The sequence below is a fragment of the Anomaloglossus baeobatrachus genome, chromosome 3 (assembly GCF_048569485.1).
Source record: "Anomaloglossus baeobatrachus isolate aAnoBae1 chromosome 3, aAnoBae1.hap1, whole genome shotgun sequence".
Lineage (NCBI taxonomy): Eukaryota > Metazoa > Chordata > Amphibia > Anura > Aromobatidae > Anomaloglossus > Anomaloglossus baeobatrachus.
Genome location: NC_134355.1, coordinates 245,648,537 through 245,936,894, shown reverse-complemented (window position 1 = coordinate 245,936,894; position 288,358 = coordinate 245,648,537).

The following is a 288,358-nucleotide window of genomic DNA, read 5'->3' as shown; positions in this document are numbered from 1 at the left end:
CTTTGCACTTTGTGTCTTCACATTTTTGTTTCTGTATCAATCCTCTATGATACATTACACTATCCAACATATCACTTTATTTGCCTTATTTCAGGCAGATTTTTCTATGGTCGCGCTTTCCTTGTGCAGGTCTGTGCGCATCACGTGATGCATCGATGTGGGACCTTTGGTTCTCGGCAACAGGGGCATTTGCAGTTCCTGCTGCTCCACCGTGCGCTCCCTGAAGAAGTTATATATGAAACATACGTTGGAGTGACAGAACCAGCTTTCACCCATGTAAGTGACGTCTCACTGCAGCCTTTTGCTACTTTGTGCTCTTCAGCACATTAAGTTGTTTTGTGCATTTTGGTTATACTGGGAAACTTCTATAAAAATGTATTAATTGCTGCTATCATACTCTTATAATAAAAAAATCTTTTGCCAGCAATTAATCTTCCCAGCATTGTTTGGATATTATCTGGTTTGGCATGCAGCACTTTTTTGTATTATAGTTCCTTGTCAGCACACTGCACTTTAATTGAACCATTCATGATGCATCTATAAGGGATAAGCAGGTTATCCTGTAAAACACCCCCCCCGTACCATATCTACCTAAATGAAGACGAGAACCACGACTTTATTGCAGGAATGGCCACAGTTTTATTTTACCGTATATATGTATACCAAACTTGTGGCCCAACATGCCACTCAATTGTTAAACTTAACCTTATACATATATACCCGTATAACCAGAAACACCGATAGATCCGTCCGAGAGGCAAACCATCATTCCTAACCCCCCGGCCGTAACCTCCAAACCGGCCCAGAGGACCACCTCGGCCGTGACCACCCGGCCCGAGGTGAGGGGTAACAACGTTCCATCGTTAATTACCCCTACCCAGAACCTGCGGGACCTCCGCCCACAAGTTCCCATCCACTCCGAAGCCACTCCCCTTGAGCGACTTCGTACCAACAAGCCGACTGTCGGTACTCCCAACCTCTCAGACGGACCTATCACCCCGCTGTGACAACAATAAATTAGCAACTCAACCTTGTATTCTCCTTCATTCCTCTTTTTTTTTTTTTTTTTTGAACATATACATATAATTATATATCAGGGCGGGCGGGTGGGACACAAAGATCAATCGACGAAAGGGGAGGTAAACAGCACACCCCCCTCTCTTATACCTCTCCCAACACCCCACCCCTTCCTTGCTCCCCCCCAATCCCCTTACAGCTCCCTACTACCAATCCTGTACTCCCACACATCCCCCATCCCATGCAAACCTATTAACCCTTTCCTAACCTTGCACCCTCCCGATCGTCATGGGGTCCCTTCACCCCTATGGGGCTCACTGCCCTTCTTGACGCATCTATAAGGGATAAGCAGGTTATCCTGTAAAACACACCCCCCGTACCATATCTACCTAAATGAAGACGAGAACCACGACTTTATTGCAGGAATGGCCACAGTTTTATTTTACCGTATATATGTATACCAAACTTGTGGCCCAACATGCCACTCAATTGTTAAACTTAACCTTATACATATATACCCGTATAACCAGAAACACCGATAGATCCGTCCGAGAGGCAAACCATCATTCCTAACCCCCCGGCCGTAACCTCCAAACCGGCCCAGAGGACCACCTCGGCCGTGACCACCCGGCCCGAGGTGAGGGGTAACAACGTTCCATCGTTAATTACCCCTACCCAGAACCTGCGGGACCTCCGCCCACAAGTTCCCATCCACTCCGAAGCCACTCCCCTTGAGCGACTTCGTACCAACAAGCCGACTGTCGGTACTCCCAACCTCTCAGACGGACCTATCACCCCGCTGTGACAACAATAAATTAGCAACTCAACCTTGTATTCTCCTTCATTCCTCTTTTTTTTTTTTTTTTTGAACATATACATATAATTATATATCAGGGCGGGCGGGTGGGACACAAAGATCAATCGACGAAAGGGGAGGTAAACAGCACACCCCCCTCTCTTATACCTCTCCCAACACCCCACCCCTTCCTTGCTCCCCCCCAATCCCCTTACAGCTCCCTACTACCAATCCTGTACTCCCACACATCCCCCATCCCATGCAAACCTATTAACCCTTTCCTAACCTTGCACCCTCCCGATCGTCATGGGGTCCCTTCACCCCTATGGGGCTCACTGCCCTTCTTGACGCATCTATAAGGGATAAGCAGGTTATCCTGTAAAACACACCCCCCGTACCATATCTACCTAAATGAAGACGAGAACCACGACTTTATTGCAGGAATGGCCACAGTTTTATTTTACCGTATATATGTATACCAAACTTGTGGCCCAACATGCCACTCAATTGTTAAACTTAACCTTATACATATATACCCGTATAACCAGAAACACCGATAGATCCGTCCGAGAGGCAAACCATCATTCCTAACCCCCCGGCCGTAACCTCCAAACCGGCCCAGAGGACCACCTCGGCCGTGACCACCCGGCCCGAGGTGAGGGGTAACAACGTTCCATCGTTAATTACCCCTACCCAGAACCTGCGGGACCTCCGCCCACAAGTTCCCATCCACTCCGAAGCCACTCCCCTTGAGCGACTTCGTACCAACAAGCCGACTGTCGGTACTCCCAACCTCTCAGACGGACCTATCACCCCGCCACAGGCCGGCCAAGTGACACCCTTACTTGGCCCGGGCCCCCCACACCCCCAGTGCTTGCTCTAGGCCATCCCTCAAACCCAACATCCATAAATCCAGACCCACATCAGTCAGGTGAACCCCATCTCTCCTTAGATACTGCTCCGTGGACTCCTCCAATTCTCTATGCCGCACCACCAACCCACCATTTCTCGCCACAAACCTGCCAATAGCCCGGTTCAGCTTGCTCCGAGCCCTATTAATACGGTCCACCGACCTCCCAAAACGCCACTGCGTCCGAGCTATAATGTCCGACCAAACGATAACTATGCCCGGGAACGCCCTCCACAAATGTAACAGGTCCAGCTTTATATCCCTTTTCAATTCCCTCGCCGACCTTACTCCCAAATCGTTCCCTCCCACATGCAAAATTAACACATCAGGGACACGATCCATACGGCTATAATAAGCCACCTCAGGGCGCACCCTACCCCAGGTCATGCCCCGAATTCCGAGCCACTTTACTCGAGCTTCCGACACCGACACTCCGAGCTGCCGACCGTCACGCCGCACATCCGCCCGTAACGCTCCCCAATACACATAGGAGTGCCCGAGGATCCACACAAGGCATGGACCTATAAAATACAAAGACCACGAATAAAAACAGCAACAGCACAAGAAATTGCCCACAAACCGGCATCTAACACCAACCTTGAATCCCCCACCCCTGACCATCACCTGACCAAGTGAGGCCTAATGTACAAACGGAACCTGGAAGACTCCCACCTCCCAATCCGCCGGATACAATCCTCACTCAAACCCCACCTGGCGGCCTCCGTTGCCGCCCCAATCCGGAAGGAGTGAGACCCGTACTCACGTGGCTCCTCCCCCACCCTTGCTAGAGCCATCTTCAGCACCGCATTGAATTGATACCGCGACAAAGCCAATCCGTCCGTATGTCTAAGAAAACACCAGGGTAACCGCCGCGCACCTTTAAAAACTCTGACACATGTAACACTGGGCACAACTGGTGCCCCGGTAAAGCGTACAACACTACTAAGCGCCCCCGGCCCCTCTGATCCGTCTTAGAAAAACGAAGCCGACATTCCACTCTATCCTCCCCTAGCATCACATCACCCAACAGCAAACCACCCATCGCTTGCTTAGTCGGGCTGACCAATTCGCCAATACGAAAGGCCCCAAAAAACGCCAGTACAAAAGCTACCGAGAACAACACCCGCTCATAAGGAGACGAACACAACTCCCCTAAACACCCCACCAAACGCACCAACAATGGCAATGACACCGGCCGCCTACAGTCACGCGACTGATCCCCTTTTCAAAAACCCTTCATCGCCTGTCGCACCAGAAAATCCTTAGTCGCGTCCCGAACCCCTTGCATCTGGAACAAAAAGGCCAACGCCGCCAACTTGCAACCAATCACCGAAACAGACCTGCCTTCCGAAAAATCCCCACTTATTAACATCAGTACCCCCAACACTCGACCCTGGTAACCCGACTCCATGAACTCCCTACTTTCCAACTCTGCCCATTCCTGCCACACCGCCTGATATCGGCACCAAGTAGCCTCAGACACCGATCTCCGAATTCCCTCAAAAGCTACACCGATGCCAGGTCCCACAGCCAGTTCGGGCAAGGTTCCCCTTCCGCGTCCGCTTCCGGCACCAGCTTCCTGAACCTGCAAAACTGAAACCGTGATAGCGCATCAGCCAACTCGTTGCGAATCCCAGGCACATGCCGAGCCACCACGCAAATGTTTAACTCCAAACAACGCAACACTAGATGCCTTAAATACCCCACAACCGGCGGGGATTTTGCCGACAGTGCGTTGATGGAATGCACCACCGCCATGTTGTCACAATGCATGCAAACCCTTCTTCCAGCAAAAACAGGGCCCCACAACTCCACTGCCACAATAATGGGAAACAATTCCAACAGCGCCAAATTCCTCACCAAACCCGCTTCCACCCACCGCCGCGGCCACTTTCCCACACACCAGCGCGTGAAAATTGAAAAATTGCTCCAAAACCTGTCGCCCCAGCCGCATCCGTGTACAATTCCAGCTGGCTATTGGACACCGCCTCGCTCATCCAAAGGGTCCGACCGTTGTACCGGTCCAAGAACTCCTCCCACACCAACAAATCCCCTTTCATCATTTTTGTCACTCTGACAAAGTGATTTGGAGCTTTTACCCCTGCGGTTGCGCTCGCCAGTCTCCTATTAAATATCCGCCCCATCGGCATAATGCGACAAGCGAAATTCAATTTTCCGAGCACTGACTGCAACTCGCGCAACCGCACCTTCTTGGCCTGAGACAAAAACCGCACCGACGCCTTCAAATCCAACAGCTTTCCCTCCGGCAACCGGCATTCCATTGCCAGTGTATCAATTTCGATACCTAAGAAACATAATACCGTCACCGGCCCTTCTGTTTTGTCTTTTGCCAACGGAATACCCAGGCTCCGCGCGATCCGCTCTAACGTAAACAACAACAAGGAGCAAACCGAAGAGCCCGCCGGACCCACGCAAAAGAAGTCATCCAAATAGTGAATCACCGAATGGACTCCTGCCACCTCCTTGACTACCCATTCCACAAAAGTACTGAATGCCTCAAAATAAGCACACGAAATGGAACAGCCCATCGGCAGGCAGCGATCCACATAGTATTCACCATCCCACATACACCCTAAGAGATGAAAGCTCTCTGGATGCACCGGGAGTAAACGAAAAGCTGCTTCCACATCCGCCTTTGCCATCAGGGCCCCCCGCCCCGCTACCCTTACCAGCTCCAAGGCCCTATCGAACGATACATAACATACCGCCGACAATTCCGGTGATATCCCATCATTCACCGACAATCCCGCCGGATAAGATAAATGATGAATGAGCCGAAATTTGTTCGGCTCCTTCTTAGGTACCACCCCAAGGGGGGAAATCCGTAAATTAGAGAATGGCGGGTCCTGGAATGGGCCTGCCATCCTCCCTAACTCCACCTCCTTCTGCAGCTTTTCCTTCACCACCGCCGGATGTTCTTTTGCGGACCGCAAGTTTCCCGGGCGAAACACCGGCGCCTCAGATTCAAACGGAATCCGAAAGCCCTCTGTAAAACCACGTTCCAACAACTCCGCCGCCCGCACATCCGGGTATCTACTTAAATAGGGAAGCATCGCCTCTACCCTCACTGGTGTCCTCCCTTTTTCCAGACCCCTCCCCCGCCTTTCCTTTGCCTTTCTTGAAGCACCTGGCCAGAGGGTGGGACCCTCCACATCCGGAACACTCGTGTCTGAACCGACAAGAGGCCCCGAACTTACACTGTCCCTCGTTATACTGCCAACAAGCTCCCTTTTTCTGTCCAGCCGAGGACCCGCCACTCGCACCCGGGCTCCCGGCACCCCCTCGAAAGGGCTGAGCCGGCGCCGTCATTAACCGCATCCACAAAGAAATATCTTTGTGGCCCCACTGGACTCCCGGCCGCAGAGCCTTCCGCTGCCGGAACTGCTCATCATATCTCAACCACCCCAAACCGCCGTATACTCTATACGCTTCCCCTATCGCGTCCATATATCCAAATAGGGCGGAACAATGCTCCGGCTCCTTTTCCCCGATCACACTGGCTAAGATAGCAAAGGCCTGCAACCAATTGGTAAACGTCCTCGGGATCAACCTATACCGCCGTTTTTCCTCATCCTCCTTCTCCTTTTTTGTATCACTAGGTTTCACCTTATCCAAATTAAACTTTTCCAAGGGAAGCAGGGAAAAAATTTCCACATACTCCCCCTTCCAAATCTTTTCCCTCACCTCCTTTTTTAAATGAACCCCTAACTGCCCTTCAAAGCACACATAAATTTCACTCCGTGCCCTATCATCCAAACGCACTACCTCATCCTCCTTTTCTTTTTCCTTTTCCGCCTCCTTACTCGCACCCACGGAAGCCGCCCCACCAGCCTCCTGTCCCATACCTGCCGCCGAGGTCGTGTCCCCCGCCGCAACATCGCGCACCGGCGCTTCTGTCCGCACCACCTCCGTGGGGCCCACCCACGCCCCCACCGGAGCCCCAGGCCCAGTCCGACTACCCCGTTCCGCAGACAACCCCTGCAACACCCCCAAAAGCTGCCCCCAAAACTCTGGACCCGGTAAACCAGACTGCCCGACCGCACTCGCCCCCAGCGCAATGCGTCCCGCGACGGAACCCCCGCCCTCGCCCGCGCTACTCACAGCATGTAACATTTCTGTTGTCTGCTCACCAGGCTGCCGTTGAGTCGACGCCGGAACAGCCGTGCCACGATCTTCCAGCTGCCGCTCCGTCCGACCTGCCGCTGCTCCTTCTTCCTCGCTGGAGTCTGATGCGCTGCCGAAATCCTCAGGGGGGACCAGCGAGGGGACAGCCCGCACCTGGCGGCCGTCGACCCCCACGGTCACCGCACCCCGCTCGTCCGGGCGACTCCTGCTTGACCTCTTCCTTTTCTCCCGCCGTGGCGCCCTGCCGCCGTCTCTTCCCGCTGTAATCGTGATATCCTGCTGCGCCGCCCCTTCTCCTGTCGTCCTCAGTGGGCTCCCTCCCTGCCGACTGCCGGAAGGCCGTGCCGAGCTTGCTCCTCGCCGGGACCCACCCCCAGCACGCTCCTCGCCGGGGGGGACCGTGACTACCGATCTCCTCTGTGCCTGCGGGCCACCGTACCCCTCCTCCGATCTCCTGACCTCGCCGCTCACATCCGCTCCCGTCCCCCGTCCTGTTGCTCTCCCCTGCGGCCTGCAGGGAGTCTCCTCCGGCAATCCGGCACGCCGAGCGCCACCCCCAGCCGGCACATCACTGGGGGCTGCCGTCATCCATGCTCCGGTCTGGTGCTGCGCAGGCCGCGGACCGGAAGTGGGCCTCGCAGAGGCTCCACCCACCCCCGACCCACGGGATCTCCGTCGCGGATTCCTCCCGGTGGCCGGCTGCTCCCCTAGGTTAGTTGGAGGGCTCCGCCGCTGCTCCGGAGGGTCCCCGCAGGGGCTCCTTGATCTGATTCTCCCCCTCCAGCTGAGGGAGTAGCGCTCCGGCGGTCGCGCCCGCCGAGCACGTAGCCACGGCCCGGGCGCTGGAACAGCAGGCGGCGCCGCTCCAGCCCCACAGACCGCTGCCAGCTGCTGCCTCAGGGCATCCACTCCCACGACCTCGGATGCCCCCTGCACCATCTCCAGGAGTTCAGCCAGGGCAGCCATGGCAGGAAGCAGCAGCAGCACTACGTCCTGGGACACAAAGATCAATCGACGAAAGGGGAGGTAAACAGCACACCCCCCTCTCTTATACCTCTCCCAACACCCCACCCCTTCCTTGCTCCCCCCCAATCCCCTTACAGCTCCCTACTACCAATCCTGTACTCCCACACATCCCCCATCCCATGCAAACCTATTAACCCTTTCCTAACCTTGCACCCTCCCGATCGTCATGGGGTCCCTTCACCCCTATGGGGCTCACTGCCCTTCTTAATTATTAATTATTATTTATTTTTTCTTGAATTTTTGTCTATTTTATTACTAGCACTTCACTATAATAAAATAAAGTATTGTTATTTACAATATTTTACACTTTTTCTTACAATTATTTGATATATTCTTACAGTGCAAACCAGTATATTTTCCACCTTTTATATGTTATTTCATGTTTTCCCACATGCAGTGACCGTCAATTTTATCATCTAAATTATGTTATGCTGCCCTTTATAAAATACTATTTTGGTATATGAGATATTTTTTATATAATTATTGGGCACTATATACAATATAATATATATATATATATATATATATATATATATATATATATATATATATATTTTCTAGTATTTGAACGTTATATTGGGTGTTTTCTGGTCCTATACACCTGTTGACCACTTTTTCAATTTTTTTAAACCTTGTATAATTAATTTTTATTGTATGTACTAAAGATAATCATTTTTTGCCATATACTTTGTTTTGTTGTTCTTATTATTATGAGTTCATGACTCATCATATAATTATTGAAGGGTGTTCTGTGTTGACATTATATATAAGGGCCAGAATATAATAATTTAAACTGTAGTGATTGTTTATGGCACATGTTCCATCCCTTATGGTGTTTGACCTACGCCCCCTGCCTTCAGGTCCTTTTTAAAGATTTTTATTATTGTCTATGTCTACAATGTCCTTGTGTTTTTGTATTTTTAACTACCATCAATAAAAACAAACGTTTTAATTAAATTATAGTTGTTATTGGGATAATTTGGTATTCACAAATCTCCAAGCCCAGTATGGATCATCTTCTCTCTTTGTTCTTAGACTGGCGAAGAGTTGGGGACTTCCTCAGGGATTCTTAGTTGTTCAGAACATCTCTTAAGGTGGTCTCTGGAAAGCACAGCTGTCGTCTTTCCTCCATCTTTGCTGATGAGGCATGTCTTCTCACGGCTAGGTGTTGACGGTAACACGGTGTAGGGTTCTGCTTCCCAGTGGTTGTCGAGTTTGTGATTTCTTCTCTTTTTCTTAAGGACCACTTCTCCAGGTGTCGAAGAAGCAGCAGGTGCATTTTGATTGTAGGCTTTTTCTTACCTCTCCCGCTGCTGGGTCAAGCTTCATTCCACATACTCTTGTACTCTCTTATACTGGGCCTGGGGGGTGGAATCCCAATCGGCACCTTGTAGAGGGTCTTCAGGGGTCTAAATTCCCATTTCCAGATGAACTGGCAATCTTCCAGGTTTGGCCCTCATCAGATGGCCAGTGTGCAGTTTGTGGACCTCACAGGGATATTGTTATACATGTCCACCAGGTCAGGCAGTTTCTCTGTCCACTGGCATCTTTCTTCTAGTGGTAAAGTTTTCAGGAGGTCGAGAACAATGTGATTCATCTTCTTGCACATGCCTATGGTTTGAGGATGGTAGGGTGTGGTACGGATCTTCTTGCAGCCATTAAGGTTACAAAACTCCTTGAACACCTCAGCTTCAAAGGCTAGGCCTTGGTCAGTGAGCACTTGGTCTGGATAGCCATATGGTCTACAGAAATGGGCTTGGAAAGCTCTGGCTGCAGTCTGGCCTGTCAAGTCCTTGACTGGTACTACGACTAGGAGCCTGGAGTAATGGTCAACCATAGTGAGAGCATAGTTGTAGCCTTGTCTGCTGGGCGCCAACTTTACATGGTCCAGGGCCACTAATTCCAAGGGTTGTTTGGTTTGGATTGGCTGGAGCGGTGCTCTCTGACTGTGATGGTCTTTTCTTCTGAGACTGCAGGGGCCGCATTCTCTACACCACTTCTCCAGGGCAGCTCTCATGCCCACCCAGTAGAATCTTTCTTTAAGTAGTGCCTCCAGTTTCTTTCAAGCAAAGTGGCCTGCGCCATTGTGATAGGCTTCCAGCACCATCCGAGCATCCTTTTGTGGCACAACCACCTGCCACACCTTCTCATGCGTCTTTGGGTCAATGATGCTCCTGTAGAGTTTGTCTTGGTGGATAAATAATCAACCCCTCTCTCTCCATAGGTGCTGTACCTCAGGCGGGGCTTCCGAATCAAGGCTGGCGCCAGGTTGAGTGATCAGCTTCTTCACCAAGCCAACCGCTGGATCATTCTCCTGAGTCTACTTCCAGTTGTAGTAAGGTAGCGGATTCAGGATCACTTCTTGGTGGCTGGTGTGTGACTGCTGACACTGGTTGGCTCCATGGCGATGGAACGCTGGCAGCTCAATTTCTTCAAGGTCATCTACATCTTCACCCTCGTCTGCTAAGTGAGGCATCCTTGACAGAGCATCAACGTTGCCATTCTTGCGGCCGGCTCGATACTTGACAGTAAAATCATAATTTGCTAGTCGGGCTACCCAACGTTACTCCATGGCACCCAATTTAGCAGTGTCCAAGTGGGTCAGGAGATTGTTGTCCGTGAAGACGGTGAATTTGGTGGCTGCCAGTTAGTGCTTGAATCGCTCTGTGATAGCCCAGACCATAGCCAGGAACTCTAACTTAAATGAGCTATAATTTTCTGGGTTTCTTTCAGTAGGCTGGAGCTTCCTGCTGGCTTAAGCAATCACACTTTCCTTGCCTTTCTGTATCTGGGAAAGCACTGCTCCCAGCCTCACATTACTGGCATCTGTATACAGCACAAATGGTAGACTGTAATCAGGGTAGGCTAGAATCTCTTCACCCGTCAGGGCCTCTTTCATTTGTCTGAAGGAGTGTTTTTCTGCTTCTCCCCAGTGAAATGGTGGGCCGTAGGTTGTTCCCTTCTTTGCTTGACTTACCAGGAACTCTTGCAAATGCGCTGCCATCTTCGTATAGCCCTTGATGATCCTCCTGTAGTAGCCTACCAAGCCAAGCAACTGACGTACCTCCCGGACGGTGGTGGGTGTGGGCCATTTCTGGATGACTGTGACCTCCTCTGGGTCCTGTACTACTCCTATCGCACTGACCACATGACCTAGGTACTGGACCTTTGGCTTTAGTAAATGGCACTTGGATGGCTTCAGCTTCATCCCATATCGGAATAGTGCTTCAAAGACTTCAGCCAGGTGTTTCAGGTGATACTCATAGGTCTTGGAGTACACAATGACGTCATCCAGGTAGAGCAAGACAATCTCAAAGTTGAGGTGCCCCAGGCAGCACTCCATCAACCTCTGGAAGGTCCCGGGGGCGTTGCAGAGTCCAAATGGCATGCTGTTGAACTCACAGAAGCCCATGAGGGTGGTAAAGGCTGTCTTTTCTCGATCTTCTTCTGCTACAGATACTTGCCAGTAGCCACTAGTCAGATCTAGAGTAGACAAGTAGTTAGAAGCTTTTAAGGCAGTAAGGGATTCTTCTATCCGTGGCAAAGGGTAGGCATCCTTGTGTGTTATCTGATTTATCCGTCTGTAGTCTACACACATCCTCATTGTGCCATCCTTTTTTTTCACCAGGACCAGGGGAGCCGCCCAAGGGCTGCAACTGTCCCTAATGACTCCTGCCACTTTCATGTCCTTCAGCATGTCCTTAGTGTGCTGGTGGTATAGGTCTATGTCTTTCCTTAATGGGAGGATGACTGCCTGTGGGTATGTGATGTTGCACCCCTCTGATTCTACCAAAGTCTAGTGGGTTCTTATTAAAGACCTGCACGTATTCCTGCATAACCCGGTGAACCCCTTGTTTCTGGTAAGTGGGGGTAGAGTTATTTCTCACATGGAGTTTTTGGCACCAGTCTTCTAACTGTTTTTGGGAGGTCTCGTCCTCTTTTGGGTCAGCTTGCATCAGGGGACCTATAGGTTGTATAGCGTCGTTTGGGCAAGTAAACAGCTTGGCAATGGTAGAGTATCTAGGTAGTCTAGCTTCCTCCTCCCCGCAGTTCAGCACTCGTACAGGTACCCTTCCCTTGTGTACGTCAACTAACCCTCTGGCTATCAGGATTGCGGGCCAGTGTTCTAAATGAGTGGGCTCTACCACAGCCTGGTAATCCCGTCCTCTGAGACCTACCGTGGCCCTGCACCACAACATCATCTTGCTCCGTGGGGGTATCACAATGGGGTTAGCATCTATCACTCGTACATTACCAATTTCACCGCCAATCTGGTTTACCTGTTGCTTCCTCAGGATGACTCGGATCTCTTTTTGCAAGGCTCTCTGTTGTCCGCCCTCAACACCTTCAGCAATCTGGTGAAGCAACAACAACACTTCCCTAGGCAATTTTCTATGACATTTTTGCCTAAAATCATTTGTGGGTTCCTTTCCCTTGCATCATTATCTGCAAGAATCAGTCCTTGTCCCTTGATTTCCTGCCTTCCCACCTTTATGGTTACCTCTTTGACCCCAATCTGGTCTATAGGTTGTCCATTAGCTGTGTAGATGGTAAGGTCAGGGTCCGGTTGTCGGAGATTGTCATCCCACTAAAACCTGTGATAAAGGACATACGGGATTGTCGTTACCTGGGAACCGGTGTCCAATAATGCTAAGGTTGTGATCCCATCCAGGGTGATGGACAGGACCGGTCGTCCACCCACATACTGATCACGGCAGTCAGCTGGGCCTGGTTTTCTTAATCCTGGGGGCTGGCCCTTGGCCTCAGGTTTGGCCTATTTAAAGTACAGACCCTCGCATAATGGCCTGCTTCTTGGCAACGGCGGCAGATGGGTTGTCCGGACGAGTCATAGCAATCGCTGATCCTCCCTCGGGATGAGGGACCTCTTCTCCCTCGCATCCAGGGGACGTCCTCTGGGCTTTCAGCTAGCAGAATCCTATGAGGGGTTTTGGATTTTGGTAGAAGTTGCATCGCTTTCAAGATCCGGGCGACGTCCTTGCTGAGCTGTTGCACCTGGGAGGACAGGGTATCTGTGACTCCGGCCGAGGTGATGAGTCCTTTTGCAGCTACCAGGACCTGCGAGGAGGATTCTGCTCCTATAGTCGGGGTGCTGGTAGTCCATGCTGGTTGGATGGGTCCATGTTAATGGGGGGTTGCAGTGCTTTCATGGCCCTGTCTTTCAGAATGGCAAAGTCCACATCACTGTGTTCCAGGGACCACAGCCTCATCTGTTTTCTATCCGCAGAGGAGTGCAGGTCCTGGAAGAACTGTTCTGCCATCATCCTGTTTCCCTTCTGATCACTGACAGGGTCCACGAGCTTGAGAGCCCGCAGTGCGGCTTACAGCCTGAGGACATAATCTCTTATGCTATCTTGGGGCTTCTGGCGGCAGTTATAGAAGCCCATTCTCAGCTCTGCCTCTGTGCAGTTTTCAAAGGCAGCTTTCAATTTGGCAAAAATTATTTCTACAGAGCCCCGGTCATCATTGGTCCACGCCTCAGCCTCTGCGTACATGTCCAGCAGGGTACTGATCTTCTTTTTGAATCTGGTCAGGGTGTCTGCTTTGCCAGCGTATTGGGGCAGCCAGGTTGCCCCTGGGACGTACGGTAAGGAGATCGGCATAATCGGGGAGATTTCGGCTGGCGCAGCTGCGAGCACTGCACCGGAACTAGGTGCTGCTGTGCTCACCGCGTTGGGGCCAGGCATCGCTTGGGCTGCATCGCTCTGGCTGGGAGCATTAGTACTCACGGCGTCCATCTTCCCTCTGAGTTCCTTTTCAGGTCACCTCCTCCTCTCCCGGGGTCAGGCGCTCAGGGGATTCTGGGACAGCCACTCCTCTCCTTGGGCGGTTACCTTTCTTTTGCGCGGGCTGCAGCTTCTAAAATTGCGCGCTTTTAAAAGCAACAAAATGGCGGCGGTTCAAATTTTCTGATCGGACCGCTGAGGCGCACTGTCACCTGTCTAAACAGGTCTAGTCCTTGATCCTGTTCGTGACGCCAGATGTGTCGCCCACCTGTAGCGGTCACCTCAGGGATGTCACTCCACCTTCTGGGATGCCACAGGGGCTCCACTTAATTACCACTGGCAACAGGTATGTCAGGTTTATTTACATGGGAGTGGTGATGCCACTTACGGTTTGCGGTCAGGGTTATGGGTGACGCCACTGCAGGTTTAACGAGTGTCTGGGGCTGATGGAGTCTGCAGTCTGGTGGTGTGGCCTCCCGTGAGTGAGGCTGGCCCCAGGGGCTTGGGTGTGTAGAACAACAGGTCGCAGAATAACTCAGTTACAGTCCAAAGGGTATTTCAACTTGTTTACTCACTTTTGGATGATTTGTTGTGAGGAGCCCAGGCGATGCTGAGATTCAACCAGGTGGAACCAGGAACTCCTTCAGGCCGTTCTGAGGGTAACTATTAACTCACCTTCCTTGCACTTCTTGTTTCGGATAACCCCTGACTTGAAGTACCGTGGGATCTATCCAGGGAAGTCGCTACTGCCTTTTCTCCCCTTTTTGGACCGTTTGCCGGCAGCGTGGACCAGGTGAGATGGCTTCTCGCTCCGTCTCCTTATGGATCCCCCTGTTGCTGCTGAGGCTCGGACTCTAGATGATTGGCAAGGGACCTCCAGTCCCTTCACCGACAGGTTCAGCAGATCACTAAATGGACTTTTTCTCTAGGGACCTGTTCCATGTGCACGCCTAGTTACCAGCAGTCCCCGTAATCGACTGCCTCTCTTCAGGTGTCTTTCTGACTGACTTCCTGGTCACTGCTCTCCCCCGCTAACAGCTACCACACGTGCAGGGTCTGTGTAGGGTGTCCATGTCAGTGCATCTCTCAGCAACTGCTGCACTCCACCCCCAGACTGGCTCACTCCTTCTACTTTCCTTACAGCCTCTGCAACTTAGCTTCCAGCCCCTCACCTCCACCCCTTGATAAGAATTGAAGGCTAGCCTCTTCCAGAGGCTACCCAAGGGTCCCATCTAATGGTGCGGGAGACCTGGTTACTATGTGTCTGTGCGCACACACCCCTTTCTGGCCTTTAGAATTACCTGGAAGCACTGTCCCAGCATGGGTGCAGTACTCTGTGGTGCCTAACCAGGTCAGGGGCACCACATTAGGGTTCCCAATAGACCCTGTGTTGTGCAGAGCCCTTATCTGACTGCTTTGCAAAGACACTATGGGTACAGTGGGCCAATTGATGCTACTGTCCTGCTGCCTGCAGAAAAAGTTTTAGAAATGTGGAGAGTACACTCCAAGATGGATGTCCAAGGTTTTTTTTTGTCTGTAGTGGCAGCAATCTCAGAGCAACAGGCCTACTCATGTCACTCATCCATCCACCCACCTCTTGATTTGAAAGCTGTAAATGCTGGGCCAGACCCTGTGTGGTGCATGGCCCATGCCTGACTGCAGGACTAAGACACTATAGGTACTGTGGGAATATTGAAGCCACTGTCCTGCTGTCTGTCCTATAATTTTATGAAATATGGAGACTCCAAGATTGATCTCCAAATTGTAACTTGTCTGTAATGGCAGGGTTCTCAGAGGAAAAGACCAATATTTCTCATCCAATAATATGTTAATAGTCTAGGAAGTTAGTGGCTATGCCCCAATATCGTGGTTCCACTGTAAAATGGTTTGAGCTGTTTTGGTAGGTTTTGAGCTCCCCTAAAGGTGTAGTCTATGCCTTTCCTTTTGTCTCCAACTAAATTCAATGGGGTTTGGCTAAGTTCATTGAACCATTCAAAAAACACAGGTTAGCTTAACGAATCAAAACTGAACCAGTCCTTGGCCGGTTCACTCATTTCTAACTGTTGCCACTATGAGATTATGCTGCCTGTATGCAGCAGTTTTTCACAGCTACGCAAAGCTGCATTATGCAACACAGTATCGGGTTTCACAGATATTCAGAAAGCAGGGCATGCTGTACACACTCTAATTTGTTTGTTTGACTTGAAGCGGGCCACCCATGCGGCTCAGTGTATATCCCGTGATTCCAAAGACAAACTATTGTTAAAAGCAAGCAGTTCTGTGTGAATATGACACCTTTAAATAATGGACTAAAGGGTACTTTACATGTTGCGACATCGCTAGCATCAGCTAGCGATGCCGAGCGCGATAGGACCCGCCCTCGTCGCACATGCGATATGTGGTGATTGCTGCCGTAGAGAACATAATCGCTACGGCAGCTTCACACGCACATACCTGCTCGGCGACGTCGCTGTGACTGCTGAACCATCCCTCCTTCAAGGGGGAGGTGCGTTCGGCGTCACAGCGCCGTCACCGCGCCGTCACTAATCGGCCGGCCAATAGAAGCAGAGGGGTGGAGATGAGCAGGACATAACATCCCGCCCACCTTCTCCCTTCCGCATTGCCGTTGGGACACAGGTAAGGAGATGTTGGTCGCTCCTGCGGGTTTACACACAGCGATGTGTGCTGCCGCAGGAGCGACAAATAACATCGTACCTGCGGTCGACCCGACATTATGAAAATGAACGACGCTACACCGATCATCGCTTTTCGACGCATTTGCGATCGTTTATCGGTGCTTCTAGGATTTATACGTTGCGAGTTCGTTACCGGCGCCGGATGTGCGTCACTAACGACGTGACCCCGACAATATTTTGGAAGCGATGTCGCAACGTGTAAAGCCCCCCTAACACTTTGTTTCCATTTTTGGGTTTGGTGGTACTGTTGCCGTGAAGAAGAGGTGACTTGGCTATGCTTCAGGGATGGAAGTCATCATGGCATTTGACGTAGTAGTGATTATCTAGCTGGGTGGCCACCCAGTAATCAGCACTGGTAACAGTCAGGGGAACCTGGGAGTCTCTTGGCAGTCACTGTAGCAAAGATTTGCTCACTTTAGGCACGCTGCCCAGAGGCAACAACAAGCTGTCATTAGTAGGAGATGTAGTACAGTTTAAAACTTACAGATTTCCCCCTCTAGAAAACCTATTTTAAAAATGCCCCTAAAAAGCCACTTTACCAGGTTGACCCTCACAGCCAAGATTGCCCCAGTTCCAACACTCTTGCACAGTACTGGAATATAGATGTTTTTCAGAGTTGGGCAACACTGTGCCTGCTGCAGCGCAGTTATAGATTTGTGACAGATAAAGCCTGCAATATCTGGTGCGAAGTGACTATTTACTTTTTTAAACCAATTTCACAGACCTGGCTGCAGACAGGCGACAAGTAGAAGTCACATAACCTAGAGAGAAGTGGCGAAGGGTATTTTTTACAATACATTAAGGCCACAGACCCTGGTAATAAGTGGTGAGAGGTAGTTTTTCAAAAAAAGGTTAAGAGCATAGATCCTTGTGAGAAGTGACAAGAGGTAGTTTTTTCCAAAATATTAAGGCCACATACCCTGATGATAAGAGACACGAGTTAGTTTTTATCAAAAATTAAGGCAATAGGCTCTGGTGAGAAGTGGCGAGACGGAGTTTTTACCAAAAATTAAGGGCATATACCATGGAGAGAAGTGGCGAGAGTTTGTTTTTTATCAAAAATTAAAGAAACAGCCCCTGTTGAGAAGCAGTAATAGGTATTGTTTTTACACACAAATTTAAAGTCAAAGACGCGGCTACACACTGGCGACTTGTAGAATTTTGGAGGAGGAAAAGTGGGAGGCAGAAAACCATTTCTTTATTGGATTTCAATGTGATATTATATCTAAGGGTGAATGTATTTTTGGAGTCTCCAAAACACTGGGCATGGCAAAGAGAGTATACCCATGTCTGTTTGTGGGTGGTCTAGTTGTCTTCTCAGCCAAAGGCATGGATTAGTCTAGTGTAATCCACAACTTATTCATTTTAATGAAAGTCAGCTTGAACATGTTAGCTGATGACAAGAGGATACTCCTGCCTGTGATGACCCTCCCTGCCATGCTGGACACATGTTCACACAGTACACTTGCGATAGGAGAGGCCAGCACTAGAGATCAGCAAACCTTTCACAGTTCAGTTTGCCATTCTTTACCGAGCTTCCCAGTGTTTGCCGAGTTGTTCGATGAACATACCGAGCCCATTGAATTCAACGGGAGGCCAAATGTATATATTGTCAAATGATGTAGGAGGGCTGTAAAAGAAAGAGGATAAAGCAGGACATACTTATCGAGTCTTCGGCGCAGCTGTAACTGCTCCCATGGCTGGAACTGCTCCTGTGGCTATACGTCTGGGTCTGCTGATTATCCCTCATCCAGATTAATTGCGTTCCCCGCCCACCGACGTCACTGAGTGGATGGAGTCAGACCCCGCCGCCAGACAATGTCTATGATTGGTTGAAATTACAAACCCTGTCTGTGGGTCTATCGTGGTATAAAATAAATAAATAAATAAAATTATCGTAGGGTCCCTCAATCTATTGAGTCCATCATAGATAAAGCCCATGACTAAAGACTGCAGCCCCCCAGCCCCCTAGCCGTGCCTTAAATAAGAGGAACCACATGCAGCTTTTTTTCATCCCCCAATTTTGACACCCAGCCAATATAGCTGGGAGCTGGTATTCTCAGGCTGGGGAGAGACATGCTTATTGACCTCCCAGCAGTCTGCAGCCGCCCAGGATTGCTGCATCCATTAGATGTGACAGTCCTGGCACTTTACCAGATTCTTTCAGTCAGCTGTGAGCTGCAATTCACCTATTATTACCCTGATTGCCACCACACCAGGGCAATCGGGAAGAGCTGAGTAAAGTGCCGAGTCTGTCACACCTAATGGATGCGATAATCCTGGGTGGCTGCAGGCTGCTATTTTTATGCTGGGGGGCTAAAAACCCTGAGTCTGCCCAGCCTGAGAATACCAGCCTCCTGCTGTCGGGCTTTGTCATCGGTGGGCATCAAAATTGGAGGGGACTGCATGGCGGCTTTTTAAATGATTTATTTAAATAATATTAAAAAAAGACACATGTGGTTCCTCTTATTTTGATACACAGTCAAGATAAGCGCAAGGCTGGGTGCTGCAGCCTGTAGCCGTGAGCTTTATCTGTGCTGGTATCAATAAGTGGGGGGACCCTAAAACAATTTTATTTATTTCTTTATTTTATACCATGATAGACCCGCAGACAGGGTCTGTGATTGCAGCCAATCACAGATGCTGTCTGTGACTGGGTCTGACTGCAGCCAGACACTCCGGTGGGATGGGACAGCAGTGAATATAGATGAAACAGTGGCTCTGGAAGTACAGCCGTGGGAGTAGTAACAGCTGTGGGGATGACTTGGTAAGTATGTCATGCTTTAACCCTTTTGTTTCCTTTTTTATAAGTGTCCTTACACAATCTTGCTACAAGGAGAAACGTTCCCCCTTAATCTCTCTGTCAGAAGTCTCTAACCAAATCAGATCTTTTGCTTTGCACTGATGAAGGGCAGACACCGGAACCAGATGTCTGCAAATAGTGTGTGGTTGGTTTTCTATTCTAAGTCATATGACAAAGCTCATTAAAAGATTGATAATGACTTTTAGGATTGCTACATCCAATAGGTGGCACTAGAGCTCACATCAACTTCCAATCTAAGGAGGCTAATTGTACATTTTAATTCCCTTTAATTTTAGCATAAGTTTACTTTGAGTTATTCCTGTTTAATTATTGTTAGTAATTAGTGTTGAGCGAGTATGCTTATCACTACTCGGTACTCGCACGAGTATCACTGTACTCGGGCTACTTGGCGGGGACCGAGTAATCTCGCGATACTCGCGCTGTACTCGTGGTCTTCATCCCTGCATGTTGGCGCTCTTTTGAGAGCCAGCCCTCATGCAGGGATTGGCTGGCAGACCACTGCAATGCCACAGCCCTGTTAGTTGTGGAATTGCAGTGATTGGCCGGCCTGCACAGCGTGACCGAGCCTTTATACCGGCGGGCGCGCTGTGCTCTGCACACAGCCATGCAGACAGTCAGTGCAGGGAGAGTGTTGCTGCTTCAGGGAAAGGTTTGCGGCCCTTTATAGTTATTTCCGTAGCAGGGCTGCAAACAGTGTGACCAGAAGTCCTTCTCAGGACTATTGCAGTTGTATACAGGCAGGCAGGGTATAGCCAGGTCGGAGTAAAGGAGAAGAGTCCTTCTCAGGACTATTGTTGCTGTATACAGGCAGGGCAGGCAGGGTATAGCCAGGTCGGAATACAGGCTAGTGACCAGAGGAGTCCTTCTCAGGACTATTGTAGCTGTATACAGGCAGGCAGGCAGGGTATATAGCCATTCCTAGTGGTGACCGTATACCAGCCTTCATCATATCTGGGGCTGGTGTACACAGTCTAAAACAGTCCTGATAGTGTCAGACTTCTCAGTATTTGTCGCTCCTAAAAAGCTGTTAGGTTCTTAGTGCGTCCGTGCGTGCATTTAAAAACCGCACGTGTGTGCCTGTCGGTGGCAGCGTACAGGTGCACTTGTGTGCGTTTTGCACAAACTAGTATATAACGCACAAGTCTAGTGAATAATACATGTCAGTCAGCAGTGTCTGATAGTGTCAAACTTCTCAGTAATTGTCGCTCCTAAAAACCTGTAAGGTTCTTCTTGCGTCCGTGCTTGCATTTAAAAACCGCACGTGTGTGGCTGTCGGTGGCAGTGTACAGGTGCACTTGTGTGCGTTTTTCAAAAACTAGTATATAACGCACAAGTCTAGTGAATAATACACGTCAGCAGTGTCTGATAGTGTCAAACTATTCAGTAATTGTCGCTCCTAAAAAGCTGTTAGGTTCTTAGTGCGTCCGTGCTTGCATTTAAAAACCGCACGTGTGTGCCTGTCGGTGGCAGCGTACAGGTGCACCTTTTGCACAAACTAGTATATAACGCACACGTCTAGTGCATAATACACGTCAGTCAGCAGTGTCTGATAGTGTCAAACTTCTCAGTAATTGTCGCTCCTAAAAAACAGTTAAGTTCTTATTGCGTCCGTGCTTGCATTTAAAAACCGCACGTGTGTGGCTGTCGGTGGCAGCGTCAGGCTCCACATTGTCCCTGGATAGAGACGTGCAAGGTGGCCTGTAAACCTGAAGTGCCCATTGTAAGGAAGTGGGTCTATTGTAGTATAGCCCTTTGGCAGGGCAGCCAAAAATTGGGAGGGCCTCAAAACATTGTTCCCATTGCAAAGGAGCGGGTCTCCTGTCATTGTAAAGGCCTCGTCACACACAGAGATAAATCTTTGGCAGATCTGTGGTTGCAGTGAAATCATGGACATATTGTTCCATTTGTACACAGCCACAAACCTGGCACTGATTGTCCACAATTTCACTGCAACCACAGATCTGCCGCAGATTTATCTCTGTGTGTGACAGGGCCTTAATGCCCATTCTGAAAGAATGGGCGAAAAAATTTACCACTGGGGGTATACCTGAAACAACGGCCTAACTATTGTAACGGTCATCATGGTGGCGCATGAGGAGAAGGAGGAGCAGTCCAGCGATTAGCCGAAGTCCAGAAGTGTGTACCCATGGGTGAGTGGATGTACATGGCAAATTCCCGTTACAAACTTTAAATTCCGCTGTCATTTGCTGGTGAAGTCTGGCCCAATCCAACTCTTGTTCATCTTGATCAGAGTCAGCCTGTCAGTATTTTCAGTTGACAGGCGGGTGCGTTTATCTGTAATGATTCCACCTGCGGCACTAAAAACACGCTCTGACAAAACGCTAGCGGCAGAGCAGGCCAGGACTTCCAAGGCGTAGAGAGCCAATTCATGCCACGTGTCCAGCTTGGATACCCAATAATTGTAAGGCACAGAGGAATGTCGGAGTACAGTTGTTCGATCTGCAAGGTACTCCTTGAGCATCTGGGCAAACTTAGAATTTCTTGTGGCACTACCCCGCACCTCAGGGGCTGTGGTATGTGAGGGGCTGAGAAAACTGTCCCACATCTTAAAGACTGTTCGCCTACCTCTGGCGGATTGGACTTGTGCCCCTCTTGGCTGTACGCCTTGGTTGTCCACTGATTCCTGACCTATGCCGCTAGCGTTTTGTGAGGGGAATGCTTTGCCTACTTCCGTGACTATGGCCTTCTGGAACTGTTGCATTTTGCCTGACCTCTCCGCCTCGGGAATAAGAGACATAAAGTTCTCCTTTTAGCGTGGGTCTAACAGTGTTACCAACCAGTAATGATTGTCGGCCAAGATGTTCTTAACGCGAGGGTCACGAGACAGGCAGCTTACCATAAAGTCAGCCATGTGCGCCAGACTCTTAACAGCCATCACTTCAGTATCCTGACCAACACGATGACTGAACATGCTGTCCTCCTCCTCCTCCTCCTCCTCATCATCTACCCAATGGTGGTGCCAATATTCAAAAAGGGGACAAAAACTGAGCCGGGAAATTATAGGCCGGTAAGTTTAACCTCTACGGTTGGTAAAATCCTTGAGGGTTTCTTGAGAGATGCTATACTGGAGTATCTCAAGAAAAATAACCTTATGACAGAGTATCAACATGGGTTTATGAGGGATCGATCCTGTCAAACTAATTTGATCAGCTTCTATGAAGAGGTAAGTTCAAGTCTGGACCAGGGAAATGCAGTGGATGTTGTGTATATGGACTTTTCAAAAGCTTTTGATACGGTGCCACACAAAAGGTTGGTACATAAAATGAGAATAATGGGGATAGGGGAAAATATGTGTAACTGGGTTAAAAATTGGCTCAGTGATAGAAAACAAAGGGTGGTTATTAATGGTACGTACTCGGACTGGGTCTCAGTTCATAGTGGGGTACCACAGGGGTCAGTATTGGGCCCGCTTCTTTTCAACATATTTATAAATGACCTTGTTGGGGGCATGCGGAGTAGAATTTCAATATTTGCAGATGATACTAAACTCTGCAGGGTAATCAATACAGAGGAGGATAATTTTATATTACAGGGAGATTTATGTAAATTGGAGGATTGGGCTGAGAAGTGGCAATTGAAGTTTAATGTAGATAAATGTAAGGTCATGCACTTGGGTAGAGGAAATAACATTTATGATTATGTACTTAATTGTAGAACACTGGGTAAAACAGACACAGAAAAAGACTTGGGTGTATGGGTGGATGGTAAACTTCACTTTAGTGGACAGTGTCAGGCAGCTGCTGCCAGGGCTAATAAAATAATGGGATGTATTAAAAGAGGTATAAGTGTTCATGAAAAAAATATAGTTCTACCTCTGTACAAGTCACTAGTGCGACTGCACTTAGAATACTGTGTACAATTCTGGTCACCGATATATAAGAAGGACATAGCTGAACTGGAGAGGGTGCAGAGAAGAGCGACCAAGATTATTAGAGGAATGGGTGGGCTGCAATACAAAGACAGGTTATTAAACTTGGGGTTATTTAGTTTGGAAAAACGAAGGCTTAGGGGGGATCTAATCACAATGTATAAATATATGAGGGGACAGTACAGAGACCTTTCCAAAGATCTTTTTACACCTAGGCCTGTGACTGGAACACGGGGGCATCCGTTACGTCTTGAGGAAAGAAGGTTTAATCATAATCACAGACGAGGATTCTTTACTGTACGAGCAGTGAGACTATGGAACTCTCTGCCGCATGATGTTGTAATGAGTGATTCACTACTAACATTTAAGCAGAGCCTGGACGCCTTTCTTGAAAAATTTAATATTACCAGTTATGTATATTAGATTTTATTACAGGGTATTGATCCAGGGAACTAGTCTGATTGCCGGATGTGGAGTCAGGAAGGAAATTTTTTCCCCATTGGAACTTGTTTGCCACATTGGGGTTTTTTTTGCCTTCCTCTGGATCAACATGTTAGGCTACGGGTTGAACTAGATGGACTTAGAGTCTCCCTTCAACCTTAAAAACTATGATACTATGATACCCTGTCCTCTGGCCAGCCACGCTGAACCGAGGATATGACTGCATGTCATATCCTCAATTTGGCTGGAGAGTTGCTCCATGTCTTCATCCTCCTCCTCGTCATAGTCCTCCACTGCACGTTGTGATGAGACGAGGCTGGGTTGTGTGTTATCACCCACACCCACTAGTTTCTTGCTCCAACTCATCGCGCTCCGCCTGCAATGCATCATGTTTGTTTTTGAGCAGAGACCATTTTAGAAGGCAGAGAAGCGGTATGGTGATGCTAATAATGTCGTCATCGCCGCTCACCATCTTGGTGGAGTCCTCAAAGTTTTGGCGGATGGTACATAGGTCGGACATCCATCTCCACTCCTCAGGTGTTATGTGTGGAGTTTGACCCATTTCCCGACGGCTTAGGTGATGCAGGTACTCAACAACTGCCCTCTTCTGCTCACATATCCTGACCAACATGTGCAGAGTTGAATTGCAACGCGTGGGGACATCACACACCAGTCTGTGAGCCGGAAGATGCAAATGGCGCTGAAAGCCGGCATGGCCGGCTGAAGCAGTAGGTGACTTTCGAAAATGTGCAGACAGGTGGTGAACTTTTACAAGCAGATCAGACAGCTCTGGGTATGACTTTAGAAACCGCTGAACCACGAGGTTGAGCACATGGGCCACGCATGGAACATGTGTCAGCTGGACTCGCCTCAAAGCCGCCACCAGGTTCCGACCATTGTCACACACAACCTTTCCTGGCTTTAGGTTCAGAGGTGTGAGCCAGTGATCTGCCTGCTGTTTCAGAGCTGTCCACACCTCTTCTGCATTGTGGGGTTTGTCACCGATGCAGATTAGCTTCAGCACAGCCTGTTGCCGCTTCGCCGAGGCAGTGCTGCAGTGCTTCCAGCTTGGGACTGGTGTGGAGGGTAAAGTGGATGAGGATGGGCAGGAGGAGGAGGAGGCTGAGGAGCATGACATTCCAGAGCTGTAGAGTGTAGGTGAAACCCTGACTGAGGTAGGGCCTGCAAACCTTGGTGTGGGAAGGACGTGTTCCATCCCTCGCTCAGACTGGGTCCCAGCTTCTACAATATTAACCCAGTGTGCCGTCAACGAGATGTAGCGGCCTTGCCCACAAGCACTTGTCCACGTGTCTGTGGTTAGGTGGACTTTGGCTGAAACAGCATTGTTCAAGGCACGTGTGATGTTTTGTGACACGTGGTTATGCAATGCGGGGACGGCACACCGGGAGAAATAGTGGCGGCTGGGGACCGAGTAACGTGGGACAGCTGCCGCCATCAGGTCGCAGAATGCTTCTGTCTCCACCAGCCTAAAAGGCAACATTTCCAGTGCAAGCAGTCGCGAAATGTTAGCATTTAGAAGTGTGGCATGTGGGGCGTTGGCAGTGTAATTGCGCCTGCGTTCAAAAGATTGCTGAATGGATAACTGAACGCTGCGCTGGGACAAGGACGTGCTTGATGATGGTGTTATTTCTGCGTGGGCAACTGCAGGTGCAGGGCCGGAGGAGGCTTGTTCGCGGGCAGCATGGACAGGGGATTGGCTCGCATGCACAACAAGCGAAGACGCAGCAGTGACATCAGCAAGCACTGCTCCTCGACTCTGTTGTACATCCCACAAAGTCGGGTGCTTGGCTGACATGTGCCTGATCATGCTGGTGGTGGTCAGGCTGCTAGTTTTGGTACCCCTGCTAATGCTGGCACGGCAGGTGTTGCAAATGGCCTTTTTAGAATCATCTGGAGCCAACTTAAAAAACTGCCAGACTCGGGAAGACCTAACATTTGTACAGGCACCTTGTGTCGTGTTGTTGTTCCGGGGAACGGTTGCCTGACTTCTGCCTGGGGCCACCACCCTGCTTCTTACTGCCTGTTGGGATGCTACGCCTCCCTCCCCCTGTGCACTGCTGTCCTCGCTCTGCATATCCTCCTGCCAGGTTGGGTCAGTTACTGGATCATCCACCACGTCGTCTTCCTCTTCCGCACCCTGCTCCTCCTCCTGACTTCCTGACAATTGTGTCTCATCATCGTCCACCCCTTGTTGAGACACATTGCCAACTTCGTAAGAATGTGGCTGCTCAAAAATTTGGGCATCTGTACATACAATCTCGTCATGACCCACTTCAACAGGAGCTGGCGAGAAGCCAGAATGTGTGAATGGAAACGTGAACAGCTCTTCCGAGTGTCCGTGGACGTGTACTCGGCCTGGTGGTAGGAAGGAGGATCAGGTTCTGAAATGTGCGGTGCAGTATCACGGCTACTGACACTTGATCGTGTGGAAGACAGAGTGTTTGTGGTGGTGCCAATCTGACTGGAAGCATTATCCGCTATCCAACAAACAACCTGTTGACACTGGTCTTGGTTCAAGAGCGGTGTACTGCTGCGGTCCCCAAGAATTTGGGACAGGATGTGCGAGCGAGTAGATGTGGCCTTTTGTTGTGGCAAAATTAGAGCTTGCACACGACCTAGGTCTCTGCCTGCACCACCATCACGTCCACTTCCTTGTTCGTTGCCAACGCCCTTGCGCATTTTGCAATGCTGTGCTGATGTGTATTCATTAGACTTGTGCGTTACATCCAAGTTTGTGCAAAACGCACACAAGTGCACCTGAACGCTGCCACCAACAGGCACACACGTGCGGTTTTTAAATGCAAGCACGGATGCACTAAGAACCTAACAGGTCTCTATCCAGGGACAATGTGGAGCCTCCCAATTTTTGGCTGCCCTGCCAAAGGGCTATACTACAATAGACCCACTTCCTTACAATGGGCACTTCTGGTTTACAGGCCATCATGCACGTCTCTAACCAGGGACAATGTGGAGCCTCCCAATTTTTGGCTGCCCTGCCAAAGGGCTATACTACAATAGACCCACTTCCTTACAATGGGCACTTCTGGTTTACAGGCCATCATGCACATCTCTATCCAGGGACAATGTGGAGCCTCCCAAATATTGACTGCCCTGCCAAAGGGCTATACTACAATAGACCCACTTCCTTACAATGGGCACTTCTGGTTTACAGGCCATCATGCACGTCTCTATCCAGGGACAATGTGGAGCCTCCCAATTTTTGGCTGCCCTGCCAAAGGGCTATACTACAATAGACCCACTTCCTTACAATGGGCACTTCTGGTTTACAGGCCATCATGCACGTCTCTATCCAGGGACAATGTGGAGCCTCCCAATTTTTGGCTGCCCTACCTAAGGGCTATACTACAATAGACCCACTTCCTTACAATGGGCACTTCCGGTTTACAGGCCCTCATGCACGTCTGTATGCAGGGGCATTGGTGAACCTCACAATTTTGGACTGCCCTGGCAAAGGAAAATACTACAAAGACTCACTTCCTCAAAATGGGCACATTAGACTCAAGAGGCCTTCATGTACGTGTCGCGGGCGGAGAAGGGGACGCTGCGCTCTCCCATTGCTCGGGTCCGGCTGCCGCTGCTGCTGCGGCCTGCTGCTGCTCGGTGGCTCGAGCGATGGGCCGGATCCTGGGGACTCGAGCGGCGCTCCTCGCCCGTGAGTGAAAGGGGTTTGCTTTTTGGGATAGTTTATTGTCCGTGACGCCACCCACGGTTGTGGTGATTGTATGGACACCACCTCTGCTCTGTATGGGGATCCCAGGAGCGGTGACAGGGAGCAGCAAAGTTGTTGGTTCTCCCCTCCGTTGGTAGGGGGTGGTCGTCCCGGGGCCCAGTGATGAGTTGGGGGATGAGGGATGGCGGGGCCGGTGCAGGGCTTGGTGGGGTGCAGGGACGCGGGGGCAGCGCTGTGCCTCACGGCACTGTGGTACTCACTCAGCCTGAGACGGGGACACAGTTCTCAGTAAAACACACGGCTGGGAAGACGGTTCCCACGGACGGCTGCTGTTGCTTTTCCCCAGTAGTTGACGGTGACGGTCCCTTTTCCTGCACCTAAGTCTATGTTGGTAGTGATGGGTTCCCACCGGTAACCCGCTCCCCGGCTTGGATATGTGCCGGAGGAGCCCCTCTTTGCCCGCAGGTGCTGGCTCTGAGAAACTGGTGCCTTGGCGGTGGCGGTGTCTCTCTCTAACGGTTGGACTGTTGCCTTCAATCGGGACTTGGTTGTTGGGAGACCCAGAGGTCCCCTTCACTGACGGATTTGGCAAATTCACGGCGACTCCTAGCCTTGCCGGGATCCGAAAGGCCCCTGCCAATGGTGCTGGCTTCTTTTCGTATACCGCTCCGGTACCGCCAGGGCACCACCCGTCCACGGTCCTTTCGGCAACCTCCAAGCAGCCTCGCCTGCAGACGGTCACCGCTATCTGCTAACCTTGCTGTCTCCGTCCGGGGCACACACCCGGACCAACTTCAGGTTTTCTCAACTGTCACTTTCTCTTCCACCTTTACTCCTCTCTCTTGCTCCTCTACCACTTCACTCTTAACTCTTCCTCTCCCTAAACTGAACTCTTCACTCCTTCACTTCCTTAGCTTTACTGCCTGGTTATCCCGCCTCCAGGGCTGTGAACTCCTCGGTGGGCGGAGCCAACCGCCTGGCCCGCCCCCTGGTGTGGACATCAGCCCCTGGAGGAAGGCAACAAGGATTTTTGTGTAGCTTTGGTGTACCTATCCGGGGTGTAGGGTGTGGTGGTGTCATGACCTGTGACCCCTGGCTTGCTCAGGGCATCACATTCCCCCTTAGCAAAATGCAGACCGTCCGCGGGCTGCCCATCCAACACCGGTTTTATTTTTCTGAAAAGATAAAAAAACACAAGACAAGTATAATAACTTCATCCCACAGCGGGAGGCACTTTTCTTAAACGTTACGGTAACATTTTACCGGTTGCTGCTGCCGCTCTCTCCCACCCAAGTAACCTGGCCCTGATGCTGCCCCTAAGAAACAGGTAGCACCCCTTGACCCCAGTCCGGAACCAAGTTACCCGAGCGGGATCTGTCCTTCCCCTCCAGAGGGTAGCCACCGGTTCCTGTGGTGGCTGGGCCCCAGCCTGCTCCGCTGCGGGCCCTCCCTCCAACCTGCCTCTCCGGAGGCGGTAACGGTTGCTGCAACAAAACATTTTTATTTACATGCCACTAACGTTTGTGGTTGCCCTGCAAGTTCTCGGGCCTGTTCATAGGAGTTCATATGCATAAACTGTGGATGGTCCCCACGGGGACAACGGTGCCGGCAACGGCCGGTTCAATCACGGTGCTGATATTCAGGTTACTCCATCAGTTGATCACTTTCATTTTTCTCTTTCAAACGTAAAACTTTCAACTTTTAAACAAACACAGTTTCTCTCCCCCCCGCCCTTTTAAAGAACGGTTTCCCTGTACCTAAGTGGGGGCCTACCTAGGTTGGGACGGGTGGACCTCCGGGGTCCGGTGTACGTGGGGCTAGGCAGTGGGGCAGAGGGAACAATCAGTTCCTCCTCCATGCTATCGTGGGGGGCAGGCAGAGGCATAGGGGAGCTGGGTACAGGTTCATCCCTGGGCACTGGCACTGATTCACGGTTGACCGCCTCCATCACTTCTTCATCCACGGGTTGTGGGAACAGTATCACTGGAAGAATCACCGCACCGTTCTGTGTAGGGCAGTCTGCTGGGAAGTCTCCCATCGCAGTGTGGATCACCTCTTTTGCCTTCTCTGCTGGTGGAGGAACCGGTACTTCAGCCGCCGCTCTTAAGGCTGGTGGGCACCTTTACAGATGGTCCCGGGAAACCGAGGCCAAAATGCCCCCTTGGTCACGACTGATTTGGTAGGCCAAATCCCATCTTCCCATCCTGTGGGCTGTATGTCGTATGGGGTTTGTTCCCATTGATCATCTAGCTTGTGGGTTCTCCTCTTCCGCTTCAGTACAACATCTCCAGGCTGAAAAGGAACAGCAGACGCCTTTTGATTGAAGCGCTGCTCCTGCAGTTCCCGACTCCGACTCAAGTTTTTCTCAACATATTCTTGAATCTGCCGGTATTGTACCCTCCGCCGAGTTTCCCATTCAGCTGTCAAAGGGAGTGCTTCTGGGGCCTCCAATCCCATTTCCAGGTCCACCGGCAGTCGGCCGGGGCGAGCCCTCATCAGATATGCTGGGGTGCACTTCGTTGAGCTGGACGGGATGTTGTTGTACATATCGACCAAGTCGGGTAGCTTCTCTGGCCACAAGTTCCGCTCTTCCAGCGGTAACGTCTTGAGGAGTCCCAGGACCAAGTGGTTCATCTTCTCACACATGCCGTTGGTCTGGGCATGGTAAGGGGTGGTGCGGATCTTCTTGCAGCCGTACAACTGGCAGAACTCATGGAACACCTCTGCTTCAAAAGCCGGGCCTTGGTCAGTAAGCACTTTCTCTGGGTACCCATGTGGTCGGCAGAAATAAGCCTGGAATGCTCTAGTGGCAGTACGACCAGTTAGGTCCTTGACTGGGACAACCACCATGAACCTCGAATAGTGGTCTACTATGGTCAACGCGTAGGCGTACCCACTTCGGCTGGGGGTGAGCTTGACATGGTCCAGGGCGACCAGCTCCAGCGGCTGATGTGTAATGATCGGGTGTAGGGGCGCCTTCTGGCTGGCCTCGTCCTTCCTCCTCAGCGTGCAAGGACCGCATTCTCGGCACCAGGCCTCTACAGACTCCCGCATCCCACTCCAATAGAACCGCTCTCTTAACAGCATCTCCAGCTTCTTCCATCCGAAGTGTCCGGCACCATCATGGTATGCCTGCAAAACAGTGGGCACATCAGCTTGGGGAATAACCAACTGGCGGATCTTCTCATGAATCTTCAGGTTGATCAGCTCACGGTACAACTTCCCTTGATGTAGATACAGCCAGTTGCGTTCCTTCCACAAGCGTTGGGCTTCAGCTGGGGCGGCAGGGTCCATCCCAACAGCGCCTCGTTCCACCAGGGTCTTGACTAGGCGGACAGCGGGCGCCTGGTTTTGAGCTTCCTGCCACTCCTGACTGGGCAGTGGATCCAGGTTCACCCGTTGTTGGTGGACATGTACCTTCTCAGTTGGTGGCTGGTGAAATGCAGGCAACTCGATCTCTTCGAGGTCGTCATCCTCGCACCCTTCTTCTGACAAGTGGGGCATCCGAGAGAGTGCATCAGCATTAATGTTGACACGACCAGCCCTGTATTTGATTGTGAAGTCGTAGTTGGCTAGCCTGGCCACCCACCGCTGCTCCAACGTGCCCAACTTGGCCGTGTCCAGGTGAGTCAATGGATTGTTATCCGTGAAAGCGGTGAATTTTGCTGCGGCCAAGTAGTGGCGGAACCGCTAGGTGATAGCCCATACCAGTGCCAGGAGCTCGAGCTTGAAGGAGCTGTAGTTCTCAGGGTTCCTTTCAGTTGGCCGGAGCTTTCGGCTAGCATAAGCAATCACTTTTTCCTTCCCGTCCTGGACCTGGGACAGGACTGCCCCCAATCCCACATTGCTGGCGTCTGTGTAGAGGATGAATGGGCAGCTGTAGTCAGGGTACGCTAAGACCTCTTCTCCGGTCAAGGCCGCTTTCAGCTGGCGGAAGGATTCCTCATGCCTTTCTTCCCCCACCAGTGGGGCTCTGATGGGTCTACCACCTTTGGTCTGCCCCACGAGGAGATCTTGCATGGGGGCAGCCATCTTCGTGTACCCCTTGATAAAGCATCGGTAGTACCCCACCAGACCCAGAAACTGCCTTACTTCCCTCACTGTGGTTGGTCTTGGCCAGCCTTGGATGGCAGTGATCTTCTCAGGGTCAGGGGCGACACCTTCTGCACTCACTACATGCCCCAGGTACTGCACCCTGGGTTTCAGCAGGTGACACTTAGAGGGCTTCAACTTCATCCCGTATTTGGCAAGGGACGCGAACACCTCGGCCAGGTGCTCCAGATGGGCTTCATACGTCTGGGAGTACACAATCACATCATCCAAGTATAACAGGAAGGTCTCAAAGTTTAGATGTCCCAGACAGCACTCCATCAGCCGTTGGAAGGTTCCAGGGGCGTTGCACAGCCCGAACGGCATACTATTGAATTCACAGAGCCCCATTGGGGTGGTGAAGGCCGTCTTCTCCCGGTCCTCCGGTGCCACTGCCACTTGCCAGTATCCACTGGTGAGGTCAAGGGTAGAGAAGTAATTTGCAGTTCTCAGTGCGGCCAAAGACTCTTCAATACGGGGCAGTGGATAAGCATCTTTATGCGTTATCTGGTTAATCTTCCGGTAGTCCACACACATCCGCATGGTGCCATCCTTCTTTTTGACCAGTACCAATGGGGCGGCCCAGGGACTACAGCTGTCCCGAATATCCCCTGCCTCTTTCATGTTCCTCAACATATCTTTGGCGCATTGGTAATGCGCAGGGGGAATAGGCCTGTACCTCTCTTTGATAGGGGGGTGCTCACCGGTGGGGATGTGGTGTTGGACCCCTTTGATCTGCCCAAAGTCTAATGGATGTTTGCTGAAAACTTGCTCATACTCCCGCACCACCCTGTATACCCCTTCTTTGTGATGTGTAGGGGTATCGTTAGTGCCCACGTGTAGCTGTTGGTGCCACTCATATAACTTCCCTTTGGGCGGGTGAGTGCTGGTAGTAGGTGGGGAGACTGGGAGAGCTGCCTCGTGGATAGTGTGGGGATCCAGGGTGAGCAGCTTGGCAAGGGTGGCATACCGGGGAAGCCTGACTTCTTCCTCCCCACAGTTCAGCACCCTCACTGGCACTCTCCCCTTCTTTACATCTACCACCCCTCGGGCGGCCATTACGGTGGGCCAATGTTCGGAGGGCATGGGCTCTATCATGGCAGGGTAGTCACGCCCCTGAGGCCCTACTGCCGCTCTGCAGCAAATCATCATCTCACTCCTAGGGGGTACAATCAACGGAGCAGCATCCATCACTCTCACTCCACCAATCTCTCCTGTCGAGTTTACATGCTGGCGGTACATCAAGGCTCGGATCTCACGCTGCACAGCTCTCTGTCGGCTCCCCGCCGCCATGGCGGCCAGCTGTTGCAGTAGGGCCAACACATAACCCATACAGTGCTCCATCACATTGGTTCCTAGCACTATCTTTGGGTTATGGTCACTGGGTTCATTCATGATCACAATCATACCCTAGTGTTGCAGTTCAGCTCGCCCCACTGTCATAGCCACTTGTTTATACCCCACTTGGGTCAATGGGAGTCCATCAGCAGCAATCAGTGTTATACTAGTATCTGGGGGTGCCAGCTCGTCTGTCCCCCAATACCGCTGGTATAATGTGTATGGTATGGTGGTTACCTGTGATCCAGTGTCCAAGAGAGCCATCACCGGTATGCCGTCCACAGCCACGGGGATGATGGGCCGGGCCCCGATATACCGGTCCCGCCAGTCTGGGGGGCCACGGGGTTCTACTCCTGAGGATTGGCCCGTGGCCCCAGGGGTTGCTCGTTTAACGGGCACTGTCGGAAGTAATGGCCAGGCTTGCTGCACTTGTAGCAGGTTGGAGGTCTGTTCCGTGAGTTGTTAGCACTTCTCCGCTGCATCCAGGGAACATCCTCAGGGCTGTCGGCGAGCTGTATCCTGGTTGGGGGCTGGGATCTGGTCAAAGGTTGGAGTGCAGCGAGAATCTTGGTGAGGTCTCCATCCATGCGGCGGACCTGGGCAGCAAGTTCTTCCATTGTGCTGCTTGGAGCTGTAGGTACTGGAGAGGCTGGTGGGGCAGGGGCCACCACGACGGGGGCCGTCTCAATTGGCCACGGGGCTGGCTCCGAGATTTCTGAAGCTGGGGGTTGCAGTGCTTTAATGGCCCGTTCCTTTAACACAGCAAAGTCCACATCAGGGTGTTCCAGGGCCCACAGCCGGAGCTGTTTGCGATCCTCAGAGGACCTCATCCCCCTGTACAAATTGCTCTACTAACATCTTGTTGCTATCCGCCTCATTGATAGTGTCTAACCGCTTTAGGGTGCGAAGGGCGGTTTGCAGACGTAAAGCGTAGTCCCGAATGCTATCCACAGACCGTTGCCGGCACTGGTAAAACTGCATCCTCAGCTCAGCTTCGGTACGGGTCTCAAAGGCAGTCTGTAGCTTCTCAAAGATGGTGGCTACAGAGAACCGGTCCCCCTCGGCCCAGGTCTCCGCTTCCTGCTCAACCGCGCCGGTTAGCTGGCCCAGCACTACCGCTGCACGTTGCTTATCGGTCAGGGGGTACAATTCCAGAAGCGGGTTAAGCTTTTTCCGGAAGACCTGTAAAGCATCAGGTTTCCCGTCATACTGCGGTAGCCAGGTAGCTCCGGGCACATAGGGCAAGGAGAACGGCATCACCTGAGCGAGAGCGGGGGCCGCGGCACCTCCTGCCAGCACGGCCGGGACCTGGGCAGGCCCATTCCCATCCACGGGTGCCACTGCGGCTGCGACCACCGCTCCTCCAGCTGCTCCGTCGGGCGCAGACATCTTGTTTCCATCCCCCTTAGCCTCTTTCCGGCCCCTCCTCTATCGGGGCGGGGTTTTGGCCTTCGCGCCTCCGCTACTCGAGAAGACGCTCGAGCGGGAACTCTTTGCACCAAAGATGGCGACTTCAGAAATTTTCCGGCCGGACACCTCCGGCGGTAACAAGGCGCACCTCTACCCAACGGCAGAGCGGTAAGATCCTGTTTGTGACGCCAAGTTGTCGCGGGCGGAGGAGGGGATGCTGCGCTCTCCCACTGCTCGGGTCCGGCTGCCGCTGCTGCTGCGGCCTGCTGCTGCTCGGTGGCTCGAGTGATGGGCCGGATCCCGGGGACTCGAGCGGCACTCCTCGCCCGTGAGTGAAAGGGGTTTGGTTTTTGGGATAGTTTTTTGTCCGTGACGCCACCCACGGTTGTGGTGATTGTATGGACACCACCGCTGCTCTGTATGGGGATCCCAGGAGCGGTGACAGGGAGCAGCAAAGTTGTTGGTTCTCCCCTCCGTGGGTAGGGGGTGGTCGTCCCGGGGCCCAGTGATGAGTTGGGGGATGAGGGATGGTGGGGCCGGTGCAGGGCTTGGTGGGGTGCAGGGACGCGGGGGCAGCGCTGTGCCTCACGGCACTGTGTTACTCACTCAGCCTGAGATGGAGACACAGTTCTCGGTAAAACACACGGCTGGGAAGACGGTTCCCACGGATGGCTGCTGTTGCTTTTCCCCAGTAGTTGACGGTGACGGTCCCTTTTCCTGCACCTAAGTCTATGTTGGTAGCGATGGGTTCCCACTGGTAACCTGCTCCCCGGCTTGGATATGTGCCAGAGGAGCCCCTCTTTGCCCGCAGGCGCTGGCCCTGAGAAACTGGTGCCTTGGCGGTGGCGGTGTCTCTCTCTAACGGTTGGACTGTTGCCTTCAATCGGGACTTGGTTGTTGGGAGACCCAGAGGTTCCCTTCACTGACGGATTTGGCAAATTCATGGCGACTCCTAGCCTTGCCGGGATCCGAAAGTCCCCTGCCAATGGTGCTGGCTTCTCTTCGAATACCGCTCCGGTACCGCCGGGCTACCACCCGTCCACGGTCCTTTCGGCAACCTCCAAGCAGCCTCTCCTGCAGACGGTCACCACCGTCTGCTAACCTTGCTGTCTCAGTCCGGGGCACACACCCGGACCAACTTCAGGCTTTCTCAACTGTCCCTTTCTCTTCCACCTTTACTCCTCTCTCTTACTCCTCTACCACTTCACTCTTAACTCTTCCTCTCCCTAAACTGAACTCTTGACTCCTTCACTTCCCTAGCTTAACTGCCTGGTTTTCCCGCCTCCAGGGCTGTGAACTCCTTGGTGGGTGGAGCCAACCACCTGGCCCGCCCCCTGGTGTGGACATCAGCCCCTGGAGGAAGGCAACAAGGATTTTTTTGTAGTTTGGTGTACCTATCCGGGGTGTAGGGTGTGGTGGTGTCATAACCTGTGACCCCTGGCTTGCCCAGGGACATCGGAGTGCCACACAATGTTTTCACGTAAAATCTTTCATGTTATCTCCAAAAGTAACACACACCAGCTCTATCTCACTATTGGGTATGTGCCCTTAACATTTCCGCCATGAAAATTAATTTTGGTGTCATTTTTGAAGGTTTTCTGGTGAGTCCGTAAAAATGGCGTAAAACGCGGACAAAATTTGTTCACAGCTGTGACTTTTGAGTGATTAATGCTTCAAGGGGTCTTCCCCATGCTGTTGCCATGTCATTTGAGCACTCTTCTGAGACTTTTGTGACATTTTTAGGGTTTCTACATGCTGCCAGGGGGTCATTTCATAAAAATACTTGGGTCTCCCATAGGATAACATTGGGCTCGGTGCTAGGGTACACGAGTATCTTGGGATGCTCGGCCCGAGCCTCGAGCACCCGAGCTTTTTAGTACTCGCTCATCACTATTAGTAATCTAAAACCAAAGCTTGATTCACACAAATATGAAGTATAATGCTTTTCTTTATACTTGTCCTCATTTAGAACAAATAATAAATACATCTACCTAAATTTGATTTCTTTTTTCATTAAATACAAAAAATGTTTGAACCTCGTACAAAATTAATTGTGATTTCTCTAAATTTATACTCCAGAAGATATAAAACATAATGATATGCTTTCCAAATGAATTATGTAAAAAGGTTTGTTTTAATCTGTTCAGTGAACAGACCTTTTAGGACAATAAGGAATATTTTCTCTTTCATTAGACTGAGTTGCATTGTGATGCATGTCAATACGAATAATGCATATTTTTCACATTATATGCCAATTTTTAAATTAATCAACTGGATACATGTTTCTTATTACTTATCATTACTGAGAATAATTTAAGTTTATTTATAATTTTTACAATAAACCCAAACAAACATTAAAATATATAAAAGTATTTCTAAAAAATCTATTTAGGGAGGGCATCTAAACGCTGCATAGCAAATCCAACAGACTGGATTTAGAAGAACTGTCAAGCTTCCAAAAATACAAAAAGTACAGTAAGGCTCTCTCCCAAACCATCTGAAACTTTCAGGAGTAAGTGTGAAGCCCTGGACTAGCCAGGTAGTCACAGATAACAGCAGCCAACCACATTAAAACCTAGTCACCTCCCTCAGGGTTTAATGGTCACACCAGGGGGTGGATCCAGGTGGTTGGCCACGCCCACCGAGGAGTGCAGAGGGCCTGAGGCAGGAGAAACAGTGTTCAATTGATAGTTGACAGTGGAGAGTGAAGTGAAGTGGAGTTGAGAGGAGTAGAGCTCAGCAGGCCTGTGGTGACAGGTCTGCAGCGGAAACTGACAGGTGCCAGAGTCGTAGCCCTGGTACCTTGAATAAGAGGCAGGCGGTAGCCTGGCCTGCAAGAGTCAGGAAGATGGCTAGGTGGAACAGTAAGGGACCGGGACAGGGTAGTGGCCCGCCGGTACCGACCTGGGAACCGACTGGAAACCGGACCACCAGGGGGGTACTCAGACCCATAACGAGGCCTAGAAGCCACTGGACCACGTCGAATTTACTGATTGAGGTCGGGACCTTAGGTCCTTTTCCATCCCAAGTCCCGAAAGAAGGCAACAGCCCACCAAGGGGGATAGAAAGCCACCACACATGCAGAGAGATCCCACGGGCCAGTGCCTGTGGGCAAACGGACTCCACCGACACATACACAGCCAGGGAGCGGACTCTCGCTGCTGAGGTACAGGCAGTCTACACAAACATAACAAGGTGCAGGAAAAAGGCCAAGACCACCAACCCGGGTGGGGACAAGGCGCAGCCGGCTGTGGGTACCGACCACCATCAACTTTCTTCATCAGAGACTTGTGTGTGTCAGTAATCGTGAGTACAACAGTGCCATCTGGCCGCGCACCGCCCTGCACCGCCCAATTGTCACTCTCCCCAAACGGGTCCCGGGGCCACCATCCCTGCCCACGGAGGGGTTAACATCTTGCTGCATGACCATCTCCCCCGGGCGCCCCGTAACTGCAGCGGTGGTGTTTACACCTTCACCACATCCCGTGGGTGGCGTCACGAACTCAAACACGGCTCCGGCCATGCACCTACCTAACCACTCCCCATCGAGATCGCCAGCAACCCCCTTGCAGAGCGACGTGACCCCTCGAGCCACCCACCAAACGAGCCCGGATCCAAGCGGCTCGGCTGCAGCCGAGCGCGAGGCAGTACACATCGACTCTTCTGGCGTCACGAACAGGATTGAATCCATTCACTTACCTAGTGAAATGCGCCTTGAAGTTGAAGTCAGCGGTGATCCGTTGCGAAATTTGGAGAATCCATCATCTTGCCGCCATCGTTTGGCGCGAAGATTCCCGCCAGAGTCTTCTTCCCCGCAGAAAGGGCGCGAAAGCGGGAGCCCCACCCCCAGAGAACGCGGCCTTGCAGAAAAAGTGAGCGGTCGCAGAGTGAAGTTGTCCGGCTGGAAAAGGGAAGGCTGCGAAAAGACCAAGGGGGCGCGGGTGAATTGGCAGCTGCTGATGACCGCGGGAGAAGAAAAGGATGTCGGCATTCAGGGAGGCGAGCGTAGCGGTGCCCGTCACAGGAGTGGCGGGACCCAGAAGCGGCAGAGGCGGAGTGACTTTTGATCCGGAGGACCGCCACCCGAACGAGCTCCCCGCGGGAACCGCTGCTTGGTTGGAGGGGGAGCCGGGCCAATTCTGTGTCTGGGTAAGGGCACAGACCCTGCAGCAGGTACTTGATTGGAAGGTGGAGGTCCGGAGGATGGTGGCCGTGGTGTGGGCCTGTGAACAGAGGGTGTCAGCTGCAGTGCCGCACCACGACAAAGCCACACAGACCCCCATGTCGTCCCTCATTAGCTGGGAGCTGGAGCCTGCCAGTACCGTGACAAGTGAGCCCGGAGTAGCGCAACTCATGGAAGAAGAGGAACCGTTTACACTGCCCCGCCGCCATTCCCGATGGAGGTCCATAGTCCAGGGATCTATTGCACCTGGAAGGGGATCCTGATAACCCGTCCGACGATGGCGCAGTGCGGTCCCCTGCAATGGTGAGAACTACTGCAAGTTAACCCCCAAAGTTTTAAAATTTTTAAAGTTACAAGTTTTAAAGGACATGCTCCAACAAAAAGACTCCTACCTTTGTTGAACGTCCCCATGTTCCCGGGAGACGCCATCCAGCACACGGGTGGAAGGAGGAGGACCTTGCCCGACTTGTTGAACGCCACTGCGGTCAGAGCCGCAGAGGGCGCCATCAGGGGTCGGAGCCCCCGGTGGAGGATGGCAAGTGAGTTAAGTTGGAGCAAGGACAGTTCCCGTTACAGAGCCCGGTTACCGTACCCGCACTGCAGGCAGTGGAAGACGGGGTCTTTATGGACAGTGTCACCCGTGAGTGAAGGTGGCATTGGGGACCCGTGCTGCCCTGTGGTGGACTGTGGGAAAGTGGCTGGAGAGGGCTGCATTGGTAGCGAAGTAACCCTGTTTGTAAATAAGTCCAGGACCACCCTTTCTGGTCCCACAGCCTCCGGAGAGGAAGGCTGGAGGAAGGGCCTGCGGGAATGTGATGGCCGAGGCCCTGTCACCAATGCAACCAGTGACAATCCTCTGGGTCAGGGTTCCCCTGGACGTGGGGCCTCTGAGAGACTGCCGGGTATGGAACTTTGTACCCGGCCCGAGTGGGCAATACGTGGACCCGTTCCTGTTTCCTGGACTGGAGAAAAGGGGTGCTGCCTGTTTCTTAGGGGCAGCATCAAAGGGCAGGTTTGCTTGGGTGGGTGACTGAAGAAACCCGGTCCCGTCCCGTTTTCAGTTGTAATAAAAATGTTAGCAACGGTTCAAGCAAAATGCCTCCCACAAGGCAAGAAACCTCACATATACTTGAAAAATGTAAATAATGTTATTATGATTGTATGTGTTTTCTCTTTTTTATCTTTTTCAGGTAAAATAAATGGTGGTGGTCGGGCAGCCCGCGGACGGTCTGTGATTAACCAAGGGGGAGTGTGACGCCCTGGACTAGCCAGGTAGTCGAAGATAGGCCCCGCCTAACACCTGTCCCCCTAAAAAGGTAACAGCAGCCAACCACATTAAAACCTAGTCACCTCCCTCAGGGCTTAATGGTCACACCAGGGGGCGGAACCAGGCGGTTGGTTACGCCCACTGAGAAGTCCAGAGGGCCCGAGGCAGGAGAAACAGTGTTCAGTTGATAGTTGACAGTGGAGAGTGAAGTGAAGTGGAGTCGAGAGCAGCAGGCCTGTGGTGAAATGGCCTGCAGGAGCCGGGAATACGGCCAGGTAGAACCATAAGGGACCGGGACAGGGTCGTGGCCCGCCGGTACCAAACTGGGGAACCGACTGGAAACCGTAGCACCAGGGGGGTATTCAGACCCAGAACGAAGCCCAGAAGCCACTGGACCATGTCGAATTTACTGATTGAGGTCTGAACCTTAGGTCCTTTCCCATCCCAAGTCCCGAAAGAAAGCAACAGCCCACTGAGGGGGATAGAAAGCCACCGCACAGGGAGAGAGATCCCACGGGCCAGCGCCTGTGGACAAACGGACTCCACTGACACATACACAGCCGGGGAGCAGACTCCCGCTGCTGAGGCACAGGCAGTCTACACAAACATAACAAGGTGCAGGAAAAAGGCCAAGACCACCAACCCAGGTGGGGACAAGACGCAGCCGGCTGCGGGCACCGACCAACATCAACTTTGTTCATCAGAGACTTGTTTGTGTCAGTAATCGTGAGTACAACAGTGCCATCCGGCCGCGCACTGCCCTGCACCGCCCAATTGCCACTCTCCCCAAACGGGTCCTGGGGCCACCATCCCTGCACACGGAGGGGTTAACGTCTTGCTGCACGACCATCTCTCCCGGGCGCCCCGTAACTGCAGCGGTGGTGTCTACACCTTCACCACGTCCCATGGGTTGCGTCACGAACTCAAACACGGCTCCGGCTGTATACCTACCTAACCACCCCCCATCAAGATCGCCAGCAACCCCCTTGCAGAGCGACGTGACCCCCGGGTCCAGAGGCGCTCGAGCCACCCACCAAACAAGCCCGGATCCGAGCGGCTCGGCTGCAGCAGGTACTTAAGCTTTGAGCAAGTTAACATGGAGCTGAAATTTTCTCACTCACAAGACCAATGTATCAATAGATACATAACCACAATGATCTCCTGTTTTGCCAGAGACATAAAAGGAACCTCTCAATTTCTTAGAATTGTTTCGCAAGATCCAATTAATGTTCTAAGAAGAAATTAAACTGACATTTTTTCGGATATTTCAAAACATGTTCACAAACTCAGACAGTGAATTTCAAATATAGAAATCAAGACTGATGAAATTATTGATGTGCTGGAAAATCATTGACATGAAATTGAAGATTATAATTTTAAATTGGAGGCTTTATATCTTAGAGACAGATGCTTTATTGGAAGTCCAACCTTTCTTTCTGGAGTCTGCTCAAGCGTTTTCTTAACCTTAAACAGTAAGTTGCAGCCATCTTCAAAGCTTTGCTTCCGCATCAGGAAAAAAAAATGGTTAGGCTTGATCACATTATTTGAGAATTATTTAGCCTTACAATCCTGATATTCCAAGAAATGTAATTATATGTCTCCATATTCCCAAAATAAGAGATCAGCTTTAAACTATTTGGAACCTTAAAAAATTGCCTTGGCTGCAACTGGTCTACTTAGTTCAACTTTTATAACAGCTTACATGAATCCCACCAAAGGAGTAAGGCGGGCTTTGCAAGTTGCGACATCGCAAGCCGATTCTGCGATGTCGCACGCGATAGTCCCCGTCCCCGTCGCAGGTACAATATCTTGTTAAAGCTGGCGTAGCGAAAATTATCGCTACGCCGGCTTCACATGCACTCACCTGCCCTGCGACCGTCGCTCTGGCCGGCGACCCGCCTCCTTATTAAGGGGGCGGGTCGTGCGGCGTCACTGCGACGTCACACGGCAGGTGGCCAATAGGAGCGGAGGGGCGGAGATGAGCAGGATGTAAACATCCCGCCCACCTCCTTCCTTCCGCATAACCTACGGAAGCCGCGGTGACGCCAGTAGTAGATGTTCCTCGCTCCTACGACTTCACACACAGCGATGTGTGCTGCCGCAGGAGCGAGAAACAACATCGGACCGTCGCGTCAGCGTAATTATGGATTACGCCGACGCTGCACCGATGATACGATTACGACGCTTTTGCGCTCATTAATCGTATCATCTAGGCTTTACACACTGCGATGTCGCATGCGATGCCGGATGTGCGTCCCTTTCAATTTGACCCCACCGACATCGCACCTGCGATGTCGTAGTGTGCAAAGCCCGCCTTAGTCAAAACTGAGATTTGAAACTCTTGACAGAGCCTCACTGACTCCCAATCATTCAGAGTACTCCAACTCTGGGATGGTCTTTAGCCATTATGACTTGCTTTTCAAGGATAAAACTGTCAGATCTTATGTTTCTATTTAGTTTCAGTGAGCTGATGAAGAAAAGTCTTTTTAATCAGACATTTTTATACTTCGACTTTTTCTTCTTCAGTTTTTTCCTGTATCTTTTTTTTGTAAATGCTTTCTTTCTTTTTACTAAATAACTAAACTAAAACTCTAAAAATAATTTGGGTACTCTTTCCTATTACTTTCTGTTTTCCTCTCAAAACTGTATTTGAAATGGGTGTCATACAATGTAGGTATCGCATCTAGATTTTATAGGCTGGCTCACCTGGCAACACCACCTGAGTATTCAGGTAGTTGTATGTCGCAACTGTTAGGGCACGTGCGCACTTTCCTTTTTTTTTCCTGCGTTCAACAGCATTTTAAGCTGCAGCGTCACATTGTCAAAATGCATACATTCTGCTTCCCCAGCAAAGTCTATGAGAATAATACAAAATAATGGAAAATTTGTCAAATTCTCTGCGCTTAAAAAAGCAGCATGTCAATTCTTTTGACCGTTTTGGCAGCGTTCTAAACCCATTGAAATCAATGAGTTGTTGAAAAACGCTACCAAAATGCTAAGCAGTGCGTTTGCACTGCATTTTTGTTGCTATCCACATGTTTATTTGACATAACAAATGCAGATCTTTCAGTCACTCTCTCTCTGTCGATGTCGGTCTCTCCCTCCCCCCCTCTCTCATATTCACCGATCCCCGATCACCGGCGCGGCGCTGCACAGCGTTTACACTGTGGCGGCTTCTCCTCTTTTGAAAATGCCGGCCGCTCATTATTCCATCTCGTATTCCCTGCTTCCCCCACCCACCAGTGCCTATGATTGGTTGCAGTCAGACATTCCCCCACGCTGAGTGACAGCTATCTCACTGCAACCAATCACAGCTGCCGGTAGGCGTGTCTATATCAAGCAGTAAAATAAATAATTAAACAAAACAACGTGAGGTCCCCCCAATTTTGATACCAGCCAGGGTAAAGCCACACGGTTGAAGGCTGGTATTCGCAGGATGGGGAGCTCCATGTTATGGGGAGCCCCCCAGCCTAACAATATCAGCCAGCAGCCGCCCGAATTGCCGCATCCATTAGATGTGATAGTCCCAGGACTCTACCCGGCTCATCCCGATCTGCCCTGGTGCGCTGGAAATCGGGGTAATAAGGAGTTAATGGCAGCAGCCCATAGCTGCCACTAAGTTCTAGTTAATCATGGCAGGCGTCTCCCCGAGATACCTTCCATGATTAACCTGTAAGTTAAAGAAAATAAACACACACATCCCAAAAAATCCTTTATTTGGAATAAAAGACAAAAAAACACCCTCTTTTACCACTTTATTAATCCCCAAATACCCCTCTAGGTCCAACGTAATCCACATGAGGTCCCACAACGCTTTCAGCTCTGCTAAATGAAGCTGACAGAAAGCGGCCACAGACCACTACCGCTCTTTGTCAGCTCCACGCAGCAACTGAAGTGAGCTGCGCGATCAGCGATGACATAACTCAGGTTTCCCGCGGCCACCGCTCTCAGGTGGAGGACTCCAGCTGTGGCCACAGGTAACCTGAGTGACGGCACTGCTGATCGCGCTGCTCACTTCAGTCACTCAGGGGATTTGCGGTCAAAGGTGAGTCCTTCACGGGTGACCGCTAATCAGGACGCGACACACAGACAGAGCCATGGGATGACAATGAAGTCGGGTGAAGTTAATCTGAGTTCATTCTCATCGCCTGGCTCTGTCTGTGTCTGTTGTCAGCGGGCACGTAGCAGAGCTGAATTGCCAGGGGACCGCACTGACAAAAATGCATCCAAAACACATGTAAAATGCATCCAAAATGCATGCGCTTTGGATGCATTCTTTTTGTCAAAACGCAGTGTCAAGTCTGCCAGTGGGTGCGCTTTTTTCTGCACTGGTCAGGACGCAGTGTGCGCATGAGCCATTAATACTACTTTTGATTCCATATCCTCAAACGTATGTCTTCTGACAAACCCAGTTATGCTGTGCTTCTGGGTTCAGCATTATCACAAAAATACCTCACTATGTACTAAATTTTGCTGTGCTTTTGTTCATGGCTACATCACTAGCTTATGGGTCTTTTGATTAACCCAGCTAAGCTACATACCTGGGCTCCTGTACTTCATCATACAGTTTGGCTGCTTGTTACCCACATCTGTTGTATCATTTGGAATATCTCCTAACTTTTGAAGAAAAGAAAGAGGGACAAACTGTGAGACGCAAATTTTGACCACACCCTAGCTACACTCCTAGCCACACCCATTTGTCATAACGGTCATACAGCAGATGCCCTGGACTGTTCATTCATTGTCATAGGAGCTAGAAATTTCTTACATTTATATAAACATCACTATATGACATATTGCATATTTGTGCCTATATAGCTGTGTTCACACGTTGCATAAATCCTGTGTCTTTTTGTTTCTGCCACTGCCTGCATCTAACTACACAATAACAATCGTCTCTGGTTATTCCATTTTTGCTGCATTTTTTATGCCTTTTCTCTAATTATTTAATGTGTTTTTCGTTCAGATGTGAATCTGTGTTTAAGTGTTTTTATAGTACAGAATTTTTTTTCCTGCATTTTTTTAAGCTCCACATAGAAACCTGTAGAGAAAAAAAAGCACCATAACCGCAGAGTTCAGCGACATCTTTTAATGAAATCACATCCACTTTGCTTGGACAATTAAACACAGCAGAATATATGTGCAAAAAAACAGCAGAAAAAAAATGCAGCATTTACACTACATGTGAACATGGACTAATTGTCCAGGCAAAGTGTATGTGACATCATGAAATCTCTTATGCCACTGGTGCGTGTAAAAACACTGCTAAACTATGCGGATTTGGTGTTTTTTTTCCTTTATAAGCTTCAGGATTCACTTCTGCAACAAACGTGTTAAATAAAGGGAACAATGCATAAAAAATACTGGAAACACGCAATTATCAGAGAAGATTGCTATTGCGCTCGTGTACGGACACCTGCAGAATAAACGCATCATTTACGCTACAAGTGAACACGGCCTCAACAATACATTTTTATTAAATTTTTTATGGGTTGTAATAAAGAAAAATTAAATTGCGCATTTTTTTATGCCATTTACCGATCCCCATAAATAATCTGATCGCTGTATTGTTTGGATCGTTACAACTACAGGGACACTAAATATGAACATGTTATTTGCTGATTTGTGATGTTTATTATTTTATAAAACAGCGCAATCAAAATTACATTATTTTAAATTTGTTTTGTTATTTTTAGTAATTTTATTTGAAGAAAAAAAAATCTTTTTCCTCTCTAGAATACAGAACACAGAGATGCTGCTCTGTACAATGGATCTCTTATGTCCTGTGTAATCTGCTGTATAAGAGGCAGCATTTTAGGTTCATCTATATAAAATCCTCCCTCTGCTATCATCATTCCTAGTAACTTAACAGCTAGGAGGGTTGCTAAACACATGTTTGGAAGCTGCTAGCTTGAATCCAGGGGGGTGAAAATAAAGACAAATATTTTATATATGTATATATTTGTATTTTTTTCTCATTTCTTTATTGTAGTTTTATGGGAACAAATGAATCTGACTCTTTCCTTCACCTACATAGAGATGCAGTACCTATCTATTTATTTATCTATCTATCTCTATTATCTATCTCTATCTATCATGTATCTATCCATCTATCTATCATGCATATATCTATCTATCTATCATGTATATCTATTTATCCATCTATATCTAGCTAGCTCTATTTATTGTATCTCTATCGCTAACTATTATCTATCATGAATCTATCTATTTAGCTATCTATCATGTATCTATCTATCTCTCTATCTATGTAGCTGAATAATCTGCTTCTTGGTTTTCTCCCTGCAATACAGGTTAAGATTACCAACTCTTCCTTTGTCTTTCAATTGAGGTAGTGGCTCAGTGGTAGAGCAGCTGCCTATGGACAATGAGTTCATGAGTTCAAGTCTGGTAAACCAGAGCAGATGAGAATTTAATTTATGAACTGCACTGTGTTAATTTATTCACTGCCCTGAGGGGGATGACCTGGGCCAACAGCTGTGGAAAGCAGGACTGTGGGAGGCAGCCCTCAAATCGGGACAGTCCCGCTAAATCCGAGACGGTTGGGAGGGATGCATTTGGCAATGCTATATCACAGTCTTCTGACAAATCCAATTATGCTTTTCTATACTACTTCATGTGACAACTGGCATATCCAGCTCTCATGTTCTTTGTTGCTACAAGTGCCATTCAGAATATCCAGCTCTGTTGTTCCATGCTGATCCAAGGTACATCTCTCCTATCCAGGTCTGCTGTTCCTAATTACGATGAGCATACTGCTTGAATAGAAACAATATAAGCTGATATGGGGTGTTGACTTTATAATATTTTTTCATTTATATAGGTGCCCAACCTTCATTATTTTTGGTGGCCCAATCAGACCACTGTCAAAAACCCAACAGTTAAGCCACAAGTATCTGGATACCTTGTAAATATTTTCTGAGAAAAATATACTCTTGATTGTGACCCAACTTAAATTCAGTAGCATCTCAAATTACAAAGAATTTAACCAATGCTTAAAATTCACCAAAATGTTATTCTTATCACAGCTAACCTGCGCGCACGAGGTTTCCACTTATACAAAGTGACTTAGGAAAACAAATTACAATTAGAACTGGATTCTAACAAACAAAACTGAAAAATATTATGATAGACAAAACCTTCATATTATACAGCTGATATAAAAAGTCTACACACCCCTTTAAAATGCCAGAACATGTAAAAAAAATTATACCAAGTAGAATAATTTCAAAACTTTTCCCTTCTTTAACCCCTTAACAACCAATAAGGGACAGAGTGTTAGTTCCCGCATCAAGTTGTGCTATGTGTTACGGGAGGACCGGCAGATTAGGACCAGGGGGGTATATATCCCAATCGCCGGTCGGGGCCCACCGTGCTCCAGATGGCAATGGAGCTGCTGGCACCCTGTGGGTTAGGCGGAGACTATAGAGCTGGATGGCTCTGAGATAACCCAGGGAACCGGTCACGTGTGTAGGGACATGTCAGACTGAAAGACAACCCAGTTAGCGTTTCGGTGGAACGGGCACTACTCCAACCACGTGTGTAGGGAACACGTCAGGCCAGATGGTAACTAGTTAGCGTTGACCGAGAAGACCGCTGTGGCAGCGCCCTGTCGGCCATGTGTGTAAGACACATCAGGCCGAGCGGTATTCCGATTAGCGTTTCTGGCCACCACTCGACTGGCCACGTGTGTAAAGGACACGTCAGACCAGGTAGTCACACCAGTAGCATTTGACTGGGAAGCCGAGGAGGATAATAGGGTTCACACACCCAATCCAGGAACACTCTGTTAACTTCACAGGGGTTATGGGGTGCGCTGTCCATGCGCGTAGAGGGCACAACCGGACAGGTGGCGCATCAGGTACACTGTCCGTGTGCGTAGAGGGCACTCTCGGACAGGTGACGTAACAGGTATTCTGTCCGTGTGCGTAGGAGGCACAACTCAACAGGTGACGCAGCAGCCGCAGCCCAGTTAACGCCACTGGACTGCTCTAGCACAACAGGAATGGTAGCAAGGAAGCACGGCGCCTGACCCTCATGTGCTGAGCCACGAATCTTGGCGTGACAGGCACCGTTCGCCTAGCCCTACCTACCGCTTCCAACAAGGCTTATGCCACCATGAACTCTAAATGAAGACTGCGCACCTCCATGTTGTCTCCATCCCCTTTTATAACCTGGGTCCGCCCCAAACCCAGGGTGGAACCACCAAGGTCCAATAGCAGAGTGCCTTGTCATCAGTGACGTCACATGCGACCTATCCGGAACCGCCACGTCATTGATGACCTCATGGCAGCCACGCCCCAAACACTTCACCAGTCATCGTCTGACGACCAATGGTGAGGTGCCAGATCATAAGGGCGGGCCTCTGTGAGCCAGTCCGGAGTTGCCACGTCATCAGGACACCTGACACCCTCTGCCCTATCAGGACCTGCCACCTCACGGACATGCTCAGTGAGGTCCTTACCGGACCTAGCCTCTGATGCACTAAGTGCCTGAGCATGCTCAGTAGCCTAAGCAACAGGCTCAGAAAGCAGACTATCAGTTTGAGCATGCTCAGTAAGCACATCCCAGAACTTAGACACAGCACGAAGTCCAAGTACCTGTGCAAAGAGGCTGTTAGGGTTAATTGTGGGAGCATGCTCAGTAGCCTGAACTGAGGACTTACACTCAGAAATAACACAATCAGGCTGAGCATGCTCACTAGGCAAAACACCGGGCTTAGACTCTGGCTGGGGTAAATCAGCGCCCGCATGCGCACTAGCCGCCTCTCCACACTAAGGCTATGTGTCCACGGTAGAATGTTGCAGCAGATTTTTCTGTATGCAAATCCGCACCTTTTCAAAGGCGGATTTGCCGCGGATTTACCGCGGAATTGCTACGGATTTTGGTGCGGATTTTTTTTTTCCCAATTCTGAAGCCAAAATCCGGATCAAAATCCGCAACAATAATTGACATGTTGCAGATTTTTCCGGATCAAAATCCGCACCAAATCTGCCGCGGAAAAATCCGCAGCATGGGCACAGCATTTCCAAAAAGCCATAGAAATGGCTGGGAAGTGCCGCTGCTGCAGATTTTCGGGAAATCCGCAGCTTTTCCGCGAGAAATCCGCGGCAAAATCCGCGCATTTTCCACAGCGTGGGCACATAGCCTTAGACCTGGTGGAAGGAGCAGCCAACTGGACGACCCGAGGCACGACCAAGAACGGCAGCCAGCGCCTGGCGCAACAGAAACCGCAGCAGGCTGCTTGCAGCTATGGCGGCGCCGGTTCGTAACAGTACCCCCCCTCTAGCGCCCCCCTCACTCGGATGGTCTATAGTCGCCACAGATACCACTGAGCGACGGGCGGAAGATGGAGACATGCAGTGGGAGCTCCAAGACTCGCTCCACCGCGTAATCACTCCAGACGACTAGTCGATATGTGGGGAATGCCGCTTCAACCAAGGAATCCCCAGCAGAATATCATCTGCACCCTTAGGGAGAACCAGAAATGAAATGGTCTCCCTGTGCCCAGATGACATGGCAAGGGTAATGGGCACTGTCCGCTGGTGAATTACCTTGGGCAACAAGGACCCATCCACCACACCGACTCTCACTGGTCTTGGCATTTGCACCAGCGGGATGGCATGCCGCCGGGCAAGAGAGGAGGAGATGAAACTATCCCCAGCACCTGTGTCCACACTTGCTCTTGTGGATCATGTTGACCCCTTAAAGGAAATGGACCCGGGAAACGTCACCCTAATGGATGACGCAGAGTCCAGTCTACCTCCAGCTATGGTCACCAATCGCGGTCGCTTACCCTGACGCTTTGGGCAATGGTTGGCATAATGACCATACTACCCACAAGCAAAACAGGAAATGCCCTTGCGACTCGATGACCTAGCAACACCAACCCTAGCGATGTCCATAGGGACAGAGATGTCCTCTAAGGGAGGTGCAGTAGGAGAGACCACTACAGTGGCTGAACGACCCTCTGACCTGTGCTCCAGCTGACGTTCGGAGGTCTGCAGGTCAATGCGTGTAGCCAGAGTCATGAGGCCCTCAAGGGTAGTTGGTACCTCACGCGACGCTAATGCGTCCTTCACGTGCGAGGCTAATCCCTTCCAGAACAGTGGAATGAGAGTCCTCTCTGACCACCTCAGTTCTGCAGCAAGTGTCCTGAAACTCACAGCATATTGACTTGAGGAGGTACGCCCCTGCTCCAAAGTCAGTAGCTGTAGGGCCGAGTCATGAGTGACCTGAGGCCCCAGGAACACTTGCCGCACGGACTCCAAAAACTCCTTAGAGTCCTTTACGATGGGGTCATTCCTCTCCCACAATGGTGTAGTCCACTCCAGTTCTCTATCAGAGAGCAAGGAGATGATAAACCCCACCTTCGACCTCTCTGTAGGAAACCGTGCAGCCAACAGCTCTAGATGGACTGAGCACTGGTTCACGAATCCCTTATATGCCTTGCTATTCCCCATAAACTTGTTGGGCAGCGAGAGGTGAGGGAGGGTTGGAGTAGGCTTGGTGACCGGCACCATTGCAGCCGCTTGAGCCACCACATCATCCATATCAGCAGCAAGAGCAGACTTCTCCAAAGACCTCACTCTGGCATCAAGCTGCAGTATGAACTGACGTAGCTGCTTCATCTCTGCCATGCCAGCCAGACCCTGACACAGTCTTCTGTTACGGGGGGACCGGCAGATTAGGACCAGGGGGGTATATATCCCAATCGCCAGTCGGGGCCCACCGTGCTCCAGATGGCAATGGAGCTGCTGGCACCCTGTGGGTTAGGCGGAGACTATAGAGCTGGACGGCTCTGAGATAACCCAGGGAACCAGTCACGTGTGTAGGGACACGTCAGACCGGACGACAACCCAGTTAGCGTTTCGGTGGAGTGGACGCTACTCCAACCACGTGTGTAGGGAACACGTCAGGCCAGATGGTAACCAGTTAGCGTTGACCGAGAAGACCGCTGTGACAGCACCCTGTCGGCCACGTGTGTAAGCACGGCGCCTGACCCTCATGTGCTGAGCCACGAATCTTGGCGTGACAGGCACCGTTCGCCTAGCCCTACCTACCGCTTCCAACAAGGCTTATGCCACCATGAATTCTAAATGAAGACTGCGCACCTCCATGTTGTCTCCAGCCCCTTTTATAACCTGGGTCCGCCCCAAACCCAGGGTGGAACCACCAAGGTCCAATAGCAGAGTGGCTTGTCATCAGTGACGTCACATGCGACCTATCCGGAACCGCCACATCATTGATGACCTCATGGCAGCCACGCCCCAAACACTTCACCAGTCATTGTCTGACGACCAATAGTGAGGTGCCAGATCATAGGAGCGGGCCTCTGTGAGCCAGTCCGGAGTTGCCACGTCATCAGGACACCTGACACCCTCTGCCCTATCAGGACCTGCCACCTCATGGAAATGCTCAGTGAGGTCCTTACTGGACCTAGCCTCTGATGCACTAAGTGCCTGAGCATGCTCAGTAGCCTGAGCAACAGGCTCAGAAAGCAGACTATCCGTTTGAGCATGCTCAGTAGGCATATCCCAGAACTTAGACACAGCATGAAGTCCAAGTACTTGTGCAAAGAGGCTGTTAGGGTTAATTGTGGGAGCATGCTCAGTAGCCTGAACTGAGGACTTAAGGCTACTTTACACACTGCGATATCGGCCCCGATATCGCTAGTGTGGGTACCCGCCCCCATCTGTTGCGCGACACGGGCATATCGCTGCCCGTGCCGCACAACATCGCCCACAGCCGTCACACATACTTACCTGTCCGGCGACGTCGCTGTGACGGGCGAACTGCCTCCTTTCTAAGGGGGCGGTCCATGCGGCGTCACAGCGACGTCACTGAAACGTCACTGAACCGCCGCCCAATCGCAGCGGAGGGGCGGAGATGAGCGGGACGTAACATCCCGCCCACCTCCTTCCTTCCGCATAGCGGCCGGGAGGCAGGTAGGGAGAGTTTCCTCGCTCCTGCGGCGTCACACGCAGCGATGTGTGCTGCCGCAGGAACGACGAACAACCTCGTTACTGCTGAAGTAACGATAATTGGGAATGGACCCCCGTGTCGCCGATTAGCGATTTTGCACTGTTTTGCAACGATGCAAAATCGCTAATCGATGTCACACGCAACGGCATCGCTAATGCGGCCGGATGTGCGTCACGAATTCCGTGACCCCAACGACTCCGCATTAGCGATGTTGTAGCGTGTAAAGCCCGCTTTAGTCTCAGAAATAACACAATCAGGCTGAGCATGCTCACTAGGCAAAACATCGGGCTTAGACTCTGGCTGGGGTAAATCAGCGCACGCATGCGCACTAGCCTCCTCTCCACACTTAGACATGGTGGAAGGAGCAGCCAACTGGACGACCCGAGGCACGGCCAAGAACGGCAGCCAGCGCCTGGGCGCAACAGGAACCGCAGCAGGCTGCTTGTGGCTATGGCGGCGCCGGTTCGTAACACTATATCTGTCATGGCTTTAATCTGTCTCTGTGTGTAAACACACAGTAACAGTTGCGTGTTGACAGGTGTCATTAACAGATGACTGACACTAGAAATGGTCCATGTCAGTGCACTCAGATCACTGAAAATGGTCAGTCAATTTGACTGTATGATCACAGAATGTGGACCCCCGGCACCATTGTAGGTCGGTGGTTGTGGCAAAGACTTGTATTGAGAATAACACAATAAATTGTCTTTCTTATCACATACTTCTTCCTCCACATATAACATTTTTTCACAATTGCGCAGGCTACCAAGCTTGGGCTCTCCCATATAGTCCGGCATTTTCCAAAGTTGCCTTTTGTTCTTTCAATGCCTTATTCCATTGTTCATATTGTAATCAACCACATTCTGGCATACTGCAAATTAGCATCAACTTTTCATTTTGTCACAAGATTGCTTTCATGTGTCTGAGGGTTAAGCTACCATCAGACTTAAAAATGGACTTAAAGGCTTCCATTTGTTGGAGAATTTTCGACCGGTTGTGAATTCTGAGACAGAAGCTAACCCCATGTCCACTCAGGGGGACATCCGTGTCCACTCAGGGGGACACCCAACCAGGACTCAGAAGACGGCTAGTCCGAAGTCTGTAGCAAGGGCGTATGTCTTGTCCGAGCCTTATGACATTTAAATCTTCCACTACTACCAATCAAGCGTACCTGGTCTACACAATACAATTCACACAATCCAGCATCAGAAAACACAACTAGCTAGACAAAACCCTCAAGAACAATTTCGGCAGACAGACACTTACAATCTTTTTGAGCTCTTTAAGGTTGCCCAGGAGGAAGGGAATCCGGTTGTAGAAATAGACTCATGGGACCGACTAAAATATCCCAGACTAATGAGAGCCGCCCCAGGACACAGATAAGAGAATGATTATAAATCAAAACTCTTACCGTAGTTCATTGGAATTGATCAGGTTCCGAGTTGGGCAGCCCGCAGTCACCACAGGGAGTTCGGTGTCGGACTTCTAAGTCTCCGTTCCTTCCTGGAGCAATCCAATTCACGGCACCATCTGTCAAGGAAAAATTCCATAGTTTCGGGAAATCTCCTTTTTAACAATGAATGTCTGCTGTAATCTCAATTTCAAGGTTGCTGAGAGCCGACTGAGATATTCAGACCACAAAATATATATAGTATGAATTCCTTCTCAGTGAAGGTACACAGGTGACGTGCTTTATTTTTCAAGCCTTTTATAGAACAGTAATGTGTTAATCTCTTAATCAAATTCCTATGTATGCTATTGGCTATACTAAAGCATATGCAGGAAGCCTGTGACGTTTATCCATTTTTTGGAATTTCCCCTCTCCGTCCCTTCCATTGCTCATGGCGCAATTGTCACATAGCTCCAGGGTGCCTTATCTTCAATCCATCATAGATCGAGGGGCCCTTGTCTCATGACATCAGCTGCTGACCTTGGTATATAAATACTTGATTTCCTGATACGCAGCAGTAATCAGAAAACAGGCTCTCTCTCTTCTTACTGATATAAAAAGAAAGTTTAGTTATAGAAAAGCATATAGAAAAAAATAAATAAATATATATATATTCTGACAGTAAAAAGCATATAGAAAAATATTTTGTATTCTCACATCCTTATTCTAAACAATCGTTCTTCTATCTATCAAATCCCTAACTAAGCTCATCTACACTACATGTCCCTATTCTAAACTATCGCTCTCATATCTATCTCAACTACCTAGCATTAAACCCCTAACTAAGCTAACTGTCTAGCATCCCCAGCAGCAGCATCAGCGGCAGCCCCTTCCCTAACATTTGACATTCACAAAATGGCGCAGACACATGTCCACTATTTATATGCACTCGGACATGTGACTTAAACAGCCAATCACAGAGGCCCTTGTGTGAGAACCTTGTGGCTGTTTGCTGCTCCGTGATTGACTGCAGCAACATCTACAAATAAAGTTATGGTAATAAAATGGTGCTGAGCGCTAAAAGGGTTCTCCCAGAATGGAGTACCCGCCTCCTCCACTGATTTTACACATCCCACATCAGCCAGCACCACAACCCTATACAAAACCTGAAAATGCTATTACAAAACCATTTTTAGAAATTTGACGAGCAGTTAAGGGCAGAAAACAAATAAAAACGAACATTACCGACTTTTGGGGAAAGTGCTTGAGGTTACCAAGGTCGAACGAACATGCTAAGTCTCATACCGAATTTGAAAGTTGCAAACCTTTACTGAACAGGCTCACTCATTACTACTCAAGGACTCTGCAAATGCAACACTGCATTTAAATTTATGTTCCAAAAATTAAATTGTGCTCCGAGCACTATTGAATATTCACTGCACCTCAGACCTGGACGCAGGAGCATCTCTGGGGAAAGCAGCGCCAGTGACAAGTGAGTATCCAGCAAGCAGTGTGTGTGCTGTGACGTCCAGGTGGTCATTCAAGTTCCCAATGAACTCTGATGAACCCGTGAAGTCCCAGTCATGACACCCACTGTAGCACGGGTGTTCCGGGGGTATCATCAGGAGGTCATCAGAGTTCATTGGGAACTCCGATGACCTCCTGGACATCACTGCACACACACTGTTTGCTGGATACTTACCTCCTGTCACCAACACTGCTATCCCTGCCGCAGTCACCAGCAATGCTGTCATCGGCGATGCTGACCACGGCGCTGTCACCGGCAATGCTGACCCCGATGCTGTCCCCGGCGATGTTGTCCCCAGCGATGTTCCTGCTTCTAGGTCCTAGGTGCAGTGAATATTCAATGAGCATAATTAGCGGGGGTCAGAAGCAGGAGACAGCAGATCTGAAGAAAGTAGCGCTGGATGCAGGTGAATATAGTGTATATTTTTAATTCAAAGACCCGTGTATTTTCCAGTACATGTCACACTGATGTCACAAGTATGCAAACACAGATGTCACATGAGTGACACACGTATGACATACATATGACACACGTACGACCATACCCATGCATGTGGCTTGTACCTGATGAAACGCAGACGTCTGAAAGCGACCTAAGGGACACTGTTCAGATTTTAATAATTTGGCCTGGTCATTAAGGTCAAAATTGTCTCTGACACTAAGGTGTTAAAAAAGGCAGCCAGAGTAAATAGAAATAGTAATAATAAAATCTGATTGACTTTCAAAAAAGTCAAGTTTTTTTTGTTCATATAAATTTGACAGTTTCATTGTGCACCTTGAAGCACTTTTCTTTATGATACTTTAAATAATTGAATATAGTCTCTATCAAAGAGTTCAGCTGACATCACATGACAATACATGTGCTAAATGAACTTAGTTATGCTCCAATAAAAACGTTATATATTTCTGTATATGTAGTGAATCTGTCTATAGGAATCACTCATATCTTGTGAAAGTAATTGTTAGTGATTTCCTGAATCATAAGAAATATTTACAGTAATGTTGCTGGCAAAATCAGAGAAACGAAGTTGATGTTGGTTAGGCTTGAGTTTATTATCAAGTATGCAAAATAAAAATCTATCAATATTTAGTTAATTGTGCATTAAAAATTTCATTTTAATCCATCGCTGCATAAAAGAAAAGAGTGAGATTAAACAGGAACTGCTTCATTGTGTACAATGCGTTGTTAGCCAAAAAATGTAATTAGCTCTCACCTGCTCAATTTCATTTTATTATGTATTTATAAATATAAATCTAGTTTTAATCTGTAAGATCTTTTTTGAAAAATGAATGAAGCATCCATGTGTCACTAAAAGTAATTAAAACTGTAATCTCTTCTCTGTTTTGTCACTTTATATACAGTATGTTTACTAGACTTAAAAAGACGTGTGTCCACAAAAGAAATTCAGTAAGTAAAGTACATTCTGCATGTGGAAGCTGCAAAAGTAGTACAAGAAACGTGAAGATCAAGGCTCAACTGAGTAATAGAAGGATGCTATCGTCTTATTATATCCATTACCAAACTGCCTTCAAACTGGGAGGAAATTCTCACTGGTAACGATCACCTCAATTGAAGGTGAGGCACGGCTGGGGATTCTGCATAACATTTTTTGCTTCACCAGTCTTTAGATTAGCTACATAAGAAACTATGTGAAGAATTTCTGCATCTAATGCAAGTCTGTGGGTAATATAGGAACCAAAAAATTAGCGTACCTGCTAGACAAATTCACATGATGCGGTTTGAAACGTGCACCACGCGTCAGTTTATGCTGAATAAAAAAAGAATCACAATGGGAATAAGAGTTCTATGGATCCCATCACCTTTGCAAGAATTGTAAAAATATGCAAAATTTGCAAAAATCTCAGGCTACTTATCCACAATGAATGTTGGGTGCATTTTTAATGTTGAAGATACCTAAAATAGTTTACTTCCTTTTTTCATTGTATCTTTGAGAGCGTTTGTTTACATGTGTTTTACTATGTTTGTGATGCTTCAGTTTTTGTCTATTTTAATGAGTCATATTTTAATATCGGCTGCTTTGTTTTTGATACTTCTTGATATGGCTTTATTGATGAGCGAGCGTGCTTGCCACTACTCGGTACTTGATCTGAATGAGTATCCTTGTGTGGGGGCACCATGCTTGAGTCCCCAGCCTATATGTTTTGCAGCTCTTTTTCACCTAGTAAACATAAAGGGATTGTCTGCCAATGACGGTAATGCCATAGCCATGATGGCTACTGGCAATAGTATGATTTGCCTAATGCATTGCATCATTGGGCTTATATATGTTTTGTACACTGTACCTGGAAATAGTGTTGGGGGAGCTTCTGCTGGAGAAAGCATACTGTATTGGAGTGATTATAGCCTTACAGTACTTGCTTTTGCAACATAAAAATATATGCTCTAATAATACTGATCTTAGCTGCAATTAGTATAGGGAAAGCTGCTGGAGAAGGGATAGTGTATTGCCTCAAAGAAGGCACATGAAGTCAGAGACTCTAGCATTGCTGCTGTGACGTAAAAAAATATATTCTATTTTCTAATATTATTGCTCTTATTATCCAGTTGTGTACTCAAAGAGTACTGAATACTACCAAAAAGGATCAATATACTGTATGTTCAGTGAGGGTAGTACAATTAAAACTTAGCTATTAATTTTGATAAAAGTCCAAAAATTATTTAAAAGAATCACACAGACATACATTTAACATATCATACAATGTGTTCAGTGTGACACAAACCAATTAAACGGCATTGCCCTATTATCAAAATGCCAATTGATAACCAAAGCTGTACCACATTTTGTAAAAAATTACGACAATGTGACAGAGAAAATTGCCTGTAGTTTGCAGATTAAATAAGGAACAATCTCACCATATTTGTCAGGGTATATGGAGATGTCCCAAGACTGGAGCACTCCCTGTATCCAGAGGGATGACGGGGGCTATTGCTGAAGCCACATAAAACCCTCTTACATCCAGGACATTTTGAAGAGGCTCCCAGGTGCTCGCAACACATTTTATTTGTTACTCATCTGGGAAGAAGGAAGAATCTCCCCAGGCAGATACCTGAGATGCTTCATCACCCCTTCCTTTAAAAAGGATCAGCTAGAGGAAATGACTGCAGGAAAGGCAGGGAGGGCAAGGGGCCTGACGGCGGTGTGCAGTGTCTTTATGACAGTCGCTTTATGACAGACAGCGTTAGGGCCCAATGCCGAATCACTTCATCATGACAAGCCCATCCTCATCACGTCAACCAACAGTGGACTGAAAGAGGATGAGGCAGTGAATTGCACTATCATTTCATCTGATAAACTGTGCCAGAGTCTCATAGGGACTCAATGTTGCTTAATTTCCACCCACTCATCAAACTGCATTTTCCATCCATGGAAGCCAGTTTAGACTTTGTATCCACCTCACTTCTCTTTTTCTTCATTTTCCCCCTACTAGGGATAGTATAAGGGATATTTCCTTAGTGTCCTTTTTAATACAATGATAGGCTTAACTGCTATACACTGCAACTCTATCACCTTGTAACAATGACCAGCTTTTGTTGTTGACCTGGTTTCTAGGACACAGGTGATGCCATAAACAAGGAACCAATGGCTGTGTATATATATCTTTATGCCCTACCTCCTAAGCCTGTGCTAAAAATTGAGGTGACGTCTGTATTCCAGCACACCTCATTCCGTATTCCATGATGAGTGACGCGGTTAGATGAGCGGGCTAGAATTAACCAACAATTAATCTCTATGAGACTCCTCCACCACCTCTTAGATGAGATTATAATGTGGTTCATGCCTCATTCTCATTCCACTGTTGACTGATGCGATGAGAGTGGGCGTGTCATGATGCAGTGATATGGCATTGGGCACTAACACTGTCTGTCATAAAGACACTGCACAGTGCAATTCCATCCCTCAACTTCCTTGTCTTTCTTGCAGTCACTTCTGCCAGTTGATATTTTTAAAGGAACAGGTGGCACACGCTGCTTTGTTGCAGGCATTATAATCAGCCTGCCTGGCGAGATTTTTCCTGCTCCTCTGATGAGTAACAAACCAAACGTGTCATGAGCGCCTGGGAGCCTCATTGAAATGGTCTGGATGTGAAGAGGGTATGGTGGGACTTAAGCAATAGCCCCCCATAACCCTCTGGATAAAGGGACTGCTCAAGCCTTGGGACATCTCCTTTACCCTGACAAATATAATGAGATTATTCCTTATTTAATCAGCCAACTACAAGCAATGTTCTTTGCACATGATTGTACTTGTTTATAGAACATGGTACAGCTTTGTTTATCCATTGGTATTTCGATAATAGGGAATGCCATTCAATTCATTTGTCTCACACTAAGCAAATTGTACTTCATGGTAAATGTATGTCTGTGTGTTTATTTTAAAGATTTTTGGGCTTTTTATCTGAATAAATTAAAAGCTATATTTTAATTGCACTACCCCCACTGAACATATATTAATACTGCTCTTAGGTGTAATTAGCGTAGGGAGAGTTGGTGGAGAAGGGATAGTGTATTACATGCATGTATACAGGGATTCTAGCCTTACAGACATTGATGCTGCTACGTTATCCCAAAAGTCCTTTTCAGACCTAATTCAAAACCATTCTTTTTTCTAATAATATGGTTCTTAGCTGCAATTGGTATATGAAAAGCTGGTGTAGAAGGGATAGTGTATTAGAGTCATCCAAGCAATGATTATTGCTGTACACTCCTTGCTGCTGTTACATTAATCCAAAAGTCCTTTTTATGGCTAACTCAGATCTATTCTATTCTCTATTACCACTCTTAGCTGCTATGAATGTAGAGATAGCTACTGGAGAAGGAGTAGTGTATTACAGGCATGCAGGCAGAAATTCTAGCATTACAGACTTTGCTGCTGCTATGTAAAAAAAAATGATTGTATTCTATAATGATACCTCTCTTATCGGCATTTAATGTAGGGCAAGCTGCTGGAGAAGGGATAGTGTACTTGTATTAGAGGCATGTAGGCTGGGATGTACAGTAGGCCTTTCAGACCTTGGTGCTGGTAGGTTATCCCAAAAGTCCTTTTCAGGGCTAATCCAAGGCTACTCTGTTTTCCACTAACACTGCTGTTGTCTGCTGTTATTGTAGGGACAGCTGGTAGAGAAGGGATAGTGTAATAGGGGCATTTAGGCAGTGATTATTGCCTTACATTCCTTGTTTCTGTTGTGATAGCATAAATATATACTTGTATATATGAAGTAGTAGAGCCTATTTAAAGGGAAAACAATCATTTTTAAATACAAAAAGTAGACATACGGTGTAGTACAAGGTAGAGTGAGAGGGCTGACAAAAGAGGAAAAAAAGAAGATAACAATAAACAAAGCAAATAGGTAAAAGATGTACATGCAGTACATGTATATTAAAGACAAAGTGATGAGGCATCTTCCGTACAAGAAAAGATAACAGCGTCGTCAGGTAATATTGTAGGTATACGTCCAAAACTTCAATGTAATAAGCAAGGTGGGCATACCAAAGATGGAGTCGATATTAAGATGCACCTCAAATTGGTAAACTACTGAAAAAAATAAAACTAGAAAAACAAATGCCATGAGGATGAAAAAGATGGAGAACAGAGAAATCGCTTAACTACAAGAATAGAGAGAAGCTCAATTTTTCATTGAGGCCATTATGGGCCATGGTACCCAATGCAACTATCTATCTACACTCAAGCTGCGCTTAGATGTGTTTGTAATCGCCGACTCTTGTGTCGAGATGTAATTCTGTCAATACACCTGATTTTAAGGTAATTAAGGTTGGAGCAATGGCAAAGTTTGAAATAGTGCGGGATGATTTTGAGAGATGAGGTACCATCAATACCCTGTGCTGCCAAAATGTCAATTACATGTTCCCTAGTGTGGACCCAAAGTTCCCTAGTTGCTAGGCCCATGTAGATAAGCTTACATGTGCAGGTATCATGGTAAATAACATAATTAGTACTACATGAGATGTAGCTCGTAATCCTGAATTCCTTTCTAACATTGGCCAACAAAAATGATGTAGCTTTTAGATGTTAGCTCTTCCGACATACCGCATAAGATCTATATGGATACCAGCCCCATTTGGATCTCCCAGTATTGAAGGGTAACGTTAGTTTAGACACATAGTGACTGCATATGAGCACATATTTTAGATTTTTCCCCCTGCTAGCAGTCATTGATGGACAGTTTGGTAGTATCTTACCAGTATTAGGTTCTGTTTTTATGTGTTTACATATTATTCATCATATGTTGTCCTACTGGTTATTATAGGTTGATATAAACCTCACTACCAGAATGTAACTCCTTTCTTTTGGCAGTTGGATAGCAGTTGATTGTGTGGGGTATTTTTAGCACGATGACACAACTTCTTGATATTTCTACTACTATAAAATCTATCACGGAGGTCACCAACCTGTTGTTCAAAAAACACATCAGTACAGAAGATGTATTTTAACCTCGGAATTGTCCCGTAGGGATTGCCCTAATTGTAGAGAATGGGTGTGCTGATGATGCATGCAGTAGAAAATTTACCAGCATTTCCCTCCAGAAAATGTTGGTCTGAATAAAGCCATCAGGTTGCACCACCACTAATGTACAAAAAGTCAATTATATTTAGAAGTAGGTTTGACATTGTAATGGTAAAAAGGACATAAAATCTTGGAGTTTAGTAACAGAACCATTCCAAATGATAAACACATAATGAATGTAGCAAAGCGATGGGGTGGTGGCCCGCTCGATATCCCCAAAAACCTCCATCTCCCAGAAAACAAGAAAGAGGTTTACATATGATGGCACACATTCCATGCCCATCACAGTGCCCCGCTTCTGCAGAATTTTTTTTTTTATAGCAATATCATCACACACAGCCTTTCAACCACTTGAGGAAGCCAAAGTGAAATGCACATCTGGGCCTTTAACACATGCTGACACTTTGCACTTTAATTGAGGAAGTGCTACATATGAGCAAACTTGTTCGATAAAGGTTCAACAATCTTAAATTCGGTAAGAACCTTGGACAGTTCGGCTTGGGCTCGGAAAGCTGAACACTTTTCCCAAGAGTCAGCAATGTTCGGTTTTGTTCAATAAGTGTTTGCGGCTTTTCTAAAACTTTATTACTACTTTGGCTACTATAGTGGTGCTGTATGATGAGCGGGGGGATGTGTTTGATGGGGGAGGGGCTAGAGAGAGGTCAGAGAAGCTACAGATTTTTTTTCTTATCTTTATATGTGGATGTTCCTGCAACCAATCAGGGTGCATAAAACATCCCCAACGTTCAGGAACAGGGCTTGTGTCATTGGCTCCCTAAGTCACATCTCTGCAGTTTATATGCGGACATGGGATCTGCGCCATTTTGTGTTTGCTAAAACTTAGAGAAGGTACTGCCGCCACTGCTGTTAACCAGTTAGCTTAGCTAGGGGTTTAATCATAGGTAGTTGGGACACACTGGAAAGTGATAGTACAGAATAGGGGAGTGCAGTGTAGGGAATGTTGTGTGGCACAAATTGGCATCTCTTCATCTAGTGATGGCTAATTGTGTGCTCCAGCTCAAACTTGCTATTTCTGCATTTAAATAGTGCCACATCTGAGTCCCAGCTCAAAATTGCTAGTTCTGGATCGAAATAGAGCCTCATCTGTGTTCCAGCTCCAAATTACAAGTTATACATCTAAATTGGGTTTTAATTGGCTGTCAGCCATAAATCATCAACATAAACAGAAATAAACACTTGAAATAGATCACTCTGTAATGACTCTATATATAATATATGCAAGAAAAAAGAAAAAAAAATCAGCTCATCCCTTTGTATGTTGGAATCTGAACCTTCTGTAGCCGGACTTTAAGGTGTGGTTCCTCAGTATTAGTGAACAGGAAAAAAAGACTTCTGTCCAGCGCAATGACCAGGAATCAGATAATAAAATTTCCAGGATTTATTTGATGCTTAGCGAATTTATAAAATCAGACACTTACAATACATTTAAAAGTCAAGCTGACACTCCAGCGAAGAAAAAAATTGGTATGACAATAGCGACGCGTTTCGACTACATGAGTGTAGTCTTTGTCAAGTGATGTCCTCCACACTGTGGGAGCCTTTTGAAGTTAGAAGGGAAATCCTTTGCAATCCACAGGTGCCTTAATTCACTTGTCCACTTGAGTTTAACCCTTGCGGCATTAAAAGCGATGGAACAGATCATATGGATATAAATGTGCATTAAGACAAGAAAAAAACGCATATACAAATTATAGGATCCAGTTCTAATCAGGTAAGTATACAATCATATGAAAAAGTTTGGGCACCCCTATTAATGTTAACCTTTGTTCTTCATAAAAAAATGGGTTTTTGCAACAGCTATTTCAATTTCATATATCTAATAACTGATGGACTCAGTAATATTTCTGGATTGAAATGAGGTTTATTGTACTAAAAGAAAATGTGCAATCCGCATTTAAACAAAAATTGTTTTGTAAACAGGAATGGTCAAATATACCTTCATCCAGGATCCAGGAACTCATTAAAAGCTACAGGAACCGACTAGAGGCTGTTATTTTTGCAAAAGGAGGATCTACAAAATATTAATGTCACTTTTATGTTGAGGTGCCCATACTTTTGCACCGGTCAAATTTTGTTTAAATGCGGATTGCACATTTTCTGTTAGTACAATAAACCTCATTTCAATCCAGAAAAATTACTGAGTCCATCAGTTATTAGATATATGAAACTGAAATAGCTGTTGCAAAAACCCAAATTGTTATAAAGAAAAAAGGTTAACATTAATAGGGGTGCCCAAACTTTTTTCATATGACTGTAAAAGGGAGGACTAAAGGAAATCCAATTAAATATGATATTGTTGCAGAAACTGCTTTACCTTATGTGGCGCCCCTGACCTGGTCAGGCACCACTGAATACTGCACCCATGCTGGGGCAGTGCTTCCAGGTAAATTCCAAGGCCAGAATGAGGTGTGTACACATAGACACATAGCAACCAGGTCTCTCACACCTTGAGAGTGGACCCTTGTGTAGCCCTGAAGAGGTTAACTTTCAATTCTCAGCAAGAGGTGTAGTGGAGAGGCTGGAAGCTAGATGCAGTGGCAGTAGGAAAAGGAGGAGGAGCAAGCCAGTCTGGAGCAGTGTATAGAAGTTGCTGAAGGAAGCAGACATACAGCCACACTAGCCAGACCCTGCTTGTGTGGTAGCTGTTGGCGGGGGAGTACAGTGACCAGAAAGTCAGCCTGAAAGACACCTGAGCAGAGGCAGTCGAGTATGGGGATTGCTGGTAACTACGCATGCACAGGGAACAGGTTCCTAGAGCCGGTGAGGGGACTAGAGGTTCCTCACCAAAGACACAGAGCTCGAGCCTCAGCAGCAACAGGGGGACACATAAGGAGATAGGGCCAGAAGCCATTTCACCAGGTCCACGCTGCCAGCAAACGGGCCAGAAAGGGAAGGAGATGCAGGAGCATCTTTCCCTGGATAAATCCCACGATACTGCAAGTCAGGGGTTATGCAAAACAAAAGAAGTACAAGGAAGGGGAGTTAATAGCTACCCTCAGAATGGCCTGCAGAAATTCCTGGTTCCACCTGGTATAATCTCAGCATCGCCTGGGTATCTCACCAACCAACTAAACGTGAGTAAACAAGTTAAAAGACTTTCTGGACTGCAGCTGATTTATTTTGCAACCTGTTGTTCCACATACATATACCCGAGCCCCTGGGGCCAGCCTCACTCTCGGAAGGCCATAACACCAGACTGCAGACACCATCAGCCCCAGACGCTCGTTAAACTGCAGTGGCGGTCACCCCTCATCCTGACCGCAAAACCGAGAGTGGCGTCACGACTCCTATGAAAGTCAACCTGACATACCTGTTGCCAGAAGGGTCCCTACAGAGAAGTCCCCACAGTGTCCCGGAGCGCTGTGGTGGGCGACTCATCTGGCGTCACGAACAGGATAAGGACTAGACCTGTTAAGACAGGTGACCGTGTGCCTTGGAGGTCCATTTGAAAAGTTTGAAACGCCGCCATATTGCCACCGCGGAAAGCGCGCCAAAGAAACAACAGCAGCCCACGCAAAAAGAAGTAACCGCCCACGAAGAGGTGTGGCTGCCCCAGAATCCCTGAAGCGCTCTGACCCCGGAAGAGGAGGGAATAACCTGGAGAAGAAGCAAGGAAGCGCCCTGATTCAAGGAATGAAGCGGGACTCTGAGGATGACGGACGCCGCGAGTGCTAACGCCCCCAGCCAGGTCGGCGCAGCCCAAGCGATGCAAGGCCCCGGCGCGGTGAACGCAGCAGCGCCTAGTGCCGGTACGGTGGTCGCAGCTGCGCCGGCCGAAGTCTCCCCGATTATGCCGATTTCCTTGCCGTACGTTCCAGAGCAGACCTGGCTGCCCCAATATGCTGGCAAAGCAGACACCCTGACTGGATTCAAGAAGAAGATCAGAACCCTGCTGGACATGTACGCAATGACCGGTAAGCAGAGGGCCGCAGTGGTGCTGGGGCAATTGATTGGCTATGACTCCTCTGGACAATCCATCTGCCGCCGTTGCCAGGAGGCAGGCCACTATGCAAGGGCCTGTCATTTAAATGGGTCAAACCTGAAGCCAAGGGCCAGTCCCCAGGATTAAGAAAATCAGGCCCAGCTGACTACCGTGATCAGTATGTGGGTGGACGACCGGTCCTGTCCATCATCCTGGACGGGATGCCTACCCCGGCATTATTGGACACCGGTTCCCAGGTAACCACAATCCCGTATGTCCTTTATTGCAAGTTTTGGTCGGACGACGATCTCCGACAACCGGACCCTAACCTCACCATCTATGCAGCCAATGGACAACCTATAGACCAGATTGGGGTCAAAGAGGTAACCATAAAGGTGGTAAGGCAGGAAACAAAGGGACAAGGACTGATTGTTGTGGATAATTATGTTAAAGAAAGGAACCCACAAATGATTTTAGGCACTAATGTCATAGAGAATTGCCTATGAGAAGTGTTGTTGCTTCACCAGATTGCTAAAGGTGTTGAGGGTGGACAACGGAGAGCCTTGCAGAAAGAGATCCAAGTCATTCTGAGGAAGCAACAGGTAAACCAGACTGGCGGTGAAATTGGTAATGTACGTGTAATGGATGCTAACCCCATTGTGATACCCCCACGGTGCGAAATGATTATGTGGTGTAGAGCAGCGGTAGGTCTCAGAGGATGGGATTACCAGGCTGTAGTAGAGCCCACTCATTCAGAATACTGGCCCACGATTCTGACAGCCAGAGGGGTAGTTGACGTTCACAAGGGACAAGTACCTGTAAGAGTGCTGAACTGTGGGGAAGAGGAAGACAGACTACCAAGATACGCTACCATTGCCAAACTGTTTACTTGCCCAAACAACGCTATACAACCTGTAGGTCCCCTAACGCAAGCTGACTCCATAGAGGACGAGACCTCCCAAAAGCAGTTAGAGGACTGGTGCCAAAAACTCCATGTTAGAACTGACTCTACCCCCACCTACCAGAAACAAGGGGTTCACCGGGTTGTGCAGGAATATGAGCAGGTTTTTAGCAAGAACCCACTAGACTTTGGTAGAATCAAAGGGGTGCAACATCACATACCCACAGGCAGTCATCCTCACATTAAGGAGAGACATAGGCCTATACCCCCAGCCCATAACAAGAGTGCTAAAGACATGCTGAAGGACATGAGAGATATATAATAATATATATATATATATATATATATATATATATACAGTGACACACATTCCTCTTACACGCCCTAACTACATACACACACCCCCATATCCATCCCCTTCTTATTCTCCACCTTGCATATACCTCTCTCCTTCCCCCCTTTTTTCTCTCATACATACATTCAGCATCCCTCCCCATTTAATCCTTTTCCACAACCAGCTCCCTATTAGTGACTAAGTATCCTCATTATTATGTCATCGCTCTATCTTTTCTATATACTTCACACCTACCTCTCTTTATTGCTATACATTGCCCCTACTCAGCATCAATACCTCCTCACCACAGTAACATACATTCCGTCAATCCCTCCCCTATACACTCTAGGTGTCCATTCCCCGTTTTTCACGTACCACGCATGCGCATAACACGCGCTGCCACTTATATCATACATCTCCTATTATACCATACATCTCCTACTCACCGCCCCAACGACTCAAGGCACAAGCGCGCACGTGTGTCACTAGTTACATTACACCACACACCCAGGGCTTACCCTCTTTTTCATTCTGCCCCCGCGATGACATCACGCGCATGCGCACATAGTGCGCACGTATCACTTCCTCACTGACATATTCCCGCCTCTCCGCTGACGTCACACGCATGTGCAGATGCTTGCCCACATCACCACTGATGTCACGCGCGCATGCACATTAGCATCTATGACTCATACCAGGAAGTATCCTCCAGCGTTTAAAAAGGCACTCCTCCATAGACCACACTGCCACACGCCTCCTGCCTGCACCTCTGGGACCCTGTCTCTATTCCTTGTGCTCTTAAGGTAACTGACATCACGCTATAAGCTCCTGACTTGCGTCCAGCTCCCTGGTTTCCTTGTATATAGTCACTTAATATTGTTTTATCCTGTTTTCTCGACAGGCACTCTCTCTACCTCTCCACTAACCTCTTATGTCTCCTTGACTCTGGGTATGTTACAAGCCATATACTATTCTCTATTTGCCTGTATACTTTTATGTCATCCATTATCTATTTTAAACCTGAGCTGCAATACCCAGATAGTAGCAGTTGCATTGTCTACTCCGATGCCTCCTCCTGGTTCTGCCCTCTAATATAAGATCACTATACTCATGTTTGTCTCCTATGTATTACACTCCATGATCTGCCGAGTTTCACCATGCCATATTTAGCCATCTCTTATGGATCAGAATTTGTAGGTACATTGTGTCCCGTATGTCCTACCAGCAAATTTTTTCGGTTGACAAGTACACCAGCGCATGCTGGTAGTTACTATACGGCTTGCTTTATATTATACCTGTGGTGCTTATTTATTTATCTTTCTTCCCATTTAGCATGTTGCTCTTGAAAAGCAAAACGCCCTACTTATGGTTTGCTCCTTGGACGTTTAATCCGTCTATATCCACAGTCCCCTCATAACGTATGTGTATATACTCTCTGTAAATATGTAAATTTTGTTATTATTCGTCACTTTCTGTTGTGTAAATAATCTTTATCATTTCTTATAGGCAAGACCTTGACAAAGGCCTAACAAAGGCCGAAACGTTGGCTTGGCTTTGCATTGTTGGTAGTGGCATTTTCTCTTTGCTTGTAATCCTTTAATAAACACTTTTTGCATTACCCTCTTGCATTGATTGTGTGCTTGGGATTTGTCATAGCACCGAAGGACATGAAAGAGGCAGGAGTCATCAGGGACAGTTCCAGCCCTTGGGCAACTCCCCTGGTCCTTGTGAAAAAGAAGGATGGCACAATGAGGATGTGTGTAGACTACAGACGGATAAATCAGATAACACACAAGGATGCCTACCCTTTGCCACAGATAGAGGAATCCCTCGCTGCCTTAAAAGCTTCTAACTACTTTTCTACCCTAGTTCTCACTAGTGGCTACTGGCAAGTATTTGTAGCAGAGGAAGATCGGGAGAAGACGGCCTTCACCACCCCCATGGACCTTTGTGAGTGCAACAGCATACCATTTGGACTTTGTAACGCCCCCGGGACCTTCCAGAGGTTGATGGAGTGCTGCCTGGGGCACCTCAACTTTGAAACCGTCCTGCTCTACCTGGATGATGTCATCGTGTACTCCTAGACCTATGAGGACCACCTGAAACACCTGGCTGAAGCCTTTGAAGCATATCGATATGGGATGAAGTTGAAACCATCTAAGTGCCATTTACTAAAGCCGAAGGTCCAATACCTAGGTCATGTGGTCAGTGCAGAAGAAGTAGCACCGGACCCAGAGAAGGTCACAGTCATCCAGAAATGGCCCACACGCACCACTGTCCAGGAGGTACATCAGTTCCTTGGCTTGGTAGGCTACTACAGAAGGTTCACCAAGGGCTATACGAAGATGGCGGCGTCTTTATAAGACCTCTTAGTAGGCCAAGCAAAGAAGGGAAAGACCTCCGGCCCACCATTTCACTGGGCAGAAGCAGAAGAACACTCCTTCAGACAAATGAAAGGGGCCCTGACGTGTGAAGAGATTCTAGCCTAACCTGATTACCGTCTACCATTTGTACTGTATACAGATGTCAGTATTGTGGGACTGGGAGCAGTGCTTCACAGGTACAGAAAGGCAAGGAACGTGTGATCGCTTACGCCAGCAGGAAGCTCAGGCCTACTGAAAGAAACCCAGAAAACTACAGTATAGTTCATTTAAGCTGGAGTTCCTGGCCATGGTCTGTGCTATCACAGAGCGATTCAAGCACTACCTGGCAGCCACTAAATTCACCGTCTTCACGGATAACAACCCCCTGACTCACTTGGATACTGCTAAATTGGGTGACATGGAACAACGTTGGGTAGCCCGACTAGCAAATTATGATTTTACTGTCAAGTATCGAGCTGGTCGCAAGAATGGAAACGGAGATGCTCTGTCAAGGATGCCTCACCTAGCAGATGAGGGTGAAGATGTAGATGACCTTGAAGAGATTGAGCTGCCAGTGTTCCATCGCCATGGAGCCAACCAGTGCCAGCAGTCACGCACCAGCCACCAAGAAGTGACCCTGAATCCGCTACCTCACTACAACTGGAAGGAGACTCAGGAGAATGATCCAGCGGTTGGCTTGGTGAAGAAGCTGATCACTCAACCTGGCACCAGCCTTGGTTCAGAAGCCCCGCCTGAAGCACAGCACTTGTGGAGAGAGAGGGGTCGATTATTCATCTACCAAGACAAACTCTACAGGAGCATCATTGACCTGAAGACGCATGAGAAGGTATGGCAGGTGATTGTACCACAGAAGGATACACGGATGGTGCTGTAAGCCTATCACAATGGCACAGGCCACTTTGGTTGGACGAAACTGGAGGCACTACTTAAAGAAAGATTCTACTGGGTGGGCATGAGATCTGCCCTGGAGAAGTGGTGTCGAGACTGCAGCCCCTGCAATCTCAGAAGAAAAGACCATCACAGCCAGAGAGCACTGCTCCAGCCGATGCAAACCAAATGACCCCTGTCAACTAAGTCAGGAGCATGGACAGCCTCCTCAGGCTCCCAAGAGCGATGTTCCGGGCCATAGCCCTCCCAATCTATCAAGAAGAACCTGTGGCCTCAAACCATCTTAGAACCAACTGTGGCTCGTACCTCATAGCTTTAGTGAGAGGAATCAGAGGCAGGAGAGTGCACTTCATGAGCGTGAGGTAAAATATCTGGCTTTAACAGTGAAACATGGAATTTGTCATGGATCCTAAGATGGACGGGTATCTTCAATTGGTAGACTACAGAATTTACCTGTCGAAGAACCTCATAAGGACCCAGGAAGCGAGGAGCAAATTTGACAGAGCTCACTCTAAGTTTCATGTTTTTTGCAGAGAGCCACACAAAGTCCCCAGGAGAAAAGACAGGGGTCGGGCGACGAAACCGATCGGACACCGTCTTCATACGGTCCTTAGCTGCTTGGATCGACTCTTGAGTCCCATTCCAGACCTCTCTGGCATTAGTTGCCCAGTCAGCCACAAGAGGAGGAGGTGCAGCAGCGGGAAACGGTACCGGTACCCTAGGGTGTTGCCCATTGTTGAGTACGAACAGTGTCTGCCCAGTGGCCTCAGCCAGAGAATTGTTAAGGGCAAACTCGGACGGTTGCGAGCACATGAGTAGCAGTAACCGACATATCTTTTGACGTGGCTGGCTAAGTATGGCCACCAATACCACCTCTCGAGTAACTCTCGTGTCCGTCTAATACCAAAATGCCCACCCACCTTTGAGGTGTGGGCCCACGACAATATATCATTTTGTCGATTAGGCGGAACAAAGGTCTTGCCCGGTGGGATTTGGTCTAACGTTACAGGAGAGAGTGTGTGAAAAACCCTGAATGGAAGAATGAGACGAGGGTCCTCATTCTCTTCCTGAGATGATTACATAGAGCGAGAGAGTGCGTCGGCCTTTTTATTCTTACTCCCGGTAAGATAATTAATGGAGAAGTTAAACCGAGAGAAAAACAAGGACCAGCGAGTTTGCCGAGGATTCAAACATTGTGCAGTTTGCAAATATGTCAGGTTCTTATGGTCCGTAAAGACCTGAAAGGGCTGCCTGGCTCCCTCGAGCAAGTGACAATGCTAATTTTAGGGCAAGTAGTTCCCTGTCACCAATAGTGTAGTTCCTCTCAGCAGGAGAGAACGTCTTTGCAAAGAAAAAACACGGTCTTTTTCTACCTGAGCTGTTCTTTTGATATAGAACTGCTCCAGCTGCTACAGAGGACGCGTCCACCTCCATGAGAAAGGGCTTATTCTCGTCAGGTCTTTGAAGGACAGGAGCAGATGAAAAGTGTTCTTTAACTGCCTTGAAAGCCTGGGATATCTCAGTAGACCAAACCTTAGGATTGGCACCCTTTTTAGTCAAAGCCACTAATGGAGCTACCAAGGTAGAAAAGTGTGGTATACATTGCCGGTAATAATTTATGAATCCCAGGAAGCGTTATACTGCTTTCAAGGAATGAGGTTCAGCCCATTCCATAACTGCAGAAAGCTTCGCAGGATCCATTGCCAATCCCTCATGAGAAATGATATAGCCTAAGAAGGGTAGAGAGGCTTCCTCAAATATACATTTCTCGAGTTTGGCAAACAGAGAGTGCTCCCTTAGACGTGACAGAACTCTGATCACATCCAACCGATGTGTCTCCAGGTCGGGAGAAAAAATTAGTATATCATCCAGGTATACCACCACCGATGATAACAGTAAATCCCTAAACACGTCATTTATGAAGTCCTGGAACACTGCGGGTGCATTACACAGACCGAAAGGCATGACGAGGTATTCATAGTGACCGTCTCTGGTGTTAAAAGCGGTCTTCCATTCGTCACCCTCTCGAATTCGCACTCAGTTATAAGCACCTCGCAGATCCAACTTTGTAAATACCTTAGCTCCCCGTAGTCTGTCAAACAGTTCAGAAATTAGGGGCAAGGGGTATCTATTCTTTACAGTAATGGCGTTAAGACCCCTGTAGTCTATGCAGGGACGCAGATCACCCTCTTTTTTCCGCACAAAGAAAAAACCAGCCCCTGCAGGTGAGACAGACTTGCGGATGAAGCCCCTCTCCAGACTATCCTTTATAAAGGGCCGACATAGCCTCGGATTCTGAGATAGACAAGGGATAGACCCTGCCCTTTGGTGGAACAGAACCCGGCAAGAGGTCTATAGCACAGTCATAAGGCCTATGAGGTGGAAGAGTCTCAGCACCCTGCTTGGAAAACACATCAGCAAAATCCACATAGGGTGTAGGTAAGGGAGAGAGATCAGTTGATGCAACCACAATGACCTTAGGTGGTAATGGAAGACATCGGGACTGACATTTCGAACCCCAACTAATAATGCTGTCGGACTCCCAGTCAATTAGAGGAGCATGAGTCCGAAGACATGGGAGACCCAGAAGTACGTCGTCTATACCCTCAGGCAAAACAAGAAAAAAAATCTCCTCTATGTGACCATGAGACAGGGAAAGGCGCAAGGGAACTGTCCTCAATGTAATGGAGTCAGACAACATAGTCCCATTAACAACCAGGACAGGAATAGGCGCCACTAACATGATAGAGGGAATATTGTGTGTCTTTACAAATCCTGAGGACACAAAAGTCCCGTCAGCTCCGGAATCCACAAAAGCCATAATAGGCCATGTATTCTCAGAGAATGAGAGCTGACTTGGGACACTACACCTAGAGGGTGCAGAAGGCGTCTCTAGTAACCCCCCTCTAATGGTTACTAGGCCTGGGAGTTTCCCTGACGGCTAGGACACTTGTTGGCATAGTGCCCAGCCTGACGACATATGTAACAGATAGGAGAGCCCGCCTTACGAGGTCGGGAAGTAGTATAACCCAACTCCATAGGAGTAGGAGATGTCTCAGATGCTGAGGAAGATGGAGAAGGAACCACAGCATCTGAACCAACTTGACGCTTGGGACGTGACAAGGTAACCTAGTCTACGTTCCTTATGGCGTACATCGATCCTAGTTGTTACCGTAATTAAGTCCTCCAGAGAAGGAGGAACTTCCCGAATAGCAAGAGCATCTTTGACATAGCCTGCAGGACCCCTCCAGAAGATAGGTATTAACACCTTCTCAGGCCAGTCTAACTCTGCTACCAAGGTACGAAAAGCAATGGCATAAGTGCTGGTAGATAACGAACCTTGAGACAGATCTAGCAGTCTCAAAGCCGCATCATGGGTAACCTGCGGTTCCATGAACACCGCTTTAAGAGCATCAAGGAAGTCTTGATGTCTCTGAGTAACCAAATCAGAGCGCTCCCATAAGGGAGTAGCCCACTCTAAGGCTTTATCCTGAAGCAGGGATATAATAAAGCCTACTTTGGACCTCTCCGTAGAAAAGTGAGATGAATTAACCTCAAGGTGAATCTGACACTGGCTTATGAACCCACGACAAGACCTGGCATCGCCAGAGTATCTGTTGGGTAGAGAAAGTCGTGGGTCATGTATCGAAGACACCAAAGTTTGAGGTTTATCCTCTACAGTCTTGAGCCTGTATATAGTCCAGAACCTGTATATACTGATGTAATTGTTGATACTCTGCCATCTCTGCCAGACCCCTGACTCAATCCTAATGTTACGGGGGCTGTCGGATAATAAGGGAATGGAAGGCTATCCGACAGTCAGAGTCCACAGTGTAGAGCTATGCTGCAGAGTATGGCAGAGGATAGGGGAAACCTGTACCACCAAAGTGATACTGACACTGTTGCGTCACAGTGTCACCAAGACCAATACCGGCGTATACTGTTTAAGTCACAGCGACTACCTTATTAGAATAACATAGGAGTGGAAATGCAAAATAGTGAGGAATACAACATAAAAGTGCATAGAAGTCTCACAGTCTGTGAGCGTGAAAGCACCTGTCTCAGTTAACAGTCACAGAGACTAGGTGTAGTGTGTGCAATATGGCACCTACCTATGTCCGCTCCACTTGTGGTGCAAGGATACGGACAGCAGCAAGGCTGCTAGCTTGAAACTCCTGCCTATGACCGCTCCCCTAGTGTGCGAGGATACGGACTGCTGCAGGAGGCAGCGTAGTGGAGCATTACCCTAGAAGGCAACGACCACCTAACCTACCTATGTCCGCTCCACTAAGGTGCGAGGACACGGACAACAGTACGGCTGAAAGGGACAGGAGCGCTACCCTACCGATAGCGCTCACCTCAGAGTAGAACCACAAGGCCCAGTCAGACCATGTGCAGCAAGCACCTGCCTATGTCCACTCCACTAAGGTGCGAGGATACGGACCACATCATAAGCTGCAAGGTACAAGAGCATTACCCTACCGATAACGCTCACCTAGATAGAATAGGTGCCGCAAGGGACATGCACAGAGCGTCTACTCCTATGCAGGAACCAAGAGGACTGAGCGCCGAGCAGCGTGCATCAGGGTCTATATAGACTCTGTGCCTCATCCAAGATGGAGGACACCAGAGCCAATCCGCTGCCAGAATGACAGCAATGACGTCACACTGGCTTATCACCGAGTAAGGCATCACAAGCACATGACCAGCGACCGAAGGTGTCAGAGACATGTGATCTCGTGTCACAAGCACATGACCAGTGGCCAATCAGCTTAGAAGGTGTCAGAGACATGTGACCTCATGTCAGTGATGATGTCACTCGCACATGTGCAATGGCTCCAAGATAGGACTTAGTCTCCAGCGATCGCACATGTGCAGTAGCAAGAAATCCGAACATAGTCTCCAGTGCTACATCAAAGGGAAAGGAGACACGCAGATACCCAGAACGGGAACCGTAACACTCTTGCATTGTAAAAAGTTACCTCATTGGTACCAACCTCAGAGCACGCCTGTTTATGGGGCCTGACTCTGCACCACCAGGGGGCACGCCTGTTTATGGGGCCTGCTCTCCAACACTCGGAAGCCGGTATGCCTGTTTATGGGGCCTACCTTACATCACCCTCCTCAGGAGAGGAAGATTGGAGGAAAGGTCTGGGATAGAGCTGGCCCAGACCTGGTTAACAAAGGGACCGGTGACCTGCCTCCTGGAGGTTTTTGGGTGGGTGGTGGGTGGTGAAGAATGGTACCTGGTATGTTGTCAATGTAAATAACCCTCCCCTTTGTGGGAAAAGTTTGTATTTAACCTTGTTTCTTGTCTTTGCAGCCCGAGGACGTGCTGTTAATAACTCAGGGGGAATGTGGTGCCCCTGACCTGGTGAGGCACCACTGAGTACTGCACCCATGCTGGGGCAGTGCTTTCAGGTAAATTCCTAGGCCAGAATGAGGTGTGTAAACACAGACACATAGCAACCAAGTCTCCCACACCTTGAGAGGGGACCCATGGGTAGCCCTGAAGAGGTTAACTTTCAATTCTCAGCAAGGGGTGTAGTGGAGAGGCTGGATGCAGTGGCAGTAGGAAAAGGAGAAGGAGCAAGCCAGTCTGGAGCAGTGTTCAGAAGTTGCTGAAGGAAACAGACATACAGCCACGCTAGCCAGACCCTGCTTGTGTGGTAGCTGTTGGCGGGGGAGTACAGTGACCAGAAAGTCAGCCTGAAAGACACCTGAGGAGAAACAGTTGAGTACGGGGATTGCTGGTAACTACGCATGCACAGGGAACAGGTCCCTAGAGCCAGATATCGATTTACTGATCTGCTAAAGCTGATGGTGAGGGGACTAAAGGTTCCTCACCAAAGACACGGAGCTCAAGCCTCAGCAGCAATAGGGGGACCCATAAGGAGATAGGGCCAGAAGCCATCTCACCAGGTCCACACTGCCGGCAAACAGGCCAGAAAGGGAAGGAGAGGCAGAAGCAACTTTCCCTGGATAAATCCCACGATACTGCAAGTCAGGGGTTATCCGAAACAAAAGAAGTGCAAGGAAGGGGAGTTAATAGCTACCCTCAGAACGGCCTGCAGGAATTCCTGGTTCCACCTGGCATAATCTCAGCATCGCCCGGGTATCTCACCAACCAACTAAAAGTGAGTAAACAAGTTAAAAGACTTTCTGGACTGCGACTGAGTCATTGAGGCAACCTGTGGTTCCACACACATATACCCGAGCCCCTGGGGCCAGCCTCACTCTCGGGAGGCCATAAAACCTTACTGCAGACACCATCAGCCCCAGACGCTCGTTAAACTGCAGTGGCAGCCACCCCTCATCCTGACCGCAAAACCGACAGTGGCGTCACGACTCCTATGAAAGTCAACCAGACATACCTGTTGCCAGAAGGGTCCCTACAGAGAAGTCCCCGCAGTGTCCCACAGGCGACCGCTGCAGCGCTGTGGTGGGCGACTCACTTACATCCATAGAAATCCAAGTTATAATGATGAAAGAGACAGAGAAAATGCAGTATTATTACATATCATTATATTACCATTAAGAACCACCAGCAATACAGAGTTGAAGGAAACCTCCATCTTATATTGAGGAAAAAAAAAATTCCCACCAATACTTAATCTATAGGAAAATCCATCATTGTATTATTCATAGGAACTTCAATCATTAACTAACCTGAGGGAACCTCCATCTTTTTATAATGGGAACCTCTAGCATTGCATTGGTTATGGAAACCTAGATGATTATTTCATAAAAGGAACCTCTATGAACTACCATACGAAAGAAACTAGATCAGAATTACCCCATCCTGGCATATGGCCGCATCCTGCTATATACCCCATCGGGGCATATGGCCGCATCCTGCTACGTACCCCATCCTGGCATATGGCTGCATCCTGCTATATACCCCATTCTGCTCATATACCCCCATCTTGCTATATACCAAATCCTGGCATATGGCCACATTCTGCTATATACCCGCATCCTGGTGTATGGCCTCATCCTGCTATATACCCCCATCCTGTTGTATGGCCCCATCCTGTGACAAACAAAAAAATAAATGTTCATACTCACCTTTCCTCGCTCCCCACAGCATCACTCATCCTCCCATCTGTGCCAGCAGCAGTGCCGCTGACCTGTGTGGAGCCGGCTACGATCCCTGCAGCATTCCTCGTCCTTCTGTTTGTGCCGGCCGCGGCTGTGTGTGGACACGTGCACACAGTGATGACATCATCACTGTGCGCACGCTAGTCTCCACACACAGCCGTGGCCGGCAGAAAGGAGAACGAGCGATGCTGCAGGGTTCGTGGTCGGTGAGTATACTGATTCACTGCACCCCGCGCTGATGATGATGCACTGGGAGCAGTGAATACAGCCGCACATGATCACTCCAAGCTGTAGTTGCCAGGGGTGATCATGTGGGCCGTCTGTTTAGTATGCGCGTATCCCCCGCCCAACATCCCGCCCACCTGTTAGCGCCGGCTTCAGCGCTGAAAGATGATGGGCAGGAGGATAGGCGTGCATATGAAATGAGCGAGCCCACGTAGTCACGGCATGCGCTGCTGCAGCTTGCTCGTGCCCCAGTCCACCACAGCACCCTCATTCCCCTCAGCCATGCCCTACATTCAGACTATAATTAGACTCTTTCTCCCAACATTTGGGGGGAAAAAGTGCGTCTTATAGTCCGAAAAATACGGTAATACGGTATAAGGCTATGTTCACACACTGCGTTTTTTACCTGCGTTTTTGGTCCGTTTTTGCTGCAGAAATTTCTTGAGAAATTCTTGTAACCTTTCTGCAGACATTCCCCAGCAAAACCTATGGCAAAAAAAATTAGCTGTGCGCACACTGCATTTTTTTCTTAAGAAAATTCTTTCAGTAGATTTTCTTAAGAAAAAGAATGAGCATGTCACTACTTTTCTGCAGCTAACTGCGTTATTTGCCATAGATAATTGGCACAATAACGCAAGGAGCAACCAGCGGTAAAAATGCACCAAAAACGCACTGAAAACGCACCAAAAACGCACCGAAAACGCGGCAAAAACGCAGGTGCGTTTTTGGTGCGTTTTTTAACGCAGGTGCACTAATCCTTCACTCTTAAGAAATTTCTTAAGAAATTTCTTAAGAAAAATCATTTTTCTAGTGTGAACATAGCCTAAGAATCGACCGAGATAGGATCTATGAAAACTTAAACCATTAAGTTATTCATAGACAATTCCATCATTGCTTTTATCTATGAGAATGTCACTCATTGTGATGACTAAAAAGAAAACAAACAAAAACACATTGTCTATTTTTGGTTCTATATTCATTTTAAATTATATCTGAATGACCCCACTGTCTACTATTAACTAGGAATTCGTTCAATTGTTTTGTAATATGAGATCTCTACAAATATTTAGTCCATCGGGTTGTCTCGTACCCAAATAGAATATCCAATAGGATTCCCTATTTAATATTTTCTGCCTGAAATCGCCTCCTCTAACTGGTCTGGTTACCATTAAAATACCACAAAATGCAAATCCTGAAATATCCCCCCATGGATCTTAGAGAAGTGCTTAGAGTCCATGGAAATGTCAATCTTCTTCTGGCCTGACGCATCGGATAGGTGACATCTGATTCATTTCTTTAAAGGGCCCACTGTGCATCCTACATACTGCAGCTGACAAATATTTCAGGTTACTAAGTAAATAATTCCAGATGTATTGCAGTTCATGAAGCTCTCCATATCAAAACTGTTTCCATTAGCGATCAATTTAAAGGTTTTACACTTGGAGGCATATGAACAGCAAACACAAATATTGTGACCACAGCCAAAAAATCCCTTTGTATGTAACCATGTGGAAATGTTTTTACACTGGGGTTGTAAGAAGCTTGGAGATATCATGTTGCCTATTGTTCGGGCTTTCTTGGATATGCATCTAACCTCATTCTCAGACATGATTTTATTAGTAAGGGGATCACTATCCAAAAATGCGTATGTATTTTTTGACAATTTTCATAATATCTTGATAGTCCTCACTGTAATGGGTGACAAAACTGATGTAATTAGAATTAATTTTTGCTTTGTCTTTATCTTGTAGAAGCAATTCTCTATCTATTTTGCTAACTTGTTTCAGTGAACTTTCAATCAGACCCTTTGGATACCCCCTATCTAATAATTTGTTGGATTTGACTTGTAATTTTCTATCCAATAACAGAGGATCCGAGCAATTGCGCTTTAGGTGAATAAATTCACCTTTAGGGATGTTGGAGGTAACATGACGAGGATGACTGGACTCAAAATTAGGAATCGCGTTTTCATTTACATCTTTTTGGTATGGTATGACAAATACTTTTGAAATACTCCCGTCTGCTCTGAGGGTGACGTCCAGGAAATTAATTTCTTTAATATCATGTTTATGAGTGAATTTTAAGTCAAACTCGTTGTCATTCAAATGATTCAAAAATTCACTCACTTCCCTGTAATCACCCCTCCCCACAAACAGGAGGTCATCAATATACCTGCCATACCAACAGATATGCCGTTGCCAGGGGTTACAGTCCCCTATGAGAAAGATTTCCTCAAAAAGGCCATCGCTAAATTAGATAAAGAGGGAGAGTGTTTACCTCCCATGCTGACTCCTTTCTTCTGGATATAATAGGTTCCATTGAAAAGAAATGAATTTTTAGATATTTGGTCACATCCAATATAAATGCCTGTACATTTTGCTTATAGTTGCTATATTAAGACAAAAATGTTTCCATGAAGAAATGGCTAGTTCATAGCTAATTGATAAATATAATGCCATAACATCAGCAGCAATCCACTAGAAATCCGAATCCCAATCAAAATCATCAAACACACAGAGCACACTTTTTGTGTCTCTAATATAGCCAGACAAAGATTTCACTAATGGTTGTAGCATGTAATCCAACCAGGCGCCGAGTTTTTCAGATAGGGACCCTATCGCGGAAACTATTGTCCTGAACTTCAGGGAGAAACCACCCTTATGCACTTTAGGGAGGGAGTGAAAAATGGGTACCACCGGACTTTCCACAAAAATGCCATCCATAGTTTTAGATGTAATTGCACCTATCTCCTCTCCATCTCTAAGTAGAGATACAAGTTATTTTTGAAAAAGAGGGGTCAGGTCACCTTTTAGCTTGTATGTATTTGTATCTAGCAAAATTTCCTCATTACATTTTATACACAAATCTGTATCTAAGATGACAATGGCTCCCCCCTTGTCCACTTTTTTTATCGTGATACTCCTATTATGTTGTATGCTCTGCAGTGCCCGAAATCAGATCGGGAGAGATTTTTTCGTGTTTTTTTTCTTTCTAGAATTAAGTTTTACTAGATCCTCTTCAATGAGATCTTGAAATTTATGAAAAACTACCGCGCTAACTGGATGAGTGGGAAGAGGGAGTGAATGAGTAGACCTAAATTTAGGTATACAAATCTGGAGACACAGCAGGGAATTAAACTGATTTAATGTATAATAATTTAAGATAAAACACAAGTTTTAAAATTATAAATAAAAACAAAACAAAAAACTCTGCGTAGAGGTATTGTTGAGAGGGTCCTGGTGAGTAACTTAGGGACAGAAGGGGACCGGGACCTTCCACCCACTTCCGCTCGGCGGCCTATTATGCCGCGCTCAATGCAGCTCCCAGCGACACTTCTGACAGACCAGCTTCCACGGACATCCCAGCCAGTTAGGTAACACAATTACTGCCCCTAGTGTTACGGTTGCTGTGGCTCTGGAGACTATGTCCAGATTTCTTGCTACTGCACATGTGCAAGCGCTGGAGACTAAGTCCTATCTTGGAGCCATTGCACATGTTCGGGTGACATCATCGCTGACACGAGGTCACATGTCTCTGACACCTTCTAAGCTGATTGGCCACTGGTCATGTGCTTGTGACACGTGGTCACATGTCTCTGACACCTTCTATGCCGATTGGTCGCTGGTCATGTGCTTGTGACGCTTTGCTCGGTGATAGCCAGGGAAGGAGTCTTGCGAGGATAATTTGCATATTCCCAGTGCCTTCTGGGATAAGTGAAGAGTCACCGCGAGCTCAAGGAGAACCGGGTTTTGGCCGTTACAGCCGGAAGGAAGACTTCTGAAAGCCAGGGAAGGAGTCTTGCGAGGATAATTTGCATATTCCCAGTGCCTTCTGGGATAAGTGAAGAGTCACCGCGAGCTCAAGGAGAACCGGGTTTTGGCCGTTACAGCCGGAAGGAAGACTTCTGAAAACCGCGCGCCGCTAGGGCGCGCAAATTTTTAGCCTGTCTTCTTCATTGTGAGCGTGAGTGAGCAAAGTGTGAGCAAAAGTAAGTGTGAGTAGAATTGTTTGTATTTAGTTGTTTAATTACTTAATATTTGTTTAGTGCTATCCCCATTAGAAAATGTGCTCCACTATTGCTAATGCGATCCAGTGTACATCTTGTCTCATGTATGCAGTCCTTGAAAAGCCGTTCGAGGGTGCATACTGTTGTTCGAGATGTGCGCAAGTTGCACATTTGGAAGCCCAGATACTGGATCTAAATGAGCAGCTGGCAACTCTGAGATGCATTAGCAATATGGAAAGGAGTGTGCTGCTCACTGAGCAGCAGCTTGCTGGGTCAGATGTGGGGGAGGATCGTAGTAGGAAGCGGCAGGACGGTGAGGTAGGTAGCTGGGTGACAGTTAGAAAGGGGGGTAAAAGGAAAAGTGCTAGGAAGGCTAGTCCTGAACTGACACACCCCAATAGGTTTGCAAACTTGGCAGATGAGGGGGATGTCATTACAGGGGTAGCATTGCTGCAGCAAGGTATGACCTCTGAACGCCAGAGGAGTGTCTGCTCCAGTAAGGGGGGGAATAGGAGTGCAGGGCAGGCAAGACAGGTACTGGTAGTGGGGGACTCAATTATTAGGGGGACAGATAGGGCAATCTGTCACAAAGACAGGGATCGCCGAACAGTGTGTTGTCTTCCTGGCGCTTGAGTTCGGCACATCGCTGATCGGGTTGACAGATTACTGGGAGGGGCTGGGGAGGACCCAGCGGTCATTGTACACATTGGCACAAATGACAAAGTTAGAGGTAGGTGGAAGGTCCTTAAAGATGATTTCAGGGAATTAGGTTGTAAGCTTAAAGCATGGACCTCAAAGGTGGTATTTTCGGAAATACTATCTGTGCCACGAGCCACACCAGAGAGGCAAAGAGAGATCAGGGAGGTTAACAGGTGGCTCAGGAATTGGTGTAGGAAAGAGGGTTTTGGGTTCCTGGAGAATTGGGCCGACTTTTCAGTTGGCTACAGATTCTATGCTAGGGATGGGCTGCATCTTAATGGGGAAGGTGCAGCTCTGCTGGGGCAGAAAATGGCTAGAAGGTTGGAGGAGTGTTTAAACTAGGAATGGGGGGCAAGGGAATTCACTTTATAGAAGGGGAATGTAGTGCAAATAGTGACCAGGGCACAAGTAATGAAATTGGGGGTGGTACGGGGGGAAGGGTTAGGACAGTTAATACAGTAAGCAGGAATACAGGTACAGAGTCATACGTAACGTGCATGTACGCTAATGCCCGAAGCCTCACAAATAAGGTGGAGGAATTAGATTTAATATTGTTGGAAGAAAATTATGATATAGTGGGGATATCAGAGACATGGCTGGATGAGAGCTATGACTGGGCTGTTAATTTACAGGGTTACAGCCTATTCAGGAATGACTGTACAAATAAGCGAGGGGGAGGTGTGTGTCTATATGTAAAATCATCCTTAAAACCCATCCTGCGTGACAACATATGTGAGGGTACTGAGAATGTAGAGTCCCTATGGGTGGAGATAAGGGGGGGGAGAATGAATAATAAAATACTGATAGGGGTGTGTTATAAGACGCTGAATATTATGGAAGAGGTAGAGAATCTCCTCATAAAGCAAATTGATAAAGCAGCGAGTCTCGGAGAGGTAATTATTATGGGGGACTTTAACTATCCTGATATAAATTGGGGAACAGAAACTTGCAGTTCCAGCAAAGGAAAGAGATTTTTGCTAACAATGAAAGATAATTACCTTTCACAAATGGTACAGGACCCCACAAGAGGGGGAGCACTACTAGACCTTGTACTAACCAATAGGCCAGACCGCATATCAAATCTACAAGTTGGGGGTTACTTGGGGAATAGTGATCACAAAATAATAAGTTTTCATGTATTCTTTAGTAAGATGTCTAGTAGAGGGGCTACAAGGACACTAAACTTCAGGAAAGCAAATTTTAAACAGTTGAGAGATGATCTTAGTGCAATAAACTGGGATGATGTACTAAGTAATAAAAGTACACAAAGCAAATGGGAGACTTTTATGAGCATCCTGAATAGGGCTTGTGCAGAAAATATACCCTATGGGAACAAACATGCTAGAAATAGGAGGAAACCCCTATGGCTAAATAGAGCTGTAAGGGAAGCAATAAAAGAAAAACAGAAAGCCTTAAAAGAATTAAAGGGGGTAGGTAGTGATGAGGCATTATATAATTATAGAAAATTAAATAAAATATGTAAAAAGCAAATTAAGTTAGCTAAGTTTGAGACAGAGAGACTCATTGCGAGAGAAAGTAAAAATAATCCTAAAATATTCTTTAACTACATAAACAGTAAAAAACTGAAAAGCGATAGTGTTGGCCCCCTTAAAAATAGTCTTGGTGAAATGGTGGAAGGGGATGAGGGTAAAGCCAACCTGCTGAATGACTTTTTTTCTACGGTTTTTATACAAGAAAATGCCATGGCAGATGACATGACCAGTGATACCATAAATTCACCCTTGAATATTACCTGCTTAACCCAGCAGGAAGTACGCCGCCGCCTCGAAATCACTAAGGTTGACAAATCTCCGGGCCCGGATGGCATACACCCCAGAGTACTACAGGAATTGAGTTCTGTGATAGATAGACCATTATTTTTAATCTTCTCAGATTCCTTAATAACAGGGTCGGTACCGCAGGACTGGCGCATAGCAAATGTGGTGCCAATATTCAAAAAGGGGACAAAAACTGAGCCGGGAAATTATAGGCCGGTAAGTTTAACCTCTACGGTTGGTAAAATCCTTGAGGGTTTCTTGAGAGATGCTATACTGGAGTATCTCAAGAAAAATAACCTTATGACAGAGTATCAACATGGGTTTATGAGGGATCGATCCTGTCAAACTAATTTGATCGGCTTCTATGAAGAGGTAAGATCAAGTCTGGACCAGGGAAATGCAGTGGATGTTGTGTATATGGACTTTTCAAAAGCTTTTGATACGGTGCCACATAAAAGGTTGGTACATAAAATGAGAATAATGGGGATAGGGGAAAATATGTGTAACTGGGTTAAAAACTGGCTCAGTGATAGGAAACAAAGGGTGATTATTAATGGTACGTACTCGGACTGGGTCTCAGTTCATAGTGGGGTACCACAGGGGTCAGTATTGGGCCCGCTTCTTTTCAACATATTTATAAATGACCTTGTTGGGGGCATGCGGAGTAGAATTTCAATATTTGCAGATGATACTAAACTCGGCAGGGTAATCAATACAGAGGAGGATAATTTTATATTACAGGGAGATTTATGTAAATTGAAGGATTGGGCTGAGAAGTGGCAATTGAAGTTTAATGTAGATAAATGTAAGGTCATGCACTTGGGTAGAGGAAATAACATTTATGTACTTAATTGTAGAACACTGGGTAAGACAGACACAGAAAAAGACTTGGGTGTATGGGTGGATGGTAAACTTCACTTTAGTGGACAGTGTCAGGCAGCTGCTGCCAGGGCTAATAAAATAATGGGATGTATTAAAAGAGGTATAAGTGTTCATGAAAAAAAATATAGTTCTACCTCTGTACAAGTCACTAGTGCGACCGCACTTAGAATACTGTGTACAATTCTGGTCACCGATATATAAGAAGGACATAGCTGAACTGGAAAGGGTGCAGAGAAGAGCCACCAAGATTATTAGAGGAATGGGTGGGCTGCAATACCAAGACAGGTTATTAAACTTGGGGTTATTTAGTTTGGAAAAACGAAGGCTTAGGGGGGATCTAATTGACTCGCCCACCCCAGGGCTATGGGACACTCGGTGCCGGGCCGGACTAGTCCGGTGGTAGTCAGTGGTGGCTGGGCCCGGCTCCGTGGCCCTGGTGGGTGTCAGTAGAATAAGTGGCTTAAGTTAAAGTTTGTGTTCGTGACGCCACCTGTGGTATGCGGCTAATAAGCCGCCGCTGCTGTGTGAGGCCTCCGGGATGATATTATGGCAGCAATGGTAGTACTGCTCCCCACAGGTGGAGCAATGCCCGGGGCACAGTTGGTGCTTGTAAATGTCTATGCAGATGAAATAACTGAGGCAACTTCAGAGGTGCAGTTCAAGTTCTTTTACTCACAGTTCTTGTCAGGGCAGGCAGAACCCTTGGACTGCTGGGACCGCTGTCAGGGACCTCCGTCTTCTGGGTGATTCAGAGTGTGAAATCCGGTACCCTCTCTCTTAGTGTCTCTTTCTCTGCTGTCTTCACTAGCCTTGCCTTTGTTAAGATGGACTTGGCTTGGCCTCCATTACAGCCTCCAGGCTGGGGGGTCACCTGTCGGCTGATTACCCCTTTTCTGAAGGGCTGCTCTGGGTTCTGGCCCTGGGAGCTTACAACGTCCCTGGGCCTCGGTTTTTACTGTTTGGAGATTGTCTTTTCACTCCTCCAGTCTCTAGGGACCGTCCCCTGTCGCAGCTAATCACTCCACCGATGTCACTGTGGACCAGGCCACCGCAGCCTGCAGCTACTCGTAGCGCCTCTGGGCCCTCGGCTTCGGTACCCAACAAGGACAGCTCGTGGTACCTACAGGACTACCCGCGGCCCTGCGACCCTTTCTTTCCTTCTCTTCTTTCTCCTCCTTGCCTGCCTCAGCAGGCCTCCTCCTCCCTCCTTTCTCTCGTTCTTCTCCTCCAACTACATGCTGCTTCTCTCACTCCCTGAGGTAAACTGAAACTAACTTGACCTTCCTTTCTCTATCTGCTCTCTGGTGGCTCCTCCCACCTCCCCAGTTGCTAAGCTACCACCCTATGGGAGCAGGGATGGGTCTTACAGCCCCTCTCAGCATGCAGCATGGGAGGGTTGCCTGCCACTTTCCCTGGTCCTGTGTGTCCCTAGCAATGGGTGTAGTGTGGATTTACCAGGGGACCGGAGTTCACTCTCTTCCTCTCCCAGAATGGGGCATCACACCGCTGATGGGGTGCAATGACCTGTGGCGACGGAAGCCTCAGGGGCGCCACACTCCCCCACAGCAAATCCCAGCACGTCCTCGGGCTGAAAAACAACAAAAACATGTGGAGAAACTGCAAAATTTTTGTTATGCAAAACATAAAACAATAAAACATTTCTTCCCTTTATGGGAGGCACATATCATGAACGTTGCGAACTTCTTATAAAGAAAACTCTAAGTGTGCACTTCCAGTCCATTGCACGGTTTGGCAAATCCCCCATAATTCTGGTAGGGGGCACAACAGGTGCAACTAATTACATTTTTGGCTACAACAAGTCCAGTAGCCCGGCAGTTCGTTTCTTTCAATCAAACAAAATGACACAATCAACCAGCCATTAAGTCCAATGGCCTGGTTACATAGGACACATAACAACATACCAGCCACTAAGTCCAGTGGCCTGGTATGACATGCCACATACACTTCCACCGGGGCCCACATTCCAGTTCAGTGGCCCGGTAGCACATAACATGGGGGGTGACGTCTTCAAAAAGAATAAGGGGCAAAACACAGCAGGAAAGGGTGTCGTCTTCGAAAAGAATGAGGGGCAAACAGGGGCTATTTACAGTTCAGCAGCTCTTCATCTTTACTCTTCATTGCAGGGGTCCTTCTTTGGCAGGGCCCTGGGCAGCATGTAGGCCATGGAGATCCTGGTCTGCGTTTCTTGCGTGGCTGTCACAGGACCTCTGCTCAGTTCTGTGACCTGGGTCTGCCTTGAGGTAGTGCTGCGGCTGCTGCTGACAGGAGAGACGCCGCACGCTGGCATAGTGCGGCGCCACTCCGGTTCTTCTGAGGCCGTCTCCTCCCGGGCCTCCCGCTCCTGCTGGTACTCCTGCACCAATCTCCGGCAGGTCAGCTCGTTTGCCAGTGCGGTTTCCTTGCGGCGCAGGGGCTTTTGCAGTCCCCTACTCTCTATGGGCGCTGCGTCCCAGTGCACTCCCGGGGATGTCGCTCCCAGGAGACTCACAGGGGGACTCGGTAGGGGGCCCACTAGCTGGTCGGGGTCCACCCCTCCCCAGGCTCCGTCTGCGGGGGTTTCGGGCAGGCCTCCGGTGCCCCACCGAGCATTTGCGGGGCTGGCGGGGAAGGCCTGCGGGACAGTGGAGGGACAGGGCGGTGGCGCTTGGTGGGTCAGTGGGTCCGGACGGGTCGGGGCTTCACAATGCTCACCCGGTCGCTGCTCCGCGGCCTCCATCCTGTGGCCCACACTCTCCGGCACCATCGGTGTTTCACTCCGCCGGTCCACCTCTGCTTGCAGGTTACGCAGTCTCCGAGCCAGGATTCGCATTTCCTCCCGGAGCAGGTCCAGCTCGGGATCCATCTTCCCGGTCCCAGGTGTACACTCCTGCAGCCTCTCTGCCATGCTGCCGACCTGGGGAACGCTTGCTGGATTACTGCTCGGGTGCTCGACCACGCCACTCGGCTTCTCCCTTTCCCATCTCGGCGGCGGGGCCGGAGGCTGCACTTGCATCTGGCGCCAGACTGGCGCCCAGCCCACCACGACCGGCATCACTCCGCTTGCGATAAGGTACATTTTCGTTGTCTGCTGGTCTGGCTTTTTAAACTCTGTCTGCCAGCCGGCCAGCTTATTTGGTCACCACTTCTTTTTCTTCCGCTTTCTATGGCGGGCACCGCTTCGCGCGCTTTTCTTGGACAAGGGGGCGGGGCTTCTCTTCGCGCCCTTTCTTCTTGCACGCCCCCCTTCTTCCCGCTCTCAGCAGCGCTAATGGCGGCGGTTTCTCAGTAAAGTACACAGTCTGTCACACGGTTCTCCAGGCGCACAGTACCCGGTGTGACCGGGCACGAAATCCTGTTCGTGACGCCAAAGTTGACTCGCCCACTCCAGGGCTATGGGACACTCGGTGCCGGGCCGGACTAGTCCGGTGGTAGTCAGTGGTGGCTGGGCCCGGCTCCGTGGCCCTGGTGGGTGTCAGTAGAATAAGTGGCTTAAGTTAAAGTTTGTGTTCGTGACGCCACCTGTGGTATGCGGCTAATAAGCCGCCGCTGCTGTGTGAGGCCTCCGGGATGATATTATGGCAGCAATGGTAGTACTGCTCCCCACAGGTGGAGCAATGCCCGGGGCACAGTTGGTGCTTGTAAATGTCTATGCAGATGAAATAACTGAGGCAACTTCAGAGGTGCAGTTCAAGTTCTTTTACTCACAGTTCTTGTCAGGGCAGGCAGAACCTTGGACTGCTGGGACCGCTGTCAGGGACCTCCGTCTTCTGGGTGATTCAGAGTGTGAAATCCGGTACCCTCTCTCTTAGTGTCTCTTTCTCTGCTGTCTTCACTAGCCTTGCCTTTGTTAAGATGGACTTGGCTTGGCCTCCATTACAGCCTCCAGGCTGGGGGGTCACCTGTCGGCTGATTACCCCTTTTCTGAAGGGCTGCTCTGGGTTCTGGCCCTGGGAGCTTACAACGTCCCTGGGCCTCGGTTTTTACTGTTTGGAGATTGTCTTTTCACTCCTCCAGTCTCTAGGGACCGTCCCCTGTCGCAGCTAATCACTCCACCGATGTCACTGTGGACCAGGCCACCGCAGCCTGCAGCTACTCGTAGCGCCTCTGGGCCCTCGGCTTCGGTACCCAACAAGGACAGCTCGTGGTACCTACAGGACTACCCGCGGCCCTGCGACCCTTTCTTTCCTTCTCTTCTTTCTCCTCCTTGCCTGCCTCAGCAGGCCTCCTCCTCCCTCCTTTCTCTCGTTCTTCTCCTCCAACTACATGCTGCTTCTCTCACTCCCTGAGGTAAACTGAAACTAACTTGACCTTCCTTTCTCTATCTGCTCTCTGGTGGCTCCTCCCACCTCCCCAGTTGCTAAGCTACCACCCTATGGGAGCAGGGATGGGTCTTACAGCCCCTCTCAGCATGCAGCATGGGAGGGTTGCCTGCCACTTTCCCTGGTCCTGTGTGTCCCTAGCAATGGGTGTAGTGTGGATTTACCAGGGGACCGGAGTTCACTCTCTTCCTCTCCCAGAATGGGGCATCACACCGCTGATGGGGTGCAATGACCTGTGGCGACGGAAGCCTCAGGGGCGCCACATAATCACAATGTATAAATATATGAGGGGACAGTACAGAGACCTTTCCAAAGATCTTTTTACACCTAGGCCTGCGACTGGAACACAGGGGCATCCACTACGTCTTGAGGAAAGAATGTTTAATCATAATCACAGACGAGGATTCTTTACTGTACGAGCAGTGAGACTATGGAACTCTCTGCCGCATGATGTTGTAATGAGTGATTCACTACTAACATTTAAGCAGAGCCTGGATGCCTTTCTTGAAAAATTTAATATTACCAGTTATGTATATTAGATTTTATGACAGGGTATTGATCCAGGGAACTAGTCTGATTGCCGGATGTGGAGTCAGGAAGGAAATTTTTTCCCCATTGGAACTTGTTTGCCACATTGGGGTTTTTTTTTGCCTTCCTCTGGATCAACATGTTAGGCTACGGGTTGAACTAGATGGACTTAGAGTCTCCCTTCAACCCTAAAACTATGATACTATGATACTTTGATGATATGATACTATGATAGGCCAGCGTGACGTCATTGCTGTCATTTTGGCAGCGGATTGGCTCTGGTGTCCTCCATCTTGGATGAGGCACAGAGTCTATATAAGACCCTGCCGCCCGCCGCCCGCCGCTCAGTCCTCTTGGTTCATGCATGAGGGTAGACGCCCTGTGCACATCCCTCTAGGCATCTCTCTGTCTATGTTAGGTGAGCGCAACTGGCAGGGTAGCGTTCTTATACCTTACAGCTTCGGCTGCAGTCCGTATCCTTACCTCTTAGTGGAGCGGACATAGGCAGGTGCCTGAGGCACATGGTCCGGCTGGGCCTTGTGATTCTACTCGTAGGTGGACGTTGCCGCTAGGGTAACGTTCCTTATACTGCGTCTGGCAGTTGTTCGTATCCTCGCACACTAGGGGAGCGAACGCAGGTAGGAGCTTTGTGCGGCTTACGCTGCTGTCCATCTCTTTTGCACCACTAGAAGAGTGGACCTAGGCAGGTGCCATATCTAGTGGTTCGTGTCCTCGCACACTAGTGGAGCGAACGCAGGTAGGAGCTTTGTGCGGCTTACGCTGCTTTCCGTCTCCTGGCAACACTAGAGGAACGGACCTAGGTAGGTGCCATTTCACACTCACTGCTTTTGTCTCTGTGATCTTTAACAGAGACCATTCCACACACCCTCCAAGTAAGGGAGGAATTGATTTATTTTCTAATTATATTCCTCTGTGAGTTTAACAGAGGTATTGCACTCTGCACTTGTGCTATTATTTTTTACAGTGGCACACTTATATACCCCTTATCCTCTGCCATAGTCTGCAGCAGAGTCTTTGCACGGTGGACCCTGACTGTCTGACATTCCTTTAGGTTTTATTATCAGACAGCCCCCCGTAACATTAGGACTGAGCCAAGGATCTGGCAGTTATGGCAGAATATCAGCAGTTACACAGTTACATACAAGTACTTGAGTCGCGGCTCAAGAGTATAGAGGATAAACCTCAGACCATGGTGACATCTGCACATGATCCTCGACTTGCTCTGCCAAACAGATATTCTGGCGATGCCAGATCATGTCGTGGTTTCATTAGTCAGTGTCAGATACACCTAGAGGTCAACTCTTCTCGCTTCTCTACGGAGAGGTCCAGAGTAGGCTTTATCATCTCCTTACTTCAGGACAAAGCCTTAGAATGGGCGACTCCCTTATGGGAGCGCTCTGATGTGGTTACTCTGAGACATCAAGACTTTCTTGATGCTCTTAAAGCGGTATTCATGGGTCCGCAGGTTACCCATGATGCGGCCCTGAGACTCTTAGATCTATCTCAGGGTTTGTTATCCACTAGTTCTTATGCCATTGCTTTTAGAACTCTGGTGGCAGAACTAGATTGGCCAGAGAAGGTGTTGATTCCTATCTTCTGGAGAGGGTTGGCAGGCTATGTCAAGGATGCCCTTGCTACTCGTGAGGTCCCTGCTTCTCTGGAGGACTTGATCACAGTAGCAACGAGGATCGACGTACGCCATAGGGAACGCAGACTCGAGGTCTCTTCCTCACACCCTAAGCATCGGGCTATTCCAGTTGTTGAGGGTCCACTACCATCTTCCTCAGCATCTGAAACATCTCCCACTCCTATGGAGTTAGGTCATACGTCCTCCAGACTACGCAAGTCTGGTCCTCCTATATGTTACGTATGTCGTCAGGCTGGGCACTATGCCAACAAGTGTTCTAGTCGTCAGGGAAACTCCCAGGCCTATAACCATTAGAGGGGGGTTACTAGAGACGTCTTCTGCACCCTCTAAGTGTAGTATCCCAGGTCAGCTCTCATTCATTCTCCACCCCATAGGCCGTATGACTGTGCCATAGACCTTATCCCAGGTTCGGTTCCACCTAAGGGCAGGGTTTACCCCCTGTCGATACCTGAGTCGGAGGCCATGTCGATCTATAAAGGAGAGAGTTTAGAGAAGGGGTTCATTCGTAAGTCTGTCTCTCCCGCGGGAGCTGGGCTTTTCTTTGTTCGGAAGAAAGAGGTTGATTTGCGTCCCTGCATAGATTACAGGGGTCTCAATGCAATCACAATGAAGAACAAATACCCGTTACCTTTAATTTCGGAGCTCTTTGACAGACTGAGGGGAGCTCATGTTTTTACGAAGTTGGATCTGCGGGTTGCGTAGAACTTGGTACGCATTCGAGAGGGTGACGAATGGAAGACCGCTTTTAACACCCGAGACGGTCACTATGAATACCTCGTCATGCCTTTTGGTTTATGTAATGCACCCGCAGTATTTCAGGACTTTGTAAACAATGTGTTCAGAGATTTACTGTTATCCTCTGTCGTGGTGTATCTGGACGACATTCTGATTTTTTCTCCTGATCTGGAGACTCATCGTCAGGATGTCGTTCGTGTCCTTTACCGTTTAAGGGAGCACTCTTTGTTTGCTAAACTCGAAAAATGTGTATTCGAGCAGTCATCCTTGCCTTTTTTGGGCTACATTATCTCACAAGAGGGTCTGGCTATGGATCCTGCGAAGCTCTCTGCTGTCCTGGAATGGTCCGAACCTCATTCCTTAATGGCGGTGCAACGCTTCTTAGGATTCATAAATTATTACAGGCAGTTCATACCCCATTTCTCTACTTTGGTGGCCCCTTTGGTGGCCTTGACTAAGAAAGGTGCAAATCCAAAAGTCTGGTCTACTGAGACATCCCAGGCTTTTGAGGCAGTAAAAAGACACTTTTCAACTGCTCCCGTTCTTCAAAGACCCAATGAGATTAAGCCCTTCCTCTTGGAGGTTGATGCCTCTTCAGTGGGTACTGGTGCGGTCTTGTATCAAAAGAACGGTGCAGGTAGAAAAAGGCCGTGTTTCTTCTTTGCTAAAACCTTTTCACCGGCAGAGAGAAACTATACCATTGGGGATAGGGAACTGCTCGCCCTGAGATTAGCTTTGGAGGAATGGCATCACTTGCTGGAAGGAGCGAAACATCCTTTCCAGGTCTATACAGACCATAAGAATCTGACGTACTTACAAACCGCTCAGCGTCTGAATCCTCGCCAAGCCCGCTGGTCCTTGTTTTTCTCCCGCTTTCACTTCTCCATCAACTATCTGTCTGGGAGTAAGAATAACAAGGCAGACGCTCTGTCTCGCTCTATGGTTTCTACCCAGGAACAGATTGACGAACCTCGTCTTATCCTTCCCTCCAGGGTTTTTCAAACGCTCTCCCCTGTGATGTTAGACCAAATCCCACCGGGCAAGACCTTTGTGCCACCTGATCGACAGAATTATATACTGTCGTGGGCCCACACTTCAAAGGTGGGTGGGCATTTTGGTATTAGGCGGACACGAGAGTTACTGGAGAGGTGGTATTGGTGGCCACACTTAGCCAGCCATGTCAAGAGACATGTCGGTTACTACTACTCGTGTGCTCGCAACCGTCCATTACGGCAGAGACCGGCTGGGCTCTTGCATCCTTTACCAGTGCCAGATAGACCATGGGAGGTGGTAGGCATGGACTTTGTGGGTGATCTTCCGTGTTCACAGGGACATAGATTTGTGTGGGTCATTACGGACCATTTCTCCCGGATGGTTCATCTCGTACCGTTATCGAGAATCCCGTCTTCCAGGGTACTAGCCAAACTATTCCTCAAGCATGTCTTTAGGCTTCACGGGATGCCAGATCATATCATTTGTGATAGAGGCCCGCAAATTGCTTCCCGTTTCTGGCGAGATCTTTGTAGCCTTCTGCAAATTGAGTTGAATCTCTCTTCGGTATACCATCCGGAGACCAATGGTTTGGTTGAGCGTACCAATCAATCCATGATTATATACCTTCGACACTTTGTTGCTGAGAATCACGATAACTGGTCCTCCCTCCTACCCTGGGCAGAATTTGCCCTTAACAATTCGCTGGCTGAGGCCACTGGGCAGACACCATTCATACTCAATAATGAGCAACACCCTAGGGTACCGGTACCTTTTCCCGCTGCTGCACCTTCTCCTCTTGTGGCCGACTGGGCAACTAATGCCAGACAGGTTTGGGATCGGACTCAAGAGTCGATCCAAGCAGCTAAGGACCGTATGAAGACGGTGTCCGATCGGTTTCGTCGCCCGGCTCCTGTCTTTTCTCCAGGGGATTTTGTGTGACTCTCTGCAAAACATGTGAAACTTAGAGTGAGCTCTGTCAAATTTGCTCCTCGCTTCCTGGGTCCTTATGAGGTTCTTCGACAGGTAAATCCTGTAGTTTACCAATTGAAGTTACCCGTCCATCTTAGGATCCATGACAAATTCCATGTTTCACTGCTAAAGCCGGCTATTTTACCTCACGCTCGTGAAGTGCACTCTCCTGCCTCTGATTCCTCTCGCTCTAGCTATGAGGTACGAGCCATAGTTGGTTCTAAGATGGTTAGAGGGCGCAGGTTCTTCTTGATAGATTGGGAGGGCTATGGCTCGGAACATCGCTCTTGGGAGCCTGAGGAGGCTGTCCATGCTCCCGACTTAGTTGCCGATTACCTGCATCGCCTGGAGGGGGGCCCTTGAGGGGGAGGTACTGTTACGGTTGCTGTGGCTCTGGAGACTATGTCCGGATTTCTTGCTACTGCACATGTGCAAGCGCTGGAGACTAAGTCCTATCTTGGAGCCATTGCACATGTGCGGGTGACATCATCGCTGACACGAGGTCACATGTCTCTGACACCTTCTAAGCTGATTGGCCACTGGTCATGTGCTTGTGACACGTGGTCACATGTCTCTGACACCTTCTATGCCGATTGGTCGCTGGTCATGTGCTTGTGACGCTTTGCTCGGTGATAGGCCAGCGTGACGTCATTGCTTTCATTCTGGCAGCGGATTGGCTCTGGTGTCCTCCATCTTGGATGAGGCACAGTGTCTATATAGACCCTGACGCACGCCGGCCGCTGCTCAGTCCTCTTGGTTCATGCATGAGGGTAGACGCCCTGTGCACGTCCCTCTAGGCATCTCTCTGTCTATGGTATGTGAGCGCTACTGGCAGGGTAGCGTTCTTATACCTTACAGCTTCGGCTGCAGTCCGTATCCTTACCTCTTAGTGGAGCGGACATAGGCAGGTGCCTGAGGCACATGGTCCGGCTGGGCCTTGTGATTCTACTCGTAGGTGGACGTTGCCGCTAGGGTAACGTTCCTTATACTGCGTCTGGCAGTTGTTCGTATCCTCGCACACTAGGGGAGCGAACAGAGGTAGGAATTTTGTGCGGCTTATGCTGCTGTCCGTTTCTTTTGCACCACTAGAAGAGCGGACCTAGGCAGGTGCCATATCTAGTGGTTCGTGTCCTCGCACACTAGTGGAGCGAACGCAGGTAGGAGCTTTGTGCGGCTTACGCTGCTGTCCATCTCTTTTGCACCACTAGAAGAGCGGACCTAGGCAGGTGCCATATCTAGTGGTCCGTGTCCTCGCACACTAGTGGAGCGAACGCAGGTAGGAGCTTTGTGCGGCTTACGCTGCTTTCCGTCTCCTGGCAACACTAGAGGAACGGACCTAGGTAGGTGCCATTTCACACTCACTGCTTTTGTCTCTGTGATCTTTAACAGAGACCATTCCACACACCCTCCAAGTAAGGGAGGAATTGCTTTATTTTCTAATTATATTCCTCTGTGAGTTTAACAGAGGTATTGCACTCTGCACTTGTGCTATTATTTTTTACAGTGGCACACTTATATACCCCTTATCCTCTGCCATAGTCTGCAGCAGAGTCTTTGCACGGTGGACCCTGACTGTCTGACATTCCTTTAGGTTTTATTATCAGACAGCCCCCCATAACATTAGGACTGAGCCAAGGGTCTGGCAGTTATGGCAGAATATCAGCAGTTACACAGTTACATACAAGTACTTGAGTCGCGGCTCAAGAGTATAGAGGATAAACCTCAGACCATGGTGACATCTGCACATGATCCTCGACTTGCTCTGCCAAACAGATATTCTGGCGATGCCAGATCATGTCGTGGTTTCATTAGTCAGTGTCAGATACACCTAGAGGTCAACTCTTCTCGCTTCTCTACGGAGAGGTCCAGAGTAGGCTTTATCATCTCCTTACTTCAGGACAAAGCCTTAGAATGGGCGACTCCCTTATGGGAGCGCTCTGATGTGGTTACTCTGAGACATCAAGACTTTCTTGATGCTCTTAAAGCGGTATTCATGGGTCCGCAGGTTACCCATGATGCGGCCCTGAGACTCTTAGATCTATCTCAGGGTTCGTTATCCACTAGTTCTTATGCCATTGCTTTTAGAACTCTGGTGGCAGAACTAGATTGGCCAGAGAAGGTGTTGATTCCTATCTTCTGGAGAGGGTTGGCAGGCTGTGTCAAGGATGCCCTTGCTACTCGTGAGGTCCCTGCTTCTCTGGAGGACTTGATCACAGTAGCAACGAGGATCGACGTACGCCATAGGGAACGCAGACTCGAGGTCTCTTCCTCACACCCTAAGCATCGGGCTATTCCAGCTGTTGAGGGTCCACTACCATCTTCCTCAGCATCTGAAACATCTCCCACTCCTATGGAGTTAGGTCATACGTCCTCCAGACTACGCAAGTCTGGTCCTCCTATATGTTATGTATGTCGTCAGGCTGGGCACTATGCCAACAAGTGTTCTAGTCGTCAGGGAAACTCCCAGGCCTTTAACCATTAGAGGGGGGTTACTAGAGACGTCTTCTGCACCCTCTAAGTGTAGTATCCCAGGTCAGCTCTCATTCATTCTCCACCCCATAGGCCGTATGACTGTGCCATAGACCTTATCCCAGGTTCGGTTCCACCTAAGGGCAGGGTGTACCCCCTGTCGATACCTGAGTCGGAGGCCATGTCGATCTATAAAGGAGAGAGTTTAGAGAAGGGGTTCATTCGTAAGTCTGTCTCTCCCGCGGGAGCTGGGCTTTTCTTTGTTCGGAAGAAAGAGGTTGATTTGCGTCCCTGCATAGATTACAGGGGTCTCAACGCAATCACAATGAAGAACAAATACCCGTTACCTTTAATTTCGGAGCTCTTTGACAGACTGAGGGGAGCTCAGGTTTTTACGAAGTTGGATCTGCGGGTTGCGTAGAACTTGGTACGAATTCGAGAGGGTGACGAATGGAAGACCGCTTTTAACACCCGAGACGGTCACTATGAATACCTCGTCATGCCTTTTGGTTTATGTAATGCACCCGCAGTATTTCAGGACTTTGTAAACAATGTGTTCAGAGATTTACTGTTATCCTCCGTCGTGGTGTATCTGGACGACATTCTGATTTTTTCTCCTGATCTGGAGACTCATCGTCAGGATGTCGTTCGTGTCCTTTACCGTTTAAGGGAGCACTCTTTGTTTGCTAAACTCGAAAAATGTGTATTCGAGCAGTCATCCTTGCCTTTTTTGGGCTACATTATCTCACAAGAGGGTCTGGCTATGGATCCTGCGAAGCTCTCTGCTGTCCTGGAATGGTCCGAACCTCATTCCTTAAAGGCGGTGCAACGCTTCTTAGGATTCATAAATTATTACAGGCAGTTCATACCCCATTTCTCTACTTTGGTGGCCCCTTTGGTGGCCTTGACTAAGAAAGGTGCAAATCCAAAAGTCTGGTCTACTGAGACATCCCAGGCTTTTGAGGCAGTAAAAAGACACTTTTCAACTGCTCCCGTTCTTCAAAGACCCAATGAGATTAAGCCCTTCCTCTTGGAGGTTGATGCCTCTTCAGTGGGTACTGGTGCGGTCTTGTATCAAAAGAACGGTGCAGGTAGAAAAAGGCCGTGTTTCTTCTTTGCTAAAACCTTTTCACCGGCAGAGAGAAACTATACCATTGGGGATAGGGAACTGCTCGCCCTGAGATTAGCTTTGGAGGAATGGCGTCACTTGCTGGAAGGAGCGAAACATCCTTTCCAGGTCTATACAGACCATAAGAATCTGACGTACTTACAAACCGCTCAGCGTCTGAATCCTCGCCAAGCCCGCTGGTCCTTGTTTTTCTCCCGCTTTCACTTCTCCATCAACTATCTGTCTGGGAGTAAGAATAACAAGGCAGACGCTCTGTCTCGCTCTATGGTTTCTACCCAGGAACAGATTGACGAACCTCGTCTTATCCTTCCCTCCAGGGTTTTTCAAACGCTCTCCCCTGTGATGTTAGACCAAATCCCACCGGGCAAGACCTTTGTGCCACCTGATCGACAGAATTATATACTGTCGTGGGCCCACACTTCAAAGGTGGGTGGGCATTTTGGTATTAGGCGGACACGAGAGTTACTGGAGAGGTGGTATTGGTGGCCACACTTAGCCAGCCATGTCAAGAGACATGTCGGTTCCTGCTACTCGTGTGCTCGCAACCGTCCATTACGGCAGAGACCGGCTGGGCTCTTGCATCCTTTACCAGTGCCAGATAGACCATGGGAGGTGGTAGGCATGGACTTTGTGGGTGATCTTCCGTGTTCACAGGGACATAGATTTGTGTGGGTCATTACGGACCATTTCTCCCGGATGGTTCATCTCGTACCGTTATCGAGAATCCCGTCTTCCAGGGTACTAGCCAAACTATTCCTCAAGCATGTCTTTAGGATTCACGGGATGCCAGATCATATCATTTGTGATAGAGGCCCGCAATTTGCTTCCCGTTTCTGGCGAGATCTTTGTAGCCTTCTGCAAATTGAGTTGAATCTCTCTTCGGTATACCATCCGGAGACCAATGGTTTGGTTGAGCGTACCAATCAATCCATGATTATATACCTTCGACACTTTGTTGCTGAGAATCACGATAACTGGTCCTCCCTCCTACCCTGGGCAGAATTTGCCCTTAACAATTCGCTGGCTGAGGCCACTGGGCAGACACCATTCATACTCAATAATGAGCAACACCCTAGGGTACCGGTACCTTTTCCCGCTGCTGCACCTTCTCCTCTTGTGGCCGACTGGGCAACTAATGCCAGACAGGTTTGGGATCGGACTCAAGAGTCGATCCAAGCAGCTAAGGACCGTATGAAGACGGTGTCCGATCGGTTTCGTCGCCCGGCTCCTGTCTTTTCTCCAGGGGATTTTGTGTGGCTCTCTGCAAAACATGTGAAACTTAGAGTGAGCTCTGTCAAATTTGCTCCTCGCTTCCTGGGTCCTTATGAGGTTCTTCGACAGGTAAATCCTGTAGTCTACCAATTGAAGTTACCCGTCCATCTTAGGATCCATGACAAATTCCATGTTTCACTGCTAAAGCCGGCTATTTTACCTCACGCTCGTGAAGTGCACTCTCCTGCCTCTGATTCCTCTCGCTCTAGCTATGAGGTACGAGCCATAGTTGGTTCTAAGATGGTTAGAGGGCGCAGGTTCTTCTTGATAGATTGGGAGGACTATGGCTCGGAACATCGCTCTTGGGAGCCTGAGGAGGCTGTCCATGCTCCCGACTTAGTTGCCGATTACCTGCATCGCCTGGAGGGGGGCCCTTGAGGGGGAGGTACTGTTACGGTTGCTGTGGCTCTGGAGACTATGTCCGGATTTCTTGCTACTGCACATGTGCAAGCGCTGGAGACTAAGTCCTATCTTGGAGCCATTGCACATGTGCGGGTGACATCATCGCTGACACGAGGTCACATGTCTCTGACACCTTCTAAGCTGATTGGCCACTGGTCATGTGCTTGTGACACGTGGTCACATGTCTCTGACACCTTCTATGCCGATTGGTCGCTGGTCATGTGCTTGTGATGCTTTGCTTGGTGACGTCATTGCTTTCATTCTGGCAGCGGATTGGCTCTGGTGTCCTCCATCTTGGATGAGGCACAGTGTCTATATAGACCCTGACGCACGCCGGCCGCTGCTCAGTCCTCTTGGTTCATGCATGAGGGTAGACGCCCTGTGCACGTCCCTCTAGGCATCTCTCTGTCTATGGTATGTGAGCGCTACTGGCAGGGTAGCGTTCTTATACCTTACAGCTTCGGCTGCAGTCCGTATCCTTACCTCTTAGTGGAGCGGACATAGGCAGGTGCCTGAGGCACATGGTCCGGCTGGGCCTTGTGATTCTATTCGTAGGTGGACGTTGCCGCTAGGGTAACGTTCCTTATACTGCGTCTGGCAGTTGTTCGTATCCTCGCACACTAGGGGAGCGAACAGAGGTAGGAACTTTGTGCGGCTTATGCTGCTGTCCGTTTCTTTTGCACCACTAGAAGAGCGGACCTAGGCAGGTGCCATATCTAGTGGTTCATGTCCTCGCACACTAGTGGAGCGAACGCAGGTAGGAGCTTTGTGCGGCTTACGCTGCTGTCCATCTCTTTTGCACCACTAGAAGAGAGTGGTTCGTGTCCTCGCACACTAGTGGAGCGAACGCAGGTAGGAGCTTTGTGTGGCTTACGCTGCTGTCCGTCTCCTGGCACCACTAGAGGAACGGACCTAGATAGGTGCCATTTCACACTCACTGCTTTTGTCTCTGTGATCTTTAACAGAGACCATTCCACACACCCTCCAAGTAAGGGAGGAATTGCTTTATTTTCTAATTATATTCCTCTGTGAGTTTAACAGAGGTATTGCACTCTGCACTTGTGCTATTATTTTTTACAGTGGCACACTTATATACCCCTTATCCTCTGCCATAGTCTGCAGCAGAGTCTTTGCACGGTGGACCCTGACTGTCTGACATTCCTTTAGGTTTTATTATCAGACAGCCCCCCGTAACACCTAGCAAACCGCCTGCTGACAGCCTGACTGTGACATTTTTTCACTATACCGTAGCTGACTCATACAGCCAGCTATCTGACCTCACTATCTTTAACTACGATCACCCTCTGTTTACCATTCCCTAACACAACCACTAGTCAGGTTGCAGGTTAAACCCTACATCCTCAACATTTAGCCTAATTTTTTTTACAGCTGAACTCACAGAGAGGTAATTTTGAAATCGCTACCTAGTTTTATTGTCAGGTAATGTTAAATTCATCACCTAGTTTTAATAACAGCACTAGTTTAGGTTGTATTAACCATTCTCAACTCTGACCTGTATTGTCTATTTTTAATAGGAGGCACCAGCTAAATTATCCAGTTTTAGTAATCATATGAACATCCTCTCTATTTATCTCTTTATACTCACCAAACACCCTATTAGGTATTTACACTTATTATACAATACTATTACCAATTTTTATACTGTTCCTTATTTCCATATGGTTATTTCATGTGATTACATCAATTCGATTAATACTCTTTCAACATCTTATACCATTTTTACCAGGTGATACTTCAATCTCTATCCTATATAGTTGCTGAAACCAGCACACAGCATTCATATCATCAGGTATTTTTCTATCACCACCATTAACATTTGTATTCCTGTGGTTTATCTATTAGTACTAATTTCAATCTTCTAATATTTTTAGGACATTTTCCTAAATATCGCTTATCTATCAGGCCTTCTAAAGCAAATACACCGGCACTCAAAAGACCAGTACTGGTAGTGTGAAGCCCCACAGGTGTAGTGTCGGTGCATTACCTTCAGGGACTCCACTCGGCTGGATCTGGTCACAGGTAGGGAATCTTCGGTTTTGATCGTGACGCCACTCTCAGTATTGCGGTCAGTAGGGACCGCCACTGCAGGTTGAGGGTCGCCTGGGGCTGATGGTGTGTGCAGTTAGTTGGAATAGCCTCCTGAGAGTGAGGCAAGCCCCAGGGCCCGGTGTAGGTTTGTAGTACCACAAGTCGCAGAATGACTCACACAGGCAGAACTGTCTTTCAAGGGCTTTACTCACATTTGATGGCAGGGTGAGTAACCCGGGCGTAGCTGGGATGAACCAGATGGAACCAGGTATCCTTCAGGCTGACTTTATGAGGGTGACTACTGACTCGCCTTCCTTAGCCCTTGGTGGTTTGGGGTGACCCCGACTTTGAGTCCCTATGGGGGTCACCCAGGGAAGATGCTGCAGCCTCTCTCCCCCTTTTGTTTGCCGTTTGCTTGTTCCCCGGACCAGGCCACTCCAGCTGCTTGCCTCCTGGGACCTATGGGCCCTCACTGCGGTTACGTGGCTGCGGCTTTTGTGGTGTTGTGGTGTGGGCTTTGAGAGCCCCACACCGGCAGGTTTAGCAGAAGAAAGCTGGATCTATCTTCGCTTCGGGATCTGCCGCCCGGTTGGGCCTGGTGCTCTCTAGCAGTCTCCTTACTTCCCACTCCGTGCTTTCTCTCTAGCTGAAGCTGGCTTTCAGGTAGCACTCCTAGTTGACCGTTCTCCCCCGTCAGTAGCCACTGCGCGGGCGCTGTTAGACAGCAACAGCCCCACAGGTCTGCTCCTCACTGAGCCCTATGGAGTTCTCTGCTCTAACTGACTCACTGCTCCTCCTCTCCTGTTCTTGCCTACGCCACCTAGCAACCAGACTCTCCACCACACCCCTTGAGAGGAGATGGAGGCTTTTGACCCCCTGCCACTATTCCAGTGGAGGTATAGGCTTTGCCCCCTCCTGGGTTCCCCAGGGGTCCTCTCATGGGTACATGTGTGAGACCTGATCACTATGCGCCTGTGTTCCACACCCCAGTCAGCCTTCTGGATTACCTGTATTGTACTGTCCCCAGCATGGGTGCAGTACTCAGTGGTGCCTGACCAGGTCAGGGGCGCCACATTCCCCCATAGTTATCACCAGCACGTCCTCGGGCTGCAAGACAACATTTTAAAATGCATAAAACATTAAAACATGGTAAAACATTTTAAGAGCACCAGGTACCATACATCACCACCCTCCACCCACAAGTCCGTTAACCCACCCAAAACCCTTTCACGTTGGCCGCGGCTTCAGCCACTTCTGGCAGGATGTAGAGGCGGCTTACATGGGCTGGTGGTTTCAGGGTATACCTGGCCTGGTGGATCCGCGCCTTCAGCCTCTTCTGGCAGGATGCAGAGGCGGCCTCCACAGTTGGTGCTGACCAGGTACCCTCTTTGTGGTGGAGAGCCAGGCCCCATATACGGACGGGCTCCTCCTGGTTGCAGACGAGCCAAGCCCCTAAACAGGCTGACTCTGGTGGTGGTGGTGCCCTCTGGTGTAACTATTTACACTGCGAGAGTTTGTGGCTATAGCCAGTTCATAGCCTTAAGGTTTATGGTTTTCTCACAATAGTTTTTGTGGGCACATGCTTAAACGTTGCAAAACAAAACTTTTCAAAACTTTAACTTCTGTACTTCTTTCTTTACTTTACTTTACTTTACTCCTCTTTACCAGGGCTTGAGCCTGTACGGCGGTGGCACCTGCTGCTTTCCTGCTCTTTGTCGTCGTCTGTGGTCGTCTCATCCGTAGGTTCTTTTTCTCTGCTTTGTCTTCCTTCTCTTTCTTTAGGACTTTGTGTTACGTCCAGGGCATACAATCCTCTTTCACCTTGATGCATAGTAAACTGGACTGAATCTCCCATCTTTAGATTTCTGCCAGGGTGTCCTCTAGGCAGATGAGCTCTCACATCTCTTCTGTTGACAAATATCCCTTCTTTGATACCAGGTGCTACGATGAATCCATATCCACTTCTCAGATTAAAATCCTCTACTACTCCTCTGAAAAGGGGTCCTCTGGCCTGGGCTTTGGACCTTCTCAGGGCTCGTTTTTCTTGCAGGTCTCTGGCGGTGACTTCTCTCTGCTCTGGAGATGACGGTGCAGAGGATAGTTGCATTCTGTTGCGGTGTGTCTTACGGGCTGGATTCTGTAGGGTACAGCTCACAAACTCCCAGGTAAGGCTTTTGGGCAGATCTTCTTCTGCAGATGGTGTCAGGTCTTCCTCATCCCAGCGAGAATAAGGCAGCATCTCTGGCTCTGGGTATGGCTCTGGAGTCAGCCCCTCAACCTCCTGGCCTCCTCCCCCCCTTAGTTCTTCCTGGCACTCCTTGGGTAGCAGTGCTGGGGATGGACTTCTTTCTGCCGGCCCAGGTGGGGAACTCTTTGCCGTGGTTGCTGCGGGAGCTGTCGGGATACTCTTTGGGGTGTGCGGAGGGAGCATGTACCGCTCCACCATCTCCCGTGGGAACTTAGCTTCCAGGTCGGCTTTTAGCTGCCAGTATGCGGAGTCCTCACCTACCAGGGATTGCCTAGCAGGGACTTCCTGAACCTGGGGAGCCTTGTCTGCTCTGGCCTTGCGGGCCGGGGTAAATGGTACGTCAGCCTTGTCTTGGCGGGCCGCGCCTGGCATGGCGGCGGCCTGGTCTTGGCGGGCCGCGCCTGGCATGGCGGCGGCCTGGTCTTGGCGGGCCGCGCCTGGCATGGCGGCGGCCTGGTTCGGCGTCGCAGCTGCGATGGGGTCTGTGCAGGCTGGGCTGGGCGTCGCTGCAGGGACCGGGTCTTGGTGGGCCGAGCAGGGCATCGCTGCGGCGGCCGGGGCTTGGCGGGCCGAGCAGGGCATCGCTGCGGCGGCCTGGGCTTGGCGGGCCGAGCAGGGCATCGCTGCGGCGGCCGGGGCTTGGCGGGCCGCACCTGGCGTGGCTGCGGCCTGGTTCAGCGTCGCCGCACCGGGCGCCTCTTCAGGGACCGCGGGCGTGGCAGCAGGGGTCGGGGCATCCGGGCCGGCAGGGGCAACACTGGACTCACCCATCGGTAGCAGCATCGGGGTCTGAGTCGTCACCGCCCGGTCTGGCACTCGGTGCGCGGCTCTCTCCTCGTAGGCCCGAACCGCCGCGGTCATCCATAGAAACTCCTCGCGTCCCTCTCTGATCAGCCTTCCGACCCTGGCTTCCAGTTGATCGCAGAACTCGGCGAGCTCCCGACACCACCAGGCAGCGGAGCCTGGCTCTGGGTCTCTGCACTCAGACGCCATTTTCTCTAGCAAGCTGCTGGCTTCTCTCCTGCTCCGCCGTCTCCGGACGCTTCCGCTCTCTTCGCTGGCAAGCCCAGAACCCTGCAGGGGATCTCTGGGTAGCCACACCTCTTCGTGGGCGGTAACTTCTTCCAGCGCGGGCTGCTGTTGTTTTTCAGCGCGCTTTTCATGGTGGCAATATGGCGGCGCTTCCAATTTTTCAAGCGGACCGCCCAGGCACATGGTCACCTGTCTGAACAGGTCTAGTCCTTATCCTGTTCGTGACGCCAGATGTGAAGCCCCACAGGTGTAGTGTCGGTGCATTACCTTCAGGGACTCCACTCGGCTGGATCTGGTCACAGGTAGGGAATCTTCGGTTTTGATCGTGACGCCACTCTCAGTATTGCGGTCAGTAGGGACCGCCACTGCAGGTTGAGGGTCGCCTGGGGCTGATGGTGTGTGCAGTTAGTTGGAATAGCCTCCTGAGAGTGAGGCAAGCCCCAGGGCCCGGTGTAGGTTTGTAGTACCACAAGTCGCAGAATGACTCACACAGGCAGAACTGTCTTTCAAGGGCTTTACTCACATTTGATGGCAGGGTGAGTAACCCGGGCGTAGCTGGGATGAACCAGATGGAACCAGGTATCCTTCAGGCTGACTTTATGAGGGTGACTACTGACTCGCCTTCCTTAGCCCTTGGTGGTTTGGGGTGACCCCGACTTTGAGTCCCTATGGGGGTCACCCAGGGAAGATGCTGCAGCCTCTCTCCCCCTTTTGTTTGCCGTTTGCTTGTTCCCCGGACCAGGCCACTCCAGCTGCTTGCCTCCTGTGACCTATGGGCCCTCACTGCGGTTACGTGGCTGCGGCTTTTGTGGTGTTGTGGTGTGGGCTTTGAGAGCCCCACACCGGCAGGTTTAGCAGAAGAAAGCTGGATCTATCTTCGCTTCGGGATCTGCCGCCCGGTTGGGCCTGGTGCTCTCTAGCAGTCTCCTTACTTCCCACTCCGTGCTTTCTCTCTAGCTGAAGCTGGCTTTCAGGTAGCACTCCTAGTTGACCGTTCTCCCCCGTCAGTAGCCACTGCGCGGGCGCTGTTAGACAGCAACAGCCCCACAGGTCTGCTCCTCACTGAGCCCTATGGAGTTCTCTGCTCTAACTGACTCACTGCTCCTCCTCTCCTGTTCTTGCCTACGCCACCTAGCAACCAGACTCTCCACCACACCCCTTGAGAGGAGATGGAGGCTTTTGACCCCCTGCCACTATTCCAGTGGAGGTATAGGCTTTGCCCCCTCCTGGGTTCCCCAGGGGTCCTCTCATGGGTACATGTGTGAGACCTGATCACTATGCGCCTGTGTTCCACACCCCAGTCAGCCTTCTGGATTACCTGTATTGTACTGTCCCCAGCATGGGTGCAGTACTCAGTGGTGCCTGACCAGGTCAGGGGCGCCACAGTAGGTTTCCCCCCTCTCCCCTCCCCCCCTTTTAGGAAGCACCTACATTGTGGAGCTTACTGTCATCACAGACTAATCTACTTACTTTGGTTTACAGGTTCCTACATAAAGGGAAAACACCAAAAGTTGTTCTCTCCTCCTCTTGTCATTTTCACAAATTCTACATTTTCATCCTCATTGTGTTCATAACCACCAGGTAATTAGTATTCCACCCAGATCCTCATTATTCCTATTATCAGTTTACCTGCATTCATTCCTGTCATTTTGTATTCCTAACAGGTCCCAAGCCTCCCCTTCTGTCCCTAAGTTCCTCACCAGGACCCTCTCAATACCTCCACGCAGAGGTTTTTTTTGTTTTGTTTTTATATATAATTTTAAAACTTGTGGGGGCGTGGCCTGGACATGGAGGGATAAAGAAGCCTGGGGAATCTGCTCCTGCCCTGACCTAGGGATACACCGCAACAGCGTCTCTTTTACCTGGCCTCAGACAGCGAATGGGCAAGAAGAAGGGGAAAGGAAGCTCCCAGCCCACATCTAATCCATTGGGGACCCCTGCTCGTGGTATATGGAGCTACCTGCTGGACCCGGCTCAGGAGGCTCCTGGGCGCAAGATGGCTGACTCAGCAATGCACACAAGAAGCGGCTGCTTGCTGAGTGCGGCGGTAGCGGCCGCTGAAGATTTACCAGCTGCAAGCGGCGTGGAGGGGCAGGCGGCAGAGACCTGCGGCAACTGGGAACAGATGCAGGTTAGTGAGGAACAGGCCAGCGCGGCTCCCGCAGTGGGAGGGCAAGATGGTGCTGCCCCCACGTGCGCTGGCGGTGCAGCAGGAGCGACCGCAGATTACACCCAGGAGGCATCCCCCTGTGCAGGACCAGGAGGACAGAACAATGACAGCGGGAGGCCCTCAGCGGGGAGCATTCCCTCTTACCTCCCTTCCAGCGAGACTCTGCACATTATCTCAGGCCTGGAGGTCCGGCTAATGGAGGGGGGAGGGGTGGTGTTGCCCGGCCACAGAGCTGCAGCAGGTTTGGAGATGAGCGTTCCCTCGGTGCCCCTGGGAGCTGCTGGGACTGTGTCATATGCGGGGAGCTCCCTTACAGGATCACATGCCACAGCGACAAGATTGGATATTGCTGCACAAACTGCTGAGATTATTAACATCAGGGAAGAGGGGGGTCTCCCGGCACACCAGTCCATGCAAAAGATGTGGAGGGTGCGGGAGGGCCTTAGCTCCCATATTAGAAATTTCCCAACGAAAGCTGACATGGAGTCATATATAGACAGACTGGAAAGCTCATACAGATCAGAGCTCTCAGGTCTGAGAGATGAAGTCTAGGGGGAAAGAGTGTGTTACAGGTGCTGTGGCACTGGAGACTATGTTTGGATTTCTTGCTACTGCACATGTGCAAGCGCTGGAGACTAAGTCCTATCTTGGAGCCATTGCACATGTGCGGGTGACATCATCGCTGACACGAGGTCACATGTCTCTGACACCTTCTAAGCTGATTGGCCGCTGGTCATGTGCTTGTGACACGTGGTCCATGTCTCTGACACCTTCTATGCTGATTGGTCGCAGGTCATGTGCTTGTGACGCTTTGTTCGGTGATAGGCCAGCGTGACGTCATTGCTGTCATTTTGGCAGCGGATTGGCTCTGGTGTCCTCCATCTTGGATGAGGCACAGAGTCTATATAAGACCCTGACACACGCTGCTCGGCGCTCAGTCCTCTTGGTTCCTGCATAGGAGTAGACGCTCTGTGCATGTCCCTTGCGGCACCTATTCCATCTAGGTGAGCGTTATCGGTAGGGTAATGCTCTTGTACCTTGGAGCTTATGCTGTGGTCCGTATCCTCGCACCTTAGTGGAGCGGACATAGGCAGGTGCTTGCTGCACATGGTCTGACTGGGCCTTGTGGTTCTACTCTGAGGTGAGCGCTATCGGTAGGGTAGCGCTCCTGTACCTTTCAGCCGTACTGTTGTCCGTGTCCTCGCACCTTAGTGGAGCGGACATAGGTAGGTTAGGTGGTCGTTGCCTTCTAGGGTAACGCTCCACTACGCTGCCTCCTGCAGCAGTCCGTATCCTCGCACACTAGGGGAGCGGTCATAGGCAGGAGTTTCATGCTAGCAGCCTTGCTGCTGTCCGTATCCTTGCACCACAAGTGGAGCGGACATAGGTAGGTGCCATATTGCACACACTACACCTAGTCTTTGTGACTGTTAACTGAGACAGGTGCTTTCACGCTCACAGACTGTGAGACTTCTATGCACTTTTATGTTGTATTCCTCACTCTTTTGCATTTCCACTCCTATGTTATTCTAATAAGGTAGTCGCTGTGACTTAAACAGTATACGCCGCTATTGGTCTTGGTGACACTGTGACGCAACAGTGTCAGTACCGCTTTGGTGGTACAGGTTTCCCCTATCCTCTGCCATACTCTGCAGCATAGCTCTGCACGGTGGACCCTGACTGTCGGATAGCCTTCCATTCCCTTATTATCCGACAGCCCCCGTAACAGAGTGGGGTCTATTGAATCTGTAACACAATCCCTATCAATTAAAGTAACAGAGCAGGAATCTAACCTGGCCTCCCACACAGCACACTTCCAATATCTAGCCGACCATATTGATGATATTGAAAACCGTAACAGGCGTAACAATATAAGGGTCCGCGGCCTTCCAGAATCGATTGAATCTGCCGACCTTGACAAATCCCTTCGCCATATCTTTAATGCTTTACTGAAAGTTCCCTTCGACTCACCTTTGGAACTGGATAGATCACACAGAGCGCTGGGCCCTCGGTCCTTGGACCTGGACCGTCCCAGGGATGTTAATTGCAAGGTCCACAGGTACCAGCTGAAGGATACCATCATGATGCGGGCCCGCTCGGCAGAGAACCTACGTCACAAGGGACAGAGGATCCAACTCCTGCCGGACTTATCCAGGTGGACTTTACAGAAAAGGAGGGCATTGAGGCCACTCCTGGACTCTCTACGACAATGAAACATCCCCTACACATGGGGTTTCCCTTTCCATCTTAGGGTACACCGGGCGGGCAGGATGCATGTCTTGAGTCACCCTGGGGGTATTCCGGCATTTGCGGCGGCCATACAGATCCCAGAGGTAACTATCACGGGATGGCCGTGCTTGCCTTCGGGGGTTCCTGGACATGTGCATCCTGTGGCGGCCCGGGCGAGGAGGGGAAATCAGCAGGAAGCCCCTGTAGATCGTGGCTGAAATGTTGTAATTAAGATGAAAAGAAAAAGCTGATACTCAACTTTGAGAGCTATGGTTTAATTTCTCCCGCAGTAGTTTGAAATGCACAACGGGGAAAAAAGTATTAACAATTGTTTTTGTGTTGCATTGTTGAAGTGTGCTGGGGGCGGTCCCCTCTTTGGAGGCAATGGCCTGGATCGTGGCCCTTTCGGGGACGTCCAGCTCCGTCTGAGGGGCTGGCTCGTCCCTGTGGGGTCCACGCTCATGGCCGCTGTGTTGGTTGGGAGTGTGGGCAGAATGTGAAATAGGTGGGGTATACTGGGTCGGGGGGAGTTCCCCTTCGTGTTCAGTCCGCCTCTTTTCTGGGGTTGCTGCACTTGGCAGGCCAAGGAGCAGCTATATAAAAAACCCGCCCCAATCAGTCGTTTGGTAAGACGACAACTTCAGCCCTTCTGCGGTGCTGAAGTACTTTCATATATAATCTTTTTGTAATCCCTTTTTTTTCTCTCTCTCTCTCTGCAGTTGTCTATACCCTCTTCTCTACCTGTTCTTTTTCATTTCTCATTTTTTCTTCACTTTTCCTTTGTTTTCCTCTTCCCATTTCCCCCCCCACCCCTTTTAGCCACTTACCCTACTTCCCTCCCTCCTACAGTTTGTAGTCTGGGACCCGGGTGTGGAGACATGGCGGAACTAAAATTCGGCACTCTGAATGTTAAAGGGTTCAATACCCCCCAAAAACGGGCACAAATCTTATACGATATGCAAAAACAGAGGGTACACATTCTTCTTCTTCAAGAAACTCATTTTAAAGTCGGCTGTATCCCCAACATGACAAACCATAGTATCATAGTATCATAGTATCATAGTTTTTAAGGTTGAAGGGAGACTCTAAGTCCATCTAGTTCAACCCGTAGCCTAACATGTTGATCCAGAGGAAGGCAAAAAAACCCCAATGTGGCAAACAAGTTCCAATGGGGAAAAATTTCCTTCCTGACTCCACATCCGGCAATCAGACTAGTTCCCTGGATCAATACCCTGTCATAAAATCTAATATACATAACTGGTAATATTAAATTTTTCAAGAAAGGCGTCCAGGCTCTGCTTAAATGTTAGTAGTGAATCACTCATTACAACATCATGCGGCAGAGAGTTCCATAGTCTCACTGCTCGTACAGTAAAGAATCCTCGTCTGTGATTATGATTAAACCTTCTTTCCTCAAGACGTAGCGGATGCCCCCGTGTTCCAGTCGCAGGCCTAGGTGTAAAAAGATCTTTGGAAAGGTCTCTGTACTGTCCCCTCATATATTTATACATTGTGATTAGATCCCCCCTAAGCCTTCGTTTTTCCAAACTAAATAACCCCAAGTTTAATAACCTGTCTTGGTATTGCAGCCCACCCATTCCTCTAATAATCTTGGTCGCTCTTCTCTGCACCCTCTCCAGTTCAGCTATATCCTTCTTATATATCGGTGACCAGAATTGTACACAGTATTCTAAGTGCGGTCGCACTAGTGACTTGTACAGAGGTAGAACTATATTTTTTTCATGAACACTTATACCTCTTTTAATACATCCCATTATTTTATTAGCCCTGGCAGCAGCTGCCTGACACTGTCCACTAAAGTGAAGTTTACCATCCACCCATACACCCAAGTCTTTTTCTGTGTCTGTTTTACCCAGTGCTCTACAATTAAGTACATAATTATAAATTTTATTTCCTCTACCCGAGTGCATGACCTTACATTTATCTACATTAAACTTCAATTGTCACTTCTCAGCCCAATCCTCCAATTTACATAAATCTCCCTGTAATATAAAATTATCCTCTTCTGTATTGATTACCCTGCAGAGTTTAGTATCATCTGCAAATATTGAAATTCTACTCCGCATGCCCCCAACAAGGTCATTTATAAATATGTTGAAAAGAAGCGGGCCCAATACTGACCCCTGTGGTACCCCACTATGAACTGAGACCCAGTCCGAGTACGTACCATTAATAACCACCCTTTGTTTCCTATCACTGAGCCAGTTTTTAACCCAGTTACACATATTTTCCCCTATCCCCATTATTCTCATTTTATGTACCAACCTTTTGTGTGGCACCGTATCAAAAGCTTTTGAAAAGTCCATATACACAACATCCACTGCATTTCCCTGGTCCAGACTTGAACTTACCTCTTCATAGAAGCTGATCAAATTAGTTTGACAGGATCGATCCCTCATAAACCCATGTTGATACTCTGTCATAAGGTTATTTTTCTTGAGATACTCCAGTATAGCATCTCTCAAGAAACCCTCAAGGATTTTACCAACCGTAGAGGTTAAACTTACCGGCCTATAATTTCCCGGCTCAGTTTTTGTCCCCTTTTTGAATATTGGCACCACATTTGCTATGCGCCAGTCCTGCGGTACCGACCCTGTTATTAAGGAATCTGAGAAGATTAAAAATAATGGTCTATCTATCACAGAACTCAATTCCTGTAGTACTCTGGGGTGTATGCCATCCGGGCCCGGAGATTTGTCAACCTTAGTGATTTCGAGGCGGCGGCGTACTTCCTGCTGGGTTAAGCAGGTAATATTCAAGGGTGAATTTATGGTATCACTGGTCATGTCATCTGCCATGGCATTTTCTTGTATAAAAACCGTAGAAAAAAAGTCATTCAGCAGGTTGGCTTTACCCTCATCCCCTTCCACCATTTCACCAAGACTATTTTTAAGGGGGCCAACACTATCGCTTTTCAGTTTTTTACTGTTTATGTAGTTAAAGAATATTTTAGGATTATTTTTACTTTCTCTCGCAATGAGTCTCTCTGTCTCAAACTTAGCTAACTTAATTTGCTTTTTACATATTTTATTTAATTTTCTATAATTATATAATGCCTCATCACTACCTACCCTCTTTAATTCTTTTAAGGCTTTCTGTTTTTCTTTTATTGCTTCCCTTACAGCTCTATTTAGCCACAGGGGTTTCCTCCTATTTCTAGCATGTTTGTTCCCATAGGGTATATTTTCTGCACAAGCCCTATTCAGGATGCTCATAAAAGTCTCCCATTTGCTTTGTGTACTTTTATTACTTAATACATCATCCCAGTTTATTGCACTAAGATCATCTCTCAACCGTTTAAAATTTGCTTTCCTGAAGTTTAGTGTCCTTGTAGCCCCTCTACTAGACATCTTACTAAAGAATACATGAAAACTTATTATTTTGTGATCACTATTCCCCAAGTAACCCCCAACTTGTATATTTGATATGCGGTCTGGCCTATTGGTTAGTACAAGGTCTAGTAGTGCTCCCCCTCTTGTGGGGTCCTGTACCGTTTGTGAAAGGTAATTATCTTTCATTGTTATCAAAAATCTATTTCCTTTGCTGGAACTGCAAGTTTCTGTTCCCCAATTTATATCAGGATAGTTAAAGTCCCCCATAATAATTACCTCTCCGAGACTCACTGCTTTATCAATTTGCTTTATGAGAACCGTTACTACTCAACCTGGTATCACAGCGCTAGCACAGAATCCAGGTCCAGGGGGGTGTCACTGGCCCTTCACAAATCTTTAGCACATTCCATGATAGACATAAAGTTAGATCCGGAAGGCAGATATGCCATAATTAAGTTGCGTATTGCGAATACAGTGTTCACAGTAGCAGGGTGGTACGCACCCAACGTAGGACAGTCAAGGGCGGGGCGAAGCTTCCTTCGGGTGTTGGCAGAATTCTCGGAGGGGGTGGTAATATTGGGAGGGGATTTTAACCTTCCTTTGAACCCATCAGTGGATACCTCGTCGGGCAGAAGCGGGATCCCCCTGTCTCACTTAAGGTCCTTTAAGCAGGAGATGCACCAGTCACAATTGGTAGACGTGTGGCGGATATTAAATCCATCTGGAAGGGACTATACCTTCTACTCAAACCCACACGATTCATATAGTCATATTGATTTCTTTTTGATAAGTCAGCATGCTCTCACTGGGAGCCCAGTTGCCGAGATCGGTAGCGTGGTTTGGTCGGATCACGCGTCCATTTTTCTAACTATTTCTCCTCCTAACAGCCAGACACGCGAGTAGACATGGAAACTTAATGATAACTTCTTGAAGGATACGGTGTGCGTGAATGACATCAAGGAATCGATTGGGGTTTTTATGGAGACACATGCGGCGGACCTCACTTCCCTACCCCTTCAGTTGGAAGCATTTAAGTGCGTGATTAGGGGGGTCCTGATAAAACATGGGGCGCGCATTATGAGAATGAAGAGTTTACAAATCAAGGAATTACTTGACACGATACATAGGCTGGAATCTGCACATAAAAGACTCAGATCGTCGGGGGTCCTGGCAGACCTTACTAAATGTAGAGAAGACCTTAGGTCACTTCTTAACGAGAAATACCTCAGATACCGAAATCACTACAAACGTTTTCTATACCAACACTCAGACAAGTGCGGCAGGTCCCTGTCGCGCCTTCTTCATCCCCGTAATAATACGTCATTTATCTCATGCTTACAGCGGCGGGGCGGTTCGGACACGAGTAACCCGGTGGAGATTTTGGAGGAAATGCGGACATTTTATTCAGACCTCTATAACATTAGGGGCCGCTTAGCAGACATGGGGCCGAGGGAATGGGGAATGAGGAGGTCTCTCATCTGGAAGAGCAGTTTACAGAAGAGGAGATTGGTGTGGTGATCAAAAATACTCCAGCCGGTAAGAGCCCTGGCCCAGATGGGTTTTCCCCAGCATTTTATAAGACATTGAGAGAATTAATAACACCATTTCTCACAATGGTTTTTAATGCAGTTTCTTACACATCCCCATTTGCAGCACAGTCCCTGGAGGCTTATATTACAGTAATACCAAAACCAGGGAAGGATCCATCTATGGTCTCTAATTATAGGCCGATTTCTTTATTAAACGTGGACGTGAAGTTGTTCTCCAAAACACTGGCTAATAGATTGGCTCCCCTTCTCCCTGCAATTATTAGTTCAGACCAAGTCGGTTTTGTACAGGGCAGAGAGGCCGGAGATAATGTAAATAAGACATTATTACTTATGGCAAATGCAATATCCTCCTCCACATGTATGGGCCTTCTGTCGGTGGACGCCGAGAAGGCATTTGACCGTGTGCACTGGGATTTCCTTCGCGCGGCATTGGAAAAGATTGGCCTGGGCCCCCGCTTTCTACAAAAGATATTGGCATTGTATACGTGTCCCTCGGCACGGATCAAGGCCAATGGAGCGTTGTCCCGGCCCATCGCTATAAGGAACGGTACGAGACAAGGGTGCCCTCTCTCCCCGTTGTTATACGTGGTAGTGATGGAGCATCTGGCCAATGCCATAAGGAGAAATCACTGTATACACGGTCTACGAGTGGAAGGCAGGATGTACAAGACCTCCCTGTACGCTGACGACTTATTGATTTATATCTCCCAGCATCACATCACTCTGCCCTCCTTGTTGACGGAGTTTGAGAAATTTGGAGATCTAAGCAACTTTAAAGTAAATTTTTCAAAAACGGAAGCTCTGAATGTTACCATGCAGCCCTCTGAGGTGTCATTAGCTAAACAAAACTTCTCGTTTCGGTGGCAACCCAAAGCAATCACATATTTAGGTATACAAATCCCTGCTGATCTCACACTTCTGTATTCTCTGAATTATCAGACCCTGTTAACACGAACACTTAAAGAACTACTATCATACCATAAAAAACCTATTTCGTGGTTCGGACGCATCAACTCATTAAAAATGGACGTGCTACCGCGGTTCCTGTGTGTCTTTCAGGTTGTCCCTATTTTGCCACCGGCGAGTTTTTTTTGCACACTTAAATTGGCATTAATCAATTTCGTATGGGGCCACTCTAGGGCGAGAGTAAGATATCAGATCTTAACCAGACCCATTGATAGGAGAGGGGCTGGATTGCCAGATCTTCGCAGATACCATCAGGCCTCCCTTTTGCTGCGTATGTTCGACTGGCAGTTTTTGGCTACACATAAAAAATGGGTCGTGTTGGAACAGGGGGGAGCGCCGGTGCCCACGAGGTATCTGCCATAGCTGGAGTCACGTGAGGGAGTGAAGTTACCTGCAGCTGACTTTCTAATCAAGGCCACACTTAAAGTGTGGGATCGGGTGAGGCAGAGGGGCTCCTTGACAGGCCCCCTGCTTCTGCTCACTCCGATTTTTTCCAACCCGGAACTTTCCCCGGGAATCACACGTTCCTCCTTTCTGCGCTGGAAGGTGGAAGATGATTTTAGGGTATATCATGCTTTGAAAGGGAAGGATATCATGTCTTTTGAAGATATGCAGGGCCTGGACCCCCCCGCGCCTGTTGTCATGGACTGAGTATAGACAACTATATTCCTTTGTTAGTAATCGACTGAGACACTGGAAACACGTACCTGACATTTCTCCGACCCCGTTTGAGGGTTTGTTTTTGCAAAAATCCCCTCCATCTCATTTAATTTCAGTCATTTACAAATTACTGAGTCAGGCAGCCCCGGATACAGACATAGACCCAAATTTCATAGCTAACTGGGAGACAGAACTGGGCACTTCTTTTACTGAGGAGGATAAGCAGAAAGCTTTCCTGTTTACCCATAAGATGTCTACAGCTGGTTATGCAAAAGAAAAGAACTACAAAATTCTATCCAGATGGTATCAATATCCAATAAAGATACATAAGATCTTCCCCTCTGTGTCAGAGTTGTGTTGGCGATGTGGGGGGGCCTCCGGGACGATGCTGCATATTTGGTGGGAGTGTTTGCTGATCAGGCCCTTTTGGTTGGAGGTGTTTCAGATACACACCAAAATTACTGGAAAATCGGTGACACCATCACCACAAATCTCGTTGCTGTCCATGTTGCCTGGCTCTATTAAAACACAAAAGGGAGATCTGCTTAGATTTTGTCTAACAGCAGCCCGCTCAGTAATCCCTAGGCACTGGCGGGTGACGATCCTTCCATCATTACAAGAGTGGCAACAGGAAATGGCCTCCATATGTTATATGGAGGACTTTTCCGCAGAGGCAACAGGGGACAGTGAGAGATTTTTAAAAATTTGGCAGCCCTGGATCCTTTTCAAAGATACTGAAGCGTTTCGAGCACTGTTTGGCCCTTGAGCGGATAGCAATCCCGCTCATAGTTTCTATCTTAGCCCGCCACACCTGGGAGCACCACGGCCTTCCTCCCCCGTAAACCTTCCCTTTCCTTACCTCACCCACTGTTGCTGCTTTTCTGCTACTCAGTTCCTTTCTTCTCTTCTCTTGGCTAGCTATTATTTATACTTTAAGATGCCTTGCATTATAGTTGGAGTGTCACTCGTTTGCCCAAAATATGGGATCTACATGCCAGATTGATGTCGTAGACTCCTTTTCCCCTCACTGGTTTAAAATCTTGCCTCTCATGGAGAGAGAGAGTTAATGTGGATAGATTAATGGATGAGGGGGGAGACGGAGAGAGCAGTTACATAAATTACATAAAGCAGGGCTTTACAAGACTAACATATTATTGTTTTGTTTTTTTTTTGCCTTAGAGAAAATTGTATTCTTCACTGAATCGACTAGTTAAACTCTTTTGGAATAAGATTGTTCTTGTAAAATTGGTCTGTAAGATCTAACTCTCTTCCTTCTTATTTTCTGTACTATTTATTTTTCTAATAAAGAAAGATTATACATAATTTTAAAACTTGTGTTTTATCTTAAATTATTATACATTAAATCAGTTTTATTCCCTGCTGTGTCTCCAGATTTGCATACCTAAATTTAGGTCTACCCATTCAATCCCTTTTTCCACTCATCCAGTTAGTGCGGTAGTTTTTCATTTATTTCTTTTTTTAGACAAGTTTACGCGGACCCTTCCATTCCCTTCCTTCCCCCCTTTTTTATATATTTAACTGATAATTTCAGTCCTGTGTCCCCTCCCTGGCATCACCTCCATACCCCCAGAGTTAAGTATACCCCATTCCCATTCCTTGTGTGAGCGCTAGTGTCCATCTTTATAAGATCTTGAAATTTGTCAAGTATGGTTGGTCGTGAATTAATGGGGTAAAAATCATTATTTCGCACATGAAAGTCTGCCAGATTTGCACCAATGCCAGTAGTACCTTCAGATTGTAATTACCTAAGTGACATGATGCCACATAATTCAGTAAAACTAGGGATGGATGTCATGGCATTGGTGTCATCTGTCTGACTGTCATGTGTTACCAACTGATTATCTAACTCCTCATTTTCCGCAAAAAAATGACACTTAGGGCGACTTCTCGCTTGCGAGTTTCTCGCAGTAGTGTAATGCGAGAAAATCTCGCATTGGAATCGGACACATCTCATCTGCGATTTTTTTCTCAGTCCAAATCGGACTGAGAAAAAAATCGCAGCAGGCTGCTTTTTGGAGAGTTTCTCGCAGAGTCTCTCCAATGCAAGTCTATGGGAGCGTGAAAAAAATGCATGTCACACGGACCGGCACTCACACCATCCTAGTGACATTCGTTTTTCTGTTTCTCAAAACACTGGAAATGAGTGAGGTCTCACAATGTCGGTGAATTATAGAGATTGACCGACATTGTGTGACCTCACTCATTTCCAGTGTTTTGAGAAACATGCGATTAATGTTGGTCGGTCTCTCCCTCTTGGTCTCTATTCTCTCTCTGTCGGTCGGTCTGTCACGCGGTTTCTCTCTCTGTCAGTCTCTCTCTCTCTCTCTGTCCATGTTGGTCTATTACTTCCCCCCCCTCTCATAATCACCGGCGTGGCGCTGCACGGTGGTCACACTGCTTCGGCGGCTTCTCCTCTTTTGAAAAAGCCGGCCACTCATTATTCAATCTCGTATTCCCTGCTTTCCCCGCCCACCGGCGCCTATAATTGGTTGCAGTCAGACTCACCCCACAATGAGTGACAGCTGTCTCACTGCAACCAATCACAGCTGCCGGTGGGCGGGTCTATATCATGCAGTTAAAAAAAAATAATAATTAAAAAAACGGCGTGTGGTCCCCCCAATTTTAATACCAGCCAGGATAAAGCCACATGGCTGCAGGCTGGTATTCTCAGGATGGGGAGCCCCCCACCCTAACAATATCAGCCAGCAGCTACCAGGAATAGCCACATCCATGAGATGCAACAGTCCCGGGACTGTACCCGGCCATCCCGAATTGCCCTGGTGCATTGGCAATCGAGGTAATAAGGAGTTAATGGCAGCAGCCCATAGCTGCCACTAAGTCCTAGATTAATCATGGCAGGCGTCTCCTCGAGATACCTTCCATGATCAACCTGTAAGATAAAGTAAATGAAGACATACATCAAAAAATTCTTTATTTGAAATAAATAACAAAAAAAAAACACCTCTTTCACCACTTTATTCAAATAACCCAAATACCCTTCCAGGTCCGACGTAATCCACAGAGGTCCCTCAATGCTGTCAGCTCTGCTACATCGGAAGCTGACAGAGAGCAGTCACAGAGCACGACCGCTCTCTGTGAGCTCCCCGCAGCGACTGAAGTGAGTCGCGCTATCAGCGATAACGTCACTCAGGTTACCCGCGGCCACAGATCTCAGCGGGAGGACTTCTGCTGTGGCCGCGGGTAACCTCAGTGACGGCACCGCTGATAGCGCGGCTCACTGCGGTCACTCAGGGGATTTCCGGTCACCGGTGAGACCTTCACCAGTGACCGAAAATCAGGCCATGCCACACAGACAGAGCCGCGGGATGACAATGAAGTCTGGTGAAGTTCATCCGACTTCATTCTGATCGTGCGGCTCTGTCTGTGTCTGCTGTCAGCGGCCATTCAGCTCTGCTACATGGCTCTGTCTGTGGCTACTGTCAGCGGCCATGTAACAGAGCTGGATGGCAGATAACAGTTGCTGAGAAAAAAAAGGATCACACACGGATCACACACGCATTACACACATTCTGCTACCCTGGAAAAAAATTTAAAAAAGCATTGCACTTGCATTGCACACTGACCTAACGTGAACTAAAATCGGACGAGTGTTTTTCAGGCAACTCGGACCGATTTTCCACGCATAGGTGTGTTTCCAGCGTTAAGTGTGATGTTTCTTGAGAACCTATTCATATCCAACAGCATGGAGAAAATATCAAATCTAGACGTGAGTGCAAATCCTAGACAATTAGAAAGTGCTTCTAAATGTTCCTGCTGAAAAATCCTTGTTGTGAGGTTCCAGACCGTGTTTAGATTTTCTTTTTTCGTGCTGATTGATGTTTTATTGTGGTGTTTCCTGCCAGCTCGGCGTCCATGGTTTTTGAAACCGAGGGCCTGCTAATATCCAAATCCTCACCACTATCTAATCTTTCTGAAGATGAAAAAGAGTCTCCTGAGGTTTCAGGATAAGAAAAGCTGACATGTCTGTTTCTATCGGTTTTTTTCATTCTACATCTTATTATAAATTTATTTTTCCTCCAGGTGTAGATTTGATTTTGGGTGTAATCATCACTGTCTCTTTTCCACTTGCGTTTTTTTACCTCCATAATTTTGACCTCCAGTGACTCTATATATCTAACCTTCTGCAGCCGGACTTTAAGGTGTGGTTCCTCAGTATTAGTGAACAGGAAAAAAAGACTTATGTCCAGCGCAATGACCAGGAATCAGATAATAAAATTTCCAGGTGTCGATTCGTATTGAATTGATGATGCCCTACAATTTTTTAATATACTTTTTTTCTCTATCTCGTTTAGTTTTCGAGATAAAAAATGCTAACTCAGTTGTTTTCCACCAGGTGGCGCTATAGGTGGTTTCATTGCGTAGCGCATGGATACTTTACTATACCTAGACACCACTTGTATGCCTTTAGCTGCCGCCGTTCTCAAGTTAATGGCGGTTAACAGGATATGGGTGGACACACTGTATACTTACCTGATTAGAACTGGTTCCTATAGATTGTATATGCGGTTTTCTCTTGTCCTAATGCACATTTATATCCATATGACTTGTTCCATAGCTTTTAATGCCACAAGGGTTAAACTCAAGTGGACCAGTGAATTAAATCACCTGTGGATTGCAAAGGATTTCTCTTCTAACTTCAAACGGCTCTCACAGTGAGGACATCGCTTGACAAAGACTACACTCAAGTAGTTGAAACGTGTCACTGTTGTCATACCAATTTTTTTCCAGGCTGGAGTGTCAGCTTAACTTTTAGATGTATTGTAAGTGTCTGATTTTATGAATTCGCTAAGCATCAAATAAATCCTGGAAATTTTATTATCTGATTCCTGGTCATTGCGCTGGACAGAAGTCTTTTTTTCCTGTTCATATAATATATGCATTTCCCTTTTTGGATTGAATTACTGAAATAAATTAATTTTTTGATGATATTCTAATTTATTGAGATGCATTTGTATATATATATTGTGCACTGATTTCTATGCATCATGCTATATTGTATATATGACGCCCTGGACACCCCAGGGGTCACAGGTCACTACACCACACACATCCCCCCACACTAGGCAGGTAACACCCGTCAACCACAAAGACCTGATTGCCTCCCTCAGTGTTGAACAGGCACACCAGGTGGGCGGAGTCAGGTGGAAAGACACGCCCACCGGAGTCTGCTGGCCTGAGGCAGGAAAACACAGAGAGAGGGAGTTGAGTTCTGTCCAGTGCAGAAGGGAGAGTACAGTTGAGGAGTAGTGGAGTGAAGTGCAGTTCTGCGCGGGGCCTGGGTTGGAGCCTAGGACCCCCAAACAGTCAGGCAGGCAGACGGCAGGGGCCGCCTGCAGGAGACCGGGAACACGACCGGTGGAACCGTAGGGACCAGGACCGGGTTGGAGCCCGCCGGAACCGAGCCGGGGAGCCAACAGTATACCGGAGCACCAGGACAGGTACTCAGACCCTGACTAGGCCGTAGGCCACCACCATAGTCAAATTTACTGATTGAGGATCTGGACCTCCCAGGGTTCTTTCCCACCAAAGTCCCGATTGAAGGCAACAGCCCAATCCGACTGGATAATAGCCACCGCCAGAGGCCAGAGATCCAAGGGCCAGCGCCTGCGGGCAAAGGAGCTCCTTCGACACACCCGCCGGGGAGCGGACCACCTGTGCTTAGGCACCGTGGTCCATTTACACTTAGATGCAGGAGAAAGGTGGACTTTGCCAACCTGTCTAGTGGACTGCAACCGGCTGCGGGCCTCCCATCTATCACCATGTTTGGTTTATCAGTGACTCTGTGTGACTTAATCGTGAGTACAACAGTGCCATCTGGCACCGCGCCGCACCGCAGCATTGCGCCCTGCACCAGCTCCCTGCAATCGGGCCCCGGGACACAGCACCCCTACCCACGGAGGGGTTAACACCAAAGCTGCGCCCTGACACCGCTCCCCAGAGTCCCTCACCTCTACCGCAGCGGTGGTGTCCACCATCACCACGACCCGTGGGTGGCGTCACGAGCAATCACCCCGACACCCGAAATCCCCGCATCCCCCGCGTGTAGCGCCAGCCTCCCTTACAGAGCGAAGTGACCCCCAGGTCCATGAGAGGCTCGAGCCACCGACCGCAGAACGAGCACGGATCCGAGCGGCTCAGCGGTCACAGCTGAGGCCGCAGGGCGGTACACATCGACTCTTCTGGTGTCACGAACAGGATCGATCCAGTCTACTCACACATAGAAGTGCGCCTTGTAGTTCCCGTCAGCGGCGTCCCGCTGAAAAATTTGAAGATCCGCCATCTTGGGAGCAAAGAGTTCTCGCTCGAGTCGTCTTCCCCGAACAGTAAAGGCACGAAAGTGAGACCCTGCCCCCAAAAAAAGGCAGTGCCAGAGAGAACCAAGGGGGGACGGATGGTAGAATGTCGGCTTCCCGGACAGGAACGGAGGGGTGCCCGTCGCTGGAGCGGCAGGGCCCGGAAGAAGCAGAGGAGGAGTAGCCTTTGAGGACTGCAGCCCGGGTGAACTCCCCGCTGGGACCGCTGCTTAGTTGGAGTGGGAGCTGGGCTGGTTCTGTATGAAGGTGAGGGTGCAGAGCCTGTAGCAGCTACTTGATTGAAAGCCGGAGGTCCGCAGGATGGTTGCTGTGGTGTGGGCCCGGGAGCAAGCGGCCGCCACCATCGTGCAGCGCCGAGATCAAGCCACGCAGATTCCCGAACCCGCCCTGATCGAGTGGGAACCAAGACCCGGCAGCGCCGTGGCGGGTGATGCAGCTGATGAAGGAAGAGGTCCCGAGTGCGCTGCTCCTGCCGCCGTTCCCGTTAACCGTGTACAGCCCCGGCACACACTGCACATGGATGGGGAACCCGGTGGATCGTCCGACCGTTGGCCGAGCCGGCCCCTTGCGGTGGTAGCCGCCTCCCGACATGATCCCTGAAGTTAACCGTTCATTGTTTTAAAGTTGAAGTTTAAAAGGGCCCATTCCCCGCAACCTGCTTCCTTTGTTGAACGCCCCCATGATCCGGGTGGCGCCATCCGGTGCGCCGGGTGGAAGGAGCTGGCCCCCGCCCCACTTGTTGAACGCTGCCGGGGTTGGGGCCCCGGTGGGCGCCACCAGGAGGTCGGAATCCCTGGTGGAGGAAGGCGGGGTTTTGGAGGAGCAAGGACAGTTCTACAAGTGGAGCCCGGCCCACCGTACCCACGCCGCAGGCAGTGGAAGACGGGGTCTTTCTTGACAGTGCCACCGTAAGTGAGCATGGCATTGGGGACCCGTGCTGCCCTGTGGTGGACCGGGGAAAGTGGCCGGAGGAGGCTGCTTCGGCAGCAGAGTTTCACAAATCAGCAAGTCCCCGTTGGGACCTACAGTGTTTGTGGTAGCCCGTTGGCTATAAAGCGCCTGTCCCCATTGGGACTTGTGCTATCACCTTTGTCACCCTTTGTCACCTTGCCCCTGTATAACATGAGCGACTGCCATGAACAAGGCAGAGAACTAGCAGGCCAACCCAAAAACTATTGGGTCTGTAAATATTGTCCCTTCCTGCCCCCGCCATGCCCTTCCCGCACTGCCAGTCTCCGGAGAGGCTGCTTGGAGGAAGGACCAACAGCAGAGTAGGCTGGGGTCCGGTCACCACCTGAACCAGTGACCATCCTCCGGGGCAGGGGTCCCCTCGGACGTGGGGCCTCTGCAAGACTGACCGGGTGCAAGGCACCATACCCGTTCCCCCTTGGGTGGCCTGGGCCAGTTCCCGTTGTCTGAACTGTGTTAGAGGGGTGCTGCCTGTTTCTTAGGGGCAGCACCAAGGTCTAGGTTGCTTGGGTGGGGAAGCGGAAGGACATGGACCCGTCCCGTTTGTTATTAAAAATGTTTTCCCGTTTGTAACGGTATAGTAATGTGCCTCCCGTAAGGGAAGAAACGAAAATGCTTTTGAATGTTTACATGTTTTTATCTTTTCCAGTTTACAACAAAATTAAATCGGTGTGGACGGGCAGCCCGCGGATGGTTTGCATTAAACCAAGGGGGAATGTGACGCCCTGGACACCCCAGGGGTCACAGGTCTCTACAACACACACACACCCACACTAGGCAGGTAACACCCATCAACCACAAAGACCTGATTGCCTCCCTCTGTGTTGGACAGGCACACCAAGTGGGCGGAGTCAGGTGGAAAAACACGCCCACCGAGGAGTCTGCTGGCCTGAGGCAGGAAAACACAGAGAGAGGGAGTTGAGTTCTGCCCAGTGCAGAAGGGAGAGTACAGTTGAGGAGTAGTGGAGTGAAGTGCAGTTCTGCGCGGGGCCTGGGTTGGAGCCTAGGACCCCCAAACAGTCAGGCAGGCAGACGGCAGGGGCCGCCTGCAGGAGACCGGGAACACGACCGGTGGAACCGTAGGGACCGGGACAGGGTTGGAGCCCGCCGGAACCGAACCGGGGAGCCAACAGTATACCGGAGGACCAGGACGGGTACTCAGACCCTGACTAGGCCGTAGGCCACCACTATAGTCAAATTCACTGATTGAGGATATGGACCTCCCGGGGTTCTTTCCCACCAAAGTTCCAATTGAAGGCAACAGCCCAACCCGACCGGATAGTAGCCACCGCCAGAAATCCAAGGGCCAGCGCCTGTGGGCAAAGGAGCTCCTTCGACACACCCGCCGATGAGCGGACCACCTGTGCTTAGGCACCGTGGTCCATTTACACTTAGGTGCAGGAGAAAGGTGGACTCTGCCAACCCATCTAGTGGACCGCAACCGGCTGCAGGCCTCCCATCTATCACAACGTTTGGTTTACCAGTGACTCTGTGTCACTTAATCGTGAGTACAACAGTGCCATCCGGCACCGCGCCGCACCACAGCATTGCGCCCTGCACCAGCTCCCCGCAACCAGGCCCCGGGACACACCGCTTCTACCCACGGAGGGGTTAATACCAAAGCTGCGCCCTGACACCACTCCCGGGAGTCCCTCACCTCTACCGCAGCGGTGGTGTCCACCGTCACCACGACCCGTGGGTGGCGTCACGCGCAATCACCCCGACACCCGAAATCCCCGCATCCCCCGCGTGTAGCGCCAGCCTCCCTTACAGAGCGAAGTGACCCCCCGGTCCGAGAGAGTCTCGAGCCACCGACCGCAGAACGAGCACGGATCCAAGCGGCTCGGCGGTCGCAGCTGAGGCCGCGGGGCAGTACATATATACCCATTTTTTAATGCATATACTGTACACATATACACACACATAGTAAAAATTGTTTGTACTCCTCATTTAATGAAAGAAAAACCCACAATGGTCACAGAAATAGCTTGAATCTGATAAAAGTAATAATAAATAAAACATCTTAGAAAATGAACAAGTGAAAGTCAGACATTGCTTTTCAACCATGCTTCCACAGAATTTAAAAAAAAAATAAAACTCATGAAATAGGCCTGGACAGAAAAAATGGTAACCTTTCTTAACTTAATTATTTGTATATAAAATATAATGGGGAAATTTTGCTAGATACAAATACATACAACAAGCTAAAAGGCGACCCCACCAATCTGTATTCAAAAAGAACTTTTATCTCTACTTAGGGATGGAGTGGAGATGGGTGCAATTACATATACAGTAAAACTATGGATGGCATTTTTGTGGAAAGTCCGGTGGTACCCATTTTCCACTGCCTCCCTAAAGTGCATAAGGGTGGTTTCCCCCTGAAGTTCAGGCCAATAGTTTCCACGATAGGGTCCTTATCTGAAAAACTCAGAGCCTGGTTGGATTACATGCTACAACAATTAGTGAAATCTTTGCCTGGCTATATTGCAGACACAAAAAGTGTGCTCTGTGTGTTTGATGATTTTGATTGGGATCCGGATTTCTAGTGGATTACTTCTGATGTTATGGCATTATATCCGTCAATTAGCTATGACTTGCTATTAGCCATTTCTTCATGGAAACATTTTTTATCTTAATATAGCAACTATAAGCAAAATGTACAGGCATTTATATTGGATGTGACCAAATATCTAAAAATTACTTTCTTTTCAATGGAACCTATTATATCCAGAAGAAAGGAGTCAGCATGGGAGGTAAACACTCTCCATCTTTAGCTAATTTAGAGATGGCCTTTTTTGAGGAAATCTTTCTCATAGGGGACTGTAACCCCGAGCAACAGCATATCTGTTGGTATGGCAGGTATATTGATGACCTCCTGTTTGTGGGGAGGGCTGATGACATGGAAGTGAGTGAATTTTTGAATCATTTGAATGACAACGAGTTTCACTTAATATTCACTCATAAACATGATATTGAAGAAATTAATTTCCTGGACGTCACCCTCAGAGCAGACGGGAGTTTTTCAAAAGTATTTGTCATACCATACCAAGAAAACTAAGGAGTTGGTGGCCAACTATAGCAGGAGAAAAATACCAAATTATTGGCCCAATCACAACAATGCTAACTCTAGAGTTGAAGGATACCAATGAAAAAACCAGAGTATATAGCGAAACAAATTTTTAAAAAAAGGATTTATTTTATTGAAAATATCTTTTTAAAAAAACATTTTATAAGAGAGATATAGGAAAAAAGGGGGATTTTTTGCCACAAACCAATCCCTCCAAGAACCACTTGAATTCACATATGTGTGTATCACAGTAAACCACAAAATATTCACTAAAATTTGTAATTTCTCAATACATATAACATGCTAAAAGCAGGAAAACAAAACCCCTAAGAGAGAATTTTTGCACATCCGCAATGGGATATATTTTTTTGTGCAATTTCAAGAAAAGGGATATGAGAACCAAACAGTGGTTTGTAAACCTCAAAAATAGTAAATAGTGCTAGCACTTTCCCATAAAAAATATAGTATCAACAAGCAGATAAAAAATATATATATATTGCCAATATGGCTTTTCCAGACAAAAGCATTTATATTAGGATGGAATTCATAAATTTACTTGCCCATATAAGAAAAATAATGCCTATAAGGGAGATATACACAAGAGGGCAGTAAAATTCCAATACAACAATATGTAGCTATTTGTCTTAGAAGAAATATACAAATGCTTGTTTGAATATAGAGGGAAAAATGCCAGTCACAAAAAATATAAGAGGAAAACAAGATACCGGATCCACATGCAGTCAGGGAGAATACTGATACCAGACTGCCGAATACCAACGGAGAGTGGATGGAGGGATAATTACCCTGACGGCCGTTTCGCCTAGGGCTTCTTCGTGAGGGTAGTGAGGGGTGTACAAGGTTGGAGTTTTATATCACTCACCTAAGTGGTAAACTCGGCGCTCATGACCGCGATTCCGGACCGGAAGCACATGCTGCGGCGTCCGACGTCACTTCCGCCCGCTCTAAACAGAGGGGAGGGAAGCAAGTTACAGGACGCGTAGGCATGGTAACGGTCACGTGAACCGCGGGCAGAGCGCGCACCACAGGAAAAACAGTGTGCAGCATGAATCGCCGCCCCACTCCCAAAGGGGAGAGATGCAGGGAAAGAGGCAACACAGTGTTGATATATATAACATTGAATAATTAGAATATGGAGTACCGTATATAGACCATACATGAAGAGAAAAGTTACAAAAACCATATAGTGCGATTACAATACAGAACAATACAAATAAACAAAATGCAAGCATGTGCATATATAAATAATTATAAATAGTGTGAATGTGTGCAAGTGATCAACAGATGTGATGGTGAAATGATTATAAGATCATATATAATTAAATAAATAATGATATATGTATTTAAACAAAAATAATATATCTCATGAGAGATTCCCTATGAGATATAAATGTGTAATATAATTAAAAAAGTGAAAAATAATAATAAAAGTGAGTGGATATATAAAAAATATAAAAATATGAAATGAATATGATACATAAAATTGCAAGAATTATTATAATACATATACATGCATATAAATCCACCGTCACATACACATAAATACACACATACAAAAAACACATGCATACACACATATATACACATACACACATACATACATGTACATATATATATATATATATATACACGTACATACATACACACACATACACATATATATAAAAATTAAAAGTGATATTCTATATGTGTTAATTAAGTGTTAATTAATAAAGATATTTCATTTTATATAAATCCATATATGGAACAAAACCGTGCAATTATGTTGTGCACATATAATACACATAGTGTTAATAATACCACACAGATATTCACTCAATCGTACGCATCTGTGCACACACACACATGTGCACACATACACACATACAACATGCAACATAGTGTGTAATTGTTCCTCTACATGTAATCAGTCTTCCTTAAAGTCACTATTCCTCCAAGAAAAAATCTAAAAGAAAAAAGGAAAAAGATGAGAATTAAAAACAAGAAAAGCAATGAAAATTAAAATATTTTTATTGAGTTAAAAACTATAAAAAGATAAAAAACGACACCCTACTAGATCAGTGGTTTTATAAAAATGACGCAAAACTGAGTACTTCGTTCAGACCATTTGGTCGAATACTATCAATAGTCATGATCCATTTTGTTTCTAATTGAGAGAGCTTTTTCTTCATATCCCCTCCTCGTTGATCTTGGGGAATACAATCCATACCAAAGGCCCGTAAAAGGCTGCCATTACAGGCATGTGTCAGTTTGAAATGTTTCGCCAAAGGTTTCAAGGTGGAAATGTCACCAACATCTATAGCATGGTTGATATCCCTGACGTGTTCTCGTATTCGTACTTTGAGAGGTCGGGAAGTCAGTCCTACGTACATCTTCTTACAAGGACAGAAGGCGCAATACACCACATGTGTTGTGTTGCAAGTGATGTGTCTAGTAATCCTAAATTCTCGTATTCCATTTGCAGATGTAAAATGAGTATTCCTAATCATATTAGGGCATGCAATACATGTACCACAAGGATAAAAGCCCCATTTAGGTCCCTTGGATCCAAAAATCACAGACGGTTTCGATCCCTCATAGTTGCTGTGTGTTAGCAAATCCTTTAGATTATTAGACCTCCTATAAGTTATATTAGGTCTATTCATGGTGCATTTACTCAAGGTGTTATCTGCCCGAATAATGGGCCAAAATTTTTGAAGAGCTTCTGCCACCTCCTTCCATCTGCAACTATAGGTTGAAATAAACCTTACCTGCTGTATGGATTCTTCTCGTCGCCTGGGGCAAAGTAACTCATCCCTATTGCTTTTCATAGCACGCTGATATCCTCTCTTGATAGATCTTCTGGAATATCCTCTGTCATGGAATCTGGAAGCCAAATCTTCAGCCTGTTTTAAAAATGTAGATTTAGATGAACATATCCGACGTGTCCTGAGAAATTGGCCTGTTGGAATGCTTTGTATTAAAGCCTGTGGATGGGATGAGGTTGCATGTAAAAACGAGTTTACTGCTGTAACTTTTCTAAATACCTCAGTCTGAAGCATGCCCTCATCATCCTTCTTCAGGCGAACATCCAAGAAATCGATGGTAAACTGGTCATAATGGGAGGTCATCTTTACATTAATTTGATTTTTATTCAATTGTTCCGTAAATGTCAGTAAATCCTCCTCACTACCCTGCCAAATCAAGAAAACATCGTCAATGTATCTTGTCCACATTAACACAAATTCTGTCCCTGATAACGGATGTGACTGAAAGATCTCCCTCTCCCACAGCCCCAGGAACAAATTAGCATATGAGGGCGCAAAAGACGCCCCCATAGCTGTGCCCTGGAGCTGTAGGTAGGGGACATCCTTAAAGAGGAAGAAATTATGCTTGAGGGAGAAGTCAAGCAGAGAAATCAAAAAAGTCTTGAAGGATGGTTCCAAATTCGTGGTGTTCAGAAAAAAACGGACAGCTCCAATGCCATCCTCATGGCGAATTGATGTGTATAATGACTCTACATCGAGTACAACCAGCCACATATCATCCTCCAAATGAATGTTTGACACTTTGTTCAAAAATTCATTGGTATCTTTCAAGAATGAAGGCAATGACTCTACCAAAGGTTTGAGATGAAAATCAAGGAACTTACCCACAATCTCACACATACTGCCATATTTTTGAGGTTTACAAACCACTGTTTGGTTCTCATATCCCTTTTCTTGAAATTGCACAAAAAAATATATCCCATTGCGGATGTGCAAAAATTCTCTCTTAGGGGTTTTGTTTTCCTGCTTTTAGCATGTTATATGTATTGAGAAATTACAAATTTTAGTGAATATTTTGTGGTTTACTGTGATACACACATATGTGAATTCAAGTGGTTCTTGGAGGGATTGGTTTGTGGCAAAAAATCCCCCTTTTTTCCTATATCTCTCTTATAAAATGGGACCTAAATGGGGCTTTTATCCTTGTGGTACATGTATTGCATGCCCTAATATGATTAGGAATACTCATTTTACATCTGCAAATGGAATACGAGAATTTAGGATTACTAGACACATCACTTGCAACACAACACATGTGGTGTATTGCGCCTTCTGTCCTTGTAAGAAGATGTACGTAGGACTGACTTCCCGACCTCTCAAAGTACGAATACGAGAACACGTCAGGGATATCAACCATGCTATAGATGTTGGTGACATTTCCACCTTGAAACCTTTGGCGAAACATTTCAAACTGACACATGCCTGTAATGGCAGCCTTTTACGGGCCTTTGGTATGGATTGTATTCCCCAAGATCAACGAGGAGGGGATATGAAGAAAAAGCTCTCTCAATTAGAAACAAAATGGATCATGACTATTGATAGTATTCGACCAAATGGTCTGAACGAAGTACTCAGTTTTGCGTCATTTTTATAAAACCACTGATCTAGTAGGGTGTCGTTTTTTATCTTTTTATAGTTTTTAACTCAATAAAAATATTTTAATTTTCATTGCTTTTCTTGTTTTTAATTCTCATCTTTTTCCTTTTTTCTTTTAGATTTTTTCTTGGAGGAATAGTGACTTTAAGGAAGACTGATTACATGTAGAGGAACAATTACACACTATGTTGCATGTTGTATGTGTGTATGTGTGCACATGTGTGTGTGTGCACAGATGCGTACGATTGAGTGAATATCTGTGTGGTATTATTAACACTATGTGTATTATATGTGCACAACATAATTGCACGGTTTTGTTCCATATATGGATTTATATAAAATGAAATATCTTTATTAATTAACACTTAATTAACACATATAGAATATCACTTTTAATTTTTATATATATGTGTATGTGTGTGTATGTATGTACGTGTATATATATATATATATATATATGTACATGTATGTATGTGTGTATGTGTATATATGTGTGTATGCATGTGTTTTTTGTATGTGTGTATTTATGTGTATGTGACGGTGGATTTATATGCATGTATATGTATTATAATAATTCTTGCAATTTTATGTATCATATTCATTTCATATTTTTATATTTTTTATATATCCACTCACTTTTATTATTATTTTTCACTTTTTTAATTATATTACACATTTATATCTCATAGGGAATCTCTCATGAGATATATTATTTTTGTTTAAATACATATATCATTATTTATTTAATTATATATGATCTTATAATCATTTCACCATCACATCTGTTGATCACTTGCACACATTCACACTATTTATAATTATTTATATATGCACATGCTTGCATTTTGTTTATTTGTATTGTTCTGTATTGTAATCGCACTATATGGTTTTTGTAACTTTTCTCTTCATGTATGGTCTATATACGGTACTCCATATTCTAATTATTCAATGTTATATATATCAACACTGTGTTGCCTCTTTCCCTGCATCTCTCCCCTTTGGGAGTGGGGCGGCGATTCATGCTGCACACTGTTTTTCCTGTGGTGCGCGCTCTGCCCGCGGTTCACGTGACCGTTACCATGCCTACGCGTCCTGTAACTTGCTTCCCTCCCCTCTGTTTAGAGCGGGCGGAAGTGACGTCGGACGCCGCAGCATGTGCTTCCGGTCCGGAATCGCGGTCATGAGCGCCGAGTTTACCACTTAGGTGAGTGATATAAAACTCCAACCTTGTACACCCCTCACTACCCTCACGAAGAAGCCCTAGGCGAAACGGCCGTCAGGGTAATTATCCCTCCATCCACTCTCCGTTGGTATTCGGCAGTCTGGTATCAGTATTCTCCCTGACTGCATGTGGATCCGGTATCTTGTTTTCCTCTTATATTTTTTGTGACTGGCATTTTTCCCTCTATATTCAAACAAGCATTTGTATATTTCTTCTAAGACAAATAGCTACATATTGTTGTATTGGAATTTTACTGCCCTCTTGTGTATATCTCCCTTATAGGCATTATTTTTCTTATATGGGCAAGTAAATTTATGAATTCCATCCTAATATAAATGCTTTTGTCTGGAAAAGCCATATTGGCAATATATATATATTTTTTATCTGCTTGTTGATACTATATTTTTTATGGGAAAGTGCTAGCACTATTTACTATTTTTGAGGTTTACAAACCACTGTTTGGTTCTCATATCCCTTTTCTTGAAATTGCACAAAAAAATATATCCCATTGCGGATGTGCAAAAATTCTCTCTTAGGGGTTTTGTTTTCCTGCTTTTAGCATGTTATATGTATTGAGAAATTACAAATTTTAGTGAATATTTTGTGGTTTACTGTGATACACACATATGTGAATTCAAGTGGTTCTTGGAGGGATTGGTTTGTGGCAAAAAATCCCCCTTTTTTCCTATATCTCTCTTATAAAATGTTTTTTTAAAAAGATATAGCAGGAGAAAGATGGAATGTTTACCGCTCACTATGGCTGGTCAGGAGGTAGAGCAGGTGGAGAGTTACAAATATTTGGGGGTCCACCTGGATAGCAAACTGGACTGAAGATGCCACTCAGAGATGGTCTACAAGAAGGGGATGAGCAGATTGTATTTCCTAAGGAAACTGAGGTCTTTTAATGTGTGCAGCAAAATGTTAGAAATGTTCTACCAGTCTGTAGTGGCAAGTGCCATCTTTCTTGCACTCATATCTATGCTGGGGTAGTAGTGTGCGGGTCTCTAATGCTAATAAGCTGAATAAGCTTATCAAGAAGGCAAGCTCTGCTGTTGGTTGCAATCTGGACTCTTTTGAGGAGGTAGTGGAGAGAAGAACTCTGAAAAAGTGTATGGCGATTATGAATAATAATGCACATCCATTATATGAGCTATTCATGAGACAGAAGAGCATCTTCAGCAACCGGCTAATCCTTCTGAGGTGTAAGAAGGAAAAATATAGGAAATCATTTGGGCCAACTGCTATGGGAATGTACAACAATAACATTAGTGTTAAATCATCAAGGTGAATGTCTACTTTATTTTTTCTACTTTCAGTTTACCCGCTGTGTATGACCTTATCTAATGTATAATGTTCTTCTGTCAACTCTACTGTCTTGTCAATTATGTATTCCATGTTATGATTTAAGTTGTGCTGCTGTGATACCATAATTTCCCACGGGATCAATAAAGTGTATCGTATCGTATCGTAAAAAAAGATGTAAATGAAAATGCAATTCTTAATTTTGATCCCAGTCATCCTAGTCATGTTACCTCTAACATCCCTAAAGGTGAATTTATTTGCCTAAAGTGCAATTGCTCGGATCCTCTGTTATTAGATAGAGAATTACAAGTCAAATCCCAAAAATTTTGTTTCAAAACAATTTTTAAAACAAAAAGTTTTTATCTCTACTGGCTAACACGGTACAAAGATATATTTTACTTAAGTCAAATCCAACAAATTATTAGATAGGGGGTATCCAAAGGGTCTGATTGAAAATTCACTGAAACAAGTTAGCAAAACAGATAGAGAATTGCTTCTACAAGATAAAGAAAAAGCAAAAATTAATTCTAATTACATCAGTTTTGTCACCCGATACAGTGAGGACTATTAAGATATTATGAAAATTATCAAAAAATACATACCCATTTTGGATAGTGATGCCCTTACTAAGAAAATCATGTCTGAGAATGAGGTTAGATGCATATCCAAGAAAGCCCAAACAATAGGCAACATGATATCTCCAAGCTTCTTACAACCCCAGTGTAAAAACATTTCCACATGGTTACATACAAAGGGATTTTTTGGCTGTGGTCACAATACTTGTGTTTGCTGTTCATATGCCTCCAAGTGTAATCCTTTAAATCCATTGCTAATGGAAACATTTTTGATATGGAGATCTTCATGAACTGCAATACATCTGGAATTATTTACTTGGTAACCTGCAATATTTGTCAGGTGAAGTATGTAGGATGCACAGTGGGCCCTTTAAAGAAACGAATCAGACGTCACCTATCTGATGCGTCAGGCCAGAAGAAGATCGGCATTTCCATGGTCTCTAAACATTTTTCTGAGATCCATGGGGGGATAATTCAGGATTTGCATTTTGTGGTATTGAAAAAGTAAGTATGTAAAGTAAGTATGTGTGTGTGTATGTCCGGGATTGGCATCCGCACCGTCGCAACTACAGCCACAAAATTTTGCACAGTCACACTTCTGGACCCCGAGAGCGTCATAGGCTATGTTTTGAGGGGAAATTTTAACCCCACTCTTTACAGTTATTCACCAAAAAACCTGCCTCCATTAAAGCAAATACAGCTGGGAGCCACAGTGCAGCCAGAACTTCAGAAGAATGCGCAGCCATGCCCTTATATGGAATGTTGGCGTGTCACAATGCAGCCAGGGAAAGAGACAGACACAGACACTAAAAGAGGCAGACACAGACAGGGTAAGAAACAGACATAGACAGGGTAAGAGGCAGACACAAAGAGACAGACTGACAGGGAAAGAGACAGACAGGGAAAGAGAGGGAAAGAGAAAGACAGGTTAAGAGACAGACACAGACAGGTAAAGAGACAGACACAGACAAAGAGACAGACAGACACAGGGAAACAGACAGACAGGGAAAGAGAGGGACAGAGACAGACAGGGTAAGAGAAAAACAAAGACAGGTAAAGAGACAGACAAAGAGACAGACACAGGGAAAGAGACAGAGGGAAAGAGGGAAAGAGACAGACTGGGAAAGAGAGGGAAAGAGACAGACAGGGAAAGTGACAGAGATAGATAGACAGACAGGGAAAGAGATAGATTGACAACTAAAGTATATTAAATCTCATTCCCAACGTTTCGACCTTTTATTTTGTGGTCTTTCTCAAGGGTAGGATTTATCTGAGATAATCATAAAAACTAAAAATACAAATACATGATCAATATACAATTTATCCATGTACAATAAAGATTTTTACAAAAGAGATTCACACTGATTGGTCTGATGCTTTTAACCATTTAACATAATTTTAGCACAAAATTACAAGGAATATGTGCTTGTTTAAAATAAATATAGAACCAAAAATACACATGTGTTGTTGTTGCTTTTTTGTGTGGTTTTTTTGGGTTTTTTTTTTTAGTTATCACAATGAGGGAAATTCCATAGATAGAAGCAATGATGGAATTCTCTATGAATAATTTAATGGTTTAAGTTTTCATAGATCTTGGGTGAGATTTTTTTAATCTGGTCTGACATCTATACTAACATCCCACATGACAAAGGCATGGAATCTATGCGTAAACTCCTACTCAGTGATAGTAGTATTCAACCTCATGTTGTTGACCTATGCATGGACCTATTAAATTTAGTTCTACGGGAAAATTTCTTTTTGTTTGAAGATACATATTATTTGCAGATGCAAGGGACCGCGATGGGCTCGCATGTGGCGCCCCCATATGCAAATTGCTATATGGCTGATTTTGAGGACACTAGCATCTATGAACATCCACTTTTTAAGTCATATTGTCCGCTTTGGTGACGCTTTATCGATGATGTGTTTTGCATATGGACGGGGCCCATCGAGTCCTTACATGAATTCTCTGGACACATTAACAATGTTTGGCCTTCACTCTGATTTACTATGCATTTTGCTAATAATAAGATTAATTTCTTAGACACCTATATACTGAAGGACGACATCGGTAATCTTACATCAGATCTATACACCAAACCAACGGACCGCAATACTCTACTCCACTATACCAGCCACCATCTGAATGCTACAAAGAAGTCCATCCCCATTTCACAATTTCAACGGGTCAAAAGGATTGTATCTGATCCCAATACATGTGGAACAAGACTTCTTGAAATGAGGGACAACTTTGTAAAACCGGGATATCCCCCTTCAATCCTTGATAGTAGTATCCAACATATACCTTCCCCCAAAGATGATAATAAGGGGCGGATCCCATTCATCCATACCTACCATCCATTCATGTATAGAATGCATAGTGCGATTCGGAGGCACTGGCATATTTTACACAATGGTACCCTAATATTCAAGAATTCAAAAATAAATTTCTCCCCTGTTTTCGCCGGGCAAATAATTTAAAAGATCGTCTAGTCCGCGCGGATATATGTCCAAAAAAAACCCTGTCCACTCAAAGATCTCTGGGAACTCCAAAAATGGGAATATTCCCCTGTTTAAACTGCCCCCAGTGTAATAAAGAAAGTGGACACATTGGTCCATCCATATACAGGTAAAAGATATGAAATAAAAAATTATTTCACATGTGAATCAATTAATGTGATCCATGTTATTAGATGTCCATGCGGTCTTCTCTACGTGGGAGAAACCTCACAGTGTATCAAAGACAGAATTTCTAAACACAAGTCCACCATACGCTGCGAGGACAACATTTTGCCAATTCCCCATCATTTTAACACCTTTGGCCACAGAATCTCCCAACTTAAATTTCAGGTAGTGGAGCAAATTTCCAGCCCACCTAGAGGAGGCAACATTAAACAGATAATGCTGAAACGAGAGGCATTTTGGATCCATGAATTAAATACATTACACCCAAAAGGATTAAACAGGGATTATGATCTACAATCATTTTTGTAAGATTCCATGCCTGATCTGTTTATTGTTCTCCAATTAAAATCTTGTTGTGATATCTTATTCATATCTACAGTAATGTATTATGGTTTATTGTGTCAACCTATTACTACTACAAAAAATTCTTCTCTTTTTAGATTCAGATTTGAGTCCTCTATCTCCTCTCATCCCTTGGATTCTCCCCTGTGCCTTCAGTTGTATGGCTTATTAGGCACCTGCACCACTCTGAAGGGACATCTTCCAGACAGGCTTTTACTTTCCTCTGAAAACCTAAGTCTGGTTTCATGCCTACTGAGCATGCTCCTGCTCTATACTTGCAGTGAGCTGAAATCTGTCTTTCCTAATCACAGCACATGTGCCCGCCCAGCACCTGATTCTGAGCTCTGGCATCACATAAGGAACGCCCAGTCTAAGCTCATTGGTGCCAGCGACACAGGCCTCCCTCACATGCCACGTAGCTAGATCCGCCCCTCCCCCCATGTGATTAGCCATTTTTCTTTGGCTGGTCTCCTCAAGATCAGTGATTGTTTTGTTTTGTTGGTCTACTAGGCATTGCTCCCACCCGGCCAGAATCCTACTCCACACTGATGAGGGGCAATACCCCGAAACTGCTGTCTGTGGATGGATACCTGGCCTTGGTATTTCCCTTGTCATATCTTTAAACTTGTCAAAAAGTTGGATATTGACTAAAAGGGCCACTTAATATGGTGGTTATGGTGGTCTCCTAAAAAGAGTCACCCCTTGGCTGGGCCCTTCCCGGAGGGATATCTGGCTGGTTTCTGTGTTGAGACTCCTAACAGAGGCTCCACGGACCTTTTTGATTTGCATATTTCCCAGGGGGCAATGCACCTAGGATTTCACTGTCTTGAGCGCCCTCGCTGGCTGCTGGCAGTGTTTTCTCTTGCTGGTCTCCCCGAGATCAGTGATTGTTTTGTTTTGTTGGTCTACTAGGCATTGCTCCCACCCGGCCAGAATCCTACTCCACACTGATGAGAGGCAATACCCCGAAACGGCTGTCTGTGGATGGATACCTGGCCTTGGTATTTCCCTTGTCATATCTTTAAACTTGTCAAAAAGTTGGATATTGACTAAAAGCGCCACTTAATATGGTGGTCTCCTAAAAAGAGTCACCCTTGGCTGGGCCCTTCCCGGAGGGATATCTGGCTGGTTTCTGTGTTGAGACTCCTAACAGAGGTTCCACGTACCTTTTTGATTTGCATGTTTCCCAGGGGGCAATGCACCTAGGATTTCACTGTCTTGAGCGCCCTCGCTGGCTGCTTGCAGTGTTTTCTCTGGCTGGTCTCCCTGAGATCAGTGATTGTTTTGTTTTGTGGGTCTACTAGGCATTGCTCCCACCCGGGCAGAACCCTACTCCACACTGATGAGGGGCAATACCCCGAAACGGCTGTCTGTGGATGGATACCTGGCCTTGGTATTTCCCTTGTCATATCTTTAAACTTGTCAAAAAGTTGGATATTGACTAGAGATGAGCGAACCGGTCTGGCTCGAGTTCGGTTTGTCGAACGGAGGTGTCGTTCGAGTTCAGTTCGTCGAACGTTCGACGAACAGAACTCGAACCGCATAGGAAACAATGGTAGGCAATCACAAACACATAAAAACACCTAGAAAACACCCTTAAAGGTGTCCAAAAGGTGACAAACAACTCACAACACAACACAAACACATGGGAAAGTGACAAGGACATACTCATGTGAAAACAAAAGAGCTGGACAAGGAAAAAGAGGAGGAGACACAGATATAGGCATGGCACGCCCTTCTAAAATCATGTAAAACACCGCAAGGGGACTCCAAGCGGAGTCTCCCTTTTTTCCAAAAATTGGGCCACACACACACCCACCCCTTCAGTGGCAGCACTTGTGTCCCAGTTGTACACTTCACAGCTAGATTTGCATCAAGCACATTCAAAAATACGCCATACTTAACCGTTCCCTGGATGACCCCGGGGTAGGTAGCAAAGTCTTTGCTGAACCATGACTTGTTCATCTTGGCTCCTTTTTAAAAACACGGCAAGCAAGGGTTACTCCAAGCGGAGTCTCCCTTTTTTCCAAAAATTGGGCCCCACACACACCCACCCCTTCAGTGGCAGCAGTTGTGCCCCAGTTGTACACTTCACAGCTAGATTTGCATCAAGCACATTCAAAAATATGCCATTCTTAACCGTCCCCAGGATGACACCGGGGTAGGTAGCAAAGTCTTTGCTGAACCATGACTTGTTCATCTTGGCTCCTTTTAAAAAACACAGCAAGCAAGGGTTACTCCAAGCGGAGTCTCCTTTTTTTCCAAAAATTGGGCCACACAGACACCCCAACAGTGGCAGCACTTGTGCCCTAGTTGCAAACAGGATGTTTTGATTTGCATCAAGCACATTCCAAATCCACAAGCATTTACTCTCTCCAGGATGACAACGGGGTAGTAAATTCCTTGTGGATCCATGACTTGTTCATTTTGATGAACGTTAGTCTGTCCACATTGTCACTGGACAGACGCGTGCGCTTATCTGCCAGCACACACCCAGCAGCACTGAAGACACGTTCAGAGACAACGCTGGCAGCTGGACACGACAAAATCTCCAAGGCGTAAGTTGAGAGCTCTGGCCATTTTTCAAGATTTGAAGCCCAAAATGAGCAAGGCTCCATTTGCAAAGTCATGGCATCAATGTTTATTTGGAGATACTCCTGTATCATCCTCTCCAACCGTTGACTATGTGTCAGACTTGTTGTCTCTGGTGGCCTTGCAAAGGACGGTCTAAAAAAATTATGAAAAGGTTCCATAAAATTGCTGTTACCAGCACCAGATACGGTGCTACTGGTACGGGTAGACTGTTGAAGATGACGAGACCGTCCCATGTTTGTCAAGTTACAACTGGGAGATTCACTCCCTGCACCTGCACGGTTGTTGGTGGAAAAGCCGAGCTAAGATCGAGTAACAGCTTCTGCTGATACTCCTGCATACGTGCATCCCTTTCTATGGCTGGAATTATGTCACAAAATTTGGACTTGTACCGGGGATCTAATAGTGTGGCAAGCCAGTAGTCATCATCACTTCTAATTTTGACAATACGAGGGTCATGTTGGAGGTAGTGCAGCAAGAAGGTGCTCATGTGTCTTGCGCAGCCATGTGGACCAAGTCCACGCTGTGTTTGTGGCATAGAGGTGCTAACCGTTCTTTCTTCCTCTGACATCTCCCTCCAACCTCTTTCAACTGAAATTTGACCAAGGTCTCCCTCATCCGCTGAGTCTTCCATGTCCATGGACAGTTCGTCCTCCATTTCTTCATGTTCTCTTGCACCTTCCTCAACATTTCACCTGCTACCATGCGCCCTTGTTGATCCCTGTCCCCCATGGTCCCATGCCTGCCGCGTTGGTGATGATGAACGTCTGGACCTTGGTGATGTTGTTGTGTCTTGCGCATATGAATCCTCCTGTAGTTCCTCGCCTTCCTGTTGTCCCACCCCCTGCCTCTGAATAGTGTTTAGCGTGTGCTCCAGCATGTAAATGACTGGAATTGTCATGCTGATAATGGCATTGTCAGCGCTATACATATTCGTCGCCATGTCGAAACTGTGCAGAAGGGTGCATAGGTCCTTGATCTGAGACCACTCCATCAGGGTGATCTGCCCCACCTCTGCATCTCGTTGGCCCAGGCTATACGTCATGATGTATTGCACCAGGGCTCGGCGGTGCTGCCACAGTCGCTGTAACATGTGGAGAGTCGAATTCCAGCGTGTCGCCACATCGAATTTCAGGCGATGAACCGGCAGGCCAAAAGACTTCTGGAGCGATGCAAGTCGCTCAGCTGCGGCGGTTGAACGGCGGAAGTGAGCAGACAGTTTTTCGTGCCCTGGTCAGAAGGCCATCTAGGCCGGGATAGTGTGTTAAAAATTGCTGGACAACAAGGTTCAACACGTGAGCCATACAAGGCACGTGTGTCACCTTGCCCAGGCGAAGGGCCGCACCCAGTTTTGCAGCATTGTCGCACACGGCCTTACCAGGCTGCAGGTTGAGTGGAGACAATCTATTATTAAACTCAGTCTCCAGAGCTGCCCACAACTCAGCCACTGTGTGACTCCTATTTCCAAGACATGTCAAGCTAAAGACCGCCTGATGCCGTTGCACTCTGCTGCCAGCATAGTAATGAGGGGTGCGTGATTCCTTCTGCGCAGTGCGAACGCTGGTGACCTGACCAGGCAGGCTTGGGGCGGATGTGGAGGACCCAGATGAGGTGGAGGAGGCAGAAGCAGTGGCGGAACTTGGACAGACAGAGGATTGACACACAAGTCGTGGGGACGGCAAGACTTGTGCAGCAGACCCTTCACCATCTATCACCATAGTTACCCAGTGCCCAGTCAGCAACATGTAACGTCCCTGTCCATGCTTACTGGTCCAAGTATCGGTGGTGAAATGCACCCGTTGACACACAGAGTTTCTCAAGGAAGCGGTGATGTTGTGTGCAACATGCTGGTGTAGCGCGGGCACACCTTTCTTAGAGAAGTAGTGGCGACTGGGCATCTGGTACTGGGGCACAGCGACAGACATAAGGTCTCTAAAATCCTGTGTGTAGACCAGGCGGAAAGGCAGCATTTCAGTAGCCAAGAGCTTACAGAGGGATAAAGTCAACCTCTTAGCTTTGTCATGGGTCGCAGGAAATGGCCATTTATTTGTCCACATCTGAGGGACAGAGATCTGGCTGCTGTGTGTAGATGGTGTTGAGTAGGGTGTCCCTGGAAAAATGCAGCTTTGTGAGGAAAGTGCAGGCGTAGACATGATGTTGCCTTTATCCAACGTTGGTGCTATCGATGTCTGAGAGAGCTGTACACACGTACTTGTTTCCCCTTCCAAACCAACTGACGACCTACCAAGCAAACTGCCTGTTGCGGTTACAGTGGTGGAAGTTGTGCATGGAAAACCAGGTGTGACAGCTGCCCCACAGTCCTAGAAGATGAAGAGCGCGCGGATGCACTAGAAGGGGCAGGCGGTGGATGGTTCGCTCCGATAGGCCGCATTGCAGCACGGTGAGCTTCCCACCGGGACATATGATATTTATTCATGTGACGATTCATGGAAGAAGTTGTCAAACTGCTAAGGTTTTGCCCTCTACTAACAGAATCATGAAAAATTTTACAGATCACATAATTTGGGCGATCTTTTGCTATGTCAAAAAAGGACCAGGCTAGGCAAGGCTTAGAGGGCATGCGACCTGCTGATCCACCTCGACTAGTGCTCAGAGGCACAGTGGTGGCTGAGGATGCAGTTGTAGACGTGCTACCAGTACTCCTACTCTGTCCAGGAAGGCGCAAGGTAACTTCGTCGTCAGTTGCATCCTCCTCCACCGTCTCTGTTGACCTCCTCGAGGGCCTGACTGTGGGTTGACAGTAGGTGGGATCTAGAACTTCCTCATCAATTGTTGTGTTTGCACTCCCCTCACCCTCAGACCGAGCCTCTTCTTTCCCTGACCGAATATTTAAGTTGTCATCCCAATCTGGTATCTGCGTCTCATCGTCATCAGTATGTTCCTCATTGTCTATAACAACAGGTGTTACAGTTTGTGAAAAAGGGTGAACATTATGCTCAGAAACTTGGTCCTCACGGCCTGAAACAGAGTCACAAAGGTTCTGGGCATCACTGCAGACCATTTCCTGGTCTGTACTCATTGTAACTTGGGAGCAGACCTCTGATTCCCAGGCTATAGTGTGACTGAACAGCTCTGCAGACTCAGCCATCTCAGTTCCACCATACTGTGCAGGGCGGATGGAGACTTCAGAGCAGGGAGAAAGCAAGTTTGATTGGGATGACAACTCAGAGGACTGGTGTTTTTTGGATGCGGTAGTTGAGGTGGCGGAGAGGGCATTTGTTGGACCACTTGAGATCCATTCAAGCATTTTCCTTTTTTGGCCATCATCTACCTTTGTTCCAGTTGTTCGTGTCCGTAAAAAAGGGAGCACATCGGATTGTCCACGGTAAGCAGTAGACATCTTACTTTTGCTGGAAGATGGTCTATCTTCAGCAGATGTTAATGGAGCTTTGCCACCTTCGTCACGGACAAACTCTTTTTTTCCTTTTCGCACATGCCTCTTCCCCTTTCCACCAGCATCTGTCATTTTGCCACTCATTTTGATTGCGACAAGATTGTGCACTTAAAATGTGGTAGTAAAAATTGAGAGGTGGTGTAGATTTCAGCGGTGGTCTAGCTTTATTAACAGCAGAATAAACAACAATAATTATCCCTGACAATGCAACTATGGCCCTTAAACTGGCAGCAGTGTTTGCTAGTATAATGGCTTAGTAACAATGAGTTTGAGTGTGCAATGCAGGCAGACGTGCTGCAAATATCTTTGCACTAGTGGGATAATACAGAAGTCCAACAGCCACTTTTATGATGCCACTAAGTTCACTCAGTGTTTGCTAGTATAATGGCTTAGTAACAATGAGTTTGAGTGTGCAATGCAGGTAGACGTGCTGCAAATATCTTTGCACTAGTGGGACAATACAGAATTCCAACAGCCACGTTTAGGATGCCACTAAGTTCACTCAGTGTTTGCTAGTATAATGGCTTAGTAACAATGAGTTTCAGTGTGCAATGCAGGCAGACGTGCTGCAAATATCTTTGCACTAGTGGGACAATACAGCAGTCCAACAGCCACTTTTATGATGCCACTAAGTTCACTCAGTGTTTGCTAGTATAATGGCTTAGTAACAATGAGTTTGAGTGTGCAATGCAGGCAGACGTGCTGCAAATATCTTTGCACTAGTGGGACAATACAGAAGTCCAACAGCCACGTTTAGGATGCCACTAAGTTCACTCAGTGTTTGCTAGTATAATGGCTTAGTAACAATGAGTTTGAGTGTGCAATGCAGGCAGACGTGCTGCAAATATCTTTGCACTAGTTGGACAATACAGAAGTCCAACAGCCACTTTTATGATGCCACTAAGTTCACTCAGTGTTTGCTAGTATAATGGCTTAGTAACAATGAGTTTGAGTGTGCAATGCAGGCAGACGTGCTGCATATATCTTTGCACTAGTGGGACAATACAGAAGTCCAACAGCCACTTTTATGATGCCACTAAGTTCACTCAGTGTTTGCTAGTATAATGGCTTAGTAACAATGAGTTTAAGTGTGCAAAGGGCAGGAGGGTACAGTGGCAGGGTTGTGGGTCTCTGGGTAGAGGAAAGGAAGCCTGCCTTTCTATCCCTTCTAATGGGGAAATGCAGCGAGGAAATCCCTGACCTTAGCTACACAGACGCTGTCATCTTGTGTAGGTGTTAAACTCTGTTTTCACGGACCTGTCACCTATGGCTCTGACCCTGCCGGTATTAGCCCTTAAAAGGACTGATAGAAAGTGCTATCCCTATTCTGTACAGCGCTGTGTATAGAGCGTACACAGTAGTATCGGAGATAGGCGCTGCGCCAGTGGTGACTGACACCAAGGACGCAGAAGAGATAATGGCGTCCGGACAGGCAGATACTCGTTTTTATAATGCAGGGACATGTGACATGGACATCCTATCACACATGCCGTTGCTTCTCTGGCTAAAAGTACACTTAGCTGTGTGTGTGTCTGGGATTGGCTGACATGCTGGCCCGCCCCACTACACGCGCGCGCTTAGGGAAGGAAGACAAGGAAAAAAAAAATGGCTATCGCCATTATCCATACAGCAGTGATCTGAATGCACTGTTCCTGCACACTATACACTGAAATTTCATAATAGCGTGAGTCACAGAGTGACTTACACTATTACAGAGGAAAGCCAGCTAGTAATTAGCTGGTCTTTTTGCTGCTATAACCGTTCTCAAACGTATCTAGAACTATCGAGCTTTAGCAAAAAGCTCGAGTTCTAGTTCTATCTAGAACAGCCCCCAAAATCAATCGAGCCGCGAACTAGAGAACCTCGAACCGCGAACCGCGCTCAACTTTAATATTGACTAAAAGGGCCACTTAATATGGTGGGTATGGTGGTCTCTTAAAAGAAGTCACCCCTTGGCTGGGCCCTTCCCGGAGGGATATCTGGCTGGTTTCTGTGTTGAGACTCCTAACAGAGGCTTCACGGATCTTTTTGATTTGCATATTTCCCAGGGGGCAATGCACCTAGGATTTCACTGTCTTGAGCGCCCTCGCTGGCTGCTGGCAGTGTTTTCTCTGGCTGGTCTCCCCGAGATCAGTGACTGTTTTGTTTTGTTGGTCTACTAGGCATTGCTCCCACCCGGCCAGAATCCTACTCCACACTGATGAGGGGCAATACCCCGAAACGGCTGTCTGTGGATGGATACCTGGCCTTGGTATTTCCCTTGTCATATCTTTAAACTTGTCAAAAAGTTGGATATTGACTAAAAGGGCCACTTAATATGGTGGTTATGGTGGTCTCCTAAAAAGAGTCACCCCTTGGCTGGGCCCTTCCCGGAGGGATATCTGGCTGGTTTCTGTGTGGAGACTCCTAACAGAGGCTCCACGGACCTTTTTGATTTGCAAATTTCCCAGGGGGCAATGCACCTAGGATTTCACTGTCTTGAGCGTTCTCGCTGGCTGCCGGCAGTGTTTTCTCTGGCTGGTCTCCCCGAGATCAGTGATTGTTTTGTTTTGTGGGTCTATTAGGCATTGCTCCCACCCAGCCAGAATCCTACTCCACACTGATGAGGGGCAATACCCCGAAAACGGCTGTCTGTGGATGGATACCTGGCCTTGGTATTTTCCTTGTCATATCTTTAAACTTGTCAAAAAGTTGGATATTGACTATAAGGGCCACTTAATATGGTGGTTATGGTGGTCTCCTAAAAAGAGTCACCCCTTAGCTGGGCCCTTCCCGGAGGGATATCTGGCTGGTTTCTGTGTTGAGACTCCTAACAGAGGCTCCACGGACCTTTTTGATTTGCATATTTCCCAGGGGGCAATGCACGTAGGATTTAACTGTCTTGAGCGCCCTCGCTGGCTGCTGGCAGTGTTTTCTCTGGCTGGTTTCCCCGAGATCAGTGATTGTTTTGTTTCATTCCTTTCATGTAAAGGAGCTCAATACCTGACATTTTCCCACATTCATTTTAGCATTCCAAATACTGCCAATGAAAAGAGTGAAACTATCATCTATCTCTATTCATCTCAGGTGCTAGGTAAGACAGGCACTTTCCTTTTGTCCCATTCAATTACCTCACTATCATCACTATTATTTAAGTATTTTTCACATTATTTTTCACAGTAATTTTTCATGGTTATTTTTCACGATTTTCCTAGTTTTTACTTCTCTATACACCCCTCTGGTCTTCCTTTGGGATCCAGAATTTTTTCTATACAGCACAGTAATCACTTATGATATATCATTCATTGTATTAGTCTATTCTATCTATATCATCTGGTACTATCAACACAGATGTTTAATCTGTTTTGTATAAATCTATTGTACTTGATGTTTCTATTTATTTTTATATTTTTTTTATTCTTTTGATGTAATTTTGGATATTTTGTTAATCTATTTCAGTTACTGATGAAGGCCATGTTTAGGCCGCAACGTCCGACTTGACTAAACTGAGTATGAAATAATAAAAAATCATCATAATTTACTGAATTCAGGACTACCTTGTATATATTACTAATGCACATTTATGTCCATATGATTAGTTCCATCGCTTTTAATGCCACAAGGGTTAAACTCAAGTAGACCAGTGAATTAAGGCACCTGTGGATTCCAAAGGATTTCCCTTCTAACTTTAAATGGCTCCTACAGTGGAGAGGACATCACTTCACAAAGACTACACTCATGTAGTTGAAACGTGTCGCTGGTGTCATACCAATTTTTTTCTTCGCTGGAGTGTCAGCTTGACTTTTACATGTATTGTAAGTGTCTGATTTTATGAATTCGCTAAGCATCAAATAAATCCTGGAAATTTTATTATCTGATTCCTGGTCATTGCGCTGGACAGAAGTCTTTTTTTCCTGTTCATGTAACATATGCATTTCCCTTTTTGTATTGAATTACTGAACTAAATTAACTTTTTGATGATATTCTAATTTATTGAGATGCATTTGTATATTGTGCACTGATTTTTATGCATCATGCTATATTGTATATACCCACTTTTTAGTGCATATACTGTACACATATACACACACGTAGTAAAAATTGTTGGTACCCCTCATTTAATGAAAGAAAAACCCACAATGGTCGCAGAAATAGCTTGAATCTGACAAAAGTAATAATAAATAAACATCTTTGAAAATGAACAAATGAAAGTCAGACATTGCTTTTCAACCATGCTTCCACGGAATTTAAAAAAAAAAATAAAACTCATGAAATAGGCCTGGACAGAAAAAATGGTACCCTTTCTTAACTCTTAATTATTTGTTGCACAACCTTTTGAGGCAATCACTGCAATCAAATGATTCCTATAACTGTCAAGGAGACTTCTGAGCCTCTTGACAGGTATTTTGGCACACTCGTCAAGAGCAAACTGCTCCAGCTCTCTCATGTTTGAAGGTTGCCTTTTCCAGATGGCATGTTTCAGCTCTTTCCAAAGATGCTCAATAGGATTTAGGTCAGGGCTCATAGAAGACCCCTTCAGAGTAGTCCAATGTTTCCTCTTAGCCATTCTTCAGTGTTTTTAGCTTTGTGTTTTGGGTCATTATCCTATTGCAAGACCCATGACCTGTGACTGAGACCAAGCTTTCTGACACTGGGCAGCACTTTTCTCTCTAGAATCTTTTGATAGTCTTGAGATTTCATTGTACCCTGCACAGATTCAAGACACCCTGTGCCAGATGAAGCAAAGCAGCCCCAGAAGATAACAGAGCCTCCTGCAAATTTCATAGTAGGCACAGTGTTCTTTTCTTGATATGCTTCATTTTTCTGTCTGTGAACATAGAGCTGCCTTGCCAAAAAGTTCAATTTTTGTCTCATCTGTCCATAGGACATTCTACCAGAAGCTTTGTGGCTTGTCAACATCTAGTTTGGCAAATTCCAGTCTGACTTTTTTATGATTTGTTTCAAAAATTAGTGTCCTCCTTGGTCGTCTCCCATGAAGTCATCTTTTGCTCAAACAATGACAGATGGTGCGATCTGACACTAATGTTCCTTGAGCTTGAAGTTCACCTTTAATCTCTTTAGAAGTTTTTCTGGACTCTTTTCTTACCATTCGTATTATCCATCTCCATCATTTGTCATCAATTTTCCTCCTACGGCCACGTCCAGGGAGGTTAGCTACAGTCCCATGGATCTTAAATTTCTGAATAATATGCGCAACTATAGTCACAGGAACATCAAGCTGCTTGGAGATGGTCTTATAATCTTTACCTTTAACATGCTTGTTTATATTTTTCTTTCTAATCTCCTGAGACTACTGTTTCCTTCGCTTCCTCTGGTCCATGTTGAGTGTGGTACACACCATGTCACTAGACAGCACAGTAAGTATCTGTAGCCCTATATACAGGACAACTGACTGACTACAAGATTGTAGTCACCTGTGATGCTAGTAGTGGACACACCTGGATTTAACGTGTCCCTTTTATCACAATATTTTCAGGGGTAACATCATTTCTGTCTAGGCCTATTTTATGAGTTTTATTTTTTTAAAATTCTGTGGAAACATGATTGAAAAGCAATGTCTGACTTTCATTTGTTCCTTTTCATAGATTTTTTTCATTATTACTTTTGTCAGGTTCAAATTATTTATGTGACGATTGTGGATTTTTCTTTCATTAAACGAAGGGGAACCAACAATTTTGACCATGTGTGTATAGATGATGTGGAATATTTTTGTAAAATACTTTGTTTGCTGTATCTAATCATCCCCTTGCTGTGCCATCCTTGGGGTGCTTTTGCACTTGTCTCACTACTTTATTACCTTGCCATATTTTATGCTGATTTGTTTAATAAACTTGTCTTTACTTTGTTCCCATTGGCTTTGATCATGCTTTTTTTGTATGATGCATGCACATTTATTAGTTATTATTTATGGTGCTTGATGTTGTTATATGTGCATGCAACTTTGTCTCATGACTTTAGGATTGACAATGGTGGGGGAAAGTGCCTTGTCTATATATTTGACATGATTTCTAATCTACATGAGTTGCAGGGCTACTGTCAGTTATCGTTTTGCACATCTGTCTATTCATTGAATTGGAGTGAAAGTATTATACGACTTCTGTAGCGAGGAAACCTCACAGCAATTGTCAGTTTGGGCAGCAGGAATCGGGCAATAGATTTCTTTTTAGTAGCTAATTTGGTCTGTTAAGTTATTTGGGAACAGGATTCCACATATAATGGGCCCAACTCATTGTTTGCAATTTTTAAAATCACTTTCCTTTTTTTGTATTGCGATAGTCATTTATGTTTTTTACTCCATATTCATCAAATGGTGCACAAGGTTCATAAATTTTTCAGATAGAAAAAAAAACTAGCCTTCTTTTCTGTTTTAGGCTTTCTTGTCACTTTCTAGAAGCCAGAGTTGAAAATTTCACATAATGTCTCAAAACTCGCATAAAAAATTAAACTTTTTTTGGCATACATAAAATCACTCAAAAGGGGAACTGAAATATATATTCAATAAATTTTTGCTACGTTTTGAAAAGTTGAAAATGATGAATCTAGTGAAAACATATTGATGCGCTAAACCCCACCTCACAGTAGAAAACTAAAAAAACAACTACAGGGGGATAGATATCAAGTAGACTTCAACAAAGGCTCAAATGGTACAGACAATAAAAGGTGCAAAACTCTAAAAACTCTAAAAGACAGGAACAAATGCAGTATTTAATCTGTCCCATAGAAAAATAAAATATACAATATATAAAAATGTATTGTGTTACAACATTTTATTGTTTTATTGTACAAGGTTTTACTTCTTTCTAAGGCTATGCACTGTGTCCCAACTTTGTAAAAGAACAAGCCACATTTTTTTTTGCAAAACTGAAAAGTCAGTGAATATTAAAGTGGTTACAAAGCAACCTTTAGCATTTAGTTTCTTGGAAATGTTTCATATTAGAAAAAAAGACTCTGGGACATTGGATACAAATCATTAATGTTATGATATATATACTACTGCATTTTGTACATTACCTGGAAATGATTCATAATAGTGCAGGTTGCAAAATGCGCTCATTTTCTAATGAAATGATGTGTGTAGTCAATGGAACCAACCCCATTAGCAAAGTCAGTGATCATACACAAATTTATATGCCACTTAGTAGTACAGCTTCTTGGCCGGGGGTATAGTAAACTAAAGGATTTGCTAATGGAGGAAAAATAGCAGTGGCACTTAATTGCTTTGGGAATTGATAGAAAGGCATAATGTCAAGAAATCTGAGTGCATGTATATGTATAAGCATTTAGATGCTTGCAAATATGCAAAACGAAGATACAAAGTTACAAATATTTGGCATTGAGAAAATACAGAAGAAACCTAGATTTCCAAGTACCTGTATTGTTATTGTCTAACAGAAAAGAAGGGCAAAATAGATTATAACTTTGAGAGATATTCTTAATTCATAACTGAAAATAGAGGTATACTTACATAAATATGATTGTGTTGTTTGTATCTACATTTTTGTCCTAGACATCCAAAATTTTAGCTTAAATTAAAAAGCAAGCAGAACATCATTAACAAACAGATGTACCCTTCTTCATGAATTTATTATACATACCTAGCATATATGGCTAAAGGTGGAAACTATGTCTCAGATATGTCTATATGTAATGTATATTTATGTATTTGTTATCTATAATTTCATTTTGCAATAATAGAATATTGAGTGTGTTTTTTTTTCCTTTTTTAACCCCATCACCCCTGACGATTTCCTGCTTTTTCAGGGGGGTTTTCTCTCCCCTTCTTCAAAGAGATGTAACTTTTTTCATTTTTCCATCAATATAGCCATATGTGGGCTTGTCCAGGACGAGTTGTATTTTGAATGAAACTATTGATTCTGCCCCATATTGTACTGGAAAACAAGTAAAAAATTCCAAGTGCGGTGAAATTGCCAAAAAAGTGCAATTGCACGATAGTTTTTTTTATTCTTAATTTACCATTTTCACTATATAGTAAACCTGACCTGACATTATGATTCCCTAGCTTAGTATGAGTTAATACCAAACATGTAAAGTTTTACATTTATCTAAGTGGTGAAAAAAAATATTCAGATGTTTGTAACAAAAAAGAATTGCGCTTTTGTCGCCATGTTCCTAGACCCACAGTGTTAACAATTTTTGGATTCTGGGGCTCAGTGATGGAATTTTTGGAATCTGGGGCTTATTTTTTTGCATCTTGAGCTGACATTTTTAGGATATGTGCACAGGCTCAGATTAAGTGCAGACATTTTCTACACCTAAAAATGCACCTTGCGGCAGAAAAACGCACCAAAAAAATATGTATTTTTTTGGTGTGTTTTGGTGCATTGTTTGGTAAGTTTTTGTGCCATGAATATTTTTTAATTTATTCAATGGCTGGAAGGGATAAAAATGTAGCACAAAAACGTACATAGAATTGACATGGAGCTGCTATTTCTGTACCCAAAATGTACGCACATCCTGTTTAAATTCTCATAGATTTTCCTGGGAGAAGGAGAGAAATGCAGTTTTGGGCAACAAGCTGTAACAGTTCACGCGGAAAAAGTGCATAAAAAAACGCAATGTGCGTACACAGCCTTAATTATACCATTTTTGGGTAGATACAAAGTTCTGATTCGCACATTGCACTTGTTATTGCATTTTAATACAATGTTGCAGTACTTTAAAAACCTTTTTTTTACATTTTTTTCTTGATTTTACTAGTTCCCTTGGGGACTTTATGATTGTACCGTCTGATCGCAGCGCAATCTAAGGAGTTAACAGATGTGGGTGAATCGGGGATCCAACAAAGCCCATCAGCTGACTATGTCAACTGATCAGATCAGCCAACATGTGCAGTGAAACATGTGGTTAGCCTCATGAGCTCACATTAAAGAAAGGGGAGATTTAAGACATATATATATGTCCTAGGTCATTAAGTGGTTAATATGTAAACATTTTGTTTTCCAATTAACCCCTTATTATGCCTTTTAATAGTGGATACTTTTTTATGGCACTGAGAAATAAGTGTTAATAAGGATTTAAGTGGTATACAGCTGGTAATATAAGTATTTCACATGTCACCAATTTTTTATGTAAATATATTTATTTTTATATTTAAAGTTATAATAGAAAGGTGTTATTGACATGAATTTCTTACTAGATGTCATTAACAACACATCCAATCTACACAGGCAATAAATTCAAGCCACACATGTCCATAAATTAAGATGCATATATTAATGAGAAATGACACAGGGAAAAAGCATTGAACACATGATGAAAAAGAGACGTACAAAAAGCCATGGAAAATCATGTCTCCAGCTGAAATCTATCAGTTATTAGAAAGCAATCCTGATTCTTTGTGAAAAACAATTTCAGCTAGTCCAACATATGGCCTATAAAAAGGTGTCACATGACCAAGGTGCAACACAAGAAACATCTCATGATGGACAAAACCAGTGAGTTATCTCAAGACCTTTGCAACCTTGTTGTTGAAAAACATACTGATAGCATTAGTTACAGAAGAATTTCTAAGCTACTGTAGGCTACAGTGAGCACTGTTGAGGCAATAATCCAGAAGTGGAAAGAACTTTATTTTACCATAAACCAGCCATGACCAGGTTCTTCCCAAAATATTTCATACAGAGGAGTGGAAAGAATTGCTGGTGCATTGTAATACATTATATCAGTGTTCAGGGCAACCTAAAAAGGGACTAGGTTAAAAAGTAAAATAAAATGTAAAAATATAAACAAAAAGAAATAAAAAAGTAAAATTATACCAATAAATATGTATATTCATGTAGAAAAAAAACAAAAACCCATAAATGTACACATATTTGATATTGCTACATCCGTAACAAGCCGATATATAAAACTGTCACACTAGTTAACCCCTCCAGTAAACATTATATAAATAGTAGCAAAACCAATGTTCCAAGAAGGCCACTGACAGGAGCAGCCATGCATGAGGGAGCTCTGCCATAAACAAAACCAATCCACTAGATTTAGCCACCACAGAGCTCCCCCGGACACACAAACACCATCGGAGTGTCATAGCTCCCTTGGAAGACTACTAAACTAGGTTTTGAGCTCAGTTCAGCTATCTACATCAGCTTAACCCCATGCTGTGTCCTGAGGCCTAGTTGGGGCCTGGTGCTCTATTGCCGGAACTCAAGCCCTCTGAGCTGGTTGTGATCCGGAGTGCTCTGTTCTGCCCACCCAAGTGGTCTGGAGTGCCCTACAGAAATCTCATGCTGCTGATGCCACCATCACAACAGCCTGCACCCTGAGGTGATCTTAGGAGTAGGCGAGATGGTCAAGAGGAGTATCACCAACTGCTACTCCCATCTTAAACCAGGGACGACAGCAACCAGGATCCCTGGAGGGAGCGGGTAAGTGACTACCTGAATCGGAGTCCCTGGTAACAGCTGCAGACGGGTCCTGAGCTGATTCTGGCTTGGGTTGGGGGAGCAGAGAGGAGACTGAAGCAGCAGCTGACCACCGCCGCTCTGAGAAGTGAGTGACGTGCCGGGTCAACAGGACCGCGGGATGCTAGGCCTAGCCGGTGCTCACATCCTTGCCACAGGGCCCTGACCGGGAACAGCACACACTGGGTGGTGAAGAGGGGGTTACGCAGTGTCTGTGCTGGTTGCCGGCCACAGTGGGGAGAATACTCTGCAGCTCCTGGGAATAGGCGGGAAAATTTGAAAACTTCAGTGTAATAGCAGTCCCCTTGCTCTCTCTACACCAGAGGGCTGAAGCAGTGGTTTCATCAGACACACCATACCCTGCACCAAATTGAAGCAGGGATAAACAAGCCCCATCATCAGTCCACCCTCAAACTACCCCAAGGTTTGGTGCCTACAGCTGCAGCTACATCATATATGGGAAATACTGGGGAAGCACCCCACCACCCTGCTACCTCATACCTATAGGTATCAAAGGAGAATCAAAAATCAAACCCCATTGGGTATTTATCATATTGGCACTAAAATCCGCCATTTTACAAATTAAGCTTCTTGTCTTAACATAGACACTTCATCTTTTTGCAAACAGAAGTTTGAACCAGGCTTAGTCTTTCAGTGACTGCTGTCAACCAAAGTAAACAGCACAGCCTGATGAGGCTTTTCCTATTTTGAGGCACTGCTGCCATCCTGTGGATACTGAGATGTACTATAACAAGCCTTCACACGTTCATTTTCTCCATATAGTACCATACAGGCTTTACATACACAACCCTCTAGGGGAAGCTATCACAGCAAAAATGACTTAGTGGTGATCCTCTTCTTGACATGTCTATCTACAAAAATGGTAAAAACAAATAAAGAACATGTTAATAGCTTTACAGATAAAAATACTTCTTCTAAGCATGGAGAGCTCGATGAGTTCCTTCAGAAAAAACTACTAGCTCAGCAAACCCCTACCAAAAAAAACACCTAATCAAACACCAACTATAGAGCATACAGATCAGTCGGACTCAAGCAATGAAGATTCAAATGGTGAATCAGACACAAATGACATGGCCCCTATCTCGAGAAACGTCATAAAAAAAATCCTTAACTCAAGCTATGAAACTGCTACTGGAAGAAATCTTAGGGATGTGTACAGACCTAAAGCAAATAGGCAACAGGGTTGAATCTCTAGAAAACTCCCAACAAGAACTGATAGATTTCTCAAATCCCATGAAAGAACATACCATTATCCACTAACAACAGCCCAACTTAGCCATAATGGCAATAGAAAACCAAGAAAATAGGAGCAAACATAAGAACACAAGAATAAAGGGAATCCCTGAATCCTTTCAAATAAAACCCTGGAAAAAGCGTTGAATGAAATCTCCTACATACTAGGAAATGATAGAACGGAAGCTAATGTTGTTGAAAGGGTCCATAGGGCGCTTCGACCCAAACCAAAACCATCAGATCCACCCCGCGATATCATCTGCGGCCTTCTAAGCTTTGTGTACACTTCAGGAATTCTAATGAAGGCAAGAGAGCAGTCACCTCTCTCTTATGACGGATCCCCCAGAGAGATCATTCAAGATATCTCCCCCAGCACGTTGGCAAAAGGAAGAAAACTAAAGCCACTCCTCGGAATCCTAAAAGCCAATAATTTAAACTACTGATTGTTTTTCCCCTTCGGGTTGGGGATTCTCAAAAATAGGAAACTGGCCTGGGAGACTCTCCACATCTCCCCAATTGATTTGCCCTTGTGGATGTCAATAGACACTGGGTGGACCCTACCCCAGCTCCACAGGCCAGAATAATTAAAAAGAAGTCCCCTTCTAAAAAGAACCTTGGACCCTGCCATACTCCGACCTAACTCAACACCGATGCAAGACTTTGCTTACCTCTTGATTGAAGAATTTTCCCCGTGTAAACTCTAATATCGAGGAACTCTTCATCATATAATGAATCTAAGTATTTTCTATCTACTTACCTTTTTTTCCTTTCCACAGCCCACTTGATCTAACTCCCTCTTTTTCCCTCTCTTCACTTAGGGGTGCTTCACACATAGCGACAGCGACAACGACGTCGCTGTTAGGTCACCATTTTTTGTGACGTAACAGCGACCTGGTAAGTCGCTGTTATGATCGCTGCTTAGCTGTCAAACACAGCGATGCAGCAGCGATCATAACATCGCTACATGTGCAGAGAGCAGGGAGCCGCGCACACTGCTTAGCGCTGGCTCCTTGCTCTCCTAGCTACAGTACACATCGGGTTAATTAACCCGATGTTTACTGCAGCTACATGTGCAGAGAGCAGGGAGTCGCGCACACTGCTTAGCGCTGGCTCCTTGCTCTCCTAGCTACAGTACACATCGGGTTAATTAACCCGATGTGTACTGCAGCTACATGTGCAGAGAGCCGGAGCCGGCAACACAGGCAGTGTGAGAGCTGCGGAGGCTGGTAACTAAGGTAAATATCGGGTAACCACCTTGGTTACCCGATGTTTACCATGGTTACAGCTTACCGCAGCTGCCAGATGCCGGCTCCTGCTCCCTGCTCGCTTCATTTCGTCGCTCTCTCGCTGTCACACACAGCGATCTGTGTGTCACAGCGGGAGAGTGCCTTTGAAGAAAACGAACCAGGGCTGTGTGTAACGAGCAGCGATCTCGCAGCAGGGGCCAGATCGCTGCTCAGTGTCACACACAGCGAGATCGCTAATGAGGTCACTGTTTCGTCACCAAAACCGTGCCGTAGCAGCGATTTCGGTAGCGATCTCGCTATGTGTGAAGCACCCCTTAAACTTGCCTTCCGCCTTATCTTCCCTCTCTCCCCGCCTTCTCATTACTCATCGTCTCTTTAATCCCCCATGCCCTCTTAATACTACAACTCATTTCTGTTCATTGGAATCTGTTACACCCCCTTAGAAATGTTTTCTACTACGAACAGAACACGCTCCCGGTAATACTAAGCCTCCCGTATGGTTACAGTTGGATCACCACTTATGTTCACTCAAGTTTACATGTGTTTACTTGTCTGCATGTTGGGCACTCTACACCCTCCCTTAGTTGTAGAAAAGATTATTCTGTATGTAAATAACTATTTGTTTATTTCATTTGTAGTTACTCTCAGGCGAGACTTGGACTCATCGAGCACACATCTAGATGACCACCATAGCAAATAAAACGACTCCTGACTCCATTACAGTAGCTTCTTTCAAAATGAAAGGTATAAATTCCCCAGCCAAACTCTCACAAATCATGACTCTTCTGCAAAACATAAAGCTCAAATTGCATTTATACAGGAAACACACTTTAAAAAGGGCCGGGTGCCTGATATGTCTCACTCAATGTATCCTATGTGGTTCAATAGCTGCAACACCTCTGCTTCTAAGGGAGTGAGCATTGCTATTAAGAAAGGACTGCCGGTTACATCGAAGGACACTCTATCAGACCCAGAGGGACATTTTATCGTAGTAAAGGGATACATTGCATACATAGTCACACTTTGCAAATTATATGCACCAAATAAGGGCCAAATTTCCTGGATTATTAAAATACTCGACACTCTGTTCCTTGTAAAGGAAGGCTTGCTCATATTAGGAGGAGATCTCAATATACCTTTAATCCCAGTGGCCGCACTATACACTCTCATAGAAACAAAAATATCCGAACTGAACTCTCCAAATTGAGGATCTGCTTAAAAAAACACTGTAAACATACAGTACAGACCAAATGTTTGGACACACTTCCTCATTCAAAGAGTTTTCTTTATTTTCATGACTCTAAAAATTGTAGATTCACATTGAAGGCATCAAAACTATGAATTAAAACATGTGGAATGAAATACTTAAAAAAGTGTGAAACAACTGAAAATATGTCTTATATTCTAGGTCCTTCAACGTAGCCACCTTTTGCTTTGATTACTACTTTGCACACTCTTGGCATTCTCTTGATGAGCTTCAAGAGGTAGTCACCGGAAATGGTTTTCCAACAGTCTTGAAGGAGTTCCCAGAGATGCTTAGCACTTGTTGACCCTTTTGCCTTCACTCTGCGGTCCAGCTCACCCCAAACCATCTCGATTGGGTTCAGGTCTGGTGACTGTGGAGGCCAGGTCATCTGGCGTAGCACCCCATCACTCTCCTTCTTAGTCAAATAGCCCTCACACATCCTGGAGGTGTGTTTGGGGTCATTGTCCTGCTGAAAAATAATTGATGGTCCAACTAAATGCAAACCGGATGGAATAGCATGCCGCTGCAAGATGGTGTGGTAGGTATGCTGGTTCTGTATGCCTTCAATTTTGAATAAATACCCAACAGTGTCAGCAGCAAAGCACCCCCACACCATCAGACCTCCTCCTCCATACTTCACGGTGGGAACCAGGCTTGTAGAGTCCATCCGTTCACCTTTTCTACAAAGACACGGTGGTTGGATCCAAAGATCTCAAATTTGGACTCATCAGACCAAAGCACAGATTTCCACTGCTCTAATGTCCATTCCTTGTGTTCTTTAGCCCAAACAAGTCTCTTCTGCTTGTTATCTGTCATTAGCAGTGGTTTCCTAGCAGCTATTTTACCATGAAGGCCCGCTGCACAAAGTCTCCTCTTAATAGTTGTTCTAGAGATTAGAAGGTGTGTCCAAACTTTTGGTCTGTACTGTATAATCGGTCAAAATTTACCCGAGACATAGACAAAAGTTTTATATGCATGGAAATAAGGGTAGTAAACTTACTTCCTCTCTCCTAAAGAAAAGAACTGAGCAGGTATTTCTCGAACACATATGTTCCAGTAAAAACATATTGCTAGATATGATAGAAGAAATTTCAGATGCTTTTAAACAATTCTATGAATCCGTATATAACCTTGAAACACCATGTACAATGGTTAACCCAACAAAGGCTTTAGATAAAGTTAATATCTTCCTTAAACTTCTCTCTCCCCTCGATGAAACCTGAGGATTTTGATTTACTGACTACTATTATTATGCCACAAGAAGTCATTGACACCTTAAAACTATCCCAAATGGTAAAACTCCATGCCCTGATGGCTTTCCTATAATATGTTATAAAAAATTAAAAATGTTTTACTCCCGCATCCAGTAGGGGGGAAGTCAGGGGCATCAGACTACCAGAGGACAGTTTGAGAAAATGGAGATCACTACCTGAAGAACCACACTGCCCAGCACCTCTACGCGCATTTCACACTCGCTTCGTCAGAAGGTGCTGTGACAGGGGAAATGTTGTACTCCCGCATCCAGTAGAAGTATTCAATTCTTTCCTATCTGGATCCCCACCCCCTAAGCAAACACTGGAAGCATTTATTACAATTCTTCCCAAAGAAGACAAAGACCCGCTGCACTGTAGTACATACTGCCCTATTTCACTTCTGAATATGGATATCAAATTGTGGGCAAACATTTTAACTAGAAGGATATGCAGGTTATAAATCCAAAAACGGAAATAGAAATCTATATTTTATATATGCATATCTACCAAACCAAATATATTAAACCTACATTAGACCTGCATTTTGATACAAGTACAGTATACCAAAGAGACACCAAAATAAATCCAAAAAATTACAAGTTTATTAGCATAATACAAAAAGACATCATAAATTCATCACATGATTAAAGATGGGTATAAAAAAACACACAGTTAAAATTAACTCCTTAAAAACACAGAAAAATCCTGGAGCAGTGTGGTTAATGAACTATTGCATAAGTGTGGTCAGGAAAAAGATAATGCTATCAATTAGATATGCCAAGCATGATATTACAAACTGACTAACCGGCAGTCATAAGACATGAAGGGACATTCATTCACCCATATCAGTTTATAAGAAACCATTACTTATCCCAAGGTAAAATTGCATGCTATATAGCCATAACCAGGCTATAAATACAGTCATATGAAAAAGTTTGGGCACCCCTATTAATGTTAACCTTTTTTCTTTATAACAATTTGGGTTTTTGCAACAGCTATTTCAGTTTCATATATCTAATAAATGATCGACTGAGTAATATTTCTGGATTGAAATGAGGTTTATTGTACTAACAGAAAATGTGCAATCCGCATTTAAACAAAATTTGACCGGTGCAAAAGTATGGGCACCTCAACATAAAAGTGATATTAATATTTTGCAGATCCTCCTTTTGCAAAAATAACAGCCTCTAGTCGCTTCCTGTAGCTTTTAATAAGTTCCTGAATCCTGGATGAAGGTATATTTGACCATTCCATTTACAAAACAATTCCAGTTCAGTTAAGTTTGATGGTCGCCGAGCATGGACAGCATGCTTCAAATCATCCCACAGATGTTCAATGATATTCAGGTCTGGGTACTGGGATGGCCATTCCAGAACATTGTAATTGTTCCTCTGCATGAATGCCTGAGTAGATTTGGAGCGGTGTTTTGGATCATTGTCTTGCTGAAATATCCATCCCCTGCGTAACTTCAACTTCGTCACTGATTCTTGCACATTATTGTCAAGAATCTGCTGATACTGAGTTGAATCCATGCGACCCTCAACTTTAACAAGATTCCCGGTGCCGGCATTGGCCACACAGCCCCAAAGCGTGATGGAAATTTTACTGTGGGTAGCAAGTGCTTTTCTTGGAATGCCGTGTTTTTTTGCCTCCATGCATAACGCCTTTTTGTATGACCAAACAACTCAATCTTTGTTTCATCAGTCCACAGGACCTTCTTCCAAAATGTAACTGGCTTGTCCAAATGTGCTTTTCCATACCTCAGGCGACTCTGTTTGTGGCGTGCTTGCAGAAATGGCTTCTTTCGCATCACTCTATACAGCTTCTCCTTCTGCAACGTGCGCTGTATTGTTGACCGATGCACAGTGACACCATCTGCAGCAAGATGATGCTGCAGGTCTTTGGAGGTGGTCTGTGGATTGTCCTTGACTGTTCTCACCATTCTTCTTCTCTGCCTTTCTGATATTTTTCTTGGCCTGCCACTTCTGGGCTTAACAAGAACTGTACCTGTGTTCTTCCATTTCCTTACTATGTTCCTCACAGTGGAAACTGACAGTTTAAATCTCTGAGACAACGTTTTGTATCCTTCACCCGGAACAACTGTGTTGAATAATCTTTGTTTTCAGATCATTTGAGAGTTGTTTTGAGGAGCCCATGATGCCACTCTTCATAGGAGATTCAAATAGGAGAATAACTTACAAGTGGCCACCTTAAATACCTTTTCTCATGATTGGATACACCTGCCTTTGAAGTTCAAAGTTCAATGAGGTTAAAAAACCAATTTACTGCTTTAGTAAGTCAGTAAAAAGTAGTTAGGAGTGTTCAAATCAAGAAATTGATAAGGGTGGCCATACTTTTGCACCGGTCAAATTTTATTTAAATGCGGATTGCACATTTTCTGTTAGTACAATACACCTCATTTCAATCCAGAAATATTACTGAGTCCATCAGTTATTAGATATATGAAACTGAAATAGCTGTTGCAAAAACCCAAATTGTTATAAAGAAAAAAAGGTTAACATTAATATAGGTGCCCAAACTTTTTCATATGATTGTATGACCCAAATCCATGTGCATTATCATAAAAAAAATAGATTGCAAAACAACAGTTTAGTTGGTGGATCATTCAGGTACAATTTCGGTATAATTCCGTCATGGACGTAGATCATTCAGGTACAATAGCATCATAGATGTAGAACATATGTATTCACATATGGCAGATTTTCTTAAACGGCTGCTCTCACCAAACCCTGTACAAAAGGACAACATAACAAAAAAATATAAAAAATTAAAATAATGACCATAAAAATCAAACAGAGAGCGAGGAACTTGTGGGGGCCACTCAGGCCAAAGCTCAAATAACAGATATCATGCAGAAAGAGAATTAGCCAAGAAAACGTACAACAAAAGCACGAGGACACAGATCAGGGGCAGAGACATATCTGTGGGGGCTGGCAGGGCATCTGCCCCAGGCGCAGTGTCGGGGGGGCACTGTCTGGCCGACTGATGCAGCAGTCTGTGTCTCCCCAGGCCAGGAACGGCGGCAGCACCTTTTAGCAAGGGCGGTGATGTATGCTGCTGCCCCCGGGCCGAGTTCCAGGGCCCGCAGCACTCATGCAGCTGGCAGCCGCCCTTCCCTGGCTTATGGCTCTTACATCCACACCTGCACGCAGCCTTCTCTGCGGTCTGCAGAGCCTAAGTTCATTTGTGGGCGGAGCTAACATGCAGTGTGCACTGCGTCCAATAGAAAAGGTAGATGCTAGAATGTACGGGCTCCTTCCAGGTATAACTTAATTTGTCATGAAGCTGGTCGCGCCCACTGACCTGTATGGAGCCCATACATTCTATGCTCAACCCACAGATGAAGACATTGTTAGACAGGAGCCGAAGCATCAACTTCTCGCCGAGCTGTATGTCCTGTCCCCCCCACCCAGTGCTGTATACCCCCAGAACTGTCTATTAACCCAACCCAGTGCTGTATACGCCAGAACTGTCTATTAACCCCACCCAGTGCTGTATACCTCCCAGAACTGTCTATGTAACCCCACCCAGTGTTATATACCCCAGAACTGTCTATTAACCCCACCCAGTGCTGTATACCCCCAGAACTGTCTATTAACCCCACCCAGTGCTGTATACCCCCAGAACTGTCTATTAACCCCACCCAGTGCTGTATACCACCAGAACTATCTATTAACACCTCCCCAGTGCTGTATACCCCAGAACTGTCTATTAACCCAACCCAGTGCTGTATACCCTCAGAACTGTCTATTAACCCCACCCAGTGCTGTATATCCCCAGAACTGTCTATTAATCCCTTCCAGTGCTGTATACTCCAGAACTGTCTATTAACCCCACCTAGTGCTGTATACCCCAGAACTGCCTATTAACCCCACCCAGTGCTATATACCCTAGAACTGTCTATTAACCCCACCCAGTGCTGTATACCCCAGAACTGTCTATTAACCCCACCCAGTGCTATATACCTCAGAACTGTATATTAACCCCACCCAGTGCTATATACCCCCAGAACTGTCTATTAACCCCACCCAGTGCTATATACCCCCAGAACTGTCTATTAACCCCACCCAGTGCTATATACCCCCAGAACTGTCTATTAACGCCACCCAGTGCTGTATACCCCCAGAACCCTCTATTCACCCCACCCCAGTACTATATACCCCCAGAACTGTCTGTCCCCTGATCCCAGTGCTGTATACCCCTCAGAACTGTATGTCCCCTGATCCCCGTGCTGTATATCCACCAGAACTGTCTGTTGCACCCACTCCAGTGCTATATACCTCCCAGAGCTTTATGTCCCCCCCACTCCAGTGCTGTATACCCTCCAGAGCAGTACATCCTCAACCCCAGTGCTGTATACTCCCCTAGAGCTGTATGTCCCCCACCCCAGTGCTATACACCCACCAGAGCTGTACTTCCCCCACCCCAGGGCTGTATACCACCTCAGATCTGAATGCCCCCCTCTCGAGCTGTATGTCCCCCCATTGCTGTATGTCCCCAGCCTCTCCTGTGATGTATATACAGCACGGTCAGTGTGCTTTGTGTGTGGTCATGTCTGATAGTAATGGCCACCAATGAGCACGGCACAGACACATGCCGAGGAGGAGCTGGACGGAGACAAGCAGGGGAGGTAAATGAGGCTGTTGCCTGCTTACCCATATTAATAATATCTCTAATTTGTCTGTGTGTGCATATTATGTGTGTCTATGTATGTCAGTGTATATGACTATGTATAGATTTATTTTCTGTTTATATATATTCTTGTGAATTTGTCTTTAAATATGTATATGTATGTATGCTTGTATGTGTAAATATTTGTGTAAGTGTGTGCCTATGTGAGGATGGGGCCCATTGAGACTCTTTCACCCAGGGCCCACAAAAACCTGGAGCCAGCCCTACCTGCGGGTACATTTTGCCGTCCCCATAGTGGGAGCCGGTTATTCTCTGAGTATGGCTGTCAAGGAAAGGGGATAGCATGAGAGGATATTGTGAAGCCATAGCAAGGAGGGGGAGTGTGATGAGGAGGCACAGTATAAAGACTGGGCAGTATAAGGGTGACACAGTGTAGAGGACAGTGTGAAGAGTGGGTTCAGTATGGAAAATATAGAGGGCACTGTGGAGTGAATGTACTATAAGAGGGACTGTGTGTGCGCATCATGTTTTGTGCAAAGAATACAGTGAGGGGCCATTATTTATTCAGGGGCACAGCGTAGGGCAGATATTTTTATATCGGAGTATTATAATCATTCTGCTATTTTTAAGGGTATCATGCCAGTATGTTCTGGAGAAGATGGAAGTCTGCAGAGACGAGCTGTGGATGTGAAAAGTCATCATGGTGTCTGGACAAGATGACTCCAATCAGAGACAACATTGTCTATAAGGTACCTGAAAGTAAATGATTGGGCACAGTCGCACTTGCGTATGAGTCGCACGAGTGCAATGTGAGAAAATCTCGCATTGCACTTGGCCCCATGTAAGACAATGATGCAGCTCAGATCTGTGAGTTTTTCCTCAGCCTAATCGGACAGTGGAAAAAGTCGCAGCATGCTGCGATTGTCTGCGAGGGCCATATCACTCGCACCCATTCAAGAAACATCGGCCTGCACTCGAATGTTATCCAAGTGCAGTGCGATATACACACAGGCTGACAATGGAGCATATGGGGAGATTAACCCCTCCCTCTCCTCTGCAGCGCCCCACCCCTACTTCATAGCTGTGACCCGATCACAAGATCGGGTCACAGTCGCATGACATTCGGCTCACGCTCGCAGTAGAGCCTGAGCGAGGGTCATTAGCATATCACATCTGTTGCACTTGCATTAGATGCCATACGCTAATGTGACTCCAGCCTTTATTTGTGATACTGACTAATTCTCATCATTAGGCCTCAGTCTCACTTGCACATTGCTTCCCATGCAAGAGCATCAGATGCGATATACTAATGACCCTTGTCTCAGGCTCTGCTGCGAGCATGAGCCGAGTGTCATGCGACTGTGATCCAATCTTGCGATCGGATCACAGTTTCAGACAAGACAAAGGGATGGAGTAATTCTACCCCTTCTCCACGGCCTGTCTCTGCGTACATTGCACTGCACTCTGATGACATCCAAGTGCAGTGTGATGTTTCCCACGCTTCCGTTGACCTGTCTGGGTGTGTGAGCTGAGACTCTCAGACACTCGCTGCATGCAGCAAGTCTTTTATCATGCCAATATATCATGAAAAATCAATCGCAGATGGACACTGCTCCATAATTTTGCAATTGCAATTCGATGTTTTATCGGATTGCACTGGTCTGTGCAAAATGCAAGTGGAACTGAGGCCTTATTGTAGTTCCTGTATAGTCCTCAGTATGATGATGACTGATAACTCCTAAATATCTCCTTACCATTGTTAAAAGAAATCTGTCACCAGGTTTTTGCTCTCCCATCTGAGAGCAGCATAATGTAGAGACAGAGACCCTGATTCCAGCGATGTGTCACTTACTGAATTCTTTGCTGTCATTTTGATAAAATCAATGTTTTCTCTGCTGGAGATCTAGCAGTTATACAGAGCTCATGAATATGCTGGACTACCTGGCAGCATGTCAATCAGTCCTGTAATGATAGTCTACTGCTGATTAAACTGTGATTTTATCAAAACTAGATTAAGCAGCACAGTAAGTGACACACTGCTGGAATCAGGATCTCTGCCCCTACGTTATGCTGCTCTCAGATTAGGTGTTAACATTCTGGTGACAAATTCCCTTTAAGGATGTACTGGAAGTTGTAGATTCTGGCAATACAATTGTCTATGTGTCTGACCTGACATTACAATTGATGTACCATTCTTGTGGTTTTGATTATGTATTTCTGTACTGATGAGGGTTTTGATGCTGTGTTTCTAAACTTATGGGGTTATATGGGTGTATTTCTGTACTGCTGGTGGTTCGGATGATGAATTTCTGTGCTGCTGGTGGTTGTGATGCTGTGTTTCTGTATTGATGGGGGTTCTAATTATGTATTTCTGTACCTCTGGTGGTTCTGGTGCTGTTACTAGTTCTGATCCTGTACACAAGTAACAATACATACATTGTGAGATTGAACAACTCCTTTACTTAGAATTGGCCTACACTGCTTAATTTTATAAGTAAAGTCTTGTCCAGATTTGAGATGAAAGTTTCCAGTCTCTCTAGGTGACTTCAATCTTCTGAATTCTCACAGCGCTTGCACACTTTTAGGATTCTCCGGTGCCAGTGATGAGAGTGGACGGTCATATGAGCACAAGTATGAGATTTTTATATTTCTGGCCACATTCTGACTAGATGTGTCCGGCCTTACTCAATTCATTTTTATTCAGCGAGGCCATACATTTCTAGTCAGCACGTGAATACCGCCGGCACCAGAGAATCCTGACAGTGTGCAATGTGAGAATTTAGAAGTCTACAGTCACATAGAGTGACACACAGTGACTGCAGATTTTTATCTCAAACCTGGAGAAGCCCTTTACTGATAAAATTAAACAGTGTAGCCCAATCCTAACAGCATGTATAATACTCCCTGTCAGGATTCAGCTCTGCTTCTGGTTCCAGCAGATACCACATCGCCACTCCACTCATATGGGATTTTCATACTTGCATGAGACAATTAGCTTTTCTTCCTATATTTCTCTTTGAACATTGAGAGAATTATTAAGAGCAGCTTGTCATCATGTGACTAAATGTGCAAATCACATATAAATAATTGGTCACAAATTGAATTCTTGCCCCGGGTGCCGGAAAGCCTTGATACACCTCTGTCAGGGGTCACATAATATCCTGAGGGAAGCCGATCACAGGAAGGGCTTGAAGGACACCAGATCATTCAAACCCTGTGGTTTCACAGTTTCCAGCATGGTAATCCAGTTATCCTCCTTCCGGGCCAAAACCCTCCTGTGATCACCTCCCCTTGTACCAAAATAAACTCTGTCTATCCCTCAAAACTTGAGGAGGCGCCAGTTACAGCTATGTTTTTCCCTAAAAGGCTTAGGTATGTTATTTAGGGCCTCAAGGTCTTCCGATGTCTCAGCTTTCGTCGCTTTTTTGTCAAAATATCAGGGGTTGCAAGTAATGATCCAAAAATCTACAAGCAGGTTCGCATAAACTGTTAATGCCCGAAACTATGGGCCTTCCCGGAGGGTCCTGGAGGCTATTATGAACTTTTGGCAAAAAGTAAATAGTAGGGACAGTGGGATATTGGTTCACAAGACCCTCCAGGACACACACGGATATAATGTTATCATCACATGCTTTCTTAAGGATGTTATCAAGGTCAGACTTGAAGGCTGCAGATGGGTTGCCATCAAGTTTCCGATAACAGTCACTATTATTCAACTGCTTGAAGTCCTCAGCCTCATAATTTACAGTTGGCCATGTCACTACATTTCCCCCCTTGTCAGCCTGTTTCCCCATTATATCCCGCATCTTAGACATTTTGTCAATCGCTTTTCTTTGTCCCTGGTTCAAATTATCATGAGATCTTATCTCAGGGAGTTTGCAAAGATCTTGAGTGACTAATTTGACGAAAAGGTCTACAGTGGGACAGGCTGACAACGGTGGAAAGGCAGAGGACTTCTTCTTGATGGATAAGGATAGGCAGGTTATTGCCTAAACTTATTCACCCAGACCAGGTCGGGTTTGTAAAATGAAGGGAAGGTAAAGACAGCACAAACTAATACCTATAAATATACTTTTTATTTATTAATTAAAACAAATATATTTAATCAAACAAACACAAAATGTAAATGTAGTGTGTAAGTGCACACTAGGTAGAAAGGTGTAAGGGATTGATATAGAGGAGCTTGAGGTAAAGGTTGACAATGCAAAAAATTCTGATCAACAAAAGACCTAGGGGGTATAACTCTCCCTTCTCTTGGTCTTGCCTAACAATGGGGCTTTAAGCACCCTAAGCTCTCCCTCTTTACTCCTAACTACCTTAAAGGATACTGTTACGGGGGGCTGTCTGATAATAAAACCTAAAGGAATGTCAGACAGTCAGGGTCCACCGTGCAAAGACTCTGCTGCAGACTATGGCAGAGGATAAGGGGTATATAAGTGTGCCACTGTAACAAATAATAGCACAAGTGCAGAGTGCAATACCTCTGTTAAACTCACAGAGGAATATAATTAGAAAATAAAGCAATTCCTCCCTTACTTGGAGGGTGTGTGGAATGGTCTCTGTTAAAGATCACAGAGAAAAAAGCAGTGAGTGTGAAATGGCACCTACCTAGGTACGTTCCTCTAGTGGTGCCAGGAGACGGACAGCAGCGTAAGCCGCACAAAGCTCCTACCTGCGTTCGCTCCACTAGTGTGCGAGGACACGAACCACTAGATATGGCACCTGCCTAGGTCCGCTCTTTTAGTGGTGCAAAAGAGACGGACAGCAGCGTTAGCCGCACAAAGCTCCTACCTGCGTTCGCTCCACTAGTGTGCGAGGACACGAACCACTAGATATGGCACCTGCCTAGGTCCGCTCTTCTAGTGGTGCAAAAGAGACGGACAGCAGCATAAGCCGCACAAAGCTCCTACCTCTGTTCGCTCCCCTAGTGTGCGAGGATACGAACAACTGCCAGACGCAGTATAAGGAACGTTACCCTAGCGGCAACGTCCACCTACGAGTAGAATCACAAGGCCCAGCCGGACCTTGTGCCTCAGGCACGTGCCTATGTCCGCTCCACTAAGAGGTAAGGATACGGACTGCAGCCGAAGCTGTAAGGTATAAGAACGCTACCCTGCCGGTAGCACTCACCTAACATAGACAGAGAGATGCCTAGAGGGACGTGCACAGGGCGTCTACCCTCATGCATGAACCAAGAGGACTGAGCGCCGGGCGGCGTGCGTCAGGGTCTTATATAGACTCTGTGCCTCATCCAAGATGGAGGACACCAGAGCCAATCCGCTGCCAGAATAACAGCAATGACGTCACGCTGGCCTATCACCGAGCAAAGCGTCACAAGCACATGACCAGCGACCAATCGGCATAGAAGGTGTCAGAGATATGTGACCACATGTCACAAGCACATGACCAGTGGCCAATCAGTTTAGAAGGTGTCAGAGACATGTGACCTCGTGTCAGCGATGATGTCACCCACACATGTGCAATGGCTCCAAGATAGGACTTAATCTCCAGCGCTTGCACATGTGCAGTAGCAAGAAATCCGGACATAGTCTCCAGAGCCACAGCAACCGTAACAGTACCTCCCCCTCAAGGGCCCCCCTCCCGGTGACGCAGGTAATCGGCAACTAAGTCGGGAGCATGGACAGTCTCCTCAGGCTCCCAAGAGCGATGTTCCGGGCCATAGCCCTCCCAATCTATCAAGAAGAACCTGCGCCCTCTAACCATCTTAGAACCAACTATGGCTCGTACCTCATAGCTAGAGCGAAAGGAATCAGAGGCAGGAGAGTGCACTTCACGAGCGTAAGGTAAAATAGCCGGCTTTAGCAGTGAAACATGGAAATTGTCATGGATCCTAAGATGGACGGGTAACTTCAATTGGTAGACTACAGGATTTACCTGTCGAAGAACCTCATAAGGACCCAGGAAGCGAGGAGTAAATTTGACAGAGCTCACTCTAAGTTTCACGTGTTTTGCAGAGAGCCACACAAAATCCCCTGGAGAAAAGACAGGAGCCGGGCGACGAAACCGATCGGACACCGTCTTCATACGGTCCTTAGCTGCTTGGATCGACTCTTGAGTCCAATCCCAAACCTCTCTGGCATTAGTTGCCCAGTCGGCCACAAGAGGAGAAGGTGCAGCAGCGGGAAACGGTACCGGTACCCTAGGGTATTGCCCATTATTGAGTACGAACGGTGTCTGCCCAGTGGCCTCAGCCAGCGAATTGTTAAGGGCAAATTCTGCCCAGGGTAGGAGGGAGGACCAGTTATCGTAGTTCTCAGCAACAAAGTGTCGAAGGTATATAATCATGGATTGATTGGTACGCTCAACCAAACCATTGGTCTCCGGATGATATGCCGAAGAGAGATTCAACTCAATTTGCAGAAGGCTACAAAGATCTCGCCAGAAACAGGAAGCAAATTGCGGGCCTCTATCACAAATGATACGATCTGGCATCCCGTGAAGCCTAAAGACATGCTTGAGGAATAGTTTGGCTAGTACCCTGGAAGACGGGATTCTCGATAATGGTACGAGATGAACCATCCGGGAGAAATGGTCCGTAATGACCCACACAAATCTATGTCCCTGTAAACACGGAAGATCACCCACAAAGTCCATGCCTACCACCTCCTATGGTCTATCTGGCACTGGTAAAGGATGCAAGAGCCCAGCCGGTCTCTGCCGTAATGGACGGTTGCGAGCACACGAGTAGCAGGAACCGACATATCTCTTGACGTGGCTGGCTAAGTGTGGCCACCAATACCACCTCTCCAGTAACTCTCGTGTCCGCCTAATACCAAAATGCCCACCCACCTTTGAGGTGTGGGCCCACGACAGTATATCATTCTGTCGATCAGGCTGCACAAAGGTCTTGCCCGGTGGGATTTGGTCTAACGTCACAGGGGAGAGCGTATGAAAAACCCTGGAGGGAAGGATAAGACGAGGTTCGACAATCTCTTCCTGGGTAGAAACCATAGAGCGAGACAGAGCGTCTGCCTTGTTATTCTTACTCCCAGACAGATAGTTGATGGAGGAGTGAAAGCGGGAGAAAAACAAGGACCAGCGGGCTTGGTGAGGATTCAGACGCTGAGCAGTTTGTAAGTATGTCAGATTCTTATGGTCTGTATAGACCTGGAAAGGATGTTTCGCTCCTTCCAGCAAGTGACGCCACTCCTCCAAGGCTAATCTCAGGGCGAGCAGTTCCCTATCCCCAATGGTATAGTTTCTCTCTGCCGGTGAAAAGGTTTTAGCAAAGAAGAAACACGGCCTTTTTCTACCTGCACCGTTCTTTTGATACAAGACTGCACCAGCACCCACTGAAGAGGCATCAACCTCCAAGAGGAAGGGCTTATTCTCATCGGGTCTTTGAAGAACGGGAGCAGTTGAAAAGTGTTTTTTTACTGCCTCAAAAGCCTGGGATGTCTCAGTAGACCAGACTTTTGGATTAGCACCTTTCTTAGTCAAGGCCACCAAAGGGGCCACCAAAGTAGAGAAATGGGGTATGAACTGCCTGTAATAATTTATGAATCCTAAGAAGCGTTGCACCGCCTTCAAGGAATGAGGTTCGGACCATTCCAGGACAGCAGAGAGCTTCGCAGGATCCATAGCCAGACCCTCTTGTGAGATAATGTAGCCCAAAAAAGGCAAGGATGACTGCTCGAATACACATTTTTCGAGTTTAGCAAACAAAGAGTGCTCCCTTAAACGGGAAAGGACACGAACGACATCCTGACGATGAGTCTCCAGATCAGGAGAAAAAATCAGGATGTCGTCCAGATACACCACGACAGAGGATAGCAGTAAATCCCTGAACACATCGTTTAAGAAGTCCTGAAATACTGCAGGTGCATTACATAAACCAAAAGGCATGACTAGGTATTCATAGTGACCGTCTCGGGTGTTAAAAGCGGTCTTCCATTCGTCACCCACTCGAATTCGTACCAAGTTATACGCACCCCGCAGATCCAACTTCGTAAAAACCTGAGCTCCCCTCAGTCTGTCAAAGAGCTCCGAAATTAAAGATAACGGGTATTTGTTCTTTATTGTGATTGCGTTGAGACCCCTGTAATCTATGCAGGGACACAAATCACCCTCTTTCTAACGAACAAAGAAAAATCCAGCTCCCGCGGGAGAGACAGACTTACGAATGAACCCCTTCTCTAAACTCTCTCTTATATAGGTCGATATGGCCTCCGACTCAGGTATCGACAGGGGGTAAACCCTGCCCTTAGGTGGAACCGAACCTGGGATAAGGTCTATGGCACAGTCATACGGCCTATGGGGTTGAAGAACCTCAGCACCCTGTTTGGAGAACACGTCAGCGAAATCCAAATAGGGTGTAGGTATGGGAGAGAGATCAGTTGATGCAACCGCAACGACCTTAGGTGGTAAGGGAAGACATCGGGACTGACATTTCAAACCCCAACTAATAATGCTGTCGGACTCCCAGTCAATGTGAGGAGCATGAGTCCGAAGCCATGGGAGACCCAGAAGGACGTCGTCTATACCCTCATCAAAACAAGAAAAGAAATCTCCTCTATGTGACCCTGAGGCAGGGAAAGGCGCAAGGGAACTGTCCTCAATGTAATGGAGTCAGACAACATAGTCCCATTAACAACACGGACAGGAATAGGCGCCTCTAACATGATAGAGGGAATATTGTGTCCCTTTACAAATCCTGAGGACACAAAAGTCCCGTCAGCTCCGGAATCCACAAAAGCCATATTAGGCCATGTATTCTCAGAGAATCAGAGCTGACCTGGGATACTACACTTAGAGGGTGCAGAAGACGTCTCTAGTAACCCCCCTCTAATGGTTACTAGGCCTGGGAGTTTCCCTGACGACTAGAACACTTGTTGGCATAGTGCCCAGCCTGACAACATACGTAACATATAGAAGGACCAGACTTGCGTAGTCTGGAGGACGTATGACCTAACTCCATAGGAGTGGGAGATGTTTCAGATGCTGAGGAAGATGGTAGTGGACCCTCAACAACTGGAATAGCCCGATGCTTAGGGCGTGAGGAAGAGACATCGAGTCTACGTTCCCTATGGCGTACGTCGATCCTCATTGCTACTGTGATCAAGTCCTCCAGAGAAGCAGGGACCTCACGAGTAGCAAGGGCATCCTTGACATAGCCTGCCAACCCTCTCCAGAAGATAGTAATCAACACCTTCTCTGGCCAATCTAGTTCTGCCACCAGAGTTCTAAAAGCAATGGCATAAGAACTAGTGGATAACGAACCCTGAGATAGATCTAAGAGTCTCAGGGCCGCATCATGGGTAACCTGCGGACCCATGAATACCGCTTTAAGAGCATCAAGAAAGTCTTGATGTCTCAGAGCAACCACATCAGATCACTCCCATAAGGGAGTCGCCCATTCTAAGGCTTTGTCCTGAAGTAAGGAGATGATAAAGCCTACTCTGGACCTCTCCGTAGAGAAGCGAGAAGAATTGACCTCTAGGTGCATCTGACATTGACTAATGAAACCACGACATGATCTGGCATCACCAGAATATCTGTTTGGCAGAGCAAGTCGAGGATCATGTGCAGATGTCACCATGGTCTGAGGTTTATCCTCTATACTCTTGAGCCGCGACTCAAATACTTGTATGTAACGGTGTAACTGCTGATATTCTGCCATAACTGCCAGACCCTAGGCTCAGTCCTAATGTTACGGGGGGTTGTCTGATAATAAAACCTAAAGGAATGTCAGACAGTCAGGGTCCACCGTGCAAAGACTCTGCTGCAGACTATGGCAGAGGATAAGGGGTATATAAGTGTGCCACTGTAAAAAATAATAGCACAAGTGCAGAGTGCAATACCTCTGTTAAACTCACAGAGGAATATAATTAGAAAATAAAGCAATTCCTCCCTTACTTGGAGGGTGTGTGGAATGGTCTCTGTTAAAGATCACAAAGACAAAAGCAGTGAGTGTGAAATGGCACCTACCTAGGTACGTTCCTCTAGTGGTGCCAGGAGACAGACAGCAGCGTAAGCCGCACAAAGCTCCTACCTGCGTTCGCTCCACTAGTGTGCGAGGACACGAACCACTAGATATGGCACCTGCCTAGGTCCGCTCTTCTAGTGGTGCAAAAGAGACGGACAGCAGCGTTAGCCGCACAAAGCTCCTACCTGCGTTCGCTCCACTAGTGTGCGAGGACACGAACCACTAGATATGGCACCTGCCTAGGTCCGCTCTTCTAGTGGTGCAAAAGAGTTGGACAGCAGCATAAGCCGCACAAAGCTCTTACCTCTGTTCGCTCCCCTAGTGTGCGAGGATACGAACAACTGCCAGACGCAGTATAAGGAACGTTACCCTAGCGGCAACGTCCACCTACGAGTAGAATCACAAGGCCCAGCCGGACCATGTGCCTCAGGCACCTGCCTATGTCTGCTACACTAAGAGGTAAGGATACGGACTGCAGCCGATGCTGTGAGGTATAAGAACGCTACTCTGCCGGTAGCGCTCACCTAACATAGACAGAGAGATTCCTAGAGGGATGTGCACAGGGCGTCTACCCTCATGCATGAACCAAGAGGACTGAGCGCCGGGCGGCGTGCGTCAGGGTCTTATATAGACTCTGTGCCTCATCCAAGATGGAGGACACCAGAGCCAATCCGCTGCCAGAATGACAGCAATGACGTCACGCTGGCCTATCACCGAGCAAAGCGTCACAAGCACATGACCAGCGACCAATCGGCATAGAAGGTGTCAGAGACATGTGACCACGTGTCACAAGCACATGACCAGTGGCCAATCAGCTTAGAAGGTGTCAGAGACATGTGACCTCGTGTCAGCGATGATGTCACCCGCACATGTGCAATGGCTCCAAGATAGGACTTAGTCTCCAGCGCTTGCACATGTGCAGTAGCAAGAAATCCGGACATAGTCTCCAGAGCCACAGCAACCGTAACAGATACCCACCACCAGCCTCCAAATGTGCAAAGTGCAATAAAATCAGCACACAGATACCAAACACAACACAGAGTGGTATTGATGATTCATAATATCCTCCTCCCCAAGTTTGGGAGACTCACAGCACAGGTAGTAATTGACCCACCATTCGTAGTAAAATTGCCCACAGAAAGTTATTGGGCCTTACTAATGCTCCTTAACCTGATGCTGCGGCAGCACTATTAGGAGGGAGGCATCTATCACCTGGACCCAGACGTCTTGCTCTACGGGACATTGAGACCGGGCATTGATTATACCGCTACGTGGCATCTTTGGACAATTGGGCTGTGATTCTGCTCCCAATTGCCGTCTCTGATCCCCTGATGAACCCCAATAACAAATGGGGGAAAACGCGTTGGATGAAGGAGTTGTCTTTTTACCTACACAACACCAAGGCACTATATAGTTATTAATCTGTAAAGTTTGGGAGAGTATTGACATCTAATCATCTACATCCACTGTAGCCCAGGAGGGCTACCAGCAACTAGTAAAGTACCCTATTAACATCTACGGTTATATCCAACTGTCTGATTTAATGCACTGATTATAAATTTATCATTGTGGGATAATGTCTTTATTATAGATTCCCTATTTATGACCTTTTATTAGGATTGCATTTCTTGTATTTATTAGGTGTGCTGGAATTTGTTCCAAGGGTATTAATTTCATTACTTCAAAATCTCCATTGTGCTTGATGGTTATATGTCTTGTCAGGCTCTGTTTTTAAAAAAAACATTTTTAATATCCTGCCTGTGATCATTCATGCGGTAGCGCACACATTGCGTTGCACATATTGCAATATACATATGCAATTTATGGCATATACTACATAATCTGAGTTGTATGACAATTTTTGTTTTATTGTGAATGTTTCATTATTGTTGGTGGATTTGATAGATTGGGTTCCATGACTGATAATTTTACAACAACAGTATTGTTTGATGCTGCATTTAACTATCTCTAACGTTTCAACATTATTTAAATTTTTGTTCCTGTTTTTATGGATATTTGTATTAAAGTTTATTTTATTTTTATTGCCGCCATTTTTGTTTTTATTAACATTCTTGTTATTATTTGATTTAGTACTATCAATTTTCTGTAACGTGTTTTTCATCAGAATACTGGGGGCTATACTATTTTTAACTGTCATCACCCTACAAAATGTTATATTAGATCCTTGGGGTAAAGAAATATCCTTAATAATGGGATACTTTTTCAGAAAATACCAATATTTCTCGAAAACATTATGTATGGTATGGTTGCCCCTATTGTAACCTGTAAAGAAATTATTATTTTATCTTTCGCCTGTTTTGCGGTTTTTAGTAGATTTTTTTTGCGGTGGACTAAGCAATGATCATGTGTAAGGTTCCTATTTGTCTCAATTGTTCTCTTAATGATCTGTTTCTGAAACGTCTCTCAAAATCTTGTCAAGATCTCTTTTTGTTTAATGTATTCCTGGGTTGAGCTATCATTTCTCCTGATATGGCAGAACTTACTCACTGTGATATTTTGTATTCATTTGGGATAAGGCACACTACAAAAGTCTTGGTAGCTATTCTCATCTACGGGTTTATAATGGGTTCTGGTATACAACTTTTAAAAACTACTTTCTAGTGAATAAAATCTTATTACCCAGAGTATTGAAAAGAAACAATGAGGATATAACATGGTCCGACAATGCTTCCATCACGCTGGACATTGAGGAAAATTTCTCTAATCACATATCCCTGACTTGTCAACTTACTACCTACAGTCAGGGCCAGAAATATTTGGACAGTGACACAAGTTTTGTTATTTTAGCTGTTTACAAAAACATGTTCAGAAATACAATTATATATATAATATGGGCTGAAAGTGCACACTCCCAGCTGCAATATGAGAGTTTTCACATCCAAATCGGAGAAAGGGTTTAGGAATCATAGCTCTGTAATGCATAGCCTCCTCTTTTTCAAGGGACCAAAAGTAATTGGACAAGGGACTCTAAGGGCTGCAATTAACTCTGAAGGTGTCTCCCTCGTTAACCTGTAATCAATGAAGTAGTTAAAAGGTCTGGGGTTGATTACAGGTGTGTGGTTTTGCATTTGGAAGCTGTTGCTGTGACCAGACAACATGCGGTCTAAGGAACTCTCAATTGAGGTGAAGCAGAACATCCTGAGGCTGAAAAAAAAGAAAAAATCCATCAGAGAGATAGCAGACATGCTTGGAGTAGCAAAATCAACAGTCGGGTACATTCTGAGAAAAAAGGAATTGACTGGTGAGCTTGGGAACTCAAAAAGGCCTGGGCGTCCACGGATGACAACAGTGGTGGATGATCGCCGCATACTTTCTTTGGTGAAGAAGAACCCGTTCACAACATCAACTGAAGTCCAGAACACTCTCAGTGAAGTAGGTGTATCTGTCTCTAAGTCAACAGTAAAGAGAAGACTCCATGAAAGTAAATACAAAGGGTTCACATCTAGATGCAAACCATTCATCAATTCCAAAAATAGACAGGCCAGAGTTAAATTTGCTGAAAAACACCTCATGAAGCCAGCTCAGTTCTGGAAAAGTATTCTATGGACAGATGAGACAAAGATCAACCAGTACCAGAATGATGGGAAGAAAAAAGTTTGGAGAAGAAAGGGAACGGCACATGATCCAAGGCACACCACATCCTCTGTAAAACATGGTGGAGGCAACGTGATGGCATGGGCATGCATGGCTTTCAATGGCACTGGGTCACTTGTGTTTATTGATGACATAACAGCAGACAAGAGTAGCCGGATGAATTCTGAAGTGTACCGGGATATACTTTCAGCCCAGATTTAGCCAAATGCCGCAAAGTTGATCGGACGGCGCTTCATAGTACAGATGGACAATGACCCCAAGCATACAGCCAAAGCTACCCAGGAGTTCATGAGTGCAAAAAAGTGGAACATTCTGCAATGGCCAAGTCAATCACCAGATCTTAACCCAATTGAGCATGCATTTCACTTGCTGAAATCCAGACTTAAGACGGAAAATCCCACAAACAAGCAAGACCTGAAGGCTGCGGCTGTAAAGGCCTGGCAAAGCATTAAGAAGGAGGAAACCCAGCGTTTGGTGATGTCCATGGGTTCCAGACTTAAGGCAGTGATTGCCTCCAAAGGATTCGCAACAAAATATTGAAAATGAAAAAATTTTGTTTGGGTTTGGTTTATTTGTCCAATTACTTTTGACCTCCTAAAATGTGGAGTGTTTGTAAAGAAATGTGTACAATTCCTACAATTTCTATCAGATATTTTTGTTCAAACCTTCAAATTAAACGTTACAATCTGCACTTGAATTCTGTTGTAGAGGTTTCATTTCAAATCCAATGTGGTGGCATGCAGAGCCCAACTCGCGAAAATTGTGTCACTGTCCAAATATTTCTGGACCTAACTGTATATTCTCAACCACCCTTCAAACGTGACCCAAACTCAACATTGTATCCAGGAATGCTTTGAATTTAACGACAATGAAGAAGTTTCACATACGACATTGTCGTGTGCCCATAAAGCAACCATAAGAAGTCATTTTATAAAACAAGGCTCCCACCATAAAAGAACCAGTCAGTTGCTAAACACAAACCTTCAAAATAAGATTTCCGTTTTACACAGACTCAATAAACTGAAATATTCAAATTCAAGAGCACTAGAAATATCTAGTCATCATAGTCAACTCCATGAGCTAAATCTGCACAAATATGAACAAGCCATTTAAAAAAAACAAAATGTCATATTATTGACAGGGTGATAAACCTGGGGCCTCATTGGCAAAACAGATAAAAACCCAAAACGTTAAATTCCGCATACCTTACTTGACATTACCTGACTCAAGTGAAATCATGGAACCTTAACAAATTGCAAATGAATTTGCCAATTATTATAGTAATTCGTACAATATACAAGAAGACAAACAAAGTCAGCCAGATCAGGATAAAATAATGTCAAATTGCCACAGTTAACCACTGTACAACTATTCTCAGTGATGGAAATCATAAAGGCTATAGATTCATTGAAGTTACACAAGGCTCTGTTATCCCAAACGATTTTTACAAAAAGTACAAAACTGTACTCTCTTCTTACCTAGTAAGACTTTTCAATAAAGGGCCACAAAAGGGAGCATTCCCAAGCGAGATGCTCAATGCTTACATTATCAGCCTAACCAAACCCAGGAAAAACCCAGACACTCCATCGAACTTCAGACCAATCTCTTTATTGAATTCAGATATTAAACTTATGCCAAAGCAATATCCATGAGACTATAGAACAAAGGGAGACAGGGCAGCACTCTCCGATATTCTGGGACTATTTTATTTTTCAATGCTGACAGGTGAAACAGACATGAGGGAATGCAGGGAGGGGAACACGAGGATGACGGTACCGTTTCGCACCTCTAGGGGTGCTTTCACGGGTCCATACACAGTAAAACGTGAGTACCATACATTTAAATAGAGAATTACTGACTCACGTGTTAATGTTTAAAACCTAATTAAAAACATTCACATTTTGCAAATAAATCACAATACATTGGATCGCACTAATGTTATAGCTATAATTCTTATTACCGGTCCGATAATGATCTAACATTTTTAGCAGAGAATATTTCCAAACTTCAATTGACAGCCTTATGGAAATATATCAGCCTTTTAACCTATAATTTTTATAAATTTATTATATGAAGATAATTCTTGTTCATCAAATTTTTATTTTATATTTTTATATATGAACACATTTCACTATATAAAAAATTCCCTCCATACAAAAAAAATGATTCCATATTAATAGCCCAAAGTTATTATAATATAGTACTCCACTATAATAGCAGAGTAGAAATTTCTCTTCTAAATGGAATATTATCAATTACTTTAATGCTAAAGGCAAACATTTTTTTTTTGTATTGAAAAAATACTTTTTCTTCTTTTTATAGTTTATTGTCAATATAGGAATTAAGCTGAACCTTGTTCATTATAGAGATCAATTAATTACATTATTCATGATACACAAAAAATAAATCCATTATGGCTATCAATATCAATTAGGTCATACAATCATTCATAAAGCTGCATGCAAATACTCAGAGTAATAGTTATCATATATATCATAGATAGTAATTATATTTTTCTACTAAGCAAACAAATTTATCTGAAAAAAATTTCTTTAATGAAGCAAGAATAATGATTGTATAGTATATCATCCATGGTCATACATAGATGAGATAACACACAAGCAAATCACCATGGAGAGAAGGGCTGGTCAGATCAGCTTCAGTCAATCTAAAGGAATATTACCAAATCGTTCTTATCATTGAAGCCTATGGGTCCCATTGCTTTGGTGTCCATGATCCAGCGAGCTTCTCTCCTTAGTAAGTGCTTGTGCGTATCTCCTCCTGCTGGGGAGGGTGTAATCTTTTCTAAACCGGCAAACCTGAGCAATTTATGATTCCCATTATGTTTCTCTTGCATATGATTAATGAGGCGTGTAGCCCCTATCCCTGTACTGATAGAGTGTGCATGTTCTCTAAATCTGGTGAATAAAGGTCTGATAGTTTTGCCTATATTGAAAAAATTACATGGGCAGAAAATAATATAAACCAACCATTTAGTACGGCATGTAATTAGATCGTTTATTTTATGCCATTTATCGCCCACTTTGATACTTTTACCTGTCAAATGTTGGTCACAATATGTGCAGTTCCTACATTTATAGTTTCCTATGGGGCTTGCTTTTTCTAACCACGTTTTTTGTGGAATAAACCTCCTTTTTATCAATAGATCTCCTTTATTTTTTGTTCTACGGTATGTGATTTGAGGTCTATTATGCGCTACTTCTTGTAAGTCCCTATCGCTCTCGATAATATGCCAGTGGCGGTTAATGATTGATTTTATTCTTTGATCCATGGGGCTGACTTTAAAGTTAAACCTAAACCGTTCTGTTTTTAGAATATTTTTATGATGTCTATCCGCCTTATTTTTATTTTCACTTTCATGTAAGACTTTTTCCAATGCTTGGGTGATTATTGATTGTGGATATCCCCTTTCCTTCAGCCTATAACTCAACTCATCTGCTTGTATCATGAAGCGATCTATATCATTATTAGCTCTTTTTATCCTGAGAAATTGTGAATACGGTATTGATTTTTTTATATGTTCAGGATGGGCACTGTCATGACGCAAAAGGGTATTTACCGCTATAGGTTTTCTGTATGATTCTGTTTTTATTTCATTATTCTGTATGGAAATTTTTATGTCTAAGAATTCCAAGGTTTGATCTCCAAAAATACTGGTGAATAACATATTATATTTGTTTGACTGGTTTAGGAATGAAACAAACTCATCAAATTTTTCTTGTGTACCATCCCAAACTATTAGGATGTCATCCACATATCTGAAAAAATGTTTAATGTGGCATAGAAATTTATTATTTTGGGAATAAATTGTGTCATCCTCAAACCTTGCCAAAAACAAGTTTGCCAGTGTGCAACCTATGGGGGTGCCCATGGCCACACCCCCATGTTGTAAGTACCAGGTCTCTCCGAATTTAAATACATTATTTTTAAGTACTATCAATAACGCTTCAGTTTTGAAGTTGATATAGTCATCATGTTCTCCCATGTTGGTCAAAAAATGTCTAACAGCCTCCACACCCAGATCCTGCGGGATCCGGGTGTAAAGGCTCTCGACATCAATTGAAGTGAGTCTGTAGTTTGGTTGCCAATGGATTTCTCCTAATATTTTCAAACAATCCTTAGTATCTCGTATGAAAGATGGTATTACCTTCAGGAGTGGGTTCAACAACCAATGCAGATACCTAGATAGCGGCTCAGTTGCTGAACCCACCCCTGACAGAATGGGACATCCAGGTGGCTTGTCTATTGATTCATGTATTTTTGGGGAAAAATACCAGTGGGGTCTATTTGGAAAACTTGGTAAAAGGCTCTCTGCTTTTTTGTTGGAAATGGTACCCAGATGCACTTGTTTGTTCAGAAAACTACGTATTTTTTCCACCACTTTTGACATAGGATCAGATTTAAGTTTAGTGTATACTTTGGGGTCTGACAATTGTCTTGCGGCTTCTTTTAAGTAATAATCCTTGTCTAGGAGTACTGTGGCTCCCCCCTTATCGGCCTTACGGATGATGACATCCTCCCAAGATTTAAGTGTATCAATTGCAACTCTCTCTGCTTGAGAAATATTAGACGCTGCCTTTGGATAATTTAAACATTCAATATCTTGCAGTACTGCTCTCTGAAAAATATCTATGCTGTTACCTGGATTAGTTGGTGGAAAAAAATTTGATTTTATGCCTCCTTGAAAGAAAGAAATATCTGAGGCTAAGGGTGATTGTTCTAAGGAGTCAGTGTTATCAGTTAAGCTTAACAGTAGCAGTGTGTCATCTCTGACATTTTCGAGAGCTGAGTCCTTAAAACAAAAACCCACTGGACCTATGTTGCAAGGTTTTTCTGCCAATGCTGGTTCCCTGCTGCTTGTTTTAGAAGTGGCAAAAAAAATGTTTAAATGCATTTTGCGACAGGATTTAAACATATCTATTTGAAACTCTGTAAAATTAAATTTTTCGGGTAGACAAAAGTTGAGACCCTTCTCCAGGGCTGACATCATATCCTCAGACAGTGTTCTTTTTTACAGATTATATACTTTAATGTCTTTTTTATGTTTTATTTCCTCCAAGTGACTTGCTTCAGCCGTCTGATATCTATATCTTCTATGTTTTCGTCCGCCTCTGCGTGTAATCCTCCTAAAGGGATATTGCTTGATGGTCCCGGATTAGTATCCGATCCAGATTTTTTCTTTGGAGGTGGTAGGGGCTCTTCCGTCCCACTTGAGTCCGTATCTGTGGTCCAAGCTCCTCTTTTAGTTTTACCCGAAGTTTTTATGAATCTTTTCTGAAATCTATTCCTCTTTGGTGGCGATCCTGTGGTTGTCATTTTACTATTCCATTTGAAAATCATGTTAGACTCATAATTTTGTTTATCTCGGATACATTTTTCTTTTTTCCTTTCTTTAATTACTGTTTGGAATGGAATTAATCTTTTGTCCAGATTTTTTAAAAATATTAAACATTGGTCATTAGAAAATCGAGATTGTAGTTCTTTTCGTAGTCTTATGAGTTCCTGGGTGACTACCTCATGTTCTTCTATATTTTTTTCCAGCACAATCATCAAGAACTGCATCGAACTTTCTTTCTGGACCTGTTCCCACTTGTCTTTAAATGCCGCATCACGCTGGTAGAATGATATATTTTTCATCACTCGTAATCCCCTAGGGACACGATCTGAGGTTTTATAAGCTGTTAATGATTGAATTGTCCAAAATAAACTAATTTCTTTCTCTGCTAGAGTAGTAATCTTATACTCCAAACTTTTAGTGCTGATAATTTCAGTGATAATTTCAGTGTCCAGTTTTGTATTGCATTCTGTGAAATACTTGCTCGCTCCCTCTCTCCCTGCTAATAGTCCTGCACCTGTGCAAATAGATATGTTTAAATCCTGTCGCAAAATGCATTTAAAAAAAATTTTTGCCACTTCTAAAACAAGCAGCAGGGAACCAGCATTGGCAGAAAAACCTTGCAACATAGGTCCAGTGGGTTTTTGTTTTAAGGACTCAGCTCTCGAAAATGTCAGAGATGACACACTGCTACTGTTAAGCTTAACTGATAACACTGACTCCTTAGAACAATCACCCTTAGCCTCAGATATTTCTTTCTTTCAAGGAGGCATAAAATCAAATTTTTTTCCACCAACTAATCCAGGTAACAGCATAGATATTTTTCAGAGAGCAGTACTGCAAGATATTGAATGCTTAAATTATCCAAAGGCAGCATCTAATATTTCTCAAGCAGAGAGAGTTGCAATTGATACACTTAAATCTTGGGAGGATGTCATCATCCGTAAGACCGATAAGGGGGGAGCCACAGTACTCCTAGACAAGGATTATTACTTAAAAGAAGCCGCAAGACAATTGTCAGACCCCAAAGTATACACTAAACTTAAATCTGATCCTATGTCAAAAGTGGTGGAAAAAATACGTAGTTTTCTGAACAAACAAGTGCATCTGGGTACCATTTCCAACAAAAAAGCAGAGAGCCTTTTACCAAGTTTTCCAAATAGACCCCACTGGTATTTTTCCCCAAAAATACATAAATCAATAGACAAGCCACCTGGACGCCCCATTGTGTCAGGGGTGGGTTCAGCAACTGAGCCGCTATCTAGGTATCTGCATTGGTTGTTGAACCCACTCCTGAAGGTAATACCATCTTTCATACGAGATACTAAGGATTGTTTGAAAATATTAGGAGAAATCCATTGGCAACCAAACTACAAACTCACTTCAATTGATGTCGAGAGCCTTTACACCCGGATCCCGCAGGATCTGGGTGTGGAGGCTGTTAGACATTTTTTGACCAACATGGGAGAACATGATGACTATATCAACTTGATAACTGAAGCGTTATTGATAGTACTTAAAAATAATGTATTTAAATTCGGAGAGACCTGGTACTTACAACATGAGGGTGTGGCCATGGGCACCCCCATAGGTTGCACACTGGCAAACTTGTTTTTGGCAAGGTTTGAGGATGACACAATTTATTCCCAAAATAATAAATTTCTATGCCACATTAAACATTTTTTCAGATATGTGGATGACATCCTAATAGTTTGGGATGGTACACAAGAAAAATTTGATGAGTTTGTTTCATTCCTAAACCAGTCAAACAAATATAATATGTTATTCACCAGTATTTTTGGAGATCAAACCTTGGAATTCTTAGACATAAAAATTTCCATACAGAATAATGAAATAAAAACAGAATCATACAGAAAACCTATAGCGGTAAATACCCTTTTGCGTCATGACAGTGCCCATCCTGAACATATAAAAAAATCAATACCGTATTCACAATTTCTCAGGATAAAAAGAGCTAATAATGATATAGATCGCTTCATGATACAAGCAGATGAGTTGAGTTATAGGCTGAAGGAAAGGGGATATCCACAATCAATAATCACCCAAGCATTGGAAAAAGTCTTACATGAAAGTGAAAATAAAAATAAGGCGGATAGACATCATAAAAATATTCTAAAAACAGAACGGTTTAGGTTTAACTTTAAAGTCAGCCCCATGGATCAAAGAATAAAATCAATCATTAATGCCACTGGCATATTATCGAGAGCGATAGGGACTTACAAGAAGTAGCGCATAATAGACCTCAAATCACATACCGTAGAACAAAAAATAAAGGAGATCTATTGATAAAAAGGAGGTTTATTCCACAAAAAACGTGGTTAGAAAAAGCAAGCCCCATAGGAAACTATAAATGTGGGAACTGCACATATTGTGACCAACATTTGACAGGTAAAAGTATCAAAGTGGGCGATAAATGGCATAAAATAAACGATCTAATTACATGCCGTACTAAATGGTTGGTTTATATTATTTTCTGCCCATGTAATTTTTTCTATATAGACAAAACTATCAGACCTTTATTCACCAGATTTAGAGAACATGCACACTCTATCAGTACAGGGATAGGGGCTACACGCCTCATTAATCATATGCAAGAGAAACATAATGGGAATCATAAATTGCTCAGGTTTGCCGGTTTAGAAAAGATTACACCCTCCCCAGCAGGAGGAGATACGCACAAGCACTTACTAAGGAGAGAAGCTCGCTGGATCATGGACACCAAAGCAATGGGACCCATAGGCTTCAATGATAAGAACGATTTGGTAATATTCCTTTAGATTGACTGAAGCTGATCTGACCAGCCCTTCTCTCCATGGTGATTTGCTTGTGTGTTATCTCATCTATGTATGAATTTTTTATATAGTGAAATGTGTTCATATATAAAAATATAAAATAAAAATTTTATGAACAAGAATTATCTTCATATAATAAATTTATAAAAATTATAGGTTAAAAGGCTGATATATTTCCATAAGGCTGTCAATTGAAGTTTGGAAATATTCTCTGCTAAAAATGTTAGATCATTATCGGACCGGTAATAAGAATTATAGCTATAACATTAGTGCGATCCAATGTATTGTGATTTATTTGCAAAATGTGAATGTTTTTAATTAGGTTTTAAACATTAACACGTGAGTCAGTAATTCTCTATTTAAATGTATGGTACTCACGTTTTACTGTGTATGGACCCGTGAAAGCACCCCTAGAGGTGCGAAACGGTACCGTCGTCCTCGTGCTCCCCTCCCTGCATTCCCTCATGTCTGTTTCACCTGTCAGCATTGAAAAATAAAATAGTCCCAGAATATCGGAGAGTGCTGCCCTGTCTCCCTTTGTTCTATGGATATATTTGTAAAAAATTGGGCAATAGCACCTCGGTAAGGGACCTGTGGACCCATCAAGATCAGAAAAAAGGCTTACTGTGACACCCGACAAGCCAAGGATATAACCAAGGAAACATCACACTGAATTGTGTTTGGTACGGAAATACTACACTACCTCCAGTATAGGTAAGCAGTGCGGTGCACATTCCTCTTTTGTATTTCAATGAATATCCATGAGACTTATTAATATACTACTGGCTCTTATATAGAAACATCAAGTCAGCTTCATGAAGAACTAGCAATGAAGTCACGCTTCATTGATCTAATAGCAGATGTTGAGCATTTTCGGATGCCTTCTTTGCGATGTAGAGAAGACCTTCGATAGTATCCACTGGGGTTACTTAGGTGAGGTGCTCCAATGCTTTGGATTTTCCGGGTTTATTTTATCATCCATATTGGCAATCTCTACATTTCCATCAACACAAATTTATTCTTCTGGGGTACTGTCCAGAAGATTTTCTATATCCAACTGAACAAGACAGGGGTGCCCTCTTTCCCCATTAATTTTTGTGTTAGTAATGGAGCTTTTTACCCAGACGATGCATACAGTTTAGGAGGTATCAGGTATGAAAGTAGGGAAGTTAGAAAATTACGATTTATTCGTGGATAATTTTATCTTGTGTGTTACGAACTCTAGAGAGTCTTTGCAGCATATTTTCCAGATGGCTGCTATAAGGTAAATGTAAATAAGTCAATGATATTGAATATAGGATTCCTGGACGATGTTAAGGTATATCTGGAGAAGGAATTCCCACTGGTATGGGTATATGATAGAATTACTTATTTGGGAATTCTTTTGACCTACTCAACCAAAGATGTGGCATCAGTCAACTACTCAATTCTGATGCATAATATTTCCAAAGACATGCAAAAGTATAGTAGATTTCCAGTGTTCTGGATTTGATAAGTGTCATAGACTTTCCTCTGTTGCAGATTTTAGTGACAAGTTCTGAGTCTGAGTCTCACTTTTTCTTGTGGGACTCTTTTTATAAAACTTCCTTTGGGAAGGGGAGAGTTAATGTCAGTTTTCTTTCCAGCAGCTCCTGACTCCTGGTTAGGTGTTTCCGGTTGGAAACACACCCAGGTCCTATAAATACCCTCAATTTCCATTCATTCCTTGTCCAGGAGGAGGAAGGAGCTGAAGAAACTCTCTCTGAGGCTTGCATTGAGGGCTGCAGCATTGGTTGCTGCTGCAGCACTTCTAGGTGTGCTGGTTAAATGGTATGGATGTTCCCCAATAGTTTGTTTTTTCTCCCCATTTTATGATGTTTGCCCTCATACACTCTTTAGTGGCTCCTTTGTGTGTGGTTGAAGTGTGTATGGATAGTTGTTGTTGAAGTAGTTACCTCTGTCTTGTCTATATTTGTCAGTGGGGTGGTTGACTTTGGTTCTTTTCCCTTTCCCCCTGAGTAGTGGGTTGTATATCTATATCTATATGTGTATCTTATCATCAGGGATAAAAACAGGAGATAATGGCTGGGTTGGAGACCCGGACCTTCCTACCTTTAAGGGTATACCTCCAAGTGTTATGGTGAGCGCAGGGGCCCACGTCTTAGGGTCAGCATAGGCTTCCCTGTATTTCCCCTAGCAACCCATGACAACAAGTTTCTATAGCTAAAATGATAATACTGCCCCAAATCCTCTACTACTTCTGCAATTTACCCATTTTGGCATCTGCACCTACCTTAAAATACTTCAATAACTTCTCATAGGCTTTTTATGGAGTCAGCGGAGAGCCAGAGTTCCAATGAAAATTCTGTATATGCCAGTGGAAAAGGGAGGTTTGGGTTGCCCTAATATTTGTGCCTACTACCAAGCCATCTTAATGGACCAACTTAGATATTGGTGGATGGATATAATTTGCTGCACAATTACATTTCAATATGACAATACCTCTAAAGTAAAGTGCATAACCTAGCAAAATAAATTGCACAAATCCAGCTCAAACTGCATGAAAGAGAAGGTGATATAGGCTGAGTAGGCTCTAATGGTAAAGTGCATAGATAAAGAAGGCTAGCAAAATAGGTTCAATAGTACCGGGAGAATAGAGTGTATAGATAGACTATATGGGCAGCACTAGGTAAAGTATATGGGCAATAGAAGGCACATAAAAAGGGGGCTGTTATTAAATTAACTTACTGCAGAGTAATGCTGATCCTGATCCAACTGCCCCAACACTCTTCAATTTATTTTTTTTTCCACATAGACTTTTTTTGCTTAAAAAAGATTTTTTATGGGCTGTACGAGTATATGTTGTTTATAATGATCTAGTTCATGGTCCGGTTTAATATATTTAAAGAATATCTAGCATTGGAAAATATTAGGTATATTTTGTATATTATACAGTCATAGGAAAACGTTTGGGCACCCCTATTAATGTTAACCTTTTTTCTTTATAACAATTTGGGTTTTTGCAACAGCTATTTCAGTTTCATATATCTAATAACTGATGGACTGAGTAATATTTCTGGATTGAAATGAGGTTTATTGTACTAACAGAAAATGTGCAATCCGCATTTAAACAAAATTTGACCGGTGCAAAAGTATGGGCACCTCAGCAGAAAAGTGACATTAGTATTTTGTAGATCCTCCTTTTGCAAAAATAACAGCCTCTAGTTGCTTCCTGTAGCTTTTAATGAGTTCCTGGATCCTGGATGAAGGTATATTTGACCATTCCTGTTTACAAAACAATTCCAATTCAGTTAAATTTGATGGTCGCCGAGCATGGACAGCACGCTTCAAATCATCCCACAGATGTTGAATGATATTCAGGTCTGGGGACTGGGATGGCCATTCCAGAACATTGTAATTGTTCCTCTGCATGAATGCCTGAGTAGATTTGAAGCCGTGTTTTGGATCATTGTCTTGCTGAAATATCCATCCCTTGCGTAAGTTCAACTTCATCACTGATTCTTGCATATTATTGTCAAGAATCTGCTGCTACTGAGTTGAATCCATGCGACCCTCAACTTTAACAAGATTCCCGGTGCCGGCATTGGCCACACAGCCCCAAAGCATGATGGACCACCAAATTTTACTGTGGGTAGCAAGTGCTTTTCTTGGAATGCCGTGTTTTTTTGCCTCCATAAATAACGCCTTTTTGTATGACCAAACAACTCAATCTTTGTTTCATCAGTCCACAGGACCTTCTTCCAAAATGTAACTGGCTTGTCCAAATGTGCTTTTGCATACCTCAGGCGACTCTGTTTGTGGCGTGCTTGCAGAAACGGCTTCTTTCGCATCACTCTCCCATACAGCTTCTCCTTGTGCAATGTGCGCTGTATTGTTGACCGATGCACAGTGACACCATCTGCAGCAGCATGAAGCTGCAGGTCTTTGGAGGTGGTCTGTGGATTGTCCTTGACTGTTCTCATAATTCTTCTTCTCTGCCTTTCTGATATTTTTCTTGGCCTGCCACTTCTGGGCTTAACAAGAACTGTACATGTGTTCTTCCATTTCCTTACTATGTTCCTCACAGTGGAAACTGACAGTTTAAATCTCTGAGACAACTTTTTGTATCCTTCCCCTGAACAACTATGTTGAATAATCTTTGTTTTCAGATCATTTGAGAGTTGTTTTGAGCAGCCCATGATACCACTCTTCATAGGAGATTCAAATAGGAGAACAACTTGCAAGTGACCACCTTAAATATGAGGTTACAAAACCAATTTAGTGCTTTAGTAAGTCAGTAAAATCTAGTTAGGAGGGTTCAAATCAAGAAATTGCTAAGGGTGCCCATACTTTTGCACCGGTCAAATTTTACTTAAATGCGGATTGCACATTTTCTGTTAGTACAATAAACCTCATTTCAATCCAGAAATATTACTCAGTCCATAAGTTATTAGATATATGAAACTGAAATAGCTGTTGCAAAACCCCAAATTGTTATAAAGAAAAAAGGTTAACATTAATAGGGGTGCCCAAACGTTTTCATATGACTGTATATGTTTTGTGAATATTTCATGAGTACATAGATGCAATAGATACAGGCAACAAAGAACTTATGTTTTATTGTACAGACGTAAGTATTTGACTGAATTTTACTGTCTATTAATTTATACTGACTTGCCATTTTACTGATCTTCATCCGGTCCATCAATTAAGTTATCCTTGATGGAATGAATGATAGAGGCACCCCGCCCATTTGGCTACATGTTACGCCCACATGACAAGCTGAGGTGTACATGCACATATATATAGATCCTGCTCACTGACCATTCACTGTCAGGTTTTTACATTATACCTGAAGAAGGCCTCACGCGCAAAATGCATTGTACAGTTTTTTATGTAAGTATATCAAAAATTTTACATTGCATATGTGGGATTCTGTGTAATTCCCCATTGGACAGTAAGAACCTCTACATTGTGAATGCAGCAGGTGCCAACTACCGGTTATCATTTTATCCCTCTCTTCTGTTCGAATCCCACTGGAGGATTTTACTACAGCCCATGAGACCAGCAGCCACAGGCTCTCAGTCTACGAGGACTTCCCATGATATGGTTTCATAGTTCTTCCAATAGGTCAGTGTAACAACATTCTCTCCCCCATTGTTGGTTATTGCACTGCTACAGTCAAATAAGCGCCACTTATTCCCCTTCCCTTTTTTCCAACGTGAGCTATCTTGTGTTGCTTCTTATTATTACACATAACATAATTTATTCATATCTATGGTTTGATTTCATGCTGTTACTGACATCTGGCGATAAATTGTTGTCAACAGCACATTTAGAAATACAGTACAGACCAAAAGTTTGGACACACCTTCTCATTCAAAGAGTTTTCTTTATTTTCATGACTCTAAAAATTGTAGATTCACATTGAAGGCATCAAAACTATGAATTAAAACATGTGAAATGAAATAATTAAAAAAAGTGTGAAACAACTGAAAATATGTCTTATATTCTAGGTTCTTCAAAGTAGCCACCTTTTGCTTTGATTACTGCTTTGTACACTCTTGGCATTCTCTTGATGAGCTTCAAGAGATAGTCACCGGAAATGGTCTTCCAACAGTCTTGAAGGAGTTCCCAGAGATGCTTAGCACTTTTTGGCCCCTTTGCCTTCACTCTGCGGTCCACCTCACCCCAAACCATCTCGATTGTGTTCAGGTCTGGTGACTGTGGAGGCCATGTCATCTGGCGTAGCACCCCATCACTCTCCTTTTTAGTCAAATAGCCCTTACACAGCCTGGAGATGTGTTTGGGGTCATTGCCCTGTTGAAAAATAAATGATGGTCCAACTAAACGCAAACGAGATGGAATAGCATGCCGCTGCAAGATGCTGTGGTAGCCATGCTGGTTCTATATGCCTTCAATTTTGAATAAATCCCCAACAGTGTCACCAGCAAAGCACCCTTACACCATCACACCTCCTCCTCAATGCTTTACGGTGGGAACCAGCCATGTAGAGTCCATCCATTCACCTTTTCTACAAAGACACGGTGGTTGGATCCAGAGATCTCAAATTTGGACTCATCAGACCAAAGCACAGATTTCCACTGGTCTAATGTCCATTTCTTGTGTTCTTTAGCCCAAACAAGTCTCTTCTGCTTGTTGCCTGTCCTTAGCAGTGGTTTCCTAGCAGCTATTTTACCATGAAGGCCTGCTGCACAAAGTTTTCTCTTAATAGTTGTTCTAGAGATGAGAAGGTGTGTCCAAACGTTTGGTCTGTACTGTATATTTACTTAGAAAATTGGTGATATTTTCAATACTTATTTCACCTGCTTTACATATATTTTTTCCATAGACTCCAATGTTAAAATATGGATCCAGGAGATATTATTTTGCTAAGGATCTCTGCAGTATCCGTTCTAACGGATGATAACAGGACATGTGAAAGTAGCCTTACCTTATCTTCTGGACTTACATTGTGTTGCCAACTTCTTCTTCTGTTGTGAGATTAGGTAAATCTGCAGAAATAAGATTTACTCAATTTCAGCTGGTAAATTAGATTTTCATTGAACATGTCCTGATGGCTGTACGAGAAGGGACTTAATATGCTCTAAGGTCTCCAAATTCAAAAGTAAACTAAATAGAGGAGTTGAAAAAAGGTTAAATACCAACAAGATATCATACTAATTTTGCCCCTTACCAGTCTATTATGTTACTGTTCCCTGCTGATATTTTGCTGCTTCTTAAGGCACTGTTACGTCACCACCGGAGTCTGCTCCAGCGACTTCTGCTCCGATCGCCAGGCGACGCCGTGTTCCTGCCGTGGATGGTGCTGGTGATGGGAGAGGAGTCAATGCCAGTGGCACCGGTGGGCGCAGGCTCTGATCGTCCACTGGGCTGGGTTATCTTGGGATCTGCAGTACCACTGGCTGACTGTGGGTGGTGTGTGTCTTCCAGCTGAAGTTGCCAGCGTTCAGCTACAGCCAATAGGAAGACACCACACGCTTCTTAGTTCCCCTCCTGTCTGCTGACCTCTGCCAGAGATAGTTCTGATTTCCTGGCTCCTGATCCGCCCTATTCTGTTTTGTGATTCCTATGTGCTGACTTCTGCGTATTTTCTGACTACCCTTCTGCCTGCTGTTTTTGTACTTCGCTGCCCGATCTGGATTTGACCTCTGCTATGTTTTCTGATTACGTCCTTGCCTGACGATTCTGTCCCTGTTCTGCTTTCCTGGTTTGACCCTGCCTGATGACTACTCTCATCAGATTGCATCCTTCCACATCTCTGGGGCCCTGTGTAATTCCAAATCCCTGTATAGGGGTTAAAGGGTTTCAGGGTTCTGGAGCTCCTGCTTGGTGAGTGGCTTTCCTCTAGCCTGTCCATTACGTCCCATCTGAGTCTGTTGATCCAGGCAGGCGTCACAGGCACTCCCTTTATCTATTCTGAACTCTTAGAATTTTTTATGATTAGTGTGATGGCTAGGCCTCACTACATGTTATAATGTCATGACATGAATTGCCCCATATGATCCCTTAGTGCAGGTGAAAAAATGAAGAGAAGACTGAAGCCAGAGCCTTTTGAAACCATCTGACAACAAGCAATAAACCTCAATACACTGTGTGCAGAATTATTAGGCAAGTTGTATTTTAGAGGATTCTTTTATTATTGATCAACAACTATGTTCTCAATCAACCCAAAAGACTCATAAATATCAAAGCTTAATATTTTTGGCAGTTGGAGTGTTTTTTTTTTTAGATTTGGCTATCTTAGGAGGATATCTGTTTGTGCAGGTAACTATTACTGTGCAGAATTATTAGGCAAGTTAATAAAAACCAAATATATTCCCATCTCACTTGTTTATTTTTGCCAGGTTAACCAATATAACGGCACAAAATGTAGAAATAAACATTTCTGACATGCAAAAACGAAACCCCAAAAAATTAGTGACCAATATAGCCACCTTTCTTTATGATGACACTCAACAGCCTACCATCCATAGATTTTGTCAGTTGCTTGATCTGTTTACGATCAACATTGCGTGCAGCAGCCACCACAGCCTCCCAGACACTGTTCCGAGAGGTGTACTGTTTTCCCTCCCTGTAGATCTCACATTTTATGAGAGACCACAGGTTCTCTATGGGGTTTAGATCAGGTGAACAAGAGGGCTGTTACGAACCAGTGCCACCATAGCCGCAAGCAGCCTGCTGCGGTTCCTGTTGCGCCAAGGCGCCGGCTGCCGTTCTTGGCCGTACCTCGGGTCGTCCAGTTGGCAGCTGGACGACAGGGTGCCAGCTCCTTCCACCACGTCTAACTGTGGAGAGGCGGCTAGTGCACATGCGTGCGCCGACTTACCCCAGCTAGAGTCTAAGTCTGGTGTTTTGCCTAGTGAGCATGCTCAGCCTGATTGTGTCATTTCTGAGACTAAGTCCTCAGTTCAGGCTACGGAGCATGCTCCCACAATTAATCCTAACAGCCTCTTTGCACAGGTACTTGGACTTCATGCTGTGTCCAAGTTCTGGGATGTTCCTACTGAGCATGCTCAGGCAGATAGTCAGATTTCTGAGTCTGTTGTTCAGGCTACTGAGCATGCTCAGGCACTTAGTGCATTAGAGGCTAGGTCCGGTAAGGACCTCACTGAGCATGTCCGTGAGGTGGCAGGCCCTGATAGGGCAGAGGGTGTCAGGTGTCCTGATGACAAGGCCACTCCGGACTGGCTCGCAGAGGCCCGCCCCTATGATCTGGCACCTCACCATTGGTCATCGGACGATGACTGGTGAAGTGTTTGGGGCGTGGCTACCATGAGGTCATCAATGACGTGACGGTTCCGGATAGGCCGCCGGTGACGTCGCTGCTGACATGGCACTCTGCTATTGGACCTTGGTGGTTCCACCCTAGGTTTGGGGTGGACCCAGGTTATAAAAGGGGCTGGAGACAACATGGAGGTGCGCAGTCTTCATTTAGATTTCATGGTGGCATTAGCTTTATTGGAAGCGGTAGGTAGGGCTAGGCGAACGGTGTCTGTCACGCCAAGATTCGTGGCTTGGCACATCAGGGTCAGGCGCCGTGCTTCCTTGCTGCCGTTCCAGTTGTGCTATAGCAGTCCAGTGGCGTTAACTGGACTGCGGCTGTTGTGTCACCTGTCCGTTTGTGCCTCCTACGCACACGGACAGCATACCTGTTGCGTTACTTGTCCGCTTGTGTTCTCTACGCACACGGACAGCATACCTGCTGCGTCACCTGTCCAGTTGTGCCCTCTACGCGCACGGACAGCGTATTCCAGAACCCCTGTGGAGTTAACAGGGTGTTCTTGGATTGGGTGTGTGAACCCTATTTCTCTCCTCGGCTTCCCAGTCAAATGTTACTGGTGTGACTACGTGGTCTGACGTGTCCTTCACACACATGGCCAGTCGAGTGGTGACCAGAAACGCTAATCGAAGGACCGCTCGGCCTGACGTGTCTTACACACGTGGCCGACTGGGCGCTGTCGCAGCGGTCTTCTCAGTCAACGCTAACTGGTTACCATCCAGCCTGACGTGTTCCCTACACACGTCGTCGGAGTAGCACCCGCTTCACCGAAATGCTAACTGGGTTGTCGTCCGGTTTGACGTGTTCCTACACACGTGACCGGTTCCGAGGTCTCCTGGGTTATCTCTGAGTCATCAGCTCTATAGTCTTCGCCTAACCCACAGGGTGCCAGCAGCTCCATTGCCATCTGGAGCACGGTGGGCTCCGACTGGTGATTGGGATATTTACCCCCTGGTCCTAATCTGCTGGTCCCCCCGTAACAGGGGCCATGTTATTTGTTTTTCATCTTTTAGTCCTTTACTGGCCAGCCACACTGTGGAGTAGTTGGATGCATGTGATGGAGCATTGTGCTGCATGAAAATCATGTTTTTCTTGAACGATACCGAATTCTTCCTTTACCACTGCTTCAAGAAGTTTTCTTCCAGAAACAGGCAGTAGGTCTGGGAGTTGTGTTTCACTCCATCTTTAACCCGAAAAGGTCCCACAAGTTCATCTTTGATGATTCCAGCCCATACCAGTACCTCACCTCCACGTTGCTGGTGTCTAAGTTGGAGTGGAGTTCTCTGCCCTTTACTGATCCAGCCTCTGGCCCATCCATCTGGCCCATCAAGAGTCACTCTCATTTCATCAGTCCATAAAACCTTTGAAAAATCAGTCTTATGGTATTTCTTGGCCCTCTCTTGACATTTCATCTTATGTTTCTTGTTTCAGCCTTCCTTACCTTGGCCATGTCCCTGATTATGGCACACCTTGTGCTTTTTGATACTCCAGTAATGTTGCCGCTCTGAAATATGGCCAAACTGGTGGCAAATTGCATCTTGGCAGCTTCACGCTTGATTTTCTTTAATTCATGGGCAGTTATTTTGCACCTTTTTTGCCCAACACGCTTCTTGCGACCCTTTTGGCTATTTGCCATAAAACGCTTGATTATTCAGTGATCACGCTTCAAAAGTTTGGCAATTTCAAGACTGCTGCATCCCTCTGCAAGACATCTCACAATTTTGGACTTTTCAGAGCCCGTCCAATCTCTCTTCTGACCCATTTTGCCTAAAGAAAGGAAGTTGTCTAATAATTAAGCACACCTTATATAGGGTGTTAATGTCATTACACCACACCCCTCCTCATTACAGAGATGCACATCACCTGATTTACTTAATTGGTAGTTAGCTCTCAAGACTATACAGCTTGGAGTAGGACGACATGTATAAAAAGTATCATGTGAGCAAAATACTCATTTGCCTAATAATTTAGCACACAGTGTAGAAAGGTCAGCTGAGGCAAAAGGAGTGAAATATTTTATTACTTTATAACCTCACCCAGACTCATATGAGTCCTTAAAAATGGAGATCTATAATTGCTGTATTTGTGTAAATTTAATTCCCAAAAATGACTTTCCTAGACTCTCCAAATTTGGGGACATTCCAAAGGAATTCGAGTAATTTAGAATTGATTCACTCATCATAATTTTGTGATTTTACTACTTAGATATTAATTATATTTTGTTTTATGAACTTTTTCCTTTTGACTGCATAATGTTAAAATTTAATAATTTGCTGTGTGTAAATGCATTGGTTAAAATGCAACTCACGCAAAAGCATTGATCTGCAAAAAGATTTATAAATTAGCATGATTGATTTTTCTTAAATAAACTTTCAAATTTGCATGACAGTCTGTAAAACATTGCCATTTGGGTTTTTTTTCCCACAAATATATGATGTTCATATTGCAGTGGCTGACATAAAACAGTATTGATTATACTCATACTCATATACTCAGTGCTCATTCTAATTCCTGACATTATTCTATTTTTTTATTATAAATAATTCACTAAAGTAATTTATGCAAATCAATACAAAGAAAGAGCATCAATTTAAAGTATGAAATTATACTCCTAAGAAATAAAAATGTGGTTTTGCATAGGAATTTGCACTGTTATTGTTTTTTATATAGTCATTAAAGGGAATCTGTCACCATTTTTTGAAGTTTTGCTGCCCAGAAGATAACACAACCTCTGATCTTAATTATCCCCATTTTCTCCTTCTCTTTAGTGTGTGCCTGTGATGTCAAGTGCGTTCAGAAATCCCGCTCCTGCGCATTCTGGATGCCGTCTCTACCGCTGTATTTTTTCGGCCTTCTATGGGCATAGTCTTCAATTTTAATGTGCGCAGGCACTCTGGAGTCCAAGACCAATAAGGAAAGCCTTGGAAGGCTCTGTCACCTCCGGTGGTTTTCTCCAAACTCCCTGGATCTACGTTCATGATCCAGCATGACTTTGTCACTGAGCCCCAGGCCAAAATCTAATTGAAGCTGTATGGGGTGACTGAGGCTTAGTGACAGGCCATGTCAGAGGAGATGAAATTGATGTTGCGACTAGAGGTAATTAAGGAGTCAAGGAGTGTGTGAGTAAGCTGATAGTCCACTGTATGCCGTGCATCCACCCCCACAAGTTTTAATATGGGGGAGTATGTGTTGCAGTGATGGTTATAGTGGTAGATGGTGGATATATTCATCCTATCAAGTGGCTTTTGTACTCTACAACCGCAGGGGAGAGGAAAAGCCCTGGTCTGGACATTCCCTGCTATTCCAGGTATTTAGTGAATGCCCAGGATGCATAGGTGAAGGCGTTAGGACAGAATAAATAGACAACCCTAATTTATCAGTGTGGTGGATGCTTGGGCTGGACAGTTAGCAAATGTTTTATGGGAATAGCTTACCTAAATGGACTGGTATGTCCAAGACCTATGTTATGCTGTTTAATAAGCCGGACTTTACTTTGCATTCCCCTCTGATGTAAGACTGCGTTTTTCTGTTTGTTACCAGGTGAGAATAGAACACTGAGAATTGCCTACAGAAGTAGATTCCCGAAATATATATATATATATATATGCATATATATATACTGTATGTATATATATATATATATATATATATATATATATATATATCTATATATATAATTGCCTTATTCTGTCTGTCTGTCTGTCTGTCTTGCTCCAAAATTGTGTCCTTACAGTGACAACCAGCGGATTGGCTGCTAGGCTCGGACTGGCCCCGCCCCCCGCACGGATTGGCCGCTCGCCTCAGCCTGGCCCCACCCCCCGCATGGATTGGCCGCTCGCCACGGTCCTCCGCACGCATCGCTCGCTCCCGCTCGCCTAGGCCTGGCCCCGCCCCCCGCATGGATTGGCCGCTCTCAACGACCCTCCGCACGCATCGCCTGCTCCAGCGTACACTGGCTCCCGGTACACATGTGCAGGGAGCCGGCATACGATGACGCCTTGCCCGCTCGGCCCCGCCCCCGGCGGACAAAACTTTGCGATGCTGGGATCGTGACGGAGCCGGTGTACGCTGGTAGCCATGACACACCGCGGAACTATAGGAAGCGCTTCCCTTAGTTACACGATGTGTAGCATGGTTACCAGCGAACACCGGCTCCCGGTACACATGTGCAGAGAGCCGGCATATGCTGACGCCTCGCCCGCTCGGCCCCGACCCCGGCACACGTTGCCACGCTCAGCCCCGCCCCCGGCGGCCCCAGCATTGAGGATGGAGCACGAAGGGGGGTGTGCAGTATTGGGGATGGAGCACGATGGGGAGTGTGCAGCATGGAGGATGGAGCACGATGAGGGGGTGTGCAGCATCGGGGATGGAGCACGATGGGGGGTGTGCAGCATGGAGAATGATAGGGGGTGAGCGACAGGGAGCACGATGGGGGGTGTGCAGCATGAGGCACAATGGGAGGTGTGCAGCATGGAGCACGATGGGGGGTGCGCAGCAAGGGAGATGGAGCACGATGGGGAGTACACAGCATAGGAGATGGAGCACGACGGGGGGTGCGCAACATGGGGGATGGAGCACGATGGGAGGTGCGCAGCATGGGGAATGGTGCATGATGGGAGGTGCGCAGCATGGGAGATGGAGCACAATGAGGGGTGCGCAGCATGGGGGATTGAGCACGATGAGGGGAGTGCAGCATAAGGGATGGAGCATGATGGGGGGTGCGCAGCATGGGGGATGGAGCACGATAGGGGTTGCGCAGCATGGGGGATGGAGCACGATGGGGGGTGCGCAGCATGGGGGATGGAGCAGGATGGGGGGTGCGCAGCATGGAGGATGGAGCACAATGGGGGGTGTGCAGCATGGAGGATGGAGCACGATGGGGGTGCGCAGCATGGGGGATGGAGCACGATGGGGGATGCGCAGCATGTGGGATGGAGCACAATGGGGGGTGAGCAGCATGGAGGATGGAGCACAATGGGGGTGTGCAGCATGGGGGATGGAGCACGATGGGGGTGCGCAGCATGTCGGATGGAGCACGATGAGGGGTGCGCAGCATGTCGGATGGAGCACGATGGGCGGTGCACAGCATGGGGGATGGAGCACGATAGGGGGTGCGCAGCATGGGGGATGGAGCACGATGGGGGGTGCGCAGCATGGGGGATGAAGCACGATGGGGGGTGCGCAGCATGGGGGATGAAGCATGATGGGGGTGCGCAGCATGGGGGATGGAGCACGATGAGGGTTGCGCAGCATGGGGGATGGAGCACGATAGGGGGTGCGCAGCATGTCGGATGGAGCATGATGGGCGGTGCGCAGCATGGGGGATGGAGCATGATAGGGGGTGCGCAGCATGGGGGATGGAGCACAATGGGGGGTGTGCAGCATAGAGCACGATGGGGGGTGTGCAGAAGGGAGCACGATGGGGGGTGTGCAGCATGAGGCACGATGGGGGTGTGCAGCATGGAGCACGATGGGGGCTGCGCAGCATGGGGGATGAAGCACGATGGGGGTGCGCAGCATGGGGAATGAAGCACGATGGGGGTGCGCAGCATGGGGGATGGAGCAAGATGGGGGGTTCGCAGCATGGGGGATGGAGCACGATAAGGGGGGGGTGCAGCATGGAGGATGGAGCACGATGGGGGGTGCACAGCATGGAGGATGGAGCACGATGGGGGGTGCACAGCATGGGGGATGGAGCACGATGGGGGGTGCGCAGCATGGGGGATGGAGCACGATGGAGGGTGCGCAGCTTGCAAGATGGAGCACAATGAGGGGTGCGCAGCATGGGGGATGGAGCACGATGAGGGGTGCGCAGCATGGGGGATGGAGCACGATGGGGGACGCGCAGCATGGGGGATGGAGCATGATAGGGGGTGCGCAGCATGGGGGATGGAGCACGATGGGGGGTGTGCAGCATGGAGCAGGATGGGGGGTGTGCAGCAGGTAGCACGATGGGGAGTGTGCAGCATGAGGCACGTTGGGGGGTGTACAGCATGGGGCACGATGGGGGGTGCGCAGCATGGGAGATGGAGCACGATGGGGAGTGCACAGCATGGGAGATGGAGCACGATGGGGGCTGTGCAGCATGGAGGATGGAGCACGATGGGGGGTGTGCACGATGGGGGGTGTGCAGCATGGAGGATGGAGCACGATGGGGGGTGCGCAGCATGGGAGATGGAGCACGATGGGGGGTGCGCAGCATGGGGGATGGAGCATGATGGGGGGTGTGCAGCATGGGAGATGGAGCACGATGGGGGGTGAGCAGCATGGGGGATGGAGCATGATGGGGGGTGCGCAGCATCTCGGATGGAGCACGATGGGCGGTGCGCAGCATGGGGGATGGAGCATGATAGGGGGTGCGCAGCATGGGGGATGGAGCACAATGGGGGTTGTGAAGCATGGAGCACGATGGGGGGTGTGCAGAAGGGAGCACGATGGGAAGTGTGCAGCATGAGGCACGATGGGGGTGTGCAGCATGGAGCACGATGGGGGCTGCGCAGCATGGGGGATGAAGCACGATGGGGGGTGCGCAGCATGGGGAATGAAGCACGATGGGGGTGCGCAGCATGGGGGATGGAGCAAGATGGGGGGTGCGCAGCATGGGGGATGGAGCACGATAAGGGGTGTGCAGCATGGAGGATGGAGCACGATGGGGGGGTGCAGCATGGAGGATGGAGCACGATGGGGGTGCGCAGCATGGAGGATGGAGCACGATGGGGGGTGCGCAGCATGGGGGATGGAGCACGAAGGGGGGTGCGCAGCATGGGGGATGGAGCACGATGGGGGGTGCGCAGCTTGCAAGATGGAGCACAATGAGGGGTGCGCAGCATGGGGGATGGAGCACGATGAGAGGTGCGCAGCATGGGGGATGGAGCACGATGGGGGACGCGCAGCATGGGGGATGGAGCATGATAGGGGGTGCGCAGCATGGGGGATGGAGCACGATGGGGGGTGTGCAGCATGGAGCCGGATGGGGGGTGTGCAGCAGGTAGCACGATGGGGAGTGTGCAGTTTGAGGCACGATGGGGGGTGTGCAGCATGGAGCACGATGGGGGGTGCGCAGCATGGGAGATGGAGCACGATGGGGAGTGCACAGCATGGGAGATGGAGCACGATGGGGGGTTTGCAGCATAGGAGATGGAGCACGATGGAGGTGCGCAGCATGGGGGATGGAGCACGATGGGGGGTGCACAGCATGGAGGATGGAGCACGATGGAGGGTGCGCAGCATGGGGGATGGAGCACGATGGGGGGTGCGCAGCATGGGGGATGGAGCAAGATGGGGGGTGCGCAGCTTGCGAGATGGAGCATAATGAGGGGTGCGCAGCATGGGGGATGGAGCACGATGAAAGGTGCGCAGCATGGGGGATGGAGCACGATGGGGGACACGCAGCATGGGGGATGGAGCATGATAGGGGGTGCGCAGCAAGGGGGATGAAGCACGATGGGGGGTGTGCAGCATGGAGCAGGATGGGGGGTGTGCAGCAGGTAGCACGATGGGGAGTGTGCAGCATGAGGCACGATGGGGGGTGTGCAGCATGGAGCACGATGGGGGGTGCGTAGCATGGGAGATGGAGCACGATGGGGAGTGCACAGCATTGGAGATGGAGCACGATGGGGGGTGTGCAGCATGGAGGATGGAGCACGATGGGGGTGTGCACGATGGGGGGTGTGCAGCATGGAGGATGGAGCACGATGGGGGGTGCGCAGCATGGGAGATGGAGCACGATGGGGGGTGCGCAGCATGGGGGATGGAGCATGATGGGGGGTGTGCAGCATGGGAGATGGAGCACGATGGGGGGTGCGTAGCATGTCGGATGGAGCACGATGGGCGGTGCGCAGCATGGGGGATGGAGCATGATAGGGGGTGCGTAGCATGGGGGATGGAGCACAATGGGGGGTGTGCAGCATGGAGCATGATGGGGGGGGTGCAGAAGGGAGCACGATGGGGGGGGTGCAGAAGGGAGCACGATGGGGGGTGTGCAGCATGAGGCACGATGGGGGTGTGCAGCATGGAGCACGATGGGGGCTGCGCTGTTACGAGGGGGACCCGGGGAAGCGTGCCAAGATGGTATATGGACAGCTTCCGCCGGTCAAGGTCCACTGTGCGGTGTAAGGGACCGCTGCTATGGTGGGAGAAGAGTGAGCGGGTTGCTGCTAGCGATCGTCTGGAATGTCACAGACGATCTGCGTACACCTGTACGCCCTAACCCGTGAGGGTTGTATGGCACGGGGCTCACAACTCGGTGTACCTGTTGCACGGGGACGCACAGAGGTGCCTACGCACGTGTGCCAGCAGGAGTCACAGGAATATGGCACGAGGGTAGCACAGAGGTGCCCACGCACGTGTGCTTCAGAAACCAGGTGAGTCCGACAGAGATTCAAGGAGCTCACCTGGGACAGGAACACAGCCTGTTAAATGGAATACTGCCAGAGCAGCAAGGCAGGGGCGAGACCTGCAAAATACAATGTCTGTACAGTGGCGTGGCAGCACGCTGCCAGACATCCAAACATAGAAGGACGGTCGCGTGCCGCCATGATGGCAGGAGGGGTTTTTAAGGAGATGTAGCTCCAGCCAAGGGCGGGCGCGAGACGGATGTGACCCAATCATGATCTGTGACGTCCTGGCCCGGCCAGTCAGGATTCAGCACATCACCAGCCTCGTTATCTGGCCGTGTGATACCAGTGAGCGAATCAGAAGACGTCACGTGGGGCACATGCTCAACCTCCTGCCTCTGGGTCATAAAGGCGGGTTCTTCGGTTTCACAATGTGCAGAGCTAAGGGAAGTCTTGCTGCTTCCCTGAGCATCTATCCTTTGCACACTGTGCAACCATTCCGACCCTCTGCGATGCTGAGCAGGAGGACACGTGGTAGGCAAGGGATGGGAGACCACTCCATTCCTTACAAGGAGTAAACCACTAGGTGTCACCCTTCTGCTGCATCTAGGAGGAGGAAACTCCTGCAGTCTCCCAGGCCTTTGGCGCTGCTGAGCAGGAAGGATCGCGGCAGACAAGGAATGGGGGACCACCTCATTCCTTGCAAGAGGAGAGCCACGAGATGTAACATTACCCCCCCGTCTAGGGCCCCCCCACCGCCTGTGCTCAAAGGCTGCTACCAAACCCGGAGCGTGGACATGATCCTCCAATTCCCAGGTCCTATGCTTCGGTCCACGACCGACCCACTCCACGAGGAAGTACCTCTTGCCCTGAACGATTTTTGTTTTAACCAACCTCGCTACTTCAGGGTTGTCGGACGAGGAGTCGGCCGTCGGCCACCTATCATGCCTGGCCTCTAGAACTCTGGTCCTTTTGGACCTGAAGAGGCCCACGACCTTGGAGGTATGGTCCCAGGAAAGTACATCGTTCCGTAACCTAGGGGGAACGAGGGTCTGGCCAGGTGGCACCAGGTCTAGGGGAGTGGGTGACCCGGTGGTCCCGAGGTGTTCTTTACATGACCCTGCCCAGGACGAGATCTCCCCTGTTGTCCAGTTGAGTATCGGAGCATGCCGTTTCAACCAGGGGAGTCCTAGTAGGATCTCATCCGTCCCTTCTGGAAGCACCAGAAAGGACACCTGCTCATGGTGGCCTGGTGGTACATCCATCCTGAGAGGGACGGTGATCTGGGTAATGGGTTTGACAAGTAGGGACCCGTTGACTACCTGGACACTGATTGGTTTAGGCAACAGGACCAGGGGAACAGAGTACCTAGTTGCCAGGGAGGCTGAAATGAAATTGCCGTCAGCGCCAGTGTCTAAGCAAGCCAGGGCAGGGAAGACAGTGGTGCCGAACTGCAACTGGGCGCTGAGGGTTAATTTAGAAGGAGAGGCAGCGTCTAGGGTTCCTCCTCTGACGGAAACCAGACTTTGTCTCTTTTCCGATGGTTTTGAACATCGGGTAGCTACATGTTCCCTCTGCCCACAGGCAAAGCAAACGACCGGCGGCCGAGAGCCTGTGGTAGAGGAGACCACCTTGGAGACTTCCATGGGCTCCACAGAGTCATCAACAGAACTGGCTGGGAGACTGGTCTGGTGGGGAAGGAGAGTCAGAGGCTCTGTAGGCCAGGTAGACGTGGGTGCCGAAGAGACCTCAAGCCTCCGCTCCGCGTGGCGGATGTCTATGTGAGAAGCAAGCCGTATCAAGGCCTCTAAGGTGGTCGGCACATCACGCGTGGCCAGCGCGTCTTTGACGAACCCTGCCAGACCCTCCCAGAACACAGGGACAAGGACTTTATCTGGCCAGTCCAGCTCTGCGGCGAGTGTCCTAAACTGCACCGCAAAGTCCCCGACTGAAGTGGACTTTTGCCGAAGGCGTAGGAGTCGCAGCGCGGAGTCGTGGGTGACTTGAGGCCCGAGGAACACCTTTCTCATGGCCTCAAGATAAACTGGAAGGTGATTCACCACCCGATCTCCGCGCTCCCACAACGGCGTGGACCATTTTAGCGCTCTCCCTGTGAGCAGGGACTGGACGAATGCTACTTTCGCCTTCTCAGTAGCATAAAGAGTGGCGGACATCTCCAAGTAGGTGGTAACCTGGTTTATGAAACCACGGCACTCGGAGCTGTCCCCGTTGAAGCGCTCTGGGAGCGCAAGGCGAGGCGACTTTCCGCTCAATTCCACAGCCTGAGTGGCCGCTTGGGTGGCAATTGTTGCTAGAGCAGCCTTATCGGGGGAAGACCGCACCACAGCTGCCAATCGTGACTCCAACTGCTGCACATAACGCAGCAACTGCTGCTGCTCTTCTGCCATAGCCAGACCTTTGGCGCAACCGTAATGTTACGAGGGGGACCCGGGGAAGCGTGCCAAGATGGTTTATGGACAGCTTCCGCCGGTCAAGGTCCACTGTGCGGTGTAAGGGACCGCTGCTATGGTGGGAGAAGAGTGAGCGGGTTGCTGCTAGCGATCGTCTGGAATGTCACAGACGATCTGCGTACACCTGTACGCCCTAACCCGTGAGGGTTGTATGGCACGGGGCTCACAACTCGGTGTACCTGTTGCACGGGGACGCACAGAGGTGCCTACGCACGTGTGCCAGCGGGAGTCACAGGAATATGGCACGAGGGTAGCACAGAGGTGCCCACGCACGTGTGCTTCAGAAACCAGGTGAGTCCGACAGAGATTCAAGGAGCTCACCTGGGACAGGAACACAGCCTGTTAAATGGAATACTGCCAGAGCAGCAAGGCAGGGGCGAGACCTGCAAAATACAATGTCTGTACAGTGGCGTGGCAGCATGCTGCCAGACATCCAAACATAGAAGGACGGTCGCGCGCCGCCATGATGGCAGGAGGGGTTTTTAAGGAGATGTAGCTCCAGCCAAGGGCGGGCGCGAGACGGATGTGACCCAATCATGATCTGTGACGTCCTGGCCCGGCCAGTCAGGATTCAGCACATCACCAGCCTCGTTATCTGGCCGTGTGATACCAGTGAGCGAATCAGAAGACGTCACGTGGGGCACATGCTCAACCTCCTGCCTCTGGGTCATAAAGGCGGGATCTTCGGTTTCACAATGTGCAGAGCTAAGGGAAGTCTTGCTGCTTCCCTGAGCATCTATCCTTTGCACACTGTGCAACCATTCCGACCCTCTGCGATGCTGAGCAGGAGGACACGTGGCAGGAAAGGGATGGGAGACCACTCCATTCCTTACAAGGAGTAAACCACTAGGTGTCACCCTTCTGCTGCATCTAGGAGGAGGAAACTCCTGCAGTCTCCCAGGCCTTTGGCGCTGCTGAGCAGGAAGGCTCGCGGCAGACAAGGAATGGGGGACCACCTCATTCCTTGCAAGAGGAGAGCCACGAGATGTAACACTGCGCAGCATGGGGGATGAAGCACGATGGGGGGTGCGCAGCATGGGGAATGAAGCACGATGGGGGTGCTTAGCGTGGGGGATGGAGAAAAATGGGGAGTGCGCAGCATGGGGGATGGAGCACGATAAGGGGTGTGCAGCATGGAGGATGGAGCATGATGGGGGGGTGCAGCATGGAGGATGGAGCACGATGGGGGGTGCGCAGCATGGAGGATGGAGCACGATGGGGGGTGCGCAGCATGGGGGATGGAGCACGTTGGGGGGTGCGCAGCATGGGGGATGGAGCACGATGGGGGGGTGCGCAGCTTGCGAGATGGAGCACAATAAGGGGTGCGCAGCATGGGGATGGAGCACGATGAGGGGTGCGCAGCATGGGGGATGGAGCACGATGGGGGACGCGCAGCATGGGGGATGGAGCATGATAGGGGGTGCGCAGCATGGGGGATAGAGCACGATGGGGGGTGTGCAGCATGGAGCAGGATGGGGGGTGTGCAGCAGGTAGCACGATGGGGAGTGTGCAGCATGAGGCACGATGGGGGGTGTGCAGCATGGAGCACGATGGGGGGTGTGCAGCATGGAGGATGGAGCACGATGGGGGGTGTGCACGATGGGGCGTGTGCAGCATGGAGGATGGAGCACGATGGGGGGTGCGCAGCATGGGGGATGGAGCATGATGGGGGGTGTGCAGCATGGGAGATGTAGCACGATGGAGGGTGCGCAGCATGGGGGATGGAGCATGATGGGGGGTGCGCAGCATGTCAGATGGAGCACGATGGGCGGTGCGCAGCATGGGGGATGGAGCATGATAGGTGGTGTGCAGAAGGGAGCACGATGGAGGGTGTGCAGCATGGAGCATGATGGGGGTTGCGCAGCAAGGGGGATGAAGCACGATGGGGGTGCGCAGCATGGGGGATGGAGCAAAATGGGGGGTGCGCAGCATGGGGGATGGAGCGCGATAAGGGGTGTACATCATGGAGGATGGAGCACGATGGGGGGTGTGCAGCATGGAGGATGGAGCACGATAGAGGGTGCGCAGCATGGGGGATGGAGCACGATAGGGGGTGCGCAGCATGGGGGATGGAGCACGATGGGGGGTGCGCAGCATGGGGGATTGAGCACGATGGGGGGTGCGCAGCTTGGGAGATGGAGCACAATGAGGGGTGCGCAGCATAGGGGATGGAGCACGATGAGGGATGCGCAGCATGGGGGATTGAGCATTATAGTGGTTGCGCAGCATTTGGGATGGAGCACGATGGGGGGTGTGCAGCATGGAGCAGGATGGGGGGTGTGCAGCATGAGGCACTATGGGGGTGCGCAGCATGGGAGATGGAGCACGATGGGGAGTGCACAGCATGGGAGATGGAGCACGATGGGGGGTGTGCAGCATGGAGGATGGAGCACAATGGGGGTTGTGCAGCATGGGGGATGGAGCACGATAGGGGGTGTGCAGCATGGGGGATGGAGCACGATGGGGGTGTGCAGCATGGGGGATGAAGCACGATGGGGGGTGTGCAGCATGGGGGATGAAGCACGATGGGGGGTGCGCAGCATGGAGGATGAAGCACAATGGGGGGTGTGCAGCATGGAGGGTGGAGCACGATAGGGGGTGTGCAGCATGTGGGATGGAGCATGATAGGGGGTGCGCAGCATGTGGGATGGAGCACGATGGGTGGTGCGCAGCATGGGGGATGGAGCACGATAGGGGGTGTGCAGCATGGGGGATGAAGCATGATGGGGGGTGTGCAGCATGTCGGATGGAGCACGATGGGCGGTGCGCAGCATGGGGGATGGAGCACGATAGGGGGTGTGCAGTATGGGGGATGGAGCACGATGGGGGGTGCGAAGCATGGGGGATGGAGAATGATAGGGGGTCCGCAGCATGGGGGATGGAGCACAATGGGGGGTGTGCAGCATGGAACACGATGGGGGATGTGCAGAAGGGAGCACGATGGGGGTATGCGGCATGAGGCACGATGGGGGTGTGCAGCATGGAGCACGTTGGGGGGTGCGCAGCATGGGTGATGAAGCAGGATGGGGGGTGCGCAGCATGGGGGATGAAGCACGATGGGGGTACGCAGCATGGGGGATGGAGCTTGATGGGGGTGCGCAGCATGGGGGATGGAGCACAATGAGGGGTGCGCAGCATGGGGGATGGAGCACGGAGAGGGGTGCGCAGCATGGGGGATGGAGCACGATGGGGGACGCGCAGCATAGGGGATGGAGCATGATAGGGGGTGCGCAGCATAGGGGATGGAGCACGATGGGGGGTGTGCAGCATGAGGCACGATGGGGGTTGTGCAGCATGAGGCACGATGGGGGATGTGCAGCATGGAGCACGATGGGGGGTGCGCAGCATGGGAGATGGAGCACGATGGGGAGTGCACAGCATGGGAGATGGAGCACGATGGGGGTTGTGCAGCATGGAGGATGGAGCACGATGGGGGTGTGCAGCATGGAGGATGGAGCACGATGGGGGGTGCACAGCATGGGAGATGGAGCACGATGGGGGGTGCGCAGCATGGGGGATGGAGCATGATGGGGGGTGTGCAGCATGGAGGATGGAGCACAATGGGGGGTGTGCAGCATGGGGGATGGAGCACGATAGGGGGTGCGCAGCATGGGGGATGGAACACGATGGGGGGTGTGCTGCATTGGGGATGAAGCACGATGGGGGGTTCGCAGCTTGGAGGATGAAGCACAATGGGGGGTGCGCAGCATGGGGTATGGAGCACGATGGGGTGTGCGCAGCATGGGGGATGGAGCAATGGGAGGTGCGCAGCATTGGGGATGGCGCACGATGGGGGGTGCGCAGCATGGGAGATGGAGCACGATGAGGAGTGCGCAGCTTGGGTGATGGAGCACGATGGGGGGTGTGCGGCATGGGGGATGGAGCACGATAGGGGTTGCGCAGCATGGGGGATGGAGGACGATGGGGGGTGCGCAGCATGGGGGATGGAGCACGATGGGGGGTGCGCAGCATGGGGTATGGAGCACGATGGGGGGTGCGCAGCATGGGGGATGGAGCATGATGGGGTGTGTGCACCATGGGAGATGGAGCACGATGGGGGGTACGCAGCATGGAGGATGGAGCACAGTGGGGGTGTGCAGCATGGAGGATGGAGCACGAAGGGGGGTGTGCAGCATGGGGGATGGAGCACGATGGGGGGTGCGCAGCATGTCGGATGGAGCACGATGGGGGGTGCGCAGCATGTCGGATGGAGCACGATTGGCGGTGCGCAGCATGGGGGATGGAGCACGATGGGGGGTGCGCAGCATGGGGGATGAAGCACGATGGGGGTGCGCAGCATGGGGGATGGAGCACGATGGGGGTGCGCAGCATGGGGGATGGAGCACGATGGGGTGTGTGCAGCATGTCGGATGGAGCACGATGGGGGGGTGCGCAGCATGTCGGATGGAGCACGATGGGGCGTGCGCAGCATGGGGGATGGAGCACAATGGGGGGTGCGCAGCATGGGGGATGGAGCACGATGGGAGGTGCGCAGCATGGGGGATGGAGCACGATGGGAGGTGCGCAGCATGGGAGATGGAGCACGATGAGGGGTGTGCAGCATGGGGGATGGAGCCCGATGTGGGGTTCGCAGCATGTCGGATGGAGGACGATGGGCGGTGCGCAGCATGGGGGATGGAGCATGATAGGGGGTGCACAGCATGGGGGATGGAGCACGATTTGGGGTGTGCAGCATGGGGGATGGAGAACGATGGCGGGTTCGCAGCATGTCGGATGGAGCACGATGGGCGGTGCGCAGCATGGGGGATGGAGCATGATAGGGGATGCGCAGCATGGGGGATGGAGCACGATGGGGGGGTTGCAGCATGGGGGATGGAGCACGATGGCGGGTGCGCAGCATGGGGGATGGAGCACGATGGGGGGTGCGCATCATGGGGGATAGAGCACGATTGGAGGTGCGCAGCATGGGGGATTGAGCACGATTGGGGGTGCGCAGCATGTCGGATGGAGCACGATGGGGCGTGCGCAGCATGGGGGATGGAGCACAATGGGGGGTGCGCAGCATGGGGGATGGAGCACGATGGGAGGTGCGCAGCATGGGGGATGGAGCACGATGGGAGGTGCGCAGCATGGGAGATGGAGCACGATGAGGGGTGTGCAGCATGGGGGATGGAGCCCGATGTGGGGTTCGCAGCATGTCGGATGGAGGACGATGGGCGGTGCGCAGCATGGGGGATGGAGCACGATTTGGGGTGTGCAGCATGGGGGATGGAGCACGATGGCGGGTTCGCAGCATGTCGGATGGAGCACGATGGGCGGTGCGCAGCATGGGGGATGGAGCATGATAGGGGATGCGCAGCATGGGGGATGGAGCACGATGGGGGGGTTGCAGCATGGGGGATGGAGCACGATGGGGGGTGCGCAGCATGGGGGATGGAGCACGATGGGGGGTGCGCAGCATGGGGGATAGAGCACGATTGGAGGTGCGCAGCATGGGGGATGGAGCACGATTGGGGGTGCGCAGCATGGGATATGGAGCACGATGAGGGGTGCGCAGCATGGGGGATGGAGCACGATGAGGGGTGCGCATCATGGGGGATGGAGCATGATGGGCGGTGCGCAGCATGGGGGATGGAGCGTGATGGGGGTGCGCAGCATGGGGGATGGAGCACAATGGGGGGTGCGCAGTATGTTCAGTCTTAGACGGATGGAAAGGGGAAAGTCTGTCTGGGTCCCAGTCATGGGGCTCGCTGAGGGCCTCCAACTGTTAAAGCCGGGGTCTTGTTTCCTCTCAGGTAGCAGGGACGGACCGGCCGGTTGTGAGAGCAAGCTTAAAACACCATAAAGACAGGAGATTATAGTGAGTCAAATAGCTCTGCTGCTTTATTGGATCTGAAGGTTTCTTTTATACTTTTCAAGCTGATTACACAATATTACACAATATGAGACATGTGATATAGTTACATAACTTTAGATAGATGCCAAATATAGTCATTATCCCAAATGACCATATTTGGCAGATATCATCACATAAGGAAAGGATAATATTTCAAGCCAAAGAGATATGTAATAAAAAGTGTTTCAAGAGATGTGATTAAAACTATAAAAACTGATTAAAACTATAAAAACAAGTTCCAGTCACTATAAAAACAAGTTCCAGGTCAAGATGACCGTATAAACAATAAAAGAATAGCAGATGTGGAATAAAATAGCAGATGTGAATAGAACATCAATTACTCATTCCTTCCAAGCTTGCATAACGGATTGTGTAACTGATTTCATAACTATATTAGAAGAAGTCTAACTATCGAGGAGTAACTAGTAACTATCAAGGAGACAAAATGGCTTCTCTAACAGGATGGAGCACGATGGGGATGCGCAGCATTGGGGAAGGAGCACGATGGGGGGTGCGCAGCATGGGGGATGGAGCTCGATGGGGGTGCACACCTCCCCCCATGATATACACACACCGCCACACGCGCACCACACAACACACCACACACTGGGAAGCACAAACACCGCCCTACACAGACACCCACACACGCAAGGACAACGCCGCAGACACACACAACACCCAACACACAAACACCGCGGCATACACAAATATACGCACATACCGCGCAACACACACACTGCACAAAACATACCTCCCCCAAAACACACATTCGCACTCCACACCCACACAAACCATGCAACACACACACAGAACGCTGCAGACACTCAGCGCTTCACAAATAACGCAACACACACAACGCAACACACATACAACACCGCTCTTACACACCCCCACACCCAGACAACACCCAGAACATTTACAGCACCCTACACAAACACTTGATAACTACACACAACAACATCTATATATATAACAAAAATCATACATTAACTACACAATACGTAAATTCTAGAATACCCGATGCGTTAGAATCGGGCCACCTTCTAGTATATATATATATATATATATATATATTCACACAAAAATTCATTAGAATCTATCTCCAGCATTCGAGCCGCCTGAGTCTCCGCCTGAGTCTCCTCTCACCCGATAACCATAGTCTTGCACGAATATGGATAGGAGTAAATCCAATAATAGCAGAAAATGTAAAGGACATCCAGAAGAGTTTTGGTAAACACGAGTGCCATAGTAAAATTTTCTTCTTTATTATCAAATCCTTAAAAATACAATGACCCACAAGGCTACGGAACAAAGAGTTACTAAGCAGGAAAACCACAGATGGGACTACTTGTTTCGGCGGCCTTGTCCCAAACATGTTGTTAGAAATATCCCAGACTAAAAAGAAATAGCACATTAAAACAGGATTTTGAAATGGAAGCAAATAAAACCTGCCGCAATTTACATAAAAGAGGCCATAGGCCATCCTTTATGGTCTCTTAATAGAGCCAAAAAATTGTAACTAATATGGATAGAAATTTGTTATTGGGGTGTGCCGCCCCCGTGCCAGCAGCCGCGGTGCTGCTCGGATCCGGATCTACGGTGCAACTCGATGGTTCCTCCGGACCCGGGGGTCGCGTGGACACTCCTAATAAAAGGGGAACATATTTGTACGGGATTGTTTGTAAGATGTCTGTGACGCCACCCACGGTGTGTGGTGAGATGTAGCACCACCGCTGCCGTTGCGGGGCTCCCGGGGATGTTGGGCTGGCAGCTGGATGTTAACCCCTCTGTGGCTAGGGATGGATGCCCCGGTACCCAGTGTCTCTATGTTGAGGATGGTGAGTGCAGGGGCCAGCGCACCTGGCCAGGCCGGGGATGTTACTCACAGTCGAATAAAGCACACAAGTCCTGTGGTAAACCAAAGTGATGGTGGCCGGCTGCCGCAGACGGGTGTATCTGATCCCAGACCCGGGTTGGTAGTCAAAGTCTCTCTCCTCTGCACTCATTGTGTTGTAGGTAGGACTTCCTGGTGTGAAACACGGGAGTCCGCTCCCGATCCTTTGCTTGGGAGCCGTGCCCCTCTGACGCTGACCCTTGGGATCTATGGGTCCTGGCGGTTACCCTATCTCTCTCTGTGGGTGGTCAACCTTTCGGGACTTAGGTTGGGACAGGACCTAAAATCCTGCCCTCGATTGGTTAATTAGATAGGCCGTCGGTGCCGGTCCTGGCTTCAGGGTCCAAGTACCCCCTCTGTGCACACGGGTCGGTTCTCTGGTGTCGGTACCGGCAGGCTCCAACCCTGTTCCGGTCCACCTCGTATCTCTGGCTGCCATCTTCCCATCTCCTGCAGACTCTGGCTACCGTCTGCCACCTAGCCAAGGTGTCAGGGCTCTGACCCTGGCACCTGTCAGCTTGGCACCTCCACTCCAAACTTTAACTAGACTCAATCTGACTGTTTTCCCACCCCAAGCTCTCCAGACCCCTAGGTGGGCGTTCCCTATCCGCCTGCTCCTGCCCACTTGTGTCTCTGTCCTTCCCTGAGTGGGGAGACTAGGGTTTCCGGTCGGCTGATTTAACCCTTCGTGGGATGGGTGTTATGCGGTGGTCTACATGTTCAACTACCTGGTTTTCCAGGGCGCTACATTCCCCCTTGGTTGAATACAGACCATCTGCGGGCTGTTCGACCACCACCATTTATTTTTTAACGGGAACTGAAATAGTAGAAAAGACAAATTTACAATTATAATAAATAACATATTTACATTTTATTCCCTTTCGGGAGGCACATTTCTTAAACGTTGCACATTTAAACAGAACGGGACGGACTGGGCCACCTTCTTCCTGCTCCCACACAAACAACCTGTTCCCTGGTGCCACTGCTAAACACTGGTGCACACCCCTTTTCAAAAAGTCCAGGAACGGGTCCAGGTGACGCCCACATGGGCCGGGTAAAAAGTTCCTTACCTGGCAGTCCTTGTCATGGATTCCCAAGTCCGGGGACCCCTGGCCTGGAGGTTAGTCACCGGTTTTCGTAGTGACTGGGCCTTGGCCGACTCCACCACAGCCCCTTCCTCCAATCTCCCTCTCCAGTGGCTGCCGTGAGCAACAAGGGTTAACCAGTCTATTTAAAACTTTTAAACACCGTTGTCAAGACAGCCTTCTCCTGCAGCTTTCCCACGGTCCACTGCCGGTCTGCACGAGTCCCCAATGCCACCTTCACTCACGGGCAGCACTGTCTAAAAGACTCCGTCTTCAACTGCCGACGGTGCGGGTACGACTGCTCCTCTGGACCGGGCTCTGTCCTCCACCTGGGGCTCCAACCCCGATGGCCTCTTCACTGTCAACTTGCCGGGGTGAAGACGTTCAACAAGAACGGAGCCCTGCATCATTTAACTTCTCAATTGCCCTGCCACCCCCCACCTGCTGTGCAGATGGCCTCCTCCGGGGAACATGAGGACGTTCAACAGGGGTGGCTGGCTCTTTAAACAGTTAACTTTTAACTTCAAACTTGTAACTTTTCACGGGTAGACTTACGAGTTCCGCTACCACTGCTGCATATGGCCGTACGGCTCACCCAGTGGCCTGGAAACAGCATCCCTGGACCAGTTGCAATACATCCCGGGACTGTGGACTTCCATCGGGAACGGAGGAAGTACCGCCGGTGATACTGTCTCTTCCAGAAGCTGCGCCGACCGGTGCTCTCCGGTCACCTCGGGAACGAGCTCTGGCTCCGGGCAGGTCAGCGAGGCCGGGAAGGTCTGCGTTCCGTTCTCCTGATGCGGAGTTGTCTGGGCAACTCGACTTTCACGGCCCCACACCAAGGCCACCATCCTCCGGATCTCCGCTTTCCAATCCAGCACTTGCTGCAGCGACTGGGCTCACACCTGGACACAGAACCTCCCTAGTTCCCGCTCCAGCCATGCAGCAGTCCCCTGTGGTAAGCAATCAGATTCTTGCTCCTCGGCATGGAATGCCACTCCGCCTCTGCCACTTCTCAGCGTCGCCACTCCAGCGGCAGGCGCTGCTCCGCTCTTCACATTTGGCGCTGACATCTTCCTGCTGCTCCCCCTTGTTTTTCGGGAGCAGTCCTCTGATGCGGCTTGCTAGTTTCGATTTCGGCCTCAGGGGTTACCTTCCGGCCTTGTTCCCAGGGGGCGAGGCTTCAGCTTCGCACCCTTTTCTCGGAGAAGAAGACGCTGGGTTGTTGTTTTTCGCACCCAAAATGGCGGCAAAAATGGCAACTTTTCAAAAATTTTGCAGCGAAACTCCGCTGACAGTCCAGAACAGGGCGCACTTTCACCGGGTAAGTGAATGGGTAGGAATCCTGTTCGTGACGCCAGGTTTCGGGGTGTGCTGCCCTCATGCCAGCAGCCGGTGCTGCTCAGATCCGGATCTACGGTGTGGCTCGAGGGGTCCTCCGGAACCGGGGGTCGCGCAGACACTCCGAATAAAAGGGAGAGGTACTTGTACGGGATTGTTTGTAAGATGTCTGTGACGCCACCAACGGTGTGTGGTGAGATGTAGCACCACCACTGCCGTTGCGGGGCTCCTTGGGACTTGGGGCTGGCAGCTGGATGTTAACCCCTCCGTGGCTAGGGATGGATGCCCTGGGGCCCAGTGTCTCTATGTTGAGGATGGTGAGTGCATTGGCCGGCGCACCTGGCCAGGCCGGGGATGTTACTCACGGTCGAATAAAGCACACAAGTCCTGTGGTAAACCAAGGTGATGGTGGCCGGTTGCCACAGACGGGTGTATCTGATGCCACACCTGGGTTGGTAGTCAAAGTCTCTCTCCTCTGCACTCAGTGTGTTGTAGGTGGGACTTCCCAGTGTGAAACACGGGAGTCCGCTCCCGGTCCTTTGGTTGGGAGTTGTGCCCATCTGACGGTTGCCCTATCCCTCTCTGTGGATGGTTGTCTACTTTTCGGGACTTAGGTTGGGACAGGACCTAAAATCCTGCCCTCAATTGGTTAATTAGCTAGGCCGTCGGTGCCGGTCCTGGCTTCAGGGTCCAAGTACCCCCTCTGTGCACACGGTTTGCGGGTCGGTTCTCTGGTGTTGGTACCGGCGGGCTCCAGCCCTGTCCTGGTCCACCTCGGATCTCCGGTTGCCGTCTTCCCGTCTCCTGCAAACTCTGGCTACCATCCGCCACCTAGCCAAGGTTTCAGGGCTCCGACCCTTATACCTGTCAGCTTGGCACCTCCACTTCAACTAGACTCAATCTGTTTTCCCGCCGGCTCTCCAGACCCCTAGGTGGGCATTCCCTATCCACCTGGTCCCACCCACTGGTGTGTCTGTCTTTCCCTGAGGGGGGTGACTAGGGTTTCAGGTCGGCTGATTTAACCCTTCGTGGGATGGGTGTTATGCAGGGGCCTACATGTTCAACTATCTGGTTTTCCAGGGCGCTACATAAATCCAAAATAGAAAAACAGTCACATAATTCATATGAATCAATGGTCGTGTTCAGTACTAATTATAGTCCACAATTTAACAGCATAGTCGGAATCATAAAATAAATATCTACCAATTTTGACACAAGATAGTACTTTAAAAAAAACGTTGTGAATAATCAGAATGTCACTTTTGTAGCCAGCGCCCACTTTAGCATCTCTTTTATCATTTAGTATGTTCTTTGACCCGAATAAGAACTCTAATAAATGGCTAAAAACGGTGTGTTTTTTTTAAATGTGTTACTAATGTCTGCAGCTGTTGTGGCTATGCAAGTAGATCGAAAACTTTTTAATCTTTTTCTAATAACAAACAATTTAATATTGCATCTTTCATAAACTGTAATACAGAAAATGTGATCTACTTGATTAGCTGCAACACCAGCAGATTACAATACATTGGTTGTACAATGAATCCTCTCAAAACTAGAATCCGAAAACACCTCTCTGATGCAAAAAATCTGCCTCTGGTGGGAGCATCTGTGGTTTCACGCTATTTTTTCAAAACGCATGGTGGGAAACGTGCCAGTTTTTCCTTTATGGGAATCGAGCATGTAAACAAACCATGACGAGGATTGGGATTTTCATAAGAAAGTACTCACCAGGGAAAGCAGATGGAGAAATGAATACTAGAACACCGCTTAGATTTATTAACCGCATGGATATCATCCTGTAATAATAAGATATTGAAAATACGAAATTGTAGTATTTATTAAGGCTTGATACATATAAAACATGGCTCATCAGTGCTCCCATGCTATTATTTTAAAACGCATTACGGAAATATGGCCAAATTCTTCCATTATAGAGAGTGAGTCGGTGTATAAAGAATTCACATAAGGAGAAAGAATTTTACAATAAAATAATACTTAGGAAAAATAGTCGGATACCTGAATTGAAATACTGGAATCCTATTTGGGTTCAGTAACTGCGGGGATGATATCCTGCTGAGTTGAAAATCTGAAAATATGGAATACCAGTATTCTATAAGGTTCGATATATATATATATATATATATATATATATATATATATATATATATATAACACAAGTACCTCCTCAAATGTGTTTTATTGCACCTTTCTTTCTCAGCTACATTGAGATTTACTGACATGGACACTGTAATACCGTTTGGATTTGATGATTATGTAGACACTGTCTCTCACTGATAAAATGATTAATATGTGAAAATAATCTTTTGCTCCTTATCAGATGTATGTATTTGATGTTGTCTTGCGTTGGATTTATATATATAACATGGAATTGTTTCATAATGCTACACTTGAATTCACAGTGGCAGGTGGATTAACCCTTTCATCTGTTCCTATTTATTTTTAATTGTTCACAACTGTTTGTAATTATGTGCACTACTTTTAGTGGGGATTGCCATTTATATGGCTCCATACACAAGGAGCAGAGAAGGTTAGGACTGTTAGGAAGGCGGACAAGGCCGCCAAAACGCGTAGTCCCATCTGCAGTTTTCCTGCTTACTAACTTTTTTTTCCTGAGCCTTGTCGGTCATTGTATTTTTAATAATTCGATAATAAAGAAGGAAATTTTACTACGGCACCCGTGTCTACCAAATCTCAGCTGGATGTCGTCTACATTTTATGATATATATATATATATATATATATATATATATACACATACATACATAGGTAAGGATGGTTGACCTTGGAAGATCAACATCCAACACCGAGGAGAAACCATCACATGTTTCTCAATGCAGTGACACTAGAACAAGGCCCCCTGGGAAAATATGCAAAACAAGAATGCCGCAGAGACACCATCACATGTTTCTCAACACTGGCAAGAAACTAGCCAGGTCTTTCACCGGCAAGGAACAACAATGGGAAGGGCAGCCTCCAGTCAAGGAAACCGCCTACACCAAAACATGGTATCCATCCACAGACAGCTGTTTGTAGTCTTCTACTAGGCATTGCTCCCACTAGCCAGTTTCCTACTCCACACTGATGAGGGGCAAATACCCCGAAGCAGCTGTCTGTGGATGGATACCATGTTTTGGTATAGGCGGTTTCCTTGACTGGAGACTGCCCTTCCCATGGTTGTTCCTTCCCGGTGAAAGACCTGGCTAGTTTCTTGCCAGCTTTGAGAAACATGTGATGGTGTCTCCGCGGCATTCTTGTTTTGCATATTTTCCCAGGGGGCCTTGTTCTAGTGCCACTGCGTTGAGAAACATGTGATGGCGTCTCCGCGGTGTTGGATGTTGATCTCCCTGAGGTCAACTATCCTTACTTATGTAGTCTTCTACTAGGCATTGCTCCCACTAGCCAGTTTCCTAGTCCACACTGATGAGGAAAAAATACCCCGAAACAGCTGTCTGTGGATGGATAACATGTTTTGGTATAGGCGGTTTCCTTGACTGGAGACTGCCCTTCCTGTGGTTGTTCATTCCCGGTGAAAGACCTCGCTAGTTTCTTGCCAGTGTTGAGAAACATGTGATGGTGTCTCCGCTGCATTCTTATTTTGCATATTTTCCCAGGTGGCCTTGTTCTAGTGTCACTGCGTTGAGAAACATGTGAAGATGTCTCCGCAGAGTTGGATGTTGATCTCACCGAGGTCAACCATCTTTACCTATGTAGTCTTTTACTAGGCATTGCTCCCACTAGCCAGTTTCCTACTCCACACTGATGAGGGGCAAATACCCCGAAACAGCTGTCTGATGGTATTTCCGCAGCATTCTTGTTTTGTATATATATAATATATAGTACAGACCAGACATTTGGACACACCTCATTCAAAGAGTTTTCTTTATTTTCATGACTCTGAAAATTGTAGATTCACATTGAAGGCATCAAAACTATGAATTAACACATGTGGAAAGAAATACTTAACAAAAATGTGTGAAACAACTGAAAATGTGTCTTATATTCTAGGTTCTTCAAAGTAGCCACCTTTTCCTTTGATTACTGCTTTGCACACTCTTGGCATTCTCTTGATGAGCTTTAAGAGGTAGTCACCAGAAATGGTTTTCACTTCACAAGTGTGCCCTGTCAGGTTTAATAAGTGGTATTTCTTGCCTTATAACTGGGGTTGGGACCATCAGTTGTGTTGTGCAGCAGTCTGGTGGATACACAGCTGATAGTCCTACTGAATAGACTGTTAAAATTTGTATTATGGCAAGAAAAAAGCAGCTAAGTAAAGAAACACGAGTGTCTATCATTACTTTAAGAAATGAAGGTCAGTCAGTCCAAAAAATTTGAAAAAATTTGAAAGTGACCCCAAGTGCAGTGGTAAAAACCATCAAACGCTACAAAGAAACTGCAGAGGATAGGTTTATCCGAGTTACCAGTCTCAGAAATTGCAGGTTAACAGCAGCTCAGATTAGAGACCAGGTCAATGCCACACAGGGTTCTAGCAGCAGACACATCTCTAGAACAACTGTTAAGAGGAGACTTTGTGCAGCAGTAAAATAGCTCCTAGGAAACCACTGCTAAGGACAGGCAACAAGCAGAAGAGAATTGTTTGGGCTAAAGAACACAAGGAATGGACATTAGACCAGTGGAAATCTGTGCTTTGGTCTGATGAGTCCAAATTTGAGATTTTTGGATTCAACTATCGTGTTTTTGTGCGACGCAGAAAAGGTGGATGGATGGACTCTACATGCCTGGTTCCCACCGTGAAGCATGGAGGAGGAGGTGTGATGGTGTGGGGGTGCTTTGCTAGTGACACTGTTGGAGATTTATTCAAAATTGAAGGCATACTGAACCAGCATGGCTACCACAGCATCTTGCAGTGGCATGCTATTCCATCTGGTTTGCGTTTAGTTGGACCATCATTTATTTTTCAACAGGACAATGACCCCAAACACATCTCCAGGCTGTGTAAGGGCTATTTGACTAAGGAGGAAAGTGATGGGGTGCTACGCCAGATGACCTGGCCTCCACAGTCACCAGACCTGAACCCAATCGATATGGTTTGGGGTGAGCTGGACCGCAGAGTGAAGGCAAAAGGGCCAACAAGTGCTACACATCTCTGGGAACTCCTTCAAGACTGTTGGAAGACGATTTCCGATGACTACCTCTTAAAGCTCATCAAGAGAATACCAAGAGTGTGCAAAGCAGAAATCAAAGCAAAAGGTGGCTACTTTGAAGAACCTAGAATATAAGACATATTTTCAGTTGTTTCACACTTTTTTGTTAAGTATTTAATTCCACATGTGTTAATTCATAGTTTTGATGCCTTCAAAGTGAATCTGCAATTTTCAGAGTCATGAAAATAAAGAAAATTCTTTGAATGAGAAGGTGTGTCCAAACTTTTGGTCTGTACTGTATATATATAGAATGTACAGTTGAAACCAGAAGCTTACATACACACTATCTAAAAAGTTATATATGCATGTTCTGCTCACTATTTGACATGAAATCAGAACAAACCTTTCTCGTTTTAGGTCAATTAGGATTACCAAATTTTTTATATTTGCCAAATGCCAGAATAATGAGAGAGGATGTTTTAAGGTGTTTTTACTTACTCTCTAGCTGTATGTGCTAAGATTTACGCAAACATAGAATAGATTAAATGTAAACTATATTAATGCTGTATGGAAAAAAAACATTGAAAAATAATGGTACTTAGCTCATAAATTAGTTAACTCATAGAGACCATCATCTCGGCAAGGTGATCTTTCCTTGATGGGACCCTAACTTAACTTCATGCCTCTTCCAGACTTAAGTTCTACAAATTTATGGGCAGATAAGATCAATCACTAATTAAAAACATACCAAGGGCTGATTTAAGGAGAGCAGAGCCAGAACATAAGACAGTACTTTTTATACAACTTGCTATTCTCTAACAAGGAGCGCAACAGCAAATTCACAACTAGTGTTTGCTCCATGAACCACCCAATAAATATCAGTGTTCAATTAGAATTTGTATTTAAACAGTCCTCCTCATCATGAAAAAAATCCATAAAAATCCAGCACTTCATAAAAGAGTAGATTTTATTACAATAAAAAAGTGGTAAACAGACAGGTGGCTTAAAAAACACCATGTAGTAACCACATTATGTTGGTTTTTTTGTACTACCTGTCTGTTTTCCACATTTGTAAAATGTTTTTTTTTTTAAATAATGCCTATCTTTTTATGAGGTGCTAGATTTTTCTGAACTTTTTCAACATGTTGGATTGTTTATATCTGGAGCACTCAAGGAACAGGTGATCTAGACCCTTTTTAGTCTTCATCATCATGCTGTTCACATTTTGACATCATGTGACCAATTCGACATGGAACAATTTATCAACAGTACCTTGCAATTGGGAGACTTCAAGCAAGATGTTCTCAGACAGAGATGGCCACTGAGCTTACAGTGTCATAGAGTGGCATTAGCATATTGCAGCAGAGATACAGAGAGACTGGAAGTGTAACAGAAAGGCAAAGAAGTGGGCATCCCTTGGCCACATCCCACACTGATGGTTGTTTCATTGTGAACAATGCCCTTCGGAACCAAATGATGAATGTCAGACAACTCCAGGCACATTTAAGGGAGGTGAGAGGCACCCAAGTGTAATGTCAGACCATTCAAGTTTATTTACATCAGCATGTCTGCATGCTAGATGACCTGCAAGGGTACTTGATGACACCACCAGGCACAAGGAGCTTTTATGCTGATCAAGGGACCAGTGGGTCTCAGTGGTGTTCACTGATGATAGTTGACTCATGCTGAGCAGAAATTATGTCCACCACCGATGTTGGAGACATCAAAGATAGCACTATGCATCAGCCACTCTTGTTTCCCGAGTGTGTCATGGCCTGATGTGATCTTGGGGGATCTGGGGTCAGAAGATCACAGCGTATTGTTGATTGCAGATTTGTATTAGTGCCGAGTCTGCCGACACTTCATTTACTATTAGTTGTAGCATATTTAATTCCATTCAGTGCTCAATTAGTTAAGGTGCATTTCTATCTTTAGAGAAACAGGTAGTTGAAATCTGAGCAGCCACTCCCTTCTGCTATAAATATTCACTCATCACTCTACCTTATGAGGGGTAAAGCTCAAACCTTATTTCACCATGCTGAAGGAGCTAGTGTCTGCAGAGCTGTGGTGCTGCTACATTTGTAGCTGTGAAGCTCCTGCTGAAGAAATGTTGGAGACTCATTGTTATGTCTTTCCCCTCCTGTTTTTCTTACTTCCCTCATGTTGTCTTATTTGCAGTGGCAAAACTAGAATCTTGCTTACAATTTCTATTAAGGGAGAGTTGAGGGCCTAGGAACATGATAAGCAATGGTGAAATTACCCATATAGGCATGTTGGGGAGTGTAGGGAATCAGCCTCAGGCGAGTGTTAGGAGGTGACACCACTCCCCTCTCCCTAAACCAAGGACTTGTCGTTGTATAATTTTCTCATTGTATCATTTTCCCAGTGTACACTGTGTGTTCTGCCGTTCATTGGGAGTCCAAGCTACACCTGGCGGGACCCCGGTAGTCAATGCATGACATTTTGTCACCAGATGAACCTTTGATAGTGGTGGTGTTGCATTGTGTCAATACAGAACTGCCTTAAGGGGGCTTTACACGCAGTGATATCGCTAGCGATATCGCTGGTGAAAGCACCCGCCCCCGTCGTTTGTGCGTCACGGGCAAATCGCTGCCTGTGTTGCACAAAATCGTTAGGAGCCGTCACACGGACTTACCTTGCTAGCGACGTCGCTGTTGGCCGCAAACCGCCTCCTTTCTAAGGGGGCGGTTCGTGCGGCGTCACAGCGGCGTCACTAAGCAGCCGCCCAATAGAAGCGGAGCGGCGGAGATGAGCGGCCGTAACAGCCTGCCCACCTCCTTCTTTCCTCATTGCCGGCGGCCGCAGGTAAGCTGCAGTTCGTCGTTCCCAAGGTGTCACACAAAACGATGTGTGCTGCCTCGGGAACGATGAATAACCTGCGTCCTCAACAATCAACAATTTTTTTAAAACGAACAACATGTCAATGATGGACGATTTGGTGAATATTTTCCATTGTTAACGGCCGTTCGTTGCTGTCTCACGCAATGACGTCGCTAATGATGCCGGATGTGCGTCACGGGGTCCGTGACCCCGGCGATATATCGTTAGATACGTCGTTGCATGTAACGGGGCCTTTACACTTTGTGTATGGCACAGTGACAAGCCTCCATTAATTGAATAACATAATTAATCTAGTCATTGTGCCTCTGCATGAACAACACAGACCTAATTTCATCTGCATGGATGACAATGCTCCAACTCATTGAGGTTGCATCATTAGGGGACGACTTATGGAGACTCTGGTAACTCACAAGGAGTGGCCTGCGCTTTCTCCAGACCTGAAATCCCATATACAACCTATAGAATCAGTTGAGACACGATGTTGAGGCTCATAACTCTACATCAGAACCATAATGACTTGAGGGCTGCCATTCAAGAAGAGTAGATGCTATTCTACAGCAGACAATAACTCCACTTGTGAACAGCATGAGATGTCGTTGTCAAGCTGTAATTGATGCTTAAGTTCACATGACAAGTTATTGAGACAGTGACATTTTTTGGGGGGTGGGGGTTATAACCACCACTGTTGTTGACTTTTGCTTCAATAATTTGTTTGACATGAGGAATCATCATTGCATGTTACTTAGATATCCTACTTTCATGATAAATTATGACTGTAGCATGAACTTTATACATTTTCAATACATTTTAGCCTAATGCCAAATATCCCTAATTTTTTGGGAGAAGTGTATTTATGCAATTACAAAAATAAACATAAAAAGTGAACATATTTGGTATTGCCACATGAAGAAGGTCCCAATCTATAAAACTATAAGGCTATGTGCGCACTTACCGGATTTTGCTGCGGATTTTCCGCGGATTTGCTGCATGTTTCGCTGCAGAAAATGTTCATAACATCTCTGCAGTGAATCACCAGCAAATCCTATGGAGAAAAAAAATCCTGTGCGCACTAGGCTGAATTTGACAGCTGCATGTTTTGCTGCGGAAATCCCGCAACAAAAACAAGTGCATGTCACTTCTTTTATAATAATAATAATAATAATAATTTTATTCATTTATATAGCGCTGTTAATTCCACAGTGCTTTACATACATTGGTAACACTGTCCCCATTGGGGCTCACAATCTAGAGTCCCTATCAGTATGTCTTTGGAGTGTGGGAGGAAACCGGAGTACCCGGAGGAAACCCACGCAAACACGGGGAGAACATACAAACTCCTTGCAGATAGTGTCCTTGGTGGGATTTGAACCCAGGACCCCAGCGCTGCAAGGCTGTAGTGCTAACCACTGAGCCACCGTGCCGCCGCTTTTCCGCAGGTAGCTGCGGGTTTTCCCTAATCTAATGTAAAAATCACGCAGGGAACAGCTTGCGGAAAAACCGCACCAAATCCGCACCAATTCCGCAACAAAACGCGACAATCCGCATGCGGATTTGGGTGCGGATTTGATGCGGATTTTTTCCGCAGGTGAAAAGATCTTTGAGAGCCTGCGGAATTTACGCAAGGAAATTTCATTTCCCAGTGCGCACATAGCCTTATACTAGTTAACCCCTTCAATGAACATTGTAAAAAAAGTTGCAAAAAATAAGCTTTTTCATCAACAAAAAAGTGTAATAAAAGTTATTAAAAATGTAAATAAAAATGTAGAGCTGAAAACCTCATATTGCCCTGCAAAAAGCAAGCTCCAACAGTGCAAACATAAAAAATCTATACCTCGCACAATAAAAACTATTTTTTTTCCATAAAATAGTTGATATACTGTGTAAAAAAAAACATATAAATGTGGAAGTACAGTAATCCTACTGACCTGAAAAATAAAGCTGTCTTATTACTTTTACCAATCATCTACCAAAATTCCTGAATTGCTGTTTTATGTTCAATCTGCCTCCAAAAAAATCAGATTAGAAAGTGATCAAATAGTATTGTGGCCCCAAAAATGGTACCAATAAAATGTATAACTCATCCTACATAAAAAGCAAGCCCTTGGATGACTGTCAGCAGAAAAAAAAATATAGCTCTTCGTATGTTGAAGCAAAAGCCTTTATTGTAAAAAAATAATGCAATTTTAGTGTATGATAGTAGCCATACATAAAAAACAAAGAAAAAAAAGTCTGGTATTCCTGTAATTGCACTGCCTCAAAGAATAAAACTGTCTAACTATGTATATTGCATGGTAATCATTGTAAAAAATAAATAAAAGTAATTCTTTAACTTCTGTTGATTTGTTTATTCTGCCTCCCAAAGATCGCAGGAAAGCTGGATTCACATTTATCCTGCAATCTACACTGAGAACTTAGATCGTGGTTAATGAGTACATTTCTGAACCACCAATGGAACATTCACTATAATGAGTCAGTGGAGTCACTTTTCATTCTGACTGGCCTACGATCCAAAGGTGTTTGCTTTAAAAAAAAAAAGACATAAAAGCCACAGATTTCTTGCACTGAAGGAAACCGCTGAACAGAGGCCAGACAGAGATTAACTGTCAGAGCTTTAGATGGAAAGTCTACTCTAGGGAAATCTACTTTTAAAAATTCAAATAGCGCTTGTTCCCTCCCATTGCCTGCCATGGGGCTAAATGTGAGGTAAAAATGTAATTCTTTTTTCTTTACCGTCCAATGATAAAAAAATTCTGTGAAACACATGTGGTGTCATCATGCTCACTACAACCTTAGATGAATTTATTGAGGGGCGTAGTTTGTAAAATGGGGTCATTTGTGGGAATTTCTGCCTTTCTGTTATTTCAGGGGTTTTGTCAATGTGAAATGGTACCCCAAACCAATCCAGAAAAATCTGCACAGTAATATTATTATTATTACTTATTATTATAGCGCCATTTATTCCATGGCGCTTTACAAGTGAAAGGGTATACGTACAACAATCATTAACAGTACATAACAGACTGGTACAGGAGGAGAGAGGACCCTGCCCGCAAGGGCTCACAGTCTACAGGGAATGGGTGATGGTACAATAGGTGAGGTATGGTACTCCTTTCCTTCCGAACATTGCACTGTGCGTCGTATGCTTTGACCACATATAAGACATACTCAGTTGAACCTGGACAGTATAATTTGTTATGTAATTTCTCCTAAAAGCCCTTTTGAAAATGAAAAACTTGGAGCTAAAGCAACATAGTAATGGAAAAATTTATCATTAGTCATAATCACAACCAAATGTTTTACAATTCCTTGAATCCCCTGACGGTTGTAAATGCAGGCTACATGGCTAGTTGAATTCTTTGGTTAGTGAAGCTTCAAAAATAGATTCACTTGTGGGTTGTTTCTTCTGTTTTGGCATGTTACAGGATTTTCACATGTGGTATGGGGTCCTCAATCTTTTCTAATAGCATTACATTCCTTCTGATCCCTGTGATTTGCCCAAACAGTAATTTCTCACCACAAATGGGTTTAGTCGCACTCAGAAAGCACTCAACAAATCATGTAGTCCATTTTCTACTGCTACGCTTGTGAAAGTGAAAAGCAACTAAAGCAAAATTTTTATGAAAAAAATTAAATTTTCATTGTTCATCGTTATAATGTTCTGTGAAGCATCTGTGGATTCTCACCACAACCAAATATGAGTTCATTGAGGGGTGTATTTTCCAAAATTAGGTCAATTGTGTTTATTTTTGCTGTTTTGGCAAAATGATGCTCCAAAATTTAAATGCCGTTCCTTCCTTTCCAATACAGTCCATGTGCTTGAATAGTAGTTTCTGATCACGTATGGGCTGTCATCATACGCAGAAGAAATGGCACAACAAATTCTACAGTCCATTTTCTACTATTTCCCTTGTGAAAATGAAAAATCAGGCCAAAGTAACATTTTTGTGGAGAATTTTAACTTTTCTTTGTCGTGTTCAAATGTACCTGTGTACAACCTGTGGTTTAACGATACTCACCACACCCCTTGATGAATTGATTGATGGGTCTAGATTCCAAAATAGGTTCACTTGTGAGATGTTTCTTCTGTTTTGAGTGCTGCTGTGTGCCCATGAAGTAGTTTCCAACCATATATGGGATTTTGGAATATTCAGAAATATCTTCCCAACAAATTGTATGGTCCATTTTTATCCTGATACCCTTGTGAAAAATGTGAAAATTGTGATAAATGTTACACTTAAGGGGAAAAATTGTAGTTTTTCATTTGCACGTCCCAAACTTCTAAAAGTCTTTGAAGCATTTGAGTGTTCAAGATTGTCATTACACTCTTAGATGAATTTCTTGGGATGTGTAGTTTCCAAAATGGGGTCAATTGTCAGGTCTCTTCTGTTAAGGTGCCTGTTCTGACACTGGGTGGGAGGATGAGCCACAAACTCCGCACAAGTCTTTACATCATCAGTCTATGATGTGTCTTATCCCAATTGGTGAGCTAGCTTTATAACAAGGTAACTGTCCCTTACCTTGGCAAACCCCCAAAGAAGCATGGCGAAATGCACATCAAGGTGAAGGGACAATGGTGCTTGATTTTTGGAGTAGTGAGTTCACTTTGTAAAGTCAACTTTACCTATCTATGTTAGTGTTTACTTTGCCTGCACTGGGCATTTCGAACTCTCAGGAATTGGCAGTCATATACTGGGGTGATGTGATTTTTCATTACATCTATGCACTAGTGATTTCTATTCTTCTCTCCACTTATGCTATGTTGTTTGATGGTTATTGACATTTTACCTAACTCAGGCATGCTTTTGTGTCCCTTTTAGTGAGGTATCTTCTATTTTAATGCTTTTTAGACTATTTTTTTATTAACATATACTGTATATTAAAACATAATTTCATGGATCTTTTCTTATTTTCTTAGGGATGTGGATGCACCCAAGATTGAGGATTCTCCATGTCTTATTGAAGTGCCATGTACAATTGATGATTTAAAGGACATGAATAATGATTGACTAGGGGGGATATGCAAATGTGAAATGGAGTCCCCAATTTAACCCAGTCATATTGGTGATCCAAAAATGACATAGTGGTCTTGCCCTTCTGAGCACTCCCATATGCCCAAACAGAAATTTCGGACCATACAGTCAAGGCTAAAAGTATTGCAACCCTTGAAATTGTTCTAAAAAATGAAGTATTTCTCCCAGAAAATTATTTCAATTAAATATACTTTGTTATACACCTTTATTTCTTTTGTGTGTGTTAGAACAATACAAAAAAGAGGAAAAAATGGAAAACTATTATTATGTAATATTATAGCGTCATTTATTCCATGTGAAAAGGGGTATACATAATAAAAACAAGTACAATAATCATGAACAATACAAGTCATTAACTGGTACAGGAGGAGAGAGGACCATACCGTGAAGGCTCACAGTCTACAGGGGATGGGTGAGGATACAGTAGGTGAGAGTAAAGCTGGTCATGCAGCGGCATAGTGGACTGAGGACTATTGCAGGTTGTAGACTTTTCAGGGATGCATGGGTGAAATCTTGTATGTAATTATGGGAAGAGGAGATAAGAGGGGAGTACAGAAGGAGATCTTGTGAGGATCGGAGGTTTGGTGCAGGTAAGTACCATGAGTCTAGGTCACGGATGTATGGAAGAGATAGGTTGTTCATGGCTTTGTATCTCATGGTTAGGGTTTTGAACTGCAGCCTCTGGCAATAGGGAGCCTATGAAGGGATTGGCAGAGTCAATAGGCCATGGAATAGCGTGAGGTGAGGTGGATCAGTCGGGCAGCAGAGTTTAGGATAGATTGTAGAGGTTCAAGCATGTTATAATGGAAGCCACACAGCAGGAGGTTACAGTAGTCGAGGCAGGAGATGATGAGGGCATGTACTGGTGTTTTTACAGAATCTTATTTTTGAGTTTGAGTCAGCAGGAGGTTGAAAGTACTTGGATATGGGGCTTGAAGTAGAGAGCAGACTAAAGGCTTAACCCAAGGCTGCGAGCTTGCGTAACTGGATAGAGTCAGGAGCCATTGACGATGATGTATAAGTCTGTTGGGATGTTGAGTGAGATTGGGGAATGATGATCAATTTTGTTTTGTCCACATTACATTTTAAAGGAAAGGAGAAAAAGGATGAAGTAGCAGACAGACATTGTGGGATTTTGGTTAGTAGAGAGGTGATATTGAGTCCAGAGAGTAGATTTGAATATTGTCAGCATAAAGATTAAAATGGAAGCCGTAAGATTCTATGAGATGTCCCATGTCAAAGGTGTAAATGTAAAAGAGGAGGGGTCTAAGAATAGAACCTTGGGAGACACCAACAGATAGGGGGTGAGATGAGGAGATAATTTCACACAAAACCCCAAACATAGACAGAACAAAATTGCTGCATCTGGCATTGAGTTCCTTGACTGTGTGCAAGGCATCATGAAATCTAAAGATTACCAAAGAATGTTGGGTCATAATATAGTAGTAGTAGTAGTACCCAGTGTCAGAAAGCAGGATTTGTATCATTGGTCATATGTCTTTCACCAAAAAGAGCCAAGACAGATGATGTATGCACACACAGAATTTGGTGAGCCTTCCTCAAAAAGATAGCTGCAGCCTAGGTGCATGATGCTAATGATACAGCCACTCAAACCTCCACACTATAGAGTGTTTTTTTTTATATAGTTCTATGTGGTTTTTCATATGTCTTTCAGAAGGACAATGACCTTAACTCCTTCACGACCTATGGTACATATTGGGCCGTGTGTGCCCCATTACAGCCGGCTCCCATGGTGAGCCAGTGGTAATCCCTGCAGATGTCTGCTAATCTGATTTTTAACCCCTTAGATCACACTCCCAAGCTCTGTCAGCATGATCTAATGCACTCCAGCAGGGATTGCGCTGTTCTCTGCCACCATTGGCAGCCCAATGGTTTGTCATGGCAGCACAAGGTTAGATGATGACCCCTGTCACTGCCATGGATCACTTCCTGTGAATGCTGGCAGAGCTCCGGCACTCATAGGAACACAGTCTTTTTGCTGATCAGCAGAAGAGATTAGATTGTGTAGCCATAAAGTCCCCTTGGGGGACTAATAAAATCAATAAAAAAGTAAAAAAACTTTTTTTAAAAAGTTATAAAAAATAAAAATAAATAAAATTTCTATTGCTATTGCTACGAAAACAGCTAGCTCCTGTTTCTGAAAAAAGGAACAATTTTTGGAAGGCAGGATAAAAAATCTTTTCTAATTGTTTATTTTTCTTTTGAGTAGCAAACCTGTTGTGAATAAAAAAAAAGATAATCATTTCACTACTAGTTGAAAAGCTTATACTTCTTTACTTTTAAAAGTCCTGAGGACATCTGCTTTTGTTAGGAAAATAAAGGGATAATTTTTGGATGTGTGACGCCCCGGACTAGTTGCTGGAGACTAAGTCCTATCTTGGAGCCATTGCACATGTGCGGGTGACATCATCGCTGACACGAGGTCACATGTCTCTGACACCTTCTAAGCTGATTGGCCACTGGTCATGTGCTTGTGACATGTGGTCACATGTCTCTGACACCTTCTATGCCGATTGGTCGCTGGTCATGTGCTTGTGACGCTTTGCTCGGTGATAGGCCAGCGTGACGTCATTGCTGTCATTCTGGCAGCGGATTGGCTCTGGTGTCCTCCATCTTGGATGAGGCACAGAGTCTATATAAGACCCTGACGCACGCCGCCCGGTGCTCAGTCCTCTTGGTTCATGCATGCGAGTAGGCGCTCTGTGCACGTTCCTCTAGGCATCTCTCTGTCTATGTTAGGTGAGCGCTACCGACAGGGTAGCGTTCTTATACCTTACAGCTTCGGCTGCAGTCTGTATCCTTACCTCTTAGTGGAGCGGACATAGGCAGGTGCCTGAGGCACATGGTCCGGCTGGGCCTTGTGATTCTACTCATAGGTGGACGTTGCCGCTAGAGTAACGTTTCTTATACTGCGTCTGGCAGATGTTCGTATCCTCGTACACTAGGGGAGCGAACAGAGGTAGGAGCTTTGTGCGGCTTATGCTGCTGTCCATCTCTTTTGCACCACTAGAAGAGCGGACCTAGGCAGGTGCCATATCTAGTGGATCATATCCTCGCACACTAGGGGAGCAAACAGAGGTAGGAGCTTTGTGCGGCTTATGCTGCTGTCCGTCTCTTTTGCACCACTAGAAGAGCGGACCTAGGCAGGTGCCATATCTAGTGGTTCGTGTCCTCGCACACTAGTGGAGCGAACGCAGGTAGGAGCTTTGTGCGGCTTACGCTGCTGTCCGTCTCCTGGCACCACTAGAGGAACGGACCTAGGTAGGTGCCATTTCACACTCACTGCTTTTGTCTCTGTGATCTTTAACAGAGACCATTCCACACACCCTCCAAGTAAGGGAGGAATTGCTTTATTTTCTAATTATATTCCTCTGTGAGTATAACAGAGGTATTGCACTCTGCACTTGTGCTATCATTATTTACAGTGGCACACTTATATACCCCTTATCCTCTGCCATAGTCTGCAGCAGAGTCTTTGCACGGTGGTCCCTGACTGTCTGACATTCTTTTAGGTTTTATTATCAGACAGCCCCCGTAAAATTAGGACTGAGCCAAGGGTCTGGCAGTTATGGCAGAATATCAGCAGTTACACCGTTACATACAAGTACTTGAGTCGCGGCTCAAGAGTATAGAGGATAAACCTCAGACCATGGTGACATCTGCACATGATCCTCAACTTGCTCTGCCAAACAGATATTCTGGCGATGCCAGATCATGTCGTGGTTTTATTAGTCAGTGTCAGATACATGTAGAGGTCAATTCGTCTCGCTTCTCTACGGAGAGGTCCAGAGTAGGCTTTATCATCTCCTTACTTCAGGACAAAGCCTTAGAATGGGCGACTCCCTTATGGGAGCGATCTGATGTGGTTACTCTGAGACATCAAGACTTTCTCGATGCTCTTAAAGCGGTATTCATGGGTCCGCAGGTTACCCATGATGCGGCCCTGAGACCCTTAGATCTATCTCAGGGTTCGTTATCCACTTGTTCTTATGCCATTGCTTTTAGAACTCTGGTGGCAGAACTAGATTGGCAAGAGAAGGTGTTGATTACTATCTTCTGGAGAGGGTTGGCAGGCTATGTCAAGGATGCCCTTGCTACTCGTGAGGTCCCTGCTTCTCTGGAGGACTTGATCACAGTAGCAACGAGGATCGACGTACGCCATATGGAACGTAGACTCGAGGTCTCTTCCTCACGCCCTATGCATCGGGCTATTCCAGTTGTTGAGGGTCCACTACCATCTTCCTCAGCATCTGAAACATCTCCCACTCCTATGGAGTTAGGTCATACGTCCTCCAGACTACGCAAGTCTGGTCCTCCTATATGTTACGTATGTCGTCAGGCTGGGCACTATGCCAACAAGTGTTCTAGTCGTCAGGGAAACTCCCAGGCCTAGTAACATTTAGAGGGGGGTTACTAGAGACGTCTTCTGCACCCTCTAAGTGTAATATCCCAGGTCAGCTCTCATTCTCTGAGAATACATGGCCCATTATGGCTTTTGTGGATTCCGGAGCTGACGGGACTTTTGTGTCCTCAGGATTTGTAAAGAGACACAATATTCCCTCTATCATGTTAGAGGCGCCTATTCCTGTCCGGGTTGTTAATGGGACTATGTTGTCTGACTCCATTACATTGAGGACAGTTCCCTTGCGCCTTTCCCTGCCTCAGGGTCACATAGAGTAGATTTCTTTTCTTGTTTTGCCTGAGGGTATAGACGACGTCCTTCTGGGTCTCCCATGGCTTTGGACTCATGCTCCTCACATTGACTGGGAGTCTGACAGCATTATTAGTTGAGGTTCTTCGACAGGTAAATCCTGTTGTCTACCAATTGAAGTTACCCGTCCATCTTAGCATCCATAACAAATTCCATGTTTCACTGCTAAAGCCGGCTATTTTACCTCACGCTCGTGAAGTGCATTCTCCTGCCTCTGATTCCTCTCGCTCTAGCTATGAGGTACGAGCCATAGTTGGTTCTAAGATGGTTAGAGGGCGCAGGTTCTTCTTGATAGATTGGGAGGGCTATGGCCCGGAACATCGCTCTTGGGAGCCTGAGGAGGCTGCCCATGCTCCCGACTTAGTTGCCGATTACCTGCGTCGCCAGGAGGGGGGCCCTTGAGGGGGAGGTACTGTTACGGTTTCTGTGGCTCTGGAGACTATGTCCGGATTTCTTGCTACTGCACATGTGCAAGCGCTGGAGACTAAGTCCTATCTTGGAGCCATTGCACATGTGCGGGTGACATCATCGCTGACACGTGGTCACATGTCTCTGACACCTTCTATGCCGATTGGTCACTGGTCATGTGCTTGTGACGCTTTGCTCAGTGATAGGCCAGCATGATGTCATTGCTGTCATTCTGGCAGCGGATTGGCTCTGGTGTCCTCCATCTTGGATGAGGCATAGAGTCTATATAAGACCCTGATGCACGCCGCCCGGCGCTCAGTCCTCTTGGTTCATGCATGCGAGTAGACGCTCTGTGCACGTTCCTCTAGGCATCTCTCTGTCTATGTTAGGTGAGCGCTACCGGCAGGGTAGCGTTCTTATACCTTACAGCTTTGGCTGCAGTCCGTATCCTTACCTCTTAGTGGAGCGGACATAGGCAAGTGCCTGAGGCACATGGTCTGGCTGGGCCTTGTGATTCTACTCGTAGGTGGACGTTGCCGCTAGGGTAATGTTTCTTATACTGTGTCTGGCAGTTGTTCGTATCCTAGCACACTAGGGGAGCGAACAGAGGTAGGAGCTTTGTGCGGCTTATGCTGCTGTCCGTCTCTTTTGCACCACTAGAAGAGCGGACCTAGGCAGGTGCCATATCTAGTGGTTCGTGTCCTTGCACACTAGTGGAGCGAACGCAGGTAGGAGCTTTGTGCGGCTTACGCTGCTGTCCGTCTCTTTTGCACCACTAGAAGAGCGGACCTAGGTAGGTGCCATATCTAGTGGTTCGTGTCCTCGCACACTAGTGGAGCAAACGCAGGTAGGAGCTTTGTGCGGCTTACGCTGCTGTCCGTCTCCTGGCACCACTAGAGGAACGGACCTAGGTAGGTGCCATTTCACACTCACTGCTTTTGTCTCTGTGATCTTTAACAGAGACCATTCCACACACCCTCCAAGTAAGGGAGGAATTGCTTTATTTTCTAATTATATTCCTCTGTGAGTATAACAGAGGTATTGCACTCTGCACTTGTGCTATCATTATTTACAGTGGCACACTTATATACCCCTTATCCTCTGCCATAGTCTGCAGCAGAGTCTTTGCACGGTGGACCCTGACTGTCTGACATTCTTTTAGGTTTTATTATCAGACAGCCCCCGTAACACTAGTCGGTTCGTCCCAGGTAGTCACACACAACACCACACCCCCCTCCCGATTAGGTAACACCAGTCAAACTAAAAACCTTGTCACCACCCTCCAGGTTTGATGTCCATACCAGGGTGGGCGAAGCCAGGTGGTTGGCTCCACCCACCATGTTGTTCACAGGCCTGTAGGCGGGAAAACAAGTAGTCAAGTTCAGGTTCTAGAGGAGTTAAGTTCAAGCCCTAGGAGAGAGTAGTCTGGAGGAGGTGTAGAGCAGACAAGTTCACAGGCAGTCCTGTGCCCAGGCTGCCAAGAGACTACCAAGTGGCTGAGTCAGGGCCCAGTCACCATTGGCAAGGAGGTATACGGTGATGGCCGCCTGCAGGCTACCGGGAAGACGATCGGTGTAACCATAAGGGACCGGGACAGGGTAGTGGCCCACCGGAACCGAACCATGGAGCCAACTGGATACCGGAGCACCAGGCAGGGTACTCAGACTTAGTACAAAGCCCTGAACTGACAGGGCCGATTCGAATCAACTGATTGCGGACTGGACTTAAGGACCTGTCCCACACAAGTCCCTTTAGAAGACAACAGCCTAACCATACACGGTAAAGCCACCGGCAAGGCATAGAGACCCAAAGGGCCAGCATCTGTGGACAAACGGGCTCTTACGGCATATACAAGTCGGGGAGCGGACTACCGGTGTCTAGGCATAGGAGTCAAACATTTACACACAGAGGTGCAGTTGAAAGGCGGAAACCACAAACCTATTCTGAGAGAAGCTGCAGCCAGCTGCGGGCCCCGTTCATCACTCTGTTTGGTTTACCAGAGACTCCAGTGTCTTGTGTCAGAGTGAGTACACCAGTGCCATCAGGCACCGCACCGCACTGCACCGCAACACTGCACCCTGCACCTCGGCCCTCGCCTACCGGGCCCCGGGACCAACACCCCTTACCCACAGAGGGGTCAACACCTAGCTGCGCCATTACACCGCCTCCGGGAGCCTCCCATACCTTCACCGCAGCGGTGGTGTCCACAATCACCACAACCTGTGGGTGGCGTCACGAGCTAACATCACAAACTAAACCACCGCGGCCCTGGCTGTGGAACTCCTCGCACAAGTCCCCGAGTGTAGCGTCAACTCCCTTGCAGAGCAACGTGACCTCCGGGTCTGTGAGAGGCTCGAGCCACCACCCGCAGTACGAGCACGGATCCGAGTGGCTCGGCGGTCGCAGCCGAGCCCGCCGGGCGGTACAGATGCCATATCTCAAAGCTTCCCCTTCTTCATTTAACAAAGAAAAATAGCTTTAAACCTCCCAAGCACGGATAATTTTTGCATCAAGCAATTTGAAAAAGATAGTTTTTTTGCTTGCACCACCTGTGTATAAACACAAGCAAACCATCTGCCTCCAAAAAGAATAATTTTTCCCCATTTATGTAATTTAAGTAGCCTGTCAATTCTGAACTATACTTTGTTGTTAATTAGCTTGATATTCACCATTGGTTGCTATCTGTTTTCACTGATCCAGATAGGTTGTGTTCACTTTGACATTACTAAGACTATGTTTCCATTAAATAGGTCAAAATGGGTTCAATAAACACTTAGAACACCTCTAAGCATAATATACCAATTTTCATAGCAATTAGAGGCTTTGCAGTTTTGCAATTTGAGGCACATCCCATTTTTGGGAAAAATTTGGCAAAGCCAGCATAATCACGTTTGAAATGGTTTGATCATATCTAACCAGTATCAAGATGTCTTATTTGTCTGATTTGTATATAAACAACTAACCATGCAATGATGCATTCCTTTTGGGTTTTTCACCTAAACAGCGTAATTTTTTTTTATTTAAATTTCAATTAAAGTTTTAGTTTTTGTTTTTTTTACTCGCAAGGCTGCTTGGAAAATTTTCAATTGCATGTTTATGTTAATTTTGTTAACATTTATTTACTCTTAGTAATCTACAAAAACTGATTCACACAAAACTAAAGAAGTATAATACATTCCTTTACACTTGTCCTCATTTTAGGACATGTAAATATATTCATTAAATTACATTTACTAATTAGAAACAAAAAATTATTGAACCTGATATAAAAATAAATGGTCCTTTCATTTAATTAATACTCCAGAAGATATAAAACATAATGATATGCTTTCTAAATGAATTATGTAAAAAGGTTTGTTTTAATCTGTTCAGTGAACAGACCTTTTAGAACAATAAGGAATATTTTCCCCTTTCATTAGCATTGACATGGATTGTGATGCATGTCAATGCACATTGTTCTCATTTTCCACATTTTATGCCAAATTATTTAATAAAGCAACTGAATAAATATTATCACTTATCTGAGAATATTGTTGAAGTTAATTTATAATTTTTGTAAAAGAAAACCAATACAAACAGTGAAATATCTATATATTATGCATTCCTAAAAATTCTATTTATTTTGGGCATGCACACAGCTTACTGAAGAGGAATGTGTCATGTAAGCTAAATGCCATTCATAGACATATAAACCATCTAATTGCTGCATCCTGCATAGTATATCCAAAGCAATGGACTTAGCTGAATTGGCAAGGTGCCACAATACACTGAACAAAAGTATAAATGCAACACTTTTTATTTTGTTCCCATTTTTCATGAGTGCAACTCAAAGACTTAAGACTTTTTCCATGTACACAAAAAGGCCTCTCTCAAATATTGTTCACAAATTTTTCTAAATCTTTGTTAGTGAGCTCTTCTCCTTTGCTAAAATAATCCGTCCACCTCACAGGTGTGTCATATCAAGATGCTGATTAGACAGCATAATTATTGCACAGGTGTGCTGTAGCCTGCCCTCAATAGAATGCCAATCTAAAATGTGCAGTTTTACATTTTTTTAAGTGTGTGGGGTGGTCAGAAAACCATTTAGTATTTGGTGTGACTACCGTTTACCTCATGCAGTGCAGCACATCACCTTCGAATAGAGTTGATCAGGTTGTTAAAAGTGTTGAAACGTTGGTCCACTCCTCTTCAATGGCAGTGCATGGCTGCTGGATTTTAGCAGGAACTTGAACACACTGTAACTTACATTGATCCAGAACATCGAAAACATGGTCAATGGGTGATGTGTCCAGTGCATATGCTGGGTGTGCAAAATCTGCAATGTTTTCAGCTTCAAGGAATTGGGTACAGATATTGCAACATGGGATCATGCACAGAGTGGGCTATGTCCGCATACCCAACATGACAGTTGTGCTAACACATACAGACATTTGTCGCACAACAAAACCCGCAGCAAACAAGGGGGACACCGGGGGCACTCTAACAATGGTGGGCTTTAACACTAGGAAGGGGGGAAAATGGAACACCTCCTGCATTCAACTGCAGTTGAACCCTGATCTCCCTAGGTAGCCCTATACCGTTCTTTCACCCTGTCGCCAAGTTGGATACCCAATGACCTCGCTATCCCTGTACTCACCCTGACTAGTAAGATGGCCAGTAAGAAACATTAGTCCTATTGCTGCAATAATACAATACGAAAGAAAGGAAGATGGACAGGGAGAAAACGATACCAACACTTAATTCCATGGCTTCAGACAGACTCTGAGGCTGCATGCAGATGGGCACCAGTCAGACCACAGCAGCTCCTATCACCCAGGCAGCATGAACAGGAATTAATTATATCACCAGCAAAGGCTGGTGGGTAATGCAACTACTTGTACGTGATGAACATGGTCACAGAGGGGCTGCACTTGAAATAGACTGCAAGAAACCTGCTGACAACAAAACTGACATTAATCTTTTTATACACCAAAGGAAAGGAAAACACATTTAATAGTCAGAGTCTCAGAGCACTTTGAGACTCTAGACTTGAACATGTCACTAGTATGAAATCATGAGAAACCTGCGGTGACAGTACTCCCCCTTTAAAGAGGGGCTTCAGTACCCTCAAAACTGGATTTATCCAGAGCACACATGTGGACTGCATGGTCCAACCTACTAGCATTCACCTCTAATGTGAACTGACCTCTATGGTTATCAATAGAGTTGAGCGCAGTTCGCGGTTCGTGGTTCTCCAGTTCGTGGTTCGAGTGATTTTGGGGGCTGTTCTAGATCGAACTAGAACTCGAGCTTTTTGCTAAAGCTCGATAGTTCTAGTTACGTTCGAGAACGGTTCTAGCAGCAAAAAGCCAAGCTAATTACTAGCTGGCTTTCCGCTGTAATAGTGTAAGTCTAGGATAATGGCGATCACCATTTTTTATTATTTTCCTTGTCTTCCTTCCCTAAGCGTGCGCGTGTAGTGGGGCGGGCCAGCATGTCAGCCAATCCCAGACACACACACAGCTAAGTGGACTTTTAGCCAGAGAAGCAACGGCATGTGTGACAGGATGTCCATGTCACATGTCCCTGCAATATAAAAATGGGTATCTGCCCGTCCGGACGCCATTATCTCTTCTGCGTCTGGGTGTCAGTCACCGCTGGCATAGCTCCTGTCTCCGATACTGCTGTGTACGCTCTACACACAGCGCTATACAGAATAGGGATAGAAGTTTTTATTAGCCCTTATCAGGGCTAATAACAGCAGGCTCAGAGCCATAGGTGACAGTCAGGTCCGTGGAAACAGATTTTAACAGCTACAGATAACAGCGTCTGTGTAGCTAAGGTCAGGGGCTTCCTCGCTGCATTTCCCCAGTAGGAGGAATAGAAAGTGAGGCTTCCATTCCTGTACACTGACCCACAACCCTGCCACTGTACCCTCCTGCCCTTTGCACACTCAAGCTCATTGTTACTAAGCCATTATACTAGCAAACACTGAGTAAACTTAGTGGCATCCTAAAAGTGGCTGTTGGACTTCCATTAGTGTCCCACTAGTGCAAATCTATTTGCAGCACCTCTGCATTGCACACTCAAACTCATTGTTACTAAGCCATTATACTAGCAAACACTGTGTAAACTTAGTGGCATCCTAAAAGTGGCTGTTGGACTTCCATTATTGTCCCACTGATGCAAATCTATTTGCAGCACCTCTGCATTGCACACTCAAACTCATTGTTACTAAGCCATTATACTAGCAAACTATGCTGCCAGTTTAAGGGCCGTACAGTAGTTGCATTGTCAGGGATAGTTATTGTTGTTTATTCTGCTGTTAATAAAGATAGACCACCGCTGCAATCTACACCAGCTCTCAATTTTTACTACCACATTTTAAGTGCACAATCTTGTCGCAATCAAAATGAGTGGCAAAATGGCATATGCTGGTGGAAAGGGGAAGAGGCGTGTTGGAAAAGGAAAAAAAGGGTTTGTCCGTGGGGAAGGTGGCAAAGCTCCATTAACATCTGCTGAAGATAGACCATCTTCCAGCAAAAGTAAGATGTCTACTACTTACTGTGGACAATCCGATGTGCTCCCTTTTTTACGGACATGAACAACTGGAACAAAGGTAGATGATGGCCAAAAAAAGAAAATGCTTGAATGGATCTCAAGTTGTCCAACAAGTGCCCTCTCCGCCACCTCAACTACCACATCCAAAAAACACCAGTCCTCTGAGTTGTCATCCCAATCACACTTGCTTTCTCCCAGCTCTGAAGTCTGCATCCGCCCTGCACAGTATGGTGGAACTGAGATGGCTGAGTCTGCAGAGCTGTTCAGTCACACTATAGCCTGGGAATCAGAGGTCTGCTCCCAAGCTACAGTGAGTACAGACCAGGAAATGGTCTGCAGTGATGCCCAGAACCTTTGTGACTCTGATTCAGGCCGTGAGGACCAAGTTTCTGAGCATAATGTTGACCCTTATTCACAAACTGTAACACATGTTGTTATAGACAATGAGGAACATTCTGATGATGATGAGACGCAGATACCAGATTGGGATGACAACTTAAATATTGGTTCATGTCAGGAAGAGGCTCGGTCTGAGGGTGAGGGGAGTGTAAACACAACGCTTGATGAGGAAGTTCTAGATCCCACCTACTGTCAACCCACAGTCAGGCACTCGAGGAGGTCAACAGAGGCGGTGGAGGAGGATGCTACTGACGACGAAGTTACCTTGCGCCTTCCTGGACAGAGAAGTAGTACTGGTAGCACGTCTACAACTGCATCCTCAGCCACCACTCTGCCTCTGAGCACTAGTCGGGGGGTTCAGCAGGTCGCATGCCCTCTAAGCCTTGCCTAGCCTGGACCTTTTTTGACATAGAAAAAGATCGCCCAAATCATGTGATATGTAAAATTTGTCATGATTCTGTTAGTAGAGGGCAAAACCTCAGGAGTTTGACAACTTCTTCCATGAATCGTCACATGAATAAATATCATATGTCCCAGTGGGAAGCTCACCGTACTGCAATGCGGTCTAGCGTAGCGAACCATCCACCACCTGCCCCTTCAAGTGCATCCGCGCGCTCTTCATCTTCTAGGACTGTGGGGAAAGCTGTCACACCTGGTTTTCCACACACAATTTCCACCACTGTAACCGCAACAGGCAGTTTGCTTGGTAGGTCGTCAGTTGGTTTGGAAGTTGAAACAAGTGCGTGTGTACAGCTCTCTCAGACATCGATAGCATCAACGTTGGATGAAGGCAGCATCATCTCTACGCCTGCACTTTCCTCACAAACCTGCATTTTTTCACGGACACCCTACTCACCACCATCTACACACAGCAGCCAGATCTCTGTCCCTCAGATGTGGACAAATAAAAGGCCATTTCCTGCGACCCATGACAAAGCTAAGAGGTTGACTTTATCCCTCTGTAAGCTCTTGGCTACCGAAATGCTGCCTTTCCGCCTGGTGGACACACAGGATTTTAGAGACTTTATGTCTGTCGCTGTGCCCCAGTACCAGATGCCCAGTCACCACTACTTCTCTAAGAAAAGTATGCCTGCGCTACACCAGCATGTCGCACACAACATCACCGCTTCCTTGAGAAACTCTGTGTGAGAACAGGTGCATTTCACCACCGATACTTGGACCAGTAAGCATGGACAGGGACGTTACATGTCGCTGACTGGGCACTGGGTAACTATGGTGATAGATGGTGAAGGATCTGCTGCACAAGTCTTGCCGTCCCCACGACTTGTGTGTCAATCCTCTGTCTGTTCAAGTTCCGCCACTGCTTCTGCCTCCTCCACCTCATCTGGGTCCTCCACCTCCGCCCCAAGCCTGCCTGGTCAGGCCACCAGCATTCTCACTTCGCAGAAGGAATCACGCACCCCTCATTATTATGCTGGCAGCAGAGCCCAACGGCATCAGGCGGTCTTTAGCTTGACATGTCTTGGAAATAAGAGTCACACAGCGGCTAGGTTGTGGGCAGCTCTGGAGACTGAGTTTAATAAATAGTTGTCTCCACTCAACCTGCAGCCTGGTAAGGCTGTGTGCGACAATGCTGCAAACCTGGGAAAACCCAGCCCTTTGCCTGGGCAAGGTGACACACGTGCCTTGTATGGCTCACGTGTTGAACCTTGTTGTCCAGCAATTTTTAACACACTATCTCGACCTAGATGGCCTTCTGAACAGGGCACGAAAACTGTTTGCTCACTTCCGCCGTTCAACCACCGCTGCTGAGCGACTTGCATCGCTCCAGAAGTCTTTGCGATGCGATGTGCCGACACGCTGGAATTCGACTCTCCACATGTTACAGCGACTGTGGCAGCACCGTCGAGCCCTGGTGCAATACGTCATGACGTATAGCCTGGGCCAACGAGATGCAGAGGTGGGGCAGATCACCCTGATGGAGATCAAGGACCTATGCACCCTTCTGCACAGTTTCGACATGGCGACGAATATGTTTAGCGCTGACAATGCCATTATCAGCATGACAATTCCAGTCATTTACATGCTGGAGCACACGCTAAACACTATTCGGAGTCAGGGGGTGGGACAACAGGAAGGGGAGGAACTACAGGAGGATTCATATGCGCAAGGGACAACAACATCACCAAGGTCCAGACGTTCATCATCAACAAGGCGGCAGGCATGGGACCATGGGGACAGGGATCAACAAGGGCGAATAGTAGGAGGCGAAATGTTGAGGAAGGTGCAGGAGAATATGAAGAAATGGAGGACGAACTGTCCATGAACATGGAAGACTCAGCGGATGAGGGAGACCTTGGTCAAATTTCTGTTGAAAGAGGTTGGGGGGAGATGTCAGAGGAAGAAAGAACGGTTAGCACCTCTATGCCACAAACACAGTGTGGACTTGGTCTGCATGGCTGCGCAAGACACATGAGCGCCTTCTTGCTGCACTACCTCCAACATGACCCTCGTATTGTCAAAATTAGAAGTGATGATGAGTACTGGCTTGCCACACTATGAGATCCCCGTTACAAGTCCAAATTTTGTGACATAATTCCATCCATAGAAAGGGACGCACGTATGCAGGAGTATCAGCAGAAGCTGTTACTCGATCTTAGCTCGGTTTTTCCACCAAACAACCGTGCAGGTGCAGGGAGTGAATCTCCCAGTTGTAACTTGACAAACATGGGACGGTCTCGTCATCTTCAACAGTCTACCCGTACCAGTAGCACCGTATCTGGTGCTGATAACGGCAATTTTATTGAATCTTTTCATAATTTTTTAGACCATCCTTTGCAAGGCCACCAGAGACAACAAGTCTGACACATAGTCAACGGCTGGAGAGGATGATACAGGAGTATCTCCAAATGAACATCGATGCCATGACTTTGCAAGTGGAGCCTTGCTCATTTTGGGCTTCAAATCTTGAAAAATGGCCAGAGCTCTCCACTTACGCCTTGGAGATTTTGTCGTGTCCGGCTGCCAGCGTTGTCTCTGAACGTGTCTTCAGTGCTGCTGGGTGTGTGCTGATAGATAAGCGCACGCGTCTGTCCAGTGACAATGTGGACAGACTAAAGCCAGCTTTACACCTTACAATTAGGTATGCGATCTCGTATGCGATGTGACACGCCCAGGTCGCATATGCGATCTAATGAGATTGCACGTAGGTCGTTCATTTGCTGTCACACGTGCGTTAGTAGCCTATGTTAAATTGGTCAATTTTGTGTGCGATCCTTTAGATCATGTGTTCTGTGACGTATGCATTGGGCACCCTTTTTTTTTTTATTTATTGACTTGCCAAGCGTGTGTAATGTGTAGGGATGCGTTTTTACTATGTCATCTGCCATTCAGCTCTGCTACATGGCCGCTGACAGCAGACACAGATAGCCATGTAGCAGCGGTGAATGGCAGATGACAGCAGACACAGACAGAGCCGCACTGTCAGAATGAACTCGGGTGAACCTCACCCGACTTCATGGTCATGCTGCGGCTCTGTCTGTGTCGCGTCCAGATTAGCGGTCACCTGTGAAGACTCACCGGTGACCGCTAATCTCCTGAGTAAGTGAATTGAGCAGCCCTCTCTCATATACTCACCGATCCCCGATCCCCGGCTCTGCACGGCATTCACACTGCTGCGGCGGCTTTTACTGTTTTGAAAAAGCCGGCCGCCCATTAAACAATCTCGTATTCCCTGCTTACCCCGCCCACCGGCGCCTATGATTGGTTACAGTGAGACACGCCCCCACGCTGAGTGACAGGTGTCACACTGCACCCAATCACAGCAGCCGGTGGGCGTGTCTATACTGTGTAGTGAAATAAATAATTAAATAATTAAAAAAAATGGCGTGCAGTCCCCCCAATTTTAAAACCAGCCAGATAAAGCCATACGGCTGAAGGCTGGTATTCTCAGGATGGGGAGCTCCACGTTCATCATCATAGTATCATAGTTTTAAGGTTGAAGGGAGACTCTAAGTCCATCTAGTTCAACCCGTAGCCTAACATGTTGATCCAGAGGAAGGCAAAAAACCCCAATGTAGCAAACAAGTTCCAATGGGGAAAAAATTTCCTTCCTGACTCCACATCCGGCAATCAGACTAGTTCCCTGGATCAATACCCTGTCATAAAATCTAATATACATAACTGGTTATATTAAATTTTTCAAGAAAGGCATCCAGGCTCTGCTTAAATGTTAGTAGTGAATCACTCATTACAACATCATGCGGCAGAGAATTCCATAGTCTCACTGCTCGTACAGTAAAGAATCCTCGTCTGTGATTATGATTAAACCTTCTTTCCTCAAGACGTAGCGGATGCCCCCGTGTTCCAGTCGCAGGCCTAGGTGTAAATAGATCTTTGGAAAGGTCTCTGTACTGTCCCCTCATATATTTATACATTGTGATTAGATCCCCCCTAAGCCTTCGTTTTTCCAGACTAAATAACCCCAAGTTTAATAACCTGTCTTCGTATTGCAGCCCCCCCATTCCTCTAATAATCTTGGTCGCTCTTCTTTGCACCCTCTCCAGTTCAGCTATGTCCTTCTTATATATCGGTGACCAGAATTGTACACAGTATTCTACGTGCGGTCGCACTAGTGACTTGTACAGAGGTAGAACTATATTTTTTTCATGAACACTTATACCTCTTTTAATACATCCCATGACAGTGACAGATCAGCTGATCGCGCTACTCACCGCCGCTCCGGTCAGCAACTGAGGTGAGTAGCGCGATCAGCTGAGCTGTCACTGAGGTTACCCGCGGCCATCGCGGCATCCACCGCTGGATCCAGTGACAGCGGGTAACCTCAGTGACAGCAGCTGATCGCGCGGCTGTCTTCATTACCTGCGTGGAGGTGACCGGAGCGGCTGTGTGTGCTGCAGCTCCGGTCACCTCCATGCAGCGACGCTGGAGGACTGTGGAGTACGCCGGACAAGGAGGGCTTTTTGGGGCAGATTAAAGTGGTGAACCAGGGAATGTGTTTGTGTTTTTTATTTCTAATAAAGGATTTTTTCGGGTGTGTGTGTTTATTTACTGTAATTTACAGATTAATCATGGAGGGTGTCTCATAGACGCCTGACATGATTAATCTAGGACTTATTGGCAGCTATGGGCTGCCAATAACTCCTTATTACCCCGATTTGCCAACGCACCAGGGCAAATCGGGAAGAGCCGGGTACAGTCCCAGAACTGTCGCATATAATGTATGCGGCAATTCTGGGCGGCTGTTGGCTGATATTGTTAGGGTGGGGGGCTCCCCATAACGTGGAGCTCCCCATCCTGAGAATACCAGCCTTCAGCCGTATGGCTTTATCTGGCTGGTTTTAAAATTAGGGGGGACCGCACGCCGTTTTTTTTAATTATTTAATTATTTATTTCACTGCACAGTATAGACACGCCCACCGGCTACTGTGATTGGGTGCAGTGTGACACCTGTCACTCAGCGTGGGGGCGTGTCTCACTGTAACCAATCATAGGCGCCAGTGGGCGGGGAAAGCAGGGAATAGGAGATTGTTTAATGGGCGGCCGGCTTTTTCAAAACAGTAAAAGCCGCCGGAGCAGTGTGAACGCCGTGCAGCGCCGGGGATCGGGGATCGGTGAGTATATGAGAGAGGGGGATAGACTGACATGGACAGAGAGTGAGGGACAGAGATAGTGACCGACTGACAGAGATTAGTGCATGACAGACATTGTGAGGCGCTTCAGAACGCAGCTTTTCAGCTGCGCTCTGAAGCAGACCTTTGTTAAGCTGCGGTGCAGAGCGCACACCTACGCACATAGCCTCAGACATCACAATCGTATGAGGGATGTCACACGTTACAATTCACTAGTTTCGTACTACCAAACGTCCAATGTATGAGGAATAAACGACGTGTATGCGATCACCGTATTTTCGTTCAATATCGATCGCATGTAGGTTTCACACGCAAATACATCACGAACGATGCCGGATGTGCGTCACTTACAACTTGACCCCGACGACGGATTGAAAGATCTATTGAAGTGTGTAAAGCAGGCTTAACATTCATCAAAATGAACAAGTCATAGATCCACAAGGAATATACTACCTCTCTGTCCTCCTGGGGAGAGTAAATGCTTGTGGATTTTGAATGTGCTTCATGTAAATCTACCTGTGAAGTGTACAACTGGGGCACAAGTGCTGCCACTGAGGGGGTGGGTGTGTGTGGCGCCCAATTTTTGGAAAAAAGGGAAACTCCACTTGGAGTAACCCTTGCTTACAGTGTTTTTAAAAATGATCCAAGATAAACAGAACTGGTATCAGGAAAGACTTTGCTACCTACATCGGGGTCATCCTGGGGACGGTTAAGTATGGCGTATTTTTGAATGTGCTTGATGCAAATCTAGCTGTGTAGTGTACAACTGGGGCACAAGTGCTGCCACTGAAGGGGTGGGTGTGTGTGTGGCCCAATTTTTGGAAAAAAGGGAGACTCCGCTTGGAGTAACCCTTGCTTGCTGTGTTTTTTAAAAGGAGCCAAGATGAACATGTCATGGTTCAGCAAAGACTTTGCTACCTACCCCGGGGTCATCCTGGGGATGGTTAAGGATGGCGTATTTTTGAATGTGCTTGATGCAAATCTAGCTGTGAAGTGTACAACTGGGGCACAAGTGCTGCCACTGAAGGGGTGGATGTGTGTGTGGCCCAATTTTTGGAAAAAAGGGAGACTCCACTTGGAGTAACCCTTGCTTGCTGTGTTTTTTAAAAGGAGCCAAGATGAACAAGTCATGGTTCAGCAAAGACTTAGCTACCTACCTTAGTGTCATCCTGGGGATGGTTAAGTATGACGTATTTTTGATTGTGCTTGATGCAAATCTACCTGTGAAATGTACAACTGGGGCACAAGTGCTGCCACTGAAGGGGTGGGTGTGTGTGGGGCCCAATTTTTGGAAAAAAGGGAGACTCCGCTTGGAGTAACCCTTGCTTGCTGTATTTTTTAAAAGGAGACAAGATGAACAAGTCATGGTTCAGCAAAGACTTTGCTACCTACCCCGGGGTCATCCTGGGGACGGTTAAGTATGGCGTATTTTTGAATGTGCTTGATGCAAATCTAGCTGTGAAGTGTACAACTGGGGCACAAGTGCTGCCACTGAAGGGGTGGGTGTGTGTGTGGCCCAATTTTTGGAAAAAAGGGAGACTCTGCTTGGAGTAACCCTTGCTTGCTGTGTTTTTTAAAAGGAGCCAAGATGAAAATGTCATGGTTCAGCAAAGACTTTGCTACCTACCCCGGGGTCATCCTGGTGATGGTTAAGGATGGCGTATTTTTGAATGTGCTTGCTGCAAATCTAGCTGTGAAGTGTACAACTGGGGCACAAGTGCTGCCACTGAAGGGGTGGGTGTGTGTGGGGCCCAATTTTTGGAAAAAAGGGAGACTCCGCTTGGAGTAACCCTTGCTTGCTGTGTTTTTTAAAAGGAGCCAAGATGAACAAGTCATGGTCCACCATTGTCTTTGCTACCTACCCCGGGGTCATCCTGGGGGCGGTTAAGGATGGTGTATTTTTGAATGTGCTTGATGCAAATCTACCTGTGAAGTTTACAACTGGGGCACAAGTGCTGCCACTGAAGGGTGTGTGTGTGTGGGGCCCAATTTTTGGAAAAAAGGAAGACTCCGCTTGGAGTAACCCTTGCTTGCTGTGTTTTTTAAAAGGAGCCAAGATGAACAAGTCATGGGTCAGCAAAGACTTTGCTACCTACCCCGGGGTCATCCTGGGGAAGGTTAAGTATTGCGTATTTTTGAATGTGCTTGATGCAAATCTACCTGTGAAGTGTACAACTGGGGCACAAGTGCTGCCACTGAAGGGGTGGGTGTGTGTGGGGCCCAATTGTTGGAAAAATGGGAGACTCCGCTTGGAGTAACCCTTGCTTACAGTGTTTTTAAAAATGATCCAAGATGAACAGAGCTGGGATCAGGAAAGACTTTGCTACCTACCACGGGGTCATCCTGGGGACGGTTAAGTATTGCGTATTTTTGAATGTGCTTGATGCAAATCTAGCTGTGAAGTGTACAACTGGGGCACAATTACTGCCACTGAAGGGGTGGGTGTGTGTGTGGCCCAATTTTTGGAAAAAAGGGAGACTCCGCTTGGAGTAACCCTTGCTTACAGTGTTTTTTAAAAGGAGCCAAGATGAACAAGTCATGGTCCAGCAAAGACTTTGCTACCTTCCCCGGGGTCATCCTGGGGACGGTTAAGGATAGCGTATTTTTGAATGTGCTTGATGCAAATCTACCTGTGAAGGGTACAACTGGGGCACAAGTGCTGCCACTGAAGGGGTGGGTGTGTGTGGGGCCCAATTTTTGGAAAAAAGGGAGACTTCACTTGGAGTAACCCTTGCTTGCTGTGTTTTTTAAAAGGAGCCAAGATGAACAGAGCTGAGATCAGGAAAGACTTAGCTACCTACCCCGGTGTCATCCTGGGGACGGTTAAGGATGGCGTATTTTTGAATGTGCTTGATGCAAATCTAACTGTGACGTGTACAACTGGGGCACAAGTGCTGCCACTGAAGAGGTGGGTGTGTGTGTGGCCCAATTTTTGGAAAAATAAGGAGACTCCGCTTGGAGTAACATTGCGGTGTTTTACATGATTTTCGAAGGGCATGCCATGCCTATATCTGTGTTTCCTCCTCTTTTTCCTTGTCCAGCTCTTTTGTTTTCGCATGTTATATGTCCTTGCCACTTTCCCATGTGTTTGTGTTGTGTTGTGAGTTGTTTGTCACCTTTTGGACACCTTTGAGGGTGTTTTCTAGGTGTTTTTATGTGTTTGTGATTGCCTCCCATTGTTTCCTATGCGGTTTGAGTGGTTCGCCGATCCGGTTCTTTGAACCGAACTCGAACGAGACCTCCAATCGGCGAACCGAACTCGAGCCGAACCGCGACCTGTTCACTCATCTCTAGTTATCAATACCGCACAATGGTAACAATGGTAATGACATAGGCTGTGGAGACACAATACATCTCCTGAGAAACAACCTGTGAGAAACATTATGGACATTTAGTACTGGGGATATCTCTAGCCGAATAGCAATAGGGTTACGAATATCAGCTACACAATAAGGACAGCCCAAAGCTTTAGCTGCACCCTTTCAATTGATGTGTTTTGTGGACACCCACATATAGTCATTCAAACACAGGTCCAGACCTGAACGTTTATTATCATCTTGAGGCTAACTTAGGTACTTTGTGTATTCTGTGCAAAGTTTGTTCCACTCTTTTTTGCCACCACTTTGCAACTTGTTCACCTTTTGACTTAATAAAATTAATTTTTGTATCTGACAATCATTCATTTCTGGTCCTTTCTTGTTTGTGACTCCCTGGCACTGATTTATATTTATATTTAATAGGGTATCACAATTTGTAGGTTTTATGCTCTGTCTTTTGACTATTCCTTTTAGGAAATTGTTTGTAGGTTTATATCTGAACTAGAGATGAGCAATGTTTGAGGTTTGAGGTTCGCCAATTTCATGTTCGATTGATTTTGGGGGTGTTCGAGCTCGAACTTGAACTTTTTGCTAAAAGCTCGACAGTTCGAGTTAGGTTCGAGAACGGTTCGATCAACAAAAACGTGGCTTTTCACAGTAAGGCTATTTGCACACGTTGCTATCTGCATGCGTCCTGCTTCCCCAGCACAATCCCTCTCTCTTTCCTACTCACCAATCACCGGCGTCTCGCTGCACGGCTGTCAGAAATCTGCGGCGTCTTTTTCTCTTTAGAAAATGGCTGCCGCTCCATTATTCAATCAGGTAATCTGTGCTTTCCCCGCCTACCAGCGCCCATGATTGGTTGCAGTCAGACACGCCCCCACGATGAGTGACTGCTGTCTCACTGCAACCAATCACAGCCGCTGGCGGGCGGGTCTATATCGTGCAGTAAAATAAATAATATAAAAAAAAATGCAATTCCCTCCCATTTTTGATACTAGCCAGGATAAAGCCACACGGCTGGAGGCTGGTATTGTTAGGATAGGGAGTGCCACATTATGGGGAGCTCACCACCCTAACAATATCACCCAGCAGCCGCCCGGAATTGCCGCATCCATTAGATGCGATAGTCCCGGGACTCCACCCAGCTCATCCCGAATTGCCCTGGTGTGGTGGCAATCGGGGTAATAATGAGTTAATCATGGCAGGCGTCTCCCCGAGACACCTTCCATGATTAAACTGAAAGTGAAAGTAAAGAAACTCCAATAGCGAAAAATCCTTTATTTGGAATAAAAGACAAAAAAACCCTGTTTCACCACTTTATTAAAATCCCCAAATACCCCTCCAGGTCCAACGTAATCCACACGACACTGTCAGCTCTGCTACAGAACACGAGTGCTCTGTATCAGCTCCACGTAGCAATGAAGTGAATTGCGCGGTCAGCAGAGACTTCAGCAATGCAGACTTCAAGATTACCAAATCTGCCTATCTTTATCATTAGAGGCAGTAGTTCAGTAGATAGAGCGCTCGCGTAAGAAGAATAACTTCACGAGTTCTAGTCTTGATCCCATTTAAATAATTTTTTTTTTTTTTTTATGTTTAATTTTAAATGATAATTATTATATATTTATAATTATAATATAATTTAATTATGCACTGAGGGGAGGAGCCAGACATCAGCTGTGAACCGCGGGACACACCTCTAAAATCGGAGCAGTTCATGGAATGAGGCTACATTGCTCTCTCTTCTCTCTCTCTCTCTCTCTCTTTCTCGCTCTCTTTCTCTCTCTCTTCCTCTCTCTTTCTCGCTCTCTTTCTCTTTTTCTCTCTTTCTCTCTCTCACTTTTTCTCAGTCTCTCTTTTTCCCTCTCTCTCTTCTCTCTCTCTTCTCCCTCTCTCTTCTCTCTCCCTCCTTCTCTCTCCTCTCTCTCTCTTTTTCTCTCTTTTTCTCTCCTTTTCTCTCTCTTTTTCTCTCTTTTTTTCTCTCTTTTTCTCTCTCTCTTTTTCTTAGTCTTTTTTTCTCTTTTTTCCTCTCTCTCTTACTCTATCTCCTCTCTCTTCTCTCGCTTCTCTCTCTCTTCTCTCTCTCTCTCTTCTCTCTGTCTCTTCTTTCCTCTTCTCTCTCTCTTCCCCCTCCTCTCTCTCTCCTTTTTCTCTCTCCTCTCTCTCTCGTCTCTCTCTCTCCTTTCTCTCTCTCTCTCCTTTTTCTCTCTCTCTCTCATTTTTCTCTCTCTCTCTTTTTCTCAGTCTCTTTTTCCCTTTCTCTCTCACTCTCTCTTCTCTCTCTCTTCTCTCCTCTCTCTCTCTCCTCTCTCTTCTCTCTCTCCTCTCTCTTCTCTCTCTCTTTTCCCTCCTCTCTCACCCTCTATCCTTTTTCTCTCTCTTCTCTCTCTCTCTTTTCTCTCCTCTCTCTCTATTTCTCTCTTTTCTCTCTCTTTTTATCTCTTTATCTCTCTCTCTCTTTCTTTCTCTTTCTCTCTCTCTCTTTTTATCTCTTTCTCTCTCTCTCCCTCCCTCTCTCCTCTCTCTCTTTTTATCTCTTTTTCTCTCTCTTTTTCACAGTCTCTCTTTTTCTCCTCTCTCTCTTTTTCTCTTTTTCCCCCTCTCTCTCTCGCTCGCTCTCCTCCCTCCTCTCTCTTCTCTCTCTCTTCTCTCTCTTTCCTCTCTCTCTTTTCTCTGTCTTTTCTCTATCTTTTCGCTATCTTCTCTCTCTCTTCTTTCTCTCTCTCTCTCTTTCTCAGACCTGGCGATGATCAGCTGATGTGCTCACCTGACACTATAAGTCGAGCGGTGTGGCCGGCTTTTTACCGCCCGACCGGCTAAACTATCAGCTGATGCTGTTGGACAGGAGTCTGCACTGAAGTGTGTAGTTTTTTTTTTTTTTTTTGCACTGATGCATCAGCTGATTGCATAAAAGCCGTTTATACAATCAGCTGCTGTGTCTTGTGATTTAGGCCCTTGAACCTGACACATCATTGATCGTTTTGCCTTCCAGCAAACTGATCAGATGATATTGGATCTGGATTGGACGGCGCGGGACCCTTGACCCAGGATTACTGCAGAGGGGTGTTCTTTATTTCAATAAAGATGGAGTCACTAATTGTGTTGTGTTTTATTTCTAATAAAAATATTTTTCTGTGTGTTGTGTTTTTTTTTATCTGTACTAGAAATTCATGGTGGCCATGTCTAATATTGGCGTGACACCATGAATTTCGGGCTTAGGGCCAGTTGATAATATACAGCTAGCCCTAACCCCATTATTACCCAGCGAGCGACCCATCACCAGAGCAGCTGGAAAAGTAGGATACAGCGCCAGAAGATGGTGCTTCTATGAAAGCGCATTTTCTGGGGCGGCTGCAGACTTAAATTCGCAGCGTGGGTGCCCAGAAAGCTTGGGCCCCCTGAGCTGCGGATTCCAATCCCCAGCTGCCTTGTTGAACCTGGCTGGACACAAAAAGTGGGCGAAGCCCACGTCATTTTTTTTTTAATTATTTCATGAAATTCATGAAATAATTTAAAAAAAAAAAAGGGGGCTTCCCTATATTTTTGGTTCCCATCCAGGTACAAATAGGCAGCTGAGGGTTGGGGGCAGCCCATAGCTGCCTGCTGTCCCTGGCTAGCATACATAAACATGGCGAAGCCCACGTAATTTTTTTGGGGGGGCAAAAAACTCCTGCATACAGTCCTGGATGGAGTATACTGAGCCTTATAGTTCTGCAGCTGCTGTCTGTTTGTATTGAGGAGAGCAGACAGCAGCTGCAGAACGACAAGGATCAGCATGCTCCATTCACTAGTGTATGCAGTAGAGCAGACAGCTGCTGCAGAACTACAAGGCTCAGCATACGCCATCCAGGACTGTATGCAGGAGTTTTTTGCTCACCAAAAAAATGACGTGGGCTTCGTCATAGTTTTGTATGCTAGCCAGGTACAGCAGGCAGGTATCGCTGCCCCCAACCCCCAGTTGCCTATTTGTACCCGGCTAGGAACTAAAAAAAATAGGTAAGCCCTTTTTTTAATTATTTCATGAATTTCATGAAATAATTAAGAAAAAAACTGACATGAGCTTCGCTCCATTTTTGTGTCCAGCCAGGTACAACTAGGCAGCTGGGGATTGGAATCCGCAACACAGGTTAGCCTGAGCTTTCTGGGCCCCTCTGCTACGAATTGAAGTCCGCAGCCGCCCCAGAAAATGGCGCTTTCATAGAAGTGCCATCATCTGGCGCTGTATCCAACACTTCCAGCTGCCCTGAAGCCGGGTGGCTTGCTGGGTAATAATGATTTAATACTAGCTTTGTTTTACTAGCCAGTATTAAGTCAGAGATTCTTAATGTCAGGCAAGTTTGATCCTGCCATTGAGAATCTCCAATAAAGGGTTAAAAAAAAGACACCACACAGAGAAAAAATACTTTAATAGAAATAAATACACAGACACATTAGAGACTCCATCTTTATTACCCCCTGTCAGCCCTCCACGATCCATGGTCTTCTGTCTTTCTCGTTCAACAAATGCAGCTCTGCTACATCAGACAACACTGCTTGGGAGGAAGACGCTGCTGCTCCCGTGCAGTCTATATCACTCAGTGAATAGCAGAGGCTGCAGGCTGTAAGCGGTGACGTCACCGCTGACAGGCGCGTTGCTATAGCAATGGTGATCTCCGTTATTGACCGGCTGTGGCAGCTGGTAAATAACGGAACGGGGAAGCAGAACGAGGAAGCCGACCATGTGCCAGAGCATCTCACCGGTACACAGAGATACACAAACGATCATCGCGTACCGGAGAGATACACTGACAGGACCTAGCATGACGTCTAGCCATGTGACCAGTCTGTAGCAAATGAGATAATAAACACGTGACTGGTCACATGCTATTTTGACGTCACGATAGGTCCTATCATCAGTGCTGGTTACCGGGAGGACGCAGCGATTATCGGAAGGAAAATCGGTGGGAGACAGAGTGCAGGACGCATCGCGCAGACCTGTAAGTGTTATGGCAATGTTTATTAACTGTATGTGTACATTTATAACGTGTTTTTATGTGTTTGTGTTTGCCTCCCATTGTTTTCAATGGGGTAGGAGAGGTTCGTCGAACGGTTCATCGAACTGAACTCGAACGCTGCCTCCGTTCGACGAACCGAACCGAACTCGAGCCTTTAGAGGCCCGCTCATCTCTAATCTGAACCATGCATATGTTAATTGGAAGCAGGAAACCTCCTAGAAAGACTGACAACAGAGGAATCACAACTAGACTGCACAATCTTACACTCAGTAGTAACTGCCACCCCCAACCACCTCTTCAGGGGGGATAATGAGGTCTAGTATAAACCTGGGGAGTGGGAAGGTTAACACTACTTCTCTCTGAATGAACCTTAGCGACTTTGGTAGGAAAAAAGGGTGTTATGGAGGAAATATCCACATTCTGCTCATTTCCTTCCAAACGGCCAAAGGAATCTGTTCTTTTAGATGATGTTGCAACCTTACACTCAGGAATAATGACCACCCCCTTCTGACCATCTCTCCAGGGGTGATACCAAGGTCTGAAATTAACTTTAGGAGTGGTAAGGTTAACACCACTTCTCTCCTTAGAGAATTCAGAAGGAAAGAGGGATATTAGGGAGGAAATATGCACGCTCTAGTTGCCTTTTTCCACACAACCATGGGAATGCGGCTTTTTGAAAAATGTTACTTGTTTGTGTATGAATGGGTATATCCTAATATAATGGCCTTTTATGATCACAGTAGAAGCACGACACCATCCTACAGTGAACCACAAGTGAACTAGTATGAGGAGGATGCCCCTCCCAACTGCAAGGGATTGTCAAAATGCACCAGTGGGACTTCTTCCTGTAGAAAAGCTACAAGGGACCGAGTCACAATTGATCTCTCCATGAGGCGTCTATAAACATTAATAGAGCATATTATGTTGAACCAGAGAATCCCCCAGCCTATCAGACAGACCATATGAAGGACAAAGCTCTGCTACAACCAAGTAATATGTTGGTGCTCAGAAAAAATATTATAATATTAATACTGATACTTCTGGCACACACAGGAAAAAGATGTCAATTAGTGATGAGCGAGTACCAAAAAGCTCGGGTGCTCGAGGCTCGGGCCGAGCATCCCAAGATACTCGTGTACTCGGCCCGAGCACCGAGCCCAATGTTATCCTATGGGAGACCCGAGTATTTTTATGAAATGACTCCCCGGCTGCATGTAGAAACCCTAAAAATGTCACAAAAGTCTCAGAAGAGTGCTCATATGACAGCATGGGGAAGACCCCTTGAAGCATTTATCTCTCAAAAGTCACAGCTGTGAACAATTTTATCCGAGTTTTACGCCATTTTTACGGACTCGCCAGAAAACCTTCCAAATGACACCAAAATGAATTTTCATGGCGGAAATGTTAAGGGCACATACCCAATAGTGGGATAGAGCAAATGTATGTTACTTTTTGAGATTACATGAAAGATTTTACGTGAAAACATTGAGTGGCACTCCGATGTCCCTGAGAAGAGACGTACATGAAGGCCTCTTGAGTCTAATGTGCCCATTTTGAAGAAGTGAGTCTTTGTAGTATTTTCCTTTGCCAGGGCACTCCAAAATTGTGAAGTTCACCAATGCCCCTGCATACAGACGTGCATGATGGCCTGGATGGCAGCCAAAAATTGGGAGGCTCCACATTGTCCCTGGATAGAGACGTGCATGCGGGCCTGTAAACCTGAAGTGCCCATTGTAAGGAAGTGGGTCTATTTTAGTATAGCCCTTTGGCAGGGCAGCCAAAAATTTGGAGGCTCCACATTGTCCCTGGATAGAGAAGTGCATGAGGGCCTGTAAACCTGAAGTGCCCATTGTAAGCAAGTGGGTCTATTTTAGTATAGCCCTTTGGCAGGGAAGCCAAAAATTGGGAGGCTCCACATTGTCCCTGGATAGAGACGTGCATGATGGCCTGTAAACCAGAAGTGCCCATTGTAAGGAAGTGGGTCTATTGTAGTATAGCCCTTTGGCAGGGCAGCCAAAAATTGGGAGGCTCCACATTGTCCCTGGATAGAGACGTGCATGAGGGCCTGTAAACCTGAAGTGCCCATTGTAAGGAATTGGGTCTATTTTAGTATAGCACTTTGGCAGGGCAGCCAAAAATTGGGAGGCTCCACATTGTCCCTGGATAGAGACGTGCATGAGGGCCTGTAAACCAGAAGTGCCCATTGTAAGGAAGTGGGTCTATTTTAGTATAGCCCTTTGGTAGGGCAGCCAAAAATTGGGAGGCTCCACATTGTCCCTGGATAGAGACGTGCATGAGGGCCTGTAAACCTGAAGTGCCCATTGTAAGGAAGTGGGTCTATTTTAGTATAGCCCTTTGGCAGGGCAGCCAAAAATTGGGAGGCTCTACATTGTCCCTGGATAGAGACGTGCATGATGTCCTGTAAACCTGAAGTGCCCATTGTAAGGAAGTGGGTCTATTGTAGTATAGCCCTTTGGCAGGGCAGCCAAAAATTGGGAGGCTCCACATTGTCCCTGGATAGAGACGTGCATGAGGGCCTCAAAACATTGTTCCCATTGCAAAGGAGCGGGTCTCCTGTCGTTGTAATGTCCATTCTGAAAGAATGGGCGAAAAAATTTACCACTGGGGGTATACCTGAAACAACGGCCTAACTATTGTAACGGTCATCATGGTGGCGCATGAGGAGAAGGAGGAGCAGTCCAGCGATTATCCAAAGTCCAGAAGTGTGTACCCATGGGTGAGTGGAGGTACATGGCAAATTCCCGTTACAAAATTTAAATTCCGCTCTCATTTGCTGGTGGTGTGGTGAAGTCTGGCCCAATCCAACCCTTGTTCATCTTGATCAGAGTCAGCCTGTCAGCATTTTCAGTTGACAGGCGGGTGCGTTTATCTGTAATGATTCCACCTGCGGCACTAAAAACACGGTCTGACAAAACGCTAGCGGCAGGGCAGGCCAGGACTTCCAAGGCGTAGAGAGCAAATTCATGCCACGTGTCCAGCTTGGATACCCAATAATTGTAAGGCACAGAGGAATGTCGGAGTACAGTTGTTCGATCTACAAGGTACTCCTTGAGCATCTGGGCAAACTTAGGATTTCTTGTGGCACTACCCCGCACCTCAGGGGCTGTGGTACGTGAGGGGCTGAGAAAACTGTCCCACATCTTAAAGACTGTTCCCCTACCTCTGGCGGATTGGACTTGTGCCCCTCTCGGCTGTACGCCTTGGTTATCCACTGATTCCTGACCTATGACGCTAGCGTTTTGTGAGGGGAATGCTTTGACTACTTCCGTGACTATGGCCTTCCGGAACTGCTGCATTTTGGCTGACCTCTCCGCAACGGGAATAAGAGACATAAAGTTCTCCTTGTAGCGTGGGTCTAACAGTGTTACCAACCAGTAATGATTGTCGGACAAGATGTTCTTAACGCGAGGGTCACGAGACAGGCAGCTTACCATAAAGTCAGCCATGTGTGCCAGACTCTTAACAGCCATCACTTCAGTATCCTGACCAACACGATGACTGAACATGCTGTCCTCCTCCTCCTCCTCCTCCTCCTCCTCATCTACCCTGTCCTCTGGCCAGCCACGCTGAACCGAGGATATGACTGGTGTGCATGTCATATCCTCAATTTGACCGGAGAGTTTCTCCATGTCTTCATCCTCCTCCTCGTCATAGTCCTCCACTGCACGTTGTAATGAGACGAGGCTGGGCTGTGTGTTATCACCCACACCCACTACTGTTTCTTGCTCCAACTCATCGCGCTCCGCCTGCAATGCACCATGTTTGTTTTTGAGCAGAGACCGTTTTAGAAGGCAGAGAAATGGTATGGTGACGCTAATAATGGCGTCATCACCGCTCACCATCTTGGTGGAGTCCTCAAAGTTTTGGAGGATAGAACATAGGTCGGACATCCATCTCCACTCCTCAGGTGTTATGTGTGGAGTTTGACCCATTTCCCGATGGCTTAGGTGATGCAGGTACTCAACAACTGCCCTCTTCTGCTCACATATCCTGACCAACATGTGCAGAGTTGAATTCCAACGCGTGGGGACATCACACACTAGTCTGTGAGCCGGAAGATGCAAACGACACTGAAAGAAGGCAAGGCCGGCTGAAACAGTAGGTGACTTTTGAAAATGTGCAGTCAGGCGGCGAACTTTTACCAGCAGATCAGACAGCTCTGGGTATGACTTTAGAAACCGCTGAACCACGAGGTTGAGCACATGGGCCACGCATGGAACATGTGTTAGCTGGCCTCGCCTCAAAGCCGCCACCAGGTTCCGGCCATTGTCACACACGACCTTTCCTGGCTTTAGGTTTAGAGGTGTGAGCCAGTGATCTGCCTGCTGTTTCAGAGCTGTCCACACCTCTTCTGCATTGTGGGGTTTGTCACCTATTCAGATTAGCTTCAGCACAGCCTGTTGCCGCTTCGCCGAGGCAGTGCTGCAGTACTTCCATCTTGGGACTGGTGTGGAGGGTAAAGTGGATGAGGATGCGCAGGAGGAGGAGGAGGCTGAGGAGCATGACTTTCCGGAGCTGTAGAGTGTAGGTGAAACCCTGACTGAGGTAGGGCCTGCAAACCTTGGTGTGGGAAGGATGTGTTCCGTCCCTAGCTCAGACTGGGTCCCAGCTTCCACAATATTAACCCAGTGTGCCGTCAACGAGATGTAGCGGCCTTGCCCACAAGCACTTGTCCACGTGTCTGTGGTTAGGTGGACTTTGTCTGAAACAGCGTTGTTCAGGGCACGTGTGATGTTTTGTGACACGTGGTTATGCAATGCGGGGACGGCACACCGGGAGAAATAGTGGCGGCTGGTGACCGAGTAACGTGGGACAGATGCCCCCATGAGGTCACGGAATGCTTCTGTCTCCACCAGCCTAAAAGGCAACATTTCCAGCGCAAGCAGTCGCGAAATGTTAGCATTTAGTGTGGCATGTGGGGCGTTGGCAGTGTATTTGCACCTGCGTTCAAAGTTTTGCTGAATTGATAACTGAATGTTGCGCTGGGACAAGGACGTGCTTGATGATGGTGTTATTTTTGCGTGGGCAACTGCAGGTGCAGGGCCGGAGGAGGCTTGTTCGTGGGCATCATGGACAGGGGATTGGCTCGCATGCACAACAAGCGAAGACGTAGCAGTGACATCAGCAAGCACTGCTCCTCGACTCTGTTGTACATCCCACAAAGTCGGGTGCTTGGCTGACATGTGCCTGATCATGCTGGTGATGGTCAGGCTGCTAGTTTTGGTACCCCTTCTGATGCTGGCATGGCAGGTGTTGCAAACGGCCTTTTTAGAATCATCTGGAGCCAACTTAAAAAACTGCCAGACTCGGGAAGACCTAACATTTATACAGGCACCTTGTGTCGTGTTGTTGTTCCGGGGAATGGTTGCCTGACTTCTGCCTGGGGCCACCACCCTGCTTCTTACTGCCTGTTGGGATTCTACGCCTCCTTCCCCCTGTGCACTGCTGTCCTCGCTCTGCATATCCTCCTACCAGGTTGGGTCAGTTACTGGATCATCCACCACGTCGTCTTCCTCTTCCGCACCCTGCTCCTCCTCCTGATTTCCTGACAATTGTGTCTCATCATTGTCCACCCCTTGTTGAGACACGTTGCCAACTTCGTGAGAACGTGGCTGCTCAAATATTTGGGCATCTGTACATACGATCTCCTCATGACCCACTTCAACAGGAGCTGGCGAGAGGCAAGAATCTGCGAATGGAAACGTGAACAGCTCTTCCGAGTGTCCAAGTGTGGGATCAGTAATGTCCGTGGACGTGTACTCGGCCTGGTGGTAGGAAGGAGGATCAGGTTCTGAAATGTGCGGTGCAGTATCACGGCTACTGACACTTGACCGTTTGGAAGACAGAGTGTAAGTGGTGGTGCCAATCTGACTGGAAGCATTATCCGCTATCCAACTAACAACCTGTTGACACTGGTCTTGGTTCAAGAGCGGTGTACTGCTGCGGTCCCCAAGAATTTTGGACAGGACGTGCGAGCGAGTAGATGTGGCCCTTTGTTGTGGCGAAATTAGAGCTTGCACACGACCTTAACCTCTGCCTGCACCACCATCACGTCCACTTCCTTGTTCGTTGCCAACGCCCTTGCGCATTTTGCAATGCTGTGCTGACGTGTATTATTCACTAGACTTGTGCGTTATATCCTAGTTTGTGCAAAACGCACACAAGTGCACCTGTACGCTGCCACCGACTGCCACACACGTGCGGTTTTTAAATGCAAGCACGGACGCACTAAGAACCTAACAGGTTTTTAGGAGCGACAATTACTGAGAAGTTTGACACTATCAGACACTGCTGACATGTATTATTCACTAGACTTGTGCGTTATATCCTAGTTTGTGCAATACACACACAAGTGCACCTGTACGCTGCCACCGACTGCCACACACGTGCGGTTTTTAAATGCAAGCACGGACGCACTAAGAACCTAACAGGGTTTTAGGAGTGACAATTACTGAGAAGGTTGACACTATCAGACACTGCTGACGTGTATTATTCACTAGACTTTTGCGTTATATCCTAGTTTGTGCAAAACGCACACAAGTGCACCTGTACGCTGCCACCGACTGCCACACACATGCGGTTTTTAAATGCAAGCACGGACGCACTAAGAATTTAACAGGTTTTTAGGAGCGACAATTACTGAGAAGTCTGACACTATCAGGACTGTTTTAGACTGTGTACACCAGCCCCAGATATGATGAAGGCTAGTATACGGTCACCACTAGGAATGGCTATATACCCTGCCTGCCTGCCTGCCTGTATACAGCAACAATAGTCCTGAGAAGGACTCTTCTGGTCACTAGCCTGTATTCTGACCTGGCTATACCCTGCCTGCCCTGCCTGTATACAGCAACAATAATCCTGAGAAGGAATCTGCTCCTGTACTCCGACCTGGCTATACCCTGCCTGCCTGTATACAACTACAATAGTCCTGAGAAGGACTTCTGGTCACACTGTTTGCAGCCCTGCTACGGAAATAACTATAAAGGGCCGCAAACCTTTCCCTGAAGCAGCAACACTCTCCCTGCACTGACTGTCTGGATGGTTGTGTGCAGAGCACAGCGCGCCCGCCGGTATAAAGGCTCGGTCACGCTGTGCGGGCCGGCCAATCACTGCAATTCCACAACTAACAGGGCTTTGGCATTGCAGCGGTCTGCCAGCCAATCCCTGCATGAGGGCTGGTTCTCAAAAGAGCGCCAACATGCAGGGATGAAGACCACGAGTACAGCACGAGTATCGCGAGATTACTCGGTACCCGCCGAGTAGCCCGAGTACAGTGATACTCGTGCGAGTACCGAGTAGTGACAAGCGTACTCGCTCATCACTAATGTCATTATGATTTCGAAGAATATTTTACTTTCATATTCTGCAAAAGGAGTTAACCCAAATGCCAACATTTCGGCTCACATTTGAGGTTTTTTCAAGGCATGTATATTATGAGGCACAGCCCACATGCGTTTCTGGTAAGGGTCTGTTCTAGAGTTGAGCGCGGTTCGCGGTTCGAGGTTCTCCAGTTCGCGGTTCGAGTGATTTTGGGGGCTGTTCTAGATCGAACTAGAACTCAAGCTTTTTGCTAAAGTTCGATAGTTCTAGATACGTTCGAGAACGGTTCTAGCAGCAAAAAGCAGGGCTTTTTACAGCTACAGTGTGCAGGAGCCATCGCTGGCAGCCTGCCAGAAGCTGGTAACCAAGATAAACATCGGGTATCTAACCAAAGCGCTTTGGTTAGTAACCCGATGTTTATCCTAGTTACGTGCAGGAAGCCCACACTTCCCCGCTCAGCTCACTCCGTCCCCTCCTGCACGCGGCATGTACGTGTACACACACACACACACACACACACACACACACACTCACACACACTCACACACACACACACTCTGCACACTGCACTCTGCACACATGGTCCCGCTCGGCTTACCTGCGGTGATGAAGTCCCGCCATCCCGACCTCAGCGCTGTCACTGTCCTCCATGGCCACCGCTTGTCACATCACCTTCTCTCGCTTCCGACCCGAGACTGACTAGCGGTGACGTCACGGGCCGCTCGCGATACTTGGCTGTGAAGATGATTGAAGTCAGTGTGCAGGAGATCAGCGCAGGTAATGTACCTCGCTCCTGACAGCAGCACTTGTCATGCCCTGCAGTGACCTGGGCTGACCCATTGATGTTAGCTCAGGTCACTGCATTGCTCTCCCAGCCAATGGGGAACATTCTGCTCTTCATTGACTGGGACAGTGTGGATCGTCATGGCAACCCCTTGGATTACACCAAACTTGGTTTTGTTTTTCTTTCTAATAAATTGGTTAAAGAGGGAATGTTTTGGGGAGTGTTTTTTCAAATAAAAATGTGTTTGTCGTCTATTTTTTTTATTACTGACTGGGTTGGTGATGTCGGGTATCTGATAGACGCCTGACCTCACAAACCCCAGGGCTTGATGCCAGGTGACATTACACATCTGGTATTAACCCCATATATTACCCCGTTTGCCACCGCACCAGGGCACGGGATGAGCTGGGGCGAAGCACCAGGATTGGCGCATCTAATGGATGCGCCACTTCTGGGGCGGCTGCGGCCTGCTATTTTTAGGCTGGGGAGAGTCCAATGACCATGGACCTCCCTAGTCTGAGAATATCAGACCCCAGCTGTCTGCTTTACCTTGGCTGGTGATCCAATTTTGGGGGGAACCCTACGTGTTGTTTTTTTTTAATTATTTATTTAATTTAAAATGACAGCGTGGGGCGCCCTCAGTTTTGGATTACCAGCCAAGGTGAGGTTGCCAGCTGTGGCCTGCAGGCTGCAGCCGTCTGCTTTACCCTAGCTGGCTACAAAAATAGGGGGAACCCTACGTCATTTTTTTTTTCATTTTTTTGGCTAAATACAAAGCTAAGCACTAGTGATGAGCGAGTATGCTTGTTACTACTCGTTACTCGCACGAGTATCACTGTACTCGGGCTACTCGGCGGGGACCGAGTAATCTCGCGATACTCGTGCTGTACTCGTGGTCTTCATTTCTGCATGTTGGCGCTCTTTTGAGAGCCTGTATTCCGACCTGAATCCCTCATGCAGGGATTGGCTGGCAGACCACTGCAATGCCACAGCCCTGTTAGTTGTGGAATTGCAGTGATTGGCCGGCCTGGACAGCGTGACCGAGCCTTTATACCGGCGGGCGCGCTGTGCTCTGCTCACAGCCATCCAGACAGTCAGTGCAGGGAGAGTGTTGCTGCTTCAGGGAAAGGTTTGCGGCCCTTTATAGTTATTTCCGTAGCAGGGCTGCAAACAGTGTGACCAGAAGTCCTTCTCAGGACTATTGTAGTTGTATACAGGCAGGCAGGGTATAGCCAGGTCGGAGTACAGTAGCAGAGTCCTTCTCAGGACTATTGTTGCTATATACAGGCAGGGTATAGCCAGGTCGGAATACAGGCTAGTGACCAGAAGAGTCCTTGTCAGGACTATTGTAGCAGTATACAGGCAGGCAGGCAGGGTATATAGCCATTCCTAGTGGTGACCGTATACCAGCCTTCATCATATTTGGGGCTGGTGTACACAGTCTAAAACAGTCCTGATAGTGTCAGACTTCTCAGTAATTGTCGCTCCTAAAAACCTGTTAGGTTCTTATTGCGTCCGTGCTTGCATTTAAAAACCGCACGTGTGTGCCTGTCGGTGGCAGCGTACAGGTGCACTTGTGTGCGTTTTTCACAAACTATTATATAACGCACAAGTCTAGTGTATAATACACGTCAGTCAGCAGTGGCTGATAGTGTCAGACTTCTCAGTAATTGTCGCTCCTAAAAAGCTGTTAGGTTCTTAGTGCGTCCGTGCTTGCATTTAAAAACCGCACGTGTGTGCCTGTCGGTGGCAGCGTACAGGTGCACTTGTGTGCGTTTTTCACAAACTATTATATAACGCACAAGTCTAGTGAATAATACACGTCAGTCAGCAGTGGCTGATAGTGTCAGACTTCTCAGTAATTGTCGCTCCTAAAAAGCTGTTAGGTTCTTAGTGCGTCCGTGCTTGCATTTAAAAACCGCACGTGTGCCTGTCGGTGGCAGCGTCAGGCTCCATATTGTCCCTGGATAGAGACGTGCATGATGGCCTGTATACCTGAAGTGCCCATTGTAAGGCAGTGGGTCTATTCTAGTATAGCCCTTAGGCAGGGCAGCCAAAAATTTGGAGGCTCCACATTGTCCCTGGATAGAGATGTGCATGAGGGCCTCAAAACATTGTTACCATTGCAAAGGAGCGGGTCTCCTGTCGTTGTAATGCCCATTCTGAAAGAATGGGTGAAAAAATTTACCACTGGGGGTATACCTGAAACAACGGCCTAACTATTGTAATGGTCATCATGATGGCGTATGAGGAGAAGGAGGAGCAGTCCAGCGATTAGCCAAAGTCCAGAAGTGTGTTACCATGGTTGAGTGGAGGTACATGGCAAATTCCCGTTACAAACTTTAAATTCCGCTCTCATTTGCTGGTGGTGTGGTGAAGTCTGGCCCAATCCAACCCTTGTTCATCTTGATCAGAGTCAGCCTGTCAGCATTTACAGTTGACAGGCGGGTGCGTTTATCTGTAATGATTCCACCTGCGGCACTAAAAACACGCTCTGACAAAACGCTAGCGGCAGGGCAGGCCAGGACTTCCAAGGCGTAGAGAGCCAATTCATGCCACGTGTCTGTCCAGCTTGGATACCCATTAATTGTAAGGCACAGAGGAATGTCGGAGTACAGTTGTTTGATCTGCAAGGTACTCCTTGAGCATCTGGGCAAACTTAGGATTTCTTGTGGCACTACCCCTCACCTCAGGGGCTGTGGTATGTGAGGGGCTGAGAAAACTGTCCCACATCTTAAAGACTGTTCCCCTACCTCTGGCGGATTGGACTTGTGCCCCTCTCGGCTGTACGCCTTGGTTGTCCACTGATTCCTGAGCTATGGCGCTAGCGTTTTGTGAGGGGAATGCTTTGCCTACTTCCGTGACTATGGCCTTCCGGAACTGCTGCATTTTGCCTGACCTCTCCGCCTCGGGAATAAGAGACATAAAGTTCTCCTTTTAGCGTGGGTCTAACAGTGTTACCAACCAGTAATGATTGTCGGCCAAGATGTTCTTAACGCGAGGGTCACGAGACAGGCAGCTTACCATAAAGTCAGCCATGTGTGCCAGACTCTTAACAGCCATCACTTCAGTATCCTGACCAACACGATGACTGAACATGCTGTCCTCCTCCTCCTCCTCCTCATCATCTACCCTGTCCTCTGGCCAGCCACGCTGAACCGAGGATATGACTGCATGTCATATCCTCAATTTGGCCAGAGAGTTGCTCCATGTCTTCATCCTCCTCCTCATCATAGTCCTCCACTGCACGTTGTGATGAGACGAGGCTGGGCTGTGTGTTATCACCCACACCCACTACTGTTTCTTGCTCAAACTCATCGCGCTCCGCCTGCAATGCATCATGGTTGTTTTTTGAGCAGAGACCATTTTAGAAGGCAGAGAAGCAGTATGGTGACGCTAATAATGTCGTCATCGCCGCTCACCATCTTGGTGGAGTCCTCAAAGTTTTGGCGGATGGTACATAGGTCGGACATCCATCTCCACTCCTCAGGTGTTATGTGTGGAGTTTGACCCATTTCCCGACGGCTTAGGTGATGCAGGTACTCAACAACTGCCCTCTTCTGCTCACATATCCTGACCAACATGTGCAGAGTTGAATTCCAACGCGTGGGGACATCACACACCAGTCTGTGAGCCGGAAGATGCAAACGGCGCTGAAAGCCAGCAAGGCCGGCTGAAGCAGTAGGTGACTTTCGAAAATGTGCAGACAGGCGGCGAACTTTTACCAGCAGATCAGACAGCTCTGGGTATGACTTTAGAAACCGCTGAACCACGAGGTTGAGCACATGGGCCACGCATGGAACATGTGTCAGCTGGCCTCGCCTCAAAGCCGCCACCAGGTTCCGGCCATTGTCACACACGACCTTTCCTGGCTTTAGGTTCAGAGTTGTGAGCCAGTGATCTGCCTGCTGTTTCAGAGCTGTCCACACCTCTTCTGCATTGTGGGGTTTGTCACCTATGCAGATTAGCTTCAGCACTGCCTGTTGCCGCTTCGCCGAGGCAGTGCTGCAGTTCTTCTGTGTCGCCCTGGACAAGCCAGGGGCCACAGAGCACAACACTTAAACACCCCACACTCCCTGCAGGCATATCATAGTCAAAACACAAAATCCTTGTTGCCTTCCCCAGGGGCTGTTGTCCACACCAGGGTGTGGAGCCAGGCGGTTGGTCTCCACCCACCAAGGAGGAGGGAAAACACAGGCAGTGAGAGTTAAGCTAAGGAAGTGGAAGGAGGAAAGTAGTAGAGAGGAGAAAAGTACAGCAAAGAGCCTGAAGTTGGTCTGGGTGTGTGGCCCGGACAGGACAGCAAGGTTGGCAGGATGTGGTGACCGTCTGCAGTGGAGGCCGATTGGAGTCTGCCGTAAGGACCGTGGACGGGTGGTGACCCGGCCGTACCGGACCGGTATACAAAGAGAAGCCAGCACCATTGGCAGAGGACTTTCGGATCCCGGCAAGGCTTGGTATCGCCGTGAATTTGCCAAATCCGTTAGTGAAGGGGACCTCAGGGTTTCCAAACAGCCAAGTCCCGATAGAAGGCAACCGTCCAACCGTGAAGGGGAGACGCCGCCACCGCCAAGGGCAACCGTCTCCCAGGGCCAGCGCCTGTGGGCAAAAGGGGCTCCTCCGGCCCATATCCAGGTCGGGGAGCGGGTAACCGGTGGGAAACCATCACTACCAACACTTAACTTAGGTGCAGGGAGAGACAGTCATCACTAACCTGCAGGGAGGAACAACCGCAGCCGTCCGAGGGACCCGTCCATCCAGCCACTTGTTTTACCGTGAACTGTGTCATCATCATTGGGCTGAGTGAGTACCTCCGTGCCGTGCGGCACAGCGCTGCCCCTGCGACCCTGCACCTCATCAGGCCCCGCAACCCGCCTGTCATCCATCTCTACCCCATCACCGGGCCCCGGGACAACCAACCCCCCTACCCACGGAGGGGAGAAATAACAACAAAGCTGCTCCCTGTCACAGGCTCCCGGGATCCCCGTCCAGAGCAGCGGTGGTGTCCACACAATCACCACAACCGTGGGTGGCGTTACGGACAAGGGCCTGCAAAACTTGGTGTGTGAAGGACGTGTTCCGTCCCTCGCTCAGACTGGGTCCCAGCTTCCACAATATTAACCCAGTGTGACGTCAACGAGATGTAGCGGCCTTGCCCACATGCACTTGTCCACGTGTCTGTGGTTAGGTGGACTTTGGCTGAAACAGCGTTGTTCAGGGCACGTGTGATGTTTTGTGACACGTGGTTATGCAATGCGGGGACGGCACACCGGGAGAAATAGTGGCGGCTGGGGACCGAGTAACGTGGGACAGCTGCCACCATCAGGTCGCGGAATGCTTCTGTCTCAACCAGCCTAAAAGGCAACATTTCCAGCGCAAGCAGTCGCGAAAAGTTAGCATTTAGAAGTGTGGCATGTGGGGCGTTGGCAGTGTATTTGCACCTGCGTTCAAAGGTTTGCTGAATGGATAACTGAACGCTGCGCTGGGACAAGGACGTGCTTGATGATGGTGTTATTTCTGCGTGGGTAACTGCAGGTGCAGGGCCGGAGGAGGCTTGTTCGCAGGCAGCATGGACAGGGGATTGGCTCGCATGCACAACCAGCGAAGACGTAGCAGTGACATCAGCAAGCACTGCTCCTCGACTCTGTTGTACTTCCCACAAAGTCGGGTGCTTGGCTGACATGTGCCTGATCATGCTGGTGGTGGTCAGGCTGCTAGTTTTGGTACCCCTGCTGATGCTGGCATGGCAGGTGTTGCAAATGGCCTTTTTAGAATCATCTGGAGCCAACTTAAAAAACTGCCAGACTCGGGAAGACCTAACATTTGTACAGGCACCTTGTGTCGTGTTGTTCCGGGGAACAGTTGCCTGACGTCTGCCTGGGGCCACCACTCTGCTTCTTACTGCCTGTTGGGATGCTACGCCTCCCTCCCCCTGTGCACTGCTGTCCTCGCTCTGCATATCCTCCTGCCAGGTTGGGTCAGTTACTGGATCATCCACCATGTCGTCTTCCTCTTCCGCACCCTGCTCCTCCTCCTGACTTCCTGACAATTGTGTCTCATCATCGTCCACCCCTTGTTGAGACACGTTTCCAACTTCGTGAGAACGTGGCTGCTCAAATATTTTTGCATCTGTACATACAATCTCGTCATGGCCCACTTCAACAGGAGCTGGCGAGAGGCCAGAATGTGTGAATGGAAACGTGAACGAACAGCTCTGCCGAGTGTCCAAGTGTGGGATCAGTAATGTCCGTGGACGTGTACTCGGCCTGGTGGTAGGAAGGAGGATCAGGTCCTGAAATGTGCGGTGCAGTATCACGGCTACTGACACTTGACCGTGTGGAAGACAGAGTGTTTGTGGTGGTGCCAATCTGACTGGAAGCATTATCCGCTATCCAACTAACAACCTGTTGACACTGGTCTTGGTTCAAGAGCGGTGTACTGCTGCGGTCCCCAAGAATTTTGGACAGGACGTGCGAGCGAGTAGATGTGGCCCTTTGTTGTGGCGAAATTAGAGCTTGCACACGACCTTAACCTCTGCCTGCACCACCATCACGTCCACTTCCTTGTTCGTTGCCAACGCCCTTGCGCATTTTGCAATGCTGTGCTGACGTGTATTATTCACTAGACTTGTGCGTTATATCCTAGTTTGTGCAAAACGCACACAAGTGCACCTGTACGCTGCCACCGACTGCCACACACGTGCGGTTTTTAAATGCAAGCACGGACGCACTAAGAACCTAACAGGTTTTTAGGAGCGACAATTACTGAGAAGTTTGACACTATCAGACACTGCTGACATGTATTATTCACTAGACTTGTGCGTTATATCCTAGTTTGTGCAAAACACACACAAGTGCACCTGTACGCTGCCACCGACTGCCACACACGTGCGGTTTTTAAATGCAAGCACGGACGCACTAAGAACCTAACAGGGTTTTAGGAGTGACAATTACTGAGAAGGTTGACACTATCAGACACTGCTGACGTGTATTATTCACTAGACTTTTGCGTTATATCCTAGTTTGTGCAAAACGCACACAAGTGCACCTGTACGCTGCCACCGACTGCCACACACATGCGGTTTTTAAATGCAAGCACGGACGCACTAAGAATTTAACAGGTTTTTAGGAGCGACAATTACTGAGAAGTCTGACACTATCAGGACTGTTTTAGACTGTGTACACCAGCCCCAGATATGATGAAGGCTAGTATACGGTCACCACTAGGAATGGCTATATACCCTGCCTGCCTGCCTGCCTGTATACAGCAACAATAGTCCTGAGAAGGACTCTTCTGGTCACTAGCCTGTATTCTGACCTGGCTATACCCTGCCTGTCCTGCCTGTATACAGCAACAATAATCCTGAGAAGGAATCTGCTCCTGTACTCCGACCTGGCTATACCCTGCCTGCCTGTATACAACTACAATAGTCCTGAGAAGGACTTCTGGTCACACTGTTTGCAGCCCTGCTACGGAAATAACTATAAAGGGCCGCAAACCTTTCCCTGAAGCAGCAACACTCTCCCTGCACTGACTGTCTGGATGGTTGTGTGCAGAGCACAGCGCGCCCGCCGGTATAAAGGCTCGGTCACGCTGTGCGGGCCGGCCAATCACTGCAATTCCACAACTAACAGGGCTTTGGCATTGCAGCGGTCTGCCAGCCAATCCCTGCATGAGGGCTGGTTCTCAAAAGAGCGCCAACATGCAGGGATGAAGACCACGAGTACAGCACGAGTATCGCGAGATTACTCGGTACCCGCCGAGTAGCCCGAGTAGTGACAAGCGTACTCGCTCATCACTAATGTCATTATGATTTCGAAGAATATTTTACTTTCATATTCTGCAAAAGGAGTTAACCCAAATGCCAACATTTCGGCTCACATTTGAGGCTTTTTCAAGGCATGTATATTATGAGGCACAGCCCACATGCGTTTCTGGTAAGGGTCTGTTCTAGAGTTGAGCGCGGTTCGCGGTTCGAGGTTCTCCAGTTCGCGGTTCGAGTGATTTTGGGGGCTGTTCTAGATCGAACTAGAACTCAAGCTTTTTGCTAAAGTTCGATAGTTCTAGATACGTTCGAGAACGGTTCTAGCAGCAAAAAGCAGGGCTTTTTACAGCTACAGTGTGCAGGAGCCATCGCTGGCAGCCTGCCAGAAGCTGGTAACCAAGATAAACATCGGGTATCTAACCAAAGCGCTTTGGTTAGTAACCCGATGTTTATCCTAGTTACGTGCAGGAAGCCCGCACTTCCCCGCTCAGCTCACTCCGTCCCCTCCTGCACGCGGCATGTACGTGTACACACACACACACACACACACACACACACTCACACACACTCACACACACACACACTCTGCACACTGCACTCTGCACACATGGTCCCGCTCGGCTTACCTGCGGTGATGAAGTCCCGCCATCCCGACCTCAGCGCTGTCACTGTCCTCCATGGCCACCGCTTGTCACATCACCTTCTCTCGCTTCCGACCCGAGACTGACTAGCGGTGACGTCACGGGCCGCTCGCGATACTTGGCTGTGAAGATGATTGAAGTCAGTGTGCAGGAGATCAGCGCAGGTAATGTACCTCGCTCCTGACAGCAGCACTTGTCATGCCCTGCAGTGACCTGGGCTGACCCATTGATGTTAGCTCAGGTCACTGCATTGCTCTCCCAGCCAATGGGGAACATTCTGCTCTTCATTGACTGGGACAGTGTGGATCGTCATGGCAACCCCTTGGATTACACCAAACTTGGTTTTGTTTTTCTTTCTAATAAATTGGTTAAAGAGGGAATGTTTTGGGGAGTGTTTTTTCAAATAAAAATGTGTTTGTCGTCTATTTTTTTTTATTACTGACTGGGTTGGTGATGTCGGGTATCTGATAGACGCCTGACCTCACAAACCCCAGGGCTTGATGCCAGGTGACATTACACATCTGGTATTAACCCCATATATTACCCCGTTTGCCACCGCACCAGGGCACGGGATGAGCTGGGGCGAAGCACCAGGATTGGCGCATCTAATGGATGCGCCACTTCTGGGGCGGCTGCGGCCTGCTATTTTTAGGCTGGGGAGAGTCCAATGACCATGGACCTCCCTAGTCTGAGAATATCAGACCCCAGCTGTCTGCTTTACCTTGGCTGGTGATCCAATTTTGGGGGGAACCCTACGTGTTGTTTTTTTTTAATTATTTATTTAATTTAAAATGACAGCGTGGGGCGCCCTCAGTTTTGGATTACCAGCCAAGGTGAGGTTGCCAGCTGTGGCCTGCAGGCTGCAGCCGTCTGCTTTACCCTAGCTGGCTACAAAAATAGGGGGAACCCTACGTCATTTTTTTTTTCATTTTTTTGGCTAAATACAAAGCTAAGCACTAGTGATGAGCGAGTATGCTTGTTACTACTCGTTACTCGCACGAGTATCACTGTACTCGGGCTACTCGGCGGGGACCGAGTAATCTCGCGATACTCGTGCTGTACTCGTGGTCTTCATTTCTGCATGTTGGCGCTCTTTTGAGAGCCTGTATTCCGACCTGAATCCCTCATGCAGGGATTGGCTGGCAGACCACTGCAATGCCACAGCCCTGTTAGTTGTGGAATTGCAGTGATTGGCCGGCCTGGACAGCGTGACCGAGCCTTTATACCGGCAGGCGCGCTGTGCTCTGCTCACAGCCATCCAGACAGTCAGTGCAGGGAGAGTGTTGCTGCTTCAGGGAAAGGTTTGCGGCCCTTTATAGTTATTTCCGTAGCAGGGCTGCAAACAGTGTGACCAGAAGTCCTTCTCAGGACTATTGTAGTTGTATACAGGCAGGCAGGGTATAGCCAGGTCGGAGTACAGTAGCAGAGTCCTTCTCAGGACTATTGTTGCTATATACAGGCAGGGTATAGCCAGGTCGGAATACAGGCTAGTGACCAGAAGAGTCCTTGTCAGGACTATTGTAGCAGTATACAGGCAGGCAGGCAGGGTATATAGCCATTCCTAGTGGTGACCGTATACCAGCCTTCATCATATTTGGGGCTGGTGTACACAGTCTAAAACAGTCCTGATAGTGTCAGACTTCTCAGTAATTGTCGCTCCTAAAAACCTGTTAGGTTCTTATTGCGTCCGTGCTTGCATTTAAAAACCGCACGTGTGTGCCTGTCGGTGGCAGCGTACAGGTGCACTTGTGTGCGTTTTTCACAAACTATTATATAACGCACAAGTCTAGTGTATAATACACGTCAGTCAGCAGTGGCTGATAGTGTCAGACTTCTCAGTAATTGTCGCTCCTAAAAAGCTGTTAGGTTCTTAGTGCGTCCGTGCTTGCATTTAAAAACCGCACGTGTGTGCCTGTCGGTGGCAGCGTACAGGTGCACTTGTGTGCGTTTTTCACAAACTATTATATAACGCACAAGTCTAGTGAATAATACACGTCAGTCAGCAGTGGCTGATAGTGTCAGACTTCTCAGTAATTGTCGCTCCTAAAAAGCTGTTAGGTTCTTAGTGCGTCCGTGCTTGCATTTAAAAACCGCACGTGTGCCTGTCGGTGGCAGCGTCAGGCTCCATATTGTCCCTGGATAGAGACGTGCATGATGGCCTGTATACCTGAAGTGCCCATTGTAAGGCAGTGGGTCTATTCTAGTATAGCCCTTAGGCAGGGCAGCCAAAAATTTGGAGGCTCCACATTGTCCCTGGATAGAGATGTGCATGAGGGCCTCAAAACATTGTTACCATTGCAAAGGAGCGGGTCTCCTGTCGTTGTAATGCCCATTCTGAAAGAATGGGTGAAAACATTTACCACTGGGGGTATACCTGAAACAACGGCCTAACTATTGTAATGGTCATCATGATGGCGTATGAGGAGAAGGAGGAGCAGTCCAGCGATTAGCCAAAGTCCAGAAGTGTGTTACCATGGTTGAGTGGAGGTACATGGCAAATTCCCGTTACAAACTTTAAATTCCGCTCTCATTTGCTGGTGGTGTGGTGAAGTCTGGCCCAATCCAACCCTTGTTCATCTTGATCAGAGTCAGCCTGTCAGCATTTACAGTTGACAGGCGGGTGCGTTTATCTGTAATGATTCCACCTGCGGCACTAAAAACACGCTCTGACAAAACGCTAGCGGCAGGGCAGGCCAGGACTTCCAAGGCGTAGAGAGCCAATTCATGCCACGTGTCTGTCCAGCTTGGATACCCATTAATTGTAAGGCACAGAGGAATGTCGGAGTACAGTTGTTTGATCTGCAAGGTACTCCTTGAGCATCTGGGCAAACTTAGGATTTCTTGTGGCACTACCCCTCACCTCAGGGGCTGTGGTATGTGAGGGGCTGAGAAAACTGTCCCACATCTTAAAGACTGTTCCCCTACCTCTGGCGGATTGGACTTGTGCCCCTCTCGGCTGTACGCCTTGGTTGTCCACTGATTCCTGAGCTATGCCGCTAGCGTTTTGTGAGGGGAATGCTTTGCCTACTTCCGTGACTATGGCCTTCCGGAACTGCTGCATTTTGCCTGACCTCTCCGCCTCGGGAATAAGAGACATAAAGTTCTCCTTTTAGCGTGGGTCTAACAGTGTTACCAACCAGTAATGATTGTCGGCCAAGATGTTCTTAACGCGAGGGTCACGAGACAGGCAGCTTACCATAAAGTCAGCCATGTGTGCCAGACTCTTAACAGCCATCACTTCAGTATCCTGACCAACACGATGACTGAACATGCTGTCCTCCTCCTCCTCCTCCTCATCATCTACCCTGTCCTCTGGCCAGCCACGCTGAACCGAGGATATGACTGCATGTCATATCCTCAATTTGGCCAGAGAGTTGCTCCATGTCTTCATCCTCCTCCTCATCATAGTCCTCCACTGCACGTTGTGATGAGACGAGGCTGGGCTGTGTGTTATCACCCACACCCACTACTGTTTCTTGCTCAAACTCATCGCGCTCCGCCTGCAATGCATCATGGTTGTTTTTTGAGCAGAGACCATTTTAGAAGGCAGAGAAGCAGTATGGTGACGCTAATAATGTCGTCATCGCCGCTCACCATCTTGGTGGAGTCCTCAAAGTTTTGGCGGATGGTACATAGGTCGGACATCCATCTCCACTCCTCAGGTGTTATGTGTGGAGTTTGACCCATTTCCCGACGGCTTAGGTGATGCAGGTACTCAACAACTGCCCTCTTCTGCTCACATATCCTGACCAACATGTGCAGAGTTGAATTCCAACGCGTGGGGACATCACACACCAGTCTGTGAGCCGGAAGATGCAAACGGCGCTGAAAGCCAGCAAGGCCGGCTGAAGCAGTAGGTGACTTTCGAAAATGTGCAGACAGGCGGCGAACTTTTACCAGCAGATCAGACAGCTCTGGGTATGACTTTAGAAACCGCTGAACCACGAGGTTGAGCACATGGGCCACGCATGGAACATGTGTCAGCTGGCCTCGCCTCAAAGCCGCCACCAGGTTCCGGCCATTGTCACACACGACCTTTCCTGGCTTTAGGTTCAGAGTTGTGAGCCAGTGATCTGCCTGCTGTTTCAGAGCTGTCCACACCTCTTCTGCATTGTGGGGTTTGTCACCTATGCAGATTAGCTTCAGCACTGCCTGTTGCCGCTTCGCCGAGGCAGTGCTGCAGTTCTTCTGTGTCGCCCTGGACAAGCCAGGGGCCACAGAGCACAACACTTAAACACCCCACACTCCCTGCAGGCATATCATAGTCAAAACACAAAATCCTTGTTGCCTTCCCCAGGGGCTGTTGTCCACACCAGGGTGTGGAGCCAGGCGGTTGGTCTCCACCCACCAAGGAGGAGGGAAAACACAGGCAGTGAGAGTTAAGCTAAGGAAGTGGAAGGAGGAAAGTAGTAGAGAGGAGAAAAGTACAGCAAAGAGCCTGAAGTTGGTCCGGGTGTGTGGCCCGGACAGGACAGCAAGGTTGGCAGGATGTGGTGACCGTCTGCAGTGGAGGCCGATTGGAGTCTGCCGTAAGGACCGTGGACGGGTGGTGACCCGGCCGTACCGGACCGGTATACAAAGAGAAGCCAGCACCATTGGCAGAGGACTTTCGGATCCCGGCAAGGCTTGGTATCGCCGTGAATTTGCCAAATCCGTTAGTGAAGGGGACCTCAGGGTTTCCAAACAGCCAAGTCCCGATAGAAGGCAACCGTCCAACCGTGAAGGGGAGACACCGCCACCGCCAAGGGCAACCGTCTCCCAGGGCCAGCGCCTGTGGGCAAAAGGGGCTCCTCCGGCCCATATCCAGGTCGGGGAGCGGGTTACCGGTGGGAAACCATCACTACCAACACTTAACTTAGGTGCAGGGAGAGACAGTCATCACTAACCTGCAGGGAGGAACAACCGCAGCCGTCCGAGGGACCCGTCCATCCAGCCACTTGTTTTACCGTGAACTGTGTCATCATCATTGGGCTGAGTGAGTACCTCCGTGCCGTGCGGCACAGCGCTGCCCCTGCGACCCTGCACCTCATCAGGCCCCGCAACCCGCCTGTCATCCATCTCTACCCCATCACCGGGCCCCGGGACAACCAACCCCCCTACCCACGGAGGGGAGAAATAACAACAAAGCTGCTCCCTGTCACAGGCTCCCGGGATCCCCGTCCAGAGCAGCGGTGGTGTCCACACAATCACCACAACCGTGGGTGGCGTCACGGACAAGGGCCTGCAAAACTTGGTGTGTGAAGGACGTGTTCCGTCCCTCGCTCAGACTGGGTCCCAGCTTCCACAATATTAACCCAGTGTGACGTCAACGAGATGTAGCGGCCTTGCCCACATGCACTTGTCCACGTGTCTGTGGTTAGGTGGACTTTGGCTGAAACAGCGTTGTTCAGGGCACGTGTGATGTTTTGTGACACGTGGTTATGCAATGCGGGGACGGCACACCGGGAGAAATAGTGGCGGCTGGGGACCGAGTAACGTGGGACAGCTGCCACCATCAGGTCGCGGAATGCTTCTGTCTCAACCAGCCTAAAAGGCAACATTTCCAGCGCAAGCAGTCGCGAAAAGTTAGCATTTAGAAGTGTGGCATGTGGGGCGTTGGCAGTGTATTTGCACCTGCGTTCAAAGGTTTGCTGAATGGATAACTGAACGCTGCGCTGGGACAAGGACGTGCTTGATGATGGTGTTATTTCTGCGTGGGTAACTGCAGGTGCAGGGCCGGAGGAGGCTTGTTCGCAGGCAGCATGGACAGGGGATTGGCTCGCATGCACAACCAGCGAAGACGTAGCAGTGACATCAGCAAGCACTGCTCCTCGACTCTGTTGTACTTCCCACAAAGTCGGGTGCTTGGCTGACATGTGCCTGATCATGCTGGTGGTGGTCAGGCTGCTAGTTTTGGTACCCCTGCTGATGCTGGCATGGCAGGTGTTGCAAATGGCCTTTTTAGAATCATCTGGAGCCAACTTAAAAAACTGCCAGACTCGGGAAGACCTAACATTTGTACAGGCACCTTGTGTCGTGTTGTTCCGGGGAACAGTTGCCTGACGTCTGCCTGGGGCCACCACTCTGCTTCTTACTGCCTGTTGGGATGCTACGCCTCCCTCCCCCTGTGCACTGCTGTCCTCGCTCTGCATATCCTCCTGCCAGGTTGGGTCAGTTACTGGATCATCCACCACGTCGTCTTCCTCTTCCGCACCCTGCTCCTCCTCCTGACTTCCTGACAATTGTGTCTCATCATCGTCCACCCCTTGTTGAGACACGTTTCCAACTTCGTGAGAACGTGGCTGCTCAAATATTTTTGCATCTGTACATACAATCTCGTCATGGCCCACTTCAACAGGAGCTGGCGAGAGGCCAGAATGTGTGAATGGAAACGTGAACGAACAGCTCTGCCGAGTGTCCAAGTGTGGGATCAGTAATGTCCGTGGACGTGTACTCGGCCTGGTGGTAGGAAGGAGGATCAGGTTCTGAAATGTGCGGTGCAGTATCACGGCTACTGACACTTGACCGTGTGGAAGACAGAGTGTTTGTGGTGGTGCCAATCTGACTGGAAGCATTATCCGCTATCCAACTAACAACCTGTTGACACTGGTCTTGGTTCAAGAGCGGTGTACTGCTGCGGTCCCCAAGAATTTTGGACAGGACGTGCGAGCGAGTAGATGTGGCCCTTTGTTGTGGCGAAATTAGAGCTTGCACACGACCTCGGTCTCTGCCTGCACCACCATCACGTCCACTTCCTTGTTCGTTGACAACGCCCTTGCGCATTTTGCAATGCTGTGCTGATGTGTATTCACTAGACTTGTGCGTTATATCCAAGTTTTTGCAAAACGCACACAAGTGCAGCGGAAAGCTGCCACCAACAGGCACACACGTGCGGTTTTTAAATGCAAGCACGGAGGCACTAAGAACCTAACAGGCCTCTATCCAGGGACAACGTGGAGCCTCCCAATTTTTGGCTGCCCTGCCTAAGGGCTATACTACAATAGACCCACTTCCTTCCAATGGGCACTTCAGGTTTACAGGCCCTCATGCACGTCTCTATCCAGGGACAACGTGGAGCCTCCCAATTTTTGGCTGCCCTGCCTAAGGGCTATACTACAATAGACCCACTTCCTTCCAATGGGCACTTCAGGTTTACAGGCCCTCATGCACGTCTCTATCCAGGGACAACGTGGAGCCTCCCAATTTTTGGCTGCCCTGCCTAAGGGCTATACTACAATAGACCCACTTCCTTCCAATGGGCACTTCAGGTTTACAGGCCCTCATGCACGTCTCTATCCAGGGACAACGTGGAGCCTCCCAATTTTTGGTTGCCCTGCCTAAGGGCTATACTACAATAGACCCACTTCCTTCCAATGGGCACTTCAGGTTTACAGGCCCTCATGCACGTCTCTATCCAGGGACAACGTGGAGCCTCCCAATTTTTGGCTGCCCTGCCTAAGGGCTATACTACAATAGACCCACTTCCTTCCAATGGGCACTTCAGGTTTACAGGCCCTCATGCACGTCTCTATCCAGGGACAACGTGGAGCCTCCCAATTTTTGGCTGCCCTGCCAAAGGGCTATACTACAATAGACCCACTTCCTTCCAATAGGCACTTCAGGTTTACAGGCCCTCATGCACGTCTGTATGCAGGGTCATTGGTGAACTTCACAATTTTGGACTGCCCTGGCAAAGGAAAATACTACAAAGACTCAGTTCCTCAAAATGGGCACATTAGACTCAGAGGCCTTTATGTACGTCTCTTCTCAGGGACATCGGAGCGCCACACAATGTTTTACGTAAAATCTTTCATGTATTGATCTCAAAAAGTAACATACATTAGCTCTATCTCACTATTGGGTATGTGCCCTTAACATTTCCGCCATGAAAATTCATTTTGGTGTCATTTTGGAAAGTTTTCTGGTGAGTCCGTAAAAATGGCGTAAAACGCGGACAAAATTGTTCACAGCTGTGACTTTTGAGTGATAAATGCTTCAAGGGGTCTTCCCCATGCTGTTGCCATGTCATTTGAGCACTCTTCTGAGACTTTTGTGCCATTTTTAGGGTTTCTACATGCTGCCGGTGGTCATTTCACAAAAATACTCGGGTCTCCCATAGGATAACATTGGGCTCGGTGCTCGGGCCGAGTACACGAGTATCTTGGGATGCTCGGCCCGAGCCTCGAGCACCCGAGCTTTTTAGTACTCGCTCATCACTACTAAGCACCCCTTAGTGCCACATGAAAGGCACCAAAAAGTGCAAAATTACAAAATGCAGGAGAGTGGCACATTATGTGTCTTTCTGCCATTATAATGACAGAAAAAACTGATATGAAGTGCACAAGCACAAGAAAATCACCAGAGCGCTCTACGCTGTTTAAAGCAGTAGAAAATGGCACTGGAGTGAACATGTGACCGCCTCATGTAGGTTGAAACTATGGATCCTGGGTAAATTTATGCATTTACCCTCCTTCAGTTTTTTTGCAGTACACAAAAAAAACGGAAGGCACACGGATGACAAACAGATGACATACGGACCGTCTACGGAACGGAAACGGATGCCACACGGATGCACCCGTGAAAAAAAACGGACTGTTTTTTGCAGACTACAAAAATGGATCGGTCGTGTTAATGTAGCCTTATTCTGATCTGCCATTTATAAAGAGCAGGCAGTAATAAGTGAATAACGCCCCCCAGCGTCAGAAAATCTCCGGGGTTTCAGGGCTAGCTCAGACCCTGGAGATCATGATTCAGGACGGTTTTTCCGGTCCCCGCTCACGTGATCACAGGTATACACCGTACACCGAAGATCACGTTACAGTAAATGACAGCGCCGGTAAAAAATTATTTATCTTCCATCTGGCATGAACAAATATGATAAATCTCCTCTCCGGTCCCCTCCGGTCTCCCGGTGTCGCCAAAGTGCCCCCCCTGATGCCCTCCCAGAAATCCAAGATGGCCGCGCGCACAGCAGCGCACCGGCCGCATTCACCCTACTCCTCTGATTTCTGTCGCATGTGCCATGACACATGCGACAGAAAACTCCTCCCCAGGCCCTGCCAGGTCACCCCCTATAACCCTACCGGTGTTCCCCGGTGTCCCACGGTACCTGTGCAGCGTTGATCCCCCGCGGCCCTCTCCTTCACAATAGACGCTGCCGCATGCACAGAGCGGCTGTCAGCTCAGCTTCCTGTGTTCAGACACAGTGAGTGGTGGTTATGCATCTGTAAGGTAAATGGGCGGCACGGTGGCTCAGTGGTTAGCACTGCAGTCTTGCAGCACTGAGGTCCTGGGTTCAATTCTCACCAAGGACACCATCTGCAAGGAGTTTGTATGTTCTCCCCGTGTTTGCGTGGGTTTCCTCCAGGTTCTCCGGTTTCCTCCCACACTCCAAAGTCATACAGCGCTATGGAATTAATAACGCTATATAAATGAATAAATTATTATTATTACTGCAATGCCCTGCTCATGAGGTAAGGAACATAATTGATCAGGAGAGCTATACTACATTTCCAAATGGAGGGATTTGCTTTTATAGTTGCCCTGCTGAGTGACTACCAAACATGAGAGTCCGTTATACGCCACAAGAAAACACATCTAAATAGCGAGCTCTGTTGTTTAGTATTCATTCAGCTGGATAACTGGACTTAAAAGGGTATTCCATCTCCAAGATCCTATCCCCAATATATAGTAGGTGGAATAGGAATAATATCAGCAAATACCAATATTTGGAAATGTAGAATAGTTCTCCTTATTAGGCATGCCCTTACCTCATGAGCAGGGCATTGCAGCTTTGGTAGCAACCATTACGACATGGACTCTGCTGCTGTGGACCCGGGGAGAGTGAGTGCAGATTCATTGCACCCACACTCCTCACATGAAGGGTCTGCACTCCTAGAAATTGGGGGATACGTTCCCTGAGTGTCTCCCCCCCATATTCTAGATGGTCCAGAGTTGTCGTGGGACCCCTTTATTTTTTTTCTTACAATAAATTGGTGAAAGAGGGAATGTTTTGGGGACTTTTTTCAAATAAATTTCTTTTGTCGATTTTTTTTTTGTTAGTACTGACAGTTTATGATGTTGGGTATCTAATAGACGCCATGACATCACAAACTGCTGGGCTTGATGTCAGGTGACCTTACAGCTAGTATCAACTCAATTTATTACCCCGTTTGCCACTGCACCAGGGCACGGGATGAGCTGGGGTGAAGCACCAGGATTGGCGCATCTAGTGGATGCACCACGTCTGGGGTGCATGCGGCCTGCTATTTTTAGGCTGTGAAGGCCCAATAACTATGGACCTTCCCACCCTGAGAATACCAGACCACAGCTGTCCGCTTTACCTTTGCTGGTGATCCAATTTGGGGGGGACCCTACTTTTTTTGTGTAATTATTAATATTTATAAAATAATTATAAAAAAAGAGCCTGGGGGGACCTCCACATTGGATCCCCAACCACGGTAAAGCTGCCAGCTGTGGTTTTCAGGCTACAGCCGTCTGCTTTACCCTAGCTGGCTATCAAAAATACCCAACGTCATTTTTTTTAACTATTTTTTAAATAGAAAAAATTAATGGGCTTCCCTGTATTTTGATTGCCAACCAAGGTAACGCCAGGCAGATGGGGGTGGCAACCCATAGCTGTCTGCTTTATCTGCGCTGAGAATCAAAAATACCGCGGAGCGCTACGTCATTTTTTTTAAAGATTTATTTTTACAGCACTGTGATGTCCAGCAATCAAAATACAGGGAAGCCCATTTTGTTTTTAGTTATTTAAATAAATAATTAAAAAAAATATATATGGGCTCCCGCTGCATTTTTTGTATTGCTAGCTAAGGGTAATCCAAGCAGCTACTGGCTGCTAACCCCCACTGCTTGGTGTTACCTTCATTGGCAATGGAAAATCCAGGGAAGCATTTTTTATTTTTTTTGCCAAAAAACTACAAATAAAGGACGTGAGCTTCGCCATATTTTTGTATGCTAGCCAGGTATAGCAGGCAGGTACCGGAAGAGTTGGATACAGCGCCAGAAGATGGAGCTTCTATGAAAGTGCCATTTTCTGAGGCGGCTGCAGACTGCAATTCGCAGCAGTGGAGCCCAGAAAGCTCAGGCCAACCTGTGCTGCGGATTCCAATCCCCAGCTGCCTAGTTGTACCTGGCTGGACACAAAAATGGGGCGAAGCCTACGTCATTTGTTTTCTAATTATTTCATGAAATTCATGAAATAATAAAAAAAGGGGTTCCCTTTATTTTTGGTTCCCAGCCGGGTACAAATAGGCAGCTGGGGGTTGGGGGCAGCCGTACCTGCCTGCTGTACCTGGCTAGCATACGAAAATATGGCGAAGCCCACATAATTTTTTCAGGGGGCAAAAAATTTCTGCATACAGTCCTGGATGGAGTATGCTGAGCCTTGTAGTTCTGCAGCTGCTGTCTGTCTGTATGGAGAAGAGCAGACAGCAGCTGCAGAACTACAAGGCTCAGCATACTCCATCCAGGACTGTATGCAGAAGTTTTTTGCACACCAAAAAAATGACGTGTGCTTCGCCATATTTTTGTATGCTAGCCAGGTACAGCAGGCAGCCACGGGCTGCCTCCAACCCCCAGTTGCCTTTTTGTACCCGGCTGGGAACCAAAAATATAGGGAAGCCCGTTTTTTTTAATTATTTCACTTATTTCATGAAATAATTAAAAAACAAATGACGTGAGCTTCGCCCCATTTTTGTGTCCAGCCGGGTACAACTAGGCAGCTGGGGATTGGAATCCGCAGCACAGGTTAGCCCGAAGTTTCTGGGCGCCTCTGCTGTGAATTGCAGTCCGCAGCCGCCCCAGAAAATGTCGCTTTCATAGTAGCGCCATCATCTGGCGCTGTATCCAACTCTTCCAACAGCCCTGAAGCCGGGTGGCTTGTTGGGTAATAATGATTTAATACTAGCTTTTTTTTACTAGCTAGTATTAAGCCAGAGATTCTTAATGTCAGGCACGTTTGACCCGGCCATTAAGAATCTCCAATAAAGGGTTAAAAAAAAGACACCACACAGAGAAAAAATACTTTAATAGAAATAAATACACAGACACATTAGAGACTCCATCTTTATTACCCCCTGTCAGCCCTCCACGATCCATGGTCCTCTGTCTTTCTCGTTCAACAAATGCAGCTCTGCTACATCACTGCTGCATGGGGGAAGACGCTGCTTCCCGTGCAGCCTTCACTCCGTGAAAGCTGCACGGAAAGCAGCGTGCAGCCTTCACTCCGTGAGTGATCAGTGCTGCTGGCGGTAACAGAGGTAACGCTGACAGACGCGTTACCATAGAAACGGTGCTCCCGGAGCCGCGGTTAGCGGTGACGTCACCGCTAACTGCGTTGCTATGGCAACGGTGATCTCCGTTAATGACCGGCTGTGTCAGCCGGTCCCTAACGGAGCGGGGAGTCGACCGTGTGCTACAGCATGTCGCCGGTACACGGCGATACACAAATGTGCACCGTGTACCGGAGAGATGCACTCGCAGGTCCTACATGACGCGTCATAGTCATGTGACCAGTCTGTAGCCAATGAGATAATAGCCACGTGACTGGTCACATGGCTATTTTGACGTCACGATAGGTCCTGCATCTCTGCTGGCAGTGCTGGTCACCGGGAGGATTCAGCGATCATCGGATGGAATAGCGGCAGGAGACAGAGTGCAGGAGGGATCGCGGGGACCAGTAAGTGTTATGGCAATGTTTATTAACTGTTTGTGTAAATTTATCATGCGTTTTTATGTGTTTGTGATTGCCTCCCATTATAGCCTATTGGTTCGAGTTCGGTTCGTCGAACGTTCGACGAACCGAACTCGAACGGGACCTCCGTTCGGCGAACAGAACTCGAGCCGAACCACGGCCAGTTCGCTCATCTCTAGTCTGTTCATATGATAGGTGAACAGCAGGTAAGTGCAAGTATAGGTGCTCGGCAGAATATACGCTTAGACTAGCAAATACCAGAGGATAGGGGAAGGCAGAAGTGAGTCATAGGAGACCCGGGTAAGTAGGTGATAGTGTCTGGAATGACAGCAGGCTGGGTGCAGAAGGAACTGTGTCCGGTGAGCTGACTGTCTGGTGGAAAGGTTTTGCAGAATATGAAATTAAAATATTCTTCGAAATCATATTGACATCTTTTTCCTGTACGTGCCAGAAATATCAGTATTAATATCAGACAGACTCTGACAGAACTGACTCTGGAGAGCAGGATCATTCCATTGGGTGTCTGTGGCCCATCTCTGGAACTCAGAGCAGCACTCCTCAGCTGCTCCCTTCTGGAGTTTACGGAGTTTGGACTCCGTAAGGGAGACACCATCAGGATCACCATAGACTAGAGCCAAAGCAGCAAAAAACTCATCCACTTACCGTAACACCTGTGAGTCAGTCGGCAGACAGAAGGCCCAGGACTGGGGATCACCCTGCAACATACTCCCTGAGGAAAGAGGGAGGAGCTTGAAGTGTGACTTACAAGCTTCCCTGAAAGTGATGAATTTATCCTTCCCTCCAGAAAACCTGTCTGGGATGCATTTTTCGGTTCTGGCTGTGTCTGCACATGAGCCGAGACCAGAAATCCAGCAAATTGTTGCCACTGCGGCACCAAGTGAGAAAGAAGATCCATAACCTCTTGTGGAAGGGTCTGCATGAAGTGCACAAGAGCTGCAGCCTGAGCCATACTGCCTCACGTTAAATTTTATCGGGTTGGTGATAATGTCACATAAGAAGTTTGATATGTCCATATACACAGCATGACAGTTGTACTAAGACCTACAGATGTTTGCCGCACAACGAACAAGGGGGACACCAGGACTTTTTAACAATGGTGGGTCTTGATGCTAGGGAGGGGGAAGATTGGACACCTCCTACACTCACCAGCAGCTGTACCCTGAGTTCCCTAGCCAGCCTTACAGGATATGGGTTGTTTCACATCTTTGCAAAGCAGGATATTTAAGGCCCTCGCTAGCCCTGCACTCATCTTGACTAGTAAGATGGCCAAAAAGAAACACTAGTCCTACCGCTGCACGAACACATCATGAATGGAAGGATAACAGACAGGGGAAAAAATGATACCAACAAAAACTTCACAGCTGTATCAAGATTCCGAAGCTGCAGACAGATGGGCACCAGTCAGGCTCCAATGCTCCTATCACCAAGGTGGCCTGCACAGGAATAAATTCTATCACCAGCAAAGGCTAATGGGTATTGTGACTACGTATAGTTGATGGGTGTCGTCACAGAGCGGGTGCACCTAAAATGGTCTGCAAGAAAGCTGTTGACAACAAAACTGACATTAACCCTTCAACACTAAAGGAAACAAAAACAAATATTAAGAGTCTCAGGGCACTGTGAGACTTTGTACCTGAACCTGTCACAAGTCTCTTAATGCCAAGAGACTTCCGTGACACATGCAATATCATGTTGCAATATGAAGTGATGGTCGTGGATAAGTGGTCCAAATATATACCTCAGAATTGTATCATGGTATTTCTGCGCATTTAACGGCATGAGTAAAATGCACCTGTGTGCATTTTACATAATATACATTTGCCCATACTATAACCTTACTGCCACCATTGGCCACTCGATTCACAACATTGATATCAGCAAACCTCTCACTCACAGTGAGCCATATGCTCTGTAAAGTGAAAACAGGAATTCATCCATTAAGAAAACACCTCTCCAACATGCCAGATGCCATCAAATGTGAGCATTTGCCCACTCAAGTCGGTTATGATGGCCAACTGCAGTCAGGTGGAGACCCCAATCATGATGACGAGCTTGCAGATGACCTTCCTTGAGACAGTTTTTGACAGTTTGTGCAGAAATTCTTTAGTTATGCAAACTGATTTTTGCAACACCTGTCTGGGTGGCTGGTCTCAGATGATCTTGGGGTGAAGATGCTGGATGTTGATTTCCTGGGCTTGTGTGGTTACATGTAAGCTGTGGTTGAGAGGCCAGTTGGATGTACTACCAAATTCTCTGAAATGCCTTTGGAGATTTTTTTTGTAGAGTAATGAATAGGCAATTAATGGACTACTGCTCTAGTGCACATTCTTGTAGTCTAGAAACGAAATGGGGTGCACCGCAATCATATAACTAGGAAGTAAGTAATGAGTGCTATACCATGCAGTGAATCAAGAGAACAAACCAAAGGGAGAAAAAGACACTGTTTAATCAGCAAGCACACCTGATATTTAAAATTGTAACAGAGACTTTATTGACAAAAATCATTAGAAAACATTAAAATCAACACACACAATGCCAAGTACCAATGACTTCCAATATTACCAAGGGTGCATGATAAATACGCATATATTGGCCAAAGAACATTGCATAAAGATTAGGGGTGATCGAATACCAAAATATCCACTTCAACGAATATCCGCCGAATAGGTCGGCACTATTCGACTATTCGCGAATATTCGATGCGCAATGTAAGTCAATGGGAACCTCGAATAATTTCATGATGGACCTAACAGCGAGCTGTCGTGACTGAGGAAAAGGCTGAAATGGATGGGAAAAGGCAGAAACAGCATGGGCACAGCCTGTAGAAAGTGCGTGACTGCATTTCTGGTGTCTTTGAATAACGTGCTCAGAGCAGCACACGGCGTTTACATAGTCGCCAGAACAGCTCTCAAACCAAAGTAATCGCTTTTTTGACAAACAGAACGCACGTCTTTTGGTCTCTCTCTCTGTTTGTCAGTCTCTTCCTCTCCCCCCCTCTCTCATACTCACCAATCACTGACCGATCACCGACACAGCACTGCACAGCTGTCACACTGCTCCGGCAGCTTTTCCTGCTTTTGAAAATGCCAGCCACTCATTATTCCATCTCGTATTCCCTGCTTCCCCTGCCCCCTGGTGCCTATGATTGGTTGCATTCAGACGCGCCCCCACACTGAGTGACAGCTGTCTCACTGCAACCAATCACAGCCGCCAGTGGGCAGGTCTATGTAGTGCAGTAAAATAAATAAATAAATAATTAAAAAAAAATACGGCATGCGGTCCCCCCAAATTTTGATACCAGCCAAGATAAAGCCACACGGCTTAAGGCTGGTATTCTCAGGATGGGGAGCCCCAAGTTATGGGAGCCTAAAAATATCAGCCAGCAGCCGCCCAGAATTGCCGCATCCAATGGATGCAACAGTTCCGGGACTCTACCACTAAGTCCTAGGTTAATCATGGCAGGCGTCTATGAGACACCTACAATGATTAACCTGTAAGTGAAAGTAAATAAACACATACACCCGAAAAAATCCTTTATTTGGAATGAAAGAGACAAAAAAAAACCACCCACTTTTACCACTTTAGTAAAATCCCCAAATACCCCTCCAGGTCAAGCGTAATTTTTACGAGGTCCCACAACGCATCCACCTCTGCTACATGAAGCTGACAGGAGTGGCCGTGGAATACCACCACTTTCTGTCAGCTCCACGCAGCAACTGAAGTGAGCCGCCCAATCAGCGGTGACGTCACTCAGGTGACCCGCGGCCAGCTGCAGTTCTCCACCTGAGAGCGGTGGCCGCGGGTCACCTGATTGACGGCACAGCTGATCGCGCGGCTCACTTCAGTCACTCAGGGAATTTGCGGTCCCCGGTGAGTCCGTCACTTGTGATCGCTAATTAGGCTGCGGCGCACAGACAGAGCCGCGCAATGACAATGAAGTCGGGTGAGGTTCATCCAAGTTCATTCTGATCGCGCGGAACTGTCTTGCAGCCAGCCTTGTTGTATGGGGATGTAGCAGGCCGAGTGGGACCGCACTGTCAAAAATGCATAAAAAACGCTGATCGGGAATGTTTCCACTCACTGACAGCAAGTAGAGATGGTGGGGAATGTTTCCATTCACTGACAGCAGCATGTTCTGGCCTCACCATTAATGCAGCAGTACTCGGGACTAAGAAATGATAAAGACCAGCCTGCGGTCTGCCTACAGCGAAGGAAGGTTTTTCTGTTTGGAATGTAACAGGCATAGATCTGTCAATTGAGAATCAAGCCACTTGGTGGAGCAGCACTCAATTATTTAATGATTGAGTGATTGTTTGAGCTGAAACCCTTTCTTGTAGACATGACCAACCCTCAGGTAACACTAAAGGGGGATTTACACGCAACAACATCGCTAACGAGATGTTGTTGGGGTCAAGGAATTAGTGCCGCACATCCGGCCTCGTTAGCGACGTTGTTGCGTGTGACACGCACGAACGACCGTTAATGATCAAAATTACTCACCTAATCGTTGATCGTTGACACGTCGTTCTAATCCCAATTATCGTTGCTGTTGCAGGACGCAGGTTGTTCGTCGTTCCTGTGGCAGTACACATCGCTATGTGTGACACCGCAGGAACGAGGAACATCACCGTACCTGCAGCTGCCCACAATGAGGAAGGAAGGCGGTGGGCGGGATGTTACGGCCGCTCATCTCCGCCCCTCCGCTTCTATTGGATGGCCGCTTAGTGACGCCGCTGTAACTCCGCATTAACCTCCCCCTTAGAAAGGAGGCGGTTCGTCAGCCACAGCGATTTCACTAGGCAGGATAGTCAGTGTGACGGGTCCTAATGATATTGTGCGCCACGGGCAGCGATTTGCCCGTGACGCACAACCGACGGGGGCGGGTGCTTTCACCAGCGACATCACTAGTGATGTCGCTGTGTGTAAAGCCTGCTTAAGTGAAGGTCAGTGGACACAGGTGGCTAAATTGAAAGATTTTTTTCATCACCCATTTACAATGACTAAAAAATTACAAGTTGAGGATTTAACTCCCGGAATTTTCATAAAGGAGTGGAATAACTTGTTGTTTTACCTGTCCCAAAGAGGATGTTTAATCTCAGATGGCATTGCTGCTTCAATGAAATGGAGAGAGACACTACTATTAGTAAATAAAATTCTTCTGGCAGCTCTGTATGTGGACCCAAGTCATCGTATTTTGCTTGATGATTAACAGCTTACTAAAGGAAAAGAAACTCTGACAGAGGTATCAGTTAGTGTTCTGTCTTCTATTCATTAAATAGGATAAGGGTAATATCGTTTGTTGCCCAAAAGAGGTCACTGTTGGCTTTCTTATGTTTTAAGTGTTTTCCTCATACATCTCCACAGTATTTCTGTGGGTTGGAGCCTGTTGCTTTAAGGAAAAGATACTTCCTTGGACTGCCCCTTTTCCCTTCCCTTACTGAGTTGGAGACGCAGATGTCTTGGTGCCTCCATAGGATTCAGAGGTGCTATAGCTGGCTCCAGTTCCTTTTCTTCAATCGTTCCTCCTGACTAGTGGATCCCGGTAGGAATCATTGTACTAAACTACATATTTATGTTAGAATATGTGTACAGTTGTTATGTAGGCACTGTGAAGTAACAGTGGCTCTACTCAGATTACATAGGCCGTGATACATGCAGAGCAGGTGTAGGGCAGCATCAGCAGTGTAAATGTTGTATTCAGTCATATGCATTGCTCTCTATGTTATGCAGATTCTGTAAATACCAGTACTACTATGTATGTCATTCTGTTATTTGTGATATGCCTGTACTGATTTGGATTTGTATCTTTTGTTATAGTTTTTACCAATTAATCATCCATTTCTTATGATCATCCACCTATCCATCATCATTTAATAAATAAAGACTTAAAGGCAACACAGTCTGTTTATTGAAACAGTGGATGAAGGTTAGCTGTATGCCGGAGTCCACACAGCTCACACGTGGACGAAGGCAGAACGGTAAAAACGGGCTGCTGGTCGCAGGCAGCGATTGTACGAACTGTACGGGACAGTTAACACCCATGCTACACGGCACACGGGTATTACAGCAGCCGCCATACAGCTACATAGAACAAGAGCGCAGTCCAGCTCCAGTAAAGATAGCCGGTCGCAGGCTGTAGTACGGGACCGCTAACATCCACGCTGTACCGCATATGGATGTCGCAGCAGCCACCATACAGCCGCAGTGACTAGACCGCAGTACGCCAGAAACCACCATTCCACTCTCCACCACGCGGAAGGCCGTCCGCAAATAGACTCTGTTTCCCGCTAAAGTAGTCTGCAGCCAAGTGCACAATGTCTGTCAGCCGAGCGTCTTCCCTGAAGACAAGGTCACGGGCAAGCTCTACTAAGTCCTCAATTAGGGAGCTTGCTGCCGTCGCCCGCGCTGAGGCCGAAGCAGCTAAAGTGAGGTCCTCCTTCGCTGAACAGGAAATGCAACTCAAACTAAAACAGACAGAGAGTGCACGTCTGCAATCAGAACAAGAAGCAGAGAGTGCACGTCTGCAACTGACTCTAGAAAGACTTGCCGTAGAAAAGGAGACAGCGGCCGCAATAGCCAAGGCAGAGTTCCTGGAAGCGGCAGAGCACCCCGAAGAAAGACGCAGCGATGTTCTTGGGCTGGACCTAAACCAGCAGGATCCAGCACAGCGCGTCGCAGAATACGTCTACCAATACTCCAGGATAGATGACAACTCAGATGTGCTTCACCGAACA